Source organism: Pimephales promelas, chromosome 14, assembly GCF_988280905.1.
Source record: "Pimephales promelas chromosome 14, fPimPro1.hap1.1, whole genome shotgun sequence".
Classification (NCBI taxonomy): Eukaryota; Metazoa; Chordata; class Actinopteri; order Cypriniformes; family Leuciscidae; genus Pimephales; species Pimephales promelas.
The window spans coordinates 28,709,624-28,997,981 of record NC_142782.1 but is presented as its reverse complement, the minus strand read 5'-3'; the positions used below and the strand labels follow the sequence as shown (position 1 = coordinate 28,997,981).

Here is a 288,358-nt window from a genome sequence, read left to right as displayed (position 1 = left end):
TGATCGTGTGTGTGTGTGTCTGGGGGGGTAGACTTTAGCAAGGGAGGGTCGACAGTGAAAAAAAATCCACAGCATTTGAGGAACAAGTAGCTAATGAGTCCATCCGAACATACAATAATGGTACTGTGACATGTGTGGCCTTTACATGACACACACACACAGCATACATCACATTGCTAAAGGAAATGCAAAACATGCAAATCCTTACATTACCTGTACGCCTGTCTAACAAGACCCTTAAGCCTATTTATAACTCACTTTTACGGCTGCGCAACGGGCCAGGGGTTTCACCTACAGTACTCAACTGGGGGAAAAAAAAAAAAAAAAATCAAGGCACAAAGAACAGCATGAGAAATTACAAATCGTGTCCATCAAAGTCTGAACGCGCCAGCACAGCAGGTGAACAGTTTTATTCGTCCCATGAGATCCCACCCCTCCCCTCTCACTCCCGCTCCCAAACGAATATTTTATTAATAAACATCAGTCAGAAATGGATGGCGGATGAATTCGCGTTGATTAATTAACAACCCTTAAAATAACTTGCACAGCACTAAAGCAAACAAGCCCAGGCAGTTTGACAAACTGGCACGACACTTTTGGTTGTGCAGCGTGATAAAATGACTCAGTTAGACAAGACAGGCATTATTAAAACAAGCGGCTCGTGTAGATGTTGATGCTTCAAAAGCAGGGCTTGACATATTCCTGAAAGGGCATTGTATTATGCACACTTCTCACCCCTGCTGAGAGAAGGTTGCCACGTGAGGATGATAGCAGTAATAAACAGCTGTTACAACCGTGATCCCACCCTTAAACCTCTATAATCAGGATTGCTATAAACAGCGTGTTATGCACATTTCCCCCTAAATGCTCACAGCAGATTACAGTTGCTGTGAAATGCAGGCAACAGCGAGAGAGCTTTGGAAAGGACAGAGAGAGAGAGAGATAAAGAAATCAAAGATGCAACACCCCTTTGCATGCCGATCTGTGATGTGCTCTCTCTCTCTCTCTCTCTCTGCAGTGAATGCATGAACTTCCACCAGTTATGAGTGAAATGTTCTGGCACACATGCAGTCGCTCATACATGGAGGAGCTGAGCTTAATCCCGGAGTTCTGTGTGAGCTGCATAATAGAAACAAATGTATTACCCCTCGTGTGAGGAGGGCATGGAGAGAGGTATCGTCTGACACTCGCATTATATCACTCTGAATGCTTGAGAGATAAAGGGGCTTATTCTTTACAGCCAATAAACTTATATTAAGCCCATTAATCTGTCAATATTTAGGGTTTATCAGCATCCACCGGCAATTAACAGAAGCGGTCAAGTGTTGGTTACAAAATTTACCAAGCCTTGTCAATGGATTTTTAGTGATTCTTAGTAAATGCATCTACTTTTGTACATTTTATACAAAAGTACAGACAGCAGTAGTACAGACCACTTGGTTCTCTAGATATCAATATATATATATATATATATATATATATATCAATATATATATATATATATATATATCAGTACTTTACATGTTGGCCTATATATATATATATATATATATATATATATATATATACATGCATACAGGCAATTATAAATGAGGTGCACACACTAAAAATCCTTCAATAATATATAATCATGTATTATTTAAAGTCATACTTTTTAAATCTCTTTCAAGGCAACACCATCTGATCCAAAAAACAATTAGCTACTTAGACACAGAATAGTCAAGACGACAAATAGCCTAGTAATATTTCTCAAATCATACGTGTTTAAACAAATAGTTTATTCTACAATGTATTTGGGGTTTGTTAAGAGTGGCTTGCTCTCGACTAATGATCCCCTTTTTTTCTTTTCTTTTTTTTTCTTTTTTTTTTTGTCGGGGATTTTTTGGGGGGTTGGAATATAAAAAAACCCGAAATGTGACGTGCATTTGATCATATTCATAATTTGCGACACAGGTCTAATAGCTTTTCATGATGCGCGTGACACATACCTGCGATTTATGCTGCTGACCATCCTCGAGTTCTGAAACACTGTTCATGATTTTCCATCGATCATTTACCATTCTCTGGAATCCTTACCATCCGAGAGTTGTTTTCATGGGCATGAGGAGAGAACGGGACTGTCAGTATTAAATTCCAGCATCCAAGAAAGAGAAAAATGAAACAGCACAACAGTCTCAGGGAACTAAAACTACTTCACAAAACGATCCGCACAAACCTACTGAAAACCGGGGCACAGAGCTAGGGATCCACACTCATTTTGTAAAAGAAAAATATACGTACTTCAAGGGACTTGACCCTCACCCCAAAAAGAAACAAAAGAAGAAAATGCAGTCCGAAGGCAGATGCGATCTCCTCAACGCTCTCGCGAAGGTGTGACGGTTTGCGGATGATGCGTTCCGTTAGTTGGCAGGTATTCCTCCTCAGATATGAAACTTTCCCTACCCAGTCAGTGAGAAACAAAGAAACGCGGGTTTAGATAATAAAACAAAAGTTATGTAAAATAACTGTATGTTAAGCATCCGTTTGGTTTGGTTCATTCCTGTGGTGTGTGATAACACGCTCCTGAGATCAGCCCCCCCTTTCTTGTGCTTACACCGCGTCTGCTAGCGATGTCCGATCCGTGAACGAATCGTTCTTCTGAGTCGGATCTTTTCGATGAATCATTTAAACCGGTTCACTAAACCGGTCTCACGCACTAGACTAAACGACTCGAATATGAATCGGTTCGAGTGGATCTCGAGTGAACAACTCTGGAGAGCATCGAGGATTTGATTGATGGGGCGAATAACAGAACATTTACAACAAAAACATACTCATGGCCGTTAGATTTAAATGAATAAACAGTGAATGAATGAAAGAAAGACTTAATGGAATGTCAATAAAACCCAGTTAAAATGAGTTTAGTATTCATTGTACGTATACGTGTTATGACTTTATAGCTAATCGTGGTTGCTACAAACTCAATTTACATATTAAATTACAATAAACACAATTATTAATTATAGGCCATAACGCAAAGCATTATTCAGTGTGTTGTCCACTGAAACAAGCGAACAGGCGGGGCATATGGAACCGTACCTCCCATTTTTTTAAATAGCCAATAGTGTTTAGTTTATACATCACAGCTTGGCCAGAGCCGTTGAGCTCAGTAATGGCACAGTTTCCTAATCTCTAGCCATTTCTCCACATAAATCTCATCCATATCACTTTAAATTTTAGCATTCTGTGCAGAATTAAAGTGGGTCCGATATGTTTTCTAATATGTGTCGTCAAGCATCGGAGCAGAGAGTGAGTGAGCTGCAAGGGTTTGCGTGACACTAATGTTAAACCAGAATCATTTTCTACCCACTATAAAGTGCATTATATGCCATTCACCATTAAAGAATAGAAAATAGTTATTGCGTGAACAAGTGACTGATTTTAGCCGCAGTCTATTTATAATGTAGGGAGCGGGACGCTTCAGATTCTACAAAGCATGTGATTTGACAGGAAATCTGATGAGAAGTCATTGATCAAAATCATTGATCCATGTTGGCAGATTGTGAGAGACTGTAAGTTGTCATCTGAATGTGAATTTTGTCATTGTTTTGGACTCTAACATATTCATACTAAAAGCCAAAAAACTAAGATTTTGATTTCATGGGGACTTTAACAGAGAATGTAACATTATCAGATATTAGCATAATAGCATAACATTATGTTGACATGGAGAAAAGCAGAGTGCACTTGAAATTATACAGGTTTGATCAAAAGACCCTGCTGTATGGTCATCTTACCAGAAAGAGATAAGAAAATCTCCTACAACTATGGAAGCATTTTGTGGACAAACTTAAAATCCAATTGCTATTTTTTTTTACTTAAGTACAAACAACGCGACGTCATTCAGCTGCTTTAAAACATAACAGCATGTTTGCACTTGCCTTTTTTTCTTATACTGTAGCTATAAAATCTCTAGGATACAGTCTGATTAATAAAGTGTTTACTGTTCTGGAACAGAATGCTCACACACACATCTGACCCATGTATTTTACAGCTACACACCATTTCATGTCATTGAGATTTACAGATGAAGAGTACAGATGTGATTGTATCATCCCAAAAAAACAAATAAGGAGGGTTATTTTGAGGTCATCGTGTTCTTCTGTTGTTTACCAAAGAAGCAGCATCTCTGTTTGAAAAAGAGTTTGTTTTAAGTCAGTACAACTGCACATCCACACTGTTTTCATACAGTTATCACAATCTGCAGTCACCATGAAACAAAAATTGACAATTTTTGTTTTTAGGGAATATTGCAGTATTTATTATAAAAGATTTATATATTATATGTTCCCTTGTAATCTTTAATCAAAATAACTTATCCTCCCTCTCGCAGCGACTTGTTTACTGGCGTGAGTGATTGTCACTCAAATGCCATCACAGCAATAGAGTGCAGTGACGCATTTTTGGAGGCCAAGACCCAAAAACGATTTAGCATTTAAACACTTCCGGTTCAATCATCCCAAAGTCAATGGGTCTGTGGTGAACACAAGCTCAAAATACATATACGTTTTATTTTACGACATAAAAGACCCCTCATGATTTATGTTGCGTGTCTTGAAAAACGCGGTTGCTAACAAGTGGCTAAATGGGACTACAGAGAGGGTCAGGGACATTAAACATCATCAGTCGAACAGGTAAGAACAATACTTTTAACAATTCTCATTGTGCTTTTAATCTATTCTAACAAAAAAAATGGCAGCGAAAATGTTTTTAAGGAAGCTTAGTGGTGGTGTGACGTTGAAATCATGATACTGTGGTGTAGTTCATTTCTAGCCTAGCTTTTTACTTCTGCCGATTCTATCTTCAAAATTCGTGAAAATTATCTTGGTGGACAAAATATGTAAGCATCACAATACTTTTGTTGATCACAGTGCTTCGATAATCTAAAGCCTATGGTAAAATCCTATTGGGGTTTTGTCGAGGGAACCATGTGGGAACTTCCGGGTTGGCCTACAAATTTTACGTCATCCCTAAACCACTCTAGCAAATCACGATCCAATAATCCAATGAATTTATTATATTACCAATGGACAAAATCTAGTCCCGCCCTAAATTATTTTCTGGCTCGAGAAGCCGTTTTACTCTGATTTAATATTTCTGACATGAAACTCTAGACGGTGCTGGCGGGTCCTTAAAGGTGCAGTATGTAATATTGACAGCTGGTGGTTGAATTGGGTACTGCAATCCAAATTCAAAATATTGGAAAGAGTTGTTTCCAATCCCCTTCCTCCTCAGACTTGACGCTCATGCGGTTTTCCAGATTGAGGACACGCAACAGGAGAAGCGAGCACAGTTGACAATGTATTGACAGTCTTTGTACTTGTTCTGCAGCAGCAGCAGCAGTGTAGCAGATCTATTCAGCCAAGACCAAATGCACTCGGAGAGTTGTCATGACAGAACTATACTTCACAATAGGGAGAATAAAATAGTATCGCAACATCTGTTTGATGCCGACTTTAAACAATATTTTTGCAATTCTCTCCTACCACAGTGTGTAAGGGTATTTAGAATGGTGTGAGTCAGTATGACAATGTTACCAGTACAGAGTTAACAGACAAGCCACCAAAATGCAACTTGTTTGGATGTCAACTCTTTAACAGGCAGGTTTGTTTGAGAAATTCACTTCAGGTAGTTTAAAAAATGAGAGCAACTATTGTGTCAGCTGGTAAACAAGCTGACATTTGTGTTGTGAAATCTATGCCAGGAGGTGTGCAGAAAACTCAGTTTGTCCTTCCTTTGCACCGCAGCTACAGTATGTGCACCCATGAGCTTTCCAAAAATGGTTTTCAGGTATTTGCACTATTGAATTTTCAGTATAAAAGAATTGTAAACAGCTAAAACATCCTATAAACTGTCCTCCAACTATAATAATAGTGACAAGGTCCAGAAATGTCTATGTTGCCTGTATTATAATCATTCACCCTCAACAGGAGTTAAGGCCCGTTCACACCAACGATTATAATTATAACGATAAAGACATAGTTAGAAAAAAATCATTCTTTATATAAAAGAATAGCAAAGTCCACAGCAGAACTTTAGCGATAATGGTACAGAGAAACAATAATCGTTGTTAATCACTTCAGAATCACTTTTTCCAGCTGATGAACATAAAAATATTGACAGCCAATCAGAATATATCCTGCATTAAAGGAGCAGTTCACTTTTAAAAAAAAAACTTTTGCTGATAATTTACTCGCCCCCATGTCATTCAAGATGTCCACGTCATTCTTTCTTCAGTCGAAAAGAAATTAAGTTTTTTGATGAAAACATTCCAGGATTTTTCTGCATATAATGGAATCATACATTGGGAACCAAACGGTTCAAGGTCCAAATGAGAGTTTCAGTGCAGCTTCAAAGGGCTTTAAACGACACCACACGATGAATAAGGGTCTTATCAAGCGAAACGATCGCTCATTTAAAAAAAAAAAAAACAAAGTTTAAGTTTTATAAGCACAAATGCTTGCCTTGCTCTGCCCTGTTCGAATTCTGTTCGAAGTCAATTCTTTCATTTTGTTCGTTGAATCAACCAAATGACTCGAAAAAAAGATTCTTTCATTTTGATGAACGAGTTCGAACAGGAGAGTCACGAACGCTCATCACAGAACAGAGCAAGGTGACCATTCCTGTAGAAAATATAGCATAATGGAAGCTCCCCCCTCCCCCCTCCCCCTCACACTCCATGTGTGAGGTTGTCAAACCAGCGAGTTTGCAGAGCTGGAAACACAAGCCACAGAGAAATGCCCTCTGTCAAAAAGCAGCCTTCTTCCAAATAAAGAGACACTGAATAAGACACTAAATATAGTGAAGGCACCAACAGCAACTTGGTAAAATAGGCGACATCAAGATGCATACTCACTAACAACTTTTTAAAAAAAAAGCTTTTTTTGTTTTTTTGTTCTTTCAGTCTTAAATTCTATTCAATTCACATTTATTTGTATCCTAGAAATCTAGACGCACGCTAGCGGCAGCAAAGATTATTTTGCAGCCAGTGTGGTCTAGCAATTCGCAGACGTTTTAGCTGGAAAAACCAAACTCTGGTCAGGCCAATCACATAGTGTATAGAGTCGGCAGGCGGGATTAACATAATGACGACAGAGTTGCATTGGTTCACTGCTACTTGAAAACAAAGAATGGCTGCATTCGGCTTTGACTGCTACTCTGGATGATTTGAACTTAAGCTTTTCTTTGAAACACAGAACAAAGAACGGCACTTGAGTCATAAAAAAAAAAGATGTGTTCGGAGTTTTGTCGACTGGATACGGTAAAAGTTTAATATATCAACTTTCTCCGCTAATGGGAAAACGCATGGGACTCAGCCGTCACCTACTTCGTTGCTCTGATTGGTTGTAACGCTATCCAATTGCGTGCAGAGAGAATCTGAAAGACAACCGTTTATCCTGCCCCTCAGATTGAGCCCTGTCAATGAGGAGTTCCCAGACCTAACATCTTGATGTAGGTCTAGCATGCCAGGCTAATTTATTTGAGTTCAGATGCAAAAGCCTCTAAATGCCATTTGAAATTTTCTTCTTTAATGATGATTTTTATCAAACTTGTATATTTAAGTTCAGTAATTTCACTTAAATAACAATTAATAGGTAATTATCATTGCCATTTAAGTGAAATTACTGAACTTAAATATACAAGTTTGGTAAAAATCATCATTAAAGAGGAAAATTTCAAATGGCATTAGAGGCTTTTGCATCTGAACTCTTCATATTGCTTTTCACAATACACATCGTTTCAAAGCAGCTTTACAGAGTCCACATTACAATTCAGAGTGATCTGAGGTAACTAAGTTATGCATTTCAGAAATGGTATACAAATCAAAATTAGCTAAAAATTGACTAATTTAAACAATGTAATAACAATGAGGTTATTGAAGTACAGTAGTAAATACTTGTTAACAAATTATTATGAAAATTGTAGCATTGGTGCATGTTAAAAAAAAAAGTGGCTTTATTGGCATCTACGGTTTATACATTAAATGGATTTGCCTTAAAGTGTTAGAACTATAAACACACAGAGACTATTTACAGTCCTCATAAGAATCCATTACTTTCCAGAGCATATGAAATATTCAGATCCAAGAGGTAGGACCTCAGTCGGAACAACACCATTTTTTCCTGATTGGCTTTAATTAATTGGCACAGTTTTGTTCAAAACACAAAGAATACATATCAAAACCGCTCATTATTTTTTAGTAAAATGAAAAACATGATTAAAATTAATCAAAAGAGCAAACTTACTTAAGGCCAAATTCATTTTTTGAGAGCTGAAGGCAGACTAAAAATGAGCTTCAACTCCAGAAATAACCAAATTATAGTCTTAATTTATCAAAAGTCCTCAAGGGGTGTGGGTAAAACTCAGAGCTGGCAAAGCAATAATGAGAAACTCGGGAACACTAGCTAAAAAAAAAAAACACGATCAATCAATCAATCACGCAGTCAATCAATAGACCAACCGCTTTGTCAATAAGTTGTTTTGGCTACCTGTATACATTTACCTCACATTCATCAGTCAACTACTTGCCGCTGTCATCTAAGTCCTTTTCTCCTCCTCTTTCACCTCCATCTATCTATCCACATCACAGGTTTAGATTTAGTGTTCGGTTTGCACTTGATTCGCTCCTCCGCAGTCTAGAGTGACGTCAGATGTTGACAGCGTGATTGGCAATAACTTGCCATTTTTCTTAGATCCACATCTTTAACCTTCCAATACATAACATTTACTGCAAGGTTATTTTTGAATTGCAGTAAATATGAGGATGCTGGATTTTGGTAGTAAATTATAACCTTCGAGCAATAATAATGGCCTATCATGTCATCAGCCTAAACACGGATTTATCTTCACATGTTATTTCGTGAAATGGATTAGCCATTGAGTTCAAGGTGAAAAGGGATCTCGGTGGCACTAATATCCTTCTTGAAACTTAATACAAAGTAACTGTGCTTTAGGACACAACAAATTACTGTTGTTGCAATTTGCTATTCATAATTAATGAATCAAAGTATCTGTTGCCTTCGGCTCTGTAATGTAGCTCAGGATACCTCATGGGGTGGCCAGGATGGTGTATATACAGTATACAGTATATATATATATATATATATATCAGCCCAAATATATATATACACTCACCTAAAGGATTATTAGGAACCATACATATACTGTATTTGACCCCCTTTCGCCTTCAGAACTGCCTTAAAGTCCCCGTGAACCTGAAGTTGCAAACGACTTTTCTCCAGTGTTGTGACGTATTTCCGAGAGAAACGGAATACTAAATGAGGCAAAGTAGTGGGTGTGGCTTTTTTTTTTCAACTAGCACCTGATTGGATCTAGAAAAATGGGTGTTTTATTCTGAAATGGAGGATGACGCAAGTTTACACATGCTGTCAATCAATGCTCGCTCGGCGCTCGCAAACACACAGCAGCTGTCAGTTGGAGGGGCGTGGTTATGGATGTTAAGGAGACACCCAAACCGTAAAGCCTACGTCATCGGGCAAGGTCCTCCAATGCAGAGGGGAGGGGCATTTACGAAATTTGATTAAAGATTATGAAGCCAAAAATTTTTTTTGTGTGGATTGACTTGCATGTATGAATTGTTCACCACAAAACGATCAATTTAGGCAAACAAAGTAAGTATGGTCAATTTTGATTTCATGGGGACTTTAATTCTACGTGGCATTGATTCAACAAGGTGCTGAAAGCATTCTTTAGAAATGTTGGCCCATATTGATAGGATGTCCATGACAACCTCCAAATGCTGTTTCAATGATCAGATGCCTTTCCAAGACATCTGTATTTAGCGCTGTCCACTAATTGGCCAATGTTAAAGCCAGGTGTAAATATATGAGTGGCTGTATAAAAAATGTTCACTTATTTACCGCATTAGGCGACGGTAGAGTGACCAAAGCAACAGACATTCCTGCACCACCAGCGTGTTGTGCCGCCACCTGGGAATATCATAATGGTTCTGCGTTTCTGCTTCAGGTAGGAGGTTCAGAAAACAGCCAAATTGTGAAAAAGGCCATCTGTCATGTCCCTACATTTATCTGCCAGGGAACGAGAAAGGCTTAAGGAGTGCTGGAGAGAGGTATACAGGTAGAGAGGACATACATACTAAAGCAAAAATTACAGGATCGACATGGGTGGGTTTTAAAGCAGAGTCACCGGATTATTCAGAGGATACTCAAGCAGTGAGTATAAAAGATCTTTTAGAGCGCTTCCTGCAGAAGTTATCAGAGCTAAATCATGGGCAATTAATGCATGAACCATTAAACATTTAATTTTGAAAAATGACAGAGAAATGCACTGTACCAGTCTCCAGACTTCTACACACACAAAAAGACTGTGTAAATAAAAGAGCAAATTGCAAATGAGCGAAGACAAATAGGCAATGAAAGCAGTCATATTGCGTTATAGGGAGGCTGTTGCAGATTTTTCCAACAGAAGAGAGGAGATTTGGATTAATCGCTCGTGACGAGGGGAGAACTCAGTAAGCAGTGATAGTAGCTGGAAATGCATTTTGGCTGTTTCCCCGTCATTTATGCTGAGAGGAAACCTTCCATTTGTTTGAACAGCTTCCAGAAACAGACATGTAGGCCTACCCCTGAATTATGTTGGGGGATAACATCTGTTGTATCTTTTTAAGATGCATAATTAATGTAGGTTAAAAAAAACTATTGGTGTAAAGTACTGACGATAATGACTCAACCACATTATTGTTGGTCAATCCAACCGAGCTGCACCTTCTGCTGATTATTTGCTTTATGTCCGATACACATTTTTTTGATTTGAGCAGTCTAGGAAAGAAAGATTAAAGGAGTAGTTCACTTTTCAAAAAACTTAATAATGTACTCACCCCCATGTCATCCAAGATGTCCATGTCTTTCTTTCTTCAGTCGAAAAGAAATGAAGGTTTTTAATGAAAACGTTCCAGAATTTTTCTCCATATAATGGACTTCAGTGGGAACCAAACGGTTCAAGTTCCAAAAGAAACTTTCAGTACAAACTGCAAACTGTTCAAAGGGCTTTAAACGATTCCAGACGATAAATAAGGGTCTTATCAAGCGAAACGATCGCTCATTTTTTTAAAAAAATAACAAAGTTTAAGTATTATAAGATCAAACGCTCACCTTGCTCTGTTCTCTGGTGCACGTTCGTGACTCTCCTGTTCGAACTCGTTCAACAAAATGAACGAATCTTTTTCCGAATCAATTCGTTCGTTTCTTTCGCCGAATGAACCAAATGACTCAGAAAAAGATTTGTTCATTTTGATGAACGAGTTCGAACAGGAATGTGTTACAGAACAGAGAAAGGGGAGCGTTTGAGCTTATAAAACTTAAACTTTGTTTTTTATTTATAAAACGAGCGATCATTTCGCTTGATAAGACCCTTATTCATCGTCTAGAATCGTTTAAAGCCCTTTGAACAAGTTTGCAGTTTGTACTTAAAGTTTCTTTTGGACCTTGAACCGTTTGGTTCCCTCTGAAGTGCATTATATGGAGAAAAATCCTGGAATGTTTTCATCAAAAACCTTAATTTCTTTTCGACTGAAGGAAGAAAGAAAGACATGGACATCTTGGATGACATGGGGGTGAGTAAATTATCAGCAAAAGTTTTTTTCAAAAGTGAACTACTCCTTTAAAAGACCAAAGACCAATCATGGCGGTTTCTGTGGTCCTAAACGGCGGTCTTGCGGCAAAAGACAGCATGCGATCATTTTCTGACAGTGTCAAATATTTAGCATGCTTATCTCACAGTCTGATTGCTGACTAGCCAATGAAAATGCAGCATGAAATGACATATTGATCATCACAGCATGGCGCTAAAAACTTAAAACTACCAGTCTCCATTTGCAAAAATGTCATGGCCATTTGGCCTCTTTCCCCTAGCAATGTCCATGTCCATATTCTTCTCTTTTTTTTAGTGCACATTAAAAACCACAATTGCTAAAGTGCGATTCATCATGCTCTATTTGTTTACCACTAGCGCATGCTGATGACATTTTATTATTTTATATTAATTTGCGTAGCCTACAATTCAATAGGTTTCATCAGCGTACGGTGTACCCAAGTTTATTAGATCCACAGTATGACTTGCAATGATCTTATAGGATTGCAGAAATATCAGTCTGTAGCAGGCATTAAACTGAAAATTCTGTCATTGCAGACACTCATTTCGCTCCAAACTCACTGAAATTGTTCCCTGTGAAACACAAATGGGGTTATTATAAAGATGAGAGCTGCTCTTTTCCATAGAATCAATTCGATTGTTCCTCTTCCAGGACTTGTACTTTCCATCTTAAATAAAGAAATTATAAAATATTAATCACACTCACACACAGGAGTCAAGTAATGTCATTTCCAAATCAGGCTACATTTTGTCAAACAGAGCCGATCCTCCCTATACGCACACTACGCAAGCTGCGTAGGGCCCCGCAAATTACTCAAGGTCCCGATCTATCAATCTATTGACATATTGCATTTAAAATGTTGATTGGTTGGACATACTGGTGAATATGGATGCACATCCCTCAGTAAATAATAACCGTCAAGTATAAATTATTGCTTTTATCATTTAAAACACATCGACATCCAATGGCAAGGCATTTTTTATATCAATAATTCAATTTGTACAATTTAAAATGTGAATTATTGATATTAATATAAAATGTGTCTATTTCTGATATCAGGAATTAGATTTTCAGTACTAACTAAATGAGGGAGGATTGTATTGGGAAAACTGGGGTGTCAGGTGTGACTGTGTGGCAATGGCAAACGGTTTGCATGGCTCATGACTCAGGAGGGCCCCTTAACAGATTTTTGCTTAGGGCTCCAGGGAGGTCAGGATCGGCTCTGTTGTCAAATAATGGAAAAGGTCTAAAAATATTTTCTTTAACTGTTTGTGTTGGCTATTTTATTGCACAAATGTTTCATAAAACAAATCGCAATAGTTCTCTTTTGCAATGACGGTTTCCATGAAAAGTTTGGTTTGAATTTGGGGTTGATTGAATCTAGGCCTCAAACTATTTTTCACGGTTTAAATTCAATGGCACAAATTACGCCCTCTAATATCCCAAAGGTGACAAGCAGGAAGACAAGAGAGGGACAGCTTAATGCGACAGTTGTGTGACAAGCGTGTGGGGTGACAGAAATCTCAAATAGGGTGGCGAAGGAGGACGCTGCTGCCGCCGGGCTCGCCGCAACACTGACAGGGTTGACACCGCCTCATCAGGCTTGCATTTTATACTCTATTTGTGCCGAAACACTTCAGTGGGTTTGTAAATAGGCAATTATTTCCGAAAGCAGACAGAGCCAAAGATTTTCACATTGACAGCTGCATTGAGTTTATCGAGTGTATTAATAGAGGAATGTCATGCAGTTGGTGTGATGTTCTGAGACATCATAATGACCCGAGTCTCACATTGGCTTCACCTCAGTCAGAGGCTTGAATAGATATCTAAAGGAGTGCTTGAGCTAATCTCACCGAGCAATGATGCGTTTATGAGGGGTTACATGGCACACAACCAAAGAATGAGTGTCACCAATGCTTTCTAAGCTACGAGCTATTTAAAAACCTTCTCCAAACGTAGATTACAAGCTACTAACAAAATGTGAGTAACAACATTAACAGCAATATAGCTGAAAAGCTGACACTTTTAGGAAAAAAGCTGAGCAAACACCGTGCCTTGAGAAGAATGAGACGCATGATGTGTGAAGAAAAAACGGAAAAATCAAGGTAAATATATCTTGCGTTCAAAGGTTTGGGGTCGTTTTGATCATATATGCAGTAAAATCCAATATTATTGCCATTTAAGATGACTGTTTTCTATTTGAATACATTTTTATTCCATTGCATTTTATCTACTGATGCAAAACATTTATATTATTTAATTATGTGTATTTGGGGCTATGAAATTATAAAGTTGTAAAAATAATCAATTACCGGTATAATTGTACTGTTTGCATGTGATTCCCACTGAATTTGTCAAATTATGCAAAAAGTGTGAAAATATAGTTATGATGCATGAAATGCTACTGTAAAATCAGCCTTGGAAAAACAAGTGAAGTGTTTAAAATGTAAATCCCATCACTGCCATTTCCATCACAGAATGCCTTTAAATACATGACATTGCCCACAACGTAGAAAATGACAAAAATGCACATTACTGGAAAAGCTCCACTCCATGCTACTGAAAAAAACGCTGCTAATGTTGTAGCATGGCTACTTTTGGCCAGTTATGCCAGACTCAACAGGTCTCGTTCTTATGCCTCAGGGTTTTGCTGGCCATGCATTACTACCATAAACCTAGTTTCCATTAATCTGCTATCGACAGATCCCATCTGTGAGCATTAAGACCTGCTCAAACTCTCATTATCGCATGAGGCAGGGATTTCGGATGTTTGCGTGCATTCGCTCCCGCTCCGCTTTGGTTTTATCATTGCATTTCAGTGTCTGTCTTCAGATCACTTTAACCAGAATACCTCACAAAGAAAATATCAAATCACTCACAGCTTTCACTAAAAGCCCCAGACTGCATTGGGTCAAGCTGCAATGGAGATTAAGCATTGGATTGCCCCACTGAATGTGGTGAAAATTATCATCTTCAACATCTTTGTCAAACAAATCGGGGAAAAGCTTACCAGTGCAAAATCACAGCTGTCTGTAATCCAATAGGAGGAACTTCAGGAGATTAATGGCATTAAAGTCTGCACTTTAAAAGTTAAAAGCAGAGATGTTAAAGGTCATAACAGATATCGGACAGGAAATGATTTTGCTAAACACAGCTCTGTTTGGCACAAAGCACTTGTTGTCTGTAGATTACATCGTGTTCCTGTGAGGGGGAGATTATTGCAGGCAATATCAAAGATATTTTTGGTTAAAATAATAAAAAAAAAAACCTGCAAACTCATGCAAGGAACCCTCGAGTTTTCAAGTTGTAATTACGAGTCTACAAGGACATGAATGCTTTTTACAAATTGGAATCTCGTAAATAAATACAGCAATTCATTATTTTTCCATGTTGTTGTTGTTTTGTTTTTTTTTTGTATCTATTTAAAAAGTCCACTTTAGAGTTTCTACTAACTATCCGTAGCATGTCAACTACAGTAAATCTTAGTATTAGTAGACAGTTACTGTAGGTTAGGGTTAGTAGGAATAAGTTGACATAATAATAATAATAATACATTTATTTTATATAGCGCCTTTCAGAAGACTCAAGGTCGCTTTCTATAAAGTACAAATAAACATGACATGGAAACATGATTATTTTTTTGAGATAGTGGTGCATAAACATAGAAATCAAGGGAAACAAGTAGCAAAAAGATATGTTTTAAGATTTTGAAATCGTGTAACGATGAAAGGTCGCGGATGTGTTGGGGAATAGAATTCCCGAGAGACATGCACTTGCAAAGTCACTTATAGTTAGTAGAATGTCTCAAGGGCACTATTGAAATAAAGCGATGCAAAATACTATTTACACTTTATTGTCATCATAATGTTTGCCGAAATATTCTTGATAACTAATAAGCTTCATTTCCTCTTTGGCCCGAGACTTGGCGACATGAAATAGACGTTTTATAGCACAAACGGTACAGCAATAGCACTAGCAACGCAAAGGTCATGGGTTCGATTCCCAGGAAATGCATACACTGAAAAAAAAAAAATATCGTCTGAATGTAATGCAGAGTAAGTCGCTTTGTTTAAAAAGCATAAACGTTGATATTATGAGTTAAAAAAAACACATTATGATAAAATTATTAACATTTTTACACCCATAATTGTTGTAGTAGAGGAAAAAAGGTACTGTAAATGACGCTAGCATCTTAATCTTTTTTTGTTAATTCATTTTGAATGCATTGTTAATTCGAATGGTACATAATAACAACAGAAACAGGAATGTGACAGGAACGTTTACTCAATGTTTTGACAACTTCTAAATGCATTTCCCTGTTTAAGTGGTAAAAATTCAAGACTAGATTCATCGGATTTGCATTTTGTTAACTACACAGTGCCATCATTGTAATTATTATTATTGAATTATTGATGTAAGGTTATAAAGCAAGTCATTTCTCTCGGTGGCCATCTTGGTCACATCCATAGATGGCTATTATCTATTAACCAAATTGGGAAAGAGTGAATCTCCCGAAGTCAATAAAATTGGACAAAAATTTAGCGTGCAAAAAAAAAAAAAAAACACATGTATGCGTGGTTTTGCATATACATGTTCTTAAGTAAACAATTTCTCTCATTGATTGTCCTGTTTAGCTCATCTGCAAAAAAAAAAACGAGAATTTAAACGCACATTACGGTGAGCAAATCTAATTCAAGGGTCCATATGTCACTGAGAAAATCTGGTGCCGCTGTCTGTAAATGTATTCCACTGCTGCCCTATCAAAAATAGCGTGAAAAAAGAAGGAAATTGTCAGGCAGATATGTATTTTAAGTCAAGACTTCTGACACCAGTAAATGACAGAGGACAATTGCTCGCTCTCACAGAACTCTAATATCCATGAATATCAGTTTGAGACATAATCGCATGGGATAAGAAGGCCTGGATAAGAATGACAGCGGTATACACGAAACCACACACAGCTCTCTGTACGGAACAAACACTGACCTGTAATTTAGGGCCAATGGATGTGGGTGGAAAACACAGCATCTGAAGCTGATTTCACATGTATGGCTTGGATTCATGAGGGTGCCCATAATTAGATTTTGCTTTCACAGATTGAATTTCTGAGAAATTCGGTATTTACTTTACTTTGTTTTGAAGTCAAGAAATGCATTGAAATACAGAAATGTAATGCACGCCAAAAATGTTTTAATAAACGAAGCAGTGTTGTTTCCAGTTCATAAAGGATGAGATTTGAAAGCTTCTTACCTATTGATAGAACACTGGGAGCGTTGGACTTTCAGCCCCCTACATGTAATGAAAGCAAACTAGCAGATGGTTCCCCAGATGGAGCTTCTCTACTCTGGCCTGGACATTTCAGCAGGAGGGAGAGCATTTTGTGTCACCTGATGGCGAGTGTGAGATAATATGACTCTGGAAGACATGATGTGAGGAGGTGACACTGCAACATTAGGCAGAGTATCTCAAAATAATGACAGGTCTTTCCATAATGGGTAGAGGCTGTCCTCGCATATTTGAAATCATGAAAGTGTGGACATGAGAGGGTCATGTTTTAACAGAGCACAGGGCACACACACACACAGCATGACATCATTCTGACCAACTACTGGTGATATCACTCTATAATATTACAAAGCATTCTTTCTGGTTGCCTTTCAGTTCCTGTCCATTCAATATGTTGTCATTAGAGAGGATGCATTAGTCTCTATACACAGGGCAACTTTTTGAGCAATGTTGCTGGGCAATCTTGCCATTGAAAATGGGCAATACATTTCTATCTGGATAATTTAGATTTGTCATGTCTGGGTGCCCGTTGTTGGCAACATTGCTCGAAGAGTTGCCCTGTGTATCATCACCTTCAGGGTGACCAGGGGCCTATACGATGAAGCTGGTTTAGGTGGCTAGCCAGCTATGTTTCAGTTCAGTTTGTGCCAACCCTGGGTTTTAGGTACCATGAAAGTGGTTTGGCTTTTAGCAGTGTTCATCGCCATAGTAACTTACGCTCCACGGCTAACCTGGTTCGGGACAGGTTATGTTCCAGATAAGAGGTTGCAAACCGAACTTGGACCAATCAGCGGTGAGCAAAGTGACATGTATGACGCGATAAAGTCACTCCACAGCAAATTATTTTAAAAGACAAAAATTAGTAAATTTAGTAAATAAATTAGTAAATAAATTTAGTAAATAAATAAAACGCTTTTAGTAAATAAATTTGTACGATTTAGAGATTATTTCTGTAATTATTATACCCTAAAACGAGCTCATATGTACAATTTCAGTTCATCAATTATTATTACGCAGATTTTAAATTAATACGTATATAAACGTAATATAAAAATGCTTTAGAATCAATAAATGAAGCTATATAAAATGACTACATGTGAGCTTAAATGTTCAATTCTCTCTATACCCTTATCAACTGTATAAACTACTTCACAACTTTTACTTGCACTGATATACAATAGCGAGACTTTCTTTTAGTTGTCCTCTTTCATAGACAGCTATTTTCCTCTTGGCGTGTAAATTTTTTTAAATTCTCAATATTTTAAAACTTATTTAATAAGTGAATTGCGCTACTTCTCTCACGAGAAATTCATTTCAATGAGTTTTGAATGAGTTTCACTCTTTCTTAGTATGTGATTGGCTGTTTGCTACTGGTGTCACACCTACACTTTGAATATAAGCCTGAGTTGACAGAGAAAGTTGATGAGCAGCATCATGGTACCAACAAAGCCTGGTTGGATTGGTTTGGTTTTGTCAACTCGAAGCTAATCCTGCAACCCTGAGTTTGTTCAATTGTTCAGTACAGGCCCCAGATTCCTCATGGTGGAATACGGGACGGGATTGAAATGCACACACATTCCCAATTTGGTTAATAGATAATTGCCATCTATGGATGACACCAAGATGGCCACCAAGAGAAATGAATTGCTTTATAGCCTTACATCAATAATTTAATAATAATAATCAATAATTACATGATGGCACTGGACAAATGGACAAACAAACTGTGTGTAGATAAAATTCAAATCCGATGAATCTGGTCTTGAATTGTTACCACTTATACAGGGAAATGCATTTAAAAGTTGTCAAAACATTGAGTAAATGTTTCTGTCACATTCTTATCACGTCACCTGTTGTAATTATGTACCATTTGAATTGATAATGCTTTAACACAAAAATATTAAAGATGCTAATATCATTATTCATTATTTTTCCATTAGTGAGAAATGGCTGAGCGCTGTATCAAATTTTCACTTGTGGGTACACATCATACTAATCTTAATAAAATCAAAACTTAAACTAAAATTAGCCACAATCGAACAGCTTTCAGGCTACTTTTGGAAAGTGAAACAGATTACATGCATACTAAACAGGAAAGATGCTAAAACATCCTAAAATATCATTTGTAATTGCTTTTCCATGTAAGTTTGCTTGGCATAGCAACAAAAACAACAATAGTGGTTCTCGCGAAATGCTAATAAAGACACTGATGCAAATCTTGGAAAATACCTTGCACGTAAGCTCATTAAATTCTGCCTGCTGAATGTTTTATTGCAAAACAATTAGAATAATTGCTTTTTCTGAACCCAGGAAACACAGAAACGTTGCCCTCTCGCTGCTAACGTCATACTGTCAGGTTAAAGGGGCTGTAAGCAGGGAGTTTCTAATATTTTTAACTAAATAGAGACATAAAACATTGATAGATTTGTTATTATGTCAGCATGTATTATTATAACGATTCTTCTTAGAAGTGGTAAAAATAAAGAAATCCATATGTGTCTTTAAATAAGGTGCTTTCCTATTAAGATGTCAGCTGATTCTTTGAAATGATATTCACATCTCTCTGACAGATTATGCATGGTTTAAACTTGTTATAGTGAGATGCCCTTTCCCACACGTAGACCCGGCTTGTATGTTTTTATTGTGATTTGGAGTCATTCTGTTTCAACTAAATGCCCAGGGGCCAGAAATGAGGGCCGTTGGAGTCAGAGGTCATTGAAGAGGGAGTATCATCATTTTTTTCCCTCGTAATCACAGGCACAGAAAGCAGACAGGGCTCCGTTCTTTATATTCAAACTCTACAGTATGATGACAAGATGCTGTATTCATCTGCAGAATAGAGGCTTATGTGAATCTATGGTAAACACCAAACAACATATGAGCTTTTGATTTTCGCTGCTGTGAAAAATATAAATAGGATGGGGAAAGAGGATATGTAAGATTGAGTCAATAATGTTATTTACTTTAATGATGGAAAAAAGGATGATGCAAGCAAACCGATTCATCAAAACTAAAATGTAGAATAAATATTTTGATAAATAAAATGTATTATAAATAACATTATATATTATAAAAATGTATTATAATCAAATTATTTAATAAATGTTTCATTAAAATTTATAATCTTGTTATATGAACTGAAATGAATCTATCTATCTATCAACCATCCATCCATCTATCAACCACCCATCTATCTATCTATCTATCTATCTATCTATCTATCTATCTATCTATCTATCTATCTATCTATCTATCTATCTATCTATCTATCTATCTCTCAATCATCCATCCATCTTATCTACTATCTATCTATCTATCTATCTATCTATCTATCTATCTATCTATCTATCTATCTATCTACCAGCCTACCTACCATCCATCAATCCATCCACCTACAGTACCTAACTACCTACCATCTACCTACCATCCATCCATCTATATCTATTATCTATCCATCCATCCATCCATTTTATCTATCTATCATCCATCAATCTATATCTATCATCCATCTATTCCATTTTATCTATCTATCATCCATCAATCTATATCTATCATCCATCCATCCATCCATCCATCTATATCTATCATCCATCCATCCATTTTATCTATCATCCATCAATCTATATCTATCATCCATCCATCCATCCATCTATCTTACATTTTATTTATCTTTTTATTAAAAATGTTTACATTGTATTTATCAAACATGATTTACAATAATATTTTTTTATTTATTAAATCATTTGTAATATATTTAGAATTAGAATTTTATAGTACGATTTATCAAACTAAATGTATTTTTTAATAAAATATAACATAACATAAATGATCTTCTTATTGTATCTAACTGTATTTATTAAATGTATCTAATGTACTTTGTCCTATCTCTTCTATCTATTAATGCAAGATTGTGTTTCAAAAAATATTCAAAAGAAGAATTACTTTGCTCACGGTTGGTATTATATTATTTGAATAGTGCAAAAAAAAAAAAAAGTGGTATCGGGGCATAATGCACAAATAACAGGTCTTATTCATACACACTGTCAAGCATTCCTGCAACATAAAACTGCTTCAGCCCAAACGACCTTCAACATCTTTCCCTGCCTTGAGGTGTGAGCGCTCTGCTGTATTTACATCCTTCACACAAGTCAGACGGGAGCAACACTTAGTTTCTCAGGTTGCCTTACCTCAGACAGGAGCTGATAATTCTCATGATTTGTTTTGAAAACTGTCGGTTCAGGATAAGCAGCGTAATTCGGTTTAGATGTCGACGTGGTGGTCTGGCGGGAGAGAGGGAGCTGCTAAAATGACAAAGAGAGGAAAAGAAAACATACACTTTTATGAGTCCGCATACAGACCGTAGCAAAGATTTCAGTGTTACATCACCACCGCTAAGGGTTTTAATGGCTGTGTCTGACACCAAACTGCACATTACCAGGTTGATGCAGTCTAATGACAATGACATCGCAAATACAAAACGACACACTCTGCTGTTATTGTTATCATCTACCTAATGAGTGCATAAGCAGACCCAATGCTTGGCAGCCAGAGATGATATTTGAACACAGGAGCTGATTAAGTGCAATTCACACACAATCACTCCGTGGAACAAGACCCTTGTTTATGAAACGGAAATCTGTTCATCTGTTTGTGCCAGTGGGAAGCGGAGCGCAGGAAAGAGTCACGCAGATGCCACGGAGTGCTGGAATAATACAGCTGCAAATGGAGCACCGAGTGTCCCTCGGAGAGCTCTTGTCGCCGAGTCTTTATCTCGGAATAATCTGCTTGGATTGGAAGCGTTTCAGGGCGTCCCGCAGCTACGTGATGGAGAGAGAGTGGAGGTTGACAATCGGCCACATGGAGCTCCCAGCAGTGGGCCGGACTCCAGGGGGAACATGCGCGAGCACACACACACACATTCGAGTTGCGTGCATGCTCGCCCACCACAGACGAAGAAGTCTCTCTCAGCGGTGGTCTCCAAGAGGACCATTTGTAAGAGCTTTTCCCAGGAGGGAGATATTTGACCACAAGACCAGGGCTTTCAAGATCAACCAATCATCAGCAGGGTTCACAGGGCCTCTTTTAGACAGAGCACGGTCACACTTTTAAGATGATGGAGAAAATGCATTACTGTGCTGTCAACAAACTTAAATCGAGTGAGGTTCAGGGGCCAAAAGGCACGACATTTCTTTGGGGCTGAATACGGAAAATGATTCCAGGCAAAAGTGTTCAAGGAATAGTTGGAAGGAAATTTTCCAATAAGGTTTCATTTGTGGACAAAACTTCTGCCGCATTTATTTATACTAGTTCATGTTAATCTCAAAGAGATCTACTAAGAGATTTTTAAGATCAAATTGTACTGGTAAACATCAGTTCAAACATTGAGTTTTGGACTAGAAATGAGGATTTGAGTTCTGGAAGTCACAGTATGTTTTCATTTTATAGAGCTCTTTAATCTTAAAAGAGAAGAGAATTAGGTTTTTCATGATATGACCCCTCTTTAAATACAGTTGTGAAAGATACGCCATGGAAAATCAATGAAGACGTATGAAATTACATAACGAGTGAATCTAAAAGACACTAAAACTCAATTCAGAGACACTAATGGCACTGACAGTAAGAAATATCTTGATCCTCGTGGTGCACTTAAGATGTTTGCTTGGTAGGACTCGTCTGTCTGAACGAAAACCCTCAATGTTGGCTTTTACTGTGCTTATGGACATGAATCTTTAATGAGTGAAAATGCAATATTTCTCTTTGTTCAATAATATTTTTTCTGCCTTTTTTCTTAGCATATGTTCTTTTCCTCTTCAGACATCGGATGCATTCAATGCAGTCTTTTGCCGCATTCGAATGAAGTGCACATAATCTGGAAAAGCTAAGAATTTATTTCAAGGTTTCTGAAATTTATAAACAGGAGATGAATCCTGAATTTTGACTTTGCATCAGGGATAAATTACATTTGAAAATATATTCAAATAGTAATAGTTGGTTTAAATTGTATTTATATTTCACAATATTACTGTTTTTTCCTTTATTTTATTAATTAACTTATAATGGTGAGCATAAGAGAAAAGCATTAGCAATATTACCAACCCCAAACTTTTGAACGGTTGTGTACATTAAATCAATAATGGAGTCAGTTAAATATCCGCATTCATCACAGCACATAAACGAACATCAAAATGAATACTAATACTAATGAATTTATAAACAGGAGATGAATCCTGAATTTCGACTTTGCATCAGGGATAAATTACATTTGAAAATATATTCAAATAGTAATAGTTGGTTTAAATTGTATTTATATTTCACAATATTACTGTTTTTTCCTTTATTTTATTAATTAACTTATAATGGTGAGCATAAGAGAAAAGCATTAGCAATATTACCAACCCCAAACTTTTGAACGGTTGTGTACATTAAATCAATAATGGAGTCAGTTAAATATCCGCATTCATCACAGCACATAAACGAACATCAAAATGAATACTAATGAAAATTATATCAGTGTATGAACAAACAAATATAAACTTGCCTCCTACAATGTTCAAAAACATAATTACACCACTAATTAAGCGTAGATCATAAATCCTGCTAAATCAAAAATTGTTATGAAAGTGTTGCAATCATAAGATGAGATTTCAATGTAAAAGTCCAATCGGAACGCAGTATGCAAAATATCAGTGATGTCAACGATGTCAGTTCAATTTTGAAAGGTGAATATATGAAAGGTTCATTTAAATCTTCAAAATATAATTCCGAGGTTTACAAAAGTATAAAGTTTGCAAAAGGCAAATGTGAATTTGAATTGAGTCCATACAGTAGCCCTCAAACCATATTCACTTTATAGCCCTTAATTCTGTAATTGTGGACAATTGTGGGCACAGAGGACTCAGGTGTGATCCTAATTTTTATTTATTAGAAATGTTATATCACTTTCTTTGATAAAGTTTTGTCTATCCATTTATGGTGTTTGTTTTATTTTGGGGGTATTTTTGAATTTATTTACTTCAAAAAGTACCATATTTTCTATGTAAATTATGCTTATTTTTATGGTTTATTTTTTATTTTATTTTTTAAATACATTAAAATATCATTCCAATAAGTTCTTAGAGGTAAAACCTAAAGATGAAGTGACTTTGCTGTCACCTTATTTAGAATGCTCTAAATTAGTTTTTTCCATTCATTTATATTGGTGCCCATTTTGACCCAAATACAAGATTAAGGAGTTTTTTTCACCCACTTAACATTGTAGAATTGAGTAAAAAAAAAATAGTGTGTTCAGACGACAAACTTAGGAAAAGTAGCCAAGTCTTGTACCACTCAGATCAAGGGAAGTATTTTTTAAAAATAAATCAAAACTACAGTATTTTGCCCACATTTGTCCAGAATACGGTTTTAGGCATTAACACATTCATGCTAAAAGGATGTCTCAATAATATGCATATGCTATCAGTTGGATTCTGGCTAAAGCACAAAAGTTTCTAAACATATCGTTAAACCCGTCTATCAGTGTGTACTTAATGTCGAATTGACCTCATAGTATCTTCCCCATCAGATTTATCCAGTCATATGAGTGTAAAGGCTAATATGTGACCTAGCTTGTTCACCACTAACATTTCCTGACATCCTCATAATTGCAAATGCATCCAAGCAGATAACTTTCACAATTGGATGCTAGGCATTTATTGACCACTGCAGTCACACACCGTGTCAAGAAAACAGTACTTTTCCTCACATAAAACACTAAGAAAGTACAAACAAGAGCACCTGCTAAATGACTTAAATGTTAATGCAAATGCAAATAGGACACTATAATGTAACACGAGGACACAGAGATAATTACAAAAAGCTGCAGACGCATATCTTAATATAAGGTTGTAGTTAATAAAACTGCACATGCAGGGTCTATCCGCGGCGAACACGGGAGCATGCAGCTAATTTTAGCATTAATGGAGTGTATCACTGAGGTTAAATGAAACCAAGATGATGTGCGAAAGCTTAAACCACTTTGCATTCTGGCATCTCATCCTCTGCGCTGCATAAGAAGAATTTTGATGTGTGAAAAGCTTTGGCAATGCAAACCTGGAACAAAGCAAAGGCATTTTGTTTGGGTCATTCAGGGTGAGACTCTCCATCAAATGGTACGGACCTTTGTTTACCTCTTCAGAGTATCGGGGTTTGAATAATTCATGCACATGCATGCAAGGATCATTTGACTCATCAACCACATTGATTTGCCAAATAGAGCCAACCAAGAAGTATAAACACAAAGAACCAATCCAAATTTTAGATAAGCATTTAGAGTAACCGATTGAGATTTCTCTTGCGTTTGACCTGACAATGAGCATCTCTGAATGCATATCATGTGTGAAGCGAGTCTATATGTTTTGACCTGTCTATGCTGCACATTTCCTCTTGCATGGCTCTCTGCTGCTGGTTATTTGGTTGGCAAGTAACGTGCAAATGGCCTATAATTGTGCGCTTTTATACTCATGCATAATGATGCAGGTGCATCGCCATCTCAATGCCAATCTCACTGTCAAATTAATAATGCTTTTTTTGTCTACAGTTTCAATGCCATATCTACACTTCCATTTTTTATTTTTTTTTGTTGTATTTTTTGAATGTTTTTGGAAGTCTCTTATGCTCTTTATTTGATCAAAATACAGCAAAAACAGTAATACTGTGAAATATTGTTGCAATATAAAAGAAAAACAAAATTATGTTATGAAACTGGCACAGGCTAATAGTTCCTTAAAGCAAAACCAAGTTTTTACCTTCAAATAATGTTTCCAAAATCGTTTCGGTGGTTCATCAAGTCGTGACATGGTGAAACGCACTTATGCCTTTCGCTTTGAGGTCATTTATCTGGTATATCCACGCTATGTAAGACTGCCAGACCGGGTCGCGTTTCTGTAGTTCTAAGGAGGACAATTCCGCTTCCAACCTGTAGGGTGACCATAAAGGAAAAGTTCCTTAGTGTTGCTTAAACTCATTCTGCTTGCAAACACATCATTCTCCATAGGGCACAGCTGATTGGTTCCTGCTCTATCAGTAGCCACACACACAAACCGTGGACACACTTTGCTGCCGGTATTGAGAATCGAACCTGCAACCTTTGGTTACCTGTCTGACTCTCTAAAGGCTGTTCATCAGTCATTCACACAGTCGTCAGAGTCACATGACCCTTCTGAAATCATTGTGTTTATGTAGATGTCGCCCAAAGGCTGTGACCGAAGATATCCCACACCACAGACTTCGTAACATATTTCATTTTTTTAGATATGTGACAAAGCAAGCATCATCAAAACACTGTTCAAATAGAACAAATAAACACGACAAGCTAAATTTGGAATGTGAGGGACACGGTAATTAGACCCAGGCAGAGCAGCAGACACCTGCTGCGTTCCCCAAGGTCCCTTCCACATCTCCCTTTCTCTTTGATCAAGCGATAGTTCCCCGTGTGCTGACCGTACCCTCACACGTAAAACATACTATGCTACAGAGCCAGAGGGGGAAAGGTCATATACACTCCAGGCACGGAATACACAATACAAACCTTATTTCACAGTGTTGCATTAGGTTTTTATTGAATAATTGAATGCATGGAATGAAAATGTGCAAGTGCAGAATTAATTATCTTCCTGCATTTCTGCTGTCTCGTGAATTCAGGAGTAATCTTGACTAATTAGTTTGTCTTAGGCTTCTGCGTGTTAGAGGAATAAATAGTCCTCTATATCGACGCAGAGAGTGCTGAATAATTCAGCAGCTGTATATGGCTCCTGGCAATAGGTTAAGTACAAATAAATAAAAAATGCATTCATTGGCTAGTCAAAGACATAAGCTTACATTATATACACATTATACATATGGCGTTCGCTATATATATTTATTTATTTTTTTCTGGTAAAAGATAATTGTTGAAAAATGTACAGCATATATATTTACACTTGAGCATTACTCAGACTACTAAAACAGCATAAGATGATAATCATGTAAGACCCTTATTCATCGTCTGGAATCATTTAAAGCCCTTTGAACAGTTTGCAGTTTGCACTGAAACTGTCTTTTGGACCTTGAACCGTTTGGTTCCCAATGAAGTCCATTATATGAAGAAATAATCCTGGAATGTTTTCATCAAAAACCTTCATTTCTTTTTGAATGAAGAAAGAATGACATGGATATCTTGAATTAAATGGGGGTGAATAAATTATCAGATTATTATTATTTTTTTTTAAGTCAACTACTCCTTTAAGTAAATAACCTAATGCTTGATTGAAAAAAAGTAATAATAATTTCCACATAACTACATTTTTTCAATTACGCATGAAGTTTATTTACTTAATTTTAAGGTAACAGGTTTCCTCACTTTAGGTTAAGTCAACTGATCACTTTTTACAGTGGACAGATAGATATAGATAGACAGATACAGTAGATTGAAAGGGAGTTATCCAACTGTTTCCAAAAAGCATAAATAAATTTTGAGCGTGACCGAAATCCCAGTTTATGCATACGACAACATTAAGTTGATCCCCAGTTGCCACGGGGGCTCGAGGTCACGAGTAAAGCAAGACATCCTTGGAGCGTTCCGGGCTTTTCTGCCATACGGACAGCATGTTTGATTCACTGACCTATGGTCCCCATCAGTCTTGGCAGACGCTGAAGATTAGAAGCTGTGCGCAGCATTAATTAATAAGGCTTTATAGACAAATCCCCGTGTAAAACCCACATCTTTGATGAAATCCCTTGTTTAAAACTGAACCTGACAGCCCAGATCCTCTCCGGACCAATTTAGACACTCTTCCCTCCGTCGTGCCAACCTGCCGACGGCCTGAGCCCAGGCCTCGGTCACAGCCAGGTGTGAAAGCCATTAGCCCGGCCTCGCAACGCTCGCGTCCAGCAGAGTGTCACCGGACTCGGAGTGGCTGGCACGAACGCGGGACGTCTTTACTCACATTTGGCTCCACAGCTGTCAGAGTAATTATCTGCGTTTGAGCACAGGACATAGAAGCTTTAGTGGCACTTCTAAGAAGGATTCTGATTAAGACTCGTAATCTGCAATGGAGAAATCACCAGCGACTGGAGTGGAATTTCTAGGACAAAGCCCTCAGGGGCCGCACGGATTCTGGGCAAGAGTTCAGGAACGAATCCCAACTGACACCATTCACTTTCTCCTCATTATCACACCATGTTTCTTTTCAGAAAATGTTTAATTTTTCAATCAGCCAACCACAGAGCCCCGCAAATTGTGCTGAAACACAACTGACAGGGTTTAAACAAATCGGTCCGAAGAGAGAAAGCGAGTCTCCGAGATGAAACCGAGCAATAAACAAAATGAGACTGTGAATTTTAATCAGGGTGGTTAAAACTTGGGCTTAGAATCCATTTGTAGGGGTAAATCAGTACACATTTCAGGTGCAAAGTGGGCTTTATTCTTTACGACTCCAATTTGAGACCAAAATTGTCCATAAGAGAAACTTTAGAGTTGCTTTAGAGCATGAATTACTGACACTTTCCAAGTCGAAGCTCGTTTTATTAAAGCACTAGCAGAAAAATGGCCCTGCCTGTAGCGTGCCAGTAAATTGCTCAAATGGAAAAAAAAAAAAAAGGGAAGAGATAGATCCAGGAATATATGATGTTTACTGCTGAAGCTTTTAATGCTTATCCAGAAAATATATTAAAATGATTAGTGGAAAAGGCCACGCTACAGCAAGATTAAACGTGTAACACAACTTGACAGGATGATTAAACGCTCGCATTTACGACAGCGTTTGAGGACCTGAAAACCTGCAACAAGCTATTATTAGCTATAGAAAGTACACGTTGTATCACAACAATGACATATTTGTCTTGCTCAAATATGTTAATGTGTGTGTATTAAACTAAAACAAACAATGAACAGACTTTTTGGGCATCATATGTCTGTAAGAACATTCCAATATCAAATGACGCCCCGAGCAGCACTTTACGTTTTGACTCACGCCAAGCTGGTCGGCAATACGGTCACTGCAGTTGTTGTCAGTGTTGTCGTGTGTATGTGTGTTTGAGTTTTAGCACACCTCGAGCGTCAAATAGGTCATAGGCTAATCATGTGAGAGGATTACATGGGAGATCTCCGGCTCTAAAACCAGAGCAGGATAGCGTCCACCAAAGGTGTTTAAGTCACAGATTTATGTCAGGATCAACTCCACTCACACTGTGAGAGAAACACGTCAAGAAGAGCAATGTCCTATTTTATTAGCGCTTTCCATTGTTTTTACAGAATTCGTAACACGGAATTAGTGTTTTTTCTGTAATACGACCTTTATACACCACAGACTGAACAAAATTAAGCATCGCTTGGTAATTGGTTGACCTAAATCGGTATTATCTAATTGTGTTCTTAAATTTAACAGCTGACAGCTATTCAACCTAATTCATTTGTGAGACCGTTTAAAGGAAGGATGACCAAAACCAGTGAGATATCAGCTGATTTTTTACCCTTTTCTAAACTTTAGCGAATAAACTGGGATAATGTGAGAAATGATGAAGGTGTCTGAATAAATTTTGGTTTGACTGTATGTCCTTCTTAAGTAATTGTTTCTTGATTTAAGAATGTTTAGATATTGTGTAATAAGACAAAAATATGGAGTAAGGAAAATTTGTTCACACAAGCGTCAAACTCAGTTAACACATTTTAAACTAAATATAATTAATATATAATAAATATGCTGTAAATTGTATAGAAATGTTATATCACTTCTGTATTTTATAATTTAGATCCGACCACAGATATTGCTGGGTTTTGATTACGACACTCAAATGGGTCTCTTTGTCCCCATTCTTGAGTCATCACACGCTCTAGCAAATGTTAGGTAATTGAACAGCACTCTTCAGTGCTGATGTTGCTCTGCAGTTCCAACACGTGTTCAAAAAAAAATATTTTTTAATTCACATCTCATTTAAAAAAAAATGTATAGTACACATGCATCCTATATAGTTGATGATGTGGATAGTATCATATAGGTATGCAAATATAAATACATATTAGCGATGTCAATCGATAAAAACATTTACTAGATTTATTATCAGCCAAAAATCTCTTTTTCAGGTTAGTTTTTTTTTTTAAATAAGCTTTACAGATCATTATTGGAAAGAGTTTAAACTATGATTCATTATGAAAAACATTACCAATATTTGCACATGCACCTGTGGGACAGTCCTTAAGACACTAAATGCTTAATTATAACAGCAGCTACGCTAATTGTTTTCTATTTCCTTCTCTGTTTAATCTTGGGATGCCCATCCTGATGTAACTAGAGTATTTCAGCTCCAGTTAGGATCCAGCCTCTTGATGACCAACACCTATGAAGAGACAATGCCAACTCCCACGAAAACTTCACATGATGCAAACTCTGAATCAACATGCACCAATCCAATTTTCTATGTCAAAATCATTTGTTAACAAAAAAGGATTCATTACTTCAATGAGCTCATTGTTTCCGTCTTAAAGGAGCCGTATGCAAGATTGTGGCCAAAACTGATACTGCAATCACTTTGAAATTACTGTAGAGCGGTGTACCCCCCTTGACTCGAGGTTGCCAGATATGCTGTAGGATCCAGCAGGAACGTTGGCCCCAACCAGAAGCTTCCAATGGCAAGTGACGAGTCCTACACAGTGAGGTTTTTTTTCTGTTAATTATTTATTTATTATCAAGGTTCTTTTTTTAGGGGGGTTTCGCAACGTTAGACATTTTTTATCCGATTCTGACACATTTGTATCTGAAGCTATGGTAACTAGAGAAGAGCTGGCAACCCGAATGCCGCAACACTACTGACTCTGTAATTGGTAGACCGGTGGAGGGCGGAGCATCACACAAAAACACAACATGACAACATTAACATCAGTTGAGGGCTGCAACTTCACTTTATACAGTAAATGACAATATCCTGGCCGGACTACTGTTGTCAGTGATATAAGTATTTGAAATGAACATGATTTCTTTATATCTAGTGACATATCAGGGAACATTTATGATTAATTGAAATGTCTTGCATTTAGCTCCTTTAACTTATTACATTGTTTAAATGAATACATACTGAGCTAACTGTGTGATTTGTATATGGACATTTCTGAAATACATAACTTAGACAGTTACCTCTGATAACAGATCTGAGATTACTCTCAATTGTATTGTGCTTTGAAAGGTTGTGTATTGGAAAAAGTGAATTTAACAAACTAACAGTCTACAGGTGGTAGACAAAGTCACAGTTCCAATAACTTTGGACACCTTTACTGACTCATAATTTCATTTTCTGCCGATACATAGTAATAAACGAGATATGAACATACCAATAAACTGCAAAGTCTGTGGTGTACGACGCCCAAGGCTGGTCTACATTGATCCGGATACATTTGAAAATGGTGTTCCCATTTAAAAACAGCGTTTTATTTTAAAAATGCTCTCCGTCTCGTTTTCAGACGTTTCAGAGTGGATGAAAACTTTTGGAAAACACCTGTAATATTTTTTTTTTTTACGTTTATTTGAATAGGGACATGTATGTTACATAAGCTCATGTTCCATACTACAACATTTTAGCCGAGGCTAATTCTCAATTTTAACTTCACTGCTAACAGCTCACGCGTAAAACCTCACTGAGATGATACAGACGGAAAAATAAATAAAGTTATCGCGCAACCTGGCAGGATAATTTTATTTAGCAAAATATCTCACCATTCACTGATGCATCCACTTTGAAAAAAGGTTCGTTTTCAATCTAAGAATAAGATGAAAGAATCAAAGATAAGATAAGATCAGCTGTTTTCCTCACGGGGACCAAAACATTTCCCCGCAAGGACAAGTGTTTCGGATATTGCCGTCTTTGTGGAGACATTGTCCTAATAATGCAAGGTTTACCAGAGCACGCACAAACACACACACAAAACAAAATATTATGATTATTTATAACAAATGAAACTATCCACATCAGTACGGAAACATACACATGCTTCAACTAAGTTATAAATGTTGTCTGTCTAATACTTTTTTTTAAAGCTATTTGTATTCAGTGTTTATCCTCTGTACCAGTAAAGCCCTGGAACTACACAGGGACATGTGTTCTTGCAGATAAATTTAATTACATGTGTTCAGACTTCTTTTCAATAAACTCTTATCTATAATACAGTACTTTTGCAAAGATTCTTTATTTCTATAAATATACAAGCTGCTAGTCTGTGGGTAAGTGTTCATCCCTGATGCTCAGCCTTGGCACTTACATAACAGGACGTGGCATACTTGGGCGAAAATTGCGAAGAAAAAAATATATTGGCTGCCGATGATAAAGAAACTGTTTCAAGCATATCAGAGTCATGCAGAAAACAAGCTTTAAGCTCCCTCAAAGTTGGATCATTCAAATTTCATGCCATATTAGAACAATTTGGATTCTGGAAGACTCGCTGGTATAACATTTAATCACATCAGCTGTAAGATGCTGTTTTTGGGTCGAACTGAGCGTGCGGAACTGACAAACCGTTGGTGCAGTTGGTAAAACTTTATCTGAGGGTCATGACAGCTGCTGGTGCCATATGCTGATTTTTGAATATACAACTCATTTGAGAAAAAGATGATATGATCTGGGCTTTGTCGATGCTTACCATATGCTTGTTAAGCATGTGGTTTTATTGTGTATTATATGAATCACCCTATTTAATAGGGCGTGGCGGTATACAGTATATGTCACGTCAAACAGTTTATATATTTGATATATTTGTATGACAGCAGACAGGACCGCTTTATGTGCATTTACACTTGAGAACAACAAAGAAACACAGCGTGACGCACAAATACAGAGCGAGACAGAGTTATCATAATTAGTAGTGTTTATAGAAAATTTTACTGGTATGCGGTCACAGATGTGCGTACATTTACAAGGACTTTGAATGAGTCTGAATATTGCAGAAATTCTGCTTTATAATAGCATTTTTCACTGTTTCAAGTCTTTAACTTATGTTGAAGCATGTCTATGTTTTGGTGTACGTCCATCAGACAGCAAAAGAGAAAATAAAATAAGCTGAAGAACCTTTCGTTGGAAAAAAAATATATATATATATATAAGTAATTTCCAATAGCCCAAAAAATTTGATATCCCATTATTGTCAAAAAGAGAGAAAAAGTGGGCACACCACAGCTTAAAAACAACAAAAAACGTATTAATTGCATGTTATCATCAAATGAGACGTTTTGAGCCATATGGCTCTTCATCAAACTCAAAACGTCACATTTGGTGATAACATGCTCTAGATTAATTTTCTATTTTGTGTGGTGTGCCAACTTTTTCTTTTTTGTGCTTGAGCACCCACATTGAGCTTCTGGCCTGCTGGATGAACATTAATGTGCAATTTATATGAAGACATGCGGCTATGAGAAGTGCATAATAAAAGTGTTCTAGTCTGAAAGCACCCTAAAATGATCTACATGTCTACAATCATGACCTCATGTTGATGTTTGCTATTTTTACAGGCGGTTCACAGCCTTAACTGAAATAACGCAGAGGTATTTTTCAGCCAAGCCAACATTGTTTTCTTTTTGTCGTAGCGAGCAACCTGCCACGAGTAATTACAATAATAAAACCTCCACCGCTTTACCTGTGGGATGCTGTTCCCATAAAACGCCAACTTTAATGCAATGTCATGGGGGCCTGAGTTCACTTATGAGCTGCCTGCTAGTTCTTTATTGGATCGATTGCCCACAACCCCTCCTGTGCCCCAGACGGGCTGCTGCTCGGTGCCCTCGGTCCAGGGTAGGGAGCTCTGGGACCTGGCACCCCCGCATTTTGGAGCGCTCTCCGCATGTGGGAGGGAGATGGGTCTGTAAACAAGCAGTTTCCTGCTTTCTTTCTCTCAGTATCTGTCTCTCTCTCTCTCCTCACAGGCAAATAGCAAAGTCATTTAAGGCTTCCTAGAAGGATTTCTCTCTGATCTTTTAAAATGCCACACAAAATTAGCTTTAAATCAGAGGTTCCCAACTGGTTTTGCTTCCTACATTCACATTGGGCATCAAGTGACCCAACACAAATCAAAAAAATATTCATCATACGAAAAACTTATGTATAAAAAATGTGTTTTATTCCAAAGAGTAAAATGTAGTAGAGTTACCAGACTAGATACTGAAGCTGTTTTTTAATATAATATTGATCGCATTTTCTTTTACCATGGCTAGCTTCTATCAAACGACAAGACGCCTTTGATTGGCATCAACAACAAATCATTTGGCATGCATTTAAATATTTTATACGCCTGTTTATTTTGCCATCCTAACTTTTTTTTTACTTAAATTTAGGGAAGCACCGATATTAGATTTATGGACAAAAAACAATAAACGGCTGATACTCATTCTATACTATTTTACCTAAATAAAATAAACAATAAAAACTAAAATCAGTCATTGTAAATGCAACAAGTGAATTTAGGTATCAAAAAAAATGGATATTCATTTTGAGATTTGCTTAAGAATGAATTTAACAGTGTTATTATAAAGATTAACTCTGAATGTTAGATGACAGCAAAAGTGATATGCATGGAAAAATAGGGAAAATGAGCATGCACAATTACATTTTCGATATTGGGAGATAAGGATAAATACAATCATTTGAATATCGGCCGATACTCGATATGGTACCGATATATCATGCATCTAAGTTTCATTTCGTTTGTTGCATTCCGCATTGCTCCTTCCCTGCTGTCCTGCTGCAAAAGTACAGACCTGCGAAGCATTTTTAGGTCTTGACCCACCAGTTGAGATGTGCTGCCTCAAATAAGATTTGAAATTTCTAAAAGAATCAGTCCAGCTGTTTCACTGTGGCAAGCAGGCCAATAGTTTCTGGGGTCAGGACAGCAAAGTCAAGTCACTGTTGACAAATTTGGTTATAAAATCCAAATCATGCTGGACCGTTCTCTGTGCAGACAGCTGAGTAAGCTACTCTGGCATCAAAATCCATTTTTACCCTCAAGCCTAGGAGACTATTCTTTAAACTGACAGACTAATTCTTCACAGCATAATAGCCAAAGCTGTCCTTCATAATACATTCATCAGATTTAATGGGAAAATGCACATCCGACTGTTTGAAGACAGAGAGAGAGAGAGAGAGAGAGAGAGAGAGAGAGAGAGAGAGAGAGAGAGAGAGAGAGAGAGAGAGAAAGTACGCAGACTAGGAGGAAAGAGGTTTAAAACTCTTTCTGAATGCAGAAATTAGTCAGAATGTTCTTTTTTTTAATATATATATATTTGAAAGTTTTCTTTAAAAAAAGCATTAAAAGTATTGCAAAAAAGTATGACAGGTACCCAAATAAGTGCAAAAAAAAACTTTTACCTTATCTGCGTTACTCTCTCCCAAAACCGTGTGTGAGCTGCTCTGTAGGCGCCATGTCTGCTCCTGACATGAAGGTTGTTTCAAAGGGTAAGTAACCTAATTATAGTGAGAGAAATGTTGATTATTAAAATATACCCTTACATTTGACTCAACACTAAAAATTATTTAAATGAATAAATGTGTCTGAAATATAATTGCACACAATAATAATAAAAAAAAACATTACTATATCAAATAAAATTATTTAAAAGGCTGCTACACACTCCAAAAAAGTTGGGACAGAGGCATGTTTACAACTGAGTCACATCACCTTCCCTTTTAATTACAAATGTTTGGGAATTGAGGATCCTGACTGTTGAAGTTTTGCAAGTGGAATTTTTGCCCAATCCTCCCTAATACAAGACATCTGCTCAACAGTCTGTGCTAGTCGTTGTCTGATTCTCCTTTTCATGATGGGCCATACATTTTCAATGAGAGACCGCAGGCAGGCACATCGACTCGACGGTGTAGACTAGAGTGTCTAGATTACAAACCTCTCTGTTTTAGCACACGCAGAATGTGGCTAGGCATTGTCTTGCTTCCCAGGAAAGATGTCATCTTGATGCCGTTATATATCTCTGTAAAATCCCAATATACGCCTCCATATCAATACCTTCACACACAAGAAAGTCACCCATGCTGTTTGCACTGACGCACCCCTATACCGTGACAGATGTTTGCTTTTGCACCAGTCACTGATGAAAGTCTGGATTCTGGATGGTCCTTTTCATCGTATAGGGACTAAGAACTCAATTATAAGTCAGTTTTTAGCAAAAAAAAAACAAGTTGAAACATATCTGAGCACAGCACACATTTCCACTGTCTTATGAATCATCTGAGATGATATTTTACTTTCAGAACCCGGCTGTTGCACTCTATTGATGACTCATGATGACTCGTGCCTATGTAGAAATGCTTAAAAAGAGTCACTTACGAAGTATAATTTCAATAAAGTCAACTAACATTAGGTTTGTCCAAGTCAAGTCATCTTTATTTATACAGCGCTTTTAACAAAGGATTGTTCAGTACAGTGATAATAGGAAATTAAAGTAACAGAGATTGTTTTGGTTTTATAGCAACTCTAGAATAAAGTTATTTTCCAGCTAAAGTTTTGATTGATTCACTTCCGTTGCAACGACTTGGGGGCCTCTAACATGACACCGTTTTAACAGAAAACTCTTAAGTTCTCCCTATGCAAACTTCAAAAACGCGAACCTGTGAGAACGCCAATGGCGCGCACATGCGTATTAAAGGATTAGTTCACTTTTGAAAAAAAACTTTTGCTGATAATTTACTCACCCCCGTGTCATCCAAGATGTCCATGTCTTTCTTTCCTCAGTCGAAAAGAAATTAAGGTTTTTGATGAAAACATTCCAGGATTTTTCTCCTCATAATGGACTTCAATGGGAACCAGGTCCAACCGAGGTCCAAACGACAGTTAATAACAGTTTCAGATGCAGCTTCAAATGTCTTTAAACGACACCAAACGATGAATAAGGGTCTTATCATGCGAAACGATCGGTTATCTCAAAGCTTATTCCAAAAATGTAACTTTTCTAAGGACAAATGCTAGCCTTGTAATATATTGTGAGGCGCGTTTGCAACGTCACGTAATACGTAATTACGTTCAAAAGGTCACGGGCGACGTAGCCGGAAGTACAGAATCAAAATCGTCCGACATCGCTGTTTTACCTTTTAATTCCTTTTTTTGTAAACGGCGTTTGAGTTAGTTTTCACGTTCAACCTATGCGTTCAACTTGTAAACACACTGACTCTGTACTTCTGGCTATGTCGCCCGTGACCTTTTGAACGTAATTACGTATTACGTGACGTTGCAAACGCGCCTCACAGAATGGAGAAAGGCTAGCATTTGTCCTTAGAAAAGTTACATTTTTGGAATAAGCTTTGAAATAACCGATCGTTTCGCATGATAAGACCCTTATTCATCGTTTGGTGTCGTTTAAAGACATTTGAAGCTGCATCTGTAACTGTTATAACTGTCGTTTGGACCTCGGTTGGACCTGGTTCCCATGGAAGTCCATAAGGAGAAAAATCCTGGAATGTTTTCATCAAAAACCTTAATTTCTTTTCGACTGAGGAAAGAAAGACATGGACATCTTGGATGACATGGGGGTGAGTAAATTATCAGCAAAAGTTTTTTCAAAAGTGAACTAATCCTTTAAGAGCTGATTCCACAGGTATACGAGTTTGAACATATATGCACAGGTATGTAGTCCTTCCCTAAAAAACCAACCCTCAAAAAACTACTTGTCTAGCCTTAAAATTTACAATACAGAATTTGTATTGCTTTGGCGTAGCCACGCAAACTGGACCTATCCCGACAATGCTGTATCTGTAGAGAGGTAAGGGATGGGAAGGAGGCCTTCAGGGGAGATCACTAGTTGACACTTCAGGACTGCATTCAGAACTACATCAGATCTGGATACGGCCTGGATTTGGCAGACTGCGATAAACCTCTGGATAATAGACTAATATTAGTATAGATGCCATTCTTCTTATGATGTAATGAGTACATTAGGATTTATGGGAAGTGTTCCCAGTTCCGGCTGACCTAATCTATGCAGCCTAAATTGAATTATAGAAGTCTATAGTGTGTTATGTGTATGCTAGGTCAAAGAGATGTGTTTTTAGTCTAGCTTTGAACTGACAGAGTGTGTCTGCTTCCCAGATAATGTCTACCGATGCCGAAAAAGGATCTACCGCCACCAGCAGTTGATTTTGATATTCTCGATATTATCAACTGAATGGATTTTTGAGATCACAATAGACGTGAAGGACTATAATGCGTTAAGAGCTCGCTCAAGTACTGTGGAGCTAAATTTAGTGCTTTGTAAGTAATCAGCAATATTTAAACATTTATACATTGTTTAATAGGGAGCCAATGCAGTGTTGACAGAACCAGGCTAATATGGTCATACTTCCTGGTTCTGGTAAGAACTAGAGGACTTTTGGACCAGCTGTAATTTGTTTATTAAGCGTGCAGTGCAACCACCCATAATAGCATTTCAATAATCTAGTCTTGAGGTCATGAACGCATGAATTGTTCCAAATTTGTCAATGAGAGCATATGACGTAATTTAGATATATTTTTAAGATGAAACAAATGCGGTTTTACAGATGCTATTCACGTGACTTTCAAATGAAAGATTGCTATTCAAGCACACACCCAGGTTCCTAACTGACGACGAAGACTTGACAGAGCAGCCATCAAAAGTTAAACCGTATTTTAAGTCCAATAACTCTGCTTTTCATCCAATAATTAGAATCTCTGTTATTTTCAGAATTAAGTAGTAGGAAATTACTAGTCATCCAATTTTTCCGTTAATTTTGTGAAGTGGAAAGTTTCGTCAGGGCATGAAGAAATATAGAGCTGAATATCATCAGCATAACAGTGAAAACTAATGCCATGCTTCCTAATGATATCTCCTAAGGGTAGCATGTACAAAGTGAACAGCAACGGTCCCAGTATTGAGCCTTGTGGTACGCCATACTGAACTTGTTCTCGATAAGACATCTCTTCATTTACTGCTACGGTCAGATAAGTATGATTTAAACCATCCTAATGCAATTCTACTAATGCCAACATAACTTTGTTGTATAATTTTAAATAGAGTCTATTTAAAAGAATGTTGTGGTCAAAAGTATCAAATGGAGCACTAAGATCGAGTAACATCAATAGCAAGATAGAGCCACGATCGGATGATAAGAGCAAATCATTTGTGACTCTAATGAGAGCTGTCTCGGCACAATGGTATGGTAAATCCTAGAGCTTTTGTGATTCCGGGCCATGTGTCCTATTGTCTCTAGGTTAAAAGTTTCAGGCTAATATAATTGAACTGTAATGATCTAGCATCCGAAAGATCACAGTGGCCATTTGCCAATTGATTAAGAAGTGCCACGCGGAGTCGGAATCAGCCATGTCTGACAAATCAGAAATCATTTGCATGAAGGGCATTCTCAGAGAGAGAGAGAGAGAGAGAGACAGAGAGAGAGAGAGAGAGAGAGAGAGAGAGAGAGAGAGAGAGAGAGAGAAAAACTCTTACCTGCTCACTTTCAGAGGCTGCTCTAGAACTGCTCTTTTTCATATCGTGCTAATTAGTTAATTCTGCGGATAATTGAATCCCAACCCTCCTTAAGCCAGAAGCAGCCAAGGAGGTTCTTTCAAGACATTTCGAGGAGAGCTTTCTTTCTGAAATTCACTAAGAATGATCTGCGGCTTCTGATAGCGTAGTTTATTTGCACATATTGTCTGCATTTTATTTTTGTACCCAATATGCTTAAGGAATTATCAACAAAACATTCCTAGTCCAGGCACTGCAGTCCCACATTTCATTAAAATGCTAATGTAATATTATAATTCTATATACAATTCACTACCGTTCAAAAGTTTGGGGTCCGTATTTTTTATTATTATTATTATTATTTATTTTATTCTGTGAGGATGCATTAAATCGATCAGCGGTGACAGTAAAGACTCCTACATTGTTACAACAAAATATATTGAATAAATGCTTCCTGAGGACTAAATCACCATATTAAAATTATTCAGTTTTGTCATCGCAGGAATAAATTTCATTTTAAAACATATTCAAATAGAAAACTTTTTTTAATTGTTTTTTTTAATAATTTTTGTACTGTATTTTGATAAAAAATAAATGCAAAATCATTACAAAATATCTTACCATCAAACTTTTCAATGGTACAGTAGTACAGTACATATTTAAACTAAATCATTTCACATCAGGCAACAAATACAGTAACCATAAAAGTAGGATTTTGTGTTTTTGACCACTGAAATTCTAATTTCAGTGAATTCAAGCTTGAGTATTTTGTAGCATTACCTGGAAATAATTGTGCTGTCTAGACAGTACAGATAGCTAAAGCTTTCTCTTTTATTTCTAACAATTGAAACCTAATATTCTGGGAAATACATAAATGTAATATGTTATAAAATAGCATGCATCCATGGACGGCTAAATAAGATCTTGAGTTGAGACATCTGACCATGGCCTGTGGCATTATGGAAAGGAAAATATCTTCTACATAAACTCTTATCTTCCGTGTGTTTGAAAGCCATAAATTCACAGACGTCTCTACAACTGTCCAGTTATACCCACCCTGGCTCTCATATTTATAGCTCTGAGAAGGGAAATCCATGCTAAATCCCCACCATCCCCTTCCCTTATTTGTTTTTCTTCTGCTTGGATTGTGAAAGTAATTTACTTGGTTTTTGCCCACTGATGGTATGAACAGTACAGCTACTCATGTGTACTGTATATTCTCCAGCCACATCTATTGACTAATTGTCCCCAGTGTGCTTTTTGCTTTTATTTATTGAATCGCTTCAACCCTACTTCCATTACAAATCAGTCAAGATCAGATCAATAGATATACGTGCGGTAGTTTAGAATTAATAGCTATGTTGAATCAGACAATGTGCTAAAGAAGGCTATAATGAATCCACATTTCTTGAAAATATCCTTAGACCAGATGATATCAGTGTAAAATTCATTATTATTATTCTCTAATTAATTCACAACAAGCACAATGCTTTCTCGTTCTCTAATCAGCAGCTCATAATTGATCGCTTAGAGGTTTCACAAGGTGCTTTCAACAACAAAGAATCTGTGCCAATCCAAAAACATTTGGTTGAGAATAGCATGCTTTGTTTCAAAATAAGTAATATAATGATGTAATCTAATTAAAATTATGAAGAATAGAGAGAGGTATCTATTATTCCAAAGTTTACAACTCTATTTGGAAGTGTTTTAATAGTTTGCAGCATCACTGGGTTTTCATCCACATATTTTTATGCAAAACATTTTTTTTTGTAGTATCACAAAATATAAATGCTAATACTTGGTAACACTACAATAAGACAAATCAGCAACTTAGTTGAGTAAATAGTTACAGACGACCTGCAATTTGGGATCTTTCCAGATAAAATGGGTAATTACACAATAAATTAACTGAATTTATTTAAGTCATTTAATTGTGCCATTTTATGATGAAATGACACTTAGCACATGGAAATAATTCATAAACACTAAATAAGCTGCAAATAAACTTTTAAGGGAGACAAACACTAGTATTAGCCAGTCATTTCAGTTCCTCAGTGGCTGAGCATTCAAATTACCAAGATAATAATAGTGAGTCATTGTGTCCAAAAGATTCAAAGGCACGGTCCTAAAGCTTATCATTCCTCCCTTTGCTATGTTATGGTTCAAAAGGCAAATCTTTATTCTTTCTTTCTGTACCATGAAAAAGCTGCATTGTCAATGCAAATCTGACAGATGGAAAAAGAGCCATGCTGTGATGTTTTTGATTCACGGCTGACTCAGATTCAGCAACAAAGACAGGCGTGAATGTGTAGATAGAAGCAGCATTCAGCGTTTCCTTGAACCATGTCCTTGGAGCAACTGACGCAGGAGCTTGGTCACCTGACACATGTCTGTTAATGAGTGTTGTAGACCCTATTTACTCTATGGACAAATGTTTTTTGTATCCCCACTCCCCCAAACCCAAAAAATCAGTGATTATACACTCTCTTTTCAATAACTGCAGTAATATCTCTTAGCTTATTTCTCTCTAAATACTATTTCTACCATTTGTGAAAAACTCCAAAGTTTGTTATATAACTTACATTAAGTTATCCTCTGCTCTAGTCAGTGCCAGACGTGATCACAGGCGACACATGGCAACAATGTTCGGCACGGAGCGCTGACCCTGCACACAGCTGTCACACACATTTCTCTCATCTGAACACTGTGAAATCATAAAATAAGATGCAAAACACTTTTTTTCAGCAATGATACATTCAATTAAGCAAAAGTGACAACAGCTGGGTTTCCATCCAAATGTGAAGTGAATCTTTTCAAAGTTCACCAAAAAACACAAATGCGAATTAGGTGTGTGTCACACTCATACACAGTTTTGGACTTTTTTTTTTTGTCAGGCTATGTTTACACGGAAATGATCTGAAGAGAAAACGCAAAAGTGGCGTTGCGATTTCACTTTGTATTCTGCGTTTAGACGAGCGTTATGGGTGGGATATCCTCATGCATATGGTGACGCACAAGTGTGTGAAATTCAATGTAGTATGCACTCCAGGTGGCTAGGTGGCAATGTCGAGCACTGCCACACAACAACACCAAGTCCGCACCTGCGTACAACCTTCCCTATCTAGTTGACTTTTGCGTTTTCACCCTTTAGACGGCAACGCGACGGTGGAGCGTTTTTAAGATTTCCACTCTGGATGGTGCTTTCACTTTTTTGTGTTTTTAAGCCCCAAAAACCGCCGTGTAACGGCCGTGGTTTTTTTGAGAAAACTAACAGTATTTATATCGTTTTTACCTCTTGTAACGACAGCCACTTTAAAGTGATCTGAAGGCACGGGCGATTCGGTCTGTGCAAGCAAAGAGACAGACACCTACATTTTGGATGCCCTTGAGGTAGGCTAAAAAATATCAAAAAGTGAACTATCCCTTTAAGGGATTTTTTTCCCCTTACTTCTCATCACTATGATGTGATACTTCAAAATGTGTATAAAAACAGGGTGATGGAAACATAGCTAGTAAAGACATTTATAATGTTACAGCATCCACATCATTTATGCTGCATCCCAATTCGCTTATACTACGCCCTAAAATTATGTACTCATTTTGTGAAGAAAAAGTACATACTTTTGAGTGTGTAGCAAAATAGTAGGCAAGCTTTGGGACACTACTACTACTTCATCTGCCAGTCATGGGTCTTTCATGCGGAGATCTCCTCATGAGTTTGCAATTTGAATGTAATGATGCATTTAAAAGTAAATGGCTATAAACGTATCTTTAAAACAGTTCACAATGTTGCTGCAGATGCAATATAATAATGTAGAGAACACATTTTCGTCAGGTTAGATACTGAGAATTAATCACTTAAACCCCTTCATCTAAACCTCTCAACACAACCGCCAGACTTGCGCGTCCTCCATGTTTGTAGTTGTTTAACACTTTTCACTCGTGTTTGTAGTTCTAAACGAATCCTCGTGGGCAATACCAGCCGTTAGAGTGTGCTCGATCTGCACTTCAGATTCTGACCGGATCCGGGTCTCTTTGGAAAACTCATTTCAACATACTACGATTTGGGACGTACTAATTCTATTTTCGAATACTATTTAGGCCGGATAGTATGTGAATTGGGACGCAGTATTAGTCTTTTTCATCCACATGGTTTTGCCATTTGTGCAGAGATGTATAGTAACGAAGTAGAACTACTTAAGTACTATACTTAAGTACTAAAATGCTGTATCTGTACTCTACTAGAGTATTGTTTTTTTCTCATACTTCTACTTCAGTAGATATTTTCGATGAATTTAATACTTTTACTTCGATATTTTTTTAATGTTCTGCTAGTTACTCGTTACAATTATAAAAGTTTTACGAATCATTCGTTGCAAGTTGGCTTTCATGCTGCCTAAATCACACGGCAGTTTTATAGGGTAATGGTATTGATTGACACACACATTGACAACTAATGACCGCCAAAGCGGCTTATTTGATTGCTAGTTCAAACTTTTGACTGCTTTCTTTAATAATTACATGACACAATACTTGTACTTATACTTTTAGTACTTAAGTAGTGAATTTTTAAATAAACTAGCAATACTTAAGTAAAAAAAATGTTGAATACTTTAATACTTCTACTTAAGTGTGGTGCTTAAAGAGCACTTCAACTTCTACTCAAATCACTTTTTTGATAGAGGACTTGTTTCCTCAAGTCCGGGTTTCTAGTACTTTATACATCTCTGCATTTGTGGTTATATTTTGAACAGCAGGCTTTTTTTCCAGTTTGTGGCAACAAAACTATGAGATTTCTAGCACACAAGTAACTGTACACTTTCAAGTCACTGAAACAATCAGTGCTTGTTACAACATTTTCCACTATTTTTTTCTGTTAGTAGAGCCTTTCACAAAGACCTCATGTAAATATTGTTTAAATGAGCTGCCACTGTGTTGGCCAGTCTGTTATTATCTTAACATAGATTTCAAATATATCCACCCCTAAATGTGACATAAAAAATAGTGTAATTTCACATGCCAGTTGCATAACCCCTTCATATCTAAATGGGTGGTTCTTGGTGACAATAAGCATCAAGTTGCTAATCAAAAGTCTTACTCTGATTGCAGGTTCAGGGTTGAGAGGCTTCTTCCACTCCGGTCATTCAAACTATTTAGGAGGATTCCAGCAGCCATCAGCAGCTGGCTCAGTGGGGAAGCATCCTTTTCCATAACACAGCTCAGTAATGAGCTTTTCGACTGTATTCCACATCGTAGTCTAGTAAAATAAAACTGCGTTGTTATTCATAAGGTTGCAGAGCATGGCAGAGAAACAATCTGTGTGGAAAATTACAAAAACACTGCAAAATGACAGAGGAATTGGATGAGGGTTGAAATGAAAAATGAACTGTTGTGAATACTTTTTGCCCTAAAATGACTAAAATGAATGTTTAGGGTGTAAAAAAAAAACATGAGAGGGCATCTTTTCAAGCTTTGATCGACAAAGGGAATTGTTGTGAACTATAGGCAGTCAAAATGAAGCATTCAATTACTTTTTTTTTTATTTTCACATTTAAAAAAACAATTATTTTCCCGTCAAGCCCAAATTCAGAGACTCCCTACATTGAGTCGATGAGTTAATTTTGAAAACCAGATCGGTGAATAAATCCTATTTAAGTTGGTTCTTTTCAGTGAACCATTTGATCCGGTTTTTGAATCCGATTCATTCAAGAGAGATTAACTCGCTGTCTCAAAGATCTGATTGCAGTGGTTCTTCAATTAACACCTCATTGATGGTGGGAAAGATCATCTTTGAATAACAACTTAATATATTTCGGTCTGTTTAACACCCATTATCATATTAATTTATTCCATAAGGTGGAAGATGTCCAAATCATATGAGCTCACAATGACATAAGGATGAGATAATGATGAAAGAATTTTTTTTTTTAATTTATTTATCTATTACAGGTTTGTTTCAATATTAATACCACCAGTGATAATTTGGATGTACTTTTATTCTTTCCCTCCATCATTATCTAGTTGTGGTTTTTCACACTATTAAATCCGGCATCCTATAAATACTACATCATCATACTTTAATAAACTGGTTTAGACCAAAACCGTGTATAATAATGATCTATTTACACTGAAGTGACACCAGTGGAGGTGATGGAAAAACACATTATATTAACAGACGCTTCTAATGATTGCTTAAGCAGGACAACTCGAAAATATACATTTAAATATATCACACTGCATTTATTATAAATTGTGTCCGTGAAAGAAGCAAGTCCGGCTTTTAATAAATAAATAAATAAATAGAAGTATCATGGCACTCAGCATAGCATTTACATCCCGCAGGTCAAAGGTCGTCTCCACTGAAAATACCAATGAGCACTCAGCAGTCCCTCATCTGGCAGTTCTGTGTCTGTACCAAAAGACTCTTGTAGCCTTGGCCATTTTATGTTCTCTGCTTATGAATTCAGTGCATTTATAATGTAGCGAGGTCACAGGGGCAAGGATGGGCCAGCTTGCTAAGGACATCAAACATCCTTCAGTGTCTTTCTCTCTCTGTGTCTCTGAGAGCTCCATGCATTTATTAAACAGCCATCAGCTATGCTTTGCAATCAGGCATCAGATATGCTGTGCAATCAGGCATCAGAGGAGGGTCATCTGGTAAACTGATCACCAAAAAATGCACATTTCTGTGTAACACAAAAAGTTATTTATAGTAAAATATTCAATCTGCTCTTTTTCATACAACGAAAATGGTGACCTCAGCTGTAAAGCACTTAAAAATTATGTTTTTTTACATTTTCAACTCTCTTTGGTCTGTAATGTTGCTGTTTGTACATGAAAAGGGTCTGCAAAATTCACTCCAAAAGGATATTCTCTATATCAGCGCGCACTGTTTCTGAACTCCCTGAAACGCCTTGAGTATTGTAGTCTTGAGTTTTCTTTTAAATCTTTTCTCATTTAAATCATTCTCACCAAGGCATACAAAAAAGGGGGAATGCCCTGATTTAGTTGCGTTGTAGTGTTTTAAACTCACGGTTATGATAAGGGCTGTGACATTTCTGAAACATGCTGGAAGTGGTTGACCAATCACAACACACTGATCCAGCTGACCAATCAGAGCACATTGAGCTTTTTGAAAGGAGGGGCTTCATAAAGAAAGAAACTAAACAGTGTTACCGACGGCGCCTTCACACTGGCAGCTGAAATCCTCTCCGACGCGACTCCGAAACGACAGGAAGTCATTCATTTCCTATGGAGATTCGCAGACCGCATGTGAATGAGTCCGAAACGAGTCCGACCGAGTGTGGTGCGAAAAAAAAATCGTGTCCGATGGTCATCCGGATGCGTTAAAAAAAATGAACTCCGCTACGGACGGTTCCTTCCAATCCGACAATTCCAGCAGAAGTTGAGCGTTGCTATGGTACTGATAAACAAACCTTAATTATTAACGTTTAATACAATAAATAATGATTTTATAACAATAAGTTGTCATCATTTTTTTATTTTCATGACTTTCTAATGTTATTAGGGCAGACATTGAACTATTGACCCCCATATCACATTTTTTAGTCGACCTGACAATGTCAACATCCTCAGCAACTTTCCTCACGCAGCAGCCTTCCTATTAATACATCTATGACCCTCATCAGAGAGATCATACAGAACTGACAGAATCAACCTTTCTTAACTCTCCGCCATTTTTGTTCTACCCGCGTTTGACGCTTTTCACTGTGTACTACAACGTCCGTTGGGGACGTATTGCGTATTACGGAGACTAGGAAGAGAAGTGCTGCAACAATGTAAAAAAATACCCTAAAAAAACTTTTTTTTAAAAAATTAGCATGGCTTTTCATCATGAGATTTAATTCAGTGATTTCAACTTGTTAGATAATAATAATCATCATAAACCGTGTATAAGATGCTGTGACAAACTACACTACAAATAATAACGAAAATGTACCAATCAGAAGTTGATAAAAAAAAGTCAGAAAATGCTCAGCAGCAACCACCCCATTAAACATTGTGAATTAAAATTTCACTTCTAATGCATCTAAATATTTTACAACAAGTATTTGTTGTTGTAATCATATGTTCAATTCGAACTATAATAAATGACTACGATTCATTTGCAGAACTTTATGAGATGAATTTTTACTATATGGGATAGGATGGGTTATAAGGGATGAATTTTTACTATATTATACACTATATTTACAATATTCATTTAACTACTAAATACTAAATCAGTATTTTAGTTCTCACAACAATTAACTTACAAAATAAATAATAAACATATAAAATGAATACATAATTATAATTTAAAATTATTGATAAGAACAAAAAACCCTAACAGATTTAACATTAAAGAAGTAGTTCACTTTAAAAAAAACTTTTCACGTTCGTGACTCTCCTATTGGATCTCGTTCATCAAAATGAACGAATCTTTTCCCGAGTCAACTCGTTCATTTCGTTCGTTGAATGAACCAAATGACAAGAAAAAAGATTTGTTCATTTTGATAAACGAGTTCGAACAGGAGAGTCACGAACGCTCATCACAGAACAGAGCAAGGCGAGCATTTGAGCTTATAAAACTAAAACTTTGTTATTTTTTTAAATGAGTGATCGTTTCTCTTGATAAGACCCTTATTCATCGTCTGGAATCGTTTAAAGCCCTTTGGACAGTTTGCAGTTTGTACTGAAACTGTCTTTTGGACCTTGAACCGTTTGGTTCCCATTGAAGTCCATTATATGGAGAAAAATCCAGGAATGTTTTCATCAAAAACCTTAATTTCTTTTCGACTGAAGAAATAATGACATGGATATCTTGGATGACATGGGGGTGAGTACATTTTAAGTAAGTAAGTTTTTTTTAAAAGTGAACTACTCCTTTAAAAGACACTTTTTTCGGTATTCAAATATTGCATTAACAGCAACTTTTAAAAAAGCCATTTTAATACGACTTTATAACCATACCGAAAGTACAAATAATAATGTCAGTTGTGACTTTGTTACAGATAAAGGGTGTCATTTAGATTTTTTTTTTCTCTTCTCAAAAACATACTATAAGAATCAACTCAGGAGAAAGCCATCTGTCAACTCAAAAAAGCCTGTCAGAGCTGACTGCATGCATTGCCTCAACAGAGAGTGAGAACTAGCATGGAATAAAAAGCGAGTTCATCCTCGAAAGCCAGAGGCTACAATTACGCGCTGGGAGAACCCCTCTCAAAAAGCCCCAAAGGACAGCAATCGGATGTCATGTAGAACTCAGAGTCTTGTGGAGATGAAACAGGCCAAGTGCCTAGTCAGTAATTAAGAGGTCAGTGATATCAAAGAAGTGTAGTATCTGGCTCGAAGCAGTTTGTGAAGGACCAAGTGAAGGACTTGTTGGCATCAGAGCTTGTTTATCTTTATCAACGTGAGAACCCCCTTGCACTTGTTCATACAGCATGTCCCCTTAAGGCCAAAACGAAAGAAACACATAGGCTGAAGATTCAGTTGTTGAAACAGCAATACCTACATGTATATCAGACACAGTAACATGGCAGCTATATTTTGCATTTTACAATGAAGCCTACCAGTCCAAAAGTAGCAGTTATGAAGCTAGGGTGCTGAGGGTGGTTGCCAGGGCGTTGTTATGCAGTTACTAAAGTATTTTCAATGTTTCACTGTAAACAGTTTGGAGTGATTGTTGGCTATTGCTATGCAGTTGCCAGGGTGTTGTTAGGCAGATGCTAGTGTTCACAACGTTTAACGTGTTGCTACGCGGTTATGAGGGTGCTGCTATGCGGTGACTAAACTTTTTAGAATGATTTTTAGCCTGTTGCCATGCAGTTGCTAGGGTAATATGGATGGCTGCTCACTAACCCAGGTCAAAAGAGTCCTCTTCTCAAGTCTAATCTAAGAATGTTATATCATCAAAAATCATAAGTCTGATAGCCTCTCCTCAAAAAATTGCAGAATTTGTGGTACTGTGCTCAGGTGAAACAAACTCACTACGCCATTAAAACGAACAGTGAAAGTTGAAAAACAACCAATTAAAAAAGCCTTTATCATCAGCATTACTAAGCAGGAGTGCAACATTTATATCCTGAGGCAAGCATTCCCATTCAAACAGCCCTGAAATGGAATAAAATAAACCTATAATTCATTCACTCCCATAAACAGGGTATAATAGATGGTTCATTTCATGCTATCAAACAATATTACACAGCTTTGTACGTAACGTACCTAATATTCTTCTGTCTGTGTTCTTACTTCCTGCTGATCCTCTGAGTCAGGCAATGTAAACACTGGCAGGGAGAAAAGAGAAGAAAAAAAAACAAGAAGCTGTCAGATGAACAATACATGAAATGATACCCAGATTCAACTTGTGTTTGGGGAATGTGTCTGTATTTGCCAAAACGACAAGCCAAGGTACAGTTTTGATTGAGATCTAAAAAAATAAAAAGTATGCATCAGAGAGAGCTTTTGACTGGTTTAATCTAAGTCAAACCTTGACTCATCTTGAAAAGATCTGAGGTTTGTTGAAGTCCTGCTAGGGTGTAGCCAGACTTTTTTAATTCCTCTAGACAAAAATTCACACACTTACACCGGAAGGGTCAGTCCGGGATTCATCAGACTCAAATTGTGGAATTACGGTTTGCAGGGAGAATGAAGAATAATTTTCCACATGAATTGGCTCCTCTGAGTCCAGACCTTAAATTCAATGAAAGTCTTTGGGATGTGCAGAAGGACACTTTACAGAGAACTCGATTATTGCATTTTCAATACAATATCTTGACCAAAAAATGTATGCACCTGTATAGAAATGTTTATTTTATTTTATTTTTTGGAAAATAACTGATCGTTTCGCTGGATAAGACCCTATTTCTCAGCTGGGATCGTGCATGGCCCTTTGAAGCACTTCATAGACCTTTGAAACTGCATTGATTTGGACTTGGAAGTCCATTATGCAGAGAAAAATCCTTAAAAATGTTTTACTCAAAAAAATCACTTTCTTTCCCACTGAAGAAAGAAAGACATGAACATCTTGGATGGAATTTGGGTGAGTAAGTTATCAGGAAATTTTAATTTTGAGGTGAACTAATCCTTAAGTATTTGTCTATTCAAATCCAAACAGTGACATTTTTGGCCGGGCAGTGTGTATATAGATAGATAGCTTAGTAAGAGTTTAGAAAACACAAAATATTGTTAAAATATCAAATATTGTAGCAGTGCTAGGTTTCAGTTACAGCACATATCTTCTCTATGCAGAAGAAACTAGAGGCTGAGATTTGGGAGCAGTGATTATCTGTTCTGCTCTTTAATGAGTGAAGGAAAGCTCAGATCGATGAATTACCTCCAGCTACCCTGACACTGCTGCTTGTCTTCCAAAAGACAAGTCCTGAGCTAGTGTTGCCTGACAGCTCGTAATTCTAGGATCTCTGAAGGAGGAACCTATACAGAGAATTATGGGGGACATTTCTTGTTTTCTGTTTACACTGGGTCCTCTTGACTGAGAAACTACAGTGGGAATAAAGTGTCCGTCCCCAAGTTCACAACCACTTACACATGATCAAACCACTTTTATTGAAAAAAAATTATCCTAATTAACTGCTTTTATTAGCTGTGGATTTCCAAAAATGTCAAAACACCTTTCAATCAGAGCAGCTCTCTCGTAACCCATTAAAATACAGCAAACAAGTTACGTGGTCCACTTTTTAGAGCTTGACAGCATCAGGCTATATGTCCAAGAAGCAAACCGCAGTCTGGCATTTTCCCTCTTTGTCGCCATCTCTGTTCTAAATCTGCAATTGCAGTCATTCGCGGAATTAACAACTTTACGCGATTTGTACTTCAACACCCACAAGTTGGCACAGCGTGGATGAACACAATGTTTGATGCTGTCATTCACCGCGCCAATGTGGATACTGGCATTCAGAATCACAGATTATCCTCACACTGATAGCCTATTAGCTGAGACTCCTTCTTTATGTGTACAGATGTGATGTAATGACGCAAAGACATGCTCGAATCTCCCACGGAAATCCACCAGTACCACTGGAATAAAAAACATTATTAGAGCTATCGAGCTAAGGCAAGCAGATAGTTTTGAACACTGGCTGGTTGTGTATTTTCTCAAAAATGTATTTTGGATTATTTTTAATCCAAAAATAAAAAACTACGGACTGCAGCTACAGTATAATAGATATAACAATCCATTTAGTTAGTAACAGGGGGGGTTGTTTAAATGCAAAACCACGGCCAGTGTTCAAAATGCATGAGAGAGCAAGCAATGTGTTGGACATACAAATCCATTCTGTTTAATTAATTAGCATGTTAAACATGGCCATTTAAATTCCACTTTAGTTCATTTCTGCTGCTATATGGTCTAGAAAGCAAAACTATTAAGTGGACCTTTAAATATTTTAATTGCGGTAGTGATAGTGGCAAGTTGTAGCGGTAGTTACTCTATTGAAGTAGTAGGCCTATTGGTGGAGTGGAGGAGAGGATGTATTAAATTATGGCCTACATAATTATAAAAATATTAAAAGCTACACTTGTTTGCTGACCTCAAAACATTCAAATTATCATATTAATGAGCCAGGCTTGCTTTGAGTTTATGCATCTATTATAATTCTAATGTTATATAATGCTTGATCTCGGTGTGCTTTTGTTGAAAACAAAACTGAAAGAGATTGTAGTTCATAGTTCACCATGATTAACCAAAAAAATAAATAAATGCAAATTAGGTACTGTAACAATCTCAAGATATATCCATTTTAACACTCTTCTCCACGAATAACAGCTAGTAGCTACAATCAAGGGCAAGTTCTTTTGAGGGTAAAGCACAAAAAAAATGATGTGGCACAATTGTTTGGTGAATTCGCCCTGTTATTTCTCTCTGTAGTTGGTCCTCAATGGAGAGAGTGTTTTATATTGTCAGTTGAGCTTCACTTCCAGAACAAAGAGTTACTGTGGTTGAAACACTCAGCCTGATGGTAATGAAATTCAGGAAAAATCATCTCTGAAAACATCATCCTCGCTATACTTGAAGAGTAACAGTAGACACAGGAAAATGTTTTTTTTTTTTATAGAATACAGCTATTCGACTGAGATCTCAATCTGCCTTGTGGCATTGGCAGGCATGTTGTGATGGATCAGTGCCAATGTCTGGATAGACAATAAACATTAAAAAAAAGATCACAAGTACCTTTCACTGATGCCACGCCGACTGAAAAAGCCCAACGGAACTTCGTTGGCAAAGGCAGCCTCCATATGTTTAAATAAACCATCAGAAAAGTGTTTTGTACAGATAGGGTCAGGTGGAAAGAAGACGGGGGAATCGCAGTACAAACTGTTCTAGAGTATTTCAAATACTTCAACATACATGATGAAACATGATCAAACAGGAACAGAAAAATCTCTCCCTCAAAATCTGTACCAAGGTCGATTACCCCTGAAGAGCCAAAAACAGATGAGAAACCTAAATCAACAAAGCAAAAATACTCTAAGCACTTTATACATAGGCCTACTTGTACAAAAAAAAATGAAGTCATTATGTTAATTAAGATTTGACAGATGAAATTATGCCTCAATTGGATGTATTGTACTGAGACTTCTCATCATTCACAAATCTTGATATATCAGAAACTAGCTGCGTTTACTGTACATTCACCCTAACAATCAGTTTTTTATGGATGGGCATTTTTGTCAATGTATCATTTCGACCATTGACAGGTCTCAAAAACAAAAACTCAAGTACTCGGGGGGGGGGGGGGGGGGTATAGCCTATCTATAATAATACATTGATGCTGCACATCTTGCAATTAACTAGCCTGGATGTCAGCCCGAACTCCGCCCACAACATTTTTTGGACGGGAAGTTCGGTCTGGACTCGATCCATTGAGGAGTAATTATGATCGGTTCAGAAATCATTGGGCCAATCAAATTGCCAGGGCGGGCTTTTTTTACGATGATTGACAGGTGGTCTTCAGTAACGTAATCCTCACGTCATCAAAGTGCGCTTGTCAAAGATGACTGCAGCTGGAGAATTGAGATGTATAGATTCCGCTGTCAAGTCTTTTGAAGTAAAAAAAAAAAATCGACAGCGCATTCATTTTAATAGACAAACAGAGAACTGCAATCAAGGCATTTGTCGATCGGAAAGATATTTTTGCCGTCCTTCCTACATGATTCGGGAAAAGTGTAACTTATCAGCTGGCTCTGACGGTCGTTAAGAAGATGGGACGTAATGAAAAGCCTGTGGTCGTTGTGGTTTCTCCTTTGATAACACTCGTTATTTAACTTCTAAAATAAATAAAGTAGGCTACGTTCTGTATTTGAAAACTGCGCTATGCAAAGGAGTTGACTTATGCGTTGCTCTGATTGGTTGGTAGGTCTACCGACTATCCAATTGAGTGCAGTGATTTTTTTTTTTGTCCTGGTTCGGTTACGACACACCTCATAATCAAAGCCCAATGGAGGAGTTTCAGACTCATATTCTTTCTTGAATACGAGTATGACGAAGTAAGGCTAGCAATTAACTGCAGTGCGTGCTTTCAAATCCAGTTTCACTTTATTTCGCCGGTCTGGCAGGCGTGCTGTCTAACTTAACAAATCAGACCTCATGAACCGCCCCAAATGCAACAATTACCAATCAGAAAAAAATATATATTTTTCAGGGCGACCATCGCTTGATCAATTGTCACTGTCACGTACGATTACTCGAGTACCCTTGCCCATCCCAAAATCTAAATAGTAGCCCAGTCTGAATGAAAGGTTATCATGTAACCACGTCAATTAAAATAATCCCAAATTTGAAAAATAAAAGCCAAATTCGCCCTATAATCACTCTTGGAGGAAAAGGTTCTGTCAGGCGCTTGATATATAAAACCTTTTAGGGGTTCCCGTCATGAGATAATTTTATGAATTTAGGTTTAATTAGGCCAATCATTTTGTTTGAATACATTTTTGGAAAAAATATTAGTGAAAAAAAATAATTTCTTAGAAACACTGATGATGCGTGTAAATCAACCCAAAACAAACACACCCCTCCCTTCATTGCTTCGCCCCTAAAATGCCCGAATACACAATGCAAGAGTGGCACCACAAGGCACGACGCATTAGCCGGTGTTCTGACATAGAACCTGGAAGAGCACCTTTAACAGGTTAACTCAAAGCATTTCTAATATAAACGAAGATCCTAAAGCTCTTGCCTGGTCATTCATAACCCTTCTTCATTTGAGACAAGTCCTCCACGTCACAGTGTTTGGCTGATTCCTCCGCCATTGTGGGAATGCCCAAAAAAATCATGGGCATTGATCCCTTTTTCACAACCAGCATGCAAATCCACAAGCATGGATTATACTGATGAAAATGCACAGATTAATTACAAAGTAAACAAGTCACCAACTCAAATAAATATCACAACTTTTTTTAAATAGAACTTGCAAGGAGTGAACTGTTTTTAACAACCTCTCAACTCAGTTAAATTACAGCTGCGCTTCCAAACCTGTGACATCACGACACCATCAGTGTTTTCCCAGGAGATATGATGACTTGACTAATGGTCTGAAAAGGGGTCTAATCTGAAATATGATGTGAAAAAATATTTAATAATGCCTTGATGAATTTGATATGACTTAATTTAAATAAAAAGTATGCAAATCCATACAACTGTTCCATACAAATATTCACATTAATCTGTACAGGGGACTCGCATCAAGCAAGTCGACCGCATGCAAATCTTTTCACACGTTACAGTAAGCGGATTTGCATATATTATCATATCATGATGCCAGTCTTTCTGCACTATTCATTTGCCTGAAGACTTCTTGGTAATATAATTCTTTTTTTCAGAACTCAAATAGTATGACTAACTTGTTTTTGTAGTTCTTGCAGTGCAAGTGAAGCATGTCTTTTAATTACATTTGCAAGCTGGGAAATTACAAGTGCCAGTTCTAATCAATGCCAAATACTGCCCATTTGAAAACGTCCTGTAACTCTCATCGCCTACCAGTTTGTCACCTTCAAAATTAATATGATTTTATTTCAAGTGCAGAAGATGAGTGCCTGTAGTGTAAGGAACACACAACAAGGTTATTTTGTAATTAAACCAAGTGACAATGCAACTTTAATACAACATTCATTATAAATTATATCATATTAAAATATGTAAATATAAGTTCAATTATATCCACATAAAATGTCTTTTCTATAACCAAGTAAATAAAAAATATTTATCTTTATCACTCAGTAGAGTATTTCTTTTCTCCATGTTCTTTGTTACTCTGTAGCTTTGAAAAACAATGACTTGTTTCCAGACATTTTTCTTGAAGTAATTTAAAGATTTAAACAACGACAAGCATTTGTGTTTTTTTTTTAAACAGAAATTTCCAATAAGCCTTGTGACTCACCTACGAAAACTGAACAAGTACGACAACACATGCTTAGGTTCTGCTCCCCCGTTATGCTCATGCATGCATAATATCCTTAATAAAAGACTGATTTAAAAATGTAGATGAACCTGAAAAATCACAGTTTATTTCACAGTTTCTTGGTTGTCATTTTCACAACACAGCACTGCAGGGAAAATTTAAACATGGCTCTCAGTTAGACAGATACCCTGAGTAATTGCCCTGCTCCTTTCCTAATTTATGTGACTTTTTAAATCAGTTATCAGGTAATTACAATAGCTCCTTATCAGCAAAATGGATTTCTACCCCATTAGCGCTCCAACAACTGCATGTATCTTAAGTTTGCCTTGGCAGAGACCATTTATAACATCACAACACCTGTTTAAATGAGTCTGGCCACCTCATAAAGCCATTTTCCATTAAAAAACATCTTTTCATTCATATTCCAGAGGAGAAAGGCAAGGTAAACGAGCACCCGCATGTTTATCTAAGACATTATCTAAATGAGGGCATAACATAGAATTCTTATATATATATATATATAAAGCCAATTAATTACAGCAAACTAACCCAAACTAAAGCCCTAAAAGAAAACTTTTTAAAAAGTGCAAAATATATTTCAACTGGTTTGCTTCAAGACACAGATCGTAATCCAATATTCTGACATTTAATACAAATATATATATATATATATATATGTCAGTTATTGATTGTCAGTTATTGACTTTGTGTCAGTTGTTGATATCTTTGAAGGGACCAAATGTCCAAATTTGGTCCCTTCAAAGATATCAATAACTGACACAAAGTCATTCAGATAGTTTGTTCAGCCTTTAAAACTCAGTGAAAAGACATAGAGAATGCTGTAAAAATATGAATCCATTTTACTGCGACTGACCGCAAAATAGCACATGTAGCTGAATTTACCACATGCCACAATTGTCATCACTCTTTCCTCAAAGTTTTCCAAACAAATACTAGCATTGAGCCAACTAAACTTGGAAGATCATTGCTCTGTTTCAAAACCTAGTGGGCTGACAGGTCGAGCATTTCAACGCGTCAAAAAAAGCTGTTCCAGAAGGTAAGAAACCTTAATGTCTACTAAGATACCTTGCAAATTTCTTCAGCAGTACTGTAAATATCCATGGCAGAGAAAGCAATCCCAAAATGCAACAAGAAATTGATAGAAGATATGGGGAAAAAAGATTTATTATTATTATTGGTGTAGTTAAAAATGATTGTGAGCATATTTGCATTCATCTAACACTCACTTAATTTTTAACAACAATAATTAAAAAAAAATGTTTTCACAAACTTCAGAATTAATCTTCAGAGCCTTTATAATTTTAAAATATATAAATATTTTCTATCTCTATCTCGCTCCTAAATATAAATTCACATAAAGAATTTAAAACAATTGGTTTTATTTTTAGGTTGTTCATAGTGTCTAACTATATTTTACAACTAATAGTATCCATTATTATATTAGGCAATACTATTGACATTAAGCTATTGAAATCAATCAATAGTGAATATAAGTATTTTTAGAATTTTTCTGAAAAGTTCTGAATTGATCGCTTATGAGTTTCCATGTCTTTTATGTCGCTGCCTTAGTAGGGCGTTGCCTAAGTGAGCAGTGAGGCAGCTCACAAGATTTCAGAACAGAGCTTGTGTGTATGTTTATTTAATCACTTTTTTAATGATTTACTCATTCAGCAAATTGCTTCTCATCTGTTAATATCCAGCGGTGGTTTTGTTTTAACACAGCCGAGCACAACATCAACACTCAACTGGCAGGGGACGCCGGGGCCTGGGAGTTGAGTAAATTACCACCATATGAGATGTTGAAAAAAAAAAAACTGTATTACAGAAGATCTAGGCATACCAAAGGGACCAATAAATGGTCTTGATCTCAACTGCCGTCTGCAATGAACTCTAAGAATTGCCTCAGAGATGCCGCCTCCGGCCCTCTGGAGGAGGAAGCTTGGCAGCGCGTACGTAACAAGCTTCAACGTGAGCGGAGCAACAAACCATCCCTAAAAAAGGTACGCTTTTCTTGCTTCTTCGAAAGCCATCTAGAACGCTGTCAGATTAAGTTTACATAATGACTTGTCTGCTCTATAGGGTAGTGGCCAAGGCCAAATTACATTCAGGCCACTGAGTTTCTCCCACGTAACATAGTTATCCCTATAACAGCATCTGTTCTAATTTATTTTACATAGAAATAAGGTGCCAAGGCTGCTTCAATTGAGGCTAAACATACAGTAAGAAAACAAGAGCCCCATCTTGTTAGCATGTACACAACGCAAGAAACCATAGCCTTCCAATATGCATGCACTGGTAAAACTGCTTTGAATTTAATCATTAGTGATAGGCACATTAAAAACACTGCATCAAAAACCGTGTAGCATTGACCAAGTTCAGACTGTTTGTATGAGATTGTATATGGAAAAATGTATTTACTGATATCAGTTCTTGTCCTATAGACTTCTAAGGGCCGTAAGCAAAACTTTGTTCGAGTGCGTTCATAAAAAACAAAATTACCCCAACTCCTTCATGTGTTCTTTCAGAGCAGTTCAAAGATCAAGGACAAATACAACAAAAAAAAATTAAATTTACAATTTAACCTACTACTAATAATATCCTAGTCCTACTATACAGAAATTGAATAAAGTAATCAAACACAAACAAAAAAAAGACTATTGCAGGGCTCGACAATAAGACCAACGATGGCCCAGGGCCTATCGGGCCAGTGCTGTAATAATAATAATAATACATTTATTTTATATAGTGCCTTTCAGAAAACTCAAGGTTGCTTTACAATAAAGTACAAATAAACACGAGTCACGACAGAAACGATACAAATAGGGATGCAAATTATCAACTTGCATTTGCACAAAACAAAAGGCTGCGAATACTGTGAATACGAAGGTGTAAAATATGTTGTTTTGCGGTTGAGCAGCAGCACACACGTGCATGAACCTCCTTAATCGATGATCGATAAGTTTGATCGATTAATGTATTATCGACAATTAATCGATCGTCGATTAAACGTTTACATCCCTAGATACAAATAAACTGAGATGGATAACATAATAGGTAGAGGTACAAATACATAAAAATCTGATCATAGAGTCAGGGGTCAGGGAAACAAGTCACAAAAATATATATTTTATGGTGGGTTTTGAAATAGTGTAATGATGAAAGGTCACTGGAGTTGGAGCAAAGAGTTGGGGCAGCGGTACAAAAAGCCCTTCCACCAAACGATAACAGTTTGTGCCTACGGATTATCAACAGACTGGTACAGTATTGGAGGATCTAAGTGTGTGAAATGTGGAGTAAGTATGGATGAGTTCAGAAATATAGTTGGGGGCAAGACCATGGAGTTCTTTGAATGTGATAGAGTATCTTGTATTGAATATAAAAGCGAAAGGGTAGCCGATGTCTTTGAGTATGTAAGGACCCTTTCTGCAGATTTCTGAATGTATTGGATCTTATTTATTGAAGAATTGGGTTAGCCATAGAAAAGAGAATTGCAGTAGTCAACCCGTGAAGTGACGAAAGCGTGAACTAGCGTCTCAGCATCGCTGATATTCAGAAATATTATGAAGGTGAAAGAAGCCAGACTCAGTGAGCAAGAAGATGTGGAGAAGGAAGGAAAGAGAGGAATCAGAGGTTTTTGACAGTGGTGGAAGGTTGAACCAAATTGTCAACACAGAAACAGGATATAATTTGAGGTGAACCAATAAGAAGTAGATCTGTTTTATTAGTGTTTGAGGAAATAAACTGGTCATCCAATCATTTATGTCATCAATACAAGCTGATATGGAATTTGTGGGGAAATGAGCATTGCGTTGAGAATGGATGTACAGTTGGGTGTCATAGTTTAAAGCCATGATGACTAGGGTTGGGTATCGAGAATCGAGTATCGATTGGAACCGAGACTAACTTTTCGTTTTTCCCGGAATCGTTCAAAAGTTAAAATTTCGATTCCTAGTTTCGATATTCACAGTCCGCCGAGCGGAAGAAGAAACTGCTGAACAACACCAACGAAGAAGCGTCTACCGGAAGTGTTGGCAAAACCGCGCGAGTCGAACATGAGTAGCTTACGTCGGCGGTCCAAAGTGTGGCTTCACTTTTCTAAAAATAACGAAATCGCGGCAAAATGCAAAATTTGTGACAAAAGGAGTATTTGTGACAGAAGGATTATTTCCTTCCGAAAGACCGTTGGTTAGCAAGGTTAGCTAAACTTTTTTGACCCTGCCTCTTAAAAGAATCGGAATTGAGAATCGTTAGGAACCGGAATCGAAACAAGGAATCGGAATCAGAATCGTTTAAATTCAAACGATACCCAACCCTAATGATGACGGATGATGTTACCTAATGGGAGCATGTAGATGATGAAGAGAAGAGGCCCAAGAACAGAACCCTGGGCAACACCGTGTAGGACAGAGGCAGTAGTGGACTTAGCCTGGCGAATAGGCGACCAGACAGATAGGAGGTGAACCAGGATGGGGCAGTGCCAAAAATACCAAGAGCAGAGAGTCGTGAGATAAAAATACTGTGAGAGATTGTGTCGAATGCAGAGGAAATGTCTAGAAGAACTAGAATACTGGTGGAGTCAGGGGCCAAAGGAGATCACTGACAACCCTAAGAAGTGCTGTCTCAGTGCGAAACCCGGATTGAAAACATTCATAGTGGTTGTTAGATGACAAATGTGTTGAGCAGTGACCACTTTCTCAAGCAGTTTAGACAAAAATGGTAGTTTTGAGATTGGTCTGTATTTGGCCATGTCAGAGGGGTCAAGGCCAGGTTTCTCAACAACATTTACATTTATTCATTTAGCTGACGCTTTTATCCAAAGGGACTTACAATTGCTATATATGTCAGAGGTCACACACCAACTAGGAGTTAAGTGTCTTGCTCAGGGACATATTGGTGTCTCACAGTGGATTCGAACCCGGGTCTCTCACACCAAAGGCATGTGTCGTATCCACTGCGCCATCATCACCACCACTACAACAGCACCAGTACAGTAGTTGGAAGATGAGAGGTGAAATCATCAGCATGCACATTTTTTTAGTAAAGCAGTAGGAGCGGGATAAAAATGACAGGAAGATGCATTTGCTTTGTTAATTAGCCCAGAGATATAAGCAGGGGTTGAGGAGATATAAGCAGGGCAAAATCAGTGCGAGTACCAGGTGTAAAAGCAGTGGGGAAGTCGTGTGTGGAGATTATAAATGCTATCAATTTTATTTAGAAAGAAATGCTTAACTCACAGAGGTCTGCTGACTTACTTATGACAGGTGCAGAAGGGTTGCGGAGTTTGCTGATAAATCGTCTATGATATTGTAATTTGTGATTTAACGATCTGAAATTTTCGAGTATGTCCCTCACATTACAAAACCAAAATGAGTGCACTCATACACTACGACATGATGTAGTCTGGTAGATTAGACAAGACTGCGTGATTTAGTCTGTTGAAATCCATTTAAAATTAATTGAATTCAATAAGCAACATTTTTTTTTTCAGTGCGCCTACCAATGTTTTCTGCTTTGTGCCCTGAGAGAAAAATTAATTTTGGATTATTGTAAAGGCCACACAGGCGAAAAAGGGATAAATGTGGAAAAAGCTCGAGGTCAGGTTCATCCTTATTGTCTTTCTTCAGCCCGACTCCGCAGACGGCGCTGTGCCCTTGATCACTGTTCTGTAAATGGCGACTATAACAGCAGACAGCTTTGGTGTCCATCAGATGAGGTGCACACTGCAGGCAGCGGTCTGCCTCTGGCTAAAGTTGGGCGAATGAGGCACGACTGGTCTGAAAGGTGGGATGGCAGAATTCAAGATCTGGAGGACACTAATGGGGCGAGCCAGCTGAGGCTGTGACAAGTGCACCGGCACCTGCGGCGATGGAGCGTCACATCACATCACCACGGGTGACTGACACATCACCTTCACCAAATCTAGAGGACCTAGAAAGGAAAGAGACGGAGAGCAAAATATCTGGACGGCTCTGCAGGGCACAGACAAGCAATCGTCCCTCTCGTCATTTCCTTCTTTTTGTATTTTTATCTCTATCTCGCTCCCTTTGACTCACTGTCTCTCTTGCATTTGAAAAAGTCTGCTGGGGGGGAAAAAAAGCATCTTTTGGAATTCACAGCAGCCCAATGTTGCTTGTCACAGCGAGGGTGGTATCAGGGATCAAATCCCGCTGTGGTGTTAAAAAGAGACATTGAATTAATGTCTGATGTCTATCACACATCACTGTCCCTCAATTCTATTGTATTCCTAAAACCAGTACAGGGAAACTATTTCTTTGTGTCTCAAAGCAGTTTCAGGTGTACTTTTTCAATACAAAATTATGCTAAAGCAAGTAACAGATCATGGATTGTGAATGTAGCATAAATTAAAATGTATAATAAATAAATAAATATTATTATATTTTCACGTTTAATGTGTGACTAATAAATAAAATGTACAAATAAAATAAAAAAATGGAAAGTATATATATATATATATATAGGCTAGTATATCAAAGTTATGTGTGACAAATGGAGAGTTAATATCACAAAAGTGATTTTCATTAAATCTGACAAAAAATAGGACAGCATCTAACACACTAAAACGAGAGATTAAACACGGAAGATTAAAAAAAACATCAGAACAAAATTTTTGACAATTTTCGTACTTGGCATATTTTGTAATCATGGTTTGTTTTTGTTTGTATAATTCCTATACAAGATAATGAGTAGGGTTGGGTATCGAGAATCGAGTATCGATTGGAACCGGGACTAACTTTTCGTTTTTCCCGGAATCGTTCAAAAGTTAAAATTTCAATTCCTAGTTTCGATATTCACAGTCCGCCGAGCGGAAGAAGAAACTGCTGAACAACACCAACGAAAAAGCATCTAAAGGCAAGTGTTGGCATAACCGCGCGAGTCAAACATGAGTAGCTTACGTCGGCGGTCCAAAGTGTGGCTTCACTTTTCTAAAAATTACCGAAATCTCGGCAAAATGCAAAATTTGTGACAAGTATTTGTGACAGAAGGAGTATTTCCTTCAGAAAGACCGTTGGTTAGCTAAACTTTTTTGACCCTGCCTCTTAAACGAATCGAAATCGAGAATCGTTAGGAACCGGAATCAGAATCGTTCAAATTCAAACGATACCCAACCCTAATAATGAGTGTACTAAGATCCACTTTCTTTTAATTAACACATGAAGCAATCCGCAGAAGAAAGGGAAACGGAAAGAAACTAAACTCAATAAAAAGAGTCAAGACGCAAACAAAACAACACAGGGTCACTAAAAACCCCACAACAACATTACATGATGGGATTCACTGGGCAAAAAGCAGAAACAAGAAACAGTCAGAGATGCACTAGAAACTCTTTTTGGAGGTGAAAAGAAGGGTTACCAAAGTTCTGACATTTATCGGTTGTACTTCTTCACTGTACTGAAATCACAGTTTGATATCTTATATTAACAGCAAGCTGTCAGACCTCTGGCTCCCCTCTGTTAAACCCCAACTTTGCATGGCTACGCATTTCACAGTAAATGTCATTTTCCATTTTTCTTCAGCCATTACTCATGTCCATATGCCAAACGCTAACAGAGGCTTGACTGCAGACAGCTGCGCCGGCTAAGCGACGGCTGCCAAACACACTGACAGGGCTCTGAAGGAGGAGGAGGATGGGGGAACTCAAAGTTCAAATACAACTTTAAGCACTGGTTTAAAACACGTTAACAGACAGCATAATGACCTCCAGTCTTGCTCTGTGATACATTCAGAAGTCTTTCTCTTTATAATTCATACCATTTATGCATATTTCATGAGGTTTGTAATGGGAATTGCATCCATACTTAATATTCTTTGACTAATCCCTGGGTTCAGAGGAACAGTATGCACACATTTTACCAGGTCTGCATTCACATTCATTGAGTTTGGATGACAAAAGCTGGACGTATTTGAGGTTGGACTATCTATGACTGTGCTGCCTGCCATACAATATTAAAAAAAAAAAAAAAAATAGAATCCGGATGACTGTCTTAGTTTACACCATGATTTTCTCGGCACTGCCTTAGACAACTGCAATTTACTAAGACTGTTGTAAGTATCTCTTGTGGCAAGAAGCCTCCGAACAGCAGCAGACATTCAGACAACTGGAAGTGGCTGCTGTCCAGAAGAGCGGCAGAGACACATTAGTAACCTACACACCGGGTGTGACGGGGCTCAAGTGAGCAAGTGATTAATACAGACCTCTACTGTGACAGATTCCTCCGGAAATCTGTTCCACCCTGGTTTCTGTCATGTTTCCAAACCAAAGGTCATTTGTCTCTGATTGGTCAAGGAGAGGAGTAAGTGTGCGTGAAAACATATGTTACTCACTGTCTTGGATGGATTTTATATAAAGCAGTTAACTGGAAGATTTGCCAAAAATAGAGCAAACAGAAAATGACTGTGGCTGATGTTTTTTTTCCTTGGATGAATCTTTTAAAACCCTACCAAGAACATGTTCACACTTTACCCCAAATATCAAAAAGATTATGATTTCAATCTACAATAATATGACTTTTTTTCTGAACTCTTTCCCTAATAGCGTTTGCTAAAAAAAAAAAGTTGCCAGCCGGCACCAGCATGTTTGATCATATTTGTAAAACTTTCATGGCCCCCAGAATATTTTGTTGAGTGACTATTAACAGTCAACATATTAAAATAAAGAATATAACCTCTGTTTTTAAACAAAAAATGCTTCATCTATTTTGTTTAATCAACTATTGAATGTGGGTCAATTTAATTAAAAAGCTGAGAAACTCATATTTTTGTCAAGGTCATTTTTTCTCTTTGTGGATTCAACATTTTTCTTGGTAAAACTATTGAATGTTTGATCACCTATAGCCTACAGTACTTGTGCAACACAGTACTTCTATTTTCTATCTATTTTCTTATCTTCTTATTTTTGGATCTGATTCTGGAGATATCAGAAGATCTGTAACAGCATAACAAATATCAGTGAAAACACAAATTGTCGGAAAACCTTGCCAATGGCAGGGAAAGGGTTAAAGTAAATCATCGTTCATGTTTTTACAAAAATGCCCAAATGCTAAATCTAATTTATTACTGTAATGCAAATACAAGCAGAATTATGTATTATTTCAAACAGAAGTTAAGTAGTATTTGTTGCACTACCTTTAATTTCTGTTCCTTAAGAAAAAAAAAAAAACATTGCATAATTTACAGTATTTTTTAAATAAAAAACAGTACTTTATTACAAGCCAATGAGAACAACAGGAAAAAAGTATATTTAAGTATATAGAAAAAAATATATTTAAAACTCAAATATAAAATATCTGTACACATTAGTTATTTTATACGGTAGAGTTTATTTTATGTATTATTGTAATGATAATGCGAGTAAAAAATGTGTTTGCCTTTTAAATGTCACAATGCAAACAAATAAACAAGCAAATAAACAGCAACATATGTGCTTTAATATCTGTGGTGCTAAAAACAGGCTACCGTTTTATTACCGGACAATTTGTTGTGATACTGTTTAGCAAAGATTAGCCACCACATATTATAAAAGTATCGATTGCAACAGGCAACACCATCTGCACAGGATGATATAAATTAGTGCATGTGGGCCAAAAGTAGTGCAACAAATGTGTTTTTCACATGCAGGTTTTCCAGAAATGCGGTTTCAATCATTTTGAAATAGTTACTGATTCAGACACAGGCTAATGAGCCTAAATGATCCATTCAGCGACATCAATAACATTAAACACTTATTGCAGGAAAAGTCAATAGCCTTTCTTTTGTGGTGCCCGAAATAAATGGCCCAAAGTGCACGAATGTTGATTTAAATAAGCCGAGGTCTTGGTCATGCAGTGAGCTCTCCCGGTAACCAAGCAACCGCTGAAATACGTCTTTGAATTATAATAAGCTAAATTAGCAGTCCTACTTCCAGAGCTCTGTAGGGCAGCCATGCTGCTCACAGCGAGGGTTAATGCGATCCCACTGAGGGAATGTCTACAGCCTGCCTACAGGAGGAGCCCGACTCCATTTAAAACCCACACAGGAATGGTTCAACCTGCAGCTAATAAGCAGTACGGTTTAAGGGACCTCTGTAATACCACTTCAATCAAGCTCTTATTCCCCTGCTGCTAATCGTAGCTGGCCTTGTTATTCCGCTGTAATGAGGTGATCAGTTAGGAACACTTTCCATTGTTTGTCTGCCATATAATCTGTTTACTGTTGTTCTGCTTACAAAAAACTGCCCCCCTTCTGCTGACACTGGGAAAACTCTCGGCAGTCGCATACAATCCCATAACACACAAGTGCCAACAAAGCCTAATGACTATTAAAGGCTAATCTGTAGGCATTGTTTTGGACACAGGCAGTGATTGTGGCTATCGGTTGGGTTGCATTCGCAATTGGCATTTAAAAATAAGCTGCTTGATTCGTTTCTCATAAAAAAAAACATTATTGAAAGACCCTGTCTGTTTCTATACACGTCGTAAATACATTTTATTATTATATAAAGTTTGAGGGCCTCATTCAACTCGAGCAGTGCGAATTTTGTAAAATCTTCATTATTCATATTAAATTAAATGCAACTATTTATGTAAGAATGGTAAACAGATGTTTGCATAGACTGTCTGCCTGTAGGTTTAACGAATTAAACAAATTATTACGATTTACGAACTATTAATAGTAAATGTTTTCACTGATCTTAAACTGCGAAGAATAAGATGCCGTCACTAAAATCTCCAACCGTTAACAGTTTTATAAGCTCAAATGCTCGCCTTGCTCTGTTCTGTGATACGCGTTCATGACTCTCATTCGAACTCGTTCATCAAAACGAACAAATCTCTTCCCGAGTCAATTTGTTCTTTTCATTCGTTGAAAGATTTGTTCATATTGATAAAAGAGTTCGAACAGGAGAGTCACGAAACAGAGCAAGGCGACCATTTGAGCTTATAAAACTTAAACTTTGTTATTTATTTTTTTAAATGAGCGATCGTTTCGCTTGATAAGACCCTTATTCATCGTCTGGAATCGTTTAAAGCCCTTTGAACAGTTTGCAGTTTGGACTGAAACTGTCTTTTGGACCTTGAACCGTTTGGTTCCCATTGAAGTCCATTAAATGAAGAAAAATCCTGGAACGTTTTCATCAAAAACCTTAATTTCTTTTCGACTGAAGAAAGAAGGACTTGGACATCTTGGATGACATGGGAGTGAGTAAATTATCAGCAAAAGTTTTCAACATCGGCCGATACCGATATGGTGGCCGATATATGTGGATCCCTACAATTCATTTAGTGTAAACATGACAACAAATTGAAAACAAAACTGGCAAAGAGTTAAACATAGCAACCATAATTATCCATGCCCCAGTGCATGCTGGGAAAGAAGCCAAATGGGACTGAATCACAAAACCATTACAAAAAAAACATTAACCCAGTTTGCATGCAATGTACATTTTATTATTGTTTGCTACAGCATTATTTACTTAAAGGTGTGTGATTTTTAGTGGCATTTAGTGGTGAGGTTGCGAATCGCAAGCAACGGAAGTTACGGTAGCCGACAGGAAAAAATGTCGTCGTCTGAGACAGCAGAGTAGCAATAAGTAAATCAATGCGGTTTCTTAGGTAAATTAAGAAATTGTGTTTACTTAATTATTTAATAAAAACGAATATTATTGTTACTTGTTCATCATTGTATAAGTGTTTTATTCGCTGACTTTAGCCAGCTTCATTGCATGAAGAACAACATAGTGACGAAACGCGCTTGTCCGTTTAGGGCTACCGTAGAAACAAGGTGGCGCATTTCAATGTTAGGGGACCCGCGGTGTGTGTAGATAGAAATGGCTCATTATAAGGTACATAACGGTTCATTAAGTAAGGTCTTTATACACCACTGTAAACATGGTTTGACATTTCTGTCAACAGATCCTCCAAAACATTACACAATGCAACTTTAATCTAATAGCCTAATTATTTCTGTACAGTGTAGAGAGTTGTTGTGCTCATGTTTCATGACGTTTTGAATTGTGATTTGATCACAATTTAAACTGTATTGTTAGACATCTGGAGATACGCGAGGCGAACACTATAACGGATGTTATCAAGAAAAGCACATCTTGACTCAGGGGAGTTTTCTTTCACAGACCAAAAAAAAGACAACTCATTTCTTATCTCTAGTAAAAAAAAAACATCACCCATTCACTGTTTGTTGTTGTTGTTGTTTGTGGGCTATTGCTTGCAAAGAAGGACATGGATGTACTCCTGCGAGAAGCAGCTTTACAGGAAATGTGTTCCTTAGTGAGAATGATCAGTCAATAAACCCTTTAAAGGAAGTTTATTTGATGTGGAGCCAAAAACAGAAGGGGTCTGGCACAGAGACGAACAAGATGCGTAAAAACAGAAACTGATGTTTAATACAGGTAGCCTAACTCTTTTTTTATTATTAAATTTGTATTTTAGAATGTGCTGTGATCTGAAGTGCGCTGCATGATGTCATATTTATGGATGCATACACTCTATATAGAACCTTAAAAGGTTCTATCAGTGCTACGTATTTGGAACCCCTCAAAAGGTTCTATATACTCTTAAAAAAAGGGTTCCTCTGGGCTCTATATAGAACCCTGGGGTTCCATACTTGGCCAATAGAACCTTTTACCAAAAAAATGGTTCTATTTAGAACCATTTTGGAGTTCCATATATGAAGCGGGGGATGGAACCATTTTTGGTTCTAAATAGAACCATTTGTTCTAAGAGTGTAGGCTACTTTCTCACATTTTTTTTTCTTTACTACCAGCTTATGACTCCCCTGCTTCTCCATACCACACCAGACAAGAAGACATATTGCACATTAGATGCTTTCAAGCGCTTCAATTTCTTTTATTTGGAAGGCAAAATTTAATTGAAAATGAAATTGCTCAATTATTGCTGTTATCTCAAATAATTGCTATTAGATAGAAAAACCATGATCATACAATGAATTATTAATCATGACAGGCCTAGGATACACTATATGCATATTAAATGAACAATCTGACATTTTGGAAATACAAAGTCGATCATGATTGAGAATGAATAGTCTACTGAAAAATATTTCCCACTTCCGATTTTTGTACTGCCACAAGGTCAAATAATAGGGCAACTGTGCTATTCTAATTGACCTATGGCTAAGCCATGCCAAGCTAACCAAATACACTCACATTCTCTGCATCCAAGTCTATTGAAATGCAACGCAGTTAGTCAGTTTTCATTCATTTGTCCTTGTCATTGTAAGTTTAAAATGGTCAAACGGTGTGCATGGGGTACATGCAACTCCGACACTAGGTTTCCGAGAGGCTGGGAGACGGTGTGTATTTTTTTTTACCCAATCCTCAACCGAGATAATTATCTGCTCTGGATTAAGTTTTGTGATTAAGTTATGTGGTAGACCACAACCCCAACTAAACGTGGATAAATTAAACAAAGACGTCTACATCTGTTCTAAGTTAAGTCAACAGCGTATTGAACGTTATCTTTAAAATCTCTAACGTAACGATAGGCTAACATTAGAAAACGTTAACGCCTCTGTAAATAACCGAGATAACAAATGTTAACAATGTTGTGCTGAATGATGTAAATATGTGGTTTATCACGTTTACACCGCGACCTGTACATTTATGCCTGGAGCTTAAGCTTTTCATCGACTTTCTCAACAATAAAATTATTGATATAACCCTCCAATGCATAGTTAAGGTCACTTAGGCCCCGTCCACACTACTGCGTTTTCGTTTAAAAACGGAGAATTAAAACGAAAACGATCTCCGTCCACACTAGCGGTTTACCTGCGTATTAGAATTTATCTCCGTCCACACTAAAACGACTGAAAACTTGGATCACGTGACCATTCACCAACACTGGGCATGCGCGTTCCGGTGTAAACAGTGGTTGGCGAATCAGGGAAAGATACGTCATGACTGATGACACCCAATCATAGAGCCGAGCGTGAGCCTCTGCGTCATCGTTTGTAAACTCCTCCGTTTTGTCTCGTCCACACTAAAACGCCCTCCGGAGATTCAAAACGAAAAACGCAGCTGCAGCGTTTCTAAACTTCTCCGTTTTAGGTCTTCGTTTTTCCCGTTTTAGTGTGGACGGGAGGTGCAAACGTAGCAAAAGGTCTCCGTTTTTAAACGAAAACGCAGTAGTGTGGACGGGGCCTTAGTTCGAGATGATATATAATCTTTCTGTCTCCAAAAATCACCAATTGCCTCCTGTGAAATGTCTCCTACTGTGACAGCTGCCATTGCGCCTGTCCCCGAATGTCGGCTGTTTGTCCGAGAGAGTGGAGGGGGCGTGGCTTAGCCATGGGTCAATTGAAGGCCTTTACCAGCGGCACTACCTGCAATCTTACTAGAAACCTGCTGAATCGGATTCATGCGTCACTGGACATCCACAGTTGTGATAGAACGGTGCACACTAACTCATCAGATTGAAAGGACTTGAATAGATGGAGAGAGTGCAAATCACCAAAGATCTGTCACAAAAATCGACCTTGTTGTGGGTGACCACTTTGTTGGCACATTGATGCTTGATTTTTATTCATTTTTCAGAGGGCGTAGAAAACAACAAAGGTTGCCACTCTAAAGAGCAATTCGCTGAAAAATGATGGGCCAATTTTGAATGGTTTTCCAACTTCCCGAGTCAGAAAATGACCAGCAGTGAAACAGAAATAACATCTTGAAAAACTATTTGGGCAAAACTGATTTAGGTGAATATAAACAAAATTGTAGTCACTGAATTCAAACGTGTGGCAAAACACTCAGTCTTGAAACTTAATTAGAAAAAACACAACATTTTCTAGTAAACACTAGGTTTTTTTTTTTTTAAATAACATGACTATGAACCTTTAACTGCCAAAAATATACATAATTCATAATTATGTTCAACATATGACATAATGTTGCATAGGCTGTGCCTGTGACACAATAAAATAATGCATAACCAGGCAAAATTGCATTATATTAACAAAACATTACGCACATAAACATCTGAATGTATTTTCATTTAATTTTATCTGATAAGAATACTTAAATTTGGTTAATATTAAAAAAGTTATAATAAAATTGTTATCAGTATTGAGTATAATTTCTATGCAGAGCACATTACCTTTCATTTATAACTGAAAGCTCACGATCAGGACGCGTTTTTAATTCAAAAACACTTATTAAATGGAGCGCAAAGGGAGGTAGCCTACCAAACACATTTAACGCGTTGTCATGGCGAAAGACCCCAAAAACAAAAGGCCTCTAGAAGCAAACGGCCAAAAGCAAGAAACGTCCTGTGAGAACTTTCAGTTCCAACGCGCTTTCTCTGTCATCACGTAAAACAACGAAAAGCGGAGAATACCATTGAAAATCATTTCAGTATAAGGTTAGGGAAGCTGATAACGATGTCTTACCTTATAAAATTATGTTATCCTTGTGTCGTTTAGTTCCTGTTAAACTGACAGAGCCAAAATTGCGCAAATTAGTAGCGGAAGTCGAATGATACCACGGTAAAGCTGGTTTATTGAGCAGCGCCCTCTGTTGATCAAAATAAACAACACACTGAAGTAACCTGTTTTTTTTTTCTGTTTTTTTTTTCTTTTCTTTTCTTTAAATTTAACCTTTTTGTAAAGGTTTTATGGGAACAAAACAATTACAAGCAAAAGAATAATACACTGTAGAACTACAAGAGGAAACGCGCTAAAACGTTTTATGTAAGGTTAGGCTATACACCGCAGAAGTTTTACAAGCAACTACATTCTTTATAGAATTCAAAATAGCCTATATATCAACATCTGCCTTGTAAATAAAACGTTTTTTTTTATTTTCATTTAAAACTGTTAAATTTGTCAAGGAACAGTAATAAAATAAGTATAAACTTGATATGAAAAGAGTGTTTTCAAAGAGTCACCTAAAAACATGCAGAAGGTCGTGGATGAATTCATTTTAACAACATTCCAAAAAGTCTATCCAAAGCACTTTGAAATAAACACACACTGAAGTAGGCCTTCTGTTCCAATCCTCAACTACTTCTTCACGTCACCTTTGGCAGGACTTTATGAATCATTTTCTGAGCTCAGCAGTTACAGTGAAGCCTTTAATCTGATAGAGATTTGACTCTCTAGCCAAAGTCATTTTGTTGTTTTCATGGTGACGTTTAGCTATGGCTGTGCTGACTGGGTCCAGGGCCACACTGTCCAAACAGACAGCTTGTGGTTGAGTCCCTGTTCCTGTCACCAAATTACAGTATTTTGAATTATGGACAAACATCAAAATAAACCATGTGTCATTTCAAATGGAGATGCTGCAGAGTCTACTTAAAAGAAACAATGTAAATTTAAATAAGCCAATTCGTCATTAATCTTCTTTCCAAAATATTTTCATCTTAACCTGATTTATGGTTACACTGCTCATAAAACATTCACTATAGGCTTAAAAGAGTTAACCAGATGATGAGCAAGTTAACTAGCTGAAGACATAACTCTAGACATGATACTTCTTTAAAAATATATTCCAGCACAGCATATAATGTTGGAACTATAATAAAATGACCCTTCACAATAGATAATACTTTACAATGAAATCTGTCAGAGAGCTACATAAGGCAATTTATCTGTTCAATGAAGGTGGGTGCGCTAATCAAGATGCTAAAGACCACAGCCTCCAGCTTCAATCACTAATGCACCTCTTGAGATCAGGGGAGTGAGGTTTATGCACACAGCTCTTACTGGCTTAAAGGGCATATTGCAGGTTAGAGGACCCAACGAGTCAATGCATAGAAAAACAATGTAGGAACTAGATTTTCTTTAAAATATACGTATAAACACGCTACAGAAGCTTCTGCAGTCGTTTTTGTGAGAGAATTTTACTTCCGCGTCTGAAAATGGGCGTGGCGGGCGTGACGCAATGAGCGGGAGAGCCGTCGATTCACACAACAGGAAAACAATGGATCGCATGACATTTCGGACGCTGAGGAAATACTCGTATGACGGATCAAGCCATAAAGTTATGAGCCTGCTATGCTAAAGAGATCAGGGACAGGCCAGGATAATGTCAGAATGTTCAGAGAAAAATTGAGCTGTGATGTGAGGAGAACCAGTGGAGAACAGGACAGGTGCCTTTTAGGTGAGACGTGCTTATAGTAGGCTATACACGTTCGCTAACGATATACACTGTGCTCACAATATTGTACAGATTATTATGATCCAATAACAGGCCAGCAGACATTAGTATGTTTAGGGTAGATTTATATACTATTAGGCTAAATGTATAAAAACTTTACTTGAGTAGCCTATATTTCTATACTAAAAGCATAGGCTACTCAGGTAAATTTTTAACACATATTTTTCACCTAGGTTATAACATAAACAGAACATTAAAGATTTGAGTATTTAAACAACCAATTTTGTTTTTCAATTATAAGTTCTATTTAGGGCATGACATGAAGTTACCTATATACCACTATTTGATGCCATTGGTAGTATACGACGATCAATATTCTTGCTTCGGCATACCATGATGTTGAACTCCATCATATCGCCGGGATGCTAATCATTTGATCTGAAGTGAACGCTACACACGACCGCGTTTTCCGAGCCAATGCAGAAGAGAAATCCCGTCTCTTCACCTGCTCAAACCGCACCAGGAACGAAAGATAGGCTATATAGCACCGTCACTTTTATTGTAATGGAAACTTGTGGACTCGATCTTGAAGTCCTGACAGGCTGGAGTTTTTGCAATCTCCACAAACACAATAATTTACCATGACGATGATAAATTAAAATCCAAAAACTAACGAAAGCACACTGACTGACGAGCGCTCTCACTGAACACCAGCCTGCTCTCCTCTGAGCCGAGGCTGCGGCTCCCTGATATGACGTCAAATGACGCGATGTTGAAAAAAAGCCGTTTTTACTAGCAGTTCAAGAAACGCTCACTTTATCTTCTAAATTAGTGCCCTTATGTTGTTTTAAAACATTTTAAATCCTGCATTAACTTTTCATATGGTATTTTCATACAAGGTTATCTATAAATTTCAAATTTCTTTTTACCTGCAATATGCTCTTTAAAGGTTCTCTAAGCGATGTGGGGCCAAAACATTTTTTGTCACATACATCAAACGTCTCCTCACTATCGGCTAGCTGCCTGTCCCCTAAACACACTGTAAAAAAACGCGGTCTCTGTAGACACCACAGGCTCCACAAACGGCAACAAAAACAATCATGTCTCACCCGGACCACGAAACCTAACAAACAGTGTTCCAGCCAATCACTGGCAAGAAGTATTTGAGGGTGGGTCTGGGGGGTTAGTGCGCATGCACATGAAGGGGGTGTGTGTGTGAAGGAGAGCAGCGAAGCATCAGAGGGAAGTTTGAAAAATGGCCGACACACGACCAAATAGACGTCGTTCTGAAGAACAAATTAAAAAGAAGAAGGAGTCGGATAAAGAACGTGCGAAGTTCCGAATTTACATCGGTAGCAAAGTTTTTGAACGATGGCGAGAACTGAGCAGAAGGGCTTCCAGTCCGACGTCAGGTTGCTCTGTTTTTGCTGGACAGATGGGTAACGTTAAATTGTTTTTTTTTTCTTCTAAATTGACGCTTTATGTTCGCCAAACCCACACAAGGATATAATTAGCTAGAACTATGCACGTTCACAATTATTTAGATGAGATGTGGTGGAGGGAGGGTCTAGCTAGCCTCCGATTTGTTTGAAAATATTCCGAACGTCAACAACACCCAGGATCGCTCAGAGAACCTTTAAGTTCATTACAGAAGTACAACAGAGACAATTTTTCATGCAGTTTTGTTTTTTAACCGCTAGAGGGCTAAAAGTTGCTTAGGCAATTTTCAGACTGCTAGCAAAAATCTGCTAGCAAAAAAAAGGATTTTAAAAGGCTGGACACCAAATCTAATTCAAAACACATTTTGGTTTGGACATCAGGGAACCTCACGATGCCAATTCTGCACTGCAAATAAGTCAGGCCACTTATTTGGTGAGAAAAATTATGCACATCCATTTTTTTTCCGCATCCGTTTTAAAAGCCTTGTCACACACATTGGTACGCCTACATCGTTACCAAAGCAATGCAGATAGGTTGGTTATGTCTGGACCATAGACTGTAAATAACACAAAAGGTGCGTCCCAAATCGCATTCTTGTGCACCATTCTACGTTATTTTGTTGTAAAAGAAAAAGTGCACTTTAAGTACCCGGATGATGCACTTATTTAACTGAAAAAATTATGTGTGGAACATTGGACAGTTCATGCACTGGAGTCTGAGTGTACCTTTAAAAACTGAGGGGGAAATGTCCTCTTTTTACGAAATAGATCAGTGGCGTTCATGTGTCTTGAAGCACTCGGAAGGGAAGGTGGGACCTCATGCTTTCAAAGCTAGCTTGCTATTGCTAGCCTCTCCAGAATTGCCTACCAAACCTATAAATGGTTAAATACAAATCAGGCAGGAATTCCAGTAGCACCTCAATGCAGAACATAAGATCCACGGGGAGGAGTCGGATCACGATCCAAGGGGTGGAGATGGGTAAGATTAGGGTTGGGTTTAGGGATTAGGGGTGGGTTTAGGGATCAGGGGGCGGAGTTGGTTAGGTTTAGGTGTATGTAAGGTGGGAGGAGTTGGATCTGGATCCGACTCCTCCCCATGGATTTCATGTTCCGCAGTGAGGACCATCTCGGAATTTGGAGCTGTGGCATAAAGATAGATTTGTGGGAACCCATGTGATTTGGTGAAGATGTGATTTTTGGGCTCGTTAATGCAATTAATCTTAAAGGAGCTTGTTTTTGTAAAAAAAAAAAAAAAGTATCAAAATAGTATTTAATTATGTAAGGATATATTTAAAATATATGTTAATATATTTAAATATGGGAATCATTATCTTTACCATGTTATGCAGTAAATTTGAATATTGTGCATAGCCTATCGTTTTTGACCAATTTTGGCCTGTTTTCACACAAACTATTATAAGGCTTTATAAAACTTGGAATATAGTGCACGAGTCAAATGAACTAGGCCTACTTTTATGATACTTTTACATTGCTTTTGTGCACTTTGAAGATTGAAACCTTCAGTTGTCATTCATTGTAATTGCTTGGAAAAGAGCAACCTTTACAATTCTTTAGAATTTCTTCCTATTGTGTTCCTCAAAAGAAGGAAAAACGGGATCAAAATGATGACCGAATTTTCATTTTAACCCCTTATGTGCACGAGGAAAAAGAGGAACTGAAAGAAACAGCCATCTTGAACCACGCCAGTCATCTTCCTACTTAATTTTACAAGATAAAGAGCTTATTCGGATAATTGTGCCATATTCAACAGTAGTTTCAGTTCTGATTATCTAAATGTCATTTAAAATGGCATTTTAATACCAACAGCTCATGGTAAATTTACTAGCACTGTCGATTATTTGATGTATTTGACCGTAATCTCTGTGTATGGAGCGCCATCAAGTGGACATATTTAAAACACACACTATGCATTAACTGAGCTGTTGAATCAGATTTCTTGTGCAAAGCTCAGGGAACTGGTTTTCGGAGGTGTTAATAGGTCTCTGCTACATGGTAAAGCTGTTTATTTAGGCTTTGCAGGCTCTTGTTAAGTTAAACTACATCATGGCCTTTGCTGGAAGAACAAAGTTTAATTAAGGCCAACCTGGAAACCTCGGTTGTTGGATGAAGTCGCAAAACAAATGGTTCAGTGAATATTGAAGGAGAATGACTCGACGCCTAAGAGTGTGAAAGGCAGGTCACAGACAGCTGACTAAATGTTTTTACTATTTATGAAGTGCTCTAATCATCATCTGCACTCACAACATGACAAGTTTATCTTTATTTGCATATGTACGTATGATCAAAATAATATTTTCAATTTCATTACAATAGTCATAAGTATAAATTAAAAAGAACAATTATTTACAAAGAAATACACCTATTTATTATTTATAAACACAATAACACTATATTTACAGTATAAACAGTTTGTCATAAACATCATCAAAATGCACCGAATGATGTCTGGAGACAAATTCTATCGTACATAAAGTCTTCCGTCGTTTTTTTGTACAGCATGCCAATATATATCATTCACTGACTCTGTCCTCGTGTCTTTGGAGCTCAGGTAGCCAAGGATGGAGTTAACAGCCCAGAGACTGACCCCTACTAGGCACAAACAAAGATGTGGGGTTTTCCATGCCGATGTGGTGAGCTGGGTGTGGATCAAGAAGGCGACAACTGCCAAAGTCCCCTAAATGGATACAGATTCATACATGCTTAATGAATATTGGCATTTCTTAATTGTTGAGTTCTACAGAATGTTGCAGTGTTTATTATTGAAGTCCCCCTGTAGTCAATCATTTTTGATCACCAAAATTATATATTTAATTGTTTTTTTCCTGTGAAAAAAAAATCTAGTAGCTTGAATGAAACTCAACGCCTTTGACTCATTTAGTATACGCGTAAAATTCATTAATATTTAAATTAGCCCCGCCTCCATTCACTCGGTCAACTTTTTTATATGCTTAATTTTTTTTCTTTTGTGGAAAACATAATACGTTTTTAGCATTCTCTGATGAATGGTAAGTTCAAAAGAAGGGCATTTATTTAAAGTAGATTCATTTTTGTAACATTATAACTATCCTGACCATCACTTTTGATCAATTTAATGCATCCTTGATTAATAAAAGTATAAATTTCTGTGTTATAGTGTATCTTTGATTTTATTTTTAACAAAACACACCTGGCAATATATACTATATGAATATATATATGTAAAAATGTACTTATTTTAATATATATATATGACAGAATTAACCTGACTGCATTAAATTACACCAACACAGGTCATTTTAAGTTTTAAACGAAGTACAGATATTTCACTTTTTGCAGTTGCTACAATTTGCTTAATCGTGTGAAATCATCTAGGAACAAATATGTTGTCAGAACAAATTGCAAAGTCTGCAATATGTTCTGACAATATGACTTACCACAGCTCGGCAGCTAAAGACTGATACTTCATTGGTTGCCATTTGTTTCTGAGTGGTAAAAGAAACAAAGCTGTCTCCAACCATCATGGCTCCAAATGCACGTGTGAGATGAAGATTATCCTCAGATCCACTAATCTACAATGGATTGATACACAATTGATTAATATCTATGGATACTAGATGAAATTGAGCTTATAAATTTGTGCTATAATTGATGACATCACTGTTTTCTCCAGAGCTTCTTTACAGATTTCTCATATCATATTTGATTAACTTTATTGAACGCAACTGAATCAATACTGAACTGACCTCAGCTAAACACTGTCACTGTTTTCGTTTTAGAGCTGCTTTATGTCAGCATTAAACTCTGTTTTGCATTCCAAAATCATTATGTTTCTGTTCATCACTGTAAAGCTGGTTTGAAACAATCTGTATATAACACGCTATATAAATAAAGGAGACTTGACTTCCATCAAACATAGTCCAAGGTTTTTACCTGTGACCCAAGTAGCCATCCTGGAAAAACCAACCACATGAGGCCAAAAATGAAGTTGGCAAAAAAATCCATTTGAAGGAAAAAGCTCTGGGGATTACTGAGCCGTTCAGATCGTTTCAAACAGCCTTTCAGCTGATTGTGATCTAAGATCAAAAGAATCAAACTGCTTAGAAGAAAGAACAAGAACACCGCCATATCCACCATTGGAAGCTGGAGAGTATAAGAGAACAGAAAGTCAGGAGCACTGCATTTTACATTCGTCTTCAGATCATACCAAAGTGACTTGTTATAATTGAATGCACACATTAGGTTTTCATTTAACATACATGTTTAAGATCTCCTCCTTGAATGCATCCCTCTCTGCAGACTCCGAACAATGAAAGGAAAGCCTGTATAAAAAAACATTTAAAAATTGTATTTAATTCATTTTTTGAAAATGCATTAAATGTCACAATAAATACTAAACTGATGCGCCATTTAAATACTACAGTCACAGACACTAGTTCAAAAGTTTGTGTTGCATTTGCTTAATCAGAAAAAAAGTTATATTTGAAATTTTTACAATGTAAGAAAACTGTTTTCTATTTTATTATATTTTCAGCATCATTACTTCAGTGTCACGTGATTCTTCAGAAATCATTCTCATGCTGATTTGGTGCTCAAGGACATTTGTTATTATTATTACCAATGTTGAAAATGTTTTCAGTATTCTTTGATGGATAGAAAGTTCAAAATAATTTATCTGAAATATAAATAGTTTTAAACTGCTCTTGCAAATCACTTTTGATCAATATAATGCATCGTTGATGAATAAAAGTATTGAAACTGAGTAGCCTATTAGGCCTAATTTATAAAAATAAAATCTTACGCTACTGACCCGAAACTTTTGAAGGCTAATGTATGAAGAATACATTATTTGTCTGACTTAATTATAAACATAACACACCTGGCAATATACTACAGAAATACACTGTAAAAAATGTCAGTTAAAAAAAATATTAGGCCTATATGACAGAATTAACCTGACTGCATTAAGTAACACACAGTTTACAATTTTAAAGGGAGATCCTCCCCTAACCCTTAAAATAGGCTAAATGTTGGTGTAAAGTCATTAGGTAGGCCAAGCCTATTTTTAGATTAGGCTGACAAACAATATATTTCTTAATGTATATTGAGCTTGTGAATTGTACTTACCACAAGCCTTGATAAGGAATGAGCAGAGAGAGAAAGTGGATGGTTGTTGCTTTTAAAGAAAATGAACTTAACATTACTGGCAACCCACACACACACGAGTGAGCGCGTTACTTCAAACTGCGCGCTTCCGTCACTGACGCTTTCCTGCAACACACAAGCGTAAGTTCGCTTTACAAAAATATTACCATAGCAACAATCATTTCAGCAAATATGCACAATAAGTTACTACATTGTATTACAATAGAACAAAACAAATCTGTAACTTCCAAGCGGCGTCGGCTACAAAGAAACTTTTCTTGTGTTTAGAGAAGCGTTGCGTTTTTACAACGCGCGTGTCACGTAATGACGCGTCTGGTGCGTTCTGTTTCATTCAAATTGTTTTGAGTGAACAACTTGCCTTTATGACTTTCAGCATTCATTTTTTTTTTCAGTTTCAAAACTAATTTATTTTCTATTTTAAAGAAAACAGTTTGCCATTTTGCAGGCATTTTCATACAAAACGATTAGTTTGCTTTCACTTATTAACATTTACAAACACATTACTGTATTAGGCTACATGGTTTCACTCACATAACAAGTAGCCTAAATTAAAGACCCACCTCTGAGGGAAAAGCCAAACTGGAACACATCCGATACGCGATGCTGAGTAGCAGTCCTACCACAAGTTCGGCTGAAATAACTTGACTTCCAATTACTTTCTCCCTGGTATTTTTCATGTTTGATTCACAGTCCGAGTTGAGGGGTTAAACAATGTTTTCAGTGCGACGAGGAACGGCATTTGTAGCCCACTGGCAAAGCCCTCACATACCCTTACGTCAGCATGCCCTTACAAAACCTAATTATGAAACTCACTGGAGGGGTTCCTCGGTTCTGTTAAGTAACACGGTGCAGCTGATGGCGACTTCATGCTCTTCTGGCTGCAGACACTAGGGGTGTTACGTAAAAATCAACGGGGATAAAAACCTACTGGCCGCGGGGTGCATTCAGGACATGATTCAGGACCTCAGCAGATAAGGAAAAGGAAGAGTGAATTTCATGAAATTTTGAAACATAGCCTTGTATTAGACTGTTAAACCATAAAGATATAGCCAACGTTTCAAAATTATTTACAATGTTTCCTCAGAAAATATAGAGAATTAAAGCAAAATAAATCAAATCCACACATAAATAAATTATACAATGAACGATATGGAAATGTTTAGACATAATTAGGCTATGACAGTTTTGGCCCTCCCTGATTGTGTAAAGTTAAACACCCTTATGTATCAGATTTTTTGGCAACCCTTCACTCACTAGTAAAGCAGCTTAAAGCAAAACATTCCTCACATGATTTATTTTCTTTAATTTTTTTTTTTTTTTACATGTTAAGCAACCTACCTCTTGGATAAGAGCCAGAGAATTAGTCTAGCTGACACTGCAGAACAAATTATCTTAATTATTATTATTTTTAACAGTTAACATTCTTCTCATTATTTTTTTAAATAAAATTTGACTTTAAAATGTAACAATATGATATCATTATATTGGTTGTGGCTAAATCTGTCATTCAATGGTGTAGGAGGGCAGTTTCAGAGATTGAGAACCAAGAGTGACGTACATAAGCCTATCAGATAATGCACTGCTGACCACCTGTAGGCGTTTTAACCGATTTTTAGCCTTCACAGATGTAGTATGTGGTGCTAACACAGTCAGTGTTGATTGACAGGAAGCACCCTATCAGCAATCAAATTAAATCTGTCAATGAGAAGTAACGTCCTTAAAAAAAACTGATCTATTTAATTGGGAAAGAATGGACAAACGATAAATAACGAACAAATAAAAGCAATCAATAAGAAACAAATAATCATTTTTGTGCATAGCTATAGCATTAACTTCAGTAAATAATATTAACAAGAAAAATGGATATATTCATACATCAGCACATGACCAAGACCAGTAGAATTTACAGAATATGCATAAAATGATGCATAAATATATATTTAAGTCTTGCTCAAGTCTGTGGTCCACACCCGATATCATGATTTCTGAACTTCTCTGTATCACTGTACTTTTGTTCCTGGGCAAACACACATTGCAATAGGTTTGTCACACTGACGTAAACAAATGCAGAACAGTGAAAGGGAAATGCAGCGTCCAGTCACATGATCTTACCATAGAAACTGAGAGGATGGTAGAGATTTAATCTTTATCGTAATATACATTTACACTATATACACACTTTTGAAGAGAAATTAATGCATTTACATCATGGATCATTCAGAAAGATAAACATAGTTACAACCATATTGAACTGTCTTACAACAAGTGTGTGTGTGTGTGCTGTAAGACCATTATTTATTATAATAATAGCATTTGGTTATTTTAAGGATCATGAATGGTGAAGCTTCGGCCAGTCTTGAAATAGTTCTCAATTTCCTCCAGAGTTCGGCCTTTAGTTTCTGGCACACATTTAGCAGTGAAAATTATATTTACTACCGAGACGACACAGAAGAACAGGAAAGGTGCAAAAAGTCCATAGGCTTCCTACATGAAAAGATGTGAAAAGTTTGCCTTTTACAATTAGACTGTTAACCATTTAAAATTAGATAAGAAACACCATGTATAATATGAGTAAATAAGATCAGCCTGTATTATCTTTTGAATGACCTTGAATAAGGATGTTGCCAAGTTCAGATCATAAAAATATATATATATTCATTTCCTGTTTCTATGCGTGTATAAATAGATTTATCTCACCACCACATGCATGAAGATTTGAGTCAGAACAAAGGCCGTGATCCAGCTAACACCAACACACAAACCAGATGCTATACCACGTGCACCCAAGGGTAAGATCTCTGACATTAGCAGCCATGTGATTGGCCCCCAACCCATGGCATAACCTGCATGGCAAAGTAATCAGTAATGTTATATTGCATGTTATTCTACATGAGAAAATAGAACTAGAACTAATTCTACGGGCAAATTCACACAGCATAGTGCAGACAAACCACCAGATTACAGTGCGTCACTCACTTCTCAGACATTTCATGAACTGACAAATGAACGATCAATCGGCAAAAACAAACGGTGCCCAAATCCACATGGTGATCAACACTGATCCGATGAAGTGTGTCTGTTGCTGTTGGTTGGCACCTGTCAGTTAACTGTGAATTGGCTTTATAAGTAAGAATTTATAATTCTGTAAAGTACGTAATCCAGTCAAAATGGCCTCCCTGTAAAGTCCCTTTTAAGCCATTTCGAAATAATAATGTTAAGCAATAACAATTAAAGTGTCATAATAATCAAGTTTAAACAAAAAGATTCTACAGTAAGTAAAAGCAAACATGAACAAACAACCGGAAACTCACCAAAAATGATGACCATAGTGCTAATGAGAGGAATTAGAGTAATTGGATCGAAGGCTGGGCCCGTTGAGCCTCCATGGGGGCTCTTCAACCCCTCTGTTAAGGTAAGATTGCCTGGGCTGCATGGTGTTTTGTGGGTGTACATGGTCATTGAAAGCATGGCTATAAACATCAAAAATCCTAAAGGAAGAAAATAAGATATTTTATTCATTTATCTATTTCCAATTAATTAAATTGACCAAGTAGGCTACTTTGTTTTATTCTACACAAACCTGAAGTGAAGAGCAAAGCTTTTCGACCTGCTTTGTCCATCAAACTGGCTGCAATAGCGACAGAGATCAATCTTACAGCTCCCACTAATGCTGCATCATATTTCGGTTCCTGAATGACAACTTTTTTTAAAACTTTTTTTTGTGTAAATGTGCTTTCAGTTTCTTTTTCATGGCAATAAATATGTAAATATACTTTCTGTGACATACCAGTGATATAGCAGTCATGTGGAAGATGGGCTCCAAATATACCAGAATTGGGGTTATACCAGTCAACTGCTGCAGAAATCTCATGAAGACTGAGATTAGGATTGGTTTATAGTATAAAGGGGTTTTAAGATCACTCCATTGTGCCCCCTGTTGGTGAAAAGATGCATTTCATTTAAAATTGTATTTTTCTATAATGATTTTTTTTTTTTTAGAAGAATACATTTTAAATCAAACAACAATTGTCAGCCCCAATTTCAAAGAACATTAAATCTTTCAATTCAATCGTACAATTTGTTTTGGCTTAAATTCACATGCATCAAAAATTTAAGCAGCTTTTTTACCTTAAAGGAGTAGTTCATTTCAGAATAAACTGATAATTTACTCACCCCCACGTCATCCAAGATGTTCATGTGTTTCTATCTTCAGTTGAAAAGAAATTAAGGTTTTTAAAGGAAAACATTCCAGGATTTTTTTTCTCTAGTTCTCGATCAACGGTTTGAAGGTCCAAATTGCAGTTTCAATGCAGCTTCAAAGCCTCTACACGATCTCAGACGAGGAATAAGGAGAATAAGGAATACTAGGAATACGTGAATAGGCGGAAGTACCGACCTAGTGTGTACAAAGCGAATGTGCAAAGACTAATTTGGACCGGAAACCGGAACTGGCATGACGTGATTACTTAATGCGTGGCGCATCGCAGAGCTAGTGCCAGATGAGCATAAATGTTTTTTTTTATTGTTTTTTTTAATAACAGATCATTTCGCTAGATGAGACCCTTATTCCTCGGCTGGGATTGTTTAGAGGCTTTGAAGCTGCATTGAAACTGTAATATGGACCTTCAAACTGTTGGACCCCATTGAAGTCCACTATATAGAGAAAAATCCTGGAATATTTTCCACAAAAATCTTCATTTCTTTTCAACTGAAGAAAGAAAGACATGAACATCTTGTATCAGATGTGGGGGTGAGTAAGTTATCAGGAAATTTTAATTACTAATCCTAATTAAGCTGTCTGATTATTGAAGTTTGTGATTAAACATATGGAACAAAGACCCCATTCTCCCTAATTAACTCTATTTGCATGACCATGGCAAAACTGCCCTGATAATATGATGTAATCCACTGTAATGTGTGCTTTACCTGAGAGTTGATACTGCGCTCGATCTTACTGAACTCAGTCAAGTAATCAGAATTGGGGCCCCTCAGCCATTTTAGCGATTTCACTGCTTTTTCTCTGTTTCCTTTCATGGTGAGGTAACGTGGGGAGGTTGGCATGAAGCAAAGCAAAATCATCATGATAATCACGGGGACCTCCCCAGCCACAGCCAGCCATCTCCACGGCAATATCAAGCCTGAAGAGAGACCATAAAACAGCATCATTCAAAGGACGTATTAGGAAATTCTTGAAAGTGTTGGAGAAAGTATTTTTTATACAACCAAAACAACCTGAAAAATATGAGCTCTCTTACCAAGAGCGTAGAGTGCAAGACTTCCAAAGACAGCTGTGATCTGAGGACATGAACCCAGCGCACCCCTCACAGATGGGTGTGAAATCTCCGACACATACACCTGTTTGAAAAAAAAAAAAAATCATCAGCTGATGTCAATGAGACTGTGATGGCCACACTAGCAACAACACAATGTTTACACGGAATCGATTCTGAAGAGAAAACGCAAAAGTGGCGTTATCACTTTTTATTCTGCGTTTAGACGAGCGTTTTGGGTGTGAAATCCGCGTGCAGATGGTAACGCAAAAGTCTGTGAAATTCAATGTAGGTTAAGTGAGTGCATACTACAACACCACCAAGCCCGCGCGCCTGCTTACAACCTTCACTGTCAAGCAGACCTTTGCGTTTTTACCATTTACACGGGAACGCGGCGGAGGAACGTTTTAAAGATTTCCACTCTGGAGGGTGGTTTCACTTTTTTTCGTTTTTAAGCACCAAAAACTCCGTCGCCGTGTAAGGCACATCCTATCAAATATTTTTTACGTTTTCACCCGCGAGCGTTTTCGTGTAGGTGTAAACAGGGCCTGAAACTTCAACTCACGGTGGTAACTTTCATTTGTTTGGAGCACATTACATATTGTACAAAATAAATAACTGGACACATACAGTTTTATTAGTTATTTGACTTGGTTTTCTGTTTTGGGGCACACATTTAGTTAACTTTGTCAATTTAGCTAACTTCAGGTTCATTATCTTTAAGTTATGTTTTGTGAAGTTAATGTTCTTTTTGAGTTACCAGTTCCTGCTGGGGAGTTGCTGTTGGTGGTCTCCGGCTGAGTGACAGGCAAAAGGGTTTGCAACTGACTCTCAGCTGTTTAAATAGGGGAATGGCTAATTGGACTGCACCATATGTTCCCATTTCATAGGGGTGGCAGAGTGTTACATTTTTGAGTTTTGTTCGTTTTCTTTGCTATTTATACTTTGTTATGATTTATTTGATTGATTTACCCTTAGTTCATATACAGTAGCGTTGGTTTGACATGTGTTGTAATTATTGTGGTTTGTTTATATGTTATGTATTTGTCTACCCCCTTTTGTGTCAGAATGGCCTGTTTAGATAGGAAGGGAAAAAGGAGGGGAATGATCCAAAATTTGAAAAAGGAAAGAGTAATGTTTGATTTAGTAGAAATTTTTAGGAAAATTTTAAAGAAAAGTGTTATGGATTTGTTTTGCATTTTTTTAGAATGATATAATTGAGAGGATTTAATTTTATGTATATATATATATATTTTGACACATAAGACGTGTGTGTAACCAACGCATTCTCATCCCAAGGCGTCATATACGACGCTTTTGCCAAAGCGTATACATCCAGCGCACATGGCACCCTTTAGCATTAATATAACACACACAGATTATGGGTAGGTTTAGGCCTTGGGTAGGGTTAGGGTTAGACCACTAGCAGGTGCCTTCTGCCCCAAATATATATGCGTCTCATATTGACGCTAAAAGGGTGCCATGTGCATTGGATGTCTATGCTTTGGCAAAAGCGTTGTATATGACGCCTTGGGATGAGAACGGACTCTAAAAGATGGAATTTTAATTAATGAAATGTCTAATGGGTCTCTGTGAGGGACCAAGCTGGCAGGCATGAGGAGTCAAAAAATATATTTTCAAAAATATAAGTTTTTATTTCCAAAAAAAAAAAAAAATGTAAAAAAAGAGTAAAAATTCGGAATAATGATATGTATATATATATTTTGTATATATATATATATATATATATATATATATATTTTTTTACTCTTTTTTTACATTTTTTTTTTTTTTGGAAATAAAAACTTATATTTTTGATAAATATATCAAACTTATATAAACTTATAAATACTTATATATATATATATATATATATACATATCATTATTCCGAATTTTTACTCTTTTTTTACAGTTTTTTTTTTTTTTTGGAAATAAAAACTTATATTTTTGAAAATATATTTTTTGACTCCTCATGCCTGCCAGCTTGGTCCCTCACAGAGACCCATTAGACATTTCATTAATTAAAATTCCATATTTTAGAGTCCGTTCTCATCCCAAGGCGTCATATACAACGCTTTTGCCAAAGCATAGACATCCAATGCACATGGCACCCTTTTAGCGTCAATATGAGACGCATATATATTTGGGGCAGAAGGCACCTGCTAGTGGTCTAACCCTAACCCTACCCAAGGCCTAAACCTACCCATAATCTGTGTGTGTTATATTAATGCTAAAGGGTGCCATGTGCGCTGGATGTATACGCTTTGGCAAAAGCGTCGTATATGACGCCTTGGGATGAGAATGCGTTGGTTACACACACGTCTTATGTGTCAAAAGATCAAAGCAAATTTGATTTGTCATTCCATGACCCCTTTAACAACATGTGGTCAAACAAACATCCAATTAGTAAGCAGTCTCTACAACTGATTCATTAAAAAGTAATTTATTTGTGAATCAATGGTTGCACTGTATTTTTGAGTGAAGCCAGCAGACATGTTAAATAGCTCATGTCTGAGTATTATTTCTTGCCACCCAGTGTTTTTATCTCATCAGATTCAAATCAGACTGCACTTACTAAAAAACACAAAAATAAAGTTAATTATACTGTGGCACTGCAGATTTACTAAAGGTGTGTTCATCAATCGATGAATGGACTAAAACAGATAACTTACAGGAATGGAGCCAGCGGTGATGCCACCAGCGATGCCAGTCAGAAATCTGCCCCATAATAACATCCAGAAATTTTGTGCGGACCCCATCACAAGGAGACCTGCAGCAGATGGTACTCCAGACAACATGATGTTCATCTTTCTCCCAACGCGGTCATTGAGCACCATGGCACTAAGACCCCCTATGGCTGCTCCAATGGTGAAAATTGACTAAACGAAAGAAGAGAAACTAGCTAGACAGGATTCTGTATTCTCAGTATGTAAAACATCTTCTATATACATAAATGATCTTACACCAAACCATGATATCTGATGGATGTCCATTTGGAGCCGAGGGTCATCACCCTTTTGAAGCTGGGGGATGACAGGTGAGGGGAACACTAAGGCAAATCCAAAATTGAAATTGCCCAAAACAGCTGAAAACACAGCAAGGTAGAGCCTTCCATGTCTGAAAAGTACAAACAATCAAATGAATACAATACATGAAAAAAAATCGAAACAATATTATAAAATAAAGGACAAACAAAAAAGTCACCTTGTTTTGGTTGGTTTGTTTCTTAATAATGTGGTGGTTTCATCCGGACAGTCTGCCATCTCTCCTCTGTCTCACTCTGCAGACTGAACTGCTTTAATTCTCTAATGGGTATTTCTGAAAGGTACAGTGAAAGCAAAAGCACATTTTGCAATTCTGTAATTTCTTTAGACAGAGGGCGGACAAAGAATTAAGGAAGCAAACATCAGAACTTCCTCTCAACACAGAATAGAGTACAGTTTTACGCAACCAAAACTTTTCCCTCAGCAACCACAAGGTCATTCAGAAAGAGAACCTTCCCATGTACAGTAACGTTAGACCAATAGAGTGCCGAAGTGATGACGTCACTTTGTAGGACATGACATTGCAACTCGAAAGCTGAAAATAATCAAACAAATAACGAGTTGACAACAACACGATTCTATCTGGTCTAGAAACCATGTTTTGTAACGAAAAAACACGCAATAAAACGAACCAGAAATGACGCGAAACTGCAGAGAAGAACACAACACGCGAATATGGACGTCAGACAGAAACTAGTGCTGCACACTGTTTGCTCGACGATCTGCTCTGAGAAAAAAAAATGCAAAAAAGAAAAAGTAAGATTTACCTGGTGTCCTCAACCCATGCGTTGCTATGATTGGCTGTACTCATGACATCACTGAGATTGAGTCGCGCGACTGCGCGAGATATCTAGCATGCTAGATATTTTTCTGAGCTCGGTGACCTGTCTGCGAGCTGTCTGCGAGCTGTCTTTGATGCGTTGTTGGCTCTTTCACACTAACTGATTGGCGAGCGTTAATCGTCCGCTAATCGCCCGCGATTTGCACGCGATAACACCCTGACTTGTCGGCGACTCAACGATTTGCAAATCGGGCTTAAATCGGGCTTAAAATCACGTAGTGTGAACTAGGCTCTAGCGGCACATGGGTTCCCTCGGTCGAAAAGCAATGCATTTTCCCCATAGACTTTTGGAAAATCGCAAAAAATAAGATCTGTGTTTAACAAAGGGTTGTGACCCTTACACGTTTTGTCTATCAAGATAATCTTTACAAGTTAATCCAAAATGTATAGCCTACATATTTGAAGCCCATATAAAGATTTTAAAAAACACAATCAGACACAATAAAGTTTAAAAAAACACAAACAGGTTATACTGTGTGTTCTATGTCATAGATCAAAACGTGAAAATATTTAGAGGCTTTGTTCACCAGAGACCTTATTTCAGGCGATTTAGCAAAAACCCATTCCAAAATCCCATAGACTTTAGAGCGAGGGAACCGGTAGTACTAAAATGCTAACTCACTTCCGCGTTTTGGCCTACCGACGTCGTAACTTCGATGCTTTCAGCAGTAACAACATAAACAAACAAACAAAACAAACAAACAACATAAACAAACGGCATGTGCATTAATCTGCGCATGTGCATTAATCAACTTTACTTCCGACGGACAATCCATAACAAGTAAATAACCTTTAGTAGGCTATTAGCTGGTATTTCTTGCCTGTCAAAGAAAAGAAATGTTACTTGGCCAAACTGAAATGTGACACTACCAGACCCATTGAACAAAAATTGGAGACAATAATGTTTTTCTACCGAAGTGTCTGATTTACCACACTGTTAAAAAAAACTGTGGCGAGCGCAGCGGGGTTTTATTAGGTTAACATACAGTAGCTCTCCTTATTAGCTAGGCTTCTTACATGCTTGCTAATAACCTTTTTTCAAGGTGGGTCTCCACATTCACAGCATGTTGGATCTGTGCAGCGTTGTTTATGATACTAACCATTAAATACACAGTCAAATAGTTACAACTTTTCTCATCTTATAAATTGAAAAAAACACGGAAATCAATATGTGGCGGTCAGCGCTGATGTGGTGAGCTGCCACTATTTAAATGTATGGGAAACACTGTACCGGATATCACTCAGACAAACATAGCTAACGTTATTTTAATACCACCGTCTCCCTCTTAGGAAATCTTAACATTTTTATTTTAAAAAAATTGTGTTTGCTCCCTAGGTAAGGTTGCTCATCAACCTGCTGTCCTGCTCATCACCATAACTTTCACTGCGTTTGTAGTCAATGCCATATTATCCAGTAAACACTAATAAACAAACAGAACGGAAGTTAACTTTGGGCCAGCTCATCACCATGGCAACGCGTCTGATGTTGACTTTATGTGGAGTAATGAGGAAGATGGAGATCCCACATAGCGTTTATGCCATTATAAATATCTCAATATCTCAGCTCTGGAAGGGTCTAGACTCCATTTTTGCACTATAAGTCCCATGGCCCTCTATCAGAATCCAAATTTTCAAGAAGATCAGAGGGTGCTACGGGCTCCTGAGTGCAGTAAAATAGGTTTTTTTTTTTTCGCGACAGGAACTTTAATTTAAAATGTCTATCAAAAACACTACCTGAATCCCCATTCAATAGATTGCCACCGAGGGGGCCTTTGCGGAACTGCCTCGGGGGTCCCGAGACTTCGGACTCCTCCCGTCGGCCCCCGAACCGCCCGCCGCCTCGCCCCGGGGGCGCCGTCGGCCGGTCCCCCAAAAATTTCGGGGGGGCGACGCGCTCGTCCGCCAACCCACGTCCATTTGCCTACGGTCCAAGGACGGAATGGACCTTTTTTCGGCCTTGGACTATAGCTAGAGTTACTGGAAATCAAAATACAGTGACTTGCTGGCAACCGTCCTGTAAAAATACAAGAAAACACATAACTCTAACATGAATGCATTGATTCCTAGGTTTATTTTGTTATGAATAAACAAATGTGCAATATAAAGGAAAAACCTTACGATTCAAGTTAATGTTATAAAGTTTTTGTTCTAAAAAAAGAAAGATGCACACAGAAAATGACTCCAATATGACCAGATTGATTGATTCGAATATATTTAGTTTGTTACAAACAATGTGCAATCTGTAAAACAAAAACCTCAAAATTATAGTTGAAATGGTATACTGCTGGATTTTTTTTGACCTTGAGAAAAAGCTTAAAGTATAGACCAACAAATTTTATGTTTATTAATTTATTTCATGTTGGTACATTTTTGGGAAGTACACCTGTTTTGACCTGATGTCCATTGGAATGGACAAAAAAAAAAATCACAATGAAAGCAATTACATAATTTTTTTTTTCATTTGTTTTAATTTATAGAAACCTCATGAGCTGGGAAAATGTACTTTTATATTTTTCAGAAACATAATTCAGGTCTGAGGGGGTTAAGCGCACACAAGTGTGATGTCGGTAATCTTTTCTGAATTGCCAGTAATGTACTAAACTAAAATACAGCCGCAGGCCTAAAGTTGCAACAGCACATCTTGCAACAAGGCAATAAAAAAAAATAAAAAAACCTCAGTAACATATTTACAATCCTAAGAATTGAGTCCATATGCATGCACTTTTAACCTTAACAAGTCAAATTTGATTAAGAAGGAAAATAATGAGTTAAAGTGTAAACCTTAAATCATAAGACATGTCACATTTGATGTGAAAAATACATTTAGAAAACCTCTATGCTCAAAAAATGTAATACAACTTGAAAGCAACATCATGATATGAAATCTGCTTTCAGATTCAAACCTTGTCAAAATTAAAGCAATCAAGCTCAAATAACCTATCCCATGGTGCATACGTCAATAACATTTCTCACAAACACTGTAGAAAACATGGTTTGATGCTAAAAGTTTTACCAAATACCTGTTTGGAAGTGATAACACTAAAAGGTTTTTAAGTATTTACATTCAACTAAATATTTAAGCTTGAAGACTTTGGTCTTGATGAGCATTAATCCAAGGAATCCAAGAGCTCAGCTGTTCTCATCCTCACATAAAAACCATGTGTTGTGCACATTGGTCGGTGAACTTCTCTAGTTAACTTAGTTTCGCTTGAGCGTATATATACACATTCTGTTGAAGGCAAAAGAAAGTTGGATTAGGCTTCGAAGTACTGCCTCTCCAGCTTCTTTGTGACGGTGCTGCTGGACACCACTCCTCTCTGCACCATCTCCACCTGCCGTGTGACGGTGCCGCCCGACTCCGTGATCTGCCTGCTCGACATCAACATCATACCGTCTAAAAACACATACACACACACACACACAAACATTAGACACGTGTGCCCATGTGGTGGGCAAAAATTACAGATTTTTTTTTAATTCAATGAAATGAACTACATTTTAGTTTGATGTTTTTAATTTTAACAGATTTTATGGCACTAAATGATATTTATGCAGTTGTTATAATCCATTTATTCAATTTTTGAGCATTGACCTGAAAATTAACATTTCCAACTTAAACTGTCAAAAATCTTTGAATGCAACTTAAGTTTGGTCTCTTTTTAAAGACAGCACTTGGCAGATTATTGCAGAAATGAAAAACTAATGAAAGAAAGTGTTTTTTTATATACATTTTTGTATGAAATCTATATTTTCCAACAAACATGTTTAACTCTAAAACTGTGAGAAATCAAAGCCATATATTTAAGTTGTTTTCTAAATTTGAGGTTGATATCTCAAAGAATGAGCTTTCAGTAAGATTTTGATTGGGCGCAGTACCAAGTAATTCCATAAGATGAAATTCGTCTCCCATTTTTTTCAGTACCCCAAACTTTTTTTGCGTGTTCAATTTCTTTTTATAAAAATAAAAAAAAGTAAAAATTAATTAAAGATTTTTCTAGAATTTTCTTTTTTCAAACACTTTGTATCAACTTACATCAACATCATACACAAAACATATGGCATTTCTAGAAACAATAGATGATATTAATAATCAGTGTTTGAAATACCATCTAAAGAAATGTGTATTTAATAAATTATATAAAATATAAAAAATACTAGTTTTCTAGTTCAGTTACATTTAATAATAACTGTAGTAGAATTAGTTTGAGAAAAATGCTAATTTTAGAAAAACAATATTCTACTTATCAAAATAAATTATTGTAATTATGTAATTATGTTTTGTTGGTTTATATTAAACAATATAAAATAACCCCCATTTTTTTGTTAATATTTAATAATAGTAGTACAACTTTTTTCCCAGAGTGGTCTAATTTTACTCCAAAGAGTAAATAAATAAAAATTTAATATCTTATTTTTGTTTTCTGAAAATAATTTGTACATTTTGTGGTGCTGTACTGTACAGTTAAAAACTTTTGATTACAGTGTTAAATTTGACATTGTATAGAAATCGGCAGACTTTGTATAGAAATTTGTAAAAAAAAAAAAATAAAAAAAAATACATATAACAAAATAAAATATTAATTATAAAACATCCTGCGTGTCCGATTTAATTGAAATGATGAAGACCGTAACTTCTATGTACAAATATGTAAATTCATCATTTGATACTGTGCACTTATTGTGTACATGCAAGTTTTTATATTGTACCTATATTGTAAAAACGCCTGCATGTAATTACAGCTGTAATTATTTGTTATGGTTCTTGATAACCCAGCAAGATATGTAGTCGTGTGTCTTTACCTGAAGACACGAAGGGTTCAGAGAACATGGTGTGTGAAGTAATCTCTGTTGGTAGGTTATACACCTCTCTCTTTGTGACTGAATGACTGCTGTACTGTGACATAGCGCCTGAGGAAGAGGAGGAGGAGGAGAAAAGAAGAAGAGATGATAAAATTTCAACCATTCATTATCCTTCAAGACAACTTAAAATGCAAAGGGATGTATTTCCAAGTAAAACAGAATATCAGACTGAATCATAAAAATCAGGCTATGATTATTAATTGTTAAAACATTTAACAGTGAAATAACAGTGACACTGTCCTAATGTCCCGCATACCTCCATCTTGGGATTCAATGGTGATGATGCCCTCTCGCTCCGGTCCGAAGCCCTGTGTGGTTTGGGCTTGAACTTTGAATTTGTACGGCATGTTTTCTTTCAGGTCAGACACAGTCAAAGAAGTCGCAGCGTTGCCATTCACCTGGAAGGAGCGAAGATCTCCTGCACGGACACCAAAGATAGAGTCTTAGCAAGGAAGCTAAAGAGCAGGGCTTGTTTCTGATTAGTGCAGTTGCGATGGCTTTTATACAGATTTTGTATGTCACATAAAATGATGTAAAAATAAAGTCAGGTTGGTGTCTGACCTCCACCGTGCAGCTGTTCACAGGTGACCACGTAGCCCAGGATGTCTCCATTGGGTTTGCGTGGTTTCTCCCAGCTCAGCTGCAGTGTGTCTGGACTCAAAGCTGTGAAGATCAGAGGTCCTGGAGCGCTGGGAGTGCTGAGAGTGAACGGAGACCCTGAACAACAGCACACACACACATACACATGTTTAAGAACAATTAAATGATACATACACGCAATAGCGTGGTAATATTTACTCACAATAATTGCCACTGCTACTCCTGACATAAGTTACCATAAAATAAAATGACATAAAATGAAGCAACTCACCTGGCATTGGGCTCAGGGGGCTCTTGGGGTCGACGGTAGACTCAATGGTAATGACTCCCTCTCTCTCAGGACCCCAGCCCTCTCGACTCTGGGCCTTCACTTTGAAGATGTAGGAATGGTTGGGTAGGAGATCCTGAACCACCACAGAGTTCTGAGCAGGATTATTCACCTCAATACGCTTTACGTCACCTATGAGAGAAACACAATACAATACAATGGTAAAACAAATCAAAAAGACAACATCTGTTATCACATGCATCACTTCTTCTTCTTCTTATTCTTTGATTTATAGCATTTAGTAAATAATTATTTGCTTAGCTTGTCTATTTTACAATGTATTTTACAATATACTGTATGTATATATATATATATATATATATATACATACAGTATATGAAGACTTCAGATGCAAAAGCCTCTAAGTGCCATTTGAAATTTTCTTCTAGAATGATAATTTTTATCAAGCTTGTATATTTAAGTTCAGTAATTTCACTTAAATGACAATTAATAGGTAATCTTAATTGCCATTTAAGTGAAATTACTGAACTTAAATATACAAGCTTGATCAAAATGATCATTTTAGAAGAATATTTCAAATGGCAATTAGATGCTTTTGCATCTAATTTATATATATATATATATATATATATAGACAGTAGTTTAATTTATATATATATATATATATATATATATATATATATACAGTAGTTTTATATATATATATATATATATATATATACACAGCAGTTTTATATATATATATATATATATATATATATATATATAGATATATATATATATATACATATACATATACAGTAGTCAACATTTGAAGTGTTGTCAAAAAAAGTTCATCAAAGTTGTCCTAAGACAAGAACGGGTTTTGTTCAAAATTCTTGATCAAGGGTTCTGATCCACTTCATGTTGACTGTATATATAATTAACATATTGCAGTAAATTGGTAAATTATAGTATATCATTGAATAATTGAATTAACTTTAATTATGATTGAACAAGTATGACAACTATGAAGGAGAAGAGATGAATCACCTCCATTTATCAGCTGGTAGAGGACGCAGTAACCCAGTACACCGCTCTCACATTGGGGCTCCTGCCAGCTCACTTTCAGGGCCGTGGGCCCCAGGGCAGAGAACACCAGTCTGCTGGGAGTCTCAGGAACACCCGGGTTGAAGCGCGAGTCTGAGGGCACAAGTAGTGCAGATGGTAAAATGTCAAACCACAGAACAGACATATTTAATTTTGCAGCCACAAATTGTTTTATTGGTTCAGCACTGGGAAAACAGCAGGGAATTGAGCGAGGTGTGTCAGTCTGCAAATTACTATGTTGCTCGCGAGTTGTGTGTCAGGGTTTAATTGGTTGCAGTGTTGGGGAGTAACTAAAGAAAAGCAGAGACGCTACTAAAGTGACTAAATTTTTTTAGAAGTTTTCAAAATAATTTAGCCAATGACAAGATCAATGCTTTTGCGCAAATGAATAAAATAGTTTTGAACTCTCTCAAAATGCTAGATTGTTTACAATACAATTTATTTAGCGAATCAGTTCATTCAGACAGTTTAAAGGTAGGGTAGGCAATTTCAGAGTGGCTAGCAATAGCAAGCTAGCTTTGAAAGCATGAGATCCCACCCTCCCTTCTGAGCGTCTCCAAAGCCACGCCTCCCCCAAAACACATGAGCAGACAAAAGAGCCACGAGAGACGCCTTTAAACCATCTCATGTCTCAAATCACATAACATTACAATAATAATGAACTACAGAGTTCTAGTTTTACCACCTGACTCCTGCAGAATCATTTCGGCGTTGATAGTGTTGATATAGAAATGCATAAATCCAAGCTTGAGGACGTGACTCCAGGGAAAAGTGTCACAGCTTCTGGTAATTATGGTTATGGCATGAACGCAGCATAAACTCGTTTTGGTTCAAGAGGTATTGTAAAAGACGGCTGCTGCTTGTTTGTGGAACTCTGTCGTTATCAACGTGTGTGATGTCTGGGCGAGCAGGTGTGTGGAGGTATGGAAATACATATGTTGACAGGTACATAGGACATGGTATCATAGCATTCGCACAGAAAGCAATGATTGGACGAACATTTTTGGTCCCGAGACTTCCACAGAAGATATATGTACATATTTTAATGTTTAGACCACTTCTATCATTGATCGCTATCAGGATGTGAAGAGAGTTTCAACCAATATAATAAAAAGTGTTTTAGCTTTAACAGCTTTAACAAGCTCTACATATGGTGTTTTATTAGTTTTATAATTTATTGTAAAATTAAGTTTAATCTATTTTTAAAGTTGTATGATTGTTTTTTGCTAATTAAATACTGTTCTTACTGTAAAAAAAATAATTACATTATATATATATATGAAGAGTTCAGATGCAAAAGCCTCTAAGTGCCATTTGAAATTTTCTTCTAGAATGATAATTTTTATGAAGCTTGTATATTTAAGTTCAGTGATTTCACTTAAATGGCAATGATAATTACCTATTAATTGTTATTTAAGTGAAATTACTGAACTTAAATATACAAGTTTGATAAAAATCATCATTAAAGAAGAAAATTTCAAATAGCATTTAGAGGCTTTTGCATCTGAACTCTTCATATATATATATATATATATATATATATATATATATAAAGGTTTTCTTGATTTTGGTTCAACTACTTTAGAGTAAATGGAGCTTGTAGCTTGCGAAGCTATGGTTTCAATCAGTCCCGAGTCACTGATGCGTTCCATGTTCACTCACCCTGAAGAACACTATCCAGGTTCAGCAGTGCATCGTTGATATCTTCAGACTGAGTACGAGCTCTGGAGCTCAAGCTGTAGCTGGTAGTTGTGCTCTGACTGAAGCTAGAGCCCCCTGAGAGAACGCCAAGCCACGGCAGGGTGTGGCGGGAAAGGGTTGGCAGGCAGCCGTCGCATGACGAGAAAACAGTGAGAGAAAAAAAAGTGTAGAAAACAGACAAATGGCATAAGAAAGAGAAAAAGAAGAGCAAGGTTGAAGCGAGAGTCAGCCAAGGATTCTTGCCAAAAGCTGCACCTTGCGAGGCAATATATCAAATTTGATTGGCTTTAACACTATGTATGTGCTGGCAGATCTGTCAAGCTCACTTTACCTAAAGTATCCAAAAATCCTCCAGGAAGGTTTCCCATGACGATTGAATCCCTAACACCATCACTGTCAGTGTAATGCCTGTTATCCGATCGCTTCCTCAGGATCACTTCCTCTTTGAGAAGCCCGCCATCTCTAAGATCATATCTATGTGTAGTAGCTGAGCCCCCTGATTGAGAAAAAAACAGAAATGATTGATAAATGAGCTATAAAAGGCAATTCATTCAACAGTTTGGGTTTTAAAAGCATATGAATTGAATCAAAGAATGATGCACACAAACTTAAAAGGAACGTTCCATCATCATTTACTCACCCACATGGCATTACAAACCAATTTGACTTTCTTACTATGATGGGACACAAAAATACATGTTCTGAAGGATATTAAATTCTGCCCTTTTCCATAATGAAGGACAGCAGTAAGCATGGCAAAAAAGTGCCATATAAGTGGTCCAAATGACTTTTGTGCTATTACTTTGTTTAAATAACAGACTAAAATGTACATTCATATTCACTTAAAGGGATATATTTTCAGTGAATAACAACTTAAATATAACCTATTCCTCACACAAAGCTATCACAGCATTTCAGAATGGTTTGGACTACTTTTTTCATTGTTTTATTTTATAGTGTATTTGGAGCTCAAGAGCCCCTGATCACTCGATGGTGTTTGTATGTTAAAAGAACAGCTTAAATGTTTGGCATCTCATGCTGTGTTAAACAGAAGAAAGAAGGTCATAAACATTTGGAACAACATGAGGGTGACCAATACAGACAGAATTTTAATTTTTAAGGCAGAGGTGGATAGGATAAAAAAATTAGCTAATAGATAAACAAACTCTCCAAAATTGAGTAATCACAGTGCATTCAGGACAATTGTTATGAAATGTATTAACACCCTGGTGCTCTTCTGTCATTTTTGACAGAACAATTTTTGGAGATTTCTGCATTTGCATTGCATTTAAACAAATAGTTAAAGTGCAATAAAATAAACATCTAAATATTCATTATTTTGGATGTTTTGTTTCCACTAATCTGAAACAAAGTCATGTTGTAGCAAAATAGCTCATTACCTCAAAATTGACCAGTATAAGATTTTTTTATTTATTTGTTTGCCAATAAACTATTTCTTTGGGCATATAATACTCTGATACCTTTGCCAGAAATGTACGTTGTGGAGCTGCTATGGTTGGTCACAGCGGGACGGGGGGTGGAATGGCTGTACGTGGATGAGGAGGAGCTGACGTTGCGGGAGAGGGAACTGCCTCCTCCAGGGAACAGGAAATTCTGATCCCACTTTCCATTTACAAACTGATCTGTAAGGACATACGAGAACAAGGCGACGATTTCATGAATTAGCTTAGCAACATTAGCACATTATATTTCACAGTTGAAGTTAGCGCTCCAGATTAGCGCTTTGAACTGTGGCCTAGAGGAGGGAATCACCTCAACAGACCCAAACTGCAGAAAGCCTCTCAGTTCAGAAGAAACTTTATTTCTATGGTAGATATGGAATTAGCAATCTACATTAAGCAAGAGAAATGATGCCAGTTAGCACTCTGAGGCACTTGATGGCACTCAAGTGACTTTGATAGCACAGCTGTGGGTTGACGTTGGGTGTAGCTGGCATGCTGTCAGCCAGGGACAGGTCTTCACCTTGTGGCAGGGTCTGTGCATGACTATCGCTGGCATCTGTGGCTGGGCTCAGGAGGTAGGGGATGATGTCAGCAGGCAGTTTCCAGGACACTTTACGGAGATCCAGATCCGAACCGACTAGCTGGACATGCTTCCAGCGTGAGCCTTCCGTAATCATGTGGGGAAGCAAGCAAGGCACAGAGGATGTATGGGCTGTCTGTGCTCAATTTAATTCCCCAAAAATGAGAATTCTGTCATTATTTACTCACCCTAATTTCGTTCTAAACCTGTATGACTTTCCCGAACAGAAAAACATTAAGTCTACTACGCTTTTTCATATAAAAAAGCCGAATGTAGCTATAAAGCGCCTAATATTATAAAACAAAACATCATAAAACCAGGATAAAATAGTTAACTCTTTCCTCTTGCCATTGGCAGGCTTTTTCGTGTTTTCACTGTTATACAGTAGGGGGCGCTATTACGCATCTTCTGAAAGAGTACAGAACATCCTGATCAAAACGCCGGCGAAAAAGCAGCAAAAACAAGCGATAGCATATGTAAGCAGATGTAAAATAACGTGATCATCAACATTAACCAGAATATGAATCAAATCTGCTTAATTTTGCTGAATGAAATATCGAGCCAGGACGAGCAATAGGACTGTAAAGCTTTGGAGATGTTGATGGACTCGATCTACTCCATCGTTCTGAATCCGATACAGACAAAGTCTTTGACAACTTGACCGTTTTTGAAAATGATCAAAAATGCTGCCGCTAGATGACGACTTAATTTTTCTTTTTTAAAAACTCTGGAAGGAAAGAGTTAATACAACTATTGTGAAATGTTAATTACAAGTCTATTTGTGTTTGATAAAAATGTATATTTCAAGTCATCTGACGCCATGTGATAGCTTATGTGAGGAATGGACTGAAATATAAGTCATTACTGGCTGAACAATCTTGCCCTCTGGAAGTGTGATTGAGATTTAAGAGTTATGGCGCATAGGAAGATGTTCAGTGAATATCTTAAACAAAAATATAATTTGGCTTCAAAGCACCATATGAACCATAATCATGGTAGTTTTTATTTCATTTTTGTAGTGTCCCCATTTACAGAAAAGATCAGATTCTATGCTCCCTGAAGTAAAAAGTCATACAGTTTTCAACAACCTGATGACAGAATGGTCATATTTGGGTGAACTATTCCTTTAATAACTAGAGTTAGGCAAAGAAGGAAAGAAGAAAAGGGGATAAAGCTGATGTCTTCTGAGCCCATCCATGATGCTAGCGATGTTTATCTTAACTAGCAAGGCCAAGTAAATAGTCTGATCATTCTTGCCAAATGAGAGCCGAAGGAACCCAAACATTACAGCTGAAGGCTGCACAAACAATAAGGTAAACTTCCATAAAAAGCCCAGTCACCCAGTTCGACAAAGCCAAAAGAAAAGAAAAAGACATTGTTCCAAGGCAAAAGGAAGTTCTTGTGGGGTCTTCAATGCAAAAGGGACTAGAAAGAGCCTTTCGATTTCAACAGGAGTTGCATACGAATGATGTAAGGACATCATTCTGTTAAGCCAAAGATGGACCCATGTCTGCTATTGACCAATAGCTTCTACAGGTCAACGTAGCACACAAAAAAAAGCTTTCGAATGCTTAAAACAATTCCACCAACATGTTCAGGCATGCAATACAGACAAGCATTGACATGTTTCGGAAACTTGTGTGCAAAGTCTTGTTTTAATTTCCTGCTATCCCTGATGAAAAGACAAGCATTGTTACACCGTGTCTACACCGAACATGACAGCTGTTGTGTGGTGCCGCAACAGCTTGAGCCTGAGTACACTTGATGCGACAACACAACCATTGAAAATCCAATTGTTCTTTGTGTCAGAAGTAGCGAGAGTGCTTGAAGTACGTTAGAATAAGAACAGTGCCTCAGTTTAGTATCGGGAATTTGTCCTGTTGCGTCACGCCACATTCAGTGTAGACAGCATCACTGATTATAATGGATTCCATCTGCTTTTGTCACGTCACGCCACCCACGTCTGGTGTAGACACGGCTTTAGGATGCTAGTGTGCTGGTGTCCACTTTACCAAGAGTTGCAAGGCCAACCAGCTTACCCATGCTGCTTGACCACCTTCACCAACTTTTGCTAGTGAACACCATGGCCACCAGTTAAACCAGAACAAAACCAGCAGCATAAATCATCCTTGAACGTCATGAAAATACATCCTGGTAATTTCAGAAGGGATGTTGAGCAAATACACTACCGTTCACAAGTTTGGAGACGTTAAGATTTTTTTAATGTTTTTGTTAAATGTTAAAAACAGTAATATTGTGAAATATTATTACAATTTAAAAGGACTGTTTTTTATTTTAGTGTTTATCAGCATCATTACTCCAGTCACATCCAGATCCTTCAGAAATCATTCTAAAATGCTGATGTGGTGCTCAAGAATCATTTCTTATTACTATCAATGTAAAAAAAAGTTTGCTTCTTAATAGGGCTGTCAAACGATTAATCGCAATTAATCGCGATTAATCGCATCCAAAATAAAAGTTTGCGTTTACATAATATATGTGGGTGCACTGTGTATAATTATTTTGTATATAAATACACACACATGCATGTATATTTAAGAAAAAAATATTATTTATATATAAATTATTTATTTATATATAATATAAATTATATATAAATCTATATACAGTATATACATGAAAATATTTCTTAAATATATACAAGCATGTGTGTGTATTTATATATACAAAATAATTATACACAGTGCAGCCACATATATTATGTAAACACAAACTTTTATTTTGGATGCGATTAATCGCGATTAATCGTTTGACCGCCCTACTTCTTAATATTTTTTGGAAATGATTCTTTGAAGAACGGCATTAATTTGAAATAGAAATTTTAAACAGCTTTACAGTCACCTTTTATCAATATAATGTTTCCTTGATGAATAAAAGTATACATTTCTTTCTTACTGACCCCAAACGTTTAGGTAGTGTACATTGGCATGACTCCAATGTGTTGCAATAGTGCACCACATCACAAAAGACACCCACCTTCGGACAGATCTGTGACGCTAGGCCTCTGGCTACTCGTTGGGGATCGTAGTACTTCATTACTGTACATCAGATAGCTGTCATAGTCATCACCAGCTTCTGCATCCACAATGGGAATGTCGGGAATGATGGGAACTGTAGGATTGATGTAAATCATAACAAACACAATCAATCCACAGTCAGTACAATGGTTTATTAAACAACTAATTGGTCTGAACTTGAGTTTGATTCCACCCCATTTTTGTGATTTGCTTACTTGACATGGGTCTGGTAGGCTGTGATGCCAGGTTGATTGTGGCTTCTCTGTATGGGCCCCAGCCCACCTTATTGCGAGCACGTACTTTGTAACAATAAGTCTGAGAAGGCTGCAGATTCTCGATGAGCAGCATGCGCTTTTTGGCGTTATCAATCATCACCTTCTTAGAAGGTCCTGAAGGCTCTGAACAGAGAAAAAAATATAGACATTTGCAATCAGAGAAGCATTAAACCACAAAAAAGTCACACTTCTGACACACAGATGCCATAAAGGGTATTTTAGGACTTTTACTTTTGTCCTCGTCGATGGGTATGTAGATGACCTCATATGAAGTGATGACACCATTTGTCTCTGCTGGCTCTGCCCAGCTGACCTGAGTGACAGTCGGGCTGATGACATTGAAAGCCAAGCGACCAGGTTCACCAGGTACTGGAAGGGGTAAAATAATGCAATGGACATGTTCGTGAGACAGAAACTTCAAAAAGCAACAACAGGCATGCAAGAAAAGGAAATATGAAACATATTAAAAGCACGCTTCCCAAAAAAACATAAAAAGACCATTACAATCCACAATTAGAACAAATTCAAAATTAAAAGATTGACTTACCATCCTCCAGAGTCTGGCATTGGATCATTTCGCTGTAATTGCCATCTCCAAATGCATTGTAGCCACATACACGCATCTCGTAATCGCAGTACGGGTAAAGATTAGTCAGCTCGGCTTGAGGAGTCTTCACATCCAGCACTTGAGCTTCGGCCTCAGGATCTCCATATATCCAGTACTTCACCTGGATATACAGCAAATCACGGCTCAAATGTCGTATTGAACACCAGCTCCTTAGCTAAGCTAGTGTTTATTGAAATACTAACTACAGGATCAAAGAATCCATTATGGTTTCCACAAAAATAGCAAGAAGCACAACTGTTTTCTACATTGGTAATAATAAAAAATGTTTAGTGAGCACCCAATCAGGATATTAGAATGATTTTTGATGCTGAAAATTCAGCTTTGCCATCACAGGAATAAATTACAATTTTAAAATGTATTAAAACAGAAAAGAGTTATAATGAAATATTTCATAAGAAACCAAACTTTAATTCATTTATACTAATCACTGTTTTATATACCATCCCCGTATTTCAATGTGTATACAATAGCACAATCAAAAGCAGAACAATTATATTTATTTCATAAACTATAAATGAAAAAATACAGTCATATTATTTAATGTTCTCCTGCTTCTTTATTGTCACATTCTTGGCTTTTGCCACATCAAATTAAGTAAACAAAATCTCATATTGGTTAATGCTGTGTAAATACCGAAGCTTTCGCACATTTAAACTGTATCTAATCAGTAACAGGGTTAGTGGTCTGAAACAGATGTTTTGAATAACGGCTGTTGCTTAACTGGGCGTCTTCGTTTATGAGTAGTTTTCATTTTTTTTTATTTATTAAACTTTACAGAGGAACACACAGATTATGCATGGTAAATAATACAAAAACTGATACAATGTTATGGCAGATATCATGTTGCATGACCTACCTTGTAACCACTGGCGTTTGTACAGGGGTTCCAGTTCAGACGGATGTTTTTAGGCCCGGTAGGGACAGCTTTGATGTTGGTTGGGGAGTAGAGGCGTCCTCCAGGAGACGTGGCTGTCTGATTAACAAATTCCATTTTTTGGAAATCCTGGATTTTCCCATCCCCTGAAATCACATCACGCAAACATTATGTGCCATTCATAAAAGGTAAACAAAACAACGAATATTTTTGCACTAACAAATGGTTGCAAACATGGACCCCTGTTTTCTCACCTCTACCATCGGTGACGTTCACCAGCGTAGTCTTCCTCTCTCCAATGACTGCACTGTTGCTTGGGTCGAATAGTTCCAGTTGGAAGGTCTCAGGTATGATTGGAGAAGGATACGCACGAGGATCAATGACAACATTCTTTTCCATCTCGCCAGGAGCAAATTTGAGAGGACTGGAAAGGTCAAAACGAGAGGCTTTCTTTGTGCGCCAGTAAACAGTGGTCGGACCCTCCTGGTTTCGATTGCGTACCACAGGGATGGAGTATAGAGGATCGGCTGTATTGTACGTTTGAGTACTCTTCTTAAACATTACGACACTGGGTTCTGTGGGGACAATTCACATTTAGGTTAGGGAATATCAACAAATTATACTTTAAGATCTGTAAACCTGATATGTACCTGGTTTATCAGCGATGGTGATGGTGGTTCGTGGGTAACGGCCTAGTTTAGCCCCTTGCCGTGGGTTACTCAGATCCAGCACAAACTGTTTGACCTGTTTGTCCTCCAGCAGTCCGTCTCCTTCCCCAAGCTCCAAGAGTTTCACTGGGACGATCTTCTGCGTTTCCCCTGGTCCATAACTCATGTCTCCATCGACTGAGATATAGTCCTGTGAAGAGAGGTTCAAATTAGCAAGAAAACATTACCACAATCAAACAATGATACTTACTATCATAATATCAATTCAAGAATTACATGTGGTCTTATATAGTTAAATAATAAATGAAGCAATTCCAATTCCAAAAATTATCAATACAAACTATAATGATGAAACTCAAGATGTAAAGTTAGTGTATTTTACCTTCTTGTCTTTGGCAGTGAGGTCACGGGTGCAGTATGTGACCTGTGTCCGTCCATCCTCTATAATCTCACGACTGATCGGGATGTTCGCCACACCTTCCTGGCGACTGTATGTGTATGATGGCTGCAGGAAGGTAAAGATGCTCCTAGCTATAGTATAACAAATAAACAGACAAAACAAAAATCAAAATGTTTGATCATGCATCACAAAATGTTGCTAGATTTATGGTTAAAACAAATATATGTAAATTAACTTAAAAGGTAATTCCACCGGTGGAGAAATGAATATATTGAAAGTGGGTCATTATATGTAGTAGAATAGTGTCATAAATTTCTCATTTTGGTCCTTCTTGGCCGATAAAAGGCAGAAAATGTCTTTTTAGTGCTTGTGGATTGTAGACAACAATCCCCATAGTGCATTGCAATGCTCAGCTCCGCAGGCCACTCGCACTACTCCGCCCATCAATGTAGACTAGAGTTGAGCTCCACTCTACGTTACCGCCTGGAAATCGGTACCCAACCCTATACATAATGCATCCGTCTGCGTATTCAGTACCTTCGTCCAGATTTTCAAAAAGTTTCTGCCGGTGAAATCGAACGCATTGGCATTGATCTGTGATAGGTCTGTTAGTTAGTGCATTAGGTCCAACCCCCTATGGGTGGTTTTGAAAGGGTGGGAACTAGTGCTTGTAGTCTTTACAGAAAAATGTACCCCTCTTACACTTCCTCCTACAATGTTGTAAAATTATGATTTTTGCATCATTGTAGGAGGAAGTGAAAAAGGTAAATAGAGGATTTCTCTCGTCTCAGGGGAAAATGAGAGAGTGTTGCACGACCATTCAATAGTATGACTGGATTTCTAATCTTATAAAAAATGGGTGGAGTGTCCCTTTAATTTAATTTTAGATGCATTCTTTGAAAATTCTTTGTCTCATTATCTTCTGCAATTTTGCTTCTCAAGAAAAAGTTATGTTGTTTTAAGGATGATTTAAGACAAAAATACTTCTTTACTTGTAAAACTTCCTACCATGTTCTTTAATCACTGTAATGTTGACATGATCTTTGCCAATCTTTGCAATTCCAAATGGAACATCAACTGCTTGCACGAGCAGCTCCTTCTTTTCATCATCCTCATCTTTGACGAACAGGGGAACCCGGACATCCACCGACTCCACGCCCTCCTGAAACTCCACAGCACCTGCCGCTTCTACAGAGGAGAAGAGGATGTGGAATCAGAACATTTTTAATTTACACAACAAACTTGAAATTTTATAAAATAAAATAAAACAGACTGTAACCACACTGCAAAAAATGCTTTTCTTACTTAGTAGTTTTGTCTTCTTTCCAGTTCAAATATCTAAAAATGCTTAAATCAAGATACATGTTGTTTTCTGAAGAAGAAAAAAACTAAATTGAGTTTTTGCCTAAAACAAGCAAAATTACCTGCCAATGGGGTAAGAAAAATAATTTTGTTTCTGTTTGAATTAAGATTAGATTTCTTAACCCAAATAGCAGATAATTTACCTTGTTTTAAGCAAAAACTCAATTAATTTTGTTTTTGTTCTCTGAAAACAAGACATAATGGCCGATTTCACAGACAGGGCTTAGATTACACCAGGATTAAGCCTTAGGGCATTTAAGTAGCTTTAATGAATGTGCTTAAAAAAAAAAAAAAACATTACTGAATGTTTCTAAATCTGCTCTGAAAACTCATCTATTTGATGCAGCTTTTAACATGTAATTGACTTGTACTCACTGATCCTAAGTGATCACTGTTTGTTTTATTGTGTTTTATTGTAATTTTTGTACAGCACTTTGGTCGGTTACCAGCCGGTAGTAAATGTGCTCTATAAATAAACGGAACTTGAACTTGAACTTGAACTACTGGTGTGCTACTTAAGATAAAACAATGCCGCTGACGTATTTTAAGATATGTCAGTGTAAGTTGCTTTCAGTTAAAACAGCTCAAACATGCATTTTAGTCTGGGACTATTTTAAGACTTGCCTGTGAAACCAGGAGAGTATCTTATGCCATTTTACTTATCTAGTAAATGCACCTTGAATTATTTTTTTGGGGATATTTGGACAAAAATACCAAGTAAGAATTTTTGTTTTTGCAGTGCAAGCAAAATGTGTTTGGGAAAAGTAAGCGTGTTATGCAAAGTTTGTACCTCTGTCAGTAGCTACGGTGTAGTAGCCTGGAACGACCTTCAGATCTCGGAAGTTTCCAGACTGAACCTGTTTTTCGGTCAGTTTCACAATATCTGGGTAACTGGCCCGAGGGGCAGTTAAAACTGTGTCCACAATTGTGTTGTTCTGCCTGTGGATTAAAATGAGAATTATTACTGTCAATCTTAAAGTTTTCCTGTACCAATCAGTAAATCTCAAGAAATATTCAGGTTATATTTTACCCCAAAAAGAAAAGAAAAAAAATTGCACATGGATTGCAAAGCCTTGGTAATGCTTTCAAATTAATCCTGTTTACTGTTCACTGTTAGTTCATGTCCATGGTAATTTACTTGATGAGTAATGCTTAATGGAATAAATTTAATCATGATGTAAAATGTTATAATATTTTTTTTTCATGAGAAATTAATGGTTCTCTAAATGGAGAAAATAAAAATAATGGTTTTTATTTTAATATAATTGTTTTTATTAAAAAATAAATAATTTCCCCATTTGATTCTTGGTGTGAATAAACCCCAAATTTAAAATTACAAATGAATTTGTGAGATTCGTCCTAATCAATAAACTCTCAATAGACTTAAATCAACATACAGTATTTCATTAATGTAATATACTGTAGCTACTGTACCTTTTTCCAGAATTTCTTTGTGTCCTGGGGAATAGAAAAGCAGTAAAACATTCAGTACATTCAAACACGTCGAAATCAGAGACTCGCCCAATATTTTAGAAACATTTGCCCACAAGGCGCAGAATTTTATGAGTCATTGAGAGCTACTCCTAACCTGAAACGAGTCTTTTGCACTCTCTGTGCGCCAGGGATCTGCAGGAACACGTCATTGAGCTGTTTATGAAGAACACAGAGACATTCGCATTCAGGCATGACCGTTCATGTGCGAGAAGTTGCTTCTTGGTTGTTGTTTTTTAGGAATCATCACACATTCATAAGCACTCACGTTGTCCTCTACTTCTCGTCTGAGCACATCTGTGTCCCGAGCCTCCAGCTGGGAAAGAGTTTCTGAATATTGACGGTTTAGACGAAGAGAGACAGGGTACTGGACTATGACAGAGAATAGAGAGGGATGAAAGAATATGAATATGAGCTAAAAAACAACATGAAAAATGCCTGTGGTTTTACATGTTAGCATTTTTTCACCTAAAAATTAAAATTCAACCATCATTTACTCAACCTCATGTAATCCCAAACCTGTATGAGTTTCTTTCTTTAGTGGAACACAGGAAATTCTTTCAATATTTTAAAAGAAAAAAACATCAATGAGTCCACTGTTGTTTTTGGACCCCATTGACTTTCAATGCATAGACAAAAACAGTTGCAACATTCTTCAAAATATCTTCTTTCGAGTTCCACATAAGAAAGCAAGTTATACAGGTTTGGAATGACAAGAATTTACATTTTTGGACCCAGGTCACACTAGACGACGTGATGATCTGAATCTCAGTTTAGACTCACTGGTTTCATTGGGGTTGGGTTTGATTTGGTTCTGGGGGTGGTTTGGTCCTCGATGAACATTATCCGTCACTTTCCAGCGCACAATGTCTGTGCTCTTGGGTGGGCCGTTGCGCACCATCGGGGTATCCAAATGATCAGAGGTCAACAAAGACTGACGTAGCATATAGTGGTCTTCTTTGAATCCCACCGTCCGACCTGCCAATCGCACACACATTGAGAACAATAGAGCATATCTGTTTCCACTGAATTTTCCTTAATGTAACTTAAGTGTAACAGAATGATTACCTCTGCCACAGCATGGGAGAAGAGCAAGACACGCCTGTTGGAGAGAAACCCAAGCGTGAATTAATTGAGATATACAGTAACATCACTATACACGTCCTAACCAGTTCCATCATAAATTTTAAACAGCAAATAACTTGTTTGGTTTCAACACAACAGGATCAAAGCCAACATATTTGCCAGAACATTTTTGATGTGTAATATAGCAACTTGAGCAAACAACAAGGCATTTTATTGGTTTTTATATCATGCTGTATACCATTGCCTCTAGTCAAATCTCACTGATTGGCAGTCCTGCTCCACTTAATTGTATATTACCGGTACACATAAAACATTCTTATTGGTCAGAGTTTTTACTTTTACTAGGAAAAGAAAATAATTTAACACTGGAAACTTGTCATTTGTGCCTGGTTAGGTCATGGTTTCAGTTTTTTCCATGTTTTGTGTGTGTGTTTTTTGAGTATGTGAATGTGCATTTGGATCTACTTAGCCATGATTATAAAAAAACACCCACAAGTTGGCTAATCACCCCAATCTGACGAAACCTGCATTTGGGGACTTGTGTACGGAGTCCTTTTGCATTCACTCGCAAAATAGCTTTCCCTTTTCATGTCATATTATTTCCATCACAAAAGTTTTGTGAGTGAAGGCAAACTCACATACACATAGATCACATTCTTTGAATCACATACAAAGAACACGCACGCGCGTTATAGCTTATTGCCATAACAGAAATGGTGAATCTATTATTTTTTTTCATAATATTTAAAACATTTTCAGACCTTTTTTCTAAAATAATTGAATGGATGCTATCTTTTGAGCTCTTGGCATGAAATCAAACTGAGGTTTCTAACTTTTTTTTCATAATTTTTCATGTTCATTGCTATTTCAAAATAAAGGTCTGAACACGCTTTATGAGTATGAAAATATTCTTGTTGCAAATTGATAAATTACAGCTCCTGTGTAAATTATTTTGAAAATCAGTCACCAAATATGGAAACTAGAGATTGTAAGCTTTCAAATGATATATAGTTTGTCAATATTACTTAAGGTCTTTTCTAAGATTTTATTGTTTTAAAAATATAATGGCAAGCGTCCCACCTGTGGGACTGTGACAGTTAAAGGGTTAGTTCACCCAAAAATGAAAATTCTGTCAGTATTTACTCACCCTCATGTTGTTCCAACCCCGTAAGACCTTCGTTCATCTTCGGAACACAAATTAAGATATTTCAGATATTAAGATCGCTCCTGCATACAGTCCATAGGCTTCTTGAGGGACTGGCTCTTGCTGTCCCCGAAAAGTCATTAAAGACATCGTTAAAATAGTCCAAGTGACTACAGGGGCTCAATCTTAAGTTTATCAAACGACGAGAACACTTTTGTGCGCAAAAAAACAACAAAAATAACTACTTTATTTCAACTATTCACTTCCTTCTCCATGAGCCTGCAAGTCAGTTAATGTAGTGTGATTGCGTAGAGCTACGTCACACGTAGGCTCACTATTGGCCGACGCTGGTCATGTGTGTGTGATGCGTGTGACGTACAATAACAGAAGCTTACGCTATTAAACTAGTAACCTGACTCGCGCAGAGGGAGAAATAAATGAATAGTTGAAATAAAGTAGTTATTTTTGTTGTTTTTTTGCGCACAAAAGTGTTCTCATCGTTTGATAAACTTAAGATTGAGCCCCTGTAGTCACTTGGACTATTTTAACGATGTCTTTAATGACTTTTCGAGGACAGCAAGAGCCAGTCCCTCAAGAAGCCTATGGACTGTATGCAGGATCGATTTTAATATCTTAAATATCTTAATTTGTGTTCCGAAGATGAACGAAGGTCTTACGGGGTTGGAACAACATGAGGGTGAGTAAATACTGACAGAATTTTCATTTTTGGGTGAACTATCCCTTTAAGTGGTAAATATTCTTTGTGTGTTTGTGTATGTGTGCGCAGCTACCTGGCAGCAGGAGCAGTATTTCCAGCAGCAGAGCAAAAGCAAACCAAGCAATAGCATCAGAAACATAATGAGAGGAATCAACCACAGGAAACCTGCAGGGGGACAGTCTGACACACGGAGAAACAAATCAGTTAGTTTAACTCTGACATGTACTGTATGACTTTAAACACTCTTGTTCAGTAGGAGGTACATAACTACAAAACAGAGCTTTAATTAATATGAAATAGTAGAGATGCTCATCAAAATCCCATTTTACATTTACCTACAGGCCACCCAAATGGAAAAATACTGTATTTAAAAAGGAGATTTGGGTGTTTTTTCACCTTTCTTTTTCTTCACAAGGACTCTGTGTTCTTTGTCTGTGTTGTTTGATGGATAATTCACAGTGTAGTGATACGTGCAGTCGTCATCTTCATCACGAAAACTGCACGTCTCTATCACGTTTTTATCTGTGTACACAAATAAATCAATCCTTCATTTCTTCATCCATCCACAAACAAATCTAAGAGTATAGCTATGTCTTAATATAAACGGAAAGATCTAACACCTTACCTTCTTGAAGCTCTTCCACCATAATGACTTTAAAGGGGCACTCATCGCATTTCCGTCCTTTTCTCTCACCAGTGTTCCAGGCTTGGCACTGAACGCAGCTCCTCTTGGCTTCACACATGCCCAATTGTTGCTGCATTATGAGAGAGGGTTGGTACCAGGACATTTGTTAACTAATAGTGCTTGTTAACATGCAAAGAAAAGGAATACAGACACACATTCACAGAGATCACAGTTGTACCTGGAAGTTTGCTTCACAAGTGGGGCTCAGTGGAAGTCCAGAGTGTTCACACTCACAACGACCACATTTACACACACCACGGTCATTGCAGATGCCCTACAAAAGAGAATAAATATTTATATACAGAGCTGTGTTTTACCTGGAACACCTTTGATATTTTGGTACATGAAACACCGTCATGATCATCTAGTTTGCCTTCACCCTTACAAAGGCAAAACACTGTAACTTCATATTTCTCAATAGCAAGTTATGAGCAAAATAAGGTCTATTAGACAATGATCAGTCCAGTGACAAATAGGTTTTGCTCAACTATACTAAGATTCAGAGAGAACAGATTGTGAAAATCAAACATTTTCAATGTTGAAGTGGTTAATAAATGCAATCTATCAGCATAATGTTTTTGGCTGTTGGCCAATTAAATAAAATAGTTACTACATTTTAAAAGTCTTAGTGATATAATACATTTTAATATTTTAATTTGTAGGGTACAAGACTATTATGCCATTTCAGTTTTTATTGTTTTATATATAATGGAAATAATTATATGAATTGCAATATTATTATTACTTGAGAAGAAAGAGGCTACAAAGTGATATGAGAGACATTAAAAGGACATAACAGTAATTAATTATACTCAAATATTTGACCACAGAATGTTGAGATTGACCAGTCAGAGTCCAATAATCCAAAGTGAACTGTATCTAATATTTAAAAAATAAATATGAATATTGACAAATATCACTGACTTTGTACAGCATTAAATATTGGTGAGACTTAAAGGAGTAGTTAACTTTTAAAAAAAAACTTTTGCTAATAATTTACTCACCCCCATGTCATCCAAGATATCTATGTCATTCTTTCTTCAGTTGAAAAGTAATTAAGGTTTTTGATGAAAACATTTCAGGATTTTTCTCCACATAATGGACTTCAATGGGAACCAAACGGTTAAACTTTGTACTTTTTTTTTTTTAAATGAGCGTTTCGCTTGATAAGACCCTTATTCATTGTTTGGAATCGTTTAAAGCCCTTTGAACAGTTTGCAGTTTGCACTGAAACTCTAATTTGGACCTTGAACCGTTTGGACCCCATTGAAGTCCATTATATGGAGAAAAATCCTGGAATGTTTTCTTCAAAAACCTTAATTTCTTTTCGACTGAAGAAAGACAGACATGGACATCTTTTGGACAAAGTTTTTTTAAAAGTGAACTACTCCTTTAAAATAGTATTAAATAAGTTTATTTACACTACCAGTCAAAAGCTTGGGGTCAGTAAGATTTTAAAGAAGGCTCTTATGCTCACCAAAGCTGCTTCTGTATTCTTTGATGAATAGAACTGTATATATTTGAAATAAAAAAAATCTATTGAAATATTATAAATATCTATACTGTCACTTTTGATAAATTATAAGACCTCCTTGGAGAATTAAAAAAAAAAAAAAGTTACTGAACCCAAACTTTTGAACGATAGTGTACTTGCTTAGTAACTTTTTGTGAGTTTTACCCCTCTGCTGTCCAGGCATGAGTCATTGCTGATGGGACATTCACAGGCATCTCCAGACCAGCCTGGTGTACACACACATTGGCCCATACTGCAGCTTCCACGTTCTGTTGTGGAAAACAAAGGTGAAAGGTCACAAACCTCAAAGCGATGAACTATGGCAACATGTCAAAGCACGTACAACATTTTCAAATGACTGCATTTCCTGTTTTCCCAATTGACTTCCATAGTAGGAAAAAAAATACTATTGAAGTCAATGGGGTCCATCAACTGTTTGGTTAGCGACATTCTTCAAAATATCTTCTTTTGTGTACAGCAAAAGAAAGAAATTAATACAGGTTGGAATTTTCATTTTTAAGTGAACTATTCCTTTAAAAGCTCATTATGGTTTAGTATTTTAGTAAGTAATTAAATGAATATAAATGTGCGATTAGTCGACTAATGGCTTAAATGAGCGACTACTAGTTGACTAGAAAAATCTTTAGTCGGCAGGCCTAGATAATCTTTTTACTAACCATTACAGAGAAATCCACCAAATCTCTGACACTGAGACTTGTCAAACTGGCAGAAGGGCCCTTCAAACTGGTTTGGGTTATAGCACACACAGGTCCCACACATGCAGTCTCCTCTGCCCGAACACGGCTCGCTCTTCCCAGGTTGGATGCACATGGCAGAGTCTGTGGAGGCCCCCACTGAACAGTTGCAGAAAGGGCCTAACCTATGAGGGGCGGAGCATAGACAAGAGGCGGAGTTATGGACTGCTACTTTTGTGATCGACACAAGCCAAAAATGTCAAAGTAGATAAATTTCCATCATACCATCCTTCAGAACACTGGCATTTCCCACAGACAAGATCACCATGGCCATTACAGCGCAAGGCATTTTTAACCGGGGTCTGATGTTTAAGTAGAAACGGAGGTGTAAGATTTGAAATAAACACACAGAACAAGATGTTTTAAAGAAATAGCAAACCTCACATTTTCGCAGTCACATGTCTCACAGAGCACTTCAGCCTTGATGCTAAGTGCGGAGCTAAAAGTGGTGGGTTTGACCCTCAAGGTTCCTGCCCGGTCTTCCTGTTTGGCCTTACACACATGATCCTCTCCCACCTTATTAAGAGCCTTTAAATTGACTTTAAATTTACCCTAGAAACAGAGAGACATCTGAATCAGCGTCTTTACAACCAGGTTTTAATATTTTAAAGGATCTTAACAGTGTGTTTATAAAATTACAGTGACAACCATCATGACTCTTATTTACTGTTGGATATGTAATAAATTACATTAATTAATTCAATAAAAAATATGTAAAAATAAACAGACAGACAGACAGACTATGTTGTGAGACTACAGTTGTTGTTGTTGTGCATTTAAACCTAATGCAAAGACACTCACAATTTGTCCTGGTGTGATTTTGAAACTGCCATATTCAGATGAAGTGCCAGACTGAGACAGAATCTTGGCTTCCACCGCCTTTGGTCTGTCCTCCGCACGGATACTGATCTTGGAACGAATATTCTGTCAAAAAAAAAATGATGGAAAGTTACATCAAATTTGAAAAGAATTCCCAGAAACATATTTGGTATGAAAATGTATTTACCTCAAAAGCATTTTCTAAAATGGTTAGGATGTTGGAGGAATCTTCTTGTAACTGTCCCAGCTCAGCAATAGGGAAGTATTCATGCAGTTTCTACATTCATGGCATACAAAGGAAAGCGTAACACTTGTTTAACAAAAAGGGCTATATCACATTTTCAATCTAATCTTTATTCATATTGTGGTTACTGAGAACTTTTAAATGGAGATGAGATGCACTTATATCTTTTGTTTTTTAAGGTATACACACCTCATAGTATGAGTAGGAATGGTTGGTAATGGCGAAGATTGGGATGATGTTATGTTTCACCAGAAGTCGCACTAGGGTCGGTATAGATGGGTAGTCTTGAATAACGTCATGCGTATACTTTCCGTCTGAAGTCAGATGGCATTGCTCATCGTTACGGTCCAAGATGCCCGCAAGCACGTTGACACCGTCTGCCTCATAATGGAAAGCCGATTCAGTGGAGAAGACAAGCAAGTGGGTGCTGTGTTGCCTCCAGCCGATCTGTTGCTGTGAACAAAAAGAAATGAGTTATACTCTACCAGTAAGAAGTAAGCAATTAATTTAGTGTACTGTAAATGCCAAGCAAGGTATATTTTCCACTTCCATCTACCAACATGTCAGTACCTGGCAGACAGCGGTCTGTAAGATGGCATCAAAACCCCCCTCAGGGGCATCCAGGTTGCCAGATATGCGTTCTCCCTGGAGCTGCTGTCTGAAGAAGGTGATGTTGCTGGTGAGTCTGATGACGTTACGGAATGAAAACGGAGGGTCACTGTTGTCCCACGGCTCTTTTAATCTATGGAAAACATATATAAGGTCATAAATACATGAAGTTAAACTGTGTGGTGCTGTAACAGTGTATTGTTCTTACTTGGCTGGCCTCATGTCTGTCTGAGGCTCGGTGACTTTGTCCACAAACTTGCCAAATCCGATGGTGTAATCATCAGAGATATGGCCAACAAGCTCAGCTGCATGGGGTGAGAAAATGAATGAATATCGAAACATTGTGAAAATGAACTACGTTGTACACCCAATCATAGGTTTCTCCAGGAATATTAGTTAAAAAAAAATTAGACAAAGTGCAATGAAACAACAGATTCAAATAGGGGAGTTGAACTGCTTTTAACTTGACCCACTATTTAAATAACACAATACTGATGGCACAAGATTAAAAAAAAACAGCTAAAGTAAAAAATGTAAATGCAAAAAAAGTTTAGTATTAAGTATTCATTACTTTATTCAGAGTTCATGCATTCACACATAGCAATATAGTTAAGTTGTGATGCATGAAATATTATAAATACTATATATGTATGGATTTTTTGTAATAAAAACACATTTTAAACCATTTCAGAGCAAATTGATTGAATGATTTGCTCTGAAATGTGCTTTTTTTTCAATCAGAGGAAGCATCATTTCAACTAACAGTCATTGTTGAGCAAATCAAGTGAAAAATGTAAAAAGTATTGTTAAAATGTGTTAACAATATAATCCATTTTAATATATGACTCCACCTTCCTCACTCACCCAGCTTATCTCCCATTCTCTTCAGGTTGTCCAGATCGTCAGACATAGAGTTGGAGAAGTCCATGAGGATGTAGAGGTCCAGAGGGCCACGGGCCGGTTCAAACACTTCCATCTCCACCTCCTTCTCCTCCCCGGGGAGAAGCGTCATGCGCATTTGCTGAGGGGACACCTGAGAGTGCGGTTTTAACTCATCGATTGGCTCGTTCTGAAAAACACACAAAGACACATGAATGCGTAAACACACATGATTCCATGATATGGATTTATACCTAAAGTGAGGGACAGGTCAGTAGAGTCTGATGAAACAAACCTTTTCAATTTTCCTGGAGCTCTCAACTGTTACCATCCGACTACATTTACGGGCCATCAAGTTTTCCTTCAGGTCACAACGCTCGTACTCAAAGATCTGATGAGAAAAATAAGATACAAATAAAAGCATTTACATGACTGTTCATACAGAGAGCTACAATAAGCTTTATAAACAGACAAATAACTAAACAGATTGTTACAGTGTTTACTGCCAAATAAAATACACTACTGTTCAAAAGTTTGAGGTCAGTACGATTTTTTTTTTTTTTAAGAAATTAATACTTTTATTCGGCAATGCCACATTAATCTGATCAAAAGTGTCAGTAAAAATATTCATAATGTTACAAAAGATTTCTATTTTAATTTTTTTTTTAACTTTCTATTCATTAAAGAATGCTTAAGCCTGCATCACGGTTTCCACAAAAATGAATAGTTCAGCCATGAAACTATTCACATTCTGATTGGTTTGTTCAATGTAACATTCTCAGCCAATCAATTTCACGTATGTCATCATAACTGAAATTAGAAGAAATCTTCTAAGATCATGTGACACTGAAGACTGGAGTAACAATGCTGAAAATTCACAGGAATACATTACATTTTAAAATATATCAAATTAGAAAACTTATTTTTAAATTGTAATAATATTTCACAATATTGTATCTTTATCAAATACATGTAGCCTTAGTGCACATAAGAGACTTCTTCTAAGATTTTAAATTGTATTAAAACTAATTGGAGAAGAACTGCTCCCTCAAATCACAATTGAATAAGATTGTTGTATGTCATTCGATTGAATTGTGAAATTGAGGTTTTGAATATTTATAATCATTTTGTAATGGTTCACATTTTAGTTTAGCTAAAACTATTCTTCAGACCTGATCTCTGGATTAATATGTCATAATATTTAATGAGTATTTATTAGGAAAACATGTTTATACAACATCATTCCACAGCATATAAGGATCATTGAATTGTCACCTCATCAGGGCAGTATGCACATCCTGTGCCGATCTGAATACATTCCGAGCAGGTTTTGGTCCTGGCAGCGGTACAGTGGTTCACTATGTAACAAAAAAAGCATATTTTTTTGCATATAACAAAGATAATTCTTCAAATTTGGTTTTAAATGTTCTGAACTCAGTAATTATGGTCTTCTTAGCATTACTGTATACATTTGGGTAACATATCTGAATTTCATTTCGTATGAAGTCTTATGAGATGTTCTACTGAAACCAAAAAGTCGCCAAGTACATCTATTGTCTCATCATTTAACCAAACTAATAAACTTTTTCTTTTGCTTGAAAATTCTGCAAAATGTGGGTTGACCTTTTCTTATCCAGTGCAATATATGTTGTCATTACTGATTCCAGTGAACAGAAAGTAATCTGGTGTTTTTAACTGACTTGGAATTGCTTCCTAAGTAAAAGTGTTTTTAATTGAGATTTGAGGTTTAAGGGATTTAAGAGTTGATGTTCCCACCCTCATTAGCACGACTGACTGTCACAGCAAGCATGAGAATGTAGATCCCCACAGCGAGACGCCGATCCCATCCTCCCATTTCAGTCTGAAACACAAATGAAACAATAGCGAGATCGTACATATTACATAAAGTTAAACATGGTGAGCAGATGTCACACATAAACACCACACACATGGAGATACACACCAGAACTGATCGTAAGTGAACTGAAAAATTCGATGCATGCAAGACATGTGCCTTGATAAACACCATAAAAACAAACATGACACACTGCAGTGTGCAATTACTTTAAATCTACACCATATATATGTGTATCCATTAGACTTTTAGAGACTTTTTACAGGCCGCTGTCCATATCTTATCTACAGAAAGAGGAATAGCATGCACTTCAGATGTCACGCCGGGGCTTAAATCACTAAAACAGCAGCAGAAATCTGATCCACCTGCTGATATCACTTTCCCTCGCTTTTCACCCGCTACCTTTCTCCCTGAAAACATCAAATGAAAGTTGAGCCCATTTCACCCCCCCATAAATCTGAACTCTGACAGTCAAGAGGAGAAACAGACCAATGATTCCTCAGGAATTCCACTCATATCCTCTACAGATGGACACACAATCCAAGGAAAAGTAAGACAGCGGAATGTTTGAGAACAACTTTTTATATTTGTGCATTACATTTTGGTCGTTTATTTTCATTTTCTACAATGAAAAGATAATAAATGAGCGTTTGGACATTCAATTAGTTTTCTTTCTAATTACTTTATATTGATACTCGGGCTGTCAAACGATTAATCACGATTAATCACAACCAAAATAAAAGAAAGTGTTTACATATATGTGGGTGCACTCACTGTGTATAATTATTTTGTATATATAAATACACACACATGCATGTATATTTAAGAAAAAAATATTATTTATATATGAAATATTTATATTTAAATCTATATAAAGTGTATACTTGAAAATATTTCCTAAATCTATACAAGCATGTGTGTGTATTTATATATATATATAAAATAATTATACACAGAGCACCCACATATATTATGTAAACACAAACTTTTATTTTGGATGCGATTAATCGTGATTAATCGTTTGACAGCCCTAATTGATACTGATAAGTATAATATCAATATTTGCTGAATAAAGTCTAATTAAGGGGGAGAAACGGGACACTTAATTGCATGCCGCCAACACACATACTGTGTGCATCAGACAGACGTTGCGTCACATCTTACTGTTTTTCTCTAGGTGTTCTTGAACACGTCTAAACACCTGTGTACTCATTCTGTGATGCATGCTCTCTCTAAATGTGGTGAATGTAGTGAAACATGTTGCCTGTAGACCTGCGAAAAACCGATAACTATTAAAGTCAGGGAGCATGATTAAATGTTATTTAATGACATGTTTTCACTTTTGAATTATGTTAAATTGAAAGTTTTGGGTTTAAAATTTAAAAAATTGTTTTTTATAACAAAAAAAACTGGTGTTTGCACATCCATCAACTTTACATTCACGTATATTTGCTCTGAGTTCATATTTTGACCAACATTGCTGGAATTTCACTCCAGGATGAGAGAAAACTCAATCTCATATAAATATCACTGTGCCTGAGACCTAAACAGACCTTAACATGCTATTGTGAACCTGATCGGTGCTGTGTTAACCTCACAAATGGGCAGATAAATCAAGCTTAGTGATACACAGAAAAAAACAACATAACCCAGAAATACCCAATCCAAAAATATTAGATATTGTGTGTGTACTATGATATATGTCATTCATTCCTTCCATTCTGTGCAACCAGCAAACCTTTTCCAAGCTAAAAACAAATTCTATTAATCTGAGAACAATAATGACATTATAATACCATAAACAAACATGGTCACAATACATGACCCAGACACAAATGTGATTTGATGGGCACAATTGCACAACAACAACATTAAAACTGCAAAAATAAATGGTGCAGCCTTGCAAAACATGCATAACAACCAACAGACAAACACCTTCATGAGGAATTAGTTTGAAGATGAAGAACAAAAAGAGCTGAACAGTAGTGTGCAAACTTTTTAAAGAACTAAAACAAACGGATTCAAAGATTTCTCTTCTTCACATAGCCGGCGACAAACATCAGCAAACAAAAAGACACAAGCAAGCAAAGAGTAAAGGGGAAGTAGAAAAAAGTCTTACAAAATATATGCAGGACTTTGAGGCTTTACAAAAAGATTGTTGATCTCACAAACCTCTTAGTTGTTTCCCAATCCAAGTCCCAGAGTCCACACAGAAACAGCAAAGTTCCCAAAAAGAAAATCCTTAATACTCTCCCTGTTGTCCAATGATTAACCGAAAAAGGGGAAAAGAACCTGTTTTCCACCTGCGTCTTCACACATCCAAGCAACAGGCAATCCTCTTGTGCTCGCAGGAAAACGTCCCCCTCCTATCCCACTTTGTGCTGTGCAAAATCGACTGAATGTTCCTCCAGATACGACTTGTGTTTAAGAGTCAGTGTGTGTCTGGTCCCTCCTCTTTTACACAAGTTGTTCAGGTGGGTTGCAGGCAACACCCTTCCTTTCTTTCTCTGGCTTTATGAGGTAACAGGGTTGCTCCACCTTTCCCTCTGTCCTTTGCTAGCTTGCTCTCTGCAAATTCCTTTAGCAGCACCCTCACCTGTGTGGACTTGAGAATGACAGGTCAGAGCTCCTCCCCGAGGGGAGAGGAAAAGAGAGTGAGAGAGAGAGAGTGAAGAAACCTTGCCCTAACTGACCTTACACAGGGAGTGGCAGGCAGATATATTGCCTGCAGGGTACAAAGAATCATTGCCGCAGTCATTTCTGCACATGGATACTGTCGTACACACACAAACACATGCCTTATTACACTTTAAGACGATGAGGATAGTTTTGAAAGCAACCAACTAAACCCCGAGGTAGCTATGCCGATAAACAATCCGATAGGCTTCACACACTGAAATGAACTCAACGGCGCTAACTGAGCGTTGCCTTTGAAGTCTTGCAAATGTCACTGCCACAAAAATGTGCCCTAATTCAAGAGGGAAAAGAGAAAGTGAGACAGCAAGAGAGGAGGAAAAAACATACTGGGACAGCATTCGAAACAGGGAGACAGAGAGTGTAAGTGGTGAAAACAAGCATTCCTGTGCAGCGGGAACAAAGCAACAGTTTTCCATTTACAACTTGAGCAGGTCAGTGACCTTGTCCAGAACAGCTTAGAAAGAGAAAGAGTGAGAAAGGACAGACAGACAGATAGACAGATAGACAGATAGATAGATAGATAGATAGATAGATAGATAGATAGATAGATAGATAGATAGATAGATAGATAGATAGATAGATAGATAGATTTATCATTTATCATTATCATTCATTTATTAAATGCCACAAATCTTGCAAACCAAACAACAATACAAACAATAATACATCCAATTGAAATTGTGAGTTCAAGTTCTTCCTATGATCAAGCTCCCTTCCAATATTCGATAAAAAGATAGATAGATAGATAGATAGATAGATAGATAGATAGATAGATAGATAGATAGATAGATAGATAGATAGATAGATAGATAGATAGATAGATAGATAGATAGATAGAGAATTATTCATTCTAGTGCTTACTAAATTCACAAGCTGAAAACACACAGTAAAAGCACATGGACAAACCATGGCAACGAGAAATCATGGGAACCACATTCCCGCAGGGCAGATGCATAACACTAAACACACAATGAGTCAGAAACAAGGTGTGTCCTTCCCCAAGTAACAATCAGACTGCCTGGCACTCAGTGAAACGTTAGTAAGGGATGTGTGTGGTACAGATGTCCCTCAGGGATGACCTGTGGAAAACCTTAGCTGTTATTGTCCATTTCTGACTGCCGGACATCAAGAAAAGTTCCAAGTGCATTTCCTCGCATGCTTGAATGTTTCCCTTGGATAATTATTATTTTTTAACATCAAAGTACATTAAGCACAATTTATGGCCAGAAGGAAACATTCCATTCACATTCAGAACTCTGAATTCATATTATCACTTTTGCATTCAAAAGAAAGAGGCACAAAGATACAAATTAATCAGTTGAAAAGAGAAATTATTTAGGCTACCGATAAAATATTAATATTGCCCTTAGAACATGGACAATAATGTCTGCAATCTTCTGCCAATTTCGGACACAACTTCCAAAATAAATATTGTTCTCCTCCTTAGCGGTCAAGAGCATCCCTCTCAGGATTTCCTGAATAAAAAATAAAAAAAATAATGGTAACCATACAGTTTACTGTTACTATTTTAACTCTCTTGCTAACCAAAAATAATAATTAAAAAAATAGCAACACAGGATGCAGCAAGAAAACAAACACTGTCATTGTTTCATTTCTTTACCTGACGACAGTGGTGACTAATATCAATTTAACACAGTTTTATTGAAGTAGCCAAACAATATTGTAAAAGAAAGGTAACTCGTGGTTACCACGGTAATCTTTCAGCCCTTGAGTATGTGTTTTATTTAGACATTTTACACCACCACGAGCACAAATATTGTTTCCACCTCAACGGTCACAAACTTTTCTCAGGAACCTGACCACCCATGAAGCCATGAAGCACACAACTGCTGCAAACAGTTTAAACAGAACACTTATAATATTTAACACGAGTAGCAATGACTTAAATTCAACTCACCTCTTCACCGCTGTCGCTTCAGTCAGTGTCAAAAACTCAGCGAGCTCCTAGAAAACATCTGCGGGCATCATTGGCGGTTTCCGAGTCAGCTCAAATATTGTATCACACAAACATTCATGCATTTATAAATTCACATTTTCCTTGCACTTGCAAACGCCCTGGACTGCATTACGCACATTTTTGGCAACCGCTCTTTTGCGAGGCAAACGTCTCAATCATTTACATGACAAAAGATTCCCTCAGAATTTATTACTTTCTTTTGTTATTTGTAATCAGGCTGGACAAATGAAAACGGCTAGCTAGCTGTGTCATTGAAAGCAGACCAAAAAGTAGCTCAGTCAGACTGCAAAGAGCAAAATTCTGTACTTGGCTCCGCAAAAAAAAAAAAAAAAAAAAAAAAAAAAGAAAGAAAAAGAAAAGAAAGAAAAAAAAAAGAAAAGAAAAAAAGTTTATTTTCAACAAAAAAAAATTGAAAAGTCCTGTGAGTGAGATGCATGATCTCACAGATTTAGGCACATAACCTTCAAAGGTGCAAGGTCGGTAAGTTTTTTAAAGGAAATAATATTTTTAATTAACAATATTTTATATCACAAGATTTAGATTTCATCAAAGAATTAAAATATTTAGAAGCACAGTTGTTTCCAACATTAATAATAATAATAGCCTAATGATAAATGTTTCTTGAGCTGCAAATCAGCATATTAGATCACATGACACTGGATACTGCGTAAGGATGCTAATCAATAGCTTTTTAAATTTAAAACATATTTTCACAACATTACTGTTTTTAATGTATTTTTGTTCCAATTAAATGTAGTCTTGGTGAGAATATGAGACTTATTTCACAAACATTAAAAACCAACCCCATAATTTTAAAAATGTGTCAAGCTAATACTAAAATAAATAAATAAATGAATAAATAAATACTAAATAAAATCTGCAACAGTAGTACAACATGAAACTGTCCCCCTATATTCTACTTGCCTTTTGGAAATGAATACAGGCCTATATTTGAATAAGTGCACCAGTGCTATGTATGGGTTTACAATATTGGCAAAAACATATGGGTACTAGTGGGTAGATTTAAATTAGCTCTCACTACAGTAACACAGAAAGTTAAACAAATTGTCAAGTTCTAGAACAATCAATGAATCACCATGCATGTTTAAATACTTGGTACAACATTATAATTATGTGCACTGCATGAATAAACCTTTGTTGCCGGATTCCACTGTAGATCAGTGGAGTCAGGGCCTGTACCGGGTGTGTCTTCAATCTGAGTCACCCTGACGCACACTTAGCACTCGCTCAATCCCCATCTCTCAATCTCAGCAGACAAACGTACTCCTGTGCGTCAACAGATTTACCTGGGGCCATGAAAACTCAAATAATAATTAAAAACACTATTTGTTACAAACATAAAGTCTTACATTTGAACAGAAATAAAGTTTGACAGGCCAATAGGAGAGAGTGGGGTAAGATGTGCCACAAGAATTTGCTTTCCTTTAACCAGGAAAAATTAAGAAGGCAATTGATTATATTTCTGAAAGTCTGCTTAACAACTGAACTGAGAAGAAAGCATTTATAATACGCCTAGACTAGACCACAACACATCCCTGAAGTGTCAGCAGAGGTTGCGTCTACTAGACTCTCCCCTAAGGCCTCATCGATCCTCAACATACTCGTCTCCATACCGGTGTGACTTTGATCTTCAACCAGATGGAACTGGATAATATTCTGATTGTTCCAATTCAATCTGACTTCTGACCTATAATGCTGCATGAATCATCATACACTGTTCGTTCGTTGGCCAGAGGACTGCCCTCCTGACTGAGCCTGTGTTCTCCCAAGGTTTTGCCACCTGATGGAGCTTGGGTTCCTTACCACTGTCGCCGTTTTCCACCTTTGTTGCCATTGGCTTTTGGCTTGCTTAGTTGGGGACATTAAATTTAACATTTAATATTCAAAAATACTATTGATCTGCTTGTATTGACACCATTATATGACAACTGAACTGAGCTGAACTATGACATAATCATATGTAGAATTGTACACACATAATATTAACATTGCCTCTGTATGACTCTCTGTGGTAGCAGAAACTGTTTCTTCTTACTGTAAAGATGAGCATTGAATTGAGTAAACTTTATAATACTCTTTTTGGTGTATTGAGTACTTACAACTGCCTGGGGTTCTGTTGGGACAGGATGCTCCAAAAGACAGATATTACAATCAGAATCTGTTGGGCCCAACAGATTAGGTAAAATAAATAGAAATATTGATTTAATATTTGTATTGAAATAATATTAATATTGTAATATTAAAATATTGATTCGCAGACATATTTTTGTCTGGCGCTGTTGCCATGGTGACTCATAATATCTGCGCTCCATTGATATTGGCTGTTTATAGTTGTGGTGAGCAAGACCAATTAAAAAAATTATAATAATAAAAATAGCATAGACCCCAAACTATTTAATGGTAGCATAAGTTACCCATTTAATTTTATGTTTTTTTAAAAAAATAAATAAATAAACATATTGTCATATGTTCTAATGTAACATACTAATTTGATCATTTGCACTAGGTTTTATCTGGAAGAATAGCCCACTTAAGAGCAGTGGTTCTCAACCCTGGTCCTGAACTCAGATCATAAGCAAACTTAAAAAGCTGTCGAGACATTACACATCACACCACTGGCAGTGTGAATGAACCAAAATCAAACAATTCTGGGACACATTATCTACGAAAGAGGCTTTGAAGTAATTACCACTTAGAGTAAAGTGTCTAGATCAAGGGACGTAAGTTTGAACCCACAACCTTCTTATTATGAAGCCCAGATGTTTAACTAGGCTGTACCCCCACATTCGCAATCGCAGCAGAAGGTTTTAAATGTTTTAAATATGGCAGAGGGAAGATGCCAGGAAATCATCTCATCGCACAGGACTTCTTAGCTTGAACGGCTCAAGTTCAGAATGGAAAAGGTATCGCTTAGATATAAATCTAGTAAATGCACACCATCTTCCAATTTCAGAACCCCAAAACACATTCCTCATCCACAAAACGTTCTTTAACACCCATTTCCACAGCTTTTTCTTCATCCCAGACGCCGATACTCTCAGATTTGAAATAAACACAGCAGAGTTTTATAAATTCAACAGCTTTGCAATTTTACAAAAAAAAAAAACATTTATTTCTACACTGCTGAGCCACAGAGTCATTTTAATATATACATGTTTAAAAAAAACCTACTTGCATTGCTAAAATTAAATAAAAGAGAGAAATGACAGAAAAAAAAATTGTAAAAATGAACTTGCACTAAATTATAAGACCACCATCTGTCTACACAATAAATCCAATAATACAGTCAATTAGCCCTGATCAGTTGTAATAAAATACCGATTGAATACTCCAGTGATGTTTAACTGGTGTTCTGTGTGACGTGACCCATCCAAAACATGAAAATGGAAACGGATAGAAGGCAAACCTGACTGGTCATCTATCAAACAATGAATGATTACTAAAATAAAAAAATAAAAATGCAAAACTACTCAAATTGTTCCAAGTTTGAAAGAGTTTTCATATGTTAGACATGAAAGCTCAGATGACTTGCAATGCATGACAGCTGCAGGATAGTTTTTACATACATGAAATCAATGCAAAACATCTGGGCAAAGACAACCAAGAAGTTTAAATACAAAAAAGTATCAACCATCGGATGAATGCATTTAAAATAGCTAGATAAAGTGAAACACAAAATGGCTGGTACAATTATGCCGTTATAAAGATATTTCCAAAATAGTCTCTTTGTGAAAATGAGATAAAGACCATCCATTCCAGTTGTCCAGACAGTTAAAACCGGCTGTTATTAAACTGATTTTCAACACTTTTTCCCATGTCATTGCTTAGCTTTTTTTTGAATGGTTCCCACAGCAGAGATGACAGTGGTCTTGGTGCCGCTGGCTGTTGTGGTCACAGAGACGACTCCAGGGAGGGTGGCAGTGGTGGTGAGGAGGGCGGGTTGTGCCAGGGTTACTGGCACTGCTGAATCCCACTTGCTCTTCCTCTTCTGAGCATCTGTTGGATCATAGCACTTAGGTTTAATTCAACCAGAACTAATGGTAGGTTTGTTTGCAGTAACACTAACCAATAAAGACTTAATCATAATTCAACTTATGTTGGGCTGTCACAATTCCTCAATTAAATCACGAGTTCTTGATTTAAAAAAATCCTCGATTGCAATTTGCCCATGTTGATTAATTGGCAAAACACAGAAGTGGTGCATTCCACGGACGAGAATCCATGACCGGCATCATTAAACCTTTTTAAAGGCTGCAGGATATATCAAAACCATTTAAAGGTGCAGTGTGTGATTTTTCGCGGCATCTAGTGGTGAGGTAACGAACTGCAACCAACAGAAGTTACGGTGGCCGACAGGAAAAGATGTCGTCGTCTGAGACAGCAGAGTATCCAGTTAAGCAATGAAGTTAAATTAAGAAATTATGTTTACTTAATTATTTAGTAAAACAATATGTTACTGCAAATATTATTGTTACTTGTTCATTATTGTGTCAGTGTTTTATTCGCTGACTTTAGCCAGCTTCTTTGCACAAAGAACAACATAGCAACGAAACGCGCTTGTCCGTTTAGGGCTACCGTAGAAACATTTCAATTCATGCAAGTTACGAGTTTCTTCCAACGGCATCAGGTATATATATATATGATGAAGGCCGTGAGACCGAAAACGTTGTTGAATAAAAAGTTTGTGATGTGCAAGTTTGGATAGTGTGCGGGATCTTCTCTCTGGCACATTTTCGACTTATTTTTTTTGGTCGTTTTTTCCTACGCACCTACCAATTGCAGTTGTGCAATGGTTTTTTCATTTTATATTTATTATAAAACTAGAAATGGCTTATGCAACTACCATCAAAGTGGCGACACACTAGAAGTAAAGAAATATATGGACTGATTTTCTCTTATATTTTATGCTTTTTTCCAACTGTATTATTCAGCATTTAGAAATATATATATGAAGAGTTCAGATGCAAAAGCCTCTAAATGCCATTTGAAATTTTCTTCTAAAATGACCATTTTTATCAAGCTTGTATATTTAAGTTCATTAATTTCACTTAAACGACAATTAATAGGTAATCTTCATTGCCATTTAAGTGAAATTACTGAACTTAAATATACAAGCTTGATAAAAATGATAATTTTAGAAGAAAATTTCAAATGGCACTTAGAGGCTTTTGCATCTGAACTCTTCATATATATATATATATATATACATTTTTTTTTTAAATAGTAAAAGCCTTGGTCTTCAAAAAAAAAAAAAAGACCATACTGACTTTGTGTGACCTAAAAACTATTTTTTGCATCATATTTTTGGTAATATATTTGTATTATTAATAATAATAATAATAATAATAAGCAGTGTTGGGTAAGTTACTCTAAAAAAGTAATTAATTACTAGTTACTAATTACCTCTTCAACAGTGTAATTAGATTACTGTACTAATTACTCTCTCTAAAAAGTATTTAATTATTTTTAATTACTAATTACTTTCAAAATCCCATATCAATCTCAACCATCTGAATAATTTAAGGATAGATTAATTCTTTCAAATAAATACTATAAAAATTCCATGAATTATCCGTAAACTGACCAAGGTGAAGGTTACATAATAAAAACATACTTTTTAACATCAGACATTTTGATGTTGAACCTACTATTGTTTTATGTCAGATCTCATGACATTTCTCACTTTTTTCATACATATTTTACAAGACGACTAATTCATACGAATTTGTACGAGTGCGGTCGTACGATTTAGACACCTCATAAAATGCATACGAATCGCTGTGAGATCGAATTGATCCATACGCAGTATTTACCTCAATTACAACAGAAGTAACTGTAATTAAATTACAGATAAATGAAGAGTAATCCCTTACTTTACTTTTTCAAGGGAAAAGTAATTAAATTACAGTAACTAATTACTTAGTAATTAGTTACACCCAACACTGATAATAAGTATAATAGGCTCTTATTATCCAACAGTAACAGGCTGTTATTATACAACAGTAACATTGCCTATTTATGTTGCAATTACATCACTTTACATTCTTAAAGCCCTTCTTTTTACATTAAACACTCAATCATGCATTGTACCTGTGGATGAGGCAGTTGTTGCATTTGTGGCCAGAGCTGCTGCATTAGAAGTGGTGCCTTTTTTAGTGCCCGTCACAAATTCAATCTAAAGTCACATGGGTAAAACATAACCGTCAGTGAGCTTTTGGCCCATATAGAAGAAAGAAAACTTTTAATATTATTAAATACCAATAATAATAATAATAATAATAATAATAATAATAAGTGGAGTGCCTCAAGGTTTTAACCTTGGTCTTTTCCTTTTTGGCTTTTTCCAGCTTGTCCATCTCCACCTTCTGAGCTTTGGCTGTGGAGAGAATAGCACACAAATGGTTAACAGATGTAATCAATTTAATCCATATGAGTTGAAAATGTCAAATTAAATTTTAAGCTAAATTTACCCAGAGCCTCATAATATGAATCCTCTGACCAGCCATGGGGGTCAAACATGTCCTATGGAGAAGTAAACAAAAACTTTCATAAAACAGCAATGTGTGTTTACATGATATTAAAAAGTAAACAGTCCCTACTTTTGGATAATTGGTTCCAAGTTCATCAATTCCACAGAACTGGATTAGCTTCTCATAAATACTATAAACACAAACAGATGGTTAGTTTGCAAACAAGTACAACAATATAAAAATATAATCTGCTTTAGGTTATGTCTGGTGCATGGTGTGTCATTAAAACTTGTTATCTCCAGACCTTGGGTTGCGAAACTCTTTCTTCATTTGAATATGGCTGTTTGTATCAAAGTCTCCATGAAGCTTCCGCTCATAAAGTTTAAAGATCTTTTCCTACAAAGAAAAAAGGCACAACAGTCTTATTATCTAATTCTTTTTCATATCATTATCAATATTAAGTGCATGCATGATCTTGCTAAATACACAAACTGTCTATTTTTGTTTTCATTTTAAATGCAAGTTTATGTAAAATGTGGACTACGAAACAAGAAAAATACTGTTTCCTCTCTCCAAGTGTTTTGAGACACTAGGAATGAATAAAGTCTTTGTACGACTGCGAGTTTCTAGAACTAGAGGGTGATTTTTGACAACCGGACTCCAAGAAGCACTTGGAGATCTGCCATTTTCAGTTTCCCCTTCACATTCCAAGAAGTCAAATACATTTAAAAGTCCTTTGTTGAAACAGTTAAGACACTGATCTTCATTTGTACAAAATGTACTACAAGAAAGTTAGCAAGAAGACCAACTGAGGTATACGAGGGAATGAGGATCATGTCTGAGCAGTGATAAAAGCACAGCCACAAGGACAGGATATTAATCATGACGTGGAAAAGCACAGCCCATCTATCAGTACTAGGCTGTACTACACTGAGTGTGAAAACCACACCCGGGCACACCTGCCCCAACAGCTCACGAGAAACAGAGCCACGACAGGAAGTGGTATGATCAATGAGATTGAATAATGTGGTTTGTTAATATTTATTCATAATGTGTTCAAATATGACAACAGCATCAGCATGGTTTTGACATCACTGACCTCAAATGTTCAAATCCCTGGACATGTTCTGACAGGATGCAAGTTGCATGATTTAGGGCAAACTGCCAGTCCTTACCCCCGGGTGAGGCAAAACACCTGAAAGACTGACACCCACAACCTTCCACCCACTTGAGAACCCCTCCCCCCCCCCCCCCCCCCAGTGCCACACCCTGAGACAAAACATGCCAGCCAGGATCTGAACATGTGCTCTTAGACGTTGCCAAGAACTAAAACAATGCACTCATATGATATGATCTCTTTTTATGACTGTTGACAAAGCGTAGCAGTCCAACCAAAACAGAGCAGCGGATAGAATGTTTTTCAGAGGATATATGGGAAAAAAAAAAAAAAAAAAAAAAAAAAATCGAATTCTTTGGAAATTCAGAATTCACCAAGAATGAGAAGCACCAATCATATGGTTTATTTGCATGAATAGTCTACGCATGTTGTTTTAATTACTTCCAAACCTGTAAGATATTTGTTCATTATCAGAACAAAAATTAAGATATTTTTGATGAAATTCATCAGCTTTCTGTGCCTCCATTTACAGCAACTTTCCAAAAAGGTTTTGTTTTATTTTCTGCGAACAAAATATTCTCATAGTTTCATAAAATGAAGGTTGAACCACTGCAGTCAGATGGATTATGTTAATGTTGTCTTAATTACCACTTTCAAGACCCAGAAAGGTAGTAGAGTTGCTGTATGTATATGGAGGTACAGAAAGCTCTCGGACTTAATCAATTATTTTAATTTGTCTTCCGAAGATGAACAAAAGTCTTACGGGTTTGGAACATCATGAGGATGAGTAAGTATTTTCATTGGTGGGTGGGTAACCCTTTAATTAAGATACTATTATTAGTTTTCAACCAGTATTTTTTGTATTAATTTTTGTATTTCCTGTTTTCAATTTCTTTTTTGGTCAGTTTTATTCATTTTATATATCTATATAATTTTTATTATACTATATTTCTGCTTGTTATTTTAGTACATCAAGTTAAACTAAATAAAAATGAGAAATTGCCTTAGCAAACAACCGATAAAAAAACAACATTTATTTTATTTGAAGTAATGGAATTTATGGTTTTATTTTTAGTAAATTATAATAACCCAGAATTCAGCTTCAAGTATTTATGGAAATAAAACTATCAGACAGTGTTTGTTTATATGGAAGATGACTTAATTAAAAACCCTATTTCAGCATGAGAATACAATCAGCATAAAGTCAGGTCTACTTTTGCAGCATACATCCTAAACGAACAACGAGCAAAATATTTTTTAAAGAATGCAAAATCCCTTTTATTTGAAAACATTTAATAGTACATGATGAAATTACCTTTACCTAAGACTAGCCTAAAAAAATCTGTAGTCATGTTAAATAATGTAGTTCATGTTAACAAATGAGATATTATTATAAAGTGTTACAGAAAAGGCTATCTGACTGACATTTAAATTGACCAACTTCTTTTTAACATCAGGTTTATGTACAAATTAGAAATTATAGTACAGCAGCCAATTATCAAAGTAAACAAGTGCTCGTTGAAATAATCAGAATTGAAAGGAAATGGAAAATGTGTTGATTTCTGTAAAAGTTCAGATTTTTCACAAATGTAAGTGTCCTTAGGATCTAATTTATAATGAAAAGGACTTAACTAACATGTGATCAGTTCAATCAGTCTTGTTATTTGTTTGTGCAATATGCATAGGCCTGTGAATGGTCAGCGGACAAGCTATTTGATAGCAGCTAAGAGACTAGCATCTATCAAAAACAAGTTCTCTCATTGGACCCCATGGCAACAAGTCAAGAACATCTCAAACAGAACAGAGCCACAATCTCACCTGCAGATGACTGGAACAACGCCCGGCAGGTTCAGGAGGAATTCTGATCTCGTCAGGAGACATGTTCCGAACCTTCTCCGAAAACTGTGCTATAAAGAAGAAGAAAATATTCATTTGAAGATTTAAATGCATGAATATTACAATTTACTTTATAGTATAAACAGGTGTGCTTCAATAGAGTAATGATGATCATATGCTGATAAAAACAAACTAAATTTTTTCAAGAAAATATAGTTGTGCTTAAACATGCAAACTCTCTGCTAGGATGCCGGGGTATTGCTATGCATGTTTTATCTAGCATGTTGGTAAGGTGAATAGGGTGATGTATACTGTATTTTATATATATATATATATATAGTGGTGCAAGCTTATATATAATTATTTAAGTTACAATTTTTCTTTGGTATATTTTTACATATTTCATACAAATATGAAAATCATACAGTTAAACGGCAAGAACATACTAAAAACTATAAATAAAAATAAAATCATGAAGAAAATCCTTCTCCCATCAGCAGTATAAAGTTTCCAAACACACAAATATTCTGGATTCCGTATGCAACTTTAACCTCAAGCTAAATTTTTAGTTTCACATTTTTAAAATGACACTAATCCACTACAATTTCGCAAGCATGTGCAAGAACTCTGTATTTTTTCTTTATTTCTTCAAACTAGAAGCAAGCATCTATCAGCAGTCTGTCAGACATCTCTGGAGCAAATTACGGAGAAATGGAATTTGTGGTTGCGTCCACATGCAGCAGTGAACACTCTTCAAACCATACTGGTTGGAACAGGCTACTGCCGAATTCCCCTTCACCTCACCTCCACTCTTCTCAATCCCAAACACCCTTCCTCCCCCCCATCTGCATCTCTCACACCCCCTGGCTGCTGTTCTGGGCAGATCTGAGGCAATGACTGTGGGCCAAAACATGCTCTGTTTGGTAAAACACATGACAGACACACACACACACACACACACAGAAGCAGGGAAGGGCTGGGTGGAGCGCTCTAGAAGTGGCACACTTCCCAAAGCCATGCACAGATATAAACATGTAGAAACAGGGCTTCTGGCGATGAACATTTTCATCAGTTGCCTTACGCAAACTGAACATTTGAGAACAACCCTTTGGCTAAACAGGTCATGCACACCTGTAGAGCTACTCTAAAGAGAAAGAGGTAATATAACACAGAGATAGCATTTAAAATTATCAGATTCATTATTATTATTCCTCAGCTATGATTTGGAGTTCCTAAAATCCCAAACCTTCAGTATTAAAAGTCGATTTGATGATAAATGAAACATCAAATTGTGCAGTTTCTCAAAATGACAGGCTTTAGGACAAGTGATCAGACTTGCCATTTTTCACCTGGCGGATGTTAAAAAAAAGTCCCATAGGCTTACATTTAAGAAGAAACCTGTGTCACAGAGTTCAACAGTGTCATTATGTCTTATTCTGTGACTGTGGTGTTTTTCCCTGGTCTTTTAAGGTGAATAACAACATAATAAACTTTGATTTGAAGCAAAATCGGACAAAAAGTGTATTTGAAAATAAGAGAAAAAGACAAAGGTAGGAGGCTGTCTACTTAATGGCTTTAATGATGGAAAGAACTTAACACCCAAGATGAATTGGGAACGACATAATGGATAAATATAAAACTATTGATGGCTGATTATTACATATAGGAACAATGTATTTTATGTTTCTTGCAATATATATATATATATATAACAACCACCAAGAAACCACCCAGAAAACCCTAGCAACTAGGGCTGGGTATTGACGCAAATTTCAGGATTTGATTAAACTTGCGATTTGATTCCCATTCAATTTAATTTGGATTATTCTGGATATTGTTTATAAGCCATTTTAATGACGTCTTTCCGCTGTTGAAACCTGACTGAGCGATTATATGAGACATGATGTTTCTTTTAACATACCTTCTGATGTTCATTCATGTTTATTTCGCACTGTATTAGTAAAGTGGAAGAGATGAGATGATCAGTGATCTGACATGCCATATTAAAGAGTGCCAAAATGGTTTTAATTTCAGAAATCAAATAGACAGAATTCAAAATCTGAGACTGTTTCAAATCAAAAGTAACAAAGCACAAAGCTCATTGCGATTTATTGAACGGTTCTAGGTGAGCTACAATGGTCTGAAAACAGCATAGACTAAATTATCGATTCTTCGTAATTTAAGAATCGGTTTCGGGTTCATAAAAATGAGAATCGATTAAAATCGAGAAATTACTATTTTTTCCCAAACCTATTAGCAACCGCCATGGCAGCTAACTAGGCAAACACAACAAATACTTTCTTAAAAAGTGTAAACACTTTGGTATACAATTGTCAATTTACAGGAATTTTATTTGTGGCTGTCATGGATTAAACTGTAGTTGGTCTGAAAGCTGTGTTTTATAAAGCGTTCACACGTTTTAATTACAGTGTGATTAGAGTAAATGTGGTAGCAGCAGGCAGCAAGTGTGCACAGGAATGTTGGCAAGACAGGGGTCTTCTATAAACCCTTAAAATCCCCACCGCTGCTCTCAAGCCGGATTTCTTATTCCTGATATGATTTTAGCTGATTTTTGAGCAGTAGATCTCTCCCCATTTGTCATTTCCTCTCCATCAGAGTAATCACGCGTTAACTGTACATGACTCATTTCTCAGGCATCTTCAGAGCTCAGTGTTCACCCAAACTAGTGGCACCATCACACACAAAGCCCATACACCAACTCCAGTCTCAGAAAGACTCCAAAAAAGAGAAGGAGGAAAAATTAGAGCCGAATGTAAAGCTCTTCTGTCTCTCAACCACAAAGCAAATCTTTGAGTCTCCAGCAAGACCGTCTATTCTGATCTTTTCACATTTTAATGTGAAGAAAAACAAGACAAAGTGGAACGGTCAGTTACTCGTCCAAATGTCTTGTTTACTGTAACTCAGAAAGAGAAAGATACAGACTCATCAGAAAGATATGTGGCATTATAATACAGTTCTCATACATAAAAGTTTAGGGACCCAAACTTCTAGAGCAGGCTGCATGTATTATGTTGTCCATAATGTTGCACATTACAACGTTTTTTTTCATGAAGAACCTACTCTCTCTACGTTCCAGCTGATAAACGATAAAAATATTGACAGCCAATCAGAATCCACCCAACTATAAGAGCTTGAGCATTTAAAGCAGTAGGTGGAAACTGCAGGGCATGCTTATTATAATCAGAACATTTTTATTGTTATTGTTTATTGTAACATTATCATTTTTTTCCAGCTGATGAACGATAAAAACATTGACAGCCAATCAGAATCCATCCTGACTTTAAAAAGCTCTAGCGTTTAAAGTGGCAAACAACATAACTGTATAGGGAGCTCATTATAAACAGAATGATATCATCTGTTGATGTGGGCGCTAATATAGTCAACAATGGTAGTGTGAATAGGCCTTAAGTGGAAAAAGAAAAATACACTCATAGAAAATTTAAAGGAAAAATCATGACTTTGATGAGCATTAAAATTAAAGTGCTTTAAGCGTCTTCAGTTGCTAATGTAATTGATTTTTAGCCTTTTATTCTTATTACTTGCAAAATATAATGACAGACCATCAGATATCACTGATGACTTTAAAAAGTGATGATGTGTCACTATAATCAATCTAATATCACACAGAGTTGCCATAAAACAGAACTGAAGCAATCCAACCTGGATCCCTCATTTCCTGGGCACGGCCAAGGTACACAAACACACACCTCACCAACTTTCTTAGACCATGTTGGCTGGAGCACAAACACACATCAATGCTTTCTACCATCTCTTTGGAAAGATATTTTAATGGAAATTAGGGAATGTTTGATTCATTTGATACTTACCAACAAGCTCATTGGGGTCTTTAACCTCCACTTCCAGGACATCCTACAATAGAATGGTAAAAAAAACACATATTGACAATCAATAATACATTTCATTTCAGTGCTTTCAAATCAATCCACATGAGATGAATTATGATAAACCAGATGATATTTGGCCATTTTGGCATTATCAGCGTCAAATAATAACTGTGCCTGCTTGATGATTTAATAAAAGTGTTAGCACCCCCTTGTGTAAGCTCCAAAATCTTCCAACAGAAGAGTCAAAGGATAAACAGTTTTTCATTTTACATAAATATAGCGTAATATAAGTGTTTATTAACGCATATCTTTATACACAACTATCTATTCAGAAGAGAATAGGTTTAATCCTTTGCTGTAGCTTTTAAAACACAAAATGTCTCTCTTGGGAAGCTTGAAACCCAAGGTGTGATGAAATCTGCACCAAAGTGAATAGTAAAACTAGGCTGAAAAAAATACTGAACTAGGCTGAAAAAAGTACACTGGGCCTCTTTACACGATCTCAGATACAGTCACTCAGCAACAGAATATGCAGATGGAAGAATCGTCTCGTAAAAGCGGCAAGCGCCCAAGTAGAAAATGTGTCTGGGACAGCACAGAGAGAACGACGTTACTCACTGAGAGAGGAATCTCTTGTAGCCAAAAGCGCAAATCCTAACAACAGTCCTTTCACTTGAAAACTCACCATTTCAAAACAATGTTAGACACAAAAAAGGACCCATCCATCTTCACTGAGGCAGGGGGCCTGCCTAAAAAGGGGTCTTTTTCATTTAGATTAGCCCAAAAATGGGACCACGGGTTAAAGGAGCTACCCCTTGGCATTTCATTGTCATGCCCCTGCATGCACTTTAACAACACTGAAGACAAAAAAAATGTCTGAATAATAAAGACACTTCAATAAGTGAAGATTACAGCCTGCGCTTAAAAGGAACTGTTACCTTTATGCCATTCCAAACCCAAATGCTGCTTTGTTTTTTTTTGTGTACGTGTGGAAAATAGTTGTAAAAAAAGATTCCTTAAAATTCCCCTTTTTGGGCCCTAATGGAAAACAACACCATATAAGTTTGGAACAACAAGAGTGTGAGTAAATGAGAATTGTATTTTTTGGGATGAAAAACAGTCAAGGACAACCCACATAAAACTGAAAGTCAACCCACATAAAAAGAAAACGCACTATAACTCTTACATTTAAAAACGTTCTATTAAGCAATCATAATTTAATTATTTCATTACAAAGCATGTCTTATATCATTTAGTGATTATGAAGAACAGCGTTCTCTCTCTGGGGTGTGGCGCTAAATTGATGCAACATCACAAGCTACTATTGTGAAAAAGTCATTTCAGTGCATGAAATAACTTGCAGTGCTTTGCACATCAGAATTCCTTTAAGATCACTTTAGAATTTAGATTCTAGGTATTCAAACTAATAATGAGAAATACTGTTCATAAAACCGCAACAGAAATTTGTTGCTGATTAAATTTGATGCTGATTTTGAACAAAATATATATATATATATATGTATATATAGTATATACATATATATGTATATATATATATACATACATATGTATATATATATATACATACATATGTATATATATATATATGCAAGGATGTATTAAATTGTCAAACAAGATGTTTACATTATATTCAAATAAATGCTGTTCTTTTTAACTTACTATTCAAAGATTCAAATAGAAAGAGCAGCAAGCATTTCTTGAGCAGCAAATCAGCATATTGGAATGATTTCTTAAGGATCATGTAACACTGAAGACTGGAATAATGATGCTGAAAATTCAGCTTTGCCATCACAGGAATAAATCACATTTTAAAATGCAAAAATATTTCACAATATGACTGTATTTTTAAATAAATGTAAAAAAAACATTTAAAAATGTTACTGTACCAAACTTTTGAATTGTAGTGTACATTCAGTTATGTTAGTTACTACAGCAACGGTTACTACGTATACAAAATATTTAAAATATTATCAACAAGTGCCCATGGTCTCATCATTGAATATCATCAAAATATCAAGGACAAGGTACCAACATAGTACTGTTGTTGTGTAAGGGATGTATATAAAAAAAAAAATCAGGGAGAATCTGTAAACTTTAAAAAACACTGACAACAGCTAAGTACATTTTATAATGATTGTATAACATAAGTACCTGCAGTGTGCATAAACCTGATGTTTAACAAAAAAAAAAAAAATGCTGCATTACTCATAAGACCCTTCTATGCAAGTTCAAACACACATGTTCCTCAGATGGAGTGATGCAGTGTTCTCTTGGTTTGAGAGCAATCACAACACTATAAATTTGGAAGGGTGTGTCTTGAGTTTGATACCCAGAACAGGGAATTTAGGTGGGGTCAAATACCTTCACATCATCTTGGGGCCGCCCTGAGTCCGACTCCTCCTCTTCCTATGAAAACAAAAAGAACAGGGTCACCAAAGTCACATTACCAAACCATATCAAGAGCTCCCCCTTCAGGTGTGCAACAATGGTTCTCAGAGAACGACCGGGAATTCAGCTCTGACTGGGAATTGAATTCATTTCTGACTGGGAATGCAGTTCTGACTGTGAACTTTTTAATGATAAATTCAATTATGACACAGACCTAAGGAAATAGCATATATTTAATATAAAAAGCATATATTTGCTAAAAGTACCCATATGCCAGTTTGCCAACACCGCTTAAACCTAGTAAAAGCCTAAAATGCATGTTTGAGCTGTCTTAACTGAAATCAATTTGCCCTGAATTATCTGAAACTATGTCAGTGGCATTGTTTTGTCTCAAGATGCACACAAGCAATATTTTTTTTCTAAGGTGAGTTTATAAAAGCTACTTAATTTATCTAAGGCCTACTCCTGGCTTAACCTAAGCCCTGACTGTAAGTCCCTGACCAGGACTTAATGACTAATAGTAATGAGAAAAACTAGATCATACTACATTACAACACGTCAGAGTGTAGTCATATTATGAAATAGTTTCTAACCTTTATATGGCATTAATTATATAACCTGTCAGGAATTATCTGCAATTAAAACAAATGGTAATTTGCCTACATTGCAATTATTTATCCATCCATCTATATGTAGGCTATATAAATGTGACAAGAATTATTGCAAATACAAAAATAACAAATTATTATACTTAATTTGAAATATTAAAATGTTATAATAAAGGACTGGAACTTTTATTATTTCAAATCAAGTGAGAAATCAAGACTCTTTTTTTTTGCCACAATTTCCTTTTGTTGGCTCTAGTCTCCTCCACTTGAAAAAAATAATACTAAAAAAGGTCCTATAAATATTGTGAAGGATCATTTTGAGGAAAATTATTTCATGTGAATGTAATGGTCTGACAGAAAAACCCTACACTGAAAAAGATATGGTGAAAACTGACCGAATTTCTAGTGCTGTCCTCATCACTATCCTCATTTTCCGAGGGCTTCTCCTCTGCCTCCTCCACACGACTCAAGTCATCCTCTCCGTAACTAGCCGACACCAATCCACCATGAGATTCTGATTCTGCAGAACAAAAAGTAACCATTTTCAGTTCCACTAGTCAAGATATTCACAAGAACCTTGACTTCCATTCCCGACGATAGCAAGGGTGTTATAACATACTACCAGTTTGTTATCACCTTAAAATCAAACACTGAAATGTCTTCATATTATATAACATCGATCAGAAAGAGACAAACTGAATAAGAAAATTCATAAAGGCACATGAAAGAGCCAAATACGGTTTAAAAAGATTGAGTTTAACTGGATATAGTTACAACGGTAGGGAAGCCTATACAAGTTATTGTTGCTACTGTAAATCCATAACATATAATAATACATATTAACATATATAACATATAAAACATAGTAACATATAATAATAAAAGATCTTTTTGAGGACAGTAAAGGTTAACACCAAGTTACAATCGTTTTAGAACGTTTTAAGCATAAAAATACTAGTACTGGGCAAAGATTACTCACATACAAAATAAAAGATTGTGTTTACATAATATATATCTGTGTGTGTACTGTGTATAATTATTCTGTATATATAAACAGACATGTATACATTTAAGAATTTGTATTTATATATCACGATTATGTATAAATGTAAATACAGTATATACATTTCTTAAATATATACATGCACATTTCTGTATTTACAATATAATTACACACAGATAGGCTATATTATATAAACACAATCTTTTATTTTGGATTCGAATGCGATTAATCGTTTCCCAGCACTAAACAATTACATAAAGTACCAGAAGAACATAGCATAAAAAGCTCTTTATCAAAAAGTAAATTAAATTTGGAACGAGTCTATTTATGCGACAGCACTCCACGGCCAAGTGTTCGTCGTGATAATAATAATATTTTTTACAAACCAACCATCAAGAAACAGCTAGTTCAGCTCATGACAGTAATATATTTCACCAAATAAGCTATTTACATGTAAATATTGTCTATTTCATCGCATTCGCTGTCATTTGTAGCAGCGCATACGTTAGCCTAACCACAACAAAGCCATCAGTGTTACCAACCGCCGGTATTTACATGCTTTTCCTAACATTCATTAGAGCGTATACCTTGATCATCTGTGTCTGGATCTGAATCCTGCTCTGAATCATCCCCATATGCAGCTAGTGAAGACAGAAGCGCACTTCTTTTACTGCTCGCCATGTTCACCGCTGGCGCACATTAGTGACGTATGGTCTATATTTCATCTGCGCACGCTCGGCGTTGAGAAACGCGCGTCGCGTAGAATACGCAAGACGCAAGCCTGTTTGGTTTCCATAGGTTACCACGACGCTTTTAACTTTTGCATGGACGAACACAGTAACTTAAAAGTAATAGAACAGTAACTAATTAATTACTTATTGGCAGTATATTTGACAAGAGGCGCTGTATTCATAGTGTAATTAGTCAGTCTAATTTATTCAAAGTTGATATGCCCCCCAAACGGAATAAAGGCATTACTCCGTCTGTAACTCCAACTGGGACAGCTGCTGCTAACAAAAGCTGGGAAACGGCTCTTACTGATGCTGTATTTGAGGAGGTACATATAAATGACGCTTAATAAACTATGTTAAAACGTGTTTGAAATTTCTAACGTTACTTAACTGTGCTCAACAACTTAATGTTGTTGCTCTTGTTGTTCTTCTTATATAACTCTGTCCTTTCTCATCATTTACACTCCATTATGTTGTTTGTCAGAATGACAGACACAGTCACTATTCACTTGATATTACAAAAAGGTTCAATGAAAGTGAATGGTGACTAAGGGAAGGTTCTTAGTCCCTGACATCCATCTGTTTTTGTATAGGCCTACATCCCTTTAAACAAAGAAATGCTCAATCTTATAGCCAGTGCACAGGTTGTAAACACTGCAGAATATAGAATTGCTTCATCAGACAAAAAAGGAAGTATTTTTTTCCTCACCTGAATCATCTGTGACTAGAATGACTGGAGGGCCAGTCTGTCTATGGTGCAGGCAGAGAGAGCCGAGGACGAACAGCTCATAAACGCCCTCCAGCAGGCCGTCCAAAAGCCCCTGCGCAAGCTTTTCAGCGTGCTGTCCTGGGGGGACACTCTGGAAAAGGTTTCTGACCAAATGTTTCATTAATAAAATATAAGGAATAAAAATATATTAGAATCAGTCTTCATAAATAAACCAATCTTATTTGACACAGATCAATGAACTGGGAAATCCAAAGACCAGAAAGACTAAAGATGGTCCCATGTTTTTTGAGGTGGGTATTTTTATTACCATGACAAAGTGTAATCTCAGTATAGTGTTACACATAATGTATAGATTTTTATTTTAGAATCATAATCATAATTTTCATAATGTCTTTTGAGACCTGAAATTTTAAATGACAAAATAATGTCAAATTCTTTAGGTGACTGAACTTGCAAAGTCTTTGATGGATGGTGGAGAGGAAATTACTGTGGACCTGATGGCAAAATTAATAAAGTTTCAGCTTCTGACCATCAAAAACAATGACTTTGCAAGACGGGCTGCTGAACGGAAGGTGAGAGCTTTTCACCATTAGCTAAAGCAGGTATTGCAATTTATGTTGACTCATGTCATGGTTATTCTATTATTTCTCTTTATAATAAACAGATTGACACTTGATTTGTGTAATATTGTATACAATTGAAAGCTTTTAAAAACTGATAACCAGATTGTGAACAATAATTTATGGAAAAAATACTACTGTATATAATGCAGGGGAGGATTACATTTACACTTAATATGTGATGCCACAGATTTATTCTGCAAAATTCTAATCAAATATATACTATGCAAACATTTTATCATACCTATGTTTTCTGATAAACAGTAACACAGAGTGTGTGTATTTAAGGCTGTAGAGGAGAATGCTCATGTTAAAGCGGGCCTGAATTCTGCCAGCAAGGATCAGGGGGGTAAAGGAGCAGCAAAGGGGAAAAAAGCTGCCGAGCCTCCAGTCCCAACTAAAGACACCAAACTCAAACGCAGAGGGGAAGAGGAAAATACTCTCAAATACATCGGTGAGGCCTGATCACAGTTAAGGTTAAAACTAGGAATCCAGTTACCAAAAAAAAAAAAAAAAAATTGCGTCAAGTGGAATATCCTGGAAATAGGGCAGATTTGAAATGGGTTGCAAATAGTGTTTTAATTTTGAGTTGAAACATATCTGTCCAGATGATGAGCCTGATGATGGGCCAGAGCACTACATCCTGATAGTGGGATTCTACCAACCTCATCTGATCTCTGCATTGGACTCTCTGGGTATCCATGTGTCCAATGTTATAAAACTGAACTTAGAGAGAGAAGACCAATCAGAGGCAACAACAGAAACAGCAGCAGAGGAGAACCATCACTCACCTGAAGATCAGGGCAAGTTACTAAGAATTTCATTGAACTTATTCCTTTCAAATTATATTACACAAAATCTGGATTTAAAGTCATCAAGTCTTAATTTGTCCTGTGTTCAGAAGTTGAGACTCTTAAGCAAAGGAGGCAACAGGAGCTAGATGTGTTCTGGGAGATGTTGGATCACGTCTTGAACAGTGGGAATATGGGATCCAGACTCAGAGATGTGGCCAGGTTGAACTACAGCGTGAAGATCCATTTGCTGCCGCAGGACAAAGACAATGCCGAAGAAATGGTGAACATGTACAATTTCTAACGATTTCTTAGTTTTTAGTACAAATATCTAAACATTCTTAAATCAAGATACACTGGAGTAGCAAAATGACTTAAGATATTACATTTTACTTTCTGAAAAATGTATCCAAATGAAATTAGTTTATGCTTAAACAAGAAAAATATCTGCCAATAGGTTAAAAAATAAACTTAATTTCGAAGGGTAAACTATATTATTTTTCTTACTCCATTTGCAGATTTATTTTTTCTTGTTTTAAGCAAAAACTGAATGAAATTTTTTTCAGAACCCAAAACGGTAACACATTACTAGAATGGATGTGCATAAGACTGACATGACACCATCATAACTATGACATGACATATATCTTGAATATGAAGTAAGGTTTATGCAACTGTCATTAAATGTCTTTCGCTCAATAATGACATTTTGAATGCAAATATGAAATTGTTTAAGATGTCTTTGTTATGACATCCTGACATAAACCAGTATCATAACCTGTCAGTGTCTTTGTCATGACAACTTGACATAAAATTAAGTTAAACTGTCTAGTGGTTGGCTTTGACATTGGCTGTCATGAGGCGATTATAACTGTGTCATGAATATTTTTCGTGACCTCAACTACAGTGGTACTAATTGAATTTGTCATTAAAAACTTATAATGGCTTCATGACAGCCAATGTCAAAACCAACCACCTGACAGTTTAATGTAACGTTAACCAATAAAGCTAAGTGCTTTCTTAAGTTTGATAATGAATCTGCTATGTCATGTTTATGACAAGTTGTTTTGTCTTAGTAATGTCAAGTTGTCATGACAAAGACACTGACAGGTTATGATTTATTGGTTTATTTATTTATTGTCATTACAAAGACATCTCTAACAATGTCATATTTGCATTAAAAATGTCATAACTGAGCGAATGACACTTAATGACAGTTGTCACAAACATGCATAAAACTTCCTTCATATTCATAACATATGTCATGTCATGATTATGAAGGTGTCATGTTAGTCTTATATGCGCATAACCCTTCAAGTAAAGTGTTACCTAGTAGTGTGCTTAGTACCCCCAGTTTCTAAGACATGGTTTAAGCTATGCCCGACTAAAATGCATTAACTAAAAGCAACTTGCACTGACATATCTTAAAATATGTCAGTGCCATTGTTTTGCCTGCAGAAGTTTACACATTACATTATAGTACTTTCATCCACTACTGTCTGTAGCTGGCGTTTGGAGCTGCTATATTTGAGAGTGTGGCGTGTCTGGTGTATGACAGCCTGGACTGGAGGAGACAGTACAACCATTATCTCAGCTGCATGAGTTTGATCCAGGTGCCTTTGTCCTGCAGATCCATACCACAGTCCCGACCGCAGAGCTCCACTGAGGTACGCGACTGCCTATGAACTAGCCAAAAACAACAACAACAAAAAAACACTTTATAATCAGTTAAAGTCCCCCTGTAGTCAATAGTTTCTCTCTTAAAACTAATCTTTGACCACTAAAATTACATATTTTTAAAAAAAAATCCTTAAAAAAATAGCTTGAATATAACTCTACACCCTTGTCTCTTTTAGTATACGTTGTTCTATGAATATGCTAATTTGCCCCGCCTCCACTTATTTACACCGGCTCAGAGATCGACTGGTTGACGTTATTGGTTACGAGGTATTTTATGGATATCAGAAATACCAGCGATTTCAAACTGTGTTTTTGAGATTGTCTTTGGTTCACTGCAGTTTTAAGGAGAAATTACTCAGCAATGGTGTTGACTTGTGAATTTGCACATGGTTTGTTTTAAAGCATATTAAAAACACCACATAGACATAAACAACATTAAAAAGCTTGATTTTCACAGGGGGACTTTAGCTTCAGAAGTGTATTGTGGGCCAGATTCTTGGTGCTGATATTTATCGTGGTTTGTGTTTTAGGTTGTGCAAACTCCAAGAAAGAAAGTAGTAACAGAGGAAGACCCTGGTACAAGACATGTTACACTGATTCTGAGCTTTGCTTTTACCAATACATCCTTTACACAAACACACACACTCAAGAAAAAAAAAGAAAAGAAAAAAAAAACACGTTGTGTTTTCATGTTTCATGGGGACTTTCCATAGACATGTTTTTCATACTGTACAAACTGTATATTCTACACTGTAAACATTTTTTTTCAAGATTTGTTATCACAACATATTTTCTTTTGTCAAATCAACTTTATAATAATTTATTTAGTTGAGATAACTTATTATTTTAAGTTTCTGATGATTAAATTAATCTCCTTCATTGTATTAACTCACTTTTTCCAGTTCAATCAACTTAAAATTTTAAGTCAACCCAGGTTACTTACTTTTTTAAGTTAAACCAACAATATTTTTTTACAGTGTAGTAATCACAACATTTTTTATTTTGTCAAATCAACTTAAATAATTTATTTAGTTCAGATAACATCGAATTTTGAGTTTCTAAAGATTAAATAATTCTCCTTCATTGTATTAACTCACTTTTTCCAGTTCAATGAACTCAAAATTTTAAGGCAACCAGGTTACTTATATTTTTTATAATATTTTTTTTAAAGTGTATCCACTTAGGTACACAAAACCTACCTATTACAGAAAACTTTCTGCATATTTACATTTTCAAATTATTGTTTTCCTCACAGGGACCAAAAAATGACCCCAGAAGGGGACATAGCCATCTTTGTGGAGACATTTTGTCCCCATAACGTAGGGTTTACCAGGACCAGACACACACATAATACATATATCAATAAAAACTGTAACAGTCCACAATAAAAGTCTTATTTGTTAACGTTAGTTAATGCATAAACTAACAATGAGCATTAAATTAGTTACAGCATTTATTCATCTTTGTTAATGTTAGTTCAAATAAAATACAGTTGTTCAATGTTGTCCTAAGACGTGCAGGTTAGGTGGATTGAACGTGCCAAATTGGCCCTATGAGTGTGTGTGACTGTCCCAGGACTCTCATTGAAGGAAGTCAGAAAGGACATCGGGTGTAAAAGCTGTGCCAAATCCAATCTGTGTGTGCAGATAATTCAGATGAAGTGGACCCTGCAAATAAGCGGGACTAACACTTGGAAATAAGTGCACAAAATCCTGTGCTCATTCACATTGTTCTCTGTTGTGCAAGTGTGTGACGTCTTTGAGTTTCCTCAGCAGAGCCAGAGTCTCCTGTTCAGAGCACAGAGGTTGATATGAGATACTACTGTGACCTACTAGACAGGATTCCTACTGAAATCACATCTGTATCTCTTATATTGCATTGCATGCTGGAGCAGGTGAGGGAACTTTGTAGGATTCAACATAACCTTTCATTTAAAGAGATAGAAGACTGTTAACCTTAAACTGTATTCTTAACATGAGTGAACAGACTAAAGAGACAACTGTTAAGTTCTTCAGCTAAAATAGTCTTGTATCTTCCTGTGTGATGTCTAGGTGGTGGCCTCAGAACAGGAAGTCAATGCAGGATCAGTTGATTCAGAGGAGCACATTGATAGAACAGACAAAGATCTAATCAGATACATGCTTTCATCTTTCTTGAGTCTGCCACTGGATGAAGAAGACAAGAAGGTAAAATGCAAACAAAAGTCATTGGGTTTCTAAATCAAAATCAATCTTTAGTTGCCATAATCTGTTTGTTTGATGGCAGGAACTCATGGAGGATTTTGGGATGCAGAAAAGCCCAATGAATGCAGATCCGAAACACCCTCTCTTGCTCAATCACCATGATGAGAGAGCAAGGAGACTCCTTCAGCTTCCTGTGAGCATGGGAATATGCAGACTGTTCCCCATAAATGCTTGAAAGCACACACAAACGTTTGAATCTGTACATTTGCCCTCTCGGATACATCGATCATGTTTCAAACGAGCACATTTAAGCTTTAAATCACCTACAATCAGTGTTTAAATCCATAAGATGCAACTGACACAACTAAGATCCCTATTCATATGTTGAATTCAGATCCTGGATGGTTTTGATGTCGCCAAAATTGAAGCAGACATCATGAAGAAAAGCCTTGTGTGGACCGACCTGATGGGCACCACTGTTAGACTGGCCAGATCACAGGAGCTAATGCACTTCTGCACTGATGGTGAGAGACGAGGACAATGACTTGCTGTTTTAATTGCCAGTTTTCTTCCTGATGTATTGACTTGATGTGTATCTCCAGAGTCACTGAGCTGGTTTGAGCTACAGAGGCTTCTCCAGCTGTTTGTGTTTGAGAGCATGCGTCTGACTACAGTGGATGAGAACGGCTGTATTAAAAGATCTCAATGCAACCTTTCAAACCCCACACCATGGGACAACCCTGTTGAATTCACCAAACGCCTGTATTGGAGCAACAGCAGGACACCAGGTGTGAAACCAGCACAAGACCATTCATTGCAAATTCATTCAATTTCTAAAAAAGTATTTTTAAAGCAGCGTTGAAGTCTTTACTTGTACCTATCAGTTGTTTTATTTTTTAAGGATCAGCAAAAAACAATGGCACTGACGAACCAACGGTATGATTGAAGTTTTGAAATAAAAAAGCTGAAATTAAACATTTATCTCGACGCTATCATTCATTGGCAATTGATTGTTTTTTAACTTATATAGGATAATGAAGTAACAGTAACAGATCTCCAGAAGACCTTGATTCGTCAGCTGGGACACTGGAACTTTGTAGAGAAGCACAGTGCTTCTGTTTTTCCCCAGGTACACCACCTTTAAATCTCTGCTTATTTTTGCAATATAATTATAATATAATATATAATTCTAATTTCAATTTAATATTTTGAAAATCTCTTCTCATATTTAGGTCATCCAGTCTGCATCTGAGACTTATAGATGTGTGGACACATTTCACTGTGCCAGAGACAATGCCACATATATCATCTGCCACAATCCCATGAGCCCTCAGAGGAGTTGCAAGGAATTCTGGGATGCATCACTTCACACAGATGTGGGATTCAGGTACTTTATGGTACAATTACCCAAAGCCAATTTATTTCAACATTAATTTGCTTAACATTTTTTAATAAACATTTTAACACTATCAAAACGTAAAAGATCTATTTATGAATTTCAAGTTTTCCTATATGTTGACTGTACTGGAATGTACTAAGAACTGTGAAATAATTATATATTTTGATATAATATAAAGAAAATTTGTATATGAATGATCTTATATTATTCTTTCAGGAATTATTTGGAATATGTGGCAGACTCAATCAGGGAATGGACCAGACAGGAAGAGGAAAAATGGCAGATGGAGCAAGAGAAGAAAGAGGCGGAAAGAACTCCCATCCAAACCCCTTCAGAGGCTGACCGAAATACAGGCAACATATCTAATGTCTAATATATGTGTCTATGAGCAGGATCATGTAGATGACATCAAATATATATGAAAATATGTTACTATGGATATAATGATTTTTGCATTTCTTTCTATTAGACTCCTCAGTGAAGTCCCCAATCTCAGACACATTAGAACAATATATAAGAGAAGATTCTCTCAAAGTGAGCTCAGATTTTGATTGTAACAAATATTTTTAACACAGTCTCATCCCAAGTTGTCATATAACTGACGTCTTGGGACGTCTTTTGACCATACGTCAACATCCGCCTTTTTAGGGTACCCTTAAACGTCGATTAGTTGACGATCCTGGGCCGTCATACAACTGGCGCTTTACCTTTAACGTCTGTTAGGTGATGGGGTAGGTTTAGGTCTGGGGTAGGGTTAGGATCCGATAACGTCATCTAAAGGACTTTTAAGGGTACCCTAAAAAGTCGAATGTTGACGTATGGTCAGAAGACATCCCAAGACGTCAGTTATATGACGTCTTGGGATGAGACTGCGCTGATATTTTAGCTATACACATGATCCGTACACTGGTCGTTTTTCTAATGTATTTACTTAAGGCATGGAAAATGGACCAGGAGAGATTAAGGGAGGAGGAGCAATCCAAAAAGACAAAGAAAGAAAAAGGGGGAAGAGCAACACCAAAAGTAGAAGAGACAATTGCCTCTGTTAAGGAGAACAAGAAGACTTCAGCATCCTCAAGAAAGAGTAGAGAAAACATGTCCAAAACACCCAGCTCGACTACTAAAGACAAAACTAGAGATGTTCCAGAGACGCCTCAAGAACCAGCAAATGAGAGAAAAACAGATGTCTGAAAATATAACCACATTAAATGCTCATTGTCTAGAATTGATGGTGCTAAGTTTGAAATTAATAAGCTAAACGTTTGTGTATTTCACATAGGTATTCACAGGCTACAGTTTAAATGGGAAACTGGTGCAGGTCACTGGCAAAGTTCAGTCTCTCTATCCCTGTGATGGAGGACAAATAGATGTGGAGAGTTTTCACTTCACACAAGGTTTGAGAAATCAAACATGCACAATATACATTAATTTGCTTACATAATTTCTGTTATTTTAGATCTTTTAAACCTTAATTATATGATTGGTTTCCATCTTAAGGAATGACACAAGTGAAGGTTTGTGTGAAGAAGGATGGCCATCAGTTCTACACAAACATTTCACAGAGAAAAAAAGAGGACAAACTAAAGGATTTTGACATGTTCACTAAACAAGGTATGTGTTGCAAACGTAATTTAGCCAATTTCATTCTGTATAATTCACTTATATATATATATATTAATATTTACACATAAAGTTTTGCCCAATTCAGCCACTCTTGGAGTCAAACCAGATCGTGAGATGGAGAAATATGGCTCTTTTCATGCTGTACTGGCCAATGGCATTCGACTCTCCTGCTGTCAGAGCAGCCCGATTAAAACGAAAAGTCACGCTCTCCAGCGCACTGTGCCTGGTGTCTTCTGTACAGACCAACAGGAACAGGTGATTAAACAATAATAATGGAAAAATGTGGGTTAGTAAGGATTTACATTAGTTAGGCGTAAGTTAGTTTAGCATGCACTTTATTTTAGGCTGATTACCATAACTAAATAGCCATTACTAATGTTTTCTAGGTACCTGAAGTACATTGTGAGCCGACGGACGATTCCTCTCCTCCACCATTCCTGAATCTACATGTATCTCTTCCCAATGGACTAATCCTACATTTTGATTTTGAGGACTCAGCAAGTGAGATATTTTCTAAGATTATAACTTAAAGGGTTAGTTCCCAAAAATGAAAATTATGTCATTAATGACTTCAGAACACAGTTTAAGATATTTTAGATTTAGTCCGAGAGATTTTTGTCCCTCCATTGAAAATATATGTACGGTATACTGTCCCTGTCATAGAAAGGATATAGAGACTAGAGCCCGACCGATAAAGGATTTTGAAGGCCGATACCGATACAAATATTTTGGGGTTTTAAAATCTGATATTCCGATATATTGGCCGATATTTTATTTATTTATTTTTTTAAACTGGAGGTGATTAGTCACAAATTTTGTCATGCTTATTTGAGTTAAGAGAACTGATGGGGGTGATCTTTTAATTGTTATTCAAGCAATGTATGTATCGTGACCAACTCAACGAGTGTTGCCAACAGGAATGGTGTAGAGCGCTCTCTGGTGGACAAACTATACAACTCCAACACTCATGACATGGTTCAAGCGTGTTTAGTCCGTTTTTATTTTATTTTTGAAATATTCATTTATCGGCCATTATAACTGCAGATACCGATAGTTTGGAAAATGCCTAATATCGGCCGATAATATCGGTCTGGCTCTAATAGAGACACAATTAAAGTAGTCCATGTGACACCAGTGGGTTAGTTAGAATGCTTTGAAGCAACGAAAATACATTTTGGTCCAAAAATAATTTATTCAGCATTGTATTCTCGAAGCGGTTCTGTTGTCAATCCGTGTTCAGTGATCCTGCTGACGTGTTATCCGGTGCGAAAGAGCTTCGTTCCCAGTCTGAGGGACACAGAGGAATTTTGAAAAAGAGGAAGACTTGCATTTTTTTGCCAAGCCATATTTATTTGAACCTGAATACATGGACGCACCAGATACACGTCAGCAGGGTCCCTAACGTCGATTGATACCAGAACTGGAAGACAATACAATGCTGAATAAAGTAGTTTTTGTTATTTTTGGACCAAAATGTATTTTCGATGCTTCAAAACATTATAACTAACCCACTGGTGTCACATGGACTACTTTGATGATGTCTTTATTTCCTTTCTGGACAAGGACAGTATATCGTACATACAGTTTCAATGGACTAAATCTAAAATATCTTAAACTGTGTTACAAAGATGAACGGAGGTCTTACGGGCTTGGAACGACATGAGGAACGACTAACCCTTTAATAAAAGGAACTGCACAGCAGGAATGACCCATACAAAACATTTTATTTCTAGTCTGCATTAAAAAAAACACACATTTCATGAAAATATATTTTGTAAAATGTCTATAAATGTAGAACCAGCGTTTAAGATTGAAGAACAGGCCTACGCTGTTTCAAGCACAGAGAGGAGCCGTAAGGTCATATCTGTGTTTTTTAGATGGGGAATCTTGTGTCCGATCTCTTCTGATACGACAGAGATTTTATAATGCTGGATCTAGTTCAGACCTGACCCCAGACTTCAGCACACACTCTGAGGTCTCCAGGGTCATCACCGACACAGGGACTGTCATCAAACACAAGAGAGATGGATCTACTGAGGTATTCACGATTGCATGTCAAAAATGCACCTTTTTTCCTACATAATACAGATAATATAGGACAAAAAGCACACTCCTAATGAAATCATAACCTCAGAGGAAATATCCCGTATGTGTGTGTGTTTCAGGTCCTGTTTGCAGACGGAACAGTCAGTACGAGTCCAGACTCTGGACCGGTGTGTGTGATGGTTCAACACATGTCCATAAAGGAGGCGGAGCCTATCAAAGAGCTGACAGTGGATATCAAAGACACTAAAGACAAGAAAGGTAGCATGTAGACATCTCTTCGAATATTAAAATCCTCTATGGGTACTGATTTATTTATTCACACTATGTATGCACTACCATTCAAAAGTTTTTTTTTTTAACCAAAGCAGCATTTATTTGATCAAAATATTAAAAACAGTAATATTTGTTAAATATTATTACAATTTAAAATAACTGTTTTATATTTTTATTATACTTTAAAATGTAACTTATTTCTGTGTTGGCAAAGCTGAATATTCAGCGTCATTACTCCAGTCTTCAGTGTCACATGATCCTTCTGAAATCATTCAAAAATGCTGATTTGCCGCTCATGAGAAACATCTCTTATTATTGTCATTGTTGAAAACAGTTGTGCGGCTCAATATTTTTGTGTAAACCATGATACATTAATGAGCAGAAAGCTGAAAAAGAACCGCATTTATTTGTTTATGTTTATTTATAAATGTCTTTACAGTCACTTTTGATCAATTTAATGCATCCTTGCTAAATAAAAGTATCAATAGCTTTTAAAAAAAGAATATTACTAACTTTTGAACAGTAGTGTACATGAAAGAAATGTCCTCTTAAACCATATCCAATGTCTTTTGTGGTTCACAGGCAAGGCTTCTAAGGTAAAAAATATAGAGGATGAGCAACACATCTCTATAGAAATTGAAAAACCAAAAAACTCTGTTGAGATTACGGGAGGCTCTTGGACCACCACCACCCCCTCTGGCCTAAGAGTTGCCACTGTGGCAGGAAAGGAAGTCCAAGTTCAGCCGATACTGGCCTATTATGTTACAGATCCCTTTAGTGGGACAGTGAGTGCCTCGTCAATTAAAACTAACATATTCTGTGTCAATAGACGATTGTTGTAATACAAATGTCACATGTATAGGTTGTGGTCACAAGAGAGGACAAAATGTTGTCTGTGTTGAAGAAAGATGGAACCGTGATAGTGGATCACGCAGATGGAACACGTATTACCACTTTCTACCAGCAGGGGGAGTTACAACAACAACTGCTCCCAGGTGCAAGAGTCTTCATGCTGCACTATCACAAATAAAATCTTGTAAATCTCGAGATTGTATCAGTGAGTAAGAATACAATCTTGTCAGTAAGTAAGAGTTTCAAATCTGATTTCAGGAGAAAACCTGGTTAGGGTGGAGAACCCTGATTTTGCAACGGTAACAATGAACAGTGGGAAAAGAACATGTGATGTTTTTTTCGGGGATGGCACTTCAATCAGCGCAACTGCTCATGGGTCATATAAAGTAAGAAGATGGATGGAAGAATATCTGCGACATAAGTGAACATCATTTGTAAATCCTCTCTCTGTCACTTTAATGTAGATTTCTCCTCGTGATGGTGGTGTCCTCCATATTGATGAGGATGGTGGAGCGGTGTACACATCTCATCAGTCTAAAGAGGGACCGGAGAAGGACCCACCAGGCCAATATGTAATGAACCATGGAGCAGATGTCCTCTGTCACGTGACGGACCCCGAGGGGAACTACTTTCAAGTACTTTCCATGATAATGTCTATAGTAAACATAAAGGCCAGGTTTCATAGGCAAGGCCTCAGTTAGAGCTTTTATAAACATGCCCTAAATAAAATAGTTCTGGTATGCATCTTGAGACAAAACAATGGCACTGCCATATCTTAAGATATGATGTAAGTTGCTTACAGTTAAAACAACTTAAACATGCATTTTAGTCTGAAAACCAGAGGAAAATGTCTCACATTTTTGATTTGATATCATATATTAAGTATTTTAGGTTCTACATGGTCACAGGACAGTAAATACAACATATACCGTATATAAATATATGTATATATACACACACAAGTTATGGTCAGCGCTAAAATATTTCACTTGGTTATTACATCAACTATTTTTGCAAGCGCAATCTTTATAAAATTGTGTGTGTGTGTGTGTGTGAACCCTGTCAATTAAATGTTGCTAACAAAGTCAAGAATATTTGTTTTGTGTGGACATATTGCAATTGATGTTACAGCTAAAAGGATTTTTTTAAACACATGAGAGGATGTAAACGTGACAGTGTTATTTTGAGTTGGCTTTTATTTTTATATTTTGTTATGTGCTTTTCTAGTATTAACTTTCATCAAGGTTTTTTTTTAAGTTTTTCATCTGCTATTTTTTGTTTGTTTGTTTGTTTCAGCTTACAAATACAATTTAAAAGACTCTTGTATCCTAGCCATTCTGAATAAAAACCCAGAACATGTTAATGCTGTGTGCAGGTTAATTCAGATAGTCAGATCACTGTCACGACTAACGGATCAGAAATGAGAGAGACAGAAACAGAGCTCCAACAGAATGATGGCTTTAAAACACACCCACCCAGGTAAGTCCCTCAGAAAACACACCCAAGGTCACTTAAAATTAAAGGGATAGTCCACCCAAAAATGATGTTAGTAACCAAACATTTTATGTTCTCTACTGATTCCACTGTATTTTCTTTCTCTATATTATTGAAAACAATGGGAACCAGCAACTGTTTGGTTACCAATATAATTTTTGAAGCAGGTTTAGAGTGTGTAAATGATCACAGGGTTTCCATTTTTTGGTGAACTATCCCATTAAAGAAAAGCAGATTTTCTTAAGAGATTATTAATGGCTAAAGACATGAAACTAGAAGACCTGTGTAAGAAATCAGGGACTACAGTTTAAGGTCATTTAAAAAAAATTTTGGCTGGTGATCGACCAGTCAGAATTGAATATTACAAGTATTAAATATATATATATATATATACAAATATAATTTTTTTTTTGTTCTTATAATGTTGAGGTTTTTAATGTAGTTATATTATGTTATGCTTATGTTGTCACTCACAGATTTGTTGTGCAATCATTGGCTTTTCTTGTCCATAAACAGTACCCTACAAATGTTTTAGGCCACAAGAAAAATATATTTAAAACAGACTTTTTTGAAAAAAAAAAAAATCAATTTTATTCAGCAAGGATGCTTTAAATTGGTCCAAAGTTAAATACATTTCTATTTTTTTAAACCTTGTTCTGTCCATCAAATAATATTAAATAGTATTCACACATTCCACAAAAATATTAAGTAACTCTTTTCAAAGTTAATAAGAAAAGTAATAATATGAAATCAAGTCAGCCAATTAGAATGACTAGAAGGATCATGTGACACTGAAGACTGGAGTAAGGATGCTGAAAATTCAACTTTGCCATCACAGGAATAAATTACATTCAAAACATTATTTTTAAAGGTAATATTTCACATATTACTGTTTTTACTATATTTTAATTCAATAAATGCAGCCCTGTTGACCATAAGACAGTTATTATAAGTCTTACTCAAAGTCCTCAAACTTTTGAACAGTAGTGTACTTACTTAAATTACATTGCATGTTATTTGCATTTCAAGTGAAGAATGAAAAAATGACTAGTTCCTTTTTCTTCGGTTGTCATTTTGAGGTTGTTTGTGGTACACGAGGACGGTTCAGCCTCAGAGCTGCTGAGAGCACAAGATATGGAAGATCTCCTACAGAAGGCTTACTGTGACTCTTCTATCGCCGTTCTCACTGACCCACTACCAGACTCACAACGTGAGGACAATTTACATTCATCCTGTGCATATTATAAATGTGTTTTAAGGCAAGTTTGCATAAACACAGCAAGTAAAATATCTAAATTATTGTTCTCCTGCATTGGTTTCTCTCCAGAATCATTTGTCATCACTCTGCTAAGGCCCTGCCCAGAGATCAGCACTCATTGGCTCTCATCCAACCTAGATAATGACATCATTCCCACCAACCTCAAATCCAGGAAATGGGAGTCATTCCCTGCATCTGAAGTAAGTCGTAATCTAGAGTTCCATCTAAACTTTCTTTTAGTGTTACCTTTGGCACAAACAACCAGAATGTTTTATATTGTCAAAACAAATCCACATTCAATATCCCTTTTTTAGTCCCCAAACATATTGGGAAATGCCTATGTGTTTGAGTACGCAGTTTAAAGTAAATCATCTATTATTCCATCTCGGGTGTTTAGAAGAAGACTCCAGGCCCCTCTTTTGGGACCACTCTTGGTTGTAGTCTCGAGTTAAAGGAGAAACCCTTGAAGCCTTGTTCCATCCGCATTCAACCAGTTTTGGAGTGCCCTGACTTGCTGCTGGTGCGTCAGATTACCCAGCACCCACCTGTCACTGAAACACTGCGCAGGAAACTACAAGACAAAGTCAAGGTGCTCTAATTCCTGTCACAAAGTTAACCTTTTTTAACCTTCCTGTTAAATATAGTGTGACGTTTAAAACCACAATATTACCAGACCTCAGTAGTGTTCTCTTTTCACTTCCTTTCAATCTACTTTGTTTGTCAACTGACCAGTTACTGATTTGTTTTTTTAAGTTTACGCAGTGGTTTGTTCTGACCTGAATATATTTCAAGCTAATGCTAAATATATGTTGAAACAGTGTGGCTTAATAAAATCAGTATTGTTTAAACCTTCAAATGCCAAAATATTTTATAAAGTGTACTTTAAGGGTCATGAAAGTGCCATTTCTAAATTTTAAAATACATTCAGGGTAAATGTTTATATATATATTGAACAATTTAAACTGACAATATATAAAAAATATATTTATGCAAATATATTTTAAAAATATAGTTCTGGCTATTTTGAAATATATTAAAAGATATATTAAAAATATCAAAAATATAGCATACTGTATATATATATATATATATATATATATATATATATATTTGCTCTATGGGTTAAATCAAACAGGCATATTTGGAGCAGCTGCTACAGAGAGAGAATGAATGGGAGAAGATGCAGTTGAAGGACCTTCAGACAGCAGAGGAAAAGGTTCATCAGAATGATCTACTGCAGCTTGTACTGGTCAGACAAGATCCAACGTCATATTCTTAAATGAATTACTGAAATTCAGATGTCTGTATTCTAATCTGGCTTACATTTAAACTTTATGTTTGTTTTAGTCCCAGTCGGATGCTGTAGATCCTCCGGTTGAAATGGAAATTAAGCCTCTTTCAGGTGAGAACACTTATTTATTAGAACGAACATACATTCTAAATATTTAATTCTAAAATAATATGTATTGTTTAAAAAAGAAGTTAAAGGTGTAGTCCACCCAACATCATTTGATCACTCTCTATTTGTTCTAAACCTGTTTGAGTTTCTTTCTTCTGTTGAACACAAAAGAAAATATTTTGAAGAATGCTGGCATCCAAATAGTTCCTGGTCCCCATTGACTTCCATAGTATTTTTTCTCCATACCATGGAAGTCAATGGGGACCAGCAACTTTATTTATGTTCAACAGAAGACGAACTTGAGGGTGAATAAAATGAAAGGATTTTCATTTTTGGGTGCATGAACTGTCCCTAATAACAACACTTTTTTTAATCATTAATTTATGGTTTAACCCTCTGATGCACGGATTATTAAATTACAATATTTTAAAATGTATTTTTATATAAAATAAAATTAATAATAAAAAATTATCCACAATTTTGTTTAAATTATGAGTTTGGAGAGTGTTAAAGATCTGTGCTCTGCAATATTAAATGGCAGTAAAAAACTCACCTTCACAGTTTGTCTGTTTTTGATCCTGTTCCAGCTGATGTGGCGTCTCTCTATACTCAAGCAGTGCGAGCAGCTCAACACCCCCACAAGCTACAGGAAAAGACAGAACAGAAAGTTTTTTTGTAAGTGGTATTGTTCAGGATTTACTCATCTTATCTACCCATGTAATATCTGTAAATGTAGACCAGAATGAGAGTTATTAAAAACATGCTTATCGCTCAAAATTTGAATGGGTAAATTTGCTCAACCAATGGATTAGAATTCATAGATAAGATGCAACTGAAAGTGGGAAAGTTTGTGGTGACTAATCGCACTTGTACGGTTTGCTTTCAACTTCTGCTTTAACAGTGTCAGTAAAAAGAAGCAAAAGTCAGTGTGGGAAAAAAGGGTTAACCAGAACAGGTAAACAGTTATTATGTTTGAACGGTTTCGGTTTCAGAAGCTCAATGCAGGTGATGCATAGATGTTTTGTTTGTCCAACCTTCAGGCAAGAACTCCAGGAGCTGAAAAGACACCGAAATGCACTCAGACACCATATTGTTACTCCATACTTTCACCCTGAGCTGAAGGAAAATGCACTATTTACAGACGAGGCTAGAACCACCATATGAATATTTAATCGTAATCATTTTATCTACTTGTCTTTGTAACATTTTCTTTCAAATATTGTTTATTTAGAGCAGGGATTCCTAAACTTGTTTATAGGTCAAACCCCTTTGATGTAAAATATTTCTCAAAGTCAAGCAGAAAAAAAAAAAATTTAAAAAAAAATGTAATTTTGAAATGTTGCCTTGCCAATAAATTGAAATGTTTAAGTTGAAGCACTAAAATTATTAACTGGAAATAAATAAAAACTAAAATTGAAACAAGAATAAATTAAACCCAACCAATAAAATTACAAAAGCACATCATGAAATTACTACAATTCAAACTAAAATTAACATGAAAACTAAAAATATAAAAAGAAAAGATAAATCAAATTATTAATAAGAAACTATAATAAAATAACAGTGTTCATCCTGACATTTTAACTTACTTCAGTATATTTCATATTTAAAATTTTTAAGATTGAATTATTAGCTGTCATTAAATGGCTGTGTACGGAAATGCTTAGTAAGCCACATGTGATAATGAATGATTCAGCAGAACAACTGCATATACAAACTGCACTTGCTGTGCTTTGTAAACAAGTCTGTGTGCTCATGAAGAAAAGCCGATTTTAAAATTGCAATTAAAACCACAAATGATCACCTTTCAGTGATGGCAATATTTTTTTATAATCTCAAACTTTATGTTGTAAAACATTATTTTTGTAATTGATACACCTGTAGCAGAAAGGCCAGTGTTTGAAACAAGGAAATCCCCTCACTGCTGTAAGTCAGTCCGCTTCGGTTCTTCTATTGCAAGAACACTTCCTCTAAATGAAAGCAGAAGCGGCAAAGTGATTCAAGACTCATACACCAAAGCAAACACACATGCAATGCAGTTGTATAGTGACTGAGAGAGGACAAAGGCTGCTATTGAGATCCAGGTGGGTTTAGAGAAAGTAAATAGAAGAAAAAAAATAGAAGAAACTGGTTCAGCAGGTAGAACAGCATGAAACGTATTTTTCTGTGGACCTGTTTGCTAACGCATTGAGGTGATGTGGTAAATATTTAATCAAATCATATCGAGGATTTTCGACCTTCTCAAGCTACAAATCGGAGGCACAGGAGCGAGTTTGCAAGGTAAGTCACCTTGAACATTTCTGTCCTACAAGCTTTGATGTCCCATAAGGCTTGCTTTCATTTCGTAGAAACACCTGTTAGACGTCAGTTCACAGCATGAAAGCTAGCAAGATGTGTTTGAAATCAATAAACAGGAAACATTAAGGAAATGCATAGCAAACCTCGACTGAAATACCAAAAAATGTAGAGGCAGTAAGTATTCATTTATATACAGTAGTCAACATTTAAAGTGCATTCATCAAAGTTGTCCTAAGACAAGAACGGGTATTGTTCAAAATTCATGTATAAATTTGATGAAAGGTTTTGATCCACTTCAAATGTTGACTACTGTGTGTGTGTGTGTGTGTGTGTGTGTGTGTGTGTGTGTGTGTGTGTGTATATATATATACACAGTATATATATATATATATATATATATATATGTGTGTGTGTGTGTGTGTGTGCTCTTAGTAGTCTGAACAAGTTTTTATCTGCACAAAAACTCAGATTAAAGGCAATTTATGAAAATTTCACATGCAAAATTAAATATTTGCCTATTTTGCACTTATGGAGAAACGTTCTGTTGAAAGACTTCAGTTTCCTGAGTTACAGGAAGAACTAGTAAAATAAAAAAAACAAAGTGACTGATGCAATATATATAGCTTTAAAACTGAGTTTTACTTGTACCACAAGATTTTTTTTTTTAAATTTCCATATGCTGAGAACAGCTCAAATTCAACAACTTCCTCTTAAAGGGATAGTTTGCCCAAAAATTCTAATTCTGTAATTATTTATTTACCCTCAAGTTGTTCTAAATCTGTATGAATTTCTTTCTTGTGCTGAACACAAAAGAATATATTTTGAAGAATGTGGGTAACCGGACAGTTTCTGGTCCCCCATTATATTTATAGTATTTCTTTAGTATTTTTTTTTTTTAAATCCCTATACTATTGAAGTCAATGGGGACCAGAAACTGTTTGTTTACCAACATTCTTCATAATATATTTTTTATGTCCAACAGAAAAAAGAACTTCTTGTAGGTTTAGGACAACTTGAGGGTGAGTAATGACAGCTTTTTATTTTTGGGTAACTATCCCTTTAAGAAAATATTTTAGCATTGATACTGGAAGCTCACTGGATAATTTACATTGTTGCATGATGCCATAAACATTTTTCAACAATATTTTTGCTTATGTATCAATATATGAAGGTTGTTCCTTTACAGAATTCAAAACTATGGAAAAGAAAAAAATAAACATACACTGACTTTCATATAGTACTTATATTGCCCTCTAGCGGTTGGGGCAACATTGGTTCTGTGTTTTTATTGTGAATTGGTCTAAATAACTGATAGTCAGCTCCACTTCTAGACCTGAAAGGTAAGAGGTTATTGTAAAAGAATCAACTGCCCTGGTCATTTTATGACTTGTGCCAGAAGAAAACGAGACTGGGGTGTAATGTAAGAATTATGTCCTGTTTCAAGCAGAATCTTTACACAGAGTGCCAAATTTGACCAAATTTTGACCAAAATTTGACCAAATTTGAGGGTGTGTAGTAGGCTACCGCACACACGTGTCGATGCTTGCCTATGTAACGTTACCGCTGCACTCCACAATCCATCTAAAGTACTTCTCAAATTCCAATTCAGTTTGTGTCATGGTTTATAGTTCGTGCGGAGTAAAATATGTATGTGCATTTACATGCACTTTAATAGCTCAATATCAGTTGGACTAAAGCAATTATTTACTCGGACCTACATCGTACCAGTCTGTAGCCTATTCTTTACCTTGATTTCTATCGTCATCCGTCGAAATTTTACAAGTAACACTGATTTGCTTTAAAAAAAAAAAAAAAAAAAAAAAAAAAACCCTACAGACGAGTCCGACCTAGAGAGGCGAGCAGTGGCTTGTTAGATATAAGGATGCTGATTGGTTAAATTTTAACCAATAACATTTCGTGAACATGTTCATAGCATTGGCTAAGCTACTACATTAACTACTACATAAACTACATACCGATTTCTCTATCAAAGACTGGCTGAACATGAGGAATGCAGACAGGCAGATGGAAAATCATTTTTTCACATATTAATTTCATAAATGAATAATATAAGATGATACAAATATCAATGTATAGCCTATAATTTATAAATTACAAATATTTTGTTTTGTTTACAGTCTGTGGCTCAGTTAGGGCGGCGCCCCATATTGACCAGCCGTCACACATTTTCCAGAATTCCCAGGCTGTCATAAAATACAAGTGATAACAAATCCAACTGTCCAAAACATTACCATAAAAGCAGTCTATAACGCGTGTCCTATTTTACTTCTAATCTCACATGAATGCTTTAGCAACAATTACCTTGGATGAACAATCCCTTTAACTTCTAAAAGTTCAAACTAATCCTGAAAAGCATTGCCATCTGCAAGGTACTTCTAAAGACCTAAGCCTAAGAGTAGGCCTAAGTGTCTTTCAATGGTCAGAGTGTGTTTTAGGTGTATGAGACATGCAGGAACATCTGTTTGCTTTAAAGTCTTCTTTAAATGAGAATTGCATTCCTCAGAGCTACAGTGTTCTTGAGTAAACATTACCTTTCATAAGATGATATGAATGTTGCCTGGTCTCTGAGGTCTGAGGTCAGATCTTATCATTTGATTTTTATGTTGATAAAGAGACAAACAACTGGACAAAAGAAGTGTTTTTTGATCAATGTTGACCAGGTAATGAATGACTTGCTAGTAATTTATGAAAAAGTTTATGAAAAAGACAAATTTCCAACTAAAATGTTTTAGAAATACATTCCATGAACATTATGAGTAGCGTTTTTATGTTAACGTTTGGAGAGAGTTATAAAAGACCAGATAACTTTTAACAAACATACTGGAAGAATGTTTGTTCATCATTTTTGAGAGATCCTTTCCAAAGTCCTGATAACGTTCCCTGTTAGGAAGAGCTGTAGGATAACAACAGCTGTGTAGTGTGAAAAGTTCAGATGTCATCTACTGTCCCACCACATTCTTTACATGATGAATGGCCTTTCATTGTGAATAATGAGAGAGTGAGAATGAGTGGATGAGTGAATGATTGATTGATGTTTGAAGAAGGAATCAAGGAAGAGGATAGGATCCCTTTCCCAGCAATCAGCACAACCCCTGTATATTCAGCTCTGAGCCATAAAGGACAGAAAACCATGGATTCTCTGACACCTTCATTTGTCCAAACATCTTTATTAGGCCAAAAGATATTTGACAAAGTTCTATTATAATGGGAGATCTTGGACAAAAAGGTGAATAGAGGAACATTTCTGAACTACACTGAAATTATGGCACCCAACAACAGTGATGTCTGAATCTGAAATAAATAAATCTAAACTCCAAATCTACACTAAGTTTGAACAAGCGCTACATAGAAAAGTGCTGAAGTGCATCCTCAAAAAATTCCCACATAACTGCTGAGATGGAGTCATTGGGGCAACAGGAAGACCTACTGCTGACCTGAGGTCATCCTTTGGGGAATTACAGTAAGCTATAAACAGACCCGGAGTATATTAACGGCCACGTCTTACACGAAAACATGGCAATAAATGTATGGGAGAGGATGGGGATTCTTTCTGGGAATAAACATGCTTTTTATACAAAGCAAATTAACTATTTCAATTATTAACATTTAATACTATTGCAGTGAACTATAAAAAAAACTATATTTTTATGTTAACAATATTACAATATTGATGATAATGATAAATTATACACTTCAAAAGTTACGATTTATTTGAACAAAAATACAGTAAAAACTGTAATATTGTGAAATATTATTTTGCTTTAATATATTTAAAAATTTAATTTATTTTTTCAGTATTCTTCAGAAATCATTCTAATATGCGGATATGGTTAAATGGGAAATATTTTTTTTTCAGGATTCTTTAATGTGATTGGTTGATTAGATAATTCCATTAATGAGAAATTGAACAGGTTTTCCTAATAACCCTTTAGGTCAGTGTATTTTATAACATCACTTTATGCCCCTTTTGATCAATTGACGGGTGTCTGTTGTAACATCCAAGGTAAAAAAAAGGAGACATCTAGTCGAGAACATTTACGTTAATCAGATATTGGTTGTGTCCGAAATCACCCCATACCCCCATATCAATATCAAATGTATATCTAGAACACAGTTCCAGTTGTGGGATTGAATGTGAGATTGAATATATGCACTCAACATCCATAATGTTTCAGAAACAAAAGGGTATTTACTCAAATAGTGCCTCTAAATGAGAAGTTTTTTGGATTTTATAATATATATGTCATAGATATGTCAGCATATGTCAATATAAATATATATATATGTATAAATATGTCAGCCTTACTGTTATCCATAAGCTATGTGCGCCAAACAATGACAACATTTGCATTTAGAAAACCAAACCCAATGTTGAAAATGAAAATCAGGTTGAGGTCAGAAACCAACATCAGTCGGGTTCATGTCAAACCGACATTAGTGGAGTAAAAAGTACAAAAATAGTCTTTCAATAAGTGAAGTTAAAGTAAAAAGTTTCCAGAAAAAATAATGCTCAAGTAAAGTCTTATGTAGGCCTACAGTACTAAATGTACTTTGTTACTGTCCACCTCTGATTGAATCCTTAAGTAAAAAGTAATTATTTTAAAATGTAAACTTACATTTATTACCTGATTAAATGTAAAAATATTTTCACTGACAATTAACAATTTAATAGTTTTTTTTACTGATCCCCCCCCAGAAATATACGGTAGGTTTTTACTGATTTTTTTCTGTTACATTGGTGTACAAACAATTTAAAACTATTCTAATGCAGATGGATTGTTTTACCATTGCAAGTGGCTTCATGGCATACATGTAGAAAGTGCTATAAAGACAATCACCACAAGTCTGATACTTCCTGTGGTAACGCATCCTGTGGTCTCGATGTGTGAAAGTGTTGCAGTGTTAAGAAAAGCAGTCACAAACTTCATGTCATTTAATTTTGTTAAGCTTTCTCCTCTACAATGCATGTTCATGATGTATTTGTGGTGAGTTTTTCATAAAATAGGCATATGGAGTATCATTTGTCGTTGCGACGACGGAGCAGGCATGAGGTTAAGCGTGTCTGTGATCTATGCACACCTGAATTAGGGTGTGTTTTAAAGAGTTGCCAAGTTAATATTTATTGAAGTTCCCAAAGGACTATGACCTTAGTCCTTGGGAAAATACAATGGAAGTTTCTCACATTTAAGGAACAAGGACATTAACAGAAGGCACGGTTCTCTATGAAATATTCTTAGCCAAATTGCAAAGAAATGTCTTGCTTTATATTAACAGAGATAATAGATACCTATAGCACTGTGGTAATGAGAAGAAACTTGATGATTAAGTGAGTACATGCTTTTTTTTTTTAGGCGACACAATGACATCATCCAAGAGATGGATGTTCTCCTCTGTGCGTTCTAAAAGTAAGTAGAGTTTATTTTAATTTGAATAAATCATAATATTCTTCATTTTTTTAATTATGATAGGAGCAATCCAGATATTCTCGCATTACAAGGTCAAGAAAAGATTCCTGATCTTTTCATTTGTTCCTTTGACTGCTATAGCTAGACTGGAAGAAGGGGAAAATCCTTTCAGGAGAAGATTATTTTCTTCTTTCAGAGGCGATCGACGTGAACGTGAGTCGCTCAGTTTACACACCTTTCTTTACCTAGCTAAATGTTCTTTGCCTTTGTAAATAGACTGCAAGGCTAAACGAGAAGCGTACAGATGAAATAACACACTTTTAGACACTAGCACAAAGTTCAGCGGTCTGTCTTGGCCTACAGAAAGGACTGAAGAAGAAGGTGGTGTCGAAATAGATAAGAGACGAAGTTTCTCAGATGGAGGACTTGAGACCCACAAAGGTAAAACTTTCACCTTTTGACTTTCATGCCAATGCATTTGTTTCATCTTGTCAGTATGGGGTCAAAATGGATCTGTCTACTTTTGATATGTGCAATAAATCTGTTTTCAGATGTTCATTAAGGCTCCTAATAAGCACTTGTGGTCAATATAGCATAGTACATAAAATGTGTCTACTCCTAATGAGGGGATGGAAAAACACGCCTCAGGAATGTTCTTGTGGATTACTATCAGATAAGACAACCAAGTAGCCTATTATTAAATTAGTTAGCTGCCTTTTTTAACCAGGTAAAAGACTCAAATGTCTTTTGAATGATGACTGCTGTCATTATGTCACACTAATGTTGCCCAAAAGTACTTGCAGTTAAATGCTAAAATATTCTCCATAAAAAAATATATTGATATTTCATAAGGACATAGAAAAGAATAAAATGATGTTGAATGTATAGTCATAATGTTTAAGACACCGTTTTATAGGCCAGCGTCTGAGAAGAAACACTGCACATTCATACTTTAAATAACTGTATAACGAACCTATTAAGAGCAGAGAAAAGAAGCAACTCCCACTAAAGTTCTGAACTCTTGAATCGTCAGTGATTCAGTTCTGCCCTTGACTTCAGTTCACTGAATCGGTTCGTTCAAATAGTTCAGTTAAAAAAATCCGTTAAAATGATTCACCTTTTAGCTTACACATACATCCCTGCCGGGTATTCTTTTTCCCCTGGTATTTGTTTACATTAAGCTAGCCTACTTATCGCTATGTTTTCGTTTACGCAAAATTAGGCTTGTTTGTACATCTCTCTCGATTGATTCACGAACGCTTGCGAATAGGTTCGAATGAACATCCGTTTTAAAAAAGAACAATTGATTCGCAGTTCACGAATCAACAGCAAGCGTACATGCAGGCTGCGTGCGCTCACTCACTCACTCACTCACTCAGTAGTAGCTACCGTGTTCATACTGCACCATCCGTGGGAAAGACTGCCGTGAGACCACGACATAAATATTTACGCAAAGAGATTGGAAAATGAACGAAATTAATATCAAAAGAAGAGGAACGAAGGCAAACTTGCGTAAACACCGGAGTAAGTTCAATCAAAATACGCTTTAGTGGTTCTGTATAAAGAAAATTGCAAGAATTTGTTTAAATTATGGTCTTTTAATCCACATAATGGACCGATAGAAGGTTGCCACCTATTTATAGCCTATTTTATACTTTTTTCTATCTATCTGTGGCTATAAAATGTCGTTTTAGAAGCAAAACGTGAATTTTTGTCAGTTAGGTTTATCGATGGCTATTGACCAAGTTAGTTGAATAGTTGCTGTCACAATATTGTATCAGGTATATTGATGTTACTGGCATGTGGAAAGCTTCTTAGATGAGGATAAAGCAGGTTTAGCAATACTGTGTGTGTGTGTGTGTGTGTGTGTGTGTTTTTTTTTGGCGATATCTGGTTAAGAACTTCTAAAAAGAGTAATGTGGGAAAGAATAAATTACATTTGTTGAAATTAAAATGTACACTGCAGCTGTGAAAACTAACATATGTGGCTAAAAAAATTATTAGTTAGTTATCAGTGCATTTCTGGGAACTTTCCCGAACAATTTTGTGTGTTTGCAATCGATTAATTGTTGTGTTTTGAACTGTCCTTTCTCAGGTGTCTTTCATCCAGGTGAAGATCAACAAGACATGGGAGCCATGAAGAGGTTTAGTACCTTATTTACGTCTTTCCGTGGGAAAGTCAACAAAGACAGTGAGGAAAAGTTATTTAAGTATTGCTTTATAATCTTTACAAACACATATCTTGCTACTTTAGCTCCTTGTGTTTTTATAAATGTAGTTGTATCTTACTTTATGTATGTTTTAAGTGCCAAAAAGCATTTTTAATGAATACACAACAAACGTTGTTATCTTTAGCTGTGGTCGTTGGCTTTATATTGCATATAAAAGTAGTTAACCTTGTCAAAACATTTCACCATGACTCATTCTCCGGTCTCGTAGTGTAAGTAGGGCAAAATGCCTAAAAGAAAGTCTTTCGAACTGGTTTTGACTTGATTTGCTTGCAATGTGCTGTTCATTGGAAATCAATTTATGAAGTCGCGAGGAAGTTCACAAAGTCAGTCAGTGCACACAATTTGCATCTGTTCCTTAGTGCACTTCTTGTCTTTTCAGTTACGAGCTGCAGTTATTGTTCTGTTGTGTATAGAAAGGCACATTGGGGGTTTCTATGGTGAGGCTAGTCAAGCTGGAACAAGACTTTCTGACTTAGTGGACTTCTAAGGTATTCCTGTCAGCGTTGTTTGCTCTCTGTTGGGGGAGGCTGCCAAAAAGCAGGCTCAAAAGGAAATGTTAAGGAAATTCACAGAAGAGCTCCTTCTTAATTTGTTTGGTTCAGTGCTGATTCTGAACAGCCGCATTTTTTTTGGTCATTCAGAAATCGTACGCTTATAAACAGTTGGTTTTTGCAGTATTTGCTCTGCAATGACATGAAAACAGCCCCAGTAAATACATCACCGAAGCTGACGGACGTTTGTTTTTGCAGGAACTAGTAAGGAACCAGATCTACCTGCTAGCACAGAGCTCTCCACCGTGGAAGAAAAGGCAAAGGAGCAGCGCTACGCTAGTGGGCAATTCTTCTTCGAATATCTGGTGGTGGTTCGGCCTAAGAAGACTACAGATGGGATATATGAGCCGCAGATCATTTATCAGTTCCCTAAGGTGACACGGACAAACCGAGTACTGCATGCAGACACATGTATATAATGCCTGAGAGAACAATTTACACTTCAGCTGTGAGAACTAACCCCTCTGGCTGAGAATTTGAATAAGTAACCGTGATTAGTTATCAGTGCTTTCTTACTCTTCAGTAATTTTATTGTAGTTGCAACTATTTCCAAATAGAAATGAGTGAAAATAATTAGATCTATATGAATTAATGAAAGAGATGATCATGTATACGTGGGAAATCCTTGCATTTTCTGTCCTTGATGCATATTAATTTAGTGTTTTTCACTTTGTAATGAGCACAGAAAGATGGAATGGTGCGATTTCAGAGGGAGGAGGAGGAGAAGACGTTAAAGGCGCTCACACTCTTTTGCTTTCCAGAGGGTGTTAACTGGGCACCCCTAACAGAATATCCAAGGTACTGTGACCACACACACATTATTTCTCCCAGCATGCCCTGTGGAAGCAGAAACTGCAACTTTCATTTTCTCTCTTTTTCTCTATTTCACAGTGAAACATTCTCTTTCGTGCTTACAGATGTTGATGGGTCGAGGAAGAATGGATACTGTAGGAGGCTGCTGGTAAATGTTGACTGGTGTTATTTCTCTTATTCTTGCTTGTACTTACGGTTAATGATTTGAACAAATCCCTAACCCTGTTTATCCTGTGTAACCCTGTAAGTGTTAAAGGAGTAGTTCACTTTTGCTGATAATTTATTCACCCCCATATCATCCAAGATGTCCACGTCTTTCTTTCTTCAGTTGAAAAGAAATTAAGGTTTTTGATGAAAACATTCCAGGATTTTCTCCATATAATGGACTTCAATGGGAACCAAACGGTTCAAGGTCCAAATGAGAGTTTCAGTGTAGCTTCAAAGGGCTGTAAACTAGGGCTGTCTTATCTAGGACCCTTTTAGTCATGACTCGAAAAAAGATTTGTTCATTTTGATGAACAAGTTTGAACAGGAGAGTCACGAACGCTCATCACAGAACAGAGCAAGGCGAACATTTGTGCGTATAAAACTCAAACGTTTTTTATTTATTTTTGAAATGGATGATCGTTTCGGTTGATAAGACCCTTATTCATCGCCTGGAAGCGTTTAAAGCCCTTTGAACAGTTTGCAGTTTGCACTGAAACTTTCTTTTGGACCTTGAACCGTTTGGTTCCCATTGAAGTCCATTATATGGAGAAAATCCTGGAATGTTTTCATCAAAAATCTTAATTTCTTTATACATTATTATATATAATTTCTTATATATAATATATTATTATAACTTAATTTCTTTTCGAATTTCTGAAGAAAGAAAGACATGGACATCTTGGATGACATGGGGGTGAGTAAATTATCAGTAAATGTTTTTTTTTAAAAGTGAACTACTCCTTTAAACCTGCATAACAACCGCTAACAACCACCCACATCACTCTAGCAACAAAGCACCATTTTTCTTGTTTTGTAATGCATGAGAAGATGTACTGTAGATGTAAGGTCAAGAAATATATGCATATGCAATTTAAGTGTGTGCTCACTTCTTTTTGGTGTTTTCTTGTTTAGCCTTGTGGGAAGGGTGCTCGCCTGCCTGAGGCCTACTGTATCATCAGTAATTTAGCCTGCTTTGGACTCTTTTCCAAGGTAAAACAGCATAATTTACTGCACAGTCAATGTAAATGTCTTTATACTTCATTGTTTTGATCTGTATTTTTGAAATTTGCCATTTGTCCTGACTACGTATTAATCCAGAGTCTGAAAATTGGTTGTCTAACGTGTTGAGCTGTCCATTGAGCTTAACGCTTCAGTTGATTGAGAAAGTTTTGTTTGTTTAAGTTGAACTTTGTGCAGGTGCTTTTTTTCAGGGTGAATGCTCTCTCATGACTGGAAATGAGTGTTTGTTCAGGACAAACATCAAAGACAAGCTAATATGATCTTAAAGAAATGGACATTCCAAATTTGGGTGTTTGTAAAGTAGTTGTTGCTTATACTTCATAAATATATGGTGTTATTTATATATTTTATCAAAATATATTGTGAAATGTTATTACAATTGAATGGTTTTCTATTTCAATATAAAAGAGTACCCTAGCAACCATTTTGCAATAGCTATATCTCAGCATCAAAACATTGTACATTGTATATTGTACACCTAGAACACCCTAGCAACACCTAGCTACACTAAAGCAACCACACTTAACACCCTAGCAACCACCCATAATACCCTAGCAACTGCCTAAAAAACCATAACAACCACCCAGAGCACCCTAGCAACCATAAAACTACATTACCAAGCCATATTTCAGATCAAAAAAATAGTAGAAACATGGAGTTTGGCTTTTTTGACTTAGACTGTCAACTAGTCTTTAAATATCATCTCATGAACTGTATTCGCAAACAATAGCAACCATATAGAGTACCCTAGTAACCACCTGAATAAATCTGATTTGATCTGATCTGATTTTTGTCAGATCTCAGCACCAGAACATCGTACAGACGTCTTTATTGTCTCGTATGCAATCATGTGCCACACCCTTGCAACCGAGCTGCGAGTTTTGCCACTGCAAGCACATTTTCTCATCACATTTTCTTCTGCAAATGTACATTCTAGTTAATTCCTGTAATTTTCAGCATCATTGCTCCAGTCTTCAGTGTCACATGATTCTTCAGAAATCATTCTAATATGATGATTTTTGTGCTCAATAAATGTAAAACTATATATTTTTCTTATTATTATCAGTTAAAAACCGTTGAGCTGCATGTTTTGGTGAAATAGAAATATTTTGTAACATTCTAAATTTCTTTACTGTCACTTAACTGATTCTGAACTGATTTGAATCCTGCATTGTTTAATCTGTCTGCTTATTGTTTTTTTTTTAGATTTTTGATGAGGTGGAGCAACGCAGAAAGATCTCAATGGCAATGATTTACCCATTTATGCAGAGCCTGAGGGAGGCGGCTTTTCCTGCCCCTGGACACACTGTTAAAATCAAAAGCTTTATTCCAGAAAGAGGCACAGAGGTAAGAACTAGAGATAAAACTACAATTAGTCTTAAGAAACCCTATATAGTCATGCCCATCCTGCATGTTTCCTATGGGATGTTCTTGCATAGAAAATAGCTGGATGCATATATTCATCCCTTTTATTTTTTTTACTCTAATAAAATACAAAAAAAGGGTTTGGTTAAATGCTTGAAATAAGGTCTGTGGTGAATACAAGCTCAAGATATTTTCAGGGTTTATTTTACGATATAAAATACACCCTTACGTGTTGGGGAAGTTGGTAACAAGCGTCTAAATGGGACTACAGAGACCGTCAGGGACATTAAACGTCATCACCCGAACAGGAAAACTTTTGTTACGTGTTTATAATCGTGCTTTTGCAAACTGTTTCAACTCAAACATTTTCAGGGACAATGTTTTTAAATTAAGACTGAAAGAGTCGGCAGAAGCTTAGTGATGGCCGTGATGAAGTCACGTGACCGTGGTGTAGTTAGTTTATAGCCCACTTTTAACTTTTGACTTCTTCCAATTGTATTTATGCTTTAACAATTAATTTTTGAAGATTATCACAATGAATAAATTGTGCAAAAATCAGAAGCTTTTGTAGTGACAGACCTTATTTTCTTGCAGTATCCCAAAAGCCAATGGAAAAATCCTATTGTTTTTTTTTTTTTTTTGTCAAGGAAACCAGGGGGATGTTAATAAAAATATGTAATCACTGCAGCACTCTATTGTACACGAACACCATTTTTTGCCACAATTTTAGTCCTGAAATCATTGACTGAACAATGACTCACACAACCAATATTTTTATTTGCAAGAAATTACATATCGAGGAGAAGTTGGGCAAAACTACACTTTCCATTTCCACTGTATTTACAACAGCAAAGACTGAAAAACTGGTATTTATCAACCATTTCCAACCAAAAAGGAAGTGGAAATTAAATGAGGGTGTAAAATCGTGCGAGAGAATAAAAGTTGGCTTTTCATGTTTTTTTCCCAGTAATTATAAACCATTGAGCGTTAATTACAGTACATTAAAAGGGGGGTAAAGTAATACATATCTAATTCCAAACAAGCAGAGAAGCGGGCAGAGACATGCTATCACACACCTCTTCTGCTCTGTGAAAGCTGCAGGAAATTAAAGTAAGTGAAGTAATAGCTCAGGGGAAAGGGTCAAAGGATAGGGGATTGCCTTGTACAAACTTGACTTTCTGCTTGACTTTTTTCTCCAGCACATTTTCTATGTAACATTCCATTCAAGTGTTTCGCACATACCTTACATTGGTATAACATATGTATTTGTGATCTATCTATTTATCTATCTATCTATCTATCTATCTATCTATCTATCTATCTATCTATCTATCTATCTATCTATCTATCTATCTATCTATCTATCTATCTATCTATCTATGGATTAAAACATCAAACGTGAACAGTTTACACTATATAAAACTAAATTACCCAATTTATATTACTGTATTGAAAACAGTGACAAAAACATTGTTTAGCAATGATTTGAATGAAATCAGTAGATCATTTGTGTAACAGTTCATTGGGGTAAACCATCAGAACAAGATAGCTGAAGACGAATCTGATTCTTTTTGCCTCGAGTCACAAATACAACGTCACAAAAAATGCTTAATTTAGTAGCATCACTACTTTTAGTTATCCCTCATCCTCTTAATGAAATATCTCAAGCTTTTTTGAGCACTCACAGCTCAAGATTAATTGATCCACGCTGCTACAAAGAGTGTTTTAAAAAGTATTTTTTCCCAACTGCAATTCGATTTTATAATCAGTGTTATATAAGATGATGGCCATTTATAATCATAGTCATAATGCTTTGAAAAATGTATATTTGAGAACAAGACTTCTTGTTGTGTTTGTTGATGTTTATGTTTGTATTGTATTTTGTTCTGCTGTGACGTATAAATTTCCCCTGGGGGATTATTAAAGTAAATCAAATTAAACATTGTTTTTATGAAAAAATAAAAACACACATTATTTGGAGGCGCAAGTTAAGGAAAAAATATTTTATAAAGAAAGAATATACTGTAACTGCACACTCACATTTATTTTTTTGAAAAATATACTTTTAAGTAAGTGCAGTTATATTCTATAATTATAATAAAACATCTACCTTTAATGAAGTATAATTGTATCCCTCCATAGATCATCAGTTTGACTCGTCCGACAGACTCCTGGTTGGAGCATGTAGATTTCAGCACATTGTTCAGATGCCTGTCAGATGAGGCGGTGCTCAAGGTCTTTGCTGCTGCTGTACTTGAGCGGAGGATCGTCTTCATCGCCGAGGAGCTTGGGTACAAAAACAAACACACATGCACACACAGGTTTTAGGTATTGCTTTGATTTATATGTATGGGTCAATGACGTATAAGGATTTTCCACAGGCCAATTTTAAAATACTAAAAATAATAATATCTGTTGCAGTTGTTCAAACATTAAGGATGTTGTGCACAAATAAATTCATTTTAAAAATTGAATTTAAGTGATTTCAGTGTTTTTTCATCTGGATGAATTGTCTGTAGCCTTAAAAAATGTCATGTGGTGCGACTGTGATTTATCTTAAAATTGATTAATTTCCTTAACATGCTTAAACATTATTTTACAAGTTCTTAGTAAGTAAAGTGTTTAGAAACCAAGTATTTGCAATTCTTTTGAGTTTTTACAAATAATGATCTCATTTTTTGTTCTATAATTTCAGAGTTGCCTTCTTAAATCTAGTTAACAGATTTATTTTTCCTATAAATCACATAAAACTGATAGAAATATTTTAAAAATATAATTTACTAAAGCATACTCTACCTGTGATTCATATTTCAGCCACAGAAATAATTTTTTTTTTTATTATTTAATACAGTGATTGCTTTTATTGGTCGCACCACATGATAAGTGGTCGCTCCAAATGACACGAAGACCTTATATAGTTAAAATTGATCAAACCCTCACCATGTGTCTGCAGGACATTGTCTCAGGTCATCCATGCAGTTGCTGTTCTCCTGCATCCATTCATCTGGCAGCACACGCTCATTTCCATCGTTCCCGAGATCCTAATTGACGTCATCATGGCACCCACACCATATCTGCTGGGTGTCCAGAAACGCTTCGCAGATCAGGTCACTGACCAGACTGAGGTGAGTGACCAGACTCCTGACACTAGTAAAACATTACAAGGGATTTACATTTCAAACCCTGCAAGCTGACATCTGAATTCATCTACTCACCCAGCTGCTTGTTGTTGACCTATCAGAAGGCAGGAAGGAGACATTTATCAAGTGTGTAAGTTCATGCGAACATCTTAGAGGACATCTTTTATTTTGTTGCCATGAAAAGTGACTGATGAATATAGTGTGGGTGACTGTGTTTGAAATGTTTCTCCAAACAGATGGGAGATGAGGACACAATATTACCTCACAAACTCAAGGAGGAAATCAAGCAGGCCCTCAGTGCCAAAAATGAGAAATCAAGTAAGCAACTTTTCTGTATCCTATTTTATATTAAGTGGAATTTGCTTGGGCAAGCTCTCTCATTGTTTATAAGTCACCATGAAGTCAAAATTGACAATTCTTATTTTAATAGAATATTGCATTATTTATTATAAATGATTATCAAATGATTGGGCCTGGTTGGGATTGGGTTCCTTCAGTTTACACTCGTTCTGACTCTGACATTTTTATGTTTAATCACGTCACTAATTTGGTGAGTGGAGCGGGAATTTAGTAAGCCATCAAACGCGATTGAGACTGGGACAGTGTAAATGTACCGCTGGATCTGATTGTTTTCCTGTCCGACCATGTATGGGCGAGCGAATTAGGGCAAAGTAATGGCAAACTACGTCCACTTTTAATAAGCATGTGACTGCAGTGGGATGTTTACATTCCCCTTTCACTGAATGTTACGACAGATCTGTGCACTTTCCCTTGAGTTGCTAGTTGCTGTTCTATCCTTTTGTTGGTTGTTTGTTTTCCTCTGCCTGTTGGCTGTACTCTATGTGGTTGTATGAACTAGAGCCAGACCGATATTATCGGCCGATATTAGGCATTTTCCAAAATATCGGTATCGGCAGTTATAATGGCTGATAAATGAATATTTAAAAAATAAAATAAAAACAGATGAAACACGCTTCAATCATCTCTCCTTGGCCTGTTATATTGAAAATGTATGTTTTACAATTTGCAGTATGATGTTATCTATTGCTAAATTATGGCTCATCATAGACTAGCTAACCACAAAGCTAACCTAAATAAAGTAATGATTACTGTATTTATAACTAGCATATCTCTAGTTACAGTCCCTGCATTGTAAAATGTAAGTTTTACTTGCGAGGAGTGAACATTTAGACGTAGAGAAAAAGTATCAAACGTATCTTGTGCAGAAAAGTTAGCTTTTCTTTTACACGTGTGTGAAATCCAACAATATTTAATAATAATAAAAAAAAAATATCGGCCGATATATCGGAATATCTGATTTTAAAACCCAAAAATATTTGTATCAGCCTTCAAAATCCTTTATCGGTCGGGCTCTAGTATGAACTGTACGTCACAGGCTAGAGTGGGTTTATTATTTTATTTTATTTATGGCCAATTCCCCTTTTTGTTTGTAACCAGCCTTGGTGTTAGTGGAGCCAGGGTAACTCCTGTATAAGAGACCTCAAAAGAAAGAGGAAACCCGCTTTCCAGTCTTTTTAAAATAGTTTGCAGGGCCGTGTATTGTGAACTTTAATGCCTTTTAACCATATTTATTAGAGTGATGTGAGTGCAGACATTGAACTCTAGTGTGTATTACTTCAAATGAGGTCTGTGTCTTTGTTCACCGGTGGTAGTGCGAACTTAGCCTTCCTTTAGTGTCTTCTCAACTGCTTTACTGGCTCCCGTGCGGATGGCTTGGTATTCCCTAGTTATATGTTCATTTGTTTGATTTATTCTTTTTTTTAGACCAACCACAACCTTCAGTCACTCCTCAATAAAGATTGTATTTTTATACTATCTTTAAAAACCTGTGTTTGTACATTTTATTGGAGTAGAGTTCCCCCCTTGCTCTGACACTTATCTGACACTAGTTAGCCCAAGGGGTGGCGTAGTCAGTTGTACAATTAGGCGTGCCACATCATGAAATTTCATGTCCAAATACGCAATTTTTGATCATATTTCAAGTTAGGAAATCATTATAAAGCAGCCAAAGATAAATTATGAAAACTTGTGATTAGGTCAAACCCCAACAGTGCGTCCGGTATTTTAATTTGAAGTAGCAGGTCATCCGATGACTTTTCGCCTACTATTTTGTTTTTCGACTATGGCTGCATCCAAAATTGTATACTTCCCTACTATGTAGTAGGCAAAAAACAGTATGTGACAAGAGCAGTGTGTCTGGATTCACAGTACTCATAAAAGAGTAAGCAAAAAGTACCCGGATGACTTACTACTTCCAGCGAGATCTGAAGTGTGTATACGGTGAGAGTTAAGCAACGCAACTGAATCTGGAAGGTCACATGATAATGAAAACATGGCGGGATATAGTATGTCCAGATTACATTCATACTATATAGAACAGACTTTTTTAGTGGTTGTGAAGTAATTACTTATTCAAAATAAGTACCTACTCAAGAGAGTATGTGATTTCGGACGAAGCCTGTGTTTTAGGATATAATGCTCAGTTGCCATATTGTTTTTTGCATACTATATAGAAGGGAAGTGTTCGATTTCAGACGAGTTCTTCGTTCGCTTGTCATGTGACAGATGCAATAAACAAATCAGCGTGTAAAATTGACCCACATCGTTTGTGCTATAGTCTAGACATGAATTACCAAATCTTACAAATTACATTAGGGTCTAAAGAGTGTTGCCAGATCTGGAGTCTAACAAATAAGCTCAAAATAAGTTACTTACCACATCAAACAAGCCTAAGCTATCCCAAATAAGACTTTTGGTAAATAAGCCTAAAAACGCAATCCACAACCTGCAATATTTACAAGTGATTTTGTTATGACAAAAAATAGACAAAATGTTATGAGCGAAAAACAAAACACTGTTGTCTTTGCTTATTGGAAATTTCCTGACACACTTTAAACGCTAATATTACATCAGAAAATAGTGGACACCAAAAGGTATGTCACACAGCCGCAAGAGATGCCAGAAACTGAATATAATCCACTCATAACAATGTATAAATGTGGTTTATTTTTCTCACACGCTCATTTTAAACTAATGGTCCATGTGTTTGTGTCATTCATCACTTCAGGTGTTGAGGAGTTGAACCAAGTGGTCCCAGAAGCTTTCCTGCCTTTCTTTATCAAGACTGTGGGCCACTTCGCTAAATACATCGTGCGGAAAGGCCAAGACAAGCAGGGCGAGTTCCAGCGAACAAATTTCTGTAAAGCTATAGAATCCAAGAGCATGCGGCGGTTTGTAAAGCGGTTCGTACAGACGCAGATGTTTGACCTGTTCGTTCAGGAAATGGAACAGAGGCCCGTCTCTCAGGACGGCACAGGTGAGACCCCTTTGGCTTACTGCTATTAGCAGTGATCAGTAAATTAGTAGTTCGACATGCATGGCGTGTTATTGATAGTTCTTTTGTAATTATTATACTTTTAATGACCAATAATTACGAGGCCACGTGGAATATTTGTCACATTGCGAGTAGAGCAATGTGACAAATTTTATTTGGCTAACATCACTATTTTATTAAAACGGCTTGAATGAATGTTTCAATTACTTGTTTCAATACTGGAAGAATCAGCATTTTTGAACGAATCTCTTGAATGAATGATGCAGCGACAGATCATTTTTTAACAGAAATAACGATACTGTGTGTGGTTGAACAGACTGAGAAGCAGCTGTTTCATACCTACACTCTCTGGCTCAGCGGCAGCGCAAACACAGATTTGAAAGTTCTGGTGTCATTTTTTCAAATGTTTAATAGACACAGCAGGATCGTTGTCATTTTAAGAATGAGATCGCGTGGGTGATTGAATCGAGATCTTTTAATGATTTATCGTGCAGCTCTAACTGCGAGACTATGAATGAACTGTGGAGGCAACAGGGTGATTTTGCTTGAGAAGAGGATGGTTGAAATATCAAATGATCTTAAATAGTAATTACTTAATAGTTATTTTTCCTTTTCTTCCAGGATTTTTTGACAAAAAGATTGCTGAATACCAGAAAAAGATGAGAGAGAAAGTCAAGAAACACTAGTGGAAGCACTCACCAAAGTACCAGCTTGTAAATCTTGTGTGAAATACATCGGTTTGTAGTAAAATAATTTTAAGGAATGTAGATAGAATTAAATATCCGATTATTTTTTATTTATGTTCTCATGTGTTCGGATTGTCAGATCTTTACTGCTGTTTGTCATTTGTGTTGGGGTCTTGTCGGGTCTCGGGGGGGTAATGATTTTGTGATAAGCTGCTGTATTTATGTACTGTATGTAAGGCTTGTTTTAGCTAGAAACGTTTTGACTAGAACAGAAACTGAGCCAGTGGAAACATGCCGAATTGAAAAAAACATACATTTCTAAATGCATTTTAAATGGAAACCACAATGGAATTGAAGATTTCATCTCCATAGATCATCACAAATTACTGTAAAAGCACTGAAAGATGTCCAAATTTGCAATGTGTTTATTCTAAAATTAAAAGGAAAAAACATTTACTTTAAAGTGATTATTTCGCATTATTATCATTTGTGACGTAACTATGCTGATAAAACTTGTCACATATTTATACATGGTTATACAAAAAGTCTCCCTTGATATTTTCAAAACATTACATAAAAGCATGGCAAGAAAATGTAACATCACAGAAGCTTCTCGTGATCATGAATATTCAGATTTGTGAAGTGAATGTCGGCTGCGGTGTTTGATGTCGGACGCAAGGTGGGAGAGTGTTTGTCAAATGGTACCAGCCAGTAGAGGAGAGCGTTCTTCATGAAGCACATGCTCTCGCTCTTCATAGTGAGGATAATCGTAGAGATGGTTACTCTGAAGTACAGGCTGAACCCTCAGAGTGATTTTCTGGTCAAAAACACGGTTTGTTTCAACTTTATGTTAAACTACAATTATGTATAGACAAAAACATACAGAATTTAACATACAGTGTGTGTATGTGTTTAAATAGTATGACAAGATGACTTATGAACTGGTGATCATACCTGGAAATCATGCATGTACGTGAAGAAAAAGCAGATGAAGGAGAATGCCAGAGACCACTCTGCTGAAGCACTGACCTGGTGCGGTATAAAACCCTGAAATACAGTACAGTTTACATCTACACATATCCATTAGCAATGCTACAGAGCTGCAGTTGTATACATTCCTGGGCAAAGAACTTTAAAAAACTTTTGCTGATAATTTACTCACCCCCATGTCACCCAAGATGTCCACGTCTTTCCTTCTTCAGTTGAAAAGAAATTAAGGTTTTTGATGAAAACATTCCAGGATTTTCTCCATATAATGGACTTTATTGGGAACCAAACTGTCCAAATGAGAGTTTCAGTGCAGCTTCAAAGGGCTTTAAACTACACCAGACAATGAATCTGGGACCCTTCGAGTCATTACTCGAAAAAAGATTTGTTCATTTTGATTTTGAGTTTGAACAGGAGAGTCACGAACGCTCATCACAGAACAGAGCAAGGCGAACATTTGTGCTTATAAAACTTAAACTTTTTTATTTATTTTTGAAATGTCCGATCGTTTCGCTTGATAAGACCCTTATTCATCGTCTGGTGTCGTTTAAAGCCCTTTGAAGCTGCACTGAAACTCTCATTTGGACCTTGAACCGTTTGGTTCCCATTGAAGTCCATTATATGGAGAAAATCCTGGAATGTTTTCATCAAAAACCTTAATTTCTTTTCAACTGAAGAAAGAAAGACTTGGACATTTGGAAATAATTGCACAAATAATGTAGATAAATGACCTCGTAATAGCCTTCCCCTTTATTTTCTTGAAACGTGTAAGCTGTGTGGGTAAACTTGCAGTCAGCTTTTTAACAGGAAGTTGTTCAACAGTGTTGTTCCACCCATTTTTAACAGCTTCAAATAGTTCATGAGTAGTTGAAAAATCCAGTTCGAACTCTCCCAGTTCGTTTGAGTTTAATTCTGAGCGACCAAATATTCCCTACACTATTCAAGTCTAGGCTCTGACCGGGCCAAAACATGAGCCTGATGGGCTTGTTCAATTTGGGTAGGAGCACTATCTTGTTAAAAAAATAACATCTGACCATTCCTCTTTAGATAACTTTTCATTTTTGGGAAGCAAGCCATTCTCCAATATTCTCGTGTACTCCAAAACAAAGCATTAATTGACTTTTCACAGTGAAGTTGCTCACCAATACCAGCAGCTAAAGGCTCCTCTTCCTCTATCCTTCACTGTGCTAGAGATGCATTCATTATTATATTTCTCACCAGGCTTTCGAAGACAGCGCTCTGGAGCATCATCAAGCAACTCGTGTTTTATTATGATGTGGTAGTATATTTGAAATATTAAAAGTAAAGCACATCATCTGTCTTACTCTCTCCCAGTGTAACTTATTAGGGACATCCACACCAGGCAGGTCATCATACAATAGCACAAAGGATATGAAAACTGACAAGTCAAAGAAGCAGAACAGGTATAAGTATTGGCACAACTGGCGAATTATAAATAAATATAGACAATCATATATTGAGGAAAGGATACGTGTGATTATGCTAAAGAGCGTCCACATTCCCACAGCCATACGTGCCCATAGAATTCCTCTGCCATGGAAACGCGGCTGCATGCGGTATGACATGCCGGTCTGAATCAGGATATACAATGTCCCAGGGCCGAAGGTCAACCCCGCCCCAAAAAGGTGGATGGATATCATATCTGTTTTCTGAAAGAATAAAAAAACAAAACATTACACTCACAGTTTCAGAAATGAAAACATTAAACAGATCATAGTATCAAAAGTGTGTGTTTCACCTGGAAGTTGGCCACAACACACATCCCTACAGTGCTGAAGATGCCCATAAGGAGGCCTGTGTAGTTCAGCAGCTGTAAGCCCGACTCAGAGGCCGAAATTAAAGCCTCAACTTGTTTATATCGTACATACATGGTGCCCAACCCTGCAAACACACAAATGGGAGAGCAAGAATTCTCTCCATCCTCCCAAAATATCCACGCTGACATTTTTTTTTTAAATAAGTTTTTACAAAAAATAAATCAAACATATATAATAATCTCCCCTTTAGAAGTTGCATATGTTTTATGTGTGTTGCTTTTGGCCTGATTTGACTGCAATGTTACAAAAAAGTTGTAATATTAATCATTTTGACTCCATTTTTATACAAAACATTTAATTTTGTAATCATTTTGTTGAGATTTTTAATTTACAAAGCATGGGTGCAATGGATACATCTGCCTTAATAAATTCTAGTTCATATTCATCCAACTCCATTAAGTTATAATTGAGCTGTTAATATGTCAAAGATGCTTGAAGCAACATTTCAAAGTTTTAGGTGGATCATTTTCTGAATAATAACCTAAAAGTATTACAATTATCCCTGCTCTCTCTTATAGCCATTGGACTGTACTATACTAAAACATAAAATTTAATGCATCAAGTTACATTAAAAGTTATTTATTCCATGGTCTGTCCGAACACTCGATTCTGATCTGATTTATGTTTTTCTCTGAATACCCGATTCTGATTGGCTGGAAGGTAGACTGTCTAAAGTGGACCATCAAAATAAAGTGCTTTGATACTGTATCGCTACATTATATTTCTCAGTGACGATGAGGTTTTGGTTTTAAATTAGTTAAACTCACAGCTGCGATGTTAGGAGACGCAGGTAATTCACACACTAATCTCTCATTTCTCTCTATAATGATTTAAAATAAATATAATTCATTCATTCAAATAAATATAATCTTCCACACTACTTTAATCTCTGTGTCTGATTAAAAGCAGAACGCTAATCTAACCAGTAACTGACAAAACTAACCATCATTTTTACCCTTCTGATCACATATTGTGCCGCAAACATCAACACTTCAACTATACAAACACCATTAATATATATATATATATATATATATATATATAAGTTAACTTATTACTGAACTAAAACCCTTTGGTAGCAATTTGAAGCAAAAATTCAGAACTCTAGTGGAAAAATTGCACGGCATTACCTAAGAAAGCTGAGATTGACAGCATGAAGCCAAACACACAGCGTTCAGGAACCTCAGTGCCCGTGTCACTACAAGCAAAATGAGAAATGCAAAGTATGACAGATGGAAATAAAAACAGATTTTGAATCAGTCAGCTAAATCTGGAAGAAAGAGGTGGTGTTTCCCAGAATGTTTCTGATCTACAACCACCAAACTCTTAAAAGCAAATACTATAGTATAGTATAATATACACACAATACTATAAAATTCATGATTTTTCACCCTATACATCCCAGGTATTCATTCTAGGATTGTCACGTTACCAACATTTCTGTAGTAAGTACTAATACCAGCCAAAATTCAGGGTTTTTTTCCTTACTAATTTTTCTTAAAAAAAAAAAAATTCTAGATTGCAAATAAGGAAAAACCCACAGTTGTGTTAAAACATAGTTAAAACATTTTAACCAATCTTTTTATTGTTTTTACAGCAAAAGCAATCGTTTTAATCATTTTTTAAAAACATTTAACCATAAATTAATAAATAATACATTAAAAGGTTGTAATTGGTACTGAAGTACAGATAAAATGCTTATCACAGACCATTTAAGTCTTAAAGGGATAGTTCACCCAATAATAATTTTTTTTGTCAATTATTTACTGACCCTGTATGGATTTCTTAACACAAAAGAATATATTTTGAAGAATGTTGGCAACCAGACAGTTTACACTAGCCATTTTCCCCCATAATATGGACGTCGACACCATACCGTTTTGTAAGTGACATTCTTCAAACTATACTCTTTTGTGTTCAGCATAAAAAAGAAAATGATTACAGAATTTTCCTTTTTTGATTGAACTATCCCTTAAAAGATGCAGTAATCTTTCAGGATCTTACCTTATGTATGGAAAGAGCAGGTCAGCATGGCCCAACATGACCGCTGTGGCATAAGAGATGAGGAACGTAGCAGATGACCATGTCACCAGAGCCACCGGTAGAGCACAAAGCCCCCGCTGAAACCACCACATACTGCCCTCACATAGGACCGGTCTGAGCAAACTCACTTACTGAGGTCACCAACATGAAGAAGAATCACTAACACATGAAACATGGAGCTAAAAGGTCAAATCAACCCAACATGATGATACATCTCAAGGGGTTAATCCTAATAAATTCTAATATAATATAACAGATAAACAGAGAATGTTACACACACATTGAAGACAGGATACACATCAATACTGAACAAAACCAACACTCTTATTTCCTCATGCAAACAGAAATGAGGGGACGACAGGTCGACTGAGGCTCAGCATTACCAAACGAAAAGGAGATGAGCATCATCCGAAGAAGCTGAATTAGTCACACAGAAGTTATTGTGCACAAACACAGAAAAATAGAGTCGAAACATGTTAGAAGCTCAGAGGGGGTTAGTGCCCGGGGAATCTGAAGTCTTACACTGGTCCGGTGTGTTTTTGTGAGATGCTCTCCCTAAAGTCCTGTGACCGAAGTCAGCTGACACTCATTCAGCGTGATTTCACTTTCTGCACTCAGAGAAATGAACACACACACACACACACACACACTGACTGTATCCTCTGCACACGGTCACCTCTGAAAGCCGGTGTGTTAACCACATTGGAAATAGCTCAGAAATGCTACACTGACAGTCTAAAGTTTGGAATAATTTAAAAAAAATTAATGTTTGTGAAAGAAGTCTCTTATGCTCAATCTATTTGATGAAAAATACAGTAAAAAAAAAAGTAATATTGTGAAATATTTCAGGTTTGTTGAAAGCGATTATATCAAGTTTTATAGGCCTGTTGTACAATAAGTTCAGGGATTTTATTTTAGATTAAAAAGGCTTTCACTGTGGTCAGAAAATACTATAGGCTGGTTAGTAACTGCTCCACAATGCAGATGATTCATTTGTGAAGTAATGTAAGATAAACACTGTTCATTTACCAAAAAAAAAAAACAGAGTAATACACAGTTGGAGATTAATAAAATACCAAAGTGGTTATGAAATTCCAAATACATGACTTAAAGACAATATGAATTGGTTATTTAGAATAAAGACAAGTTCACACAAAGAACGACAACTATAAAGATAGCTATAACCCGTGAACTCGAACTAGATCGATGTACTGTACTCCCATTTACGAGCTCTAACCGTCACATAGCCCGCAAAACCATACAAAACAACAATGGTTTGTTTACATCTAGCTCTATTCCTTGCGCTCAGGTAGTTTGGCGTGACTGGCCTGGAACGCTACAAAGTCGTTTTTACGTGCTCAAAAACCTGCTTGGGACTCAGCGCGCGCTGCGGATCGGATGTCGTCTGCCTCATGAGTTCACTTTTCAAAAAACTTGCTGATAATTTACTCACCCCCATGTCATCCAAGATGTCAATGTCTTTCTTTCTTCAGTCGAAAAGAAATTAAGGTTTTTGATGAAAACATTCCAGCATTTTTCTCCATATTATTATGCCCTTTACTGGGCACGAAACGATAGAAGGTCCAAAAGACACTTTCAGTACAAACTGCAAACTGTTCAAAGGGCTTTAAACGATTCCAGACGATGAATAAGGGTCTTATCGAGCGAAATGATCGCTCATAAAAAATTTGTTTAAGTTTTATAAGCTCAAATGGTCGCCTTGCTCTGTTCTGTGATGCACGTTCGTGACTCTCCTTTTCAAACTCGTTCATCAAAACGAACGAATCTTTCTCCGAGTCAATTCGTTCGTTTTGTTCGTTGAATGAACCAATTGACTCGGAAAAAGATTCGTTCATTTTGATGAACGAGTTCGAACAGGAGAGTCGCAAACGTGCGTCACAGAACAGAGCAAGGCGACCATTTGAGCGTATAAAACTTAAACTTTGTTATTTATTTTTTAAATAAACGATCGTTTCGCTTGATAAGATCCTTATTCTTAATCTAGTGTTGTTTAAAGCCCTTTGAATTTGCAGTTTGTACTGAAAGTGTCTTTTAGACCTTGAACCATTTGGTTCCCACTGAAGTGCATTCCATGGAGAAAAATGCTGGAATGTTTTCATCAAAACCTTAATTTCTTTTTGACTGAAGAAAGAATGACATGGACATCTTGGATGACATGGGGGTGAGTAAATTATCAGCAAAGGTTTTTTCAAAAGTGAACTACTCCTTTAAAGCGGGATGGATTCTCATAGGTTTTTAATGTTTTTAGCGTTCATCAAAAAAAAAAAATGTTCTGAAAGTGATTCCAGTCATACCGTTTCTCTGTGCCGTTATTGTAACGTTAGTTGTGGTGCTATTCTTTCTATTTAGGACCTTTAAAACTATCTTTGTGGTTACGTTTATATTATCGTCCTTGGCGTGAACGAGCCTTAAATCTGCACTTCATATATTAAAATACTTTACTATGTTAAAAATGCAGTACTTGCCATTTCACTACAGCAAAAACATACTTCTCACTAGCTGCTTTTATATTTACAATATTTTTAATGTTTTTTACTATTTATTTTCACACTATGATGCTCAAAAAAACAACACACATTTGTACTGAACACCAGGGAACGTTACTCCAAAAAATACCACAGTACTACTATAGTCAAAAACCATGGTATATTTTTGCTAGTATAAGATTTATACTAAAACAAACTGAGGCAGTGATCAAGAAATCTGCTAACATAAATATAACAATCTTTATTTCACGACCATTAATCTATTAAAAAGAAACGTGTTTGCTGTAAATCAACAAAACAACAAAATCCTGGTCAAATTAATACAAATATGCAAATGCAGTTGCAGCGACAGACATCATTTTCTTCAACTATGTGTGTCTTGCAACTTTGGTTGACCTCAGCGAGTCCCCGGTGAACGGATGATGCTTAAAATGGGAGAAGCACAAATACACAGAAACCCACTGACATAAGATTCACAACATGATTAAAACATTTCCAATCACGACTCACACCCATAGACTAAAATAACATGTACAAGCAACTGCTCAGAGGTAGATGCAAAACAATAACGCGTTTCGAGAAATTGACATTGAGCTTGGCCACTCTGTTCATATTCTACACTTGGAAGCACCCGATACAGAACTGCAGGGTTAATGTCTATTGTTTTGCAAAAAATACAGTTTCCTCTGAAACAAATTAGCATGAAGGTAAAAAAAATAATATGACTGATTTAGCTATAAGAACTCAATGAAACAAGCAGGAATATGAAATTGCATCTTTGTCGAGTTTGATGCTGTGAACATAATTTACTTACAAACAAAATACGATTTACACGAGGCTAAAAAAATATCAAAATCGCTGAGTCCAACTTTTACCGTGCATAGAAGTATAACGACAGTGACAAATAAAAGGCACAAAAATAATTTAGCACAGGTTATCACATTAACTTAAGTATTTAGACCACAAACAGGTTGTTTTTAGGTTATTATTAAAGGTTCACATATGTACAATGCAACTCATAACCATTCTAGACGTCTTCCTTGGCCCCAATTATTAGGAAAATATGGCACTATCAAAATACTGTTTCTAATACAGTTTTTATTATTTAGTGGCATGGGCATACCCAACTAATAATATTAATTCCCTCAAAAACACAACAAACACAAAGAAACATATGCATAGAAAGATAATTAGCATTATGTGAGATTCTAGATGTTTCTGCAATATATGATGGAAACACCTGTGGCTTGTTTTTCATGTCAACGTTATCTCGTAGCTCTCTGAAAGCTTTGTAATGGCAAAAGTGATGTGTACTGGTGTGTAAGTAAATGGCCGCAAAGTTCACAATTAATACCTATGGCATTCTGTAATTATTACATAATTACATTCAGATGTATCGTTGGTCGTAAACGGAATAAATTATACACTGCTGGCCAAAAAAAAAAAAAAAAAAACACAAAACATTAAAACTGAAAAATATAATAACTTTTGGACATTCGTAGGCAGATCTTCTATTCTTTGACTTACAAACAAAACTATGGCAAAACAAAACTGGTCATCTAACATTGCAATACTGACAACTGAATGATGTTATAACCGTTGGATGCCTATTCTTTTTAACATTCCCTTTCAGCCTTTCATATCCTCTCTTCATTACGAGAACAAAGTTTGTAACTGCAGCCATTTGGGCTCGGTCTCTGTGAGTTGTGTTTTACATTCACTGAAGTGCGTGACCTACTGGAGGTGTTTGAGGAGCAGGGGTTAGTGGTGATTTTTGCTGTCTGCCTGAACTCTGGATGGAGACGGAGGCTGGATGCTGAAGACACGGATGTTTAAGTGTGTGGCGATTTGGTTACACACACTCACGCAGTATCGCACCAGATCAAACGCTGACAGCACCTACGAACAAAAAGGAAAACGTTCAAGCATGGCAAATGCATTTTTGATGAAACATTTTAAAGCAGCAAACCGTTTGAGCTTTTTGAGGTTAAATAAAGGTGAAGATTTCTAAAGTTAAAGAGCCATGATATACCAGACTCAGCTAGGAATACAGCGTTTGAGGGCGGGTCGAAGTAGACATTGGTTGTGGGCAGCCAATGAAGACCATGGGCTGGCATTATGCAAATTGATTACATTGACGTTACAGGAAGTGAGACCAGAATTCCTGATGACTCACTTCAGGCAAATAGAGACAATCATTTTTCTGGGAAACTCTGTATACCCTTTACATTCACAAACATTACACAAAACGTAATATTTGAAAAAGCAAAATAGGGGCACTCAGTGCTAAAAGTGAAACAGGATGTTCAATGAGAGGTGGAAGTTTTGCATTTGGTGCGCTAATAAAATATTTAAACTCGAATCAATATTTTGTGTAGTTATTTAATTATGTCATCTGGGAGACATTTATTAAAAAAAGTAAATTGTGTCAATTTTAATTTCATGTTTGTTTGTTTGTTGTTTATGTGACTTGAGTTGATGGTATCTGAACGACCTTTTCTTCAACTTGGTCTCAGTAGACCGTGGAAGTAGCTTTGCGATGTGAAAATTAAAGCATGTCTGCCTACTACACTGAGCTCTTTATTTCAAAAGAGCAAGGAGAATCGATGTTTTCAGACGTACCAGAGCGACCCACAGAAGACAGTACTCATTAATGAAACTGTTGAAGTACTGATTCAGAAACAGCAGCGCTGGTCCGGTGAAGGCCAGGTCATTACGTGGCATTTCACTTTTTGTCATATGAGCAACCTGGAAAACAAACCAGATGTGATTGTAGTGACCTTCAGATTAACTGATACTAATGCTGACAGATATTTTTAAAAAATTAACTACAGACATCAATGTCAATTATTTATGCTGAAATGTGCAGAAAATCTTACTAACTGCAATTTTGTGCTTGCGTGCAGCTTAAGACATAATAAAAAGCAAGCTAAGACCAAAAGTTCAGGTAGAGGCAGGGCCTGACATTAAGTTTTTTTACTCACCAGCCAGTGTGGCTAGTGGTTTTCCAAAGTTACTAACCACAATTTTAACATCAATACCGTGGAGGAATCACTTTTAATATTATCTCATAATTTTGCAGCAGGGATATTAGGCTGCTGTCAGTTTAAGACCTGACGCACGGATCCATACTGTTACGCATGCTTTTTCTTTCTCAACCATTTACGGTTAACTTAAATACATGAATGACTGTGTTTACATGAATACTTGCTAAGACCGGTATTTAGAATTTATTTGACCTTATGGCATTGTGTGTATTTGACTGTTTATGTGCAATAAGCAGCAGAAAAATAAATCCCATGCCAAGATTCAAGCCTTGTAACACCAACGATATTCATCTGGAGCAAATGAAACGAGTAAGGGGAGGCGGGTTTGTGTGTCAACTGAGAGATGAGAGAACGAGAAAGCGAGCCCTGGGTAGAGGTACAGTATATCAATAATCTGCCAGTAGTATTCATGTTTTAGGAGCAATTTAGTATAGTACTTATTTAGAGAAGCTGAAATAAATACAGTATACTGATGCCATAAACTTACCACCAGTCTGTTGGTGATTTTGGCCGAGACAAACCCAAACGCTAAGATGTATAGACAAGGATGTCTCTCAAAGAGCTGCACTGATGACTTCTTATAGATCATTAGAGCAAGTGTGATGACCACTCCTATATGGAAGGATGGAGACAAAACACTTGTTCCCTAAAAAAAACAAAACAAAAAAAAAAACAAGTTGAGCCACTAATTTAGATTTAACAAACTTTTTTTTTTCAAAGGATTAATAGAATCCAAAATAAAAGTTTGTGTTTACATAATATATGTGGGTGCACTGTATAAAATTGTTTTATATATATATATATATTCTATATAAATGTATATATATATATATATATATATATATATATATATATATATATATATATATATATATATATTCTATATACTGTATATAGATTTATATATAATTAATATTATATAAAAATATAAATATTTTATATATAAATAATATTTTTGTCTTAAATATACATGCATGTGTGCGTATTTATATATATAAAATAATTAAACACAGTGCACCCACATATATTGTGTATACACAAACTTTCATTTTGGATGCGATTAATCATTTGACAGCCCTAATCTATAATAAACAATGCAAATGCCTGACATATACCATTTAAAAAATATATAAATTATCAAATGTTAATTCAATTAAGAAAACAGGTTACTTATAGAATTAAAGAGCATCAAAACAGAATTAAAATGTAATTAAATAACAGAAAATTATTAAAAGACATTGCCATTTTTTATTTTATCTTTTTGCATTTTCTTTCCACACACCTTAGCTTTAACTTACCGCAATAGTTGATCCATTTTTGCCCATTCCACCTGTGAAAATAACCCGGAAGTAGTTTGTGCAGGAGAAAACGGCACCCAGAAGAGTGAAAAGGGCTGGTATTATTTTAGCCTGGATATTCATCACAGGGATCTGAAAGATTAAAAACAAATCTCTCATGACTTGTTTCATTATAGCAGCATATACTGCAGCATGTGCTAATAAACAGAATGATATCATCCGCTGGTGTGGACACTGATTTAGTTATCGTTCTTGGTGTGACCGGGCCATAAATGTTTAAAATTAAAGGGATTCTGCATTTCCCTCAACACATGCAGCATGCTAGGGATTTCCAGATCATGATATATAGATTAAGCACATTTGTCCTTGAGCATATGCTTTAATCAACTGACAAAAATGTGAAAGAATTAAGATGGATTTAAATTACCACAGATTGCCAAAAAGCTGTTCCTCCAATGGCAGCCAGTAAGTACATGATTATAATGAAGATTTGTACTTCAGTCACATCAATTCTGCACAAGCAGAGAGCAAAGAGAGATTAAAAGAAGAAATAAAGTTAGTTATGTATTAATCTCATAGTGCTTAATCAACAGCACAACAGCAGTCTGAAAACTGCTGGTTTCCCATGAGTAGACCAGACCATCATATAATGACTTTCAATTAGGGAACACATATTCACTATTAACTAGGAGTTTTCCCCTCAATAAACTCCTAATTACTGCTTATTGATAGTAAGTTGTTGTTGTAGTGGTTATGTTTAGGTATGGGGCAGGATTAAGGAATGTAGAACATGGTCATGCAGAATGAGGCATTATTATATGCTTTACAAATACAAATAAACAGCCAATATGCGAGTATAATGCATGCTTATAAGCAACTAAAAGTGAATAGTGTTCCCTAATCTAAATCTTTGTGTACTGAAAGTAAAGTACAGGAGCCATGAATTGTGATTAAAAGGCAGGTTTTCACTCACATGCCAAAGCGCAGTGTTCCAGAAACATACGTCTGCCAGTGGGCACAATAAAACATGAACATGCCCACAAAACAACAGAAAAACATCCAGTCAGGGTGAGTACCCATCTGAACTGCTATACACGTGCCCAGGATCACAAACACTGCATCAGAGAAAGACAAAAAACAACAATACAGGCGTCAGTGATACATTTGCATGCACATACGACCATCTATCTATTGAGGAAATCTTGCCCAAAATATGACCAAAAAACGTACTTTAACATTGTATAAGAGATGGAAAACAAAGCAATCATTGCCTTTAACATACTCCAAGTATAGCTAATCAGCATAGCTAACCCCATGATTTGTATTATCTTAGAACTGTACCTTTCTGCCATATGGACATTACATTGAAACAGTCACCTCGGATCATTTGCATGCATTTTCTGTAAAGCTGCTTTGAAAAGATATGTAATGTTATGTGAAAGTGCTATTCAAATAAATGTGAATGTAACTTGATCTAATAGAAATGTCTGATGGAAAGGAATTAGCAAAGTTATTTTTCCACTATATATATATATATATACACATGTTATTTTAGTAATGCCAAGCAATATAATAGTAGCCGACTGTATTTGCATATACAAGCGTGAGCCGACCTGTAGAAAGGGAGTCACAACCGTGGTCAAACAGCTCGCCGAGTGGCGTGCTGCTATTGGTCCGTCGTGCCTGCTTCCCATCTATGGCATCCAGTGATTGGTAGATGAACAAACCCAAAGCACAGGCTAAGTATGCCCATGTTGGTGCCTGAAAAAGACAGACCACATTTAAATAAAAATGACTTGGATGGATGCTTCTCACAGATTTTGAGAGCCAATGACCAACAACTAACTTCATGCTAACAGACACAAAGGTGGACACTAAAGTTGTGCTTTTATCCCTAATAAATACTAATGGTACATGGAGAGAGGGTGTCGTAGTGCAGACTTTTGCGATGTGGCTGTTTTCCATAGCAGCAGGACTCATAAGACCGTTATATCTGATAAACAGCCAGCCGTCAGAACAAGCTGTCTGACAATACACCGCATCCTACCACGCTGTTACCAGACCACAGCAATTATCTCCTCAGTAGAGCTCAGAATATAATCAATTATGGCCTTCATAGACTACATGTGAGGTAGGGTAAGATGTAAAGCCAAGACTTTATTGCAATCGCTACTTCATATTCATAATTACATTAGAACTGATATTAAAAGACCACATCCTACTAGTGACTTTTTCAATAGCTAGGCTATGCAATATTCATTAGTGGAATTAAACTGATACAAAGATTGACAAAAAGGTCACGTCCCAATGGTGATCCCTAAAATCAATTTAAAAATGATAATGAATCTAAAACTAAAACTGACATAAAAGGACAAAAAAAAGTGTGTTCTAATGGCGACCACAGTAAAAGAAGTTAAACATTCATAATTAAATAAAACTGATTATAAATCATCAAAAAGGTCACGTCCTAATGGTAACCACTGTAATAGACATTAAACAATCTAAAACTAAAGACCATATTCTCATGGTGACTACAATAATAGCTTCTAAATATTCATAAGTGGACTGAACTGATATTAAAATTAGTTGTGATGATGACCACTGCAATAACTATTTAAATATTCATAATTATTAGACTGAAAACTATATTACAAAAAACATTTCCTAATGCAATAGCGGGTTGTTAAATATTCATAATTAAAATAAAACCGATTGAAATCTATTGAAAAAGCCCAGATTCTTAAGCTGACAACAATAAAAGCTACTAAATATTCATAAGTAGACTGAACTGAACAACAAATGGTTACCACTGCAACAGTAACTAAATATTCATAAGTAGACTGAACAACAACACTGCAACAGCAACTAAATATTCATAATTAGATTCAAATCCATTTTAAAATAAACAAAAAGACAATGTCCTGATAATGACCACTGCAATCACTACTAAATATTTAGAATTATACTAAAATTGATATTAAAAATAGCAAAAGACCAAATGCTGATTACTCGAACACCTAGTAAATATTCATAACTGATATTAAAATCAACAAAAATTACCTAAATGCTTCTAAATATTGATAATTAGATCAAAACTCATATTAAAATAATTAATAATAATTAAAATAACTGCTAAAAATTCTCCAAAAAAAAACAAAACAAAGAAATTAGGAGGTGATTTGTTCTGATTCATTGTAGCTGATTGAAGCCAATAATGCAATATAATGAAACAGTGATAATTTTAGTAAATCATAAGCATACCTGTTCGGTGGCAGTAGGGCAGTAGTAGACCAGTATCAGAGTGGTGATAATATTGGTAGCAAGTCCCACTATAGTGATGAGGTTCGGAGCCATCCAGAGAGGCACTTTGCTCACCAGCCAGCACCAGTATCCCTGCATTAAGGACTCCATGAGGGACCGTCCCGCACTGCTGTACTGATGATCCTCCAGCCGTTTCAGCTGCTGCCGGGACAGACGGGATACGGGAAGCTCCATCAGCTTGGTCAGGAGACCGGAGCACTCTTCTCCGGTTGCTGCGGTCAGGTCACGGGCCACAGAGGCACTGGTTTCAGAATCGGGCTGAGCCCGGACAGGTCTCTTGTGTGAGCTCATGCTTCTCTGAGGATCTGAGCGGATGTGGTGAGTGCCTAATCCACAATGAGTTTATGGGATTAGATCTATGAGAACACAACCATTAGCATGCAGAAATTAATATGGAACAACTCAGGAAAACAGGAATTGATATTTAACTAAATGTTTTTGTAGGGTGGAGTAATAGCTAACTGCTATTTAGTAAATGATTTCCACACACTAAGATCTGAAAAATCTATAGTTAAATGTATTACTCAGAGACAACAGAGAATATCCATTTGGATAAAAACAATCAGCATGAACCATTTCAGCAGTACAGAGACTTCACTTCTAAGAGTAGTGAATGACCTCCTCCTCCAGCCTTCTGGTCCTCTTAGACCTGAGTGCAGCTTTTGTTTCGGTTTGCTATTCTCATTGTATATTTGTAAAGTGTCCTTGAAAGGCGCTATATAAATACATATATACTTTATCAGTCTCTCAGATCATTGTAGATGAATTTTGGCCCACTCTTCTTCAAAATGTGTGCTGGCATTTGTTTTTTCACAGTTCTCTCAAGCTTCCCGCCACAGCGATAAATCTGGTTGAGGTCTGAACATTGACTGGGCCATTGCAACACCTTGATTCTTTCCTTTTTCAGCCATTCTGTTGTAGATTTGCTGGTGTTTTGGATCATTGTCCTGTTGCTGGACCTAATTTTAGCCAAGCTTTAGCTGCCAGACAGATGATCCCTCACAAACGATTCTAGAATACTTTGGTATACAGAGGAGTTCATGGTCGATTCAATGACTGCAAGGTGCCCAGCTGCAAAACAACCCCAAATCATCACCCCTCCACTACAGTGCTTGACAGTTGGTATGAGGCGTTTGTGCTGATATGACGCGTTTAGTTTTCGTTAAATAAAATATGGCGCTGCTGTGCATTTTGGCCAAACATCTCCACCTGTCTTGTCTGTACAAAGGACATTGGAGGCGTTCTCCTGGCAACCCTTTCAAACATGCTAAACTTGTCCAGTCTGTTTCTAACTGTACTGTCATGAACTTTAACATTTAACATGTTAATTGAGGCCTGTAGAGTTTGAGATGTAGCTCTTGGGTGTTTTGCAATTTCTCTGAACATTGCACGGGCTGACCTTGAGGTGAATTTGCAGGAAAGCCCACTCCAGGGAAGATTTTCCAAGTTTTCCACTTGTGAATAATCCTCACTGTAGACTGATGGGACTTCAAATGGTTTAGAAATGGCTCTACAACCCTTCCCAGATTGATGGGCAGTAACAATTGCTTCTCTAAGATCATTGTTGTTGTCTTTCCTCCTTGCCAGTGTGTTAACAGTACACACACTTCTGAATGCATCAGACCAGCAAACTGCCAAAAACTTTTACAGCTTTTATATAGTTGGTCATGTTCGCTGATGATCAGTTAATCAAAGGCATTTGATAAGCAGCGCCTGACTGCAACTTAATTCCTATGGAATGGTGTATTTAGTTTTTCACACATGGCTTCTCAATTTTGGCATAGTTTTTTTTTTTTTTTTTGGAATAAATAATGACACAGTGAAATGTTATGTGTTGTAGTTCATCTGAGGTGGTAGTGGTATTTACCTAACTTTAAGATGATCAGATGATTTTTGTTATTATGTCCTGATTTGAAAACCATAGAATTTAAAAGGTTGTACTTTCTTTTAAACATGACTGCATATATATATATATATATATATATATATATATATATGCAGAATTCAGATTTTATTATAGCAGATGTTCTACCATGCTTTATACTTTATTTGAGGCCTCTTAAAATATTAATTTAATATGTTCTCTTAATAGTCAAATTCCCTATCACATTTTACATACATTTTTATTTCAGGCAATATTATAAATGTGATATAAATAATTTAACAGTAAACCCATTTTAGAGTCAGTGTGATTAATAAAATTGGGTTGAGACCAACAATACATGCCACCCCAAAATACACCTGACACTAAAGAAAAAGGCAGGACTGAAAGATAAGAGAAATGATTCATTGGGATCTAATAAAACCAAACCCTTGCAATGTGGCATTAATCTGTCCTGTATGTTTTATGAAGTACTCACCAGTTGACTGTATTTATGAGATCTGTAACAGCCCATTAAAATCCTTCTACTGGATGATGACGTCAGCTTGATAACAGTATGAGTGACGTCGTCAACTTGATGGCGATCTGTCAAACGTGTCAGACAATTTTAGAATTGTGATATGCGTTTATAATTGTTATTAATGCAACATTAAACACATTTTTTGAGGCAGCGTGATTAATAAAGTAAAAGTGTGAACAACAGTACCTTTGTTTACGTGGTGAAGATGTCTTCTCTCCTCGCAGCATTACCCTGGAGATGCTCGTGTGATGCAAAAAAGTTGAATTCTTAAATAAATGATAAATAACTCAGACGAGGAAGTGCCAAGACGAACAACCGTTCGCATGAAGGGGGAGAGGCAGTGGTGAAGGATCGTTGACCGACGGCAGCGCAAACGGCGTGGATGAGATGCAGAGGCGTGAAAAACGCTTCAATAAAGAAACGACAACACCTTCCGGAAGTAGATATTTCAAAATAAAAGAAAAAAAATTAAGTTAATCAGATAAGTTCATTTTTAAATTTTATAATTTAAATGTGGAATTAAAAAACGAACAGCCATCAATTCGTACAGAAATAAATAATGTTAGTTAGATGTCTTATATTGATGTTAGCAATGAGTACAAAACATGAAAGGCTAATGAAATGTGACGGTACTTACACAGTTTGGTCTAGGGCTGTTATAGATTTTCATACTGCCATTGTTTTAATTAAGTACTTTGTATTCGTTTTTGCGCAAAAACGAAAGACAAAAACAAACTTTTCTTTTAGCTCAGTTTAACAGGACAAAATAATAAAACAGCGCCCCGTAGGATAATAACTTTGGAACTGCATCCCCTCAAATGGATTTTTAATATTGAATTACTTTAATTTTAAAAATTAAATTAATATCTAAATTACTTATTTAGCCTCAAGTCACTTTCATTCTCAACCTTATTGTACAAAGTCGCCACAATCTCTTGAATAAAACTTTGTTACAAAGGCAAGAAATCACAGTTTGAGTATTCTTAAAAACAGTAATCAAAAGGAAAGGAAACAGGATAAAAAGTTATAATTTTGTTGAATAATTCTTTATTTAGCAACCACTGTAGTGAGAGGTGCCAACACTGAAAACATCAGCAGCGAATAAGTGGTATTCCCTATTTGTTATGAGAATCTTGCTGTACTTTAATACACTTAAACATTTTAATAGGCAATGTGAGAATGTTTGGAAATTTTCAAAGTAAAACACCAAGGGATGAATGTTTTGGTGGACTGTTAACTTCCTTTCCACGAGGAAACATGATATGGCACAAAAGCATTCTACAGAAACAGATGAGAGAGACGGCAAAGAGAATATTATGTGGAAAAGGAATAGCGGTCTTTGAGAAACCAACAAACTAACATGACTGCTGAATATTCTCACATTCATTCACATAACCTCAACATTTTTTTTCTCCCAGTGCATTAAATGCTTCTTTGAGAACGTCTTAAACTTCAATTAGTATGCCTTCAAGAAATGGCAAGCTGAAACGGAGTAAACTGCGGCGGTAACAGCCAATCAACAGAAACCTTCACCGTGCCGAGTAAGGTAAACGGACCCCAAAAAACAAGGTTATTTAAAGTGCAGATGAACCAAGTCAGTCATGCTGGGAACAGAGTGATAATCAGTTGCTGAGTGTTCATGCATGCTATTAAGAACAACTTCGGAAGGATTTCAGTGGTACATCTATAAAAAAAAAAAAAAAAGGGTAGAAAATGTGAGTATCAACCGATACAAATTTTTTACCCTTAACCTACAATGAAAAAGTAAATAAATAAAATACTAAAAATAAAAAAAAAATTCTAAAACTTTCCTCAGAATCTTAATCATTCATCAAGGGTTTTAATGACGAACAAAATCCCCTTCTTTATACTCTGCTGATTTGTAAGAGAAGAAAATCACCTAATGCATTATTTCACATGTGAAAGTAGGAAAGAGTTTCTTCAGAATACTTCTGAATACTATCATGAAGCCTACAAGACTCTCGTATTTGTCGTTCCTCGGCGAGCAAGTTCCAGGCTACAGCGCGCGGGGCCGCTTGGGGTTAATCTGCTTGCTGGCTTGTTCCTCTTCTTGGAGAGTAGAACGGAATGACCTCACTTTATCTGATAATACAAGCAGACGCACATCCATTAATACTCCATTCCATCAGGAAAACAAACTCTTCCGATGAAAGACAAAAACAAAAAATTCAACGCATTACCTCGGAGCTCAATAAAGATCTCAATCTTCTGGTCAAGAATCTGCTCGAGCTGAGAAGAGTAGGTGTCCACGTCATAGTCCACCTCCTCAGTCATCTCCAGGAGAACCTTCTCGTCCTCAAGCCACCTGATAGACTCCTGTCAGCACACACAGTGTGAACATCGTCATTAGCAATTCCCCTTTTCAGTTTTGGGGCAGAAGCTTATCAGAGTATAAATAAACAGAAAAAAGCAAGAACAGCAAAACAAAAGCTGACATAAAATAGCCTAAAAAGCTCTAGACTGAAAACAAAGCAAACACCTGAAACACAGCCCTGTGGTCCTCCAAAACCTGCTCCTCCATCTCCACCAGCTGAGACACTGCCTCGTGGAATGTGAAGAGCTGAGGGGAGACTTCCTCTTCCTGTCAATATTCAAACACAAGCCTTTTATAATAAAGTGTATGGTGTAGCATATAAAACAAGACTGAGGCAACCAATCGATTGCCTGTCTAATTTTCCTGTTTACGGTTTCAGTCTTATGCTTACAAATGATTAACAATATTTATCCTTATAAAGAAGGAATACATTGATGACAAATACAGCCTTTCTAAGCACATACAAATATATATAATAAAATTAAAATTATTTGAGGTCTAATTGGATTTTTTTTTTTTGTTAAAGGGATACTCCACTTTTTTACTCCACGATTTTCTGATATTTAGAAGAATATCAGTACTAACCAGACTGTTTCTGGTCTCACTGACTTCCATAGTAGGAAAAAATATATACTATGGTAGTCAATGAGACCAGAAACTGTCTAAATATCAGAAAATCGGCTGAATGGATTCGAAAACGGTAAAACTCAACTGTTTAACTCTGGGGGAGTTGTAAAATGAGCCTATTTCCAAAATAAATGGAGTATCCCTTTAAGAGGGCAGGGTTTATCAGCTATAGTAATTTTAGGCCCACCCCCTTTCTATCTTCCAGTTTGAATTTCCACAGCATGAAGATAAGATCTTACAGATTTATAAATCCATCACTAAAAATTTGTTACGACATCCGCTTTGAAGATTACAATAAGGAAATCCACTTCACCAGCTAATTACTCTTGGACAGCAATTCCATATAATTATTAAGAGCTACCACAAAAACTGAAGTTTTCTTAGTAGAAGTAGAAACAGAAGAACTCTAAACATGGCTGCGCACTTGTTTCTCTGGAGCATAAGCTCTATAACTGCAGCCAGACAGGGGGAATCAAAACATTTTGGTTTCTCTTTTTTTAGGACATGTGTGCGGCACACTTGCAAGTAGACAGATGGTCACAAAATATACTTCTAAAAAGTATCGAAAGACAACATTGAAGTAGTTGTCATAACAATCTCATCAAGCATGGAGTAAGTAAAAGGAAAAGATGTGTTTATACATTCTGTTCACAGAGCAGTTTGAGGTCATCTCTCTGAGGGGAGTTACCCAACTCCCAATCCTCATCCATGATGTCCAGCTGGTTGATGGCGTTGACATTGGGGCGGATTCCCTCCGTCACAGCATTAGGATCCACGGTCAGCTCCTTCACTCTAATTGCACAGATTGAGAGCTTTTAAGATGATGTTTTTAAAAGCAATCATGCTGATGAGCAGATGACCCCATGCACAGGTCACAGGACTGAAAAGCTTCAATATAATCTGATTCTGGGTACTACATAGAACAATTACTGTATACACGTACCTTATTTAAAACAGAACCTTACATTATTTAGAACAAAAAGTCTACAAATTTCTACTTTAAATAAGCATGGTATGACAAAATCTACAAACAGTTTGTTTTTTAATTGTGTCATACAAATTGTACCAGTTTGTGCAGTTAACGTCAACTGTTTATGGTGTCATCTCATTTTTTCAAATTATGTACAGTGTTTGTGTGCATTAATATTAATATAGGTGTTATTTCTAAAAGAGAAGGAAGGACAAAAGCACCACAGAAATGCAGACATTCCCAGGGTTACTGAAACTAAATGACAGCAGATCATCAGAGGGGAAATGAAAAATGTTTACACCAAGCACAGCCATTAGTGAGAGACGTGAGTGCAGCCAATGTGTCTAAAAATGAATCAGAATGTGGTTATACACATTGCTGTGCATGAAGATTTCTTTTCCATGCATCAGTTAGCCAACATGGGATATTGGTTATCTACTGAGCAGTGCTGGGGAAGCTACTTTAAAATTGCCAGACAGGCTACGCTCATAATGTAATAAATTTAAGATTGTATTTAGATTTATTATAATTAAAGTTATTTAAATATATCTGATTATATTATTTTGAATCAGAACAGTATTATTTCAGAGAGGCATTTACTGTAAAAAAAAATACACAAACAACTAATAAATTACCCTTATTTATGCGTCACATGGATAAAACAGCATTTAACTCAATATATCGATACAAACAAGCTGTAAACTTCTATGCAGATACTACTGAGGGTCAAATGAATCAGTAAATCATTTTTATGAAGTAGTCACTGAAATTAACAATCTGACCTATGGTTCTCTGAAGCAAACATTATCTTAGTTGCTGTCGATAGCAATACCAGTGAACTATGACAATACTTGATACCAATTTTGAGGAAGTGATACTTTTGACATCTGTAAGCAGAAAACCGTGATTCAATAAAATTAAACTTGAGTGATCAATTAATTATGGTTTTGAGTTTTAGTTATAAGACCGCAATACAATATAACTGAAAACAATGATTTAGGGGGTTTGTTTGTAATTTTTCGCTACTTGAGATGGAAAAAAATGCGTGTTCATCAATTTTTGAAAACAGTTTGACAACTATTGCGCTACTAAGTAAATAACTTTTATAATTTTTTTAGTTACCCCCCAACACTGCTGCAGTGTATCTGACTAAGAACAAGGTGGGAAGCTGCATAGACATGTGCTCATACTCATAGGTAGGAGACGGTTCAGAGCGACTTCCTCCCCCCTGAGAGAAGGGGATGTCAGAGGGGCTAATCCCAAACTCCTTTACTCTGAAGACAGTCAAGAAAGAACAGAGAAAAACAGCAAGAGAGAAAGAAAAGAGCACAGCCGATCAGGACAGACAAGTTACGACAAGACTTTCCCCATCAGAATATCAAATCATTGGTAAATACAATTTTTTCTTCATTGACGAGACAGTTGTTTTTCATAAACACACAGTCCTCACCTGTTGGCATATCTCAGAGTGTTCAGCGTGTTCTCACAGGAGGCCATACCAGGAGAGATGGTGGCGATCTGAACAGGCAACAGTCACAGTTAGAGCTGTGCAACCAGGCAAAATTAAACTCAGCCAAATCCCAATGTTTGAGAAAGAGGGCTTAATCAAACTTACCATGCATGTCCTGGAGTTCTCACCGATAAATGAGTCTCTGAGGACCTGTGTTAGCTTGCTCGCTCTGAATGGGGTGTGAGGCTTATTACGGCCCAGAGCTCTGATACATTCCTAATATTTGGGACATGCAAGATCACAATGATTAACTTGAACATTCAAAATGGCAGCTCTTGACCAAAAGGTTGCCAACCCATGCTCTGGGGTGGTATTTTTAAGGCGCTGACCTTTAAAGCTAACAGACTCTTGTTGATTTCGGCTCCCTCTAAACGAGTCTGCCGATCAGCGCTGGATGTGTCCGCTCCACGCTCATTACCCGCCAGATCAATGAGTGAGAATTTGCCATGCATCTTGCCCTTCCTTCGAAGTATGATTTGAAAGACGGCGTGGCTACGGGACGAGTGGGCATTGGCTGAGGTCTGACCTGATGTCCTGAAATGGTAAATAGGAAGGAAATTCAAGACCGATTACACACCAAAGGTTACGAATCATATTTTGGAAACGATTTTTTATACAGCAGCAAATAATTCAGTGAACACCATCAAGTATTACCTGCAGCTATTTCCCATTTCAATGAGTTTGAGGACATCCTCAGTGCATTTAACCTCACGTTCCTGAAGCCCAACCACTTGCACCTGCTGTTTTCCATCTTCTAGCACGCGCAGCTTAGCCTTCCGATTCAACAGATCAAATACCTAAGACGACAAAGACTTTAAACGAATTGTTCACACCACAGCCTCGAGTCATCCGTTTTCTAAAATAACACTCCTGATAATCAAAATCAATTCAATGAACGGACATATTTTGTGAAATGAAAACAGTCCAGTCGTTTAGCAAATGCATAAAATTCTTCAAATGGTACACCACATTTTCAATTAACGGAAAGCGAATGTAACCAGAGCCACTTGCCTTTCCGCTGTAAATTTCAAAGAACGTTGCGTAAACCTGAAGATCCAGCTTCTTATAGTTTGGTTTCTTCAGCATGAGAAAAACATCTCGAGCTGTGTGTATGACACATATATAAATTAGTTGTTTGTTTTTTTCAAGATTAAATAAATTACATGATCAAATAAACATCAATTACCAGCTAATGCATAGATTCCTTTAGAGCAATCCTGGTTTTTTCCTGAAAAATCTCCACCCATGGTCTAAAACAAAAGGCAATCGATGAGCTTATATATATATATATATATATATATATAATGAGCAGTACAGGTATTATGGTATTTCTTTCAGTACAAAAACTAGTAAACTATCCAAACAGGATTTTTGAAAATCTCAATTAAATTAAATAAACACTTCTTACATGAGTTTTTCCACTTCCTGTTTGGCCATAAGCAAAGCATGTGGCCATTCCTCTATCAAATATGGTTTCCACAAGAGGTCTTGCAGTAAACCTTTGGAGAGAGCAGATAGAAGTTATTTTCCTCTGACAATGATCAATTCCTGGCTTCCTTTTTAGAGAAATATTCTTGTTTAATGACCAATGAATGATCCTCTACCTGTAAACCATTTCATTTGTTGTGCTGTCATCAAAGGCATAGTCAAAGCGGAATGTTTGGTTCTCTAGGTATCGAGTCAGGTCCACCTTCTGTTTTGGTTCATGAACCATGACAACATCTTTACTTGGAATAGTGATCACATCTAGGTCCTTCACTGTCAACTCTACAACACAAATGAGATATAAATTACAAAATACATAAGTCAATCAAAAATTATTTTAAAAAAATTGTCATTCTGAGGCATTACCTTTTTTATTGAGGGGTCGTTTCCTAACACAAACACATATTCTGTGCTCTTCAATCTGTCGAAACAAGAATTACGTTTTACTTATCAAAGTAAAATGTTGTACTTAACATCCAAGACTGAATTATAAAATATTGCAGATTATAGTTTTTTTCTTATTAATAGATTTTTATAATAATATGAAACATTATAAGTTCGTTTTCAGTATTACTGTTATTATTTTCATCATAATCATTCAAATGTGAACCTCCAATACAGCCTGTGGGGTGTCCAGGTAGTATTCCACCCCAAACTCAAATAGAGAAAATTTGCATAATAAATAATCATCATAATAAAAATTAAATAATGAATAATAAATTAAATAACAATTACCATAATAAAGAAAACATGGAAAAATATAAGATGGTAATATTTGGTATTTTTTGTATTACATTTCATTTAAGCTAAATTATTATAATATATATATATATATATATATATATATATATTACCCAGATATTTCTTTATTAATACCTACCAAATCTGTCGTGGTTAGTGGTCGATAGTCTAAACTTGCTCTGAAGTCTCTGATCATCTGAAGTATTTCATAGTTTGGAACTGTTGTATCAATCTCCTTCAAAACAAAAGCACATTCACAATAGGAACACCATCAGGTGAACTAATCTATTAGTCAAACCTGAGAAACACATTACAATTAGAAGCTTAGAGACAAGGCAGAGAGATATAATGACAGAAAGATGAGAAGTCTCACCTGTGCCCGCTTCTCTCTCAGTTCCTGTTGCTGTATCCTGCGCCGCTCCCTCTTCTCCTGCAATTTTTCCACTTCCTTCACACAGTTCGACTTCCTCCTTGCTGTTAGAGAGCACAGTTCCATTTTAACAAAGGCAACAATCGCGCTCCTCTCTTACAACCTGTCCCCTCCCACTGTATCTCTCTCTAATATAAGTGTGTATTTGTGTAGACAGAGTGACTAGGCAAGCCAGAGCCTCTGGCAGCTGGCACATGGTAGCGCCAACAGCCCTCTCCATCTTAAAAAAGCTCTATTCTTTTAGCAGGCCTTTTCCAAAGTCATTTATCTATGCGCTCTAGCTGTCTACAACATATCTGAAATGGCTATTACTTGCAAACAATAGTATCAGTAGAACATGGAATAAAAGATTAGGCCACATAGTGATTAATATTCATTTAGACTCTAATTTCATCTACATAAAAAAGTGTGCAATTTGAACAATGACGCAACACTCAATTTAGACACCTGATGATTTGACTTAGGCTTAATAGAAATTCGGAGAGTTATTATCCAAATCCAAAATTATTCTCTATATGACTGAAATAACCTAACAATAGACACTGCATGGATCAGATCAATTCAGAACTGTTGGAGAAAGAATCACAACCCATCTGTGAATCAATTTTGCCCTCATCCTCTAGTTCTGCCCAAAGGATGTGCAGTATGGGGCGGTGCACAGAAAACAGGTTGAGCATTTTGATTCCAGATTAATTCGGCAGACAGACTCTTGTAAGCTTCATAAATTCAAAGCAAGAGGATTAATCAGGACAGTTCAGAGTCATGTCTAGGCTGCCCGGTCACAGACGGTCACTGACATTCAGAGGGGCGGCTGGGGTGTCCAAACCACACCCCACGAGATTTGAGCCAAGATACAAACAGATGATTAAGGTTAGGTTTATTGCAATGTAAAAGGATGCTTTGTCTTTATGCATAACAAGCATCCTCTGCAGGAGGCCTCAGTTTGGCTTTCAGGGTTTTCCTATGGGGAAAAGGGGGTTGGCATGAACAGACTGAAAAGCACTGAGGAGTGTCATATTACCGTTCTGTTGCTGAATTAGCTGACTTTGGGTCTGGCTTTGTGTGGGCTGAGAGGGTTGTTGTGCAGGTGGAGGGGGTGCTGATTCTGGCTGCTGCTGCTGCTGCTGTTGGGCCGGCCGTGCCCGAGTCGAGCCAACTTTACAACAGAACACATAAGAGTCAGCAAAACTGTGAGGGAGTTTGATTTTTTTTCGAACTTGTTAGTTTAGATCAAATTTAGATATAAAATGTATGACAAATAAGGGCAGTTAACTTTGATTGACAGCTGATAACGGGCTGCATCGAGTGGAATTTGACATCTCTGCCATGATCTGACACAACACATCATACCACCTCTGTATCCTTTCTGAACATTTGTATTTTGTATTTCCCAAGATTTTCCAGTATGGCGCCGCCCAACAGCCTCAAAACTGTTCTTCATAAAGTCCATGGGTGACATCACAGACGCTTTGTCCATATTTTTTACAGTCTATGGGTATTGTAAGCTCCCCATTTCGGGACTGTGGTCACCCTAATTCTCAACATGTTTAAAACTTTGCTGAAAAACCTATTGTACACAGCAGGTGCATCGCATTATATGTTTTACACCCCACAATAAAAACTACACAGCATTGATCATAAAACTAAGCATTTAAATATCATCTTATTGGAAAAAATATGCATTTTATTTAGTAGTCTGCTATACTGTTATAAAGATCACATTGATTTACATTACAAGTTATCAGAATTTTATCTTCCTATTTGCCCATCTCAAAAACTGCACCAAATTGCATATTTCGGGGCCTCTTAAACAAGTATAGACTCCATATTCTTTTCTCTAAAAGCCAACATATGCAAACTTTTTTATTTATTTAGATTTTTAAAAATATTTTGCCTAAAGATTCAAATAATAATTATAGGACTGAACATTATAATTCTGTTATATAAGAGAACCCTGTCAAGATAAAGTTCTTATGGAGTGTGCAATATTTAAAAACTACAAAGCCTCATTAATAATCGCACATGGGCATACAGCAATTCAGAAATTATTTTGATTTATTACGCAGCCCTAATCATGAGTCATATAACAGCAAATATACCTCTGTTGTCTCTGGATGGGATTTCACTTCTTCCCGGTGCAATAGTTCTACGATTCTAAACAAACAAAAGCATACAAAAAGGTTCAAAAGATGCAAACAATTAGAGTGCAAACTCGACATTTAACTGTGATCTTGTACAAACCTTAGGGATTTTGTTGACTTTCACAGAGCTGGGTGTAGGAGGCGGTGGTGTAACAGGGCTCAAGGAAATCTCTTCCTCCGCAGCAACATCTGGATTTAGGGAGAATATGCACTCCAAATCAATCTGTTAGAAAAAAGAAAAAAAAAGAAAAATTACAAGAATAAACTTTTTTTTTTGCATCACTTCTATCCAAAACAGGGTTATTAGTTAACTAAAACCCTAAAAACACATTTTTGAAATAAAATAAATGTTAACTAAAATAAAATATAAAAAACTGCAACTTCAAAAACTACTACATATTTAACTAGAATGGAAAATATATAAATAAAAACTTATTCAAAGTATTCATAAAAACTGTAATAGCATCTCTAAACTAAAATTACACTGAGCATACAGAATGTCCTAATATTAAAAAAGGTACAGGCCAAGGTATGATTGCAGAATTCATATTTAAAAGAAACACAGCACGTGTCCACTGACTGAGGGTATACTGCACTCTAACAACACAAGAATGTTGTTCCATCCATAATTAATAACAAAGGCAGCTGAGAGGCTACTAGACTTACCTCTTTCCCTTTGGTGTCTCCATTTTCTATCCATTCCACAGTAACACTGTCATTATCTTCATTCAAAGAGGTCACCATGGCCTGGTGTATTCGCCCTGTAAGAAATCCAACAGCTCTAAGTGAGAAAGACAAATGAAAAACATTCATTCATGTGTTTTGAAATTCTAAAAAAAAGTTTGAGTGGATCTTGAAGAGGTCGTGTACAACATGGCATGAACGCAAAACCCTGCATCAGAAGTTGTGATCATCATCAACTACTAAAAAGTCTCTCAGAGCATCACCGAAAACATACAGCCATGTTTCCGTATCTATTATTCAGCACTATTCCTACTCGCACGTCTCCATCCCTGCAATTATTCAACAGCAGCATCAGCAGGAAAAGGCACATATTATCCTGCCATAAAAACAAGCTATTTAAAACCCCAGCATGCTACATCAGGCCAAAAGAAAAGTCAAGACCCTGCTTTAGAGTGTTTAAAATGTCACAAGCACTGCTCGTCTTCTGAGAGCAAGTCAACAGTCATCTATATTACACAATTCTCAAAACTTCCAAAAGAGACAGTCACAGGAGTGGTTTGTTTAACACGTCAACGGATCCAGGCTCATTTGTTTCTTTGCAACAAACTGAAGTTAAATATAACACAGCCTTCTCAAAGAGATAAAATCATAATCTGTTCTGACAGTCTTCAACATTGTATTGATGCTAATACCAAAGACACAGACAACACTATGTTTCACTAAATCTACATTTCTGTACGGAGACATCAGCAGCCAGAAACTAATTTGATTGTCATTGCAGATTTACTGTCTTAATCTTAATTAAACATCTTAAATGGATTGTCTTTTTGTGACCAATAAAATACAGATTATTTTTAAGTATCCATAACAAATATTAAGAACAATTTGTGTTTGGATTTGACACAACATTACAACTACAATGGAATTGTATTCTTTAATAACAGGAATAATGTAATATTACCAGTATTGTTGTTGACTATGCAAAATTGTTTTACCATCTAAAGTTTTTTATATGGGCCTATGTATTTGGCCACATTTTTAATTTTAAAAATTAAATTGCTTTTTTTTAAGTTGACTAGTTATCCAAACAATACATTAAATAGGCTACTACATGCAAAAGCCTTTATTTGGTTCTATTTGTGAGTGATTGAACTGTAAATTTTTGTAATATATATATATATATATATATTTATTATATGTATATTATTAATATATATTATATATAATATAAAGTATGTAAGTCACTAAATCATAGTCTGTCTATAATAATGCAACTAGTCCAAAGTTTCTGCTGTCAGCATTTCTTTTGGCCATTAGGATGAAATCAACATCTGAGCCGACATTACATAACTTTTAGGGAACTTGCTTGTCATCTTCAAAGCATGACACTTACGGAGTCATCTGTCCATATTATTATAAATATGTAAACTCTCAGGTGTCCTAACTTCAAATTTGTGACTGATGTGTGAACTTAAGTGAGCTGAATTAAATCTTACAGTGAGTTTAAGGCTCAAAACTAAGCTAAACCAGCTAGTTTGAATAAACCCAGCAACTTCCCACTCCACACTATTTACACCAAGTCTGTAAGCAAAACATATACTGGCAAATGACTTAAGATGGCTAACCCACATAAATCCAGAATCACCAGGACTTCCATGATTATATTCCATACCAGTATAAGACAAATAATTCCCCAATAATCTGCATCATGTAAGCCAGTTGTTGAGCTTATAACAAATACAACTAGCGGGATAACTAAACAAACTCCACCCGGCTTAGCAGGTGGCTAACGTCGTCAACCGACAGTTCCACTGTTGATTGACACAAGCTCGTTAACTACCCCGGCAACCAGCAGCAACAGACCAAACTTAACGGCTTATATCGATTTATACCAGGCTCAACCACCCAAACTGTCGTTTTTGTCATGTGTATTTGTGAGGTAACGTTAGCATCCGCTAGCCGAACCGGGGCAAATACTTTAACGGTCGGTTACAAGCGACCCAAATATGAACTCACCATCGCTGCGCTTTATCTCCACAAAAATCCCCACGACGATCTTGCCGAAGGTCGCCGCCATGACTCATTTATGGGACGATGGGAATAGTCAGATAGACTAGCGTGTGGGAACTAAAAACAGTGCTTGTGTTTGAATTTTTTTACATTTGTTGTTCCGTGTTGCTCAAAACCGGGAGGCGGCCACCGCGCGAGACATAAAGAGAGAGAGTTTAGGGCGCGTGCGCGGGGAGGTCCGACTTACGTTGATTTTTTTTTACCCACAAGTCCCGCCTTCTGCACTAGGATTGGCTAGAAGCAGCTGGAGCTGGCGCTCGGACCTATGGATCGGACAGTTTAGGACTATATTAGACTTTCTCTGGTAGAAACCTTAGCGATCAGTAGGCAGAAAGAAAGCGGGAAGGTTGCTGTGTGGGAAAATTGAATGTGTTAATATAACTAGTAACTTAGGCACATTGAACTTAGTTTGGAGAAATATACCTAATCAGTTGAGAAAAAAATAATATAGCTATTCCACATATCAAAAAATAAATATATATAAAAAATACTTGTAACATATCATTCCCTCCATTTTATTATATATTTTAGTCCAGAAAGCTTAGCCTAAATTGTTTTCTTCTTTTTTAAAAATATTTTTTTCTATATTTAGCATTTTTTGAATATATATTTTTTAATTTGTGGTTCTGCAAAATGCATCTGCAACCCTATTGTAAAATGTATTGTATTTTAAATGTGTTCAAATGTAACCATTTTATCTGTGTTTCATGACTGATTGTTTTTTATTTGCCCACGTTATATGACCCAGACCCCCTAACCTTCATTCATTTAAATGTGTGTGTGTGTTCTGCATTGCAAATGTTAGTCTCATGCCTTCATTTGTGTGTGTGTTTGTTCTAGATTAGGCTATAGCAGATTTAATCACCCTCTAGCCATCCTTGGTGTATATGACATTCTTCTCTCAGACGAAAACAATCAGAGTTATATTAAACAATGTCCTGGCCCTTCCAAGCTTTATATTGGCTGTAAATGGTTCTTTCTGTTTTGAAAGTCCAAAAGTGCATCTATCCATGACACAAGTGCTGCCATGCTTCTCTTCAATGTAGAGTTTATATATATATATATATATATATATATATATACACACTGTAATTACTACATGGAGAGCTTTACTGGCATTTGATTGGATGACAAACGTCCAATCTCATGGACTGCAGGCTTTAAACTATGCTCCAGAAGATAATAAAAAAAGGGGGCTGACAGTGACATGTGATGTCCATTGTAATGGACACAGGGTCTGGGTTAAATTACATTTTTACTGCCTTGAATAATCTGTTCGGTAAAGATTTTTATATGATCACTGCATTTCACCATCATATTCAAGCTGTAGTATGTAGGTATGTAGTATGCAAAACTTCTCACTGCATATCAGTTCACCGCACTTAATGAAACAATAAATCATTCTACCACAGTCGACTCATTGTGTGTTAGCTTGGTTTATTAGAAACATATTTTGGTGCAATCAACTGTTTTTAGCACACTGTGTATCTACTGAAATGCTTTATGTTGAGCTGACAGTGCCCTCTATATGCTTTCTAATGTTACTGAAAAACAAACTAACAAACATGGAGTAAGATGTGATTACATCCAATACTTGTTAAAACTAGATTTGCATTTCCTAAGGGAGCAGTACATTCAGGGCAGCAAAAGAACAGTTAGGGTTTAGGCCTTGGATTGGGCTAATTATAATCATTTTCTGTTGGCTGTTCTCATAAATATAATGAATGGTTAAACAGATGCAAATAAATCATAATTCAGAATGCAATATTACAATGACACAATCGCTTTTGGTTAATTTTTTTAATGCTGAACATTCTATCAAATGTAAGTAGATTAGAAGAGATTTTTCAATGCGTTACTCCCTAAAAATGAATAATTGCATTACTTAGTTACTTTTTATGGAAAGTAATTTGTGTTGCATCAGTTTTGTGTTAATTTTATTCACCTGGGCTGGGCTTGCCTGTTTGTTTTTTTTTTAATTACAAAAAAAAAAAAAAAAAAAAAAAAAACAGCTACATTTTTCCCCAAATTTAAAGGGCCCTTTCGCACCAAAAGTGAAATGAATAAGCCTCAGGCTAAGGGAAAGCAAATTCACTCCTGTACAGTAGAGGGCGCAGCTCAAACACACGTTCAGCTTTTGACTTAGAAAGAAACTCAATTTTTGCATCAGCAGCAAAGCAATGGGCTATGCACGCATAAGTTCCGCATTTGACGTAAGGATGCTCGTCCATTTCCGGTTGTGTAGATTAAAGCGGAGGAAAACCGGAGAAAACGGGATTATGTCAGAGTCTTCAATATTTACTGTCCTCCCGTCTTTGAAACGAAACGTACATACGTTTAGATTTAATTTTATATATAGTTATGTTTATTTAATATAATTTTAAAAAGAAGCATAAACACAACGAGGGGTGTCTGTTTTATCTGTTTTTGTGACTAACGTTTCATTAGTATAACCATGGAGTATAAAATTCAATATAAATTCTCGGTATTGCATTGGACTCTATGATCGGCGGAAGTTATCGAGCATCCTTAATCCTTCACCGGAAATAACGCCGTGCATAGAGCCCATTGGTTAATAAAGAAAGGTTAAATAAAGCATATTGGTGTTATTTAACATATTTAATTATTGCAGGTTTTCATTTGCATCTCACTGTTTTTATTCATTTTGAGTAGCAAGTGAGATGAGTAAATGCATGTTCACATTTAGTCTACAGTAACCGTCACAGCACACATCCCCATCACTTGCTGCAGGAGGTATTTTTGTAAGCCAAAACATGGAAACGATCATTTTAGCACGTCCGGTTCCATCTTCCTGAAGTCAATGGGTTTGTTTGAATGGGTTTTTGGTTAAAAGCTTGAAAAAATAAGGTATTTTTCTTTTCACAGCTTTTACTTAAAAAGGCAGTTACAAGTGTCTAAATGTGTCATTAAACGTCATCAGCCGAACAGGAAAACTGAACTCATTTTACAGCCTTGAGTTTATAATCGTGCTCTTGGAAACTATTCCAACTCAAACTTTCAAAAAAATGTTTTTAAAAAAGACTAAAAGTATCTTTGTATGCTACGTGGTGTTGACAGTGAAGTCATGCGACAGTGGTGTAGTTTGTTTATAGACTACGTTTAGCTTTTTACTTCAGATGATTGAATTTAGTCTTCAAAATTCATTAAAGTTGTGTTCATTTGTGAAAATAAACAAAATGTGTAAGAATCATAAACTTTTGTTGGTTACATTCTGCAATAATCCCAAACTGCGATTAATAAACCCTTAAGCGATCCAGTTGAGGAAAGCCTTGATGATTCGCAAAAGCCATTGGAAAAATCCTACTGGGTTTTGGTCAAGGGAACCAGGTTGACCTACAAAAATACATCATCACTGCAGCACTAAAGACATGAGTTTTGGGCGGGACTATCTGTTTGTCTGACCAATCACAGATTTATTTATTTTTTATTCCTTGTGGTGCAGAAATTACAGCTTTAGCTATTTTAAAAAAGGTAAAATACATTCTTTGCACCCCCAATCATTGATCAAATGAATGAACTGTATGAATGTTTTATGGTGTGTGATTTTTTTACGTATGCACGTTCGTTTGGTACGTTAGAAGAACAGACACTGTCCCTTACAGAGACATCGCTCCCTCAGATCTGCAGGCCTGATCACCATCTCACGCACCATCTCCACCGTCCCAAACACAGGGTAAAGCTTCTCTGTGAACCTCTCGTTATATGTGTAGATGTGCGCACGCCTTTGGATGTCATAGAAGGACAGCTGCCCCTCTTCATAGTCCAGGTAGACGCCCACCCTCCGCGGGATGAGCGACTGGGGCAAGACAGTAGGTGGTGCGGTCAGGGCCTTGAGCTCGGACCCCCGCTCCAGCCTGAGGGTGAGGTATCCGCTCTGAGTGTTGAGCGGTCTGTAGCCCTTGCAGATGGCTGATTCTTTGGCCACCCCGAGACGCCAGTCGCGGTCGCCCACTTCTACCTCCCAGTACCGGCGTCCTGCCGAGAAGCCCTCTGAGCCGAAACAGCACCACCAGCCGTCGAAGCGCCTGAGACTGCAAGAGACCCCGCGCCGCTCCAGACCACACTGCATACGCTTGCAGTCCTCAGACAGAACAAGGGCAGGGTTGGCCGTCTCTGGGTCAAAAGTCACCTCCACTGTAAAATAAGGCCACACAATGGTTAGATTTATGATTTTAGGTTTATCTTGGAAGATTTTGAAAAAAAAAGCCTGCCCATTAAAAATTTTGATGCTAAGATATTTCTAAAATGATGATGTAATGAAATAAACGTATAGGTATAAAATACAGCATACAGATAAAAATATTCAGAACAATTGCGCATTTTAAATTTCTACCACTACTAAAAGGAGCCGCATGCAACATTGTGGCCAAAATTGGTACTGCAATCACTTTCAAATTACTGTAGAGCGGTGTATCCCCCAATCCCCCCTTGACTCGAGGTTGCCAGATATGCTGCAGGATCCAAGCAGGAACGTAGGCCGCTACAAGAAGCTTCCAATGGCAAGTGACAAGTCCTACACAGTGAATTTTTTTCCGTAAATTATTTATTTCAGACTTTGTCATGAAGTATTTCGGATTCATATCGAGGTTTTACTGGTTTCGCAATGTTTTCTGACACGTTTGTATCTGCAGCTGTGGTAACTAGAGAAGAGCTGGCAACCCGAATCTCAAAATATTTCAACTTTATTCTCAACATATTTCAATGTTTTCTATTATCATTTTTTTTTTTTACGGATTTATATATGGTATATGTTGCGGTTCAGGTTTTCTGTAATATATACACACCGTTCAAAAGTAAGTCAGATTTTATCAAATAAATTAATACTTTTATTCAGGAAGGCTGCATTAAATTGGTCAAAAGTCACAGTAAATACAATACATTTATAATGTTTCAAAAGATTTCTTTTTCAAATAAATGCTTTTAAATGTTGTATCATATTTTTGTTTAAATAAAAATATTAAGCAGTGACACATACCTGCAGCATCACAGATCCAGTTCCACACTGAAACAAAGAGCAATATTTCTGTGTTAGCCTACTACATAAGATAATAGAAACTTTTCCACTGATGGCCTCCGTGACTAGAGTCACTGGATATCAGTGCATTTAAATACTGTATAATAATTGTTTGATTGCTGAAACTATTACTCTCTCACCAATGTGTGGAATGTAGCCAGTGAAATCTAAAAAAGAAGAGAGAGACGACCAGAAATCCCATTCAAGACATGCCAATCATCTTCTCAATATCCAAAGAAATTCAGGTATGATCTAATAAAACAGCTGTATGTGATTTCAAGGAAACTATAAACATAAGCAATATAAGCTTTGTTTTTGCAATTCCACTTGGTGCCACTAGGGTGCAGAAATCACTAACAGCAGCTAGATAATTATCCTTCAAAAATAATTCCAAGGCATTAATGTCTTTGCTTGCTCACCGATCTTATGGGTCTTCTGTTTTTGTACCAGCCACAGTCTTGGAATGAGCTCCTGCAATGTCAATTGTGCTTGTTATTAGATTTTGAATTTCATGCAAGTTTATGAATGTTGTATATGTTTCCAGAGGCATCGCACCTTGTCCAGGTGTTCCCCAAGAACGAGACCAATGAGCAGCTCCACGGCAGACTGCAGGTGTGTCAGGTGACCCCGCTTCCACTGCAGCTCCACGTCATCCAACATCATCAACACCGCCTCACCCGGCCAGATCCCGTGCTGGAGAGAGAAACTGATAAATGACTGAAATCATAAAATATATCTTTTTAAAACACACTTCAGAAACTGTCAATGTCCAAAGTTTTCAGAAATTCATCATGTGTCACATGGGAGTTGTTCGTAATGAAAGAAAGAGAGATGATGCTAACAGTATTTACTGATATTGAGTTACACACAAATGATTCCTAAGAGGACTCTGAGAGATGAATCAATTATTGATTAAGCAAAGGTGATGATATATTGAAAGGATTCATGTCCCTATAGACTTAAAGGTGTGTAATTTTATCAATGTTTAAATGCTTTCTCGTATCCAGGTTAATGTAGTGTAGCTATTTGAAGGTTGACTTCCTCGAAGAGTGTAAACAATGTGGCTAAGACTGTAAAAGGGATAAACATCTTCAAAATTCACGTTTTCGATATGGGAGTTTGTAATTTACTCGAGGAAACCAGGGTTTGACATCATCCCTGCACGTTCTTATAACATATTTATGTAAGCTGGATAGCGTTAATGACAGTACACTACATTTATTTAGGTATTGTTGCATAATGCATACTGTTTTACATTCTATTAAAATTGTAGGTAGTATAAAGTGTACACTGTGCAGTAAGCTAGAAGATTTGGCAAACCTGTCATTATTTTAATTGAAAAAACTGTACAAGGCAATGGTGAGTTTCCATTTATACAGCTTAACGGGTTATGCATGTCTCTCTCAGGTCAGTCAGTGAGGTCGTTTGTAATCAACACAGTCGGACAAGAGGATCATAGCAAGGTTAATATCCTAATACTTAATCAGAGAGCAACCTAAGACTAAGACCCATTGAGAGAGAGAGAGAATCAGACACTTCATTTGCAGCATGGATTGATATTAAATTACACATTCACAAACAAATAACCCCTTACAAAGAGACAGAATGTTGTAACCAATAATATATTTACCGATTTAAAACTATTTGCTATATAGAGACCCACTAAACATTACTAGCCAAAAGTTTGTACATGCTTGATTGAATATGTTTCTCATATGATGTACTGTAACAAACTTTTTGATATAGACCATTTCACAAGATGTAAACAACACTGGTCCAGAAGCACTTCCTGTTTCAGTTTGTAACTATTTTCTTTATTTCACATGTAAAGAAAACATCTTAAAGATGTTTGTTTAACTTTTTTATTCAGTTTTAAATGTTCTGTTGGTTGTATTTTATCCCAGCTTTTATGTGTTAAAAAACTGAAACAGGAAGTGCTTCTGGACCAGTGTTGTTTACATCTTGTGAAATGGTCTATAATGGCTTATGCTTAAATAACTGAAATGAGTTTTGTAAACAAATATAACTTACGCCCTTCTATGAATTTATTTCGCAAGATAAATAAGCTACATGTACATGTACTCCTTCAATACGGTTAAAAAAGCAGCCCAGGATGCACCTCATGAGTATGTGTAGGTGTTTCGGATCCTCACCGGGTGTCTGTTGCGCTGTCCTCTGGTCCAGTCCATGATGATCCTTTTATACGAGCCCATGTCATGCTCTCCTCCCTGCTCAAGCATGCTCAGTAAATGACTCTTCCAGTCCCGCTTTTCTGGTTGCAGATCGGTATAAACTTGCATGGGCTTCTCCATATTTTCCTGCACAGAGTGTAAAAACACAAGACTTGGAATTTTATGATACTTTTATAGTGTATTTGAAATGAATAATAAAATCTCCAGTACCCATTTATTAACTGTACAGAATTTAAATTGTTTTTTTTTTTTATGTATCTTTTTGTGTAAGAAAATCAGTCAAATGGCTGAGATGGTCCTCACTGCAGAACATGAAATCCACGGGGAGGAGTCGGATCCAGATCGAACTCCTCCCACCTTACATATACATAAACCTACCCAGCTCCACCCTTCTGATCCCTAAACCCACCCCCAAACTTACCCAGCTCCACCCCCTAATCCCTAAACCCACCCTTAAACCTACACAACTCCACCCCCTGATCCCTAAACCCACCCCTAAACTTACCCAGCTCCACCCCTGATCCCTAAACCCACCCCTAAACTTACCCAGCTCCACCCCCTAATCTCTAAACCCACCCCTAAACTTACCCAGCTCCACCCCTGATCCCTAAACCCACCCCTAAACTTACCCAGCTCCACCCCCTAATCTCTAAACCCACCCCTAAACTTACCCAGCTCCACCCCCTAATCCCTAAACCCACCCTTAAACCTACACAACTCCAAACCCTGATCCCTAAACCCACCCCTAAACCTACACAACTCCACCCTCTGATCCCTAAACCCACCCCTAAACCTACCCAGCTCCACCCCTCAGATCTGGATCTGACTCCGCCCCCTGGATCTCGTGTACTGCAATGAGGTGCTACTGAAATGGCTTATCATTTTTGAGTGAACTATTCCTATAACCTTGGGAACCCCATTTAGGCATTCAGGGCACGTTTATATGACAACCATGTACTAAAACTTCTTTTTAACTTATTTTGACAATGTTGTTGTCTATACAAGAAAAAACCCACTAGAACAACTTTTCTGTTTTTAGTACATCATAGTCAAGTAAACCTACCCTTAAAGGGATAGTTCACTTTGAAATTAATTTTTGAAATGTTTTAGCTTAGCTCAAGGGCATCCAAGTTGTAGAATTGAACATATTTAGATATACAGGAAATTGCAATGGAAGACTATTTCGATATATCAACAGACAACGTTGATTTTCTTTTCGCAAACGCGTAAGAGATCATTTCCGGCGCTTGTGCAGAACGAAGCGCCCGTCCTTCTCTTTGAGGAGGACCCCATAAATCTCCATTATATGACTGACAGAATAACGGTTTGACCTAAAAATATCAAAATTGAAAATACCGTGGAAACAAAGACACCTACATCTTGGATGCCCTTGAGGTAACCTAAAACATATCAAAAATTAATTTCAAAGTGAACCATCCCTTTAATGCAATTCACCCCTCGCCGGGAGTTTAACTGACAGGTGATCTGACAATCATCATTTAGTCCAACAAAAAAAAGTAGAGTTAGAAGATTGCCATCGGTGATCTTGAAAATGGTGCGTATTAACATTTTTGAAACAACATACCTTCTGATGTTCATTCATGTATATTTTGTTCTATAGTAGGAAACGATGATTGGTTCACGGTGCCGCATGACCTGAGGTGCTACAGCGATTTGTCACGTCATATTAAAGACCAAAAAATTATATTTATTGTTTGAATTTCTTAAAAATCTGAAAGGCTAGCTGAGACTTTTTATCATACCAAAAGTAACCTGCACTGTCTTGTCTGTCGGCGCGTTGTTAGTGTCCTCTTTGCGCTTTGCTCCGAACATGATGTGTGACATGACAGTGCCATGGTTTGTTGGACGTACAGTAGCAACAGTAACTGGGTCTTTGTGGAGGGTCAATTTCAATGTTACAACATGTTTGATTCAGTGTCAGTAATTCTGAAAATAATTGCCTCAGTAACTAGATTCAGCCCCTTGAGCTGACATTTATGACACAGTAAACTTTTTAATAAACAGCCCGCGTCTGACTCAAATCAATTACTTTGATTTCTCAGAAGAAATGTGCTGACAACAAGCTTTTTTTAAAGTACACTAAATCCGAGAGGCGGACGCCCTGGAGCGAACTACAGCTCAACACTTTTCTCAAGGACACAAAAGTGCTGCGGACTACAGTATACTATAACTTACAAACCAACCATGATTAGAGCTTGATCCTTTGAAAAGTGACACAGAATTTTAAACCCTTAAGCCACTGGACCTGTCAGTCATCCTGACATAAACAGACTAGCTGGTTACTATGGGGACTGGTGGCACTTTGAGTCTAAAGCAGGATTTTATCTAAATATAACACACGGTTCTAACCAACCAACATCAGCCTGTAATTAGTCATGCAGATCCTGGGAAATAACAGCTGTCTGAAAAACAGTGTGGATCTCCTATTGGACGCAGATAAATTAATACAGGATGGTGAGTTTATTTGCTGAGGAACAGGGTTGTGCGTCATTCAAAAAATTAACTATGTTGATTTTAATTTTAATTAATTATGTTTGTTACCATTCTATTTATTTCCTGAATTTAAATTTAGGTAGAACATCTCATGAAAAAGCATCCTTTAAATTTTAAGGAAGTACATTTAAAATTAATTTAACTGCTTTTTTAATATATAAAAATATTATAATAAAATATTAATGATACAATCTTTAGTATGATTATTATACACACAACATAAGGGATATTTATATTTTATTTTTAAATTTCACCTCATTGTAAACTTTTATTATGTATACACTACCATTCAAAAGTTTGGGGTCAGTAAGATTTTTTATTTTATTTACAGAGATTAATATTTATTCAGCAATGACACATTAAATTGATAAAAGGAGACAGTAAAGACATTTACAATGTTGCAAAAGATTTCTATTTCGTATAAATGCTGTTCTTCTGAACTTACTATTCATCAAAGAACCCTGACAAAAAGTATCACAGTTTACACAAACATATTAGCAGCACAAGTGTTTTCAACATTGATAATAATCAGGAAACGTTTTTTGAGCAGCAAATAATCTTATTAGAATTATTTATTAATGAAGTTGGAAATTCAACTTTACCATCACAGGAATAAATTACATTTCAAAATATATTCAAATATAAATCAGTTATTTGAAATTGTAATAATATTTTACAATATTATTGTTTTTACTGTATTTTTGATTAAATAAATGTAGCCTTAGTGAGCATAAGAGACTTCTTTCAAAAACGACCCCAAACAGTAGTGCATACAATTATAATTATTACATATTACTAAAATAAATACAGTATAGTTATAGTATCATATATATTAAAGTTATAGTATAAAATTACAATTAATAAATACAAATTTCAATAATATCTTTCTATAATATTATCAGCTAGCCTATTATACATGAAGAAATGTAATCAGTTATATGGACCAAGACGGAATAAGTAATCCATTTTAGTCTTGATGAAGCAGTTTATAGATAGAGATAGAAGATAGAAACCTTTAACAGGAGACATAAGAATAGATCTGTTCTTGTTTTGTGTGGAACAAATTCCTGTTTTGTGTTGAATTTCTTTAAAGTGCAATTGAGTTCCTCTGCCTGTGATTGAGTTCATGTTCTCTAACCTTCATCTCCAGAACGTTGGCGGTCTCCACAATGAACTCTCGACAGGCGTGCGGAGGCCAGACGTCCTCTCCGGTCCAGATGTGAGCCAGAATATCTGTCCTCTGAAAGACATCAGCAATGAGAGGTTCACACAAAGAGTTCGAAAATGTGTGTAGAAATCTATTGGAAATCTCTGAGTTGATGGCAGTGAATTCATTCATTGATCCAGGCTAAAGAAAAGCCAGGCACAGTGCAATAATGTATTCGTCTCACCTGACAGATCCTGTTGAGTTCCCGTGCGAGCTCCATTATAAACAGCTGACTCTCTGTTAATGGCTCTTTCTTTACGTGTTTCACTCTTTTCCGCGTCTCCTGTACATTGGAAACATTGATTTGGAAACAATGGAGTAACTAAAGCTACACCAAGGAATATAATAGCTGAACTTTTATATTTATTTTTTTCTGAAAGCATTTCCACCACATCACAAATAATGTAATTGTGTCTGATAACATGAAATGACAGTTAAACATGTTGGATTATAAATGCCGACTCCTTTGTTCTGCATTATCCATCCTCCTTATTAGAGCTGGAAAATTAATTGTTAAAAGATTGCGATCTCAATTCAAACACCCATGCGATCTTATTCCAATTAATTTCAAATATCACTGTGGAACATTTAAATCTGTGTTTGCGCTGCCACTGGGCCAGAGTGCAGCTGTCACGCGTAGATATGATTCAGTCTTAGACAGAGTTAAAAAATATTCAATTTATATTCAAACAGAAGTACTGGGATAAAAGTTTATAGTTCAGATATAAACTGATGTCTACGGAAACAATCAAGATGGCGGTTCAAAAAAATTATCGTATCATTGTAATGATTGTATCCAGTAATGAAACAAATGAAGTCATTGAATCATTCATTCAAGAGATTTGTTCAAAAACACTGATTCATCCAGACAGTAATGAAACAAGTTAGCTAAATTTCATATACATAAGCAAAAATTTACTGGTTCGAAACCTCTCTTTTCTTTATTCAAATATGTCCTCTTCAGGTAAATGCACCGCATTTTTGTTTTTATGTTACCCTGGCAACTTATTTGTGTATGTGTATTTTGCTGTAGTTTTTTTTTTCTTTTATATATGTTTGTATGTATTGCTTTAATGTTTAATAAAAAAAAAAAGTAATGAAACAAGTGAACCAATTTATGACTGAGTCATTGAATCATTCATTGAAGAGATTTGTTCAAATACACAGATTCATCCAGACAGTAATGAAACAAGTAAACATGAGTCATTGAATCATTTAAAAAAAAAATTTTTTTTTTTTTAAAAATAACTATTTCAAATGAATTTACAAGCAATTAAAATTTTGTCAGAATCTCTCCTAAATGACATGTTTAATTGTCTGGTTAGAATTGTGGGAAAATCGTGATCTCCTGTATTAATAATAATAAAAAATATATATATTCTCAATTTATCCGGAATCGTGCAGCTCTTCTACTCACACACAATTAAATAAAATATTCATAGTAAATAATTACTATAATTACACTTTCAAGTTTTGTAACTGTACACGTCTCATCTCCTTGAAAAAAAAGCACACTACTTTAATAGCAGGCAAAATTTTTATGGTGGTGGTGGAAATTATGCCACAACTCATCTGACATACAGCAGTGGCCAAAAGTGATGTCCGGCCTAGAAAAATGGACATCTTCAACATTTATTCAAATATTATTAAAAATGTGTTAATGATTTTGTAAACATATTGCATAGTTGTGGTTGCCTTGGAGACAATTGTTCTATTTATGATGCCAAATTGTATGGACATCTTTTTTGGTAACACTTTATTTTAAGGTGATGTAGTACATGTGCTACTATAGTAATGACAGTATAGATAATTGCAACCAACCCTAACCATACCTGAAGTCTATAGTAAGTACATGTAGTTAATTCATGTTTTTCAATACTTATTTGAGTAAGTACAATAACTATGTCACCTTAAAATAAAATAAAGTGTAACCTACTTTTTAATGCAAAACTGATTATGATGTAGTCAGTGCAAAACATTGTACTCAAAACAAAAGCTTTTTGTTTTTCTTTAGATCATTTTTTTGCATAGTAAAATTAAGCCTGTAAGTGTAGTTTGTAACATAAATACCTCAAGCAAGTTTTAATGTTTTGTTATTCCCCCAAATTTAAAAAAATATTTAATATTTTCCTCATATTTGGATGGTACTTGAACTTATAGGGACATTAAAAGCAATGATATCACTTTTGGTCACTACTGCACACGTGCCTGTCACTTAAAAAAAAGCCCTGATTTTTATGAATTTTACTGATAAACCCTTTGATGAAATGAATGAATGAATTACACACCGTACCTTGAGACGAAACTTGAGCTTCTTTGCTGGCTCAATGAGGAACTGAAGGCAATCTTTCATCATTTCGGCAGGCTGACGTGACCCTGTTAGAAACCTGAGAGTAACGGAGAGTAGAATACAGCAAGAGAGGAACAGAGAGAGATTTGAGATGTTTAAGATCTGATGATGTAAATGAGGGAGTGTAGCAGCTGAGACAGATGGGAGGGGTTTGTAAAAAAGCCTTTTTCTCAGAACTCAGCAAACTCAACAGACTCAACCTGCAACGACGCAATATTTTTTGATCACTCTGCGGCTCTGCTCGTTCCGACAGTGGGTCCTGCAGGTCCAGAGAGACCCGTGGAAGCAGCGAGAGCATTTTTAATGGAAGCTCGGGGACAGAGTGGGATGCGGTTGTGCCGAATCAGCACGTCTTCTCAGCGTTTCTCCAGAACACCCACACAACCTGCCAAAGCACCTCAACTCCCAGCCCGTTCCCAAATCTTCAGAAACCAAATGTTAAAAAGCAGCTTATAATATACATACAACATTAGACAACTAGTGACATGGCTTCTATTTCAAATTTCTCTTTTCAAATTTATGAATTTTTCCATTACAAATTTAAACAGCATGACAATTTGAGTGCAAAAAATACACATAAATTGCATGATGTCTTAGAATTTGGTTTGACTTTTGCTTTAATGACAGAAACGTGATGATTATAGGATCCAACATATTTACAATTGATTAGTAACCTATAAATACATATTTCTTCATCATTTTGTCATATTTCTTTGTTTTATAGTTGGCATGAAAAGGAATTTGAGATAGTTTTTTCTTCCCTATTTGCGAGATATGTATTTCAGAGTGAAACGACTTATCAAACAATTGATTGGATGGTTGTATGTTTGTGGTTTGCTATTGGTTGTTCTCATGTGAGTGACAGGTTGATCCCGCCCTCGTGCCACTAACCACGTCTGGCGAGAAGAGATGACGCTGCAAGAGGGAGGGGAAGGTATTTTAATTAAAGATTATGAGGCACATGAATAAAAAACTTTAAATTAAATTATGATTTACACAGATAAATCATTTAAAATAAATTATGGAAGCGTGTTCCCAGCACTAATTAAAAAAGGCAAAAAAAAAAAAAAATATTGTGAGGAAAAAAAGTCAGAATTGTGAGATGTAAATGTCACAATTATCTTTTTATAATTTTTTTTTATTATTTATTGCTTCCATAATTAATAGTGCAATGTTCTATAAAAAAAGAAAACGAAAAAATAATTTAGATTTTATGGTGATTTTAAAATGTACCACTTACTGTTGCAGGTTTAAAATGTCAATGTTCAGACTTCTGAACATCACTGTAACATGCATTTTTTAGATTAACAGACTTATTTTTTGACAATAAGAATGAAGGAAGAATAAAACAGCTTTCCTATAAATTAATGTTTGTACATTTACAAGAAACACTGAGAAAGAAACCAACACAGTAAAATGAGGCAAGTTCCTTCATTTTATGTTGTTTTGGCACATTAAAGCAATGTCACACAAGAGTAGCCACTTTACATTTATTTATGATTAACTATACATGTCGAATTGACATGATAAATGGAGTTTAGTCTCAACTCTGAAGCCTGCATTTACATGGTGCACCGAGAACCACTTTCATCCTTAGGGAGCCAATAATGCAACTCAGCCAGACTCTGATAGCCTATAATTAATGATCATCAGCTACTCTGAACAATCATGTTCCTCTGGTGTGCAATATGCACTTGTTTAATTTTGGCTCAAATGAAGTTACTTTCATTTATTTATGATGAATTAAAACTGCTGACTTAGGCGAATGAACATGATTAATAAAGAAGCCGAAAGTCCATACATTTACAGAACATGGTGCCCTAAAAAACGCACTACATCAATCAGGGGACGTCCTCTGGAATTCACGCTCGGCTTCTGTAACCTGTAAACTCCGCCTACTTTGATTTAATTGGCCATCTAAATTATATTGTTATTGACGACGATTTGTCATTCTAACAACATACAGAGTGGTCCAATTTGGCCATTTTCAATAATTTAATTTTTAAAACAACAACAACAACAACAACAACAACTCAGAACACTCAAGAAACCACATAGCAACACCCTAGTAACCGCCTATAACACTCAACCACTTGTTTTCAGCCTGGCAAAGTGTTGGCAGTATCACACCACGTGTCAGGTCGGGAATAGGGACAGATTAGAGGTCTTGACAGATTCGGGCACACAAACCACGTGAACGAACACAAGGAGCCACTGATCCTTTAAGCGAATTAAACCAGGAACCCTGCGTGTAATGTGAGCGTGAGTGTGTGTTGGATGAAGAAGGTTAAAAATCCGCAGACACTTTCATTTTCATTAAAGGGGAAATATCACTTATTTTGCCTTTTATTAATACAAATATGTGTTCTTTTATATAATAATTACAATAATAATTGAGGTTACATTTTCTTTTCAGGTGTCATATTTACCTACTGAGCAATATTACATGCACTTACTAAAGAGTTACGGTTAGGTTTTGTAATTATATAGGCTATGATTTACTGTTATTGCTATAAGTACTCGTAACACTTTACAATAACGTATTACCATAATTTAGTATCATTTTTATCATTATTATAACCGTTTTGGCATCTCATTTATCAATACGACCACATAGACGTCGTCGACTTGCTTTCAGGGAATTTAGAAAAACGAACTAATATAAAAAATGTTTCCTTATGAAAGCATAACACAAATGAAGACGTCATAATTCTCTTCAAACTCAGAGAAGCGCAATGCAGTCATCATTTTACGCTGGTTCTCCAATATAAAATTCATTAAATATAACTATTGCTAATGACAGAAGTTTTACTAAGATGAAAGTCACGTACCTTTATGTTTAACCTTTCGAAATATCCTCAGAAAGTTTTTCTACAACACAACCTCATTTCATGTTTGAGCATCTCGAATGGCCTCGCCTCAGCAGTCAGGATTGGAAAGTGCTGTATCTCGTGGTGACCAATAGGCGCTCGAGTCTTTTTGGTACTTTAGCAAAAGCCTTTAGCAAAAGCCTTTTGCTAAAGATCGTGTATTTCCGTAAAGTTTCCGAACGAAGCCGAAGACCTCCTCGTGTATTTTCGTAACATTTAAGTAAGACATCCAGCAGAGGGCGCGGTTGTCAAGCATTTCTGATCCCATTTGCTTATACATTCGACGCATGTCCAAAGTTGAAAAAAATTTATTTTATTTAATAAATACATACATAATCTTATATGTGACATCGATATTCAACTCATCTTACACTTTTTAAATTACGTAAATAATTATTATATTTTAAAGTACCAATTACATTTTAACCTCTACTACATTTCTACTTTCTATTGACGTTTTTATTGCATATTTTCATATTGTTCTGCATTAATAAATGAAAACAAAAATTTACTCCGTAAATAACTTGGCTGTAGATTTAGCTATACTTTCAAAAAACAGATCAAACTTAAAATACAAAATTTTATTGAAAATAGAAAGGACAAAAATATAGATAAACATAAATGCGGTTAGGCACATGAGAAAAACAAACAAAAAAAGCATTATCTCATTAACAGCTGAAAATGAATGCCCTATAGAGGTCACTTTTAAATCTTTTTAGTTTTCATACAAAAGGGTAAAATAAAAAACCTCAAACCCCAAAATTTATTTGATGTCTATAACAACATAAAACAAATGGAACTTCAGTATTTGATCTTGCATAGATAGTTGATTAGTTAAAAATAACCAGTTATTATTTGTTTCAAAAACAGTGTGAAAATCACAGTATCCCCAAATGAATCAAATGCAACATAAAAATCTAAAGCTACATGAACAGAATTCTTGCATATTTGTACAAATTTGCATAGTGTACCTCTGGCACTGTTTTTACTATCACTACTGAATTTATAATCCCAGTTTCGCTTTGTGATTTAAAATTCCAAATATTATCTTCTTTCACAGAGGCAGGCATCTGTTAAAAAAAAATAAAGGTGTTGTGGCACACCTCGGAAATGAGAACTTTCATGGTTTCTGACTTGAAAACAAGCAGTGACCAACAGTCACACTTTGAAAATTACAAGCATTCACAATAAAGCACACTTAAAAAGTGATAGTTCACTTTGAAATTAATTTTTGGTATGTTTTATCTTACCTCAAGGGCATCCAAGATGTAGGTGACTTTGTTTTCACAGTATTTTCAATTTTGATATTTTTAGGTCAAACCGTTCGTGTCTATCAGTCATATAATGGAGGTCTATGGTCACCACCTCAAAGAGAACGCACAGAGAAGTCCAAATTAAACATGATTTAATGACTCATAAATGTAACTACACAGTGATGGCCTAAGACACGAAATGAGCGGTTTGTGTGAGTATTCATATCGTTTTTACCTCTTGTAACCTTGTAACCGCCCTCAGATCACTTGGACGTGACTGTGGTCACAAAAGGTAAAAACTATATAAATACTGTTCGTTTTCTCACACATACCACTCGTTTCGTGTCTTAGGCCATCAATGTGTACTTACATTTACGAGTCATTAAATCATGTTTAATTTGGACTTCTCTGTGCGTTCTCTTTGAGGTGGTGACCATAGACCTGCATTATATGACTGACAGACAACAACGGTTTGACCTAAAATTATCAAAATTGAAAATACTGTGGAAACAAAGACACCTACATCTTGGATGCCCTTGAGGTAAGCTAAAACATACCAAAAATTAAATTCAAAGTGAACTATCCCTTTAACTCACCTACAGTCATACACAAGGACACTTACTGAATTAGTGTCAATGCAGGTGCAAATTACTCAGTCGGAAAGGATTGTCCAAAGTACATTTCTTTTGCAACAAACTCATGCACCGCTGCAATCAGCTGACCTCGAGGTTAGAACTCACAACCACACCCAACTCGCACACAAACAACAGAATGACAACATCTCATTGCTTTATGGCATTTTACAGGCTATATGAAATCAAGCAGATGTTTCCAGTGAAAGAACATGTTCCAGGAAATGGAGAGACTTTGAAAGGACCTCGTTTCCAAGGCAACCATCTTTAGGGCTCAGGTTAATCATAAGCACCGGGTGAAGCCAATGTTACAGCAGTTTAGGATTCGGGCAGCTTTGGTCACACAGTCATTTAAAGGCTTCGTCATGGCCGCCCATGATTAATTAAATGCACAAAAGAGGGAAAAGGAGAGCATTGGTAGCTTATTACTGACCGCGGTCGTAGATCTTAACTATTCGTTTAATATGGAAAAGCTTGTGGCGCAGTTTGCGACATTGGTGCTTCTTGTTTTGATAATCTGGCATCTAAGCAGAGAGAATAAGGGAAAGAGAGCCTCATATTAACATCAGAAAAGCAGTGCATCTATTACTATGAATGCGAGTCATTAGTCAATCTTTAGTTTAATGATCAAGACTCACCCGTTTTAGGTCTTTCAGACGATTATATTCCTCTGCTACAGCCTATGACGTGAGAGAAAAAAGAAAGTCATGCATTTGAACGACAGGGAGTTGAACTTTTAAAGTCTAAAATGTTTCAGTCACTTACCTCGTACTTGGACGTTCCCTCATCAAGTGTGTCCAGCTCTCTGCTGAGCTTGTTTATCTGATCGCTGATGTCATCCATTTCAGCACACAGTTCCTTATAGGTCCTGAGGTCCGAGTCAAACTCTTTCTTATACTCGTGTCGTTGGGCATCAGAAGTGATCTCTGGATACAGACTGATTGGGAATGAAACAGAAGGCAGTTGACATGGAAGTACACGGGAACATGGATGGTTGTGATGTTACTCGCTGCGACTTATGGAACATGTATGTTTAGCTTTAATGCAGAAAAAGATAAAGGGGATCAATAGTCAGTTGGTAGTCATTTAATAAACATTTATCCAAAGAAATGTTATCCACTTTTTTTTAACAACAATCCCTTTGGAGCGACCTAGAGTTAAGCATTTTGATCAAGGCAACAATGATGGTATTTAATGGATTAACTGCTGTGGAGTTTGAGCTGACAGCCTTTTATTTGCCACAACGCAGAAAAACACCCACCATTAACAGAGTAAAGGAGCACACATTTACCCTTGCTCAGAGACATTTTGCCATTTTGCTAATGTGAACTATCAATATTCGCCAAAATTTCACTAGTACTGTTAAAAGCGCTATATAAATGAATGTGACATAACGTAAAATACTACCATTCACCGAAATTTGGCTAATGTGAAATACTACCATTCACTGATATTTAGCTTTTGTAAAATTCCACCCATCAAAGACAATTTGGCTAATGTAAAATATCACCATTCGCCAAATTAAATTAAAGTGAAATTCCACTATTTGCCGAAATGTAGGTAGTGACATATTTCGCTGAAATTTTGCTCAAGTGAAATGAAATATCAGTATTTGCTGAAATATAGGTAATGTAACATATTTAGCTGAAATTTTGCTAATGTGAAATTCCACTATTTGCCGAAATGTAGGTAATGTGACATATTTCACTGAAATTTTGCTCAAGTGAAATGAAATATCAGTATTTGGCAAAATGTAGGTCATGTGACATATTTAGCTGAAATTTTGCTAAAGTGAAATTCCACTATTTGCCAAAATATATGTAATGTGACATATTTTGCTGAAATCTTGCTCAAGTGAAATGAAATATCAGTATTTGCTGAAATTGCGCGAATATACTCTCTGAGTAATGTGGCCACCCAAACTTTCAACTCTATATTCTTCATTTGTGTAAAAAGAAATAAAAAGCAAACTAGTGAAAAAATATGGCTAGAATTAGTTATAATGCAGTGAATACAAGTATTTTATATTAGGTAACACTTTACAAAAAAGGTTTCTATTTATTAACATTACTTAACATGAACTAATAATGAAAATAGTTTCTACTTCTACATTTAGTAATCTTAGTTCATGTTAATCTCAACATTCACCAATTCAAATTTTTAAGATTAAAAGTTGTATCTGTTACCATCCGTGAACTAAAATGAACATTAAACTAACATTAACCAATGCCAATAAATGCGGTAAAATGTATCATTAAAACAAACAAGACCACAAATTTCCCTTTAATGGTCCAACAATGGTCTGCATTTTTAACTCACCAGAGCAAACCAAACAACACATGTAAACATGCACACATTTGCAACAGCCTTTGACCCTATAACGCAAAATTAGTCTATTATGTTAGCATGTGGACATGATTCTCTCCTAAAAACTTCCATGCAGTGTCAAAGGGAATGCATTAGTAAAACTGAGCCTACAACAACTCCTCACCGTGCCCATAGATCCTCATCAAAATCGTTGGCCATCTCTCCTCCCGTCGTGTACTCGGTCTCATACTGGGACTCGTCCAGCTCAGGGTTCCTCCTGCGTCTCTTGCCCCTGGAGGCGGACGGTTTGCGGATGGGCTCGGTCTGGTCGGAGGGGCTGGAGCTCACTTCTCCTGACGGGGATGTAGAGTGAGATGGGTGGCTGAAAGAGCGCTCAGGGTAACTGTGAGAGAAAAAAACAATGTTAATGCTGAATAAAATAGAATCAAAATATTCTTCAGAATACTGTATGACAATCAGAAAATAGGGGTTTTAAAACTAGTAGTTATGACTAAGGAAATTAATGAACTGAATGAGCAAATGCATATCAGAAACAAGAATAAAGAATATATATTTTTTTTCATATTTAGGCTATTATACCCTGTTTTTAAATATGTTGGGAATATTGTAGTAAAATATTATTTGCTCAATTTATAAGCATTTCAAATATTGAGGAATTCTTTAAATGGCCTCATAAATTGGTGTTTGTGAGGACATTTTAGAAAATATGGCCCTCACAAGTATAGCCAAACCAGTATTTAAAAATAGCTTTTATTGTTGTATCGCAGTTAAATTTTTTTAGCTTGTTTTTCAATAAATGTTGACTATTTAAATAAATGAAGAGCCAATCATATTTTACAGAGACATTGCCTGATTGTTAAATCTCAACAGGGAGTTTGCCAACAATGTCTACAGAAAAAGGATCTGAATTCATTCATTTATAATGAATCAATACCATCAAAGCTCATAGAGCCACACAGAGAAAGACAGAGGCAGACATGGAGGGAGAGACTTAATTTAAAAACAAATTATAGTGAAAGAACATCTGATTAAAAAAAATGGAGCTAGTTTGATCTCAGGCCAAGACACGTCATATCTGGTGTAATCTAACCTGACTTCATGAAACTAATGGCCCAGACCATTAGCCAGACTAATGGGCAAGATAACTAATTTAAAAGCACAATAGCACGGCTGACCTAACTTCATAGCAAAGGTCACAAATAAAAGTCTAAATATACCACAGCAAGGGCTAGTCTGAATCGGGAGTAACTGTACACTATCGCTCCAAAGTTTGGGCTCTTTAGCAGCAAATCAGCATTTTACAATGATTTCTGAAGGATCATGTGACACTGAAGACTGGAGTAATGATGCTGAAAATTCAGCTAAATTCTAATATCATTATCTTATCTAATAACTTAAGCCCTGGTGACCATGAGACTTCTTTCAAAAACATATTTTCAAAACCGTACTGACACCAAACGTTTTAAAGCAGTGTATTAACTGGAATGCAATCTCAAATGACTTTAACCTTCAAACAGACAAGAGTGGAAACTGATCAGCAAAAATATCATTTCATGTCACTTTTTTATCATCTGGACTTTTTGGAATGTTTGATATAGTTACACTGTAAAAAAATATTGTTGATTTAACTTAAAAAAGTAAGTAGCCTTAAAATGTTAAGTTCATTGAAATGGAAAAAGTGAGTTAATAGAATGAAGGAGAATGATTTAGAAACTCAAAATTATATGTTATCTGAACTACATAAATTAAATTGATTTGACAAAAGAAAAATGTTGTGATTACTAATCATGAAAAGATTTTTTTTTTTTTACAGTAGGATTCTATGAGATGCATCTCCCAGGATACGTTGCTCTATTAGGGTATAAAAAAGTCAAAATCATCAATATTTCTGATTTATTTGATGCAAAAAAAATAATAATAATATGCAAAAAATACATGTCTAAGAGTCCTAAAATGACTTTCTTGTATGTTTAGCTCCATCCCACCCTAATCAATCATATAATGTAATTGATGATACAACATAAAATTTTCTAAGTAATCCTGAAGACATCATCTACCATGTTCGAGAGAAGAAGATAGAAAAGAGGAGAGCAGTCAGGAGGAAAGTGATGACGACAGCTGGTAAGTGTGCCGAGTGTGAGTGCTCCCTTGAGAACCAGACCAAAAAAAGTTATGCGCACCCCTGGCAATAATACAATAATACATAGTAATGATAGAAAATAATACACAGGGGGCCCAGTTTATCTTGAGACCACTCATTGTCAATACTGTCTGTGGATAATACTTTTTTCTTATACTTTTAATACTTTTTTCTTCATTTTAGGTGTTAAAATGTACATTTTATGTGCTAATATGTACATTTTAGGTGTTAATATGTACATTTTAGGTACTAATAAGTACATTTTAGGTGTTAATATGTACTTTTTAGGTGCTCATATGTACATTTTAGGTGTTAATATGTACATTTTAGTTGTTAATATGTACATTTTAGGTGTTAATATGTACATTTTAGGTGTTAATATGTACATTTTAGGTGCTAATATGTACATTTTATGTGTTAATATGTACATTTTAGGTGCTAATAAGTACATTTTAGGTGCTAATAAGTACATTTTAGGAGTTAATATGTACATTTTAGGTGCTAATAAGTACATTTTAGGTGTTAATATTACATTTTATGTGCTAATAGGTGCATTTTAGGTGCTAATATGTACATTTTAAGTGTTAATATGTACATATCTGAAGCTAATATGTCCATTTTAGGTCCTAATATGTACCACTAAGGTACCAATATGCAGCCTTTGGGTACAAAAGTGTACCTTTTGAAAAGGTACAGCCCCAGTGACAGCTTTTGTACCTTTTTTTTCTGAGAGTGTATATGCCTCCTCTCTACAAAGTCAGAATGTGCAGAACTCTGGGTGGGCGGGTTGGCTTTATGTCAAACTGATAAAACGAGAAATGATTTGAACCATGTGAGCCACATGCTCCAAACAGACTCAACTATGATAATGATAACAGAATCGGATGAAAGATTCTTTCTCATATCTCCAAGAGAATAAATAGTATGCATCCTGTGGTACACGTTGCCTGTTTAAGGGTTAAGCAATAAAGTTAGCGCCAAAATTTCCTTAGCAGGGTCATGCAATATTGCCTGTTTCCATGGAGCTCAGCATTCAATTCTCCAGCTAGGCCAGGACCGGCACGGATCACTCACTCACTCACCCGATAATGTTGTGGGTCTCAGAGCTAAAGACACTGCCAGACTTTAAGGGGATGGAGCCGACACTGGGGGCGGACACCAGAACAGGAGTCATCTTCTCTGAAAACACCATGGACGCCTCTCGCACGCTCTGTCCATCCTGTACACGGTTGACCTAAAAAAGGAACAAACTTCCCGTTTAGTACAAAGTCTGCAAACTGCGATATATATATATCTGTACAGAGAGTCTGACGTGAGCAAAATCAGGAAGGAACATTTTTCAGATAATGACAGGCAAAAGGTCTGTGTTTTTCAGCATTAAGATTGTTTAAGATTAACAGGAATATTTGATTGCGATTAATCGCATCCAAAATAAAAGTTTGTGTTTACATAATTTATGTGGGTGCACTGTGTATAATTATTTTATACATATAAACACACACATGCTTGTATAAATTTAAGAAATATTTTCATGTATACACTGTATATAGATTTATATATAATTTATATTATATATAAATATAAATATTTTAGATATAAATCATATTTTTTTCTTAAATATACAAGCATGTGTGTGTATATATATATACAAAATAATTATACACAGTGCACCCACATATATGTAAACACAAACTTTTATTTTGGATGCGATTAATCACGATTAATCGTTTGACAGCCCTAAATAAGAGTAGTACTAGAGTATTCAGTGTCACATGATCCTTCATAAATCATTCTAATATGCTGATTTTGTATTATTATCAATGTTGAAAACAGGTGTGCAAATTAAAAATTTTGTGGAAAACATGAAGCATTTTTTTAGGATTCTTTGATGTATAAAGTTCAAAAGAAAAACATTTGCAATAGAAATCTTTTATAACATTATTAAGGAGGTTTGGAAAAGTTAAAAAACACATTTTTTCGACACAATAAGTTTTATTTGAGAAGCTTATGCTAAGGATGTTATGTATATTGCTTTAATGTAAATTATTCAATCATAAATCTGTCTTGAACGCAGTTTTTTTAAACAGAATTCTGTGCAGAACAAAACACAAACACACATTTTGGATCCATTGTTTAGACTTTATTTTCCTTCTGCTAACGTACAGGAAAGTCCGCAGCGAATAAGAAGCAAAAGTGCTTCCTGTTTAAGTTTGATTTCAGAGGATGTTCACAGCATTTAAGTTTTGTGACAAACACACAGTGCCAATTATAGTTATGACTTCTGGTACAATATGAGTGTAAAAAAAAAACTCCCTAATATTTGTCTCTAAAATACAAAGGTGTGAAAAGCAGAGGCCATGTGAATATAAGAAAAAACTATGCCGAGCAGTACACGGCTATAACAATGAAAGCAGGTGTATGTGTCGGGGGTATTGTTTGTCTTGTTCTGGAGAGGTTGTATGTGAATGTATGTGTGTGTGTTCGGAGGGAAGACGCAGCAGGAAAGAGGGTGGAGGAGCGTTTCCTTGCAGCTGGGGAGAATGGGAAAAGCCACTGTATAGAAGAGCCCAAGTCATCCAGGAATTCCAACAATGCTTTCCCTGCATGAGCTACTGCAACTACTGATCCGTGATCACGCTACATAAGCAGGGAAAGAATGCTTGAGAACAAAAAAGATTGTCGTTTCATGCTCGTGACCTCCATTTGCACCAGAAAAAATGAGATAGAAAGGCAATGAGAGAAAGGTATTCAAAGGGAGTGTGTGGAACGCTGTCAGATCTCATAGATCTACTGAAAGCACCATGGGCAGAGAGAGAGGTAGACCAGTCTCATGATGGTAGTAATTATGTTTCCAATAGACTTAATCCAAAATCAAACCGTACCCTATACGGAGCCTCTACTAGCAGCTACAGGTTCATTAACAACCTGCAGACTGGACCAAAGATTTATTGCTTAGAAGTTGCTCATTTAAAGCTCTTTGACTTAGACATTTCCCCTAAAATTCCCAGAAGTAAAATAGAAACAAATAAGTAGTTCACTTTTAAAAAAACTTTTGCTAATAATTTACTCACCCCCATGTCATCCAAGATGTTCGTGTCTTTCTTTCTTCAGTCGAAAAGAAATTCCAAGATTTTCTCCATATAATGGACTTCAATGGGAACCAAACGGTTCAAGGTCCAAATGAGTTTCAGAGGGCTTTAAACGACACCAGACGATGAATAAGAGTCTTATCTAGCGAAACGATCGATCATTTGAAAAATATATTAAAAAATTTTTTAAAAAAGTTTCATAAGCACAAATGTTCGCCTTGCTCTGTTCTGTGATGAGTGTTCGTGACTCCTGTTCAAACTCGTTCATCAAAATTAACAAATCTTTTTTCGAGTCATGACTCGAAGGGTCCCAGATAAGACCCTTATTCATCGTCTGGTGTCGTTTAAAGCCCTTTGAAGCGGCACTGAAACTCTCATTTGGACCTTGAACCGTTTGGTACCCAATGAAGTCCATTATATGGAGAAAATCCTGGAATGTTTTCGTCAAAAACCTTAATTTCTTTTCGACTGAAGAAAGAAAGACGTGGACATCTTGGAGGACATGGGGGTGAGTAAATTATCAGCAAAAGTTTTTTTCTTAAAGTGAACTACTCCTTTAAGAATACAGAGCTTTTGATTTATGGATGGTCTTGGAAATGTAATCAGAAAAGTTTAAGTTTATACTGAGATCTCAGACTTTGGTATCTTGGTAAATCTGAGCAGTGAGCACAGTGTGATCTCTTCTGAAATGCTAAAGGAGACATTTTTTAGGGTCTCAGGAAACAATTTGAGGAGCCATTAGCTCTCCATTTAATCTGTCTAGGAAAAACAATTAAAGAGGCCACATTACGCCCTTTACTAGTCTAGATTAGGTTTTAGGGTCTACTAGAATAGGTTTTTATGGTTAAATTTTATATATGACATTGTTTGCAGCACTCTTCCTCTGGGCTAGGCTGATTATAATCATTATCAATTAATATTAATCAAGGTATTAATCAATATTTTTCCTTCTAATATCAAACAAGTTGAATGACTCGAAGTAATGAATGATAGTTGAATGAATAGAAGTAAACAGTGTGATTACTGAAATGTTCTTTTCATGTATTCTTTAATGTCTGTATCTGAGCCCGGCTTCCAGAAATATGGACTTGTTTTGTGTTTGAGAAAAGTCTTCAACGTGTTAAAACATATAGGGGTCATTGAAGCCAATAGTTAAAGGGATCATTTCCCTGTTAAAGCCTTACTTTCCAGTTAGACTAAAGTCTAGCTATCCTTGAGAGAAAGAACGCATTATCTTGATGTTTTGAGACGACTCTTCTGTTTATAGTTAGAGCCTGGCCAAATCCAACCTTGGAAAAGCTGTGTCGGTGTGTGTGTTAGTCTTATTGGTTGCAGGTTAAGTTAAGGAACCACTGGCATTATGGGAGATTGACTGACTTGTTTTCTTTGTCATATTGGCGCCTAGCAACCCAAATCTGTGACCTAGAAGGTCATGACGTGCCTAAACTTCAGGGTCTGAGTGTCATCTGCATAATCTATAGAGAGATGCTTCAGTCTATCTGTATATGTGAGGAAAATGACTTACTTTATATGTTCTTAGCCAATCAGAAACTACAACTTGAAGCAAGGAAGTAGGTCAGACCTTGGTGCATGGTATAATTGCTGTGATCTTTGTCACTGTAAGGGGAGGCGGCCTACAAATTCCTGTGTGAGTCTTGAAGCTGACTTCTGCTGACGAAACTGCAAACTATCTTCAGTAAATCTTTTCTTTCATTTATTATAATTCGGACTCCGGGTCTTCATTCATCATATCTGGTTCTGGGTCCTTTAACTGTCTAACACTATGTAAATGAGTGTTCATCTAATTTCAGAAATCTTTGGTGAAAAAAAATGGCAAAAAATATTGCCATTGAAAATGGACGTACATTTTAGTTACTTTCTATCTATTATTTTTCATCCATTTAAAATATTTTTTTTTAAATATGTTTTCAATCTAGATAGATTGAATTTACCCAAAATGTATTTTAAGATTGTCAATGTATATCGCTGCTACTCCTTGAAGTAGGCTATATTTTGTAATGTATTTCGGAAAATCAAGGTTTGAACAAAATATATTATTTTTAATTTGAAACTGCCACACTCTTTAAAAATCTCCATCAATATTGGCCATTAAAAATAGGCCCCTTCTAATAAATGTGTGTATACTTAATCATTTCATTTATTCAATGAATTGTAAATGAATATACTAATTCAAGCATGCTTCCAAACCGTCTGGGTGTTACAAAAGTTGAACAGTTCACAGTCCCAAGAAGTTAAAAGCTACTCGACACTTTCAGTTTGGTTAATGATCAATCACAGTGAAACTAGGCTGGCCGTTAACAAACAGACCGTATCAGCGATTCATTCAACCTTGTGACTGAATTATCACCAGTGTCACACAGGCCATTGAAACTATTAAAGACTTCACAACATCCTTAAACCAATCCCATACCTAAACAAACGGTCTTAAATGACTATCAAAAACAATTTAGCCGAATTAAAGCGCTTGTCCTATGTATGGTCACAGGGATGCTGGAGCTTGAATGCTGGATAACTTGCACATGGAAATGTATTGGAATACTGTTTGCTTTAAGTTTAGAGACTAGCAATACGTTTTTTATTTTCATCAATTTAGGCAAGACACTTCATGCCACTTTGATCTGGGTGTGCCATTTAATTAGTGACCATGTGATTCTTCTTTCATGCAGCACGACTCAGCCTAGAAGACTGTAAGTGGTAATATGGAAACTCACCCAATCCTCCACATCTCTGCCCTCGGTTCCTACTATCAGTGGCCGGTCCCAGTAGATGTTTGGCTTCCCGTAGCGCCAGATTTTACTTCTGGTTCTATAGGAGAAGAAGGCTGCCACAGCCAGTGCCAACATAACCATGAACCCACAAACCATTGCAACTGCCTGAGAAAGATGAAATTGTATCGTTAAGTCAATGCATAGAAATGTTTTTATCATACTGAGCTAAAATAATGGTAACACTTTACAATAAGGTTTCATTTGTTAACATAAGTCAATGTATCTAACCATGAGCAATACATTTGTTACTGTATTACTTTGTTAACGTTAGAAAATAAAAATACAGTTGATCATTGTTTGTTCATGTTAGTTCACAGTGCATTAGCTAATGTTAAAAAACAACTTTTGATTTTAATAATTTTGTTAGTAAATGCTGAAATTAGCATTAATAAAGATTAATTAATTCTGTAGAAGTGCTGTTCATTATTAGTTAATGTTAAGAGGTTACCAAACAAAATCTTATTGTAAAGTGTTCTCATAATAAGTATTATCTTAATAATCATCTTTCATATTTTTTTTAAAATGAAAGTTATGGGTTATTAACAACTACATATTATATACAATTATTTCTACTCTTTGAAAAAGTGTTTACAGTAATGCACTCACAATGGAAGCCCAATTCATATTTTTAAAGCATTAAAATGTACATTTCATTTATTTGAGGGGTAACTGTTCTCAAACAAAATAGTTGTTTTGATGAAAGACTACTTTTATTTATGGTTAATTATACTTACAAAATACACTGATTTTTTATCCTGTGCTAAATTAAACAACTTAATTGTTTTAAGAAAGAAATCTATTTATTTATTTAATTAATTCTATATATTCCATTTTGTATCATTAAAGGATAGATCACACACACAAAAAGTCATCAATTACTCAACAATATTATTCCAAATGCATTCTACTTTCATTTTGCAAACGTTTGAGCTTCCGTTTACCATATTTGATGTGCGTTGTATGTGCTTTGATCAATGTTTACATGTGAATAAAAGCCTAAATTAACTGTTCATCATATAAAGAGATCATATCTCTTCAGAAGACTTGGATTAAAGCGCTCGATTCATATGGATTTCTTTCGTCAGAGACAGAGTTTTGTTTAAATCTGGCGGAATTCATTAAATATCTTCAGTTCTGTTTTGAAGATGAACGAAAGTCTTATGGGTTTAGATAGTGCGACATGAGGGTGAATATGATGCCAGAAATACTATTTAACATCACTAAATCAACCTAAATACACTGATAAAAAATGTAGAAGCACTTTTTACAAATTGCAAATAAATTTCACAATTATTTAAAGAATCATCAAGTATATTATCAACATATTTCATATGTTACAAGAACAGCCTTTTTCCACCTTAGAAACATTGCTAAGCTACGTAACATGCTCTCTGTTTCTGATGCAGAAAAGTTAGTTCATGCCTTCATGACCTCGAGACTACAGTAGATTACTGTAATGCTTTATAAGCTGGTTGTCCTGCATCGTCAATAAACAAGCTACAGTAAGTGCAAAATGCAGCTGCTAGAGTTCTTACTAGGTCAAGAAAATATGATCATATAACACCAATTTTATCATCTCTACACTGGTTACCTATTAAGTTCCGTATCAATTACAAAGTAATACTACTGACCTATAAAGCCCTAACTGGTTTAGGTCCTGTGTATTTAATGGACCTTCTATCACCCTACAATCCATCGCGTTCTTTAAGATCACTAAATTCGAGGCTTCTGGTAGGATATCTAAGTCCACTAAAGGAGGGAGGTCTCGCATTTAGCTCCTAAACTCTGGAATAGCCTTCCTAATATTGTTCGCTGTCCCAGTTTAAAACTAGATTAAAGACGCATCACTTTAGCCACTTTACCTTTTATTCCTCTGTTGAATCAGATCGAATGCATTTAATATTATGAACAGCAGCTATGCTAATTATTTCCTATTTGCTTTTCTGCTGTTATCTGGAAAATGGCGTTAGTCAGCTACAGTTTGTATCCAGCCTCTCACGGAGACTTCACATGCGATGAGACGACTAAACGCCCGAGAAGAGACGACTCAACGTTGGCGATATGTTACGCCCTAAATTATTACATGATTAACTAAATTTATTTTTCCATGTACATTTCTGAAATGCACTCTGCAAAGCTGCTTTTAAACAATATGTATTGTGAAAAGCGCTATACAAATAAATTTGAATTGAATTGAAGTAGCATTGAAGTATGATCTGTTGTAATCCTTTGATTGTACACTATAAAGAAAACACCAATTAAATATAGACATTTCCAAACATCCTGTAACTTTAAATGGTACCTCCTGAGGGTCCACGTAGCAGTAGTGGTACAAGTACTGGTTATAGACAGGAAAGCCGGCCCCCATTCCTGTCACACTGCTTCCGTAGAGGTTCTGACACATCATAATCATGGGGTTGTAGTATGAGCTGGTGGAGCTTTGGGCCATTGGGTTCACTCCTACAATGTACACAATGTTTATAATGCCCTGAATACCTGCCATTATGGAACCGACAATAAGCACCACCAGATAGAACTTCCTGCTCCGGAACGTGTTTGTTTTGGAGAAGCTGGCTGCAAAGAATCCCAAAGCGATGATGAAGTTTATGGCAGCGATGGCGATCATGCTGGTCTTTGCCGAGTAAGGGGTCGGGTAAGAATTGTAGCTCCCGTAACCATATCCACCACTTCCATATCCACCACTTCCATATCCACCACTTCCATATCCACCGCTTCCATATCCGTAGCCTCCGTATCCGTAGCCACTTCCATATCCAGATCCGTAACCTAATCCGTACTGCATGTCCCAAACCAGAGTCGACGCCACGCAGGCGAAGATTCCCAGACAGAGGATTACAACTATCCCCATCATAATCTTTACAATTCCTGGAGGGGAGAACCACTTGTAGAAATGCTGTGGTACCTCCTCGCCAATATAGTAGGATCCTGGAGGTGGAGGGTAGGGATCAAATTCACTCCGTTGGTCATGGAAGCTACCCGGAGGCCCAAAGCCATTGGAAGGGGGAGTGTACATCGGGGGGCTATCGTAGGGTTGTTTCACAAACATCTCTCAATGATGACCAATGACTTGCTAAAAGAAGACATTGAATGTGTCAATATAAATAGCATCACTCAGGTATTGCAAGCAAACAGAAAATGTATTAGGTTATGAAGTTATTGTTTAAGACTAAAAACATCATAAAAGGCCCAATTCAAACAATGCACTACATTCCAGTCTAAGGCATACAATAGCTTTGTGTAAGGATGGAACAGATTGAAATTTAAGTAGCCTTAGTGTCCATGGAAACTCCTTAAATTAATAGAAATAAATAAATCACTTTATAATATATCTGACAATCTAATTATATTATTATTTTATAAATTATAAAAAATTACATTACACAAGATGGTATTAAAGTTTGGGGCCGGTAAGATTTTTAAAATGTTTCTTTTTTTAATGCTTACTGCATTTATTTGACCAATAATACAGTAAAAACTGCAATATTGTTTAATGTTATTACAATTTAAAATAACTGTTTTCTATTTAAATATATATGCTGATTTGCTCAAGAAAAATTTCTTTTTAAAACATTTGTGCTGTTCAAAAGTTCAAAAAAACGATTTATTTGACAGAAATGTTTTGTATCATTATAACATTGATCAAAGTAATGCTAAATATAATATATCATCCTTACTGAATATAATTATTATTATTTTTTAACAGAAATGACAGACATGGTCACTATGGTCAGTAATTATCCTTTTGTGTACTCTGGAAAACATTACACATTTTGTTATTTGAGAGTAAACAATGACAGAATTATCATTTATAGGTGAACCGTCTCTTTAAATGTCTTTGGTCAGCACGTCGTCAGTGACATCAATTAATAGACAAGCCAAAATGACGTTATTCAAAACCACAAGCCGTGAAATCACTGTGCTGTTTATCAGTGTGAGGTAACAACAGAGAGTAGAGTGGAGACATCGGCACCAGGGATCAGAGTTTGTCCACACAAAGCCTCTGTTTACAGGCCCGACCGTGGGAGTTCAACTCAATCTCAGCCATTGTCCAGCACTGACTTTGAAATGCACAGATTTCAATTCCTGCCAAATATGCCGTTTGTTTAATTTCAGATCATATGGTCTAGGGATGAGGTCACAAACAGGGCAAAACTAGACAAAAACGACTTTAGGTTTCAATTTAACATGAAAAATAAATAAATCCTGAAAAATGATTGCTATGCCTTTTGATTTATTTGTAGATGTGATAATGAAAGTCCTTGTATTGTTTTCTAAATGTATAATTCCTTATGTTATAAATTGTAATGCCATGATTTGACTTCAATATAATATATATAATTTATTTAAATGATTAGTTCACCCAAAAATGAAAGTCCTGTTATTAATCACTCAACCTCATGTCGTTACAAATCCGTAAGACTTTCGTTCATCTTCGAACCACAAATGAAGATCTTATTGATGAAATCTGAGAGCTTTCTGTCCTTCTGACACTTTGACGCATCAAAAAGTTCATAAAAAGGTTGTAAAACCATATGAATTGAGCGGTTTAGTCCAAAATTTCTCAAGAGACTCGATCACTTCATAAGATGAGCACATTTAATTTAGACTTTTATTCCCATATAAACATTCAAAGATCAGCAAACAGTTTTATCTCTTTATGAACATTTTGAAGCCTCATAGTGGTAGTTGCGTAGCTGTCGATGAAGGAACAGATCTCTCAGATCATCAAAAAGATCTTCATATGTGTTTCGAAGATGAACAAAAGTCTTATGGGTTTGGAAAGACATGAAGGTGAGTAATTAAACACAGAACTTTCAAAAGTCTTCTGTCTTAGTGTGTACTGTAGTGTGGAAAACAACAGAAGAATGCATACAACACTTTCAGAACTTGGGAAAGGCAGATAAGCCATTTAGTTGGTTACTATGTGTTCACCTACTACCCAGCCTCCCCCAACTTCTCTCCTTTGTTATAGCAAAAAGTCAAGGCTGCACTCAGTCTGCGCATGGTTACCATGGTAATAAAGGCCTGAGGTAAAAAAAAGAGAGGTTTGGAAAGAACAACACAAGAGCTTCAGTGTCTGGGCCGCTCTGAGAGGGGGTGCCTACGCAGGCACATACAGTTGTAAGGATCAGGTGTCCTCAAGAGAATCCTTTCTTATTTACCATCCCGGCGCAGGTCTGATTTAATGAATCATTAATGAATATTTTGAATGACCAACAACAGGTGAGAGGGTTAAAAAAAGATGGTTCTTTTTTTTTTTTAGGCTGAAACTGTGCAGTCTTAAATAGACCATTTCACAAGATGTAAACAACACTGGTCCAGAAGCACTTTTTAACACTGCATAAAAGCTGGGATAAAATACAACCAACAGAACATTTAAAACTGAATCAAAAAGTTAAACAAACATCTTTAAGATTTTTTCTTTACATTTACAGTTACAAACTGAAACAGGAAGTGTTTCTGGACCAGTGTTGTTTACATCTTGTCAAATGGTCTATAAGGTCGCACTGTTATAGTTTATAGTTAGCCCACATAAGATGGCACTGTTATAGTTTATAGTTTTCTAAACTGTAAAAGTGCCATGGTAAAGTGAATGTACAATATATATACAATGGTAAGTTTGTGGTAGTACAAGTTTTTCTTTTTATATAGGCTATACTTACTCATGACATGGTCAAAAAATACGGTATAAAAACATACTTACACATGACATGGCCAAAAACATGATGTATACTGTAGAATGATACCATGGTATTAAAGGAAAAAACAACAACAACATGGTACATGAAAGTATGGCATTACCATAATGTAATGCTCAATTGTAATAGTACCATAGTATTTTTTAAGCAGACAATGACGTATTAACTCCAGACACACAAAAATTAGGAGCAAAGATAACAAAACCTCTTATTGTTACTCGTCGTGAAACTGCTGCATGTCTAATTAATTGAGAAAACAGTTTTATAATTTAAATAACTTTTATAAAATAGTTTTTAAACAAAAATGTATATTATATTTTAAAATCTAAACCATAAAGATGCATATATGCTATTCTAAAATCAACAAAGAAAAACATTGTTTACCTTTTTGAATCTGTCTTCTGATGAAGATATTATTATTATTATCCCAGATTATTCTTCAAATTCAGTTTTTAGCTGCTGTTGACGACGTCGACGTCTATAATATATTAAAAAAAAAAAAAGTTCAGCAGGTGAAAGTAAAGGTGTTGGTCGAGAGTTCGGCTCTCTCGGTTAAATCTCTCTGGTCCACCTGCGCCTGCATGCAGTGAAGCACATCTTTATTGGTCTCTCTGGATCAGAGGTCTGATTGTTTGGACTCACCACCAGTCCTGAGCCCCCTGAAAAAGATCTGGGTGGAAATGCATGAACGACTGTGAAAATAAACTTCCTTGAGAACAAGAAGTTTACTCGATATAATCTAGGGACGTGACAGTTAGTCAGACCAGGTTTAATCCCATTGGACAAAAACCGCGAGGGCGGGCCATTCCTGTAAAGAAGTATTTCAACATTTCCTCCTTATGGATTAACACAACAACAACGACGATAACAACAACAACATTTTTTAATTTTAATTTGGATCGAAATTTTCTAAGTTTTATATTATCACAATTAAGTGAACAAAGTTATTATTATTTTTCTATTTCAGAGATAATTTCTCTGTTCGAGCAGGTGTTGTAGCCTATTTTTCCCCCCACGTAGGCTACGTGAAGTGTAAACTAATGCGAAAATGATTATTTTTTAAACAAATATTCCATTCGTTACTTTATTTTTGTTTAAGTTGTTTGTTCACCTTTCAAGAAGTGATATCATTTGTTGAGCGAAAGCAATTAAGTGCAAAACATCACAAAGAAAAAAAATAGAGCACTTTAATAGCGCCCTCTTGCGCCCAATCGAAGGATGGCATGAGAATAAAGCGAGGTGAGAAGAAGTCAACATGGCGCACGTACAGTATTCTAAATACTTGTGCAAACAACCTATGAAATAAAGTGCTACATATTATAGTATCTTATTGGTTGAGATTATTTACATTATTCATTACAATGAATAACTAGTATAGGCTAATAAAATGTAACAAATAGGAATAAAACACTAGGATACATGTCAAAATTGTAAATAAACTAACAACTGCAAACAATGTTAAAGAATTTAAGCCTGGTAAACCTACATTTGACACAAAGCAATCGTTTTACTTGGCCAGACTTGAGATATAATTTTAAAACAAATAGATAGGTTTGGATTGCATTAAATTATTCACCATGGCATGCCATCTGTGGACAAAAGAATAAGTGACCCCAAGTTTAGGCCTTATTTTTCATAGTTATTTAGTTAAATGTCAGAATGACATCAGTTCTCTTTAACCTGCACTTAATACTTTCATATCTGTAAAATAAAAAGTGAGCAATCATATAGTAATATTCATGAACTAGATTATGTTCTCATAGGCTATGTAACTGTTAAAATGATTATAAATGAGATTAAGGGATCTCGATAGCCTCTTTTATTGTGACTCATCGAGAAAGTAGAACGAGCATGACAGCAACATGACCAAAAATGGCTTGTTTTACCCTGTATGAACAAAAAGCAAACTTATGACCACTCCACTATTCTAAAAAAATTAAAAAAAATAAATGTATAGGCCTACAGTATGTATCCTATAAAAAATTGATAAATCCGTTACTTCACATTATTTCTGTGCCCTTGGCTGTACTGAGAGTGTCCCCTTTTAAACAAACCTGCATGAAAAATGTGCCAGGTTTATTTGTTTTGGTTCTTAAATATTAATAAATACTCTCTGAGTGAAGCTGAACCTGGGAGGAGTGTTGAGTATAAAGACACGCTCGGGGAAAACACAGAAAGTGCTTTTTTTCAAATATTAATGCAGATGGCATTTCCCCAAACCAGAGCACTTGGGGTAAAACAACTTTGTCTCAGAAGAATTCCAGTGTAAAACAGCTTTGTGACTGTGAAAGTTTCATGCACGTTTCGTTTTTTACAGAAAGTGGAGGGTGAACCACAAACATCATCCCCTATATCACTTATTTATCAGTTTGAATGTCTAACTAAACTGTAATGGGATGTTTACAAGTTTCCTCCAAATCATCCAAACTCCAGACATCACTGTAAATAAATTACATTTCTGGACAAAATCCCCTCAGATAAAAATGATTGCCTCTTTATGAAAATGCTTTCACATTATATGGTGTTTGCTATATAGAAACAAGGGGGCATCTTACCTTGTGGCTCATTTTACCCCAGTTTCTCCTATGTTGTTGAGAGAGAGAGAGAAAAAAAAAATAGTTAATTTGAATAAGAGGAAAAATGCAGGCATTTTTTTTTTTGTTAAGACCTATTTTTCAACCTTACAACATTTTGCAGTTCATTTGCAGTAGGCTTATCATAGTGATATGCCACTAGGGCACAGTCTGGATGATTGTACAACCATTTGGGAAAGTGATCTTCATTCTGAGCAATTCATTTGCATTTAACTGTATTTTGATCACATGTTTATGCATGCTGTGTGTGTGTCACTGAAGCGCTTTGTAGCGCTGAAGTCAATTACTAAAACAAGACATGATACAAGAAAGAATATTAATGAGGGCGAGATGAGACAGGTTTGTCCAGATCACAGCACCCACTCCTTTGTACCGACTGAATACATCAACTTTCACAACTGCATATGTAAAAGATCATGTATTTTGCCGGCCAATACCACAAAATCACTGTATTTCGCTATAATCACAGGTGTTCGACCCGATGTATCTGGCTATGTTATGGCAAGCCGTTTTAGCTTAAATTGTACCCACACTGTAAAAAAATATTGTTAAACTTAAAAAAAATAAGTTACCTGGTTGCCTTAAAATTTTAAGTTCATTGAAATGGAAAAATTGAGTGGAAAAAGAGCTCTAATGTAATTCTTGCAAGTAAAAACTGATTTAAAGAGCTCTCTAATTGAATTCTTACTGGTAACAATTCAATTAGAGAGCTCTTAAATCAGTTTTTACTAGTAGCAGTTACAATTAGAGAGCTCTCTAACTCAATTCGTAGAAGTACAGAGCTCTCTTATTCAATTACTAACAAATACAATTGCAGAGCTCTCTAATTCAATTCTTACTAGTAACAATTACAATTAGAGAGCTCAACAAAATGAATTTTTACTACTCGTATGTCTCCATTGACTTCCATTCATTTTTAATTACTAAGCTCTCAAATTGAATTATTACTAAAACTACAATTACGACGAGTAAGGCTGGATACAATTTAAGCTAAAACGGCTTGCCATACTATGTCGCTTACACGCCAACTAGCAAAATTAATAAATGTGTGGGCATAAGCCTATAGGCCTATTTCACATTAAAGCCTAAGCCAAACAAAACAAAAAAACCCACTACAGTGTACAAAACAACAAACACTGCCATAACATTCCAGTAATTACACTTAAGTGCTCTGATGACATTTTTACAACAATTTAGGAAATACAAGCTGTCAAGCCAATTGGCGTGATCAGAATCAAGTCAGAGCCAGAAATGCAATTTGAAAAATTAAATAATGAAAAAAAAAAAAAACATTAGCCTAAAATAGATGATAAAAAATAACGTCACAATATTACACGAAGGTTGCAATCCTTGCCTTCAAATATAGACTAAATGAAACGTTTGAATTTTGAGCCAAGCCAGAGTTAGGAAAAGATGGATGGATGAAGAACGAGAGAGAAAAAGCACCCGAGTGCCTCGTTCAGAGTGAGCTAAAACGCTGTCCATTTTCTTCAGCACAAAAGTTCTTTATGGTTAAATGGGAGTAGTAGGAAATGCTATATATAGGTTGTGTCCCACATTCCTGCTGCTTATACTGTTGTCCCAAAATGGACCACCAATGGGTTAATGTAATGACAACATGTCCAACGAAGACAAAGTAGATAAAAACACACCAACTAGGTAGTGGATTTGTTCATTTATTTCTTTATGTTGGAGCCCAGCATTAAGTAAATCCGCTACAGCTTGGTCAACAAGGCCAAAGACACACAGTAAAGGCAGTTTGCTGTTTTTCAAACCCGTAATGACAATCACATCTTGACATTTTCGTTCTAAACCTAGAACTGTGAACCAAATCTGTAAATTCATGTAAGTGGTGGTGATATCCAAGTGCTTGGATTCATCTCCTGTTGTTTGTTTCTACATTTTGTTTAGGTGAATTTTTGAAGTCTTTGGACATGGTCAAGGAATGCATGTTTTCAACTATAGTTACCACTCTGCGGAAACAATTTGTATATCCTCTACGAGCTATAAAAATCTAGGTAAATAATAAAAAAAGGAATCTCTGTTTAAAAAAAAAATGAGAACGGAAAAGAAAGGAAAAATGAAGAGAAAACCATCCTATCTTCATCATCATTTGCATTGAAACATGCAAGGGGGTTGGGTGGACAGTATTCCCTTCACATCACATCCCCAGGCTGTCTTGAAGATTGCTTGAGCTAAAAGAGCTAGAAGGACCCTTGGAAGCTCAGCCTGAATCTTGTTTAGTGTTGATCGGACATCTATTATTATGTGGCAGGCTCCTGTAAAACACAACAGAGTCTGGAAAAAGGTCTCTGAATCCCTATAGCACTGTATTGTTTATTGCTATAAAGAGAGCACTTGAAAGTCAACAAACGAAAGTGTTCGGTGAGTGTCATGAAAACATTTATCCAATAAATTAGACTAGTTTGAAGTGTTTAGTCTTCAAAATATGCATTTGAATATAATTTGTTGCTTGTTTTTAGTATTCACTAATATTTGGTTACATTTTATCAGGTAATTATTATTCACACTGGTCTTCCAAAGGCCCTTCCTCACCTCCGACCTATGAGCTCCACAACTCAACAACAATTCTATGAGGTTCTAGTCAACGGAATAGAATACCAGCTTAGTACTTACTGAATACTCCACAGAATATACTGTATTATTTTTGAAAATTCCATTGAACTTGCTACTTATTCGGAGTAGCATCCAGTTATCATTTTGGAATACATATAGCACTTTTAACCCTCTGGAATTTCTCACTTCGACTTCTCAAGACAAATCAGACCGTAAGCACGCTTTTTTATAATTATTAATATATGAATGTACCATGTTTTGTTTAAATAATATAAATCTTTCATATTTTGAAGGAAGAGAGTAGAATAGAGTATATTCACCTTAATTATTCATAATTATTTTTTTATATAAAATAATATTAGAAAGACTATTTTATTATTATCAGTTAATAGGTGTATTATATATGACGTATCAGCCCGTTCTCATCCCAAGGCGTCAAATACTGAAGCTTTTGCCAATGCGTATACATCCAACGCACATGGCACCCTTTAGCTTCAATATGAGACGCAGATATATATGGGCCAAAAGGCGCCTCCTAGTGGTCTAACCCTAAACCTACCCATACTCTGTGCGTTATTATTGACGCTAAAGGGTGCCATGTGCGTTGGATGTACAGTATACGCATTGGCAAAAGCATCAATATATGACGCTTTGGGATGAGAATGCGTTGGATATATTCATTGTGGCTGATTGCCCCCCAAAATATTTTCCAATAAATTTCCTATGGGTCATTTTCTGACAGTCCACATTTTATGTATTAAAATAGTAAGTGCAACTATATTTACCAAGTTCCATACCATTCTGTCGGAAAATTCAACAAAAAATGAATAATTAAAAACGTAAAACGATTCAGTCTAAAGTGCCAGAACACCACCAGAGGGTTCATTTAAATTTCGAGTAAAAATGTCTTATTTTGTAGTTCTAGAAATACGTGTTTACGCTGAAAATAGAAGGTCGAGTCGAGCGCATTGCAGTCTGGAATACGGTATCAATGCAGTGCACTCTGGGTATTTAATGCACACAGAAAATGTGCATACTGTACACTGTATATAAATATATACTGCAGCAACAGTAAGTAGTATGCTAGTATGCTAATGTGAACGTAGCCTACATCTTCAAAAACTGCCATGGACAGGAAGTCTCTCCAGTGACTTCCTCTCTCTCTCTCTCACATTTTTCCTTTCTTCTCAGTCCTCTTTATTTTCAAGGGTTTAGTTCCATTTAATGCTCTGTTTCTAAACTATATCTCTCTATATATAAATCCATTCCACCCCCTGCAGTCTGAATCCAGTCCATACTATACAAGGGCTTTACAAAAAAGCTAACTTTAAACAGCCATACAATGGCTAAACATAAACCATATCTCTACCATGATGTGTTATTCGTTACATTTTATTCCAGTGTGTTGAAGTTGTCATTCTTGTTAACGTTTTAGTACTAAAAGTATATTTAGCAGTGTTAGTTGATGACAGAGGTGTGTAGGAGTGTGTATAGGTTTAGAGTATGGTTTCGAGTGTGTGGGAGCGTGCTAGCCGCTATCCGAGGACGTGTGTGGTGCGGTAGAAGGTGATCTCCGTCGGTGCACGGATGACGCCCAGGAGCGTTCGGAGGTCTGCGAGGAGGGTCTGGTGAAGGTGAATCCGTGCTGGGTCAGCCCGTCCAGCAGGTGTTGCTGTTGCTGCTGTATGGCTTGTGAGAGCAGGCCAGGCAGAGCCTGCAGACTGCTGTTTATGGAGTCCAGTTTTGCCTCTAGGTTACCGATCCGCTTTTCCAGCTCCTCGCTGCGCTCCTGCAGCTCTGATACCAGGTCGTACATCACATTCTGTGTCTGAGGAAGGGATAATCACAATAAATACACATAAAACAAGACTCACCTATACAAATGGTGTCACACTGGCATGGAAAAAAACCTGCACATAGTATAAGCAAATTTTCGGACAAAAAAATAAATAAGAGGAAACATTCAGGTTTTAAAAAACGAAATGTTTAAAACATAACATTGAAATATTTTATAAATACACTCACCTAAAGGATTATTATGAACACCATACTAATGCTCGGTTTGACCCCCTTTCGCCTTAAGAAATGCCTTCAATTCTACATGGCATTGATTCAACAAGGTGCTGAAAGCATTCTTTAGAAATGTTGGCCCATATTGAGAGGATAGCATCTTGCAGTTAATGGAGATTTGCGGGATGCACATCCAGGGCACGAAGCTCCCGTTCCAGCACATCCCAAAGATGCTCTATTGGGTTGAGATCTGGTGACTCTGGGGGCCATTTTAGGACAGTGAACTCATTGTCATCTTCAAGAAACCAATTTGAAATGATTCGAGCTTTGTGACATGGTGCATTATCCTGCTAGAAGTAGCCATCAGAGGATGGGTACATGGTGACCATAAGGGGATGGACGTGGTCTGAAACAATGCTCAGGTAGGCCGTGCCATTTAAACGATGCCCAATTGACACTAAGGGGTCTAAAGTGTGCCAGGAAAACATCCCCCACACCATTACACCACCACCACCAGCCTGCACAGTGGTAACAAGGCATGATGGATCCATGTTCTCATTCTGTTTACACCAAATTCTGACTCTACCATCTGAATGTCTCAACAGAAATCGAGACTTATCAGACCTCATCAGCTCTTACAAATTGTTAAGTCATCAAAACATTGGGTCTCAGATGGCGGAGAAAAAGAGGCGAAAAAGAGGCGTTTATTACCACATATGAGTGAGGCCTGAATCCAATCTGAGAAAATTGGAATCCATGCGATTTTTTCTTGCTGACACGTTCAACGGTCATATCCGATCTGTGCCACATGATAGGAAAAAATCAGATTTGGGTCACTTGAACCATGCAGTGTAAATGGGGCCAAAGTTGCTCTTCTGTCAGCTTGAATCACTCGGCCCATTCTCTAGCATCAACAAGACATTTTTGCCCACAGGACTGCCGCATACTGGATGTTTTTCCCTTTTCACACCATTCTTTGTAAACCCTAGAAATGGTTGTGCGTGAAAATCCCAGTAATTGAGCAGATTGGGAAATACTCGGACCGGCCCGTCTGGCACCAACAACCATGCCACGCTCAAAATTGCTTAAATCACCTTTCTTTCCCATTCTGACATTCAGTTTGGAGTTCAGGAGATTGTTTTGACCAGGACCACATCCCTTAAATGCATTCAAGCAACTGCCATGTGATTGGTTGATTAGACAATTGCATTAATGAGAAATTGAGCAGGTGTTGTTTATAAAAACCCTTTAATGAATCCTTGCTGAATAAAAGTTTATTTCTTTTCTTACTGACTACAAACTTTTGCATGGTAGAGTAGATAATATAGCCTGTCTCGATGAAACTATAATCTACTAAAACATACAAAATCTAATAGTCTGATACAAACAGCCACACAATCACTACAAAACAAGACCATGCCAAACAATTATGCAATTACTATTAATCTACTAATGTGAACAAGCAATACAGTACACACCTTTGCTAAGTCCACCAGCGTGTTTGCTTGGTCATTCAGCTTCCTTTGCTCCATCTTCACACTTCGCAGTCTGGGAAAAAAGAAGCCAGGGAGCAGGTGGACAGACAGAGAAAACAAGATGGGCCGCAAGGAAGGAAGACACACAGATATACAAGAGAGACAGGAGTTTATAGAGGAAGGAGTGCAAAACGAAAGTGCAGGAGGTTATGATGGGGTGTCAATGAAAAGAGCAGGGAAGAGAGGAAGAAACAGAGTTTGATAATTAGGCTGAAATCTAGATCTAAACTTAAAGTGTCGCATTATGAATGTTTCCCCTGTTATATGATATGCCCACATGCAAACATTTACATTCCAGTTTTGTCCAGTCAGACATGCAAACTTATTCAGCCACAGGAGGTAAAATGAAAAAGAAAGGATCGAAAAGAACAACAGTTGAGGCATCGTCCAAAACTCCATAAGCATATGGATATGGATTCTGTTGTACTACCTCAAAGTCAAGAAACTGGGCTGCAGAACGTTTTAGATGGTGATCTGATGCAGATAGAAACTTTCAGCAAAGTGGAATGGACAGTAATGAAATGCAGTTAGACAATTATGAAGGCATGAAATACATTTTAATGTTTTAAAACCATGAAGTTGCTTTAAAGTCAACTGTTCTTTTAAAAGAGTATGTTTACATTTTTGACAAAACAATTGCTGTAGTCCTGAATCAAGCCCTTAACAATAAATTATATAAATATATACAGTATATATATATATATATATATATATATTAGGGCTGTGCAAAAATTAATTGCGATTAATCGCATACAAAATATATATAATATATTTGTGTGTGCTGTATATAATTATTTTGTATATATAAATACTTATGCATGCATGTATATATTTAAGAATTATTTGCACTTAAATGATATATATATATATATATATATATATATATATATATAAATAATCTATATTTTATAAATATTTTTTCTTAAATATATACATGCATGTGTATTTATATATACAAAATAATTATATACAGCACACACAAATATATTATGTAAACACAGACTTTTATTTTGGATGCGATTAATCGTGATTAATTTTTGCCCAGCCCTAATATATATATATATATATATATATATATATATATATATATATATAAAATCACAAGTAACTCACATACTTGTGGGCATAATTCACATTTGAGTTATGGCTGTGTGTAATTTATATTGTTAAACCTGCAATTCAAGTAGGGTAATATTAACCAGACTTGTGATTGTAAATCATAAACTATGTAATTGCTATGTAACACATTATCGTTTTTTTGCAGCTGGTAGGCAGGCCTTCAACTTGACGTCAAGACAAAACAGCTCGACGGTGTAAAATGTGTGAAAACACACCTCGAACACCACCAGTGTAAGTCAGCACTGACACTGCAGATAATAAAACTCAATGAGATGTGGCTGAAAACATTCATTATATCATGTCAGAATGGAGCCAGTGTAACATGTGCAAAAAGATGAACTGAATGTGCTGGACACATGGTCTGTGGTCCATGGTAATGACAGATGTGCTAGTGGTGATGAATTAGCATTAACCTATAATTTCAGTGCCAATGAATTCAGAAAGCTGACACCAAAAACTCTCGAGCCGGGCTTTCCTCTGGGAAAGCATGGACAAAACCCGGAAGGGACAGGGAGAGTTTTGTAAGAGTAGAATGAGGAACTTTGTCAGATCTTAAGAAAATGTCTTGAGGAAAATGCTTGTCAATGATACTCGCATGCAGAATATAAACATAACATGATGGCTTCTTCAAAAATACCATAAATGTCTTCTACAGAGTTAAAGCAACCTAAATCAATCCCAATCACCCCTTTAATTCAAACCCTACCTCCCAACGAAAAATAAAAAACAAGTGTGAAAAACTCAAGTGTGCAAGCTTTATGGAAAATAAAAGGTGGACACTTTGTACTTTTCCACATGTGCTTGTACTGTTTTAAAGATGAACTCTCAATTTTGGGAGGGCCAAAATTGGTCTGTTTTTTCTGTACCCAGACCTCCATAGTTCCCTGCACTCCAGATGAAATCGTTACCATCTCCGCAGTTCGAGAAACACAGGCCGATTTGACTTTACGAAGCATTTCGTGTGCAGATATTTATAGAATTTTATGATTGCATGCATTAGGCAAAGGGAATGTTTATGTGGTCTCGTAAAAATAAAGGCCAAATACATTATAAATGAATTGTTGTGCTCAGCAGTCGCGCTTTCACTCTGACTGCGTGCCAAACAAAAGCAGGACTGGCGATTCACATCAGAGAACCTATAACACGGCCAGAAAATGTTACTGCACTTACAGGATTAGAATAAAATTTTAAAAATTAATTTCTGTTCATCATTTAATACAACCATATGTTGTTCCAAACCTGTATGGCTTTCTTTGACAAATTTTGCATAATGCACCGCTCACTCTTTTTTCTGTGAATACGATGCATGAGGACCAGTTTATTCAATTTAATTCAATTCATTCAGAGTCATTCATAATCAGAATGACATACACGTTTGGAACAACATGAGGGGGAGTAAATAATGACAGAATTGAGATTTTTTTGAGGTGAACGGTCCCTTTTAAAAGTGAATTGACCAAATGAAAGGAAACGAGTACCAAATCCTGACTTGTGTCTAAAAGTCTCATGCAGTCTCTCAACATTCACTTTTGATTTTTTCCCTAGACTCATCTCGATAACAATTATTTGCAATAGATTTGTGTTTGCAAGAAAACACTGCAGACCACCAGACTAGCAGATTGTACATGGTGGTACGACTAAAGGGATCAAAGTGCAGTGTTCTTTGGAAATCTGGTACAGGCTAGATGAATGAATTTCGGACATTGTGTGGCATCTGATAAATTTGAAGCTGAGAAGATGCGAAGAACCTTTCCTTTCAAGTACCTTAACAGGTTGGTAAACCATTCAAGTCTCATTTGTCTAAATATCCTTAATGGATATCAAGTCTAAACAAAACTGATGCCCAGCTTCAAATGTTTTTGAATGTTTAAATGTTCATCATGTTGGTTGATATTGCTGAATAAGACTTGTAAAAATGAAAAGAGGTTCCAATGGTAAGGAAAGAGAGAAGACATGACTTACTTCTGAGCTCTGCAGTGATTTAAGGCAAAACAAATGGAACACAGAATACATTTTTTAAAAACCTCAAGTTGCACACCACACCAAAAGTAAAAAAAAAAAAAAGTCATTTGATTTGCATCGCCAGACCATTTAGCAACATTTTTTGCCTCCCTTCAATTTTTCACGGTATTTCCAAAAATAGTGAAAAATGCTTTATTGCGTTTGCATGAGCTGAAGGTAAACACTATCCTGTCCAGCACATATTCTGGGTGAGCTGAGAGTCATGTATCCAGGTTACTGTCTACAACACCAGTGACATTTAATTATGCTCTACACCAGTTTCACACTAAAAACTATTTTTCTGTTTAACACTATTTTATATAAGAACTGAAGTTAAAGATAAATATAAACAAATTAAATCAATGGCATTGGTTTTGTCTTGCCAGTATTATTGTATTATTATTGCATGTTTACATTCACTTAACGGGATAGTTCACTTTGAAATTAATTGGTTGGTATGTTTTAGCTTACCTTAAGGGCATCCAAGATGTAGGTGTCTTTGTTTCCGCAGTATTTTCAATTTTGATATTTTTAGGTCAAACCGTTCTTGTCTGTCAGTCATATAATGGAGGTCTATGGTCACCACCTCAAAGAGTAAAGAACGAACAGTATTTATATAGTTTTTACCTCTTGTAACCGCAGCGCCAGCGCCCTCAGATCACTTGGACGTGGCTGTGGTTACAAGAGGTAAAAAGGATATAAATACCGTTCGTTTTCTCACACAAAGCGCTCGTTTTGTGTCTTAGGCCATCAATGTGTACTTACATTTACGAGTCATTAAATTATGTTTAATTTGGACTTCTCTGTATATGCTTTTTGAGGTGGTGACCATAGACCTCCATTATATGACTGATAGACAAAAATTGAAACTACTGAGGAATCAAAGACACCAACATTTTGGATGCCCTTGAGGTAAGCTAAAACACAGCAATAATTAATTTCAAAGTGAACTATCCCTTTAATACAACCCGACTGTTTTGACATTAACATCTCGCCAAGACAAAGGTCATTTATGCACACAATAATGTGGCTTGTTCAATAAACTAACCCTAATCCTCACTTCTTTTATTTTCAACATCACCTTGGTACTGAAGTACTGTGGAAATCCTAGTCTAAGCCATTCTCAAGATTTCAGCCCATGATCTGACAGGTAAAACTCACAAAAAATTAAGGATGTGCCCGAAGACACGGAAACGAATAACGCATTCTACGGAGACCCTAAAGGGACATGGTTTGGCTTACTGTGGTAGTCGGTTACCCTACAGTACAGGGTGAACAGATCCAAAGCATCATTGAAAAATCTTATTGTGTAAAATATGCGGTCAGTACCAGCGCTCCCTATACACAGATTGGAAATTTGGAAACTGAAAGTAAAAAGTGAGCATTCAAAAGTCATTTTTTTAAAACCCTGCATATTGATAACGGCTTCCTGATACCCCAAAATTATATACAACATTATTATTGAGAACGCAAAATCGCTTTCAATCTCATATTTATTTTTCAATCACCATGTCCCTTTAGGGGCTGTGTAGTACACATCATTTCCTTTCTGAACATGATATTCAGCTTCAGGCACGTCCCTACAAAAAAATGCTGTAAATAATTATAATACATTAGAAAGGAAATTCAGTCTATTCAGTCTAAAGCGTTCAATTCAGCTTCCAAAACTCCATATACATTTTTGTATGCGAATAGATTTCCTAAATTGGAAAAGAGTAAACTTGAACTAAATCCAGGTTCATACAACCATACATTTAAGATTAATCTTTCATTTCATATAAGAAAAAAAAGGTGGACAGCAAACTTAGAAATACAAAGATTAAATGTTGCGAATATACGTACTGGTGAATGGCCTGTAGAAACTTGCGCTGATGTTTTCGGACCTTGGCATGGTCAACCTTCTTCACAAGCTTTGTGTGTTTGTAGATTAGCCATGTTTCCCTGAGTACATTAGCAGCCGTGTTTTTCACCTGTCAGCAAATAAGTCCAGTTAAGAAGATTATATTTAATATTCATTTTGAAAACATCAGTACAGCTAGACAGAAAGAGGTACAGGTACATGTTAGGGAACTTATAGCAAAATTACAATTTTAAAGTGATTACTCCTGAAATACAGTGTTAAGTGCTAGTTGTATACACTGCATGTTCTGATGAATTAGAGATATGGGTGAGATATGCTTGCCAGATTTTGTATAGAAAATTATATCATCAAGTGAATGTTGGCTAGTTTCCACAGCTTATGCACCGTCAACATTTGGCATTAAGTGCTTTTTGCAGTGAGTTTGACTGCTCCATTTTATACTTGCTTGTTTTTCACTTAGCTGTAGTGTTATGTCAGTTAAATCTGTATATTAAAACATGCTCACTCTTTTGCAGAGTTGAGTGTCCATCATAAAGTTATGGACATGCTTTTCAGCCTTGGTGAGCTCTAGCTTCCGGGCTACGACAGCCACCACTAGGGCAGTGCAGCCGGCCCCCTGAAAAAACAAAACAAAAAAAAAACACACAGACCACAACAATAATCTTAGGCCCTGTCAACACAAAACGTGTTTTGGTCGATCGGATCACAAGTAGACGAGGGAGAAATCCTCGTTTACACCTGGTGTTTTAATCTGTCTTTTTTGTCCACTTTCTTCGAGGGGAGGGTGAATGTATGGGTTTTTTTCAGATCTTTCGTTTTAATGTACAAAGTAAGCTTATGCAATTTACATGGAGATGATGAAACAGAGCAGCAGCTTTTGTTTCTGCTCTGACAGACGCAAGACCAGTGCATGTTAGAAATCAGAAATGGTGCTTGGTATGTTTTTCATCTTTTTTTGTCCCATGTTTATGCATTAGGTCAGTAGGCGGACAGTAGCCGGCCTTTTTTGTCCGTTCGAAAGCATTCGAATACATGAGCATCTACCCAAAGAAAGCAATCTGGTCGAATGCATTTTCAACAACCGAAAGTGGATAAGCTCAAAATGTTTTAGACCCCGTTTACACCAGGATTTAGCGCCGTCCACTTGTGATCCGATCGACCAAAACACTTAATACCATCTTAATACCAGGTGTAAATAGGGCCATAGAGAGATATTTCAGAAAGCTTTTTATATAGTTCCTCTATAAAATGGCTTCACAGCTTGACTACGTTATGGCTGAGTGGATAATTACTGCAAAAAAAAAAAAACCCACAAGGATGTAAATGTCTTAAAAACAGAATTTAATGCAAGTCTTTTTTATAAAACCGTTCCTCCACAAAATGGCTTTATGAAGTTATGGCTGAGTGGACACTAATAACTGTAAAATATATGCAGATAAACTCACAAGGACTTAAATGTTTAAAAAATAGAATTTAATGTAAGACTTGTACATAATTAGTAGGGTAAAAGAGAGACGCACCATGATTCCAGTAAGAAGACACACTCCCTTCCCACAGTATGTGTTAGGGACCATGTCACCATAACCAATAGACAGGAAGGTTATGGAGATTAACCACATGGCTCCCAAGAAGTTACTGGTGACTTCCAGCTTATCATGGTATCTGATGAGATAAAAGAACAAGAAAAAAAAGCTGGGATTAATTCAAAAGAGTGACTAATTAATACCACATAGAATCAATCTCAAAAGAGAAAAAGTTAAAGGTGACCCCGCTCCGAGTTTATAAAATAAAAAAGCGAATTAAAAATGTAGACTTCTTAAATGCATTTAAATTAATACAAATGATTAAATATAATTTATGCTGACAAACAAAACAAAATTTAACAGCTAAACGCAACAAAAATGATGTAAAATAAAAATAAATAAAAATGTAAAAACATCTAAATAAATGAATAAACCAAAGATAAATAATCATTATCGTAGCTCATTCCAGGTTTTCGGACAGTTTTACTTGATACGATGTGCTGCTGCAATCATATTTTCATAGATTTGTCCAATAATAAATGATATATTTACGAAAGCGATTTACAAATATTCATCTGAAATTTGAACAGCACTGCACATGGACACTGTGCCATGGCTCAAGCATAAAGAATGACCCGTCCGAATCAGCGGCCAGGTACACTTCACATTAGCCCAATCACATTTGAAGGGTAATCTTAAAAATGACCTAAAGTGGAATATCAATAAGTATTGAATGTAGCAGCATATATCAATATTCAGGCCTGACCGCACAGGATAAAAGGCGGACAGCTCAAATATAAATCAAGGTGCCTTTGTGTGCATATTTTCAAAGCTGTGGTGTCCATATTCTGCCCGTAGGAACGAGAGGGCAGCCAGGGCCCATTAGATGGCTTGCTCTTCTTCCCCCAGTGTTCTAGCTCGGTCTTGTGTGGAGAATGATTCTGTGTAAAACTATTGTGGAAGTCACAGTCCATTACACAAGCATAAAGAGGGTATATGGACAAACATGCTGGCAGTGTAACCAAATCCAAAGCTGCCATGAACTCAGATAATGCAATGCTCTGACAGTATGGAGCACATAAGAGCATTCAGGCAGTTGATTTCAACAAAGGCACTTTAGCATTATCTCAAATCAGAGAACACTTGTTCCGAGAGCTTCATTTGTACACATACAAAGAATCTTAAACATAGATTCAACCCTTACAGAAATTTACCAAGGTAACCACAATTCAAAAGTAAACAGAAACGTTTCAAAAGCACAAAAATTAGAGTAACTATGGTATTTTGGTGATAGGCCTACTGTCGTTTGTTACCATGGTAAATTTCTGTTAAGGGAACAGAATGCCACCTATGTTGATTCTTTCAGATAAAAAAAACATTCATAACAAAACAGTCTACTCATTTCAAGAAACACTCGCCCCAAACACCCTTAAACAAACATAAAGGAAAAAATAATTAAAAAGTGATGAGGACGATGATGACGTCAACGTTTCAAAACGAGGACTTCCTTGGCCTCAAATCCATCTTCCAACAGCATGAACAGTCCATGTGCTGACTATGGGGTAACTCTCTACATTTATGTTCAAATTAATCAATCAGTCAGTTTCCAGCTTCTATGTCCATGAATTTAACTGAGGACTCATTAGCTTGAGTGCTATTAAATGAGGCCTGTCGACTAGCCTGCCGACAAATGATTTAAAAGGGAGGAGGTAACTGAGGCCATTTAGAGGCGAAGCGAAGCGAAATACAGTCTCAGAGGGTTCCAAAGGTGCTGATAAAGCACCTCTCCATTACTCCGAACAGATTCATCCACTGTAACTCTTACACAGGACATGACAATACTGAAAAATAACAAGCTAGCATGACACCTGACTAGCACATTAGCTTAGGCAGTGTCCTCAGCACTTTTTCTCAACCTCAGTGGAAAAAAAAACATTGTCTAAATCTGTATTTTTGTCTTGCTTTCCAGTAACGATATGTAGGCATGCTTAAAACAAAATAAATGTATCTCTGAGAAGCAAAACTGTATAATGAGAGAGCTGTATCATGATGTTTTGAAGTATAAACACCACAGATTTTTTTCAGATTTATTCTCAAAACAAGAAAACAGTCCATGAGGTAGGGGAAAGAATCTACTTCATTGGAGATATGAGTGTTTCACAACTATGGGCGATTTTATTGTTGCAAATGGTGAGACTTTTATTTTGTATTTTTTACCGTGTTCCAGATCAAGTTTTTTAGACAAAATATGCACAGCCATCATTCATATAGTGTTTTAAAATATATAATAATCAAATAAAACAATATTCTTACATTTTTTTACACTTATATTTTTATTTAATTTATTTTATGTAAAAAAAACAACAACAACAACAACAACAGACCAGTCCTCAGTTGCATCATTACCAACTGATAAAGTTTTACCTCAGTGTACTAAATTACTATGTAAAACAAAGAAACGAACAACACAACCATGCTGTAATATTAGTGGGAAACAAAAGTGTGAGAAGTGAAAGTGTTAAAAAAGGTTATTTAGGTAAAAAAAAAAAAACTAAATTAATGAATTAGTTGGATCATTTAAATAATTATTTTCAATCATAAAATATAAATTCATACTTTTAATTGACAACTCAACCATATTGTAATTATGTGTGATTTTTGTTTTGTTTGTTTTTTTGGAAAATGTAATTGTACTTAGGATGCACAAAACTTATCCACAGAATGCTATTAAATGATAAGACTTTGTGGATATGGTGAAAAAAAATTCTCCTGGCTGTGATGCATTTACGTGAGCTGTCAGACATTGTTAGCGAATAGTGTATATTCTAGAAGTGAAAAGTGCCCATAGTTGAAGAAAACCCATATATACACAATGAACTATTGTTGTGGTGCATTGCAGTGAAGAAATATCAGATGATGAAGCACATATAGTCTAATGGATAAGAAGTGGGTGCAGAACCTGGCTAAAGGGCTTAGGATGACCTGATTAGCATAGCTCTGCTGCTCTCTCTATGTTTATGGGTCATGATAACATACTGGATCTTTACTCTTCCCCACGGTCTAGGTCAAGATGGTGTCTTGGTAAGAATAGCACTTTAGAGCACCAGAAAAAGGTCAAATATCTGACAGTGCTTTAGGAAAAGAACAGGCTGCCATGAACATGATGACCACCATGTTGACACATGGTGTCAGCTGCGTGAAAATCCCAAAATCCAAAGAATGACTCAAAAATGCAATTACCTAACATTAAGACCCCTCTACAACAAAGGCTATAAGATGCCCGACCATTTATAGGAAAAAACGAATGAATCTGAATTTGGAAAAGAAAAGAATTTGGGATTTCCAGGATGCCAGCAAATTGCCGTTTTGCCAGTACAGCTCATCAAGAGAGATGAGCCGAAGCTAAGAGCCAAGTAATAGTTTTTCCTTGCAGATCACAGACTCACTTTGGACCCCTATCCAGCAGCAGCCATGTGGGAGAAACATAGAACAAAACACGCGTGAACAATGAAACACGCACACATTCGTTTGCCACTGACATCACATTGTATAAAGGCAACAACATAGGGTCTTGACCAACTGCATTTGATGGGGGGGAAAAAATACATAAATAGTTTAAGAAATCATTCACTCAAAAATAAAAACGATTTACTCGCCTTCATGTTATTTCAAACCCATAACTGACTTTCTTTTGTGGAAGCATATCCTGGCCACTCTTTACTATATAATAAGAAGTGAATGGGGACTTAAAAATGGTATTCTTTAAAGGGATAGTTTACCCCAAAATACAAATTCCCCCACCATTTACTCACCCTCACGCCATAAGACTTTCGTTCATCTTTAAAACAAATGAAGATCTTTTTGATGAAGTCAGAGCTTTCTGTCACTCCATTGACACTCGAAAAAGTTCATAAAGAGATCGTAAAACTTATCCATATGGATTGAGTGATTTAGTCCAAATTAAGACACGATTACTTAATATGACGAACAGATTTAATTGAGGCTTTTATCAATAAAATATTCATCAACCCCACACATCAGTTATGGTTTGCTTGACGAGGTTCATTCTCATCTCGTGTGTTATGCAGCACGTTTGAGCTTTGTTTTTAAGATCACTGTTTTGATGTGAATAAATGCTTATATTCAATCTGTTCATCTTATAAAGCGATCAAGTCTCTTAAAGGAGTAGTTCCCTTTTCAAAAAACTTTTGCTGATCATTTACTCACCCCCATGTCATCCAAGATGTCCACGTCTTTCGTTCTTCAGTTGAAAAGAAATTAAGCTTTTTGACGAAAACATTCCAGGATTTTCTCCATATAATGGACTTCATTGGGAACCAAACAGTTCAAGGTCCAAATGAGAGTTTCAGTGCAGCTTCGAAGGGCTTTAAACGACACCAGACGATGAATAAGGGTCTTATCTAGTACCCTTCGAGTCATGACTCGAAAAAAGATTTGTTCATTTTGATGAACGAGTTTGAACAGTAAAGTCACGAACGCTCATCACAGAATAGAGCAAGGCGAGCATTTGTGCTTATAAAACGTAATCTTTTTTATTTATTTTTGAAACAACAGATCGTTTTGCAAGGTGAGACCCTTATTCATCGTCTGGTGTCGTTAAAGGCCCTTTGAAGCGGCACTGAAACTCTCATTTGGACCTTGAACCGTTTGGTTCCCAATGAAGTGCATTATATGGAGAAAATCCTGGAATGTTTCCCTCAAAAACCTTCATTTCTTTTCGACTGAAGAAAGAAAGACATGGACATCTTGGATGACATGGGGGTGAGTAAATTATAAGCAAAAGTTTTTTTTAAAAGTGAACTACTCCTTTAAGAATTTGGACTAATAGTGTAGAAGACTCTTACGCACCCTTCAATACACTCTATTCATATGGATTAGTTTTATCTCTTTATGAACTTTTTGAAAACTATAACAGATTTTTTTATTTTGTGTGTGTGTGAGTGTACTAACCCTTTAAAATATCAAACCAAGATAAAATACCATACAAGAATTCAATATGACTTACAGTATGTGCCATATTTCAATACTTCTGAAGCCATTTGACAGCTTTAAATGAAGAAAAGGCAGACATTTAAGACGTTGTTCCCCTACTTCTACTAAACTCTGAAATGGACAACAAAAGCCGTACGGACAACAATAAACAATATATCAGCATCATTGGCTCCAGGTTATAATTTCGATCTGTTCATCGCACAAATTATTTGATGACTCCGAAATACATGGAAAATGGTGCATGAGTCAAATCGACAACTTTCATGGCACTTGTTTTGTCATCTTGATGCTTGACAGCCCCAGTCCCCATTCACTTACATTACATGGAAATGAGAAAAAAGAGCAGCCAGGATTTTTTTATTTAATTTTTAACTTAATTTGTGTTTCATTGACAAAAGAAAATGATACAGCTTTGGAACAACGTGAGGGCTGCGTGAAGGAACATCCCTTTGATACTCCAGGTACAAACAGTGTTTCTTAAGAAATCAAAGGTTTATCTCACCTCTCACAGACATGCACTGTCCAGGCAGCAATGATCCATGATGATATGCTGAAAACCAGCAGGACTGTGCCTGGGCAGATAGTCATCAAAGTCTTCATGACAAAGCGTGTGTTAAAGTTGATCTTATTGAGGGCTCCGATACTGCGTGACGAGGCGTCCGTAAAGAGCTTACTGTGCAGGAGCATGACTCGGCCAATCAGATACAGCCGCAGGAACATGGGGATGGAGAGGATGATGTCCACGTCTGCATCCGCCACAGACGGTAGGTAGGTGTAGGCCAGGCGGGCGGTCCATGTGAAGACGTACTGACCTGGAATAGGGTGGATGGCACACACCAGCAGCTCCAAAACGATGAAGAAGATGCGCTCGTATGTCATGGCTATCCGCCAGTCATCTGCTCCATTGTCCACCATGAAGAGCTAGATGTTAGAGAGGGACATGTTTTTAAGGATTCCCTGAACAGGACTATGATCTTCACTGCAAAAAATATTAAATTTTTGCCTTATTTTCAATTAAAACAAGACCTGAGAGTATTGTGTGTGCGTGTGTGTTCAGTAATTAACAAATGTTTAGATATTATTTAAAGGGACAATGTGTACTTTATAATTTAAAATCAATATTTAATTATAATGGCTACCGTAGATGCAACGCACATTTGAAAAAGCGAGGCGCTGGAGAGCACATTTCGTTTGAATGCAAAATACATTTTCTCCACTAGATGGGAGAAATTCCTACACATTGTCCCTTTAATAGATTAAAATTATATCATATAAATGTACAATAATCTATTGTAGTCTACTATAATAACACACAAATGATATAAAAACATTCTTTGGGGGTTTAGTATTATGACTACGATATGGATTTTTCTTCTCTTTTGTTTCAATCAGGAATAAAGCTTTTCAATTGTTCATCCATTCTGCAATTTGACCACCATCTGATGTTCCAAGTCATTAAATAATGCCCACAAACCAACTGATTGACAGGCCAGTATTGAATTACATCTCCTATTAGCCATAAGCCCCACTTGTAATACCATCATTAATCAAAATCAGTGTCTTCTCTATAAAGACCTTCTAATGGATAGGTAAAATGGGACAGACACTGAATGCAGATTTGAGGAATTACAAAAGCCAGGGCAAGTTTTCATTCTGCTTCTACTATAAGTCATTAGGAATTGGCATAAGTGTTTCCTCTGCAAACTTTTAGGCTCCTGTCTCACTCTCTACTCTAGTTTAAGGCTTCCAAGGTTGAGTCGGCTACTTACCTGAATCTCTCGTGCGTGGTACATAATGATCAGACAGAGCAGAATTACAGTGGAGAGGCTAATAAGGCATTTCAGTGCAAATGAATATGAGGATTCCTGCAGAGAAAGTGGAAAAAACAACAACAACATTAGTTTCAATTTTTTGTTCATATTGCTGATGTGTGTGTGAGTGTGTGTGGGGGGGTTGTATGTACGTGTGTGTGCGTGTGCCAGTAATGGCAGTTTGATTACCAGGGAACACGCATAAGGAGAAAACGTAGGCCTTTAATGCACTTTATGTTTTACTTTGATGTTGCCCACGAGAGCAAATGTATTCATGAGGGATAGACAAATACAATTTCTTGACAGCTAGAGTACAGTGTGCACAAGTCTATATGCAACATAGAGCAGTTTGTGTAATTTCAACTGTAGGATTGATTATTTTTCTATTTATATTCTATCCTAAAACCCAGGAATAATTAGCATTTTTAAATCATAAATTCCTTTGAGCATGTAATTTTTCAATTACAATAATTGAAGAGTACATTAAGGTCCGTGGCAAATATTACTTCTTGTTACACGCAGTTCCACTTTAAAAGTAAATGTCAAACAGTTTTTGCCCCAATGTTGCTAAGAAGTTGTCACATAAATACTACAACAGTTTTGCTGATTTGTCCAAGTAAACTCAGATACTTGTGGAAGTTGTAGTTTATGTATACAATACAACTTATGCTTAGAAAGTACGTTTACTCATAAATTGAAAACTGCTATTCTAAAAAAAATCCCCAATTGAACCAATATGGCAAATTAGCATTCCAGTCCAGCCCATTAATTTACATCATGACTGAATATTTTAATATATATAAAACCAGAGAACAGAATAGGTTGTAATTGAGACTGGTTTTAGATGCTCTTTTAGCCTGGTTGGGAGATTTTAGTATATAATACTGTTGGAAAATTTTGGGTTTAAATGTTTTTATAAGGGGTTTCTTATGTTCAGATACATTTGCATTAATTTTTGAATTAGCAAAAATGCAGTCTTACATTTGCAAGACTGGATTTATTTAATCAAAAATACAGTAAAAACAGAAATATTGTGAAATATTATAAAAAATTATTTTACAATGTAATTTATTCCTGTGATGCAAAGCTGAATTTTCAGCATCTTACTCCAGTCTTTATTATTATCAATGTTGACAACAGTTGCACTGCTTAAAATGTTTGGATAAACCATGTAAAAAAAAAAAAAAAAAAAAAAAAAAAACAGACCCCAAACTTTGAACAGTATTATCAAATCTCCCGAACAGGCTGAAAACATCTTAAACCAGCCAGTATTCTAAGCTAGTCTTCCAACCTGGTCTGTTGTCTGGTTCTAGACTGATTTAGCCAGTTTTAATTTTGTCAATCTAGGAGCTCCAGGCCAACTAAACCATCTAAAACCCGCTTGTTGATTTTTTCTCCCAGCAGGGAAATATAGCAAGTGTTCATACAATTCCAACAGATGTAGCCAACACTGATTTTACAGCACAAAGCACACCCATAAGTTCAATATAGAGTTTTTTTCACACACAATCGTGACTAGAAAGGACCTAGTAACAATCATCATTCTGTCCCTCAATCTAAGCAGTTGTTCTTTCTCTCTGGGTGTCAATCCTCATTATGAGATCAGCGCAATTGGAGCTCATTAAACCTTTCTGACTCTGCTGATACACTGGAACAAGCTGTGCTGGCTAAGGCATTGAACTATGCTTTAGGGGAAGGTAAAAAAAGAAAAAAGAAATCTCCCCCAAGGGATCGTCTAACTAACTACAGAGCCAGCCATTCACTTAGGCCAAACGATTTACCATAGCACCATTTGACAATGACACAACTTGTAAGTGACTATTTTAATGGTCCGGCTAGGAAACAAGCTAAACAGAGACTTTGAACCAACCCAAAGTCCTTACTGTGGTAAAAGGGTTAGTTGAAAAAAAAAACTATAATCACTGGTTTACGGTAACGGCCGGAGTCGAGTCGAGTTCTAGCGGAAGAATGACCTCTGACCCGACAGGAAGCCAGTGATTATAGTTTATAAAGTTATAAATATCGATTTTTTAATTTTTAATTTTTTTTTTTTACAAAAACGCATCACTTCACTTCAGAAGGCCTTTAATAGAGCTGTGTGGAATACTTTTATGATGGATGGATGAGCTTTTTGGAGCTTCAAAAATTCACTCCCATTATAAAGCCTGGAAGAGCCAGAGTATTTTTTAATACAACTCAGATTTTGTTTGACTGAAATAACAATGTTATATACACCTAAGATGTCTTGAGGGTGAGTAAATTATGGGATAATTTGTGGGTGAATTAACCCTTTAAATGCCTTCAATGGTAATATACAATCATCGTCTTATTTTTAAAAAATAGCATTTTTTTAATGTCTGAGGAGAAAACCACAAATTAAAGATCTCTTGCTCTTATACTGTAGCAGAGCCCATTAAGCTCCCTTAAATAATTACGTAAGGATATAATTAAGGCCAATTAGCTCATTCAGGCCCTTTTGTATTTAAGCTAAACCTTTAGTGAACGTGTGCAAATGTGTATATGAACAATTACACAATGTAATCGTCAAGAACGTGTTTCATCGATTGATTAATGCTCTTTGATGCCTCTAACCATTAAGCAAGTGCACGCAAAGTAGCAGATGTCAATGATGAATGCATCTTTTAGTGTTTTTAAATGATCATAAATAGCTCAATCCCAGACTTCAACATGCTGCAGCATTTAATTACGCGGTATGAATTAAAGTCGTAAGGATGAAATAAGATGTATAGCTGATCTTGCATAGGTCAACATGCAATATCTTATGATTCAACACTGACCTCCTAAAAAGACCATCTTACACAAGCATGAATTTTAATTGAGGTTCAGGTTTATGCTGTATGCGCTGGTCTAACTTGTGTGGAACTTTCTTTACAAGAAAAAATGCTGATTAACCCCACCAAAGTGTTTTTCACCAAACACTATCGTACAGTATACTCCCAGAACACATTCGCAATAAGGCATTCTGTAATACTTGTGTGACTTTTAAAAAGCTTAATTCTCCTTTTGTGGTCCATAAAAGAAAGGAGGGCAAACAGCATTGAGAAGACTCAATTTTCATTTCAGGATGAGCTATCCCTTTACGTGTGCAAAAACTCTTTGAGGCAACTCGAAATATCTGAGGAACTTTTACCTTTGTATAAACTCCCCAAGAGAGTTCAGTCTCCGTCACCATGACAACAATCCCAAACATTCCAAAAATCAGGGCGTAGTCGCTAAGGCGCTTGCGTTTCTCGAACAGCACCCTCCGGTGGCCGAGTTTATAGCCAATGTCCTTGTTCTTCTTATGCGGAGTGCTGCAGGGTCTTTGCCTCACAAGGTTCTCGCTGGACTGCTTGCTAGGGTCTTCCCCGTTCCCTTTGGAGACCACCACCTCCAGGCTGGAAGAGTGCAGGGTCTGCAAAGGCTGTGTCTCAGAGTCCAGCTCTGCCAGGTTCCTCCGGGATGCCCCCAGACTGCCGTGTGGTCTGACTATGCCCCCATTGTACTTGCAGCTGTTCATGGCTATCTGAGGATACTGTGGGCCGCCGTGGGACAGGGAAGGCCCCGATCCAGCATGGCTCAGCCTGCTGGCATCCGCATTCACCTGCCAGAGACAAGAAGATGTTTTATAGATTGTATCATTTGTCTTTTGTGTCCAGGAGCTTGTGTACTGGCTGCGAGAGAGCACTGCCAATTGCCAACAATGCCTGATTTAATGGATATTTCTTTAGAACATTAAATTATAAATGCCAGCATCTACAGGGTTCACAATGTGTACGGGAGGAGGGTCGTCTACTGACCGTGACTACTGAAAAGGCTTTCGGTCAGGTCATTTACTTTAAAAAATACATAACAGGCTCATTGGTATGAAATGCATCACAGGGTAAAGAAAAGCTAAAACTTGTACAGTAATAACACTGAAATTTTCAACATAAAAAAAACAGCTGATGGGCAATATATACTACTGGTGGCAGTATTAAGTAAGAAAGAAATACTGTTATTACACAAGGAATGCGTTAAATTGATCCAAGATTTCTTATTTAGCACAGTGTATCACGGTTTCCACAGAAATATTAAGCAGCACAACCGTTTTCAACATTGATAATAATAAGAAATGTTTCTTGAGCAGCAAATAATGATTTCTAAAGGATCTGGCGTAGTGATGTAGAAAATCACAGAAATGATTTTTATTCAGAAAACGGTTATTTGTAATTGCAATAATATTTAACAATATTTACAAGTATTCAGCCTTGGTGAGAAAAAGAGAATTCTTTGGAAAACATGACAAAAATACTTTTGATTGGTAGTGTAATTCTGAGAATACATGCAAACTTATTTTTCTTCATATTTACTCAAAATGAAAACATCAACAGAAAGTGTTTACAATAGACAAAGCTGTCACTGGGAACTGAACAAAGAGAGACAAACACTTCTTTAAACTGACGAGTGGCCAAATATCAACCATTCACTAGTTCTTCCAGTCCCAGTAAAATACCATTAAAGGAAGTAGGACCAATTCCATAGCCAATCATAGCAGAGGGTATTTACAAAAGTCTAACATGTAAAGTGCTTCTAACATTCCCAGGAGCCGTTCACACAGAAGGTGTTTTTCCATTCGACTGCGCTACTTCGTGTTTGACTGCTGTGCTCACGTCTCGGATATTTTGCAGTGTTTCTTGCATGATGTGGCGTTCTCAAACACAGACATGATAAAATAAGTTCAACTTAAAAAAAAAAGCGTTTTTTTTCACTCCACTGACCAACGACCTTTTGCTGTTAGAAACGTATTCTGTGTGAATGACCCCTAAAGGCCTGTTCACACCAAGGACGACAACTACAAAAATAACAATAAAGATATAGTCCTAAAAATCGTTCTCAATATTAAAGAATTGCAGACTCCACACCACAGTAATACCGATAACAGCACAAAGAAACAATCTCGTTGGAATCACTTTCAGAGTAATTTTATCCAGCTTATTAATGATAAAAAAATACAGTTATAATTCTTGGTGTGAACGACCCTTAAGGGTAAATTTTTTTTTAAGTATAAAAGACCAGGGGCTGCACGATATTGAGAAAAACTAACATTGTGATATTTTGATTTCCTGCGATATATATTGTGATATGAAAACAATTTCACCCGATGATTTGAATAGTTCTATTATATTAACATTGGTGACAAACAGCTGAGGTTATATTAGGTTGCTGTCACTTTAAGACCGAATGCACAGATCCAATATAATGATATGCATCCGTTTCCTTTCTCAATTGATACTTGCTGATGCCGAGACCAGACGGGCATTTTGACTTAATTTTGCGTGTCCATTTAAGCTAAAAAATAAGAGACAGGGAACGGTTTTCGGTGTTCACGTTCCAGTCTTCTTACGCTTGATGTTCAAACTGACAGGACTTAAAACACATGCAAATGATAAACTTTCACTTTACGATCGTTAAACTATGCAATTATTCTGCGAATAACATGCATTTCAATCCGGGGGAGTAGCTGGCCCGTACACATCACGGATCAACTACAATCCCTATACTTTATATCACACATCCTGCGCATCACAATATCGATTCTACTACAATGATATATTGTGCAGCCTTAAAACAGACCAGGTTTATCTTATTAGTTTGGTGCAAGAAAAAAAAAATCAACATTATCAGTGCACCTCAGGGAAAAATTATTAAATGTCAATAATAATAAAAAAAAAAACAATGTAAAGCTGTAACAATAAAAACACAGGATCAGTTCAGATCAGTGTCCAGAAATGAATTCTATTACACGAATAAATGTGATAATGCCTATGAAGATCATAAAAAAGCTTGTTCGGAATAATCTCACGTTATTAAATTATTTCTGGATTGAATTTTTCTTCTACTGTTCTAAATTTCGTGGCAATAAGGATCAGTTTCTGTTATCTAGCTACTGCTGCTGGGCTGACACAATGCCAAGTCATTTGCAGAGACCTACTTCTGTAATGTCATTTTCTGATAGGCCGCTCACAACGTAGACCCACATTCAAACCGAATAGAGAGACGCCAATGGATTACAAATAAGAGTAATGACAGCTTCTTTAAAAAAATAAAAAAATCCTAAATAACATATATCTAACATACACAATTATCACTTCTGATTAACCAAAGCTAGTTGTGGCACCACCTGGAAACCCATTCCTGTCACAAACCTGGTTTTGCTGGTTTATCTGAACCTTCTTAAAAAGATCAGCTTGAGTCCACGACCACTGCTTGAACCTCAATCGTCCTCAGCATAACTGACAGTTTCGCTGTTTTTACTCGATAAATTCTGTTTATCCATGTTACTGCACTAGGCTGTCTATATCTATGCAGGATTAGCACTGCTACTAGTAATGATAAGCTGAGCTTAGAAATAATAGTCAGGACTAGAAAAACAAGCATTTAGGACCCCTAAAAGTATATTTCCATCAAGGCCCCTCATGCGAGACAGTTCTCATGCAGTCTTTCACAAGGGTTTCTGCTCACATGGCAACAGAGAATTTTCTGTACTGCTTTTTGTTTGTCTCACGTTTTATGTTTGTTTTTAAAAGAATTATGGGAAGTTAACTAAGCCAATATAGATATAGTTTGACCAACCAGCAGTTAGATAAGAGTCTTACTTTTTCAGTTCAAATTAGATCTAATTTTTTATGTAACTGACTTCTTTTTGACCATAGACCTCCATTTTATGACTGAGAGACACAAATGGTTTGACCTGAAAATATCAAAATTGAAATTACTGCAGAAACAAAGACGCCTACATCTTGGATGCCCTTGAGGTAAGCTAAAATATACCAAAAATTAATTTCAAAGTGAACTATCCCTTTAAGACTGCCAAGGAAAACTAACTTTACCGCGCTCAGAGCCCTCTGGTGGTTTTATTTTATTTATTTATTTATTTGACAGGGACAATGCAAACAAACATAGTGTCAAGATCAAGCATGTCACTGAAGTGTTGCATATAAAGTTTATAGCTATAGCTAATTTTCAACTCCTGTCCCTGGAAGGGCTTTTATACACAATAAAATTTACATGATTAGCTACTTCAGTAAAAAAAAAATATATATAATAATAAAAAAAAATAATAATAATAATAAAAATACTAATAAGCATACATGCATATCATTATCATATACAACTCTAATAATTAAATGTAGTTAAAAATGAGTACAGTTTTGGTTTATTTTTAACCAATTTTTCAGCCTGGAAATGAACATCTTAAAGTCTGACACAGTCTTGACTTCAAAAGGTAAAGAGTTCCAGAGTTTAGAACTCTTTACAGAGAAGGCTGTCTGTCCAAAACTGGTCCTGCAGTATGATATTTTACAGTCAATATTTGTGGAGCTCCTAGTGACTCGGATGTTGTCTTGTCTCACAATAAACGTACTTAGTGGCTCAGGTGCTAGATTATTAATGCACTTATAAATTAGTTTAAGAAAGGAAAATTTCATAAAACTATCAAAATTCATTAAATTATATTTCTTAAATATAATTTGGTTGGGAGCACTTCCGCTGTGTTGCAGCTTAATTTTGTGTTGTTGTGGTTTCATTTCGTTGAGTTGTGGTTTATTTACGTTGTGTTGTACATTTTCCTTTCTGTTGTGGATTCATTTTATTCTGTTGTGGCTTAATTTCATTGTGTTGTGACATTAAGATTGCTTTTTAAATTGCATTATGTTGTGCACTACTGGGCCACCGTACTATAGTACTTCAAACACAATGGAGGAGTAATAGACATAATAAAACAGACCCAAAACTGATTTCCAACAAGCAGAGACTGTCTCTCTGATGAAAAGGCTCCAGGGATCAATTGCAATACATAGCAAAGCGTCTGTCAAAACTTCCACTCTTTCCAAGGCCAACATGGTCTGCCACTTGCCAAATCTCTAGTGCTTTTTTTATTTTATTTTTTATCAATGTCCACAGAGAGCCAGCAGTCAATTGTTATTAGTCTTTCTTCCTGTAAATGTTAAAAGGTACAATAAACTAAAATCTGTTCCGGAAAGATAAAGTTGACTATTAACATTATCCTGAGGTTTAAAATAATGCAATCTCAGAACAGTTTATCCAATCCAATCTCAGAACAGTCTCGGATCCTTGAGACTATTGCTGCTGACGTACAGTAAGAGTATAAAGCTAGAAAGTGACAGCAATTTATATAGGGCCTACTGTTCAATGGTTTGGGTCATTAAGATTATTTTTTCATTGAGAGATGAAATTTATTTGTTATAAAACAAAAAAAACTTTTTTTCAAATGTAATTTATTCCTGTGACGGTAAAGCTGAATTTTCAGCATCTTACTTACAGTGTCGCATGATTCTTCAGAAATCATTCTAATATGCTTATTTGCTGCTCAAGAAACATTTCTTCTTATTAATATATGTTAAAACAATTGTGCTGCTTCAAAGTTTTGTGGAAAACAGTGATATTTGTAGTGGGAGTTTATTGAGGTAAGGCTATTCGTAGTGAGAATTGGACCCTATAATCTAAAGTGTGACCAGATTTCATGCAATCTTGCTAAAGTACTTTTGAATTGTACTGTAGGCTATACTGTGTATTTTATACATATTTCTTATGCAATTTCAAAATGAGCTGTTCTATTCACATTTTAAGGAAATCTAAATACCATACAGAGAATTCCCTGACTTTTCATTGCAGACTTAAATCTCAGCGCAGTTAGTGACATTGATCTCTTCTGAAGCTCAGAGGAGGCACATTGATTCCTGCATTTTTTAAGCAAAAGGCTCCATTTGCTCTCCATTTAATCACATTGCTGTCAAGAGAAACAATTGGGATATTGAGATCTCATTTGTGATTTTTCTTTCCAAGGGGATGCATCACAATGTAAATTCCAACACAAACGACAGCACAGCTGCTGTAACGACATGGCACAGAAAGCTAGAAATTCTTCGCATGACCTTGCAAGAGTCAATAAAAACACACAGCTGCACACTCCGGGTACAATTTTATGCTGATTTGGGATACGTCTACATATATCAGTCACAAAAAACAACATCTGCACCATCTCCATTTACTAAATTTTGATGCAACAGGCTAAGCATTTAACACATTGCAATGGCGTTTTTTATTGTCTCAGCCTCCCAATTTCACAGATTTTCCATATTAACCAATATTCTGTTCTGTGCGTGACAAAACTGAAGGGCCCTTAGACTTCACCCTCCCCTGCTCCTTCATTCCCCTCTCTGCAAGCTTTGGTCCGTACAAATCCAATTTAGCAAATCTATTTTGACATTGAATTTGCACTCATTCAGATGTGGCATCAGACTCTCTGTTCCTCAGGTCTCCTTCTGTAATGAAATGTCTGCAGCAGACCTGAGAGCTGATTACAGATCCCACTATTCAAGAATATCTTTTCTAACTGCTCACCACTATCAAAATGTGATCTTTACAACCAGGCATCTTCCCACGTCTCGTGTTGCAAAAATGTGCACCTCCTGCGACGTAGGAGACTAAATAAGAAAAACGTTTGTATGTGATTTGTTTCAGCAAATGTGATTTTTATGTAGATTGAGTCATGATACCTGGAGAAAGCTATCAGTTAGCATCTCAATGCCAGTTTTCTGGCTCACTCAGGACCCTCGGTCAGAAAAATGCAATAAGAAATCTGCCATCTTTGCTCATGTGAGAACTTTTTGAGTCAAGCAAATGAACCGTATAAGACCATGTGACTTGATCACACTAGAGCTGATAGATGGTGATGGCATCACAAGAACACACCGTCCCAAACACTTCTTCACTAACAGCTATCCAGAGATGTAATAGGAACAAATTCGAAATTCATTTCACTATTATTATCATTAAAGGCACAATATGCAAGATTTTTGGATTAAATTACCTAAAAAATATGTAATAGCCTATATTTTGTTGACTTGTGTACTTATTATCCCAAATGCTTCTAACAATGTTTAAATGCTGTGAAATCAGTTATTGCAACCAGAGTTACATCCCATGTCATTGTGTCACCTGTCAATGATGTAATATCCGCTTTACCCTTGATTTCCGGTTCCTTAGAAACCATGGAAACACCAAAGATGCTTTAATATATTATATGTTTTATTAGACAGATGAGCAACTGTTCCCTTTATCGACAGAAAATAAATCAATGTTATATAGTTCAACACGCTTAGTATTGTTGTTGTTTTTTTATTTACTGCGAGTAACATGTTTGTGTAATGCCTCAAAAACAACACTATTTACTTAGTCAAGTGACTATACTACAGCATAATCATTAAGAGCTTTTTTGTAGCAAAAGTAATACAGCATTTTCTCCACCATACAATGTTTTAAAATGAATTGCAATCAACCAGCTTTTACTAATATTATATTCTAATATTGATCTAGCTTACTGCAGTGTGCAACGTGTCATACCCGCCACTAAGTGAACGCACAGTAACATTATAAAATAGGCTAACTTTCAACTCACTCATGCGTTTTTTATATTATTTTTCTGATCAAGTAAAACAGAGCTGCATTACCCCGCAATTTAAATTTGTCAAATAAAGTGACCTGTCTGAGAAGTAATTGAGTAGGCTGTTTTATTAGTATGAAAAAATAAATAAATGTGAATTTAAGTTATCAAATGTAACTGTAAAAAAGTTCAAGTTCAGGGAAGGAGCCAAACATAAATCGCAACTTTAATCGTAAAATATGCATAAACAACAAAAACGAAGGGAGCGGCAGCGGCATACAAGAATAATAAAAAATGTCCCACGCTCTCGCTCTCGTATTTGTTTTGTGACCTCTAGCGGTAAAACTTACATAGTGTGCCTTAAATTAGATATTATTATTCTTCCAAACCTTTAGTGCACTCTTAAGGCCAATTCACACTTCACCGACAGACGCCAACAGATAATTTGTCAGGTTTTTGTTGGATCTGCATGTTACCCATCTGCGACTGTTGGCATCCGTCTGAGCTTTTTTTGCCGATTGAACATGTTAAATCTGCGGTTGTCTGCTCATGGAATGCATCATGAGAAGACGTACTGTAATCTGGTGGTTGTCAGTGTTGGTTGCGTCTATCACTGCAGTGTGAATTGGCCTTTAAAAAATAACGGTCCCAAAAGGGGGGATTTCATAAAAGAAGCATTTTTGTTCCTTAAAGAACCTTTTTCATTGAACACTTCTTACTAAAACCTTTTTTTTTCTTCAGGCCAATTTACACTGCAACAAACGCAACCAGGTTTTGACAGATCAGTGTGTTCCCCCTGTCAGCGTCTGTTGATGTTGGTTGGCTCTTGTTTTCGCTTGTTTGTTGGGTTGTGGAATGTCTGAGAAGTGACAGACTGTAAACTGGCCATAGTCCGCATTGGTCAGCAGCGTCTGTCAGTGCAATGTGATTTGGCCTTTAGTTTGAGAACATTTTAAACATCTACATAACCTTTTTTCACTATAATCTTTTGTGCAATGGAAAGGTTCAATGGATGTTAAAGGTTCCTCATGGAACCATAGATGCTAATAAATAACCTTTATTTTTAAGAATCTGTGCTACAGTGAAACAGATATATGAATATGAACACCATAAAATCATGCCTACTGCCTAATTACATTTAAAAGGTAATGGATATGGCTTTAGATTTAGATACAAAAAACTTTAGATTTACATTAGCAATGCCATTGAAACAAGGAATACTGGGAACGCTTTCCAGCCAACTCCATTATCATGGAAAGTAGTAAAAATTTGATTTTATAATGTTTCACTTGCAAAACACTTTAGGGTTAAAAAGACAGAATTTACATCCTCAAGCAACTGACTTCATTACATCACTTCCAACCTTCCCCCAACTGAAATGTAGAGCACTGTCACACAAATAACTGCAGAGACTTTCGTGTGCTACAAAACAACAAGAACAAAAACTGCAGAATCAAGAATATTCTTTCAAATCAAAGGTTTTTTTGTTGCTGTTGTTGTTGTCATTAGATAACAGAAAACAGGAGAATGATCAGGTACTTAAAAATGGATGAATTATTCCGAAATAGCAGTGTTTTAATTGGTAGTAGGGCTGTCAAACGATTAATCGTGATTATTCGCATCCAAAATTAAAGTTTGTGTTTACATAATATATGTGGGTGCACTGTGTATAATTATTTGATATATATATATTTAAATACACACTCATGCTTGTATATATTTTCATGTATATACTGTATAGAGATTTATATCTAATTTATATTATATATAAATATTTTATATATAAATAATATTTTTTCTTAAATATACAAGCATGTGTGTGTATTTATATATACACACACAAAAATATATATATATTTTGTATATATATACAAAATAATTATACCCAGTGCACCCACATATATTATAAACACAAACTTTTATTTTGGATAATCGTGATTAATCGTTTGACAGCCCTAATTGGTAGTTTCCATCATTCAAACCGATGACCAAGTATGCCATCAGAACACATTCTTTTAATCTATACTATCTCAGCAAAAGGACTTGAAACAGTTTGACATAGTAGACAGACACACACACAGACTGTAGGTATTACAGAGAAAGCCTTTGGCTAGTTTTAGTTCGAATACACACAGAGACAAGAGAGCTCAGCCAATTATACTCTCCACAAATTACCCTTGATTAAGCAGCAGAACACCAGCTGCAGAGCAACAACACCCAGAGATTCTCCCTTCTGCCTGCTCGCTCATACTGAACCAGCCATTCCCCCATGCAACATCCCCAGCACATCCCAGTGCTTCCACTCAAGAAGAAGCCTAACTGTAAACTCTGCGTAAACATTTACATAATTACAACCCTTCCGTGGAGAGAATTCAGCATGGTTTTCCAAAAAGAGTGATTTGTTGAAAAGCTCCCAAGGGTTATTTTACTTCCTACCAATGCTGTTTCTGAACCGTGGATTAAAACAATTAATTCGAATACAAATTAATCAAACGGCACAGGCTGAACAAATACTTTTTTTTAGAACAAGCACAATGCAGTCAAACACAAGAACCAGTCAAGCGGAGAAAGAAACAGACTGACGCAAACAACTGGAAAGACTTATGGGAGATTTCATGAGAAGAGATCGGTGATGGCTTTTACCTCCATCTGCTGTGCATTGTGAACTAAACTAATACTAATGTCTCTTCACTCTGGCAGTGATGTCTAACCCATCATGAATAATACAGGCCTGAAGTGCATGTTAGTGCCACTCAGGGGGGCTTTCCCTTGGCTTGCACAGGCAGAAAATGGAACAGCGAGGCAGAAACAGGGTCGGCTCTCCCACAAGGAATGAATGACACTGATTTGCCTTTCTGCCTTGCTTCTCTGTCCCTGCTCCTTTCAGGCAAAGGATGCATTGATATAAGGCTAGATATAAGGCTAGATATAAGGATAGATAGATAGATAGATAGATAGATAGATAGATAGATAGATAGATAGATAGATAGATAGATAGATAGATAGATAGATAGATAGATAGATAGATAGATAGATAGATGTGGCTCACATAATGAGGTAGGCTAAAAATATTCAGGGCTAGACTAAATATGAATGATGCAGGTGTAGGAATAAACGGATGCGAATTCATAATGTTTACTTACTATTAAACGCCATCATGGGAATCATGGACAGCCTGTTGCAAGCACCCCCGCCTTTTTCTTTCTTTCCATGCTTTCGAGGTTAGCACGAATACCAACACCTAGCAACTACAAAACAGCCTTCTGCATCTACACGGCCGAAATGTGGTGTTAAAAATGGGAAGCGATATCAAGCATGACCTCCCAGAGTCGAGCTGAAGCCTGCGTAATCGGGTGCATTGATACAACTGGCCACCTGTTAAGCATAAACTTCAGAGTGCACGCATAAACGATGCGTATTTCATGCGGTCTGTGCGCAACGACAACAAAAATGAGTTGGTATATGCAGATTTACCTTATATCCTTCGTGTCTATTTTTATGCTCCTCGAGGCACACGCGACTGTCAGAAGACAGCAGGCTGCTTCTACTCCGCGGAGAAACGGAGTTCCTGGCTCCCTGGCATCTATCAGGCGTGCATGCACGGGCGTGAAGAACTGGATTCCGCTGCTCGCCTGATCTCAGGCTGTCGTTTTCACGGTGCTGCAGCAGAGACGGTTGCTGGCTTCTCAGCTCCCCTGATCCTCGAGCGCAGCAGTTGGGCAGGCTACTCCTCAGCACCCGCTGCTGCTGAACCTGTAGCTGGAGGGAAGGTGGAGGGTTGTGACGCTGGCTTGGATGCTGCTGCTGCTGCTGCAACAGATGTTGATGCTCTGGCAATCCGCAGCTGCACGAACAATGATCTAGTTGGCAATTCGCAGTTTTGGCAGCCCCTCCAACACTCTGCTGCCGACTTAGGGAGGGTTTGTAACAGTCTGTGAGACTTATGTTGCTTCCTTGGCTTTTGACTGGTGCTTCCTGACCGAAAGGGCTAGGCAGGTGCTCTTGGCTCTGTTTTGGCAAGGGGTGTGCGGTCTGTCTAAGGCCACCCCTGTGCTCCGCGTGTTGTTGGTGGTGGTGATGGACGGCTCCTGAGTAGCGATGCTGCATCCCCGCCTCACCTGCGGCGGAGTGCCGCTTTGCGTTGCAATGATCCGGCACCCTTTCGCTGCGCGCAGCCCCGGTGGAGTCAAGAAGGCCCGTTTCATTGGTAGGTTTAACCAAGACCAGCCTCATCACGTCACTATGGTGTTACAGGGAGCCCCACCTACATGTGACAATCGAAGTGTTTATATGAATGAGTAACCTATACTAAGGGAAGTGCACAGTACGAGGGTGCGAATATGGGGAGGTTGGCGAAACCAGACTCCCCGAATTAAGACTCGAACCCCCTAAAAGAAATCAAAACAAAAGGTTGGGGGGTCTTAGTTTAAATTTGTATACAAGTAGGTTTAACGAACAAACGCTAACGAATAAAAGTTATGTTCGCCTGATAGTGCAACCATAGCAACAGGAGGCCGCTCGAGCAATTCATGGACCATTGTCACAGACTGTGATGACGCGTCATCAGCATACATTGCAGCTTTTTATATAACGTTTTCTTCATAAAAAATATGTACATTTATAACATTATAATATATTAGATTTGCATCAAAATACTAAGTAAACGCTGCCGTGAGGGTGTTTCAGCGCCTGTGGAAGTGACGGTAAAAATGAAAGCCTATTTCACTCTTCCGACAGCCGTTTATCAATTTCAATGTTTTTCCTGTTTTTAAAGTTCTGAAAACACTATTGTGGAATTTTTCTTACGCTATTTGAGCAAATGGGAACACAAAAAATATATTTAATGTAGTCATTCACCGCTTTACCCAACTATGACGACTTACACTTGTGTGAAAAGGCCGGGTCTATTGAAGTCAGATTCTGGTGATATGTCCATAAAGCGTGAGAAATATTGTTATTATTCCGATCACTTTTAGATTTCTGTATCACAAAAATCATTGATGTTTGAAAATAACTTTAGGACGTCAATTAGCCAAGGTTTAGCTAACTTTCGCCAGATAACTGCACGAGATGAACCACGGCATGACAAAATTGCAAAAATGGTAGCTATAATTTATTTAAGACCATCATCCATGGTGCTCGTTCAATCCTGCTGGTTCGTTCCCCAGTAGAGATGATTCAGGAACTGGAGGAATACTAAAATCACAGTCCTGATCTGGCACCATTGTAGCCTACTCATGATGTTTATGAAGTTGGCCAAGGGCAATTGTCCATGTAGTAAGTGCCCTTACTTTGTAAGATTTATCAGCTTAATGGCAACTTAAGCTTGGCCATTTTAATAAAATAAAAATATTGCGTAAAAAATGACAAATTAAAGTGATCAGCTAGTTTTTTATGAGTTGATCACATATCTAATCTTAATGTGATGCGATGGGGGGTCAATCTGGTGGTCAGGCAGTCATGAAACTCCGTAACCTGCAAAAATATCAGAGAATAAATGCACATCAGTTGCATTGAAATCTGTTCTCAAACAATTAAGTATACTTTTATTACATTTTATTCAATTGGTTAACACACGCACCTAAACCAGTATAAAAAAAAAAGCCTTGAAATTCAAGAGTAAAGTTGTTTAGATTTCAGGATAGTAGTTTCGGTTTTCACAGGATTGAGTGCTGATGTCAATGAAGGTGATGCCAAAGTTTGGAGCTGAACTTTGGAGTGGATCTGGGGCGCAGATCAAGGAAGCTGGTAATTTGATCTTTTTCATTAAGTAATTAGTCCTGGAGACCTGTATGGGTCCCTGGGCAGAATGAAGTATCATTTGCTTGCTGGTTTTGGAGGCAATGTTGCTTACAACCACATGAATTATTAATTTCCCTTTCCCATGTTCAGTGACATATGTGAATGGGATTGCCGGTTGAAATGACCCCAGTGTGTGTTGGATTTACAAACCGCATTTAAATTAGGCTAAACAAAATCTTCTCAGTTGTCAATGCTGTTGTTTTGTGGGGTTACAGGCTGAACATTTAAAAGGGAATTAGTTGAAGTAATAGGGAAATGTTGACCATTAAACTAATATATTACACATCTACTCATTCAATAATAAATAAATAGCCTAATAATAATACTTCATATTTAATTTGTTTACCTTAGGTAAAAAGTATCATGAACTGACAATGACAAATACTGGTAACACTTTAAAAGGTCCTATTCATCAACTTTAATTAATACATTAGTTAACATAAACAATGAGCACTATTTCTTAATGTAATAAAAGTACAATCATCATTGTTCATGTTAGTTCACAGTGCACTGACTAATGTTATCAGGTACAACTTTTGATTTTAAAAATGTATTAGAAAATTCTGAAATTAGATAAACAAATGCTGTCAATATCATTAATTGATGTTTACTTGAACTAATGTAAACAAATTCAAAAAATAAAAATACTTTTACAGCATTTATTAATCAGTCTTGGTTAATGTTAATATCTTCACATACACATTTGCAATGTTATACGAGTTAACAGTTAATGCAATTAACACTAATTCACAATGATGAATAATAGTATATTAATAAAAAACGTTAATCTTGACTGCTGTTAAAAAATTTTGTTCATTGTTAGTTCATGATACATTAACTAATGTAAACAAATTGAACCTGAATGTAAATAGTATGCGAGTTTTAGAATCATTTACAGCAATTTCTTTTTGTTCAAGTAAATGAAATCTCAACACATTTCTATAGTCTGACATCAGAATCAAACCCTCCTATAGTGACCAGACTGTAATTTGTAAAACCACTTAGGGCCTAGAAACAGCACACCGTACAAACAGAGCAATTTTATGGGCTATCAGGTATTTAATATCCAGGTATCACTTTTACAACAGGAGGGCCATCTGTTTTCTATTTTAACCTGTACAAGAGAGTGAACGCAAGTAATTCTTTTAGCAATCAAACTGACAGCTCTTATATAAAGGCCTCTCAGTGTGCATTATTTATATATCTCCTCCTGCCGTTCCACCTGTTCATTAAACAGCATTCGAACTTCTCGCCCACAGCTACGAGGAAGTAACACACATCCTAAATGTAGATTTTTACCTTTAATTGCCTTTCTGCTGATCTTGGATCATTTTCCTCGGAAAAAAATCCAGGCCTGAAGAAAAGCAACACTGCCTCCAGATCAGCCGTAAATGCACAAGAGCGGTTTGTGTTAATGCAGATTCATTTGCATAAAGCAAATGTCTGTAGATTGAAATTGAATTGTTATATTTCGTTTCAGGGATGGCAAAATAAGAGTTTACAGTTCAATTAAATTGATATGGAGTCAATTTGAACACTTACAATGTGTTAATTTCAAGTAAGCCTATAAAAATGATTAGTAATGCCGTGAGAACGGCTGAGAAAAACATTGCAAAATGGTTGCTCCTGTGTTTATTTTGTGTTCGTGCTAAGCTAACTGTTGCTATTACAGATGCTCTTTTGTATGAAGAAGCGCATGTTCCTGTCTAACACCGAGAGAGAGATGGAGAGGCCCTGTCACAAGCAGATGAGTGTTCATTACTTTATCCTTGAGGGGGGGCGGTTGGGGCAGCGGGAAAGAGATTTCACACTAATTTGTGGTATGACACCGTAACCATTTACAATATATATTAAACAAACTGACCATAAAACCCTTAATAACCCTTTGGTCTATTATTATCACAGCTAAAAAAACACCATTTTTAGCATAACCGGTACTTGTGATTTAATATCTCCCCATATACCATGAAACAGATCAAAATTGGTAGATGTTAAAACAAACTTAAAAGGATGAATAGCATGTTTGTCATAAATATAAAGGACATTTCTCCAATGCGTCATACAATAAATTACAGAAATTTGTCTAAAAATACAGCCCGATGATCTGATTTGAGCAAACGGGTTGTTTAAACAGTAACACTTTACAATAGGTATAAGGCTCTAAAAACATATTGCACATAGTTCATGTTAACTAATGTAAAAATAGGGGTCAAATCTACCAGGTTAAGCCATAGTGCCAAAAATATGTAAAACGTTGCACAGTAACTACTCAAATTTAGCATTTGCTCTGGAATGACAGCTGTTTATTAGACCTGTCAATTCCTGAATTAAGTTTCCAAAAAGCCCAATCTCTGCATACAAGATTTAGGTGTACATATAGATAAAACAAAACTTTCATAAAGCATTGATAATTGTAAACTGAGACATCCTTACCTGAAAGCAGCGTCCTTCTTTCCTTCGGCGAGCACGTTAGACTCGGGTCCCCAGACGTACATGAGGTTTGAGTGATGGGCGCTTTTTCGAGAAAACAGGATTTAGTCATCAGACATGCAGCTTTTTCCTTAGACGCTTGTCAGATGTAGGGGGCCGGCCGGTCTCTCTTTGAGACGCATAATTAGGATGCAGGCTGAAGAAAGGACAGCCCAGCTTGATAAGGGTTGGCATGCAAATGGATAAGGAGACAAAGAAGCACAGCGAGAGAGAGAGAGGGAGAGCAAAACACTATATGTTGCACACAACACTTTCTGCTTTAAGCGTCGGCTATCATTATTGCGTCCACTGCTCAGGTTGGCTGAGGTAGTCGAATACATTGAGGTCCGCAGATGAGGAAATCGAGGAGAGAGAAATCTGCGATTGATGCTCAGCAGTTCAAAGGCCTTCCCAAACCCTCTTATCTTTCCCGCCACAGAGGCAAGCTCAGATAAAAGACCAACACACATCACACTAAGCGTTGGACTGAAACATGGATGTTAGAGATGTACATGTACACAAACAGCAGTGCTCAGAGTGTGTTCGGACCTCTATTTATGCTTTAATTTAAAGTCACCATGAAATCAAAATGTACTTCTTTGTTGGAATATTGCAGTATTTATTGTAATCTTTACTCAAAATAACTTCCCCTCCCTCTTGCAGTGACATCTCTTCTCTGATGACGTGTTTAATGCCGTTAAGGCGGGACAACCTGTCATTCACATTACAGCAAATCACAACCATCCAGTCAATTCCCGATGGACAATTGTCCCGCTCAACATTTTTTTCATGTTCGACAAGCCGCTTCAATCGGATATACCATATATACCATACGTTTTTAGACTGAATATTGTAATGTTTGTCAAATGTGCTAGTGGGGCCCAAAAGTCTACTAGAAAAGGCAACAATTGAAAAAGCTTGTTTTGCTTTAAAAAAAAAAAAAAAAAAAACAATTAAAATAATTAAAAAATAATGTTTAACATTTTTCTAATAAAATATTTATTTTCATTTTTTAGATGTAAAAAATTGTTTTGTTATTTTTGGTTAATTGTCTGTCAATAAATAATTTAGCATTGTTAGAAAACTGCTGAATAAAATGTGGAAAAATACTATAGGGCCACTGAATTTACTACAAAAGGCCACTAAAGACAATGCGTGTTTTCTTTCTTTCTTTTTTGAATTAAATGCTGTTTAGCATTTTTCTAAATTTAAGCATGTTATAACATGCTTAAATTTAGAAAAATGCTAAACTGTAGAGCATAATAATAATAAAATAATAAAATAACAATGATTTTTTATATATATATATATATATATATATATATATATATATAAAATCATTGTTATTTTATTATTTGTCACTAAATAATATAGCAATGCTAAAAGGGCATGGTACAAAATGTGGAAAAATACAGTGGCCCCCAAATGTCAACTAAAACCCATTAATGAAAATGTTTGTTTTGCAAAATAATTTTTTAAAAATTAAAAATAAAATAATTAAATACAATGTATTATATAATTACATAACAATTTATGTTTAGCATTTTTCTAAGCAAGTTTTCGTTTGATTTAAATAACATTACAAATGATTCAACACATCTTGAGTGGAAATTTAAATTTAAAAATGTATACGACTTTACTAGTGTTTCTCCAGTCCCCTTCACTGTCAATGTCAAAGACTTGAACAAAACCTGATAATGTTCTCCAGCATGATTTGAGACACTCTAGTGAGAATCTTGAGCTGCAATGGAAGCAAAAACATCCGAGGTAACATTTTCAGCGTCACAAACATTTGATCAAAATCGGCGCAAAATCCCTTATAATTAAAGTTCTTCAAATGCCTCCAACTAGAAAGAATAATGAGACTTTGCATCTTGCCTTAGACATATGTGGACCGTCATCAATCTTTGATGCTCTGAGACTCAGTAGATAAGGGAACTCCGTGCTATTTTGGGCCTGATGCTCTCTCAGACAGCAGGGTCTCTCTAATGGCTGGCCCGCCCCACACTTACCAGATTTTCAAAATATGAGAGACCACATAAAAAAAAAAAATCATAGATTAAACAGAACTGTTTCCTATAGTATGTGGAATGCCAAGATGTGAAAATCAGCACATCACACACTAAAGTCGAGTGCATACTGCATGACTTATTATAGTCCTTTACGACTGTTTCTTGCTGTACAAGCATTATCCCCCCGCTGTAAGCCATGTCACACTGTGGGATGTCAGTTGTCATTAATGTCAGACTGTACGGCAGTCAAGACGCGTTAAAAACAGACGCACTTGTCCAGAGTTTTACATCATCAATCCATGACACATTCAGTGATGTGAGCTGCATTTACATCTGGGATAGATTGTGGCTAGGAAACAAAAACAATCACTAGCATTCATTTCATCATGGCTTCTCTTGAAAAGACTATGTGTGGAGCAAGTGGCTGTCGGTGTCGGTGAACATGTCAAAAAAACTATCAAAGACTTCAGATTTCGGCCAAGGAAACGAGGAATTGTTTAGGATTCACAAATTTGTCTCAGATGACCAAATCATGCAAGTGTGAATCCGGATTAACCGATTCCATTCACAAACACCCAGAATCCCGACGCGAAACACGGCAGGGGAAATCTAGCAAAATCTCTCCCAGACAAACGGGACTTGGAGTAAATGAAGATGGCGGATGATGAGCAACAAGAAATGGACGTTAACAGTGTTTGGACTGCTTTTTACAGAAAATTTGCCGGAAAAAAGAAAAAGGTTTGGATGAAGTCATGGAGACGGCATGGACTTTCGTGGCAATCGACAGAGTGCTTGCACGTTTGTTTCAATTTCTGAACGCAAATTTTCAACATGTTGTAAAGTCACTATTTGAGATGTGTGCGCCTTGTACGGTGTACATGAGGAGATCTGAGTCATGTGACAAAAAGGCATCATGCCTCAGACTAAAAGGCTTCAGAAACTGCATTGAGCCTCAGACCAGTGTTTTACTGTGGAATTAGGCTACTTTTACACAGTTGTCATTTTTAGTCTGCGAGTTGAAGCGGTTGAATGAAAAACCAAATCCACTCTCTTGACAGTAGGTGGCACTTATATAACAGCCGAAATGCCTTTTTGTAAGAGTCTGTTTCACCCGATGCCTTAATGCCTGATGCCTTTTAATAAAAGGCTGTTTCGTCTCATGTCCAATTGTATGAGACCTGAAGTTGTTTTTTCTGAGACCTGAAGCCTTTCAGTCTGAGGTGCAATCCCATTTCGCCCAATGGCTGAAGCCTTTTAGTTTGATGCATGATGCCTTGTCGTCATATATGACTGAGATCCGAGATGTCCTAAAATGTACACCAAAGTCCCGACATTCTTCCAAGCAGATTCAGTTACTCTTAAACAAACTTTTGGTGATAATTTACTCACCCCCATGTCATCAAAAATGTCCACGTCTTTCTTTCTTCAGTCGAAAAGAAATTAAGGTTTTTGATGAAAACATTCCAGGATTTTCTCCATATAATGGACTTCATTGAGAACCAAACGGTTCAAGGTCCAAATGAGAGTTTCAGTGCAGCTTCAAAGGGCTTCAAACGACACCAGACGATGAATAAGGGTCTTATCTAGGACTCTTCGAGTCATGACTCGAAAAAAGATTTGTTCATTTTGATGAACGAGTTTAAACAGGAGAGTCAATGAACACAGCAAGGCGAGCATTCGTGCTTATAAAACTTTGAAATGACCGATCGTTTCACTAGATAAGACCCTTATTCATCATCTGGTGTCGTTTAAAGCCCTTTGAAGCTGCACTGAAACTCTCATTTGGACCTTGAACCGTTTGGTTCCCAATGAAGTCCATTATATGGAGAAAATCCTGGAATGTTTTCATCAAAAACCTTAATATCTTTTCGACTGAAGAAAGAAAGAAGTGGGTACCTTGGATGACATGGTGGTGAGCAAATTATCAGCAAAAGTTTTTTTTTAAAAGTGAACTACTTCTTTAACACACCTAACCCCACAGGGAGATCTGATTCGGGAGGGGAGAATTGGGCCCAAAATCGGCCTGATTATCTTGTGGTGTGTGGGTACCTTTAGATTCATCTTCTCATGCTGCGCAGATTATCAGCTCTTTTATTGAATTTGATCCTACGACAAAACCACTCATTCAGCAAAGAATTTTGCTCTAGAAACCTAGTCTCCAAAACAATCTTGATAAAATGATCACGAGTCGAACCAGCACTGCTAATAAAGATTAGCCAAATATAGCCATTGCCCTTGAGTGCAGGAAGGGGATGTTTTTTAATTAACACTCTCAGTGGGTCACAACTAATAATGTGCAAATAGGTTTAAAAATAAAACGACATACTTACGCAAGTAATATCTTTGCTATTAAACACCCCTGTTCAGAGATTTTAGGTTGATTAAGAACAGCTATTGTTTCACAGTTGTACTTGAGGTATTCATATGTTGTTATTATAATTGTTTTACAGGCAGTCATGTCGAAGTTATGAAAAGGACA

At 36.4% G+C, this 288,358-nt stretch overlaps 13 protein-coding genes and 1 long non-coding RNA gene across 23 annotated transcripts in view; 3 read left to right on the top strand and 11 right to left on the bottom strand.

The window, feature by feature from the left end:
- The window catches only part of fibcd1a (fibrinogen C domain containing 1a), a 137,901-nt gene extending 135,291 nt beyond the window's left edge, over positions 1-2,610 (bottom strand). The window contains exon 1 of one of the 2 annotated variants that reach the window (XM_089119801.1): positions 1,989-2,610. In XM_089119801.1, coding sequence (XP_088975927.1) covers positions 1,989-2,060 — 72 coding nt within the window. In that variant the 5' untranslated portion in view covers positions 2,061-2,610. The remainder of the gene's footprint in view (positions 1-1,988) is intronic. The other variant, XM_089119802.1, reaches the window with a different exon arrangement.
- A 74,072-nt stretch (positions 2,611-76,682) lies between these two features.
- LOC120474362 (uncharacterized) lies at positions 76,683-81,560 on the bottom strand. 2 transcript variants are annotated; one of them, XM_039664567.2, is made up of 6 exons: positions 80,153-81,560; positions 79,554-79,697; positions 78,686-78,748; positions 78,360-78,569; positions 77,864-77,998; positions 76,683-77,124 (listed from the first exon to the last, which is right to left on the bottom strand). In XM_039664567.2, exons 1-6 carry the CDS (start codon positions 80,267-80,269, stop codon positions 76,909-76,911), a joined length of 885 nt encoding a protein of 294 aa, XP_039520501.2. In that variant the 5' UTR covers positions 80,270-81,560; the 3' UTR covers positions 76,683-76,908. The 2 variants fall into 2 exon arrangements, with proteins under 2 accessions (XP_039520501.2, XP_039520510.2); XM_039664576.2 differs by lacking the exon at positions 79,554-79,697.
- Positions 81,561-81,713: 153 nt separating this feature from the next.
- Positions 81,714-88,205, bottom strand: slc2a6 (solute carrier family 2 member 6). The gene is made up of 10 exons (XM_039664552.2): positions 88,069-88,205; positions 87,828-87,981; positions 87,537-87,743; positions 84,848-84,947; positions 84,519-84,730; positions 83,380-83,526; positions 83,173-83,281; positions 82,904-83,080; positions 82,290-82,435; positions 81,714-82,076 (listed from the first exon to the last, which is right to left on the bottom strand). The coding sequence occupies exons 1-10, from the start codon at positions 88,125-88,127 to the stop codon at positions 81,915-81,917; spliced, it is 1,473 nt and encodes a 490-aa protein (XP_039520486.2). The 5' UTR covers positions 88,128-88,205; the 3' UTR covers positions 81,714-81,914.
- Positions 88,206-90,801: 2,596 nt separating this feature from the next.
- On the bottom strand, positions 90,802-123,302 carry itgb4 (integrin, beta 4). Of its 3 annotated transcripts, none has more exons than XM_089119800.1 (42): positions 122,990-123,302; positions 118,296-118,380; positions 117,795-117,877; positions 116,815-116,910; positions 116,505-116,709; positions 115,849-115,945; positions 115,602-115,773; positions 115,221-115,484; positions 114,975-115,064; positions 114,770-114,892; positions 114,353-114,520; positions 114,194-114,270; positions 113,891-114,093; positions 113,379-113,482; positions 111,879-111,974; positions 111,641-111,770; positions 111,412-111,537; positions 111,089-111,195; positions 109,136-109,169; positions 108,851-109,045; positions 108,336-108,439; positions 108,165-108,223; positions 108,011-108,034; positions 107,367-107,515; positions 106,223-106,402; positions 105,197-105,345; positions 104,797-105,004; positions 104,401-104,721; positions 104,129-104,292; positions 103,192-103,372; positions 102,876-103,013; positions 102,585-102,767; positions 102,329-102,463; positions 98,770-98,931; positions 97,620-97,784; positions 97,250-97,363; positions 95,531-95,680; positions 94,481-94,669; positions 94,171-94,326; positions 93,866-94,027; positions 93,550-93,657; positions 90,802-92,143 (listed from the first exon to the last, which is right to left on the bottom strand). In XM_089119800.1, the coding sequence occupies exons 2-42, from the start codon at positions 118,372-118,374 to the stop codon at positions 92,004-92,006; spliced, it is 5,790 nt and encodes a 1,929-aa protein (XP_088975926.1). In that variant the 5' UTR covers positions 118,375-118,380; positions 122,990-123,302; the 3' UTR covers positions 90,802-92,003. The 3 variants fall into 3 exon arrangements, with proteins under 3 accessions (XP_088975926.1, XP_039520465.2, XP_039520473.2); XM_039664531.2 differs by lacking the exon at positions 122,990-123,302 and adding an exon at positions 120,547-121,009; XM_039664539.2 differs by lacking the exons at positions 97,250-97,363; positions 122,990-123,302 and adding an exon at positions 120,547-121,009.
- A 2,889-nt stretch (positions 123,303-126,191) lies between these two features.
- On the bottom strand, positions 126,192-141,121 carry sap30bp (SAP30 binding protein). Its single transcript, XM_039664497.2, has 11 exons — positions 140,967-141,121; positions 139,772-139,896; positions 138,742-138,786; positions 136,342-136,384; positions 132,476-132,564; positions 129,845-129,936; positions 129,670-129,730; positions 129,541-129,592; positions 129,388-129,446; positions 129,161-129,245; positions 126,192-127,066 (listed from the first exon to the last, which is right to left on the bottom strand). Exons 1-11 carry the CDS (start codon positions 141,058-141,060, stop codon positions 126,888-126,890), a joined length of 924 nt encoding a protein of 307 aa, XP_039520431.1. The 5' UTR covers positions 141,061-141,121; the 3' UTR covers positions 126,192-126,887.
- Positions 141,122-141,127: 6 nt separating this feature from the next.
- spag17 (sperm associated antigen 17) lies at positions 141,128-159,738 on the top strand. Its single transcript, XM_089119799.1, has 39 exons — positions 141,128-141,436; positions 141,839-141,979; positions 142,071-142,130; positions 142,281-142,412; positions 142,749-142,914; positions 143,069-143,263; positions 143,362-143,534; positions 144,757-144,918; positions 145,462-145,507; positions 146,707-146,825; positions 146,983-147,117; positions 147,197-147,307; positions 147,509-147,638; positions 147,717-147,902; positions 148,016-148,050; positions 148,145-148,243; positions 148,347-148,501; positions 148,730-148,866; positions 148,983-149,047; positions 149,450-149,698; positions 149,793-149,907; positions 150,011-150,124; positions 150,222-150,391; positions 150,523-150,637; positions 152,014-152,174; positions 152,302-152,440; positions 153,038-153,240; positions 153,318-153,450; positions 153,566-153,693; positions 153,772-153,942; positions 154,683-154,786; positions 155,881-156,011; positions 156,129-156,259; positions 156,457-156,648; positions 157,195-157,308; positions 157,407-157,461; positions 158,046-158,133; positions 158,360-158,413; positions 158,499-159,738. The coding sequence occupies exons 1-39, from the start codon at positions 141,329-141,331 to the stop codon at positions 158,620-158,622; spliced, it is 5,046 nt and encodes a 1,681-aa protein (XP_088975925.1). The 5' UTR covers positions 141,128-141,328; the 3' UTR covers positions 158,623-159,738.
- dennd2da (DENN domain containing 2Da) lies at positions 159,584-179,017 on the top strand. Of its 2 annotated transcripts, XM_039664467.2 has the most exons (16): positions 159,584-159,738; positions 165,129-165,182; positions 165,324-165,395; positions 165,546-165,623; positions 167,278-167,373; positions 168,163-168,338; positions 168,650-168,762; positions 168,856-168,925; positions 169,897-169,974; positions 171,211-171,351; positions 173,512-173,660; positions 174,323-174,494; positions 174,589-174,639; positions 174,746-174,827; positions 177,598-177,846; positions 178,486-179,017. In XM_039664467.2, exons 2-16 carry the CDS (start codon positions 165,137-165,139, stop codon positions 178,548-178,550), a joined length of 1,638 nt encoding a protein of 545 aa, XP_039520401.2. In that variant the 5' UTR covers positions 159,584-159,738; positions 165,129-165,136; the 3' UTR covers positions 178,551-179,017. The 2 variants fall into 2 exon arrangements, with proteins under 2 accessions (XP_039520401.2, XP_039520418.2); XM_039664484.2 differs by lacking the exons at positions 159,584-159,738; positions 165,129-165,182; positions 165,324-165,395; positions 165,546-165,623 and adding an exon at positions 166,548-166,706.
- On the bottom strand, positions 178,958-184,916 carry dram2a (DNA damage regulated autophagy modulator 2a). 2 transcript variants are annotated; one of them, XM_039664509.2, is made up of 8 exons: positions 183,941-184,916; positions 183,380-183,577; positions 182,506-182,573; positions 181,297-181,439; positions 181,030-181,207; positions 180,863-180,936; positions 179,505-179,597; positions 178,958-179,367 (listed from the first exon to the last, which is right to left on the bottom strand). In XM_039664509.2, the coding sequence occupies exons 2-8, from the start codon at positions 183,508-183,510 to the stop codon at positions 179,245-179,247; spliced, it is 810 nt and encodes a 269-aa protein (XP_039520443.1). In that variant the 5' UTR covers positions 183,511-183,577; positions 183,941-184,916; the 3' UTR covers positions 178,958-179,244. The 2 variants fall into 2 exon arrangements, with proteins under 2 accessions (XP_039520443.1, XP_039520453.1); XM_039664519.2 differs by lacking the exon at positions 183,941-184,916 and adding an exon at positions 183,802-183,934.
- A 1,227-nt stretch (positions 184,917-186,143) lies between these two features.
- On the bottom strand, positions 186,144-196,419 carry cept1a (choline/ethanolamine phosphotransferase 1a). Of its 2 annotated transcripts, none has more exons than XM_039664417.2 (10): positions 196,180-196,419; positions 195,952-196,058; positions 193,532-193,917; positions 191,884-192,031; positions 191,244-191,385; positions 190,698-190,782; positions 190,271-190,402; positions 189,460-189,618; positions 188,548-188,673; positions 186,144-187,824 (listed from the first exon to the last, which is right to left on the bottom strand). In XM_039664417.2, exons 3-10 carry the CDS (start codon positions 193,880-193,882, stop codon positions 187,687-187,689), a joined length of 1,281 nt encoding a protein of 426 aa, XP_039520351.1. In that variant the 5' UTR covers positions 193,883-193,917; positions 195,952-196,058; positions 196,180-196,419; the 3' UTR covers positions 186,144-187,686. The 2 variants fall into 2 exon arrangements, with proteins under 2 accessions (XP_039520351.1, XP_039520344.1); XM_039664410.2 differs by having other exon boundaries at positions 193,532-193,947; positions 196,180-196,418.
- Positions 196,420-197,762: 1,343 nt separating this feature from the next.
- On the bottom strand, positions 197,763-209,184 carry kif2a (kinesin family member 2a). Of its 3 annotated transcripts, none has more exons than XM_039664391.2 (21): positions 208,933-209,184; positions 206,899-206,993; positions 206,333-206,455; positions 206,191-206,245; positions 205,113-205,247; positions 204,035-204,135; positions 203,801-203,896; positions 203,287-203,341; positions 203,040-203,202; positions 202,844-202,934; positions 202,622-202,685; positions 202,447-202,538; positions 202,090-202,232; positions 201,765-201,969; positions 201,541-201,651; positions 201,376-201,443; positions 201,116-201,199; positions 199,597-199,747; positions 198,494-198,595; positions 198,195-198,330; positions 197,763-198,096 (listed from the first exon to the last, which is right to left on the bottom strand). In XM_039664391.2, the coding sequence occupies exons 1-21, from the start codon at positions 208,991-208,993 to the stop codon at positions 198,011-198,013; spliced, it is 2,217 nt and encodes a 738-aa protein (XP_039520325.1). In that variant the 5' UTR covers positions 208,994-209,184; the 3' UTR covers positions 197,763-198,010. The 3 variants fall into 3 exon arrangements, with proteins under 3 accessions (XP_039520325.1, XP_039520332.1, XP_039520338.1); XM_039664398.2 differs by having other exon boundaries at positions 206,899-207,013; positions 208,933-209,112; XM_039664404.2 differs by lacking the exon at positions 201,116-201,199.
- A 3,318-nt stretch (positions 209,185-212,502) lies between these two features.
- On the bottom strand, positions 212,503-225,282 carry LOC120474229 (uncharacterized). The gene is made up of 10 exons (XM_039664380.2): positions 225,116-225,282; positions 222,228-222,321; positions 220,119-220,217; positions 219,866-219,967; positions 216,175-216,339; positions 214,577-214,714; positions 214,441-214,492; positions 214,162-214,188; positions 213,983-214,009; positions 212,503-213,141 (listed from the first exon to the last, which is right to left on the bottom strand). The coding sequence occupies exons 2-10, from the start codon at positions 222,288-222,290 to the stop codon at positions 212,582-212,584; spliced, it is 1,233 nt and encodes a 410-aa protein (XP_039520314.2). The 5' UTR covers positions 222,291-222,321; positions 225,116-225,282; the 3' UTR covers positions 212,503-212,581.
- Positions 225,283-227,317: 2,035 nt separating this feature from the next.
- Positions 227,318-243,797, bottom strand: LOC120474222 (occludin). Its single transcript, XM_039664360.2, has 8 exons — positions 243,490-243,797; positions 239,688-240,476; positions 237,329-237,490; positions 232,590-232,741; positions 229,531-229,749; positions 227,805-227,976; positions 227,678-227,719; positions 227,318-227,563 (listed from the first exon to the last, which is right to left on the bottom strand). The coding sequence occupies exons 2-8, from the start codon at positions 240,450-240,452 to the stop codon at positions 227,465-227,467; spliced, it is 1,611 nt and encodes a 536-aa protein (XP_039520294.2). The 5' UTR covers positions 240,453-240,476; positions 243,490-243,797; the 3' UTR covers positions 227,318-227,464.
- Positions 243,798-247,362: 3,565 nt separating this feature from the next.
- On the bottom strand, positions 247,363-280,103 carry kcnn1b (potassium intermediate/small conductance calcium-activated channel, subfamily N, member 1b). The gene is made up of 9 exons (XM_039664343.2): positions 279,071-280,103; positions 268,301-268,753; positions 265,108-265,203; positions 263,841-264,259; positions 258,323-258,464; positions 257,308-257,418; positions 256,784-256,911; positions 251,765-251,834; positions 247,363-250,104 (listed from the first exon to the last, which is right to left on the bottom strand). The coding sequence occupies exons 1-9, from the start codon at positions 279,827-279,829 to the stop codon at positions 249,805-249,807; spliced, it is 2,478 nt and encodes an 825-aa protein (XP_039520277.2). The 5' UTR covers positions 279,830-280,103; the 3' UTR covers positions 247,363-249,804.
- Positions 279,715-283,833, top strand: LOC120474216 (uncharacterized). The gene is made up of 3 exons (XR_005621748.2): positions 279,715-279,803; positions 281,260-281,344; positions 283,071-283,833. It is a non-coding gene; the product is annotated as an uncharacterized LOC120474216 (long non-coding RNA).
- Positions 283,834-288,358: the final 4,525 nt, after the last annotated feature.

Excerpts from the sequence above, each read along its gene's own strand:
- dram2a (XM_039664509.2), bottom strand. The coding sequence starts at position 183,510 with ATGTGGTGGTTTCAGCGGGGGCTTTGTGCTCTACCGGTGGCTCTGGTG. Across the intron at positions 181,208-181,296 it reads GTGTTGTGGCCAACTTCCAG|AAAACAGATATGATATCCAT; the intron begins GTGAAACACACA and ends TTATTCTTTCAG. Across the intron at positions 180,937-181,029 it reads GCTCTTTAGCATAATCACAC|TTTTCATATCCTTTGTGCTA; the intron begins GTATCCTTTCCT and ends TTGACTTGTCAG.
- LOC120474222 (XM_039664360.2), bottom strand. The coding sequence starts at position 240,452 with ATGTTTGTGAAACAACCCTACGATAGCCCCCCGATGTACACTCCCCCT. Across the intron at positions 232,742-237,328 it reads GCAGAGATGTGGAGGATTGG|GTCAACCGTGTACAGGATGG; the intron begins GTGAGTTTCCAT and ends TTCCTTTTTTAG. Across the intron at positions 229,750-232,589 it reads GAGACCCACAACATTATCGG|TTACCCTGAGCGCTCTTTCA; the intron begins GTGAGTGAGTGA and ends TTTCTCTCACAG.
- LOC120474362 (XM_039664567.2), bottom strand. The coding sequence starts at position 80,269 with ATGAAAAATACCAGGGAGAAAGTAATTGGAAGTCAAGTTATTTCAGCC. Across the intron at positions 78,570-78,685 it reads AAGGAGGAGATCTTAAACAT|CTTCCAATGGTGGATATGGC; the intron begins GTATGTTAAATG and ends TATACTCTCCAG. Across the intron at positions 77,125-77,863 it reads TCTTTAGCTGCCGAGCTGTG|GGGACTTTGGCAGTTGTCGC; the intron begins GTAAGTCATATT and ends GTATCCATTTAG.
- itgb4 (XM_089119800.1), bottom strand. The coding sequence starts at position 118,374 with ATGGGAGGATGGGATCGGCGTCTCGCTGTGGGGATCTACATTCTCATG. Across the intron at positions 106,403-107,366 it reads CACCGTAGCTACTGACAGAG|AAGCGGCAGGTGCTGTGGAG; the intron begins GTACAAACTTTG and ends TCTCCTCTGTAG. Across the intron at positions 105,346-106,222 it reads TACAGTGATTAAAGAACATG|CTAGGAGCATCTTTACCTTC; the intron begins GTAGGAAGTTTT and ends GTTATACTATAG.
- cept1a (XM_039664417.2), bottom strand. The coding sequence starts at position 193,882 with ATGAGCTCACACAAGAGACCTGTCCGGGCTCAGCCCGATTCTGAAACC. Across the intron at positions 192,032-193,531 it reads GCCCTACTGCCACCGAACAG|GCACCAACATGGGCATACTT; the intron begins GTATGCTTATGA and ends TGTCTTTTTCAG. Across the intron at positions 190,783-191,243 it reads GGAACACTGCGCTTTGGCAT|AATTGATGTGACTGAAGTAC; the intron begins GTGAGTGAAAAC and ends CTGCTTGTGCAG.
- spag17 (XM_089119799.1), top strand. The coding sequence starts at position 141,329 with ATGCCCCCCAAACGGAATAAAGGCATTACTCCGTCTGTAACTCCAACT. Across the intron at positions 143,264-143,361 it reads TCACTCACCTGAAGATCAGG|AAGTTGAGACTCTTAAGCAA; the intron begins GCAAGTTACTAA and ends TCCTGTGTTCAG. Across the intron at positions 149,699-149,792 it reads CAAATGAGAGAAAAACAGAT|GTATTCACAGGCTACAGTTT; the intron begins GTCTGAAAATAT and ends TATTTCACATAG.
- dennd2da (XM_039664467.2), top strand. The coding sequence starts at position 165,137 with ATGACATCATCCAAGAGATGGATGTTCTCCTCTGTGCGTTCTAAAA. Across the intron at positions 165,624-167,277 it reads AGGACTTGAGACCCACAAAG|GTGTCTTTCATCCAGGTGAA; the intron begins GTAAAACTTTCA and ends GTCCTTTCTCAG. Across the intron at positions 174,495-174,588 it reads AGGTCACTGACCAGACTGAG|CTGCTTGTTGTTGACCTATC; the intron begins GTGAGTGACCAG and ends CTACTCACCCAG.
- kcnn1b (XM_039664343.2), bottom strand. The coding sequence starts at position 279,829 with ATGAGGCTGGTCTTGGTTAAACCTACCAATGAAACGGGCCTTCTTGAC. Across the intron at positions 264,260-265,107 it reads ACCACGCACGAGAGATTCAG|CTCTTCATGGTGGACAATGG; the intron begins GTAAGTAGCCGA and ends TCTAACATCTAG. Across the intron at positions 256,912-257,307 it reads ACACTCAACTCTGCAAAAGA|GTGAAAAACACGGCTGCTAA; the intron begins GTGAGCATGTTT and ends ATTTGCTGACAG.
- sap30bp (XM_039664497.2), bottom strand. The coding sequence starts at position 141,060 with ATGGCGAGCAGTAAAAGAAGTGCGCTTCTGTCTTCACTAGCTGCATAT. Across the intron at positions 138,787-139,771 it reads AGGACAGCACTAGAAATTCG|GAAGAGGAGGAGTCGGACTC; the intron begins GTCAGTTTTCAC and ends TTGTTTTCATAG. Across the intron at positions 129,731-129,844 it reads AAAGAGTTTCGCAACCCAAG|TATTTATGAGAAGCTAATCC; the intron begins GTCTGGAGATAA and ends TTGTGTTTATAG.
- LOC120474229 (XM_039664380.2), bottom strand. The coding sequence starts at position 222,290 with ATGATGAAAGATTGCCTTCAGTTCCTCATTGAGCCAGCAAAGAAGCTC. Across the intron at positions 220,218-222,227 it reads AGCTCAAGTTTCGTCTCAAG|GAGACGCGGAAAAGAGTGAA; the intron begins GTACGGTGTGTA and ends TCCAATGTACAG. Across the intron at positions 214,189-214,440 it reads ACAGAAGACCCATAAGATCG|ATTTCACTGGCTACATTCCA; the intron begins GTGAGCAAGCAA and ends CTTCTTTTTTAG.
- slc2a6 (XM_039664552.2), bottom strand. The coding sequence starts at position 88,127 with ATGGCAGACTGTCCGGATGAAACCACCACATTATTAAGAAACAAACCA. Across the intron at positions 84,731-84,847 it reads TCTTGCACTCTACGCTCTTG|GCTTGATATTGCCGTGGAGA; the intron begins GTAAGAGAGCTC and ends GTCTCTCTTCAG. Across the intron at positions 82,077-82,289 it reads AAATCTTCATGCATGTGGTG|GAAGCCTATGGACTTTTTGC; the intron begins GTGAGATAAATC and ends CTTTTCATGTAG.
- kif2a (XM_039664391.2), bottom strand. The coding sequence starts at position 208,993 with ATGGCGGCGACCTTCGGCAAGATCGTCGTGGGGATTTTTGTGGAGATA. Across the intron at positions 206,994-208,932 it reads GGAGATAAAGCGCAGCGATG|GGCGAATACACCAGGCCATG; the intron begins GTGAGTTCATAT and ends GATTTCTTACAG. Across the intron at positions 203,897-204,034 it reads TGAGAGAGAAGCGGGCACAG|GAGATTGATACAACAGTTCC; the intron begins GTGAGACTTCTC and ends TTTGTTTTGAAG.